General features: G+C 44.6%; 1 protein-coding gene across 1 annotated transcript; it reads left to right on the top strand.

The window, feature by feature from the left end:
- Positions 1-58083: 58083 nt before the first annotated feature.
- LOC120999246 lies at positions 58084-254699 on the top strand. The gene is made up of 8 exons (XM_040430115.1): positions 58084-58524; positions 238460-238574; positions 242201-242345; positions 244075-244188; positions 245182-245326; positions 249801-249949; positions 250235-250374; positions 252844-254699. Exons 1-8 carry the CDS (start codon positions 58354-58356, stop codon positions 252963-252965), a joined length of 1101 nt encoding a protein of 366 aa, XP_040286049.1. The 5' UTR covers positions 58084-58353; the 3' UTR covers positions 252966-254699.
- Positions 254700-263976: the final 9277 nt, after the last annotated feature.

The following is a 263976-nucleotide window of genomic DNA, read 5'->3' as shown; positions in this document are numbered from 1 at the left end:
ACACCCCTTTTATCTGGGTACTCCCCCTTGATTGACAGGGCTAGACAATCAAGCAATGGGAGGGAACCATGCCGTGCTCAGAAAGGTGTTACAAAAGCAGTGCTCCAAGGGCTCTGGCCAGCCTCTTGATGCTCAAACCAACTCATATTAAATATATTAATATATTAATAATATATTAATATATTACTCATATATTAAAAATGCATGTCTCGGTAAGGGTTTTACCTACAGATATCACAAAGACATTGTTTTACTCAGCATGATCAACCCTGCAAGGCAGCATGCCAGGTTTAATAGGGTTATAATCATGCTGTCAGACCCCCAAAGGTCTTGTATGACCTTATGGGGGGGAGCACAAAATATGAAATAAAATAAAGAAAATATGAATAAATAAAAAAAACGCTACCACAGCCCAGCTTCTAGCCCCACCCCCGGCGACCATCACCCATGTAACCCCTATATCAAGTCGATCGTTATGGAATAGGGACAATCTGCACATTGTACCATTAACAAAAGATGTAAAAAACAGACTACTTTCTTTTTTTTTCTTTACATTTTCTTGGGTATAAAAAAAAAAAAAAAATACTAAAATAACATAAAAATAAAAATTCATATGTCAATGAGAAAAGGTGCAGAAATTATTTACATAACTAAATGGGAAAAAAAAGTCATGGCTCTTGGAAGGTGGGGAGGCAAAAAAATGAAAATGCAAAAACAAACATCTTCCTGATACTGAAGGGGTTAATGAGCCTGTTTCTGCGTCACAAGAAATTACGTTATCCAACAAGTGGTATCCTGGCCTCTCTATACATTCCTGCTTACCTTCCTGGGCCATTAACCCCTTAGTGACCAAGCAATTGTTTTCCCTCTTTTTATCACTGTGTTCCAAGATCTATAACTTTTTTATTTTTCAGTCGAAGCAGCCATACGAGGGCTTGTTTTTTTGCAGAACAAGTTGTAGTTTCAATTGCGCCATTTTGGGGTATACCACTTACTAATTAACTTATATTAAATTAACACCTATAATGACCCCCCCCCCCCGCATCCCAATGCCCGGGCACTTTGTATACATTATACTTACCCCGCTCCCTGGCACCCGCGTCGCTTCTGATCCCCGCATGGCCGCTGCTGCATCTCCCTAGTGCGGGTGCAGGGGAGCAGGTAAGTATAATGTATACAAGGGGCCCGAGCATTGCGGGGGGGGGGGGGGGGGGGAATTATAGGGGTTGGATAACCCCTTTAATTCTTTCTTTGGGGGATGGCAAAAAGTGTCAATGCTGCCACTGAGTTTTTACATTATAAATAGGGATAAGGCGAATCGACTTCGGATGAAACATTGGAACCGAACCCGAGTTCGGGAAATGTTTTTTTACAGTAGAAATTTATTTATGAAGTTATTATGCGAAGTAAGTAATAACTTCGGCTCATAGGAGCAAATACATTCTAATACTTTACGGAGCTCCGTACAGTATTCAAACGAAGTATTATGCAAATGTTTCTTCTGAAGTCGATTCGCTCATCCCTAATTATAAATTTTCAATTGTTCAATTTTCGTCCTAAATACCATAACTTCTAAATACCATAACTTTATTCTCTGGGTCAGTACGATTGCAGTGATACCAAATAAATATTGGGGGCAATTTATAAAACTGGTGTAAAGTAGAACTGCCTTAGTAGCCCCTAGCAACCAATCAGATTCCTCCTTTCATTTTCCAAAGGAGCTGTCAAAAATGAAAGGTGGAATCTGTTCTACTTTACACCAGTTTGGTAAATGACCCCCACAGTGTTTTCTGCATTTACTATTTTTCCACAATTAAACCCTTTAAAAAAAAATGTTTTTGCATCGCTGCATCCCAGGACACATAACTTATTTCTTTTTCTTTTTTGCAGATCTGTCTGAAGGCTTGACTTGTAGTTTTTATTGGTTTCATTTTGGGGTACATGACACTATTTGATCGCTTTTTATTCAATTTTTTTGGTGGTGAATAAGCAAAAAACACCAATTTTCTTTTACGGTGTTCACTGTACGGGATAAATTACATAATTATTGTGTAGTGTAGGGCATTACAGAAGCGACAATAGCAAATATGTGGAGGGGATTTTCATTTTGCAATTTTTTCCATTGAAAAGCTATGTTTTTTTAATGGTAAAAAAGGTGTATTTTTTAACATGAAGATTTTTTTTATTTAATAAAACTTTTGTTTTAAAGGGCATCTGTTGGCAGATTTGTACCTATGACACTGGCTGACCTGTTACATGTGCGCTTGGCAGCTGAAGGCATCTGTGTTGGTCCCATGTTTATATGTGCCCGCATTGCTGAGAAAAATGATGTTTTAATGTATGCAAATGAGCCTCTAGGAGCAACGGGGGTGTTGCCGTTACACCTAGAGGCTCTGCTCTCTCTGCAACTGCCGCTTCAACTGCACTTTGATTGACAGGACCAGGAAGTGAAAACATCTGCACACCTGCCTGGCCCTGTCAATCAAAGTGCAGTTGAAGCGGCAGTTGCATAGAGAGCAGAGCCTGTAGGAGTAAGGACAATGATAGAGGCTCATTTGCATATATTAAGCCATCATTTTTCTCAGCAATGCGAGCACATACACTGCGTGCAGAATTATTAGGCAAATGAGTATTTTGACCACATCATCCTCTTTATGCATGTTGTCTTACTCCAAGCTGTATAGGCTCGAAAGCCTACTACCAATTAAGCATATTAGGTGATGTGCATCTCTGTAATGAGAAGGGGTGTGGTCTAATGACATCAACACCCTATATTAGGTGTGCATAATTATTAGGCAACTTCCTTTCCTTTGGCAAAATGGGTCAAAAGAAGGACTTGACAGGCTCAGAAAAGTCAAAAATAGTGAGATATCTTGCAGAGGGATGCAGCACTCTTAAAATTGCAAAGCTTCTGAAGCGTGATCATCGACCAATCAAGCGTTTCATTCAAAATAGTCAACAGGGTCGCAAGAAGCGTGTGGAAAAACCAAGGCGCAAAATAACTGCCCATGAACTGAGAAAAGTCAAGCGTGCAGCTGCCAAGATGCCACTTGCCACCAGTTTGGCCATATTTCAGAGCTGCAACATCACTGGAGTGCCCAAAAGCACAAGGTGTGCAATACTCAGAGACATGGCCAAGGTAAGAAAGGCTGAAAGACGACCACCACTGAACAAGACACACAAGCTGAAACGTCAAGACTGGGCCAAGAAATATCTCAAGACTGATTTTTCTAAGGTTTTATGGACTGATGAAATGAGAGTGAGTCTTGATGGGCCAGATGGATGGGCCCGTGGCTGGATTGGTAAAGGGCAGAGAGCTCCAGTCCAACTCAGACGCCAGCAAGGTGGAGGTGGATTACTGGTTTGGGCTGGTATCATCAAAGATGAGCTTGTGGGGCCTTTTCGGGTTGAGGATGGAGTCAAGCTCAACTCCCAGTCCTACTGCCAGTTTCTGGAAGACACCTTCTTCAAGCAGTGGTACAGGAAGAAGTCTGCATCCTTCAAGAAAAACATGATTTTCATGCAGGTCAATGCTCCATCACACGCGTCCAAGTACTCCACAGCGTGGCTGGCAAGAAAGGGTATAAAAGAAGAAAATCTAATGACATGGCCTCCTTGTTCACCTGATCTGAACCCCATTGAGAACCTGTGGTCCATCATCAAATGTGAGATTTACAAGGAGGGAAAACAGTACACCTCTCTGAACAGTGTCTGGGAGGCTGTGGTTGCTGCTGCACGCAATGTTGATGGTGAACAGATCAAAACACTGACAGAATCCATGGATGGCAGGCTTTTGAGTGTCCTTGCAAAGAAAGGTGGCTATATTGGTCACTGATTTGTTTTTGTTTTGTTTTTGAATGTCAGAAATGTATATTTGTGAATGTTGAGATGTTATATTGGTTTCACTGGTAAAAATTAATAATTGAAATGGGTATATATTTGTTTTTTGTTAAGTTGCCTAATAATTATGCACAGTAATAGTCACCTGCACACACAGATATCCCCCTAAAATAGCTAAAACTAAAAACAAACTAAAAACTACTTCCAAAAATATTCAGCTTTGATATTAATGAGTTTTTTGGGTTCATTGAGAACATGGTTGTTGTTCAATAATAAAATTAATCCTCAAAAATACAACTTGCCTAATAATTCTGCACTCCCTGTATGAACATGGGACCAACACAGATGTCTTCCGCTGCCAAGTGCACATGTAACAGGTCAGCCAGTGTCATAGGTACAAATCTGCTGACAGATGCCCTTTAATCATTAAATAGTCCTACAAGGGGACTTTAACAAAGGATCCTCTGATCGCTTTTATAAAACACTGTACTACTTATGCAGTACAGTGTATTGTACTGTGAGTACTATACTGAAAGGCACTATCAGGCTGTGCCTCTCTGGCATACACTGCAGGCATATACTGAAGGCAGATCTATGCACTTTCAATAGGCTCCAGGCCGCCAAGCATTGGAGCCCCATAATCTCGCATTCGCAGGGTCTGATGCCTGACAGATAGAATTCTCTCAGCCTAAACCGCTTAGATGTAGCGTTTGCTATTGACCACGGCATCTAAGGAACTAAACGGCCTGTATCAACACTTCTGCCGATCCGGGCCATTAGGCACAACCACTTTTGGATTCCACCTTAAAGCTCTATTGAGGTGGAATTTTCCTTCCCAATTCTTAAAGTTTAATCTCTTATTTGAACATTTCCATTTCGTTTTAGGTGGTAAGCGCTGCGACACGTGGTCAAAGGAGTGTAGGATTCTGTGCCGTACCAGGGATATTTGGTCCATGACTCTGCACATACAGAAATATATTATGGCTTCCTGTGTCATTTCCTTTACCAGAATGCAGGAAATCTCCATACATTGTACTTCTCCAGCCATTTCTATTTATTTTAAAACTCTGTGACTAATGGGGATGTGAAGAAAGTTTTATATCATATATTTATCTCCTCTTATTCCTATGTGCTTATTGTAGAGTGTCTAGTAAGGGAGACCTAAGGGGATATTTTCTTCATATCCCCTAATAGGTTAATGCGGCATTGCTTCTCTCAATGCAGCATTCCAGCGTTAATGTGTTATTCTATTATCACTTTATAATCTCTATTAGGAGGTATACCTATGACAGCTAGCTGATTGAAGTACACACTTAGATTTGTGCGATTTATTATATCATTAGTTTGTTTCTTATTGCTTACTTTTATTCAAAAAGCCACCTGTCAGGTCTAATCGTTACTTCTGACTTCCTCACTAAGCTCTCATCTTTATCTAAATCATTTGCACGGAGTGTCTGCAGTACACTCCGCTGCTCAGGGAAACTAGGACGTCTATTTTATCTAATACCTAATTGCAGCTCCCCCGACATGTTTCGCCGCTTAGTGCGGCGTCCTCAGGGGTTAAGGAGCTACTGTCAACACGAGCGCTTGGGTAAATGGTGATTTAAATAAGTAAGGCGGGCTCTCCTTAATTTTTACCCTATACTACATCCTCGCTCAAGTGATTGAAAGGAGAGAGAACCCATAAATCTCTTACTTGGATCCAAGTCTATGTTGATTGCAGGATCACAGCTTGACCACTACGGACAAGTCTTATGCGCTTGCGCTGGAACTTCTCTTTTATTTCATTTCATTACAATCAGAGCACATGTCAGAGGACTTAGTTAAATTTAAAATCCTTCCTAATATGATCTGCGCATGTACGTGGACTTTGGAATTTTTGTATTTGTCCAATGTCCCTCTATGTGGATAATTGGCTGGACTATTCTTTCTTATAACTGATTTATCCCCTAAATTAAGTACATGAGTATCTTTATCTCAATGATGGTTGGACAGTTGTCTTCTTTAGCAACAGTTCTCAATTATTACTTGGGAGCTTTAAGCATCCTCTCTATATATTTTTTAACAGGGGTACTTCTATCAATTATAATTACTACTAAATCATCAAGCTATGATCCTTTATTTTATATTGGTGTTCAAGTATGGGTATAATCCCTCAAAAATGGGATATCATTACATTAATCAATCATATCTAATATTCAAGAAAAACTGAGGAATAGCACTTCTCCCTCCCACTCGCGAAATAAATGCTGAAAAAGAAAAACCTTCATTGAGGCCTACTGGGCTCATGGTATTTAATCTATAAATCCACCGAGCATCATTTTGCAATCATTTTTTATCCAGATTACCCCCCCCAGGTCCTAGTATCCTCCTCTCTATCCCCCAAAAGCGTAACAAGTTCATATTCTTATCGTGAACATATCTCATATGTCTTGAGATCAATGTTGTTGATGTAGTAGCTGTTACTGCCTGTGTTGAATTTAGTCGCATTTCCGTCATTTGATTTGGCAGCTGAGCAAAGGAAAAGGACTGTGAGCCCAATATAGAGCCAGGTGTGTTTGGTAATGATATATTACCTCCCTTTTTTACATTTTTTGTCTCTTTCTTTTGGCCTCTTTTTCCTTCATCTAAATGATACTCGGTCTGGTCCTATAGAGTCTCTTCTAACATCTGTTACAGTTCTGAGTTCGGACACGTCCCACGCATGTGCTGGGAGTCTGCATCACATGGTGCTCTGTTGTCTTCGTCTTCAGGGTTACGGTCGGGTGTGTAGTCTAGCGTGACATTGTGCGATATCCACTTTCTGGATGTGCCTGCGGAGGCTGATCACATGCGGGTGATCTGACGAGCTAGTGTGATGACAGCGTCCTAATCATGCTGGGAACTAGTGATGAGCAGCATGGGCAATATTCATTTTCGCAATATTTCACAAATTTTTGGCCTAATATTTACCATAAATTCTAGAATTCGTGATCTCCAGTGATTATTGTGAAAATCGGCAATGTAATATGCGCGTATTGCGCGTAATACAGGCATGGCTCACTTTTGCAAAATTTTTCAAGCTGCTAGAAGTTTCCTGAGACTGGAGAAAATGTTTGGCACCAACTTTCGTGACTGTGAGGAAGAACTCCTGAACACTGTAAGTAATTTTACATTACAGCACTGTTTTTGATTACATTTTGCATGCATGGCAGAACAATAGCTTTATATGCAGATAGAGTGCTCCAATATATTCGCGATTGCGCAAATCAGCATATTTTTTGGCGCAATACATGCAACTTTACATTTTATTAGGTCTGAGTAGATATTACTGATTGGTGCAGTAAGTAATTCCTATCAAAGCACACTAACCTCTATCACAGCACAGTAATCCCTATCACAGCACAGAAAAACAGACAGCAAATGACTTATTTTTTTCAAAGCCGAAAGACAAAGACACTAATCCCTATCACAGCACAGTAATTCCTATCACTCTTCCTAACACCCTGCACTGGAACCGGCTACACTATATCACTATCTAACCTACACTGACTATCTCCCACTAACTATCTGTATTATACACTCACCTAAAGAATTATTAGGAACACCTGTTCTATTTCTCATTAATGCAATTATCTAGTCAACCAATCACATGGCAGTTGCTTCAATGCATTTAGGGGGTTGGTCCTGGTCAAGACAATCTCCTGAACTCCAAACTGAATGTCAGAATGGGAAAGAAAGGTGATTTAAGCAATTTTGAGCGTGGCATGGTTGTTGGTGCCAGACGGGCCGGTCTGAGTATTTCACAATCTGCTCAGTTACTGGGATTTTCACGCACAACCATTTCTAGGGTTTACAAAGCATTTGTGAAGCCACAACACGCACAACCTTGAGGCGGATGGGCTACAACAGCAGAAGACCCCACCGGGTACCACTCATCTCCACTACAAATAGGAAAAAGAGGCTACAATTTGCACAAGCTCACCAAAATTGGACTGTTGAAGACTGGAAAAATGTTGCCTGGTCTGATGAGTCTCGATTTCTGTTGAGACATTCAAATGGTAGAGTCCGAATTTGGCGTAAACAGAATGAGAACATGTATCCATCCTCTGATGGCTACTTCCAGCAGCATAATGCACCATGTCACAAAGCTCGAATCATTTCAAATTGGTTTCTTGAACATGACAATGAGTTCACTGTACTAAAATGGCCCCCACAGTCACCAGATCTCAACCCAATAGAGCATCTTTGGGATGTGGTGGAACGGGAGCTTCGTGCCCTGGATGTGCATCCCTCAAATCTCCATCAACTGCAAGATGCTATCCTATCAATATGGGCCAAGATTTCTAAAGAATGCTATCAGCACCTTGTTGAATCAATGCCACGTAGAATTAAGGGCGTTCTGAAGGCAAAAAGGGGTCCAACACCGTATTAGTATGGTGTTCCTAATAATTCTTTAGATGAGTGCTATATATATGAGCTAACTAACTATCTAATATATTTGAATAACGATCCAGATGACTCAGCAAACCACTGAGCACAGCAATGACACTGCTCTCTCTCTCTCAGAACTGCAGAAAATGGCTGCTGGGGAGGTTCTTATATAGTAAGGGGTAGGCAACTTTCCTATTGGTTGCTAGGGATGTTGCTAAGCTCAGACAAAGATATTGCAGCCTTCTCATTGGCCCACAAGCAAGAAGGGAGGTTACTGACGGAAAGAAAAGTTAAATATTCGCGATTACGAATATACAGCACTATATTCTATATCTTCGCGAATTCTCAAAGTGCCGATATTCGCAATAAAAATTAGCAATTAGAATATTCGCGATCAACGCGGCCTATATTGAACTCAGGTGTACATTTTAGTATTTATACCCCAGTTTGCTCCACTTATCCTTGCCTCCTGACGAAGCCTGTGGGTTGACGAAACACGCGTTGAGGTAACAGTCTTGCCCTGTGGACCGGACCGTGTATCAATATGGGTAGATGGGTACATTTGTAGATACTGCCTGATTTATTAGACATTGGTTGATATCAATTTTACTACTTTGGGTGATATGTACTACACCTGTCATCTACACTCTGACTACACTCTGCAGCATTATTTTAATAGCTTTAAGGGGCTATATATTTATGCTCCACTCGATTTGTGAGGTGATAATTAGTTACTACTAGCAGAAGGACCCGGCTTAGCACGGGTATATTTCATCTATTTTATTTCATGTTTCTGTGTGTCGTAAAAAGATATCAACAGTATCCTCCATAAGTGACCTCTACAGTACCCGCCCCTTTAACACAAGACCTCCACAGTGCCCGCCCCTTTAACAGTGATCTCCACAGTGGCCGCCCCTTTAACAGTGACCTCCACAGTTGCCGCCCCTTTAACCTTGTCCTCCACAGTGGCCTTCCCTTTTAATATTGACCTCCACAGTGCCTGCCCCTTTAACAGTGACCTCCACAGTGCCCGCCCCTTTAACAAAGACCGCAATCTTGAACAGTGACCTGCACAGTGGCCGCCCCTTTAACAGTGACCTATGCAGTGCCTGCCCCTTTAACAGTGACCTCCGCCGTGCCTACCCTTTTAACAGTGACCTCTACATTGCCCGTCCCTTTAAAAGGTGACCGCCCCTTTAACAGTGACCTCCACAGTGTCTGCCCCTTTAACAGTAATCTTTACAATGCCTGCCCCTTTAACAGTGACCGCCCCTTGAACAGTGACCTCCACATTGCCCGTTCCTTTAATAGTGACCGCCTCTTTTACAGTGTCCTCCACAGTGCCCACCACTTTAACAGTGACCTCCACAGTGGCCGCCCCTTTAACACTGACTTCCACAATGCACGCCCCTTTAACAGTAACCTCCACAGTGCCTGCCCCTTTAACAGTGATCTCTCCAGTGCCCACCCCTTTAACAGTGACCACCCCTTTGACAGTGACCTCCACAGTGCCCACCCCTTTAATAGTGACTGCGTTTTTACCAGTGACCTCCACAGTGCCCGCCCCTTTAACAGTGACCGCCCCTTTAACAGTGACTGCCCCTTTAACAGTGACCTTATGAGTGCCCACCCATTTAACAGTGACCTCCACAGTGTTCGCCCCTTTAACAGTGAACTCCCCTTTAACACTGATCTTCATAGTGGCCACCCCTTTAGCAGTGACCTCCACAGTGCCAGCCCCTTTAACAGTGATCTCTACAGTGCCCGCCCCTTTAACAGTGATCTCCACAGTGCCTGCCCCTTTAAAAGTGATTTCCACAGTGCCCGCCCCTTTAACAGTGAACTCCACAGTGGCTGCCCCATTAACAGTGACCTCCACAGTGCCCGCCCATTTAACAATGACCTCCACAGTGCTCGCCCCTTTAACAGTGACCTCCAAAGTGCCCGCCCTTTAACATTGACCACCCCTTTAGCAGTGACCTCCACAGTGCCAGTCCCTTTAACAGTGACCTCCACAGTGCCCGCCCCTTTAACAGTGAACTAAACAGTGCCCGTCCCTTTAACAGTAACCTCAACAGTGCCCGCCCCTTTAACAGTGATCTCCACGGTGCCCGCTTCTTTAACAGTAATCTAAACAGTGGGCGCTCCTTTAACAGTGCCCGCCCCTTTAACAGCAATCTCCTCAGTGCCCACCCCTTTAACAGTGACCTCCACAGTGCCTGCTCCTTTAACAGTGACCTCCACAGTGCCCGCCCCTTTAACAGTGACTGCCCCTTTAACAGTGACCTCCATAGTGCCCGCCCCTTTAACAGTGCTCGCCTCTTTACCAGTGACCTCCACAGTGCCCGCCCCTTTAACAGTGATCTCTACGGTGCCCGCCCCCTTAACAGTGATCTCCACAGTGGCCGCCCCTTTATCAGTGACCTCCACAGTGCCCGCCCCTTTAACAGTGCTCACCCCTTTAACAGTGACCTCCACAGTGCCCGTCCCTTTAACAGTGACCTCCACAGAGGCTGCCCCTTTAACAGTGATCTTTACGGTGCCCACCCCTTTAACATTGACCGCCTCTTTAACAGTGACCTCCACAGTGGTCACCCCTTTAACAGTATTTGCCCCTTTAAAAGTGACCTTCACAGTGCCCGCCCATTTAACAGTGACCTCCACAGTGCTCGCCCTTTTAACATTGACCTCCCCTTTAACAGTGATCTTAATAGTGGTCGCCCCTTTAGCAGTGACCTCCACAGTGCTCGCCCCTTTAACAGTGACCGCCCTTTTTTTTATCCAAAACTTTTTATTTCTTTTCACATACATCGAGTATACAAAATAAAATAACATTTCTCCATACAGTATATACATATTTTTCACCTTATTCACATACAGTGACAATATATGACGCATTAGGTTGAGTAACCAATAATGTCCAGAGAAATAAAAATCACTTTATAATCATCGAAATATATGTGACCGCCCTTTTAACAGTGACCTCCACAGTGCCCCCCGTTAACAGTGATCTCCACAGTGCCAGCCCATTTAACAATGACCTCCACAGTGCTCGCCCCTTTAACAGTGACCTCCAAAGTGCCCGCCCTTTAACATTGACCACCCCTTTAGCAGTGACCTCCACAGTGCCAGTCCCTTTAACAGTGACCTCCACAGTGCCCGCCCCTTTAACAGTGAACTAAACAGTGCCCGTCCCTTTAACAGTAACCTCAACAGTGCCCGCCCCTTTAACAGTGATCTCCACGGTGCCCGCTTCTTTAACAGTAATCTAAACAGTGGGCGCTCCTTTAACAGTGCCCGCCCCTTTAACAGCAATCTCCTCAGTGCCCACCCCTTTAACAGTGACCTCCACAGTGCCTGCTCCTTTAACAGTGACCTCCACAGTTCCCATCCCCTTAACAGTGACCTACACAGTGTCTGCTCCTTTAACAGTGACCTCCACAGTGGCCACCCCTTTAACAGTGACCTCCACAGTGCCCGCCCATTTAACTGTGACCGCCACTTTATCTGTGACCAACCCTTTAACTGTGACCTATTGGCTGATAAGGGACATGTGACCATGTGTACAGTCTATTTATGGCTGTGTTATGAAAATCTGGATAAATTAAATATGACCTTATATTGACTGACACACCTCATATGACTGAATATTTTAGGACCTGCAAACTGCTAAAACCTGTGATCAGTTGTTATGGAAACCTGGAGTTGGATCTGCGAGCTTCTATTGGCTAATAAGGGACATGTGACCGTGTAAATGGCAGTTCAGATTTAAGTGAAAGGCTTGCTAGCTTCTCTTGGCTAATGCTGGTTATTTTTTGGGAATATCTCAGGAACGGTAAGTCCTAGAGAGCTGAGAGCCGGCCAAAAACCTTCCCGGACACCTGATGTACCTGTGTGCCAAATATGGTTAAGATCGGTCCCGTTGTTTGTCGCGCATAAAAAACAGACAGCCGACTAGACAGACAGAAACTCATTTTTATATATACACTGCAAAAAAAAATAAAGGGAACACAAAAATAACACATCCTAGATCTGAATTAATTAAATATTCTTCTGAAATACTTTGTTCTTTACATAGTTGAATGTGCTGACAACAAAATCACACAAAAATAAAAAAATGGAAATCTAATTTTTCAACCCATGGAGGTCTGGATTTGGAGTCACACTCAAAATTAAAGTGGAAAAACACACTACAGGCTGATCTAACTTTGATGTAATGTCCTTAAAACAAGTCAAAATGAGGCTCAGTAGTGTGTGTGGCCTCCACGTGCCTGTATGACCTCCCTACAACGCCTGTGCATGCTCCTGATGAGGTGGCGGACGGTCTCCTGAGGGATCTCCTCCCAGACCTGGACTAAAGCATCTGCCAACTCCTGGACAGTCTGTGGTGCAATGTGACGTTGGTGTATAGAGCGAGACATGATGTTCCAGATGTGCTCAATTGGATTCAGGTCTGGGGAACGGGCGGGCCAGTCCATAGCATCAATGCCTTCGTCTTGCAGGAACTGCTGACACACTCCAGCCACATGAGGTCTAGCATTGTCTTGCATTAGGAGGAACCCAGGGCCAACCGCACCAGCATATGGTCTCACAAGGGGTCTGAGGATCTCATCTCGGTACCTAATGGCAGTCAGGCTACCTCTAGCGAGCACATGGAGGGCTGTGTGGCCCTCCAAAGAAATGCCACCCCACACCATTACTGACCCAATGCCAAACCGGTCATGCTGGAGGATGTTGCAGGCAGCAGAACGTTCGCCACGGCGTCTCAAGACTCTGTCACGTCTGTCACATGTGCTCAGTGTGAACCTGCTTTCATCTGTGAAGAGCACAGAGCGCCAGTGGGGAATTTGCCAATCTTGGTGTTTTCTGGCAAATGCCAAACATCCTGCACGGTGTTGGGCTGTAAGCACAACCCCCACCTGTGGACGTCGGGCCCTCATATCACCCTCATGGAGTCTGTTTCTGACCGTTTGAGCAGACACATGCACATTTGTGGCCTGCTGGAGGTCATTTTGCAGGGCTCTGGCAGTGCTCCTCCTGTTCCTCCTTGCACAAAGGCGGAGGTAGCGGTCCTGCTGCTGGGTTGTTGCCCTCCTACGGCCTCCTCCACGTCTCCTGATGTACTGGCCTGTCTCCTGGTAGCGCCTCCATGCTCTGGACACTACGCTGACAGACACAGCAAGCCTTCTTGCCACAGCTCGCATTGATGTGCCATCCTGGATAAGCTGCACTACCTGAGCCACTTGTGTGGGTTGTAGACTCCGTCTCATGCTACCACTAGAGTGAAAGCACCGCCAGCATTCAAAAGTGACCAAAACATCAGCCAGGAAGCATAGGAACTGAGAAGTGGTCTGTGGTCACCACCTGCAGAACCACTCTTTTATTGGGGGTGTCTTGCTAATTGCCTATAATTTCCACCTGTTGTCTATCCCATTTGCACAACAGCATGTGAAATTGATTGTCACTCAGTGTTGTTTCCTAAGTGGACAGTTTGATTTCACAGAAGTGTGATTGACTTGGAGTTACATTGTGTTGTTTAAGTGTTCCCTTTATTTTTTTGAGCAGTGTATAAGAGATATATAATAGAGTTTTTTGTTGGTAGGGGAGTGTGGCTGATTTGCCTTTTACGTGGGACTTTTCATATTGACTGTGTCTGGCCTTTACACCTGTGCGGTTTCCGCTCTGCAGGGATACAGTGGGGGGCTTTTATTGTTTGTCCCCTTCTGTCTTTCACCTCTATTATATTTTGTGTATTATGTTTCAATAAATTACTTTTGGTCTATTTTATACAGTATTTTCTGTGTGTTTGAGTTTGGGCTATTAGCTTTTATTTATAGGTGTTTCTTTGATCTGATAGATAATTGACTGATCTGAGGCCTGATATAGGGGTCTGATCCGAGTATCTAATATTGGGGTCTGACATGGAGGTCTAAAGAGGGTCTGATCTGAGGTCTGATATGGGTGTCTGATTTGAGGGTCTGATATAGGGGTTTGATTTGAGGATCTGATATGGGAGCCTGATCTGAGGTCTGATATGGGGATCTAATCTGAGATGTGATATGGGGTCTGATCTGAGGATCTGATATGGGGGTCTTATCTGAAAGGCAAGGTGGTATTTTTTGTACTGGCACACATTATAATGGGGTATTTTTTGTACTGGCACACATTGTAAGGGGGTATTTTTTGTACTGGTGAACATTATAAGGGGGCATTTTTCTACTGGCACACATTTGAAGGAGAATTATTACTACTGGGGGATTACAGGGAACATGATTACTAGTATTGGCACAATGGGGGCATTATTACTATTGGGGGCACTGTTACCACTAAGTGGACTCTGGCAGATAATTATTTATATTGGTGGGACTTTAGGGAGCACTGTTACTGGAGGCACCCTGGCACAGTATCAGCTTAGCACAATTATTTTTGGGGCACATTATATTTAGACTATTAGTGTCAGGGACAATATTTTCTGGTTGCAGTTATTCTTGAGGGAACTGTGTACTAATAATTATTGAACTGGGCACTTTTTGCATGGTACTAGTATTTTCAGGGGGTTTATCTGTTTCTGCAGTATAGTATTGGGGAGCACAATAGCCACAGTATTGGGATGTTGAGAAGGTGGGAGGATGATGGAAAAGTAGGAAACTAAGATGTCTTTTTGTCAAGCTCTGCAGAGATGGCTGAAAGAAATCATCATGGTGGTCTGGGACGAATAGAGAAGATGAAGAAAGAGAACATCTAGATCAGAGGAGAATTCACTGGATGTAAGAGGTATGTGGCGCTGTACAGTTCTGATCAAAAGTTTAAGACCACTTGAAAAATGGCAAAAAATCATATTTTACCGTGTTGAATCTTAACAAGGTTCCAAGTAGAGCTTCAACATGCAACAAGAAGAAATGAGAGTGAGACAAAACATTTTTTGAGCATTCAATTAATTGAAAATAACGATTAAACTGAAACAGGCTGTTTTTCAGCTGATCCAAATTTTAGGACCACATGCCTTTAAAAGGCCAAATCTGTGCAAACATGTGGATTCATTGTCATTTTCTGTCAGGTAGTCACACGTTGTGATGGCAAAGGCAAAAAAACTCTCCCTTTTTGAACGTGGTCGGGTTGTTGAACTGCATAAGCAGGGTCTCTCACAGCGCGCCATCGCTGCTGAGGTGGGACGCAGTAAGACAGTAATTTGGAATTTCTTAAATGATCCTGAGGGTTATGGAACAAAAAAGTTAAGTGGAAGACCCAAAAAAATGTCATCAGCACTGAGCCGGAGGATCCAATTGGCTGTCCGTCAAGACACTGGACGATCCTCGACCCAAATTAAGGCCCTTACTGGTGCTGACTGCAGCCCCATAACCATCAGACGGCATCTGAGACTGAAGGGCTTCAAAAACAAAAAACGTCTTCAAAGACCTCGTCTCCTTGAACGCCACAGAACTGCTCGTTTGGACTTTGCAAGAGAGCACCAAACATGGGACATTCAAAGGTGGAAGAAAGTTTTATTCTCTGATGATAAAAAATTTAACCTTGATGGTCCTGATGGTTTTCAACGTTACTGGCATGACAAGCAGATCCCACCTGAGATGTTTTCTACGTGCCACAGTGGAGGGGGCGCCATAATGGTCTGGGGTGCTTTTTCCTTCAGTGGAACAATGGAGCTTCAGGAAGTGCATGGGCGTCAAACGGCCGCTGGCTATGTCCAGATGTTGCAGAGAGCATTCCTCATGACTGAGGGCCCACGTCTGTGTGGTAACGACTGGGTTTTTCAACAGGACAACGCTACAGTACGCAATGCCCGCAGGACAAGGGACTTCTTCCAGGAGATTAACATCACTCTTTTGGCCCATCCTGCGTGTTCCCCTGATCTAAATCCAATTGAGAACCTTTGGGGATGGATGGCAAGGGAAGTTTACAAAAATGGACAACAGTTCCAGACAGTAGATGGCCTTCGTGCGGCCGTCTTCACCACTTGGAGAAATGTTCCCACTCACCTCATGGAAACGCTTGCATCAAGCATGCCGAAACAAATTTTGGAAGTGATAAACAATAACGGCGGAGCTACTCATTACTGAGTTCATGTTTGGAAGTTGGATTTCTGTTTTGGAGGGTTTAGTTTTTTTTTGGAGGTATGGTCCTAAACTTTTGATCAGCTGAAAAACAGCCTGTTTCAGTTTATTCGTTGTTTTCATTAAATTAAATGCTCAAAAAATGTTTTGTCTCACTCCCATTTCTTCTTTTTGCATGTTGAAGCTCTACTTGGAACCTTGTTAAGATCCAGCCAGGCTAAATATGATTTTTTGCCATTTTTCAAGTGGTCTTAAACTTTTGATCAGGACTGCATTACTCTGTATGTTTTGTAGAGCTGTATGTAATGTTTTCTAAGTATGTGTTTAACAGTAGGGCTGGAGAGAAGGGGTTAGGTTGAGAATTTGCCATGGGGGGTAATTTTTGCCTGAGCCAGCAGAAAGGTTAGGTGCACCCCTGTCCCTTGCCACAAAGCGCTGAGGGAAGGGGGGCCCAAACTGAACTCTTGCACCAGGGTCCATAAGCCTTTAGATCTGCCCCTGTATAAATGGCATGAGGTATATGGGAACACTCTTATAGTTTTTGCATCAAAGAGGACCTGTCACCTCTTCTGACATGTCTGTTTTAGTAGCTACTTACATTTCCCTATGTAATAACAATTATGGAGCATCTATTCTTATGACCCTATGTAGTGCCATTCCTATCTCATTCCTACTAGAAGTTATCAATGAATTGCTATCTGTTTGCCATAAAAGTCCAGATGGGTGTTACCAGTTTGGGGTGTCTCTACACAGTCTGCCACTGCCAGTACTTAATGGATAGTGTCAGACCATGCAGGGACACTCTCCCAACCGGTAACACCCAACTGGACCTTCATAGCAGACTGCTAGCAATTAATTAATACATTTCTAGTAGGGATAATAGAGGAACGGGACATCAAAGATTCATATCAATAGATTCTGCAGAATTGTTATCGCATGGGGAAGGCAAGCAGTTACTAAAACAGATCAGGAGAGGTGAACAAGCCTCTTGCTCATGACTTCTGTATGCTTTGCAGACACTACACCATTTGTCATGCCCAGATGGTTTTATGAGTGTTTTCTGCTGTTTATAGAATATACTGTGTTTATCATTCTGCTTAGTCCGAATTCCACAGTGTATGAGATATTGCTTCGCTATATTCACAGATGGCCGGTGCCTATATTGTGAAGCATCCCTCTGATCCCGCTGTGGGAGAATTATCCCACTTCCAGGAACGCAGTACAGAAGTTCTGCGGCCGCAGATGTCATCCAGCGATCTGATGTCACAAAGAGGCACACATCAGCGAGCGCTTCAGAATAGTAACATCCCCCATTCATTTCTGAGTCATCTCTCTTCACAATGCTTTCTTCAACACGTCTCCTAGCGTGTCTCATTCGTTAAGTGATTTTCCCTGCTGTTATGAGATCTAAAAGCTGGTATGGTGACCCTTATAGAGCAGGGCCTCGTTCAGACGGGTGTATTATACGCGGGGCAACTGAACCAAACGTACCGCTCCGTAGAGATTTATCTGCTATTAGTTTCATCCAAGGTACTGACACTTCCGCACTGTTCACATTGGAACTATTTGAATTTCCAAATGGATAGGTCCGATAGGCCACATATAACGCACGGTGTAAGTTTTTGTTTGCAGTGATCTACTGTATAGGAAAGAATTGTCTGCTTAACCCCTTAAGGACTCAGCCCTATTTCACCTTAAGGACTTGGCCATTTTTTGCAAATCTGACCAGTGTCACTTTAAGTGCTGATAACTTTAAAACGCTTTGACTTATCCAGGCCATTCTGAGATAGTTTTTTCGTCACATATTGTACTTCATGACACTGGTAAAATGAAATATAAAAAAAAAAACATTTTTATTTATAAAGAAATACCAAATTTACCAAAAATTTGTAAAAAATTGCAAATTTCCAAGTTTCAATTTCTCTACTTCTATAATACATAGTAATACCTCCAAAAATAGTTATTACTTTACATTCCCCATATGTCTACTAGTGTTGAGCGCGAATATTCGAATTTTTTTAGCGAATATCGGCACTTCGCTAATTCGCGAATATTTCGAATATAGCACTATAAATTCGATATTTCGAATATTCATTTATTATTATTTTTTTTTATTGTTATATTTTTTTCTTTCCCACTTCCCAAAAGTAGTTCTTACCTGTCCTGAGGATTCCTGGCTTCCTGGCTGCTCCAGTCAGTGCCCGTTGCCGCTTCTGCCGACTTCCGTGCTCATGGAGCGTCCCCATCACCATTGGAACGCCTCCATACTAGAATGTACTGTCGGATTTGAGAATTACGTTGAAATCGCAGTTCGATTATTATAACTTGAATTAATCGAATTGCGATTTCAACTTAGCACTGCTATATTCCATATTCGTTAACTTCGGTAATTCTAGCAAGCAGACCCATTAGAAACACAGCTCTAAGTTGAAATCGCAATTCGATTATTATAACTTGAAGTAATCGCATTGCGATTTCAACTTAGACCTGGTTTACTATGGTTGGCTTGGTAGAATTAGCGAAGATGACGAATATGACGAATGTATTCGTCATATTCCTCAAAACGAAGATAACGAAGTATTCTCCATCTTCGTTTTAGCTCCATATTCGTCAACTTCGCTAATTCTAGCAATCAAATAGGAAAGTTGACTATAGAGACAGCTGTGTTTAATTCGCTATGCGATTATATTACTTTGCTTTTTTTTTTAATAAATAGAATAATTATAATAATTATCAAGTATTATAATTATTTTATTTATTTAAAAAAAAAGCTAAGTAATATTATCGCATAGCGAATTAAAAACTTAGCTGTCTCTAGTCAACTTTCCTATTTGATTGCTAGAATTAGCGAAGTTGACGAATATGGAGCTAAAACGAAGATGGAGAATACTTTGTTATCTTCGTTTTGAGGAATATGACAAATACATTCGTCATATTCGTCATCTTCGCTAATTCTAGATATCAAACCAATAGGAAACTTACCTTAAGTTAAAATCGCAATACGCGATTATTTAAATTGCATATTAATCGCGATAACTAGAATAATGACGAATATTAAATTTCGACGAATATTCAAGCGAATATTCGCAAATTTCGTCGAAATCGAATATGGCACCTCCCGCTCATCGCTAATGTCTACTTCATGTTTGGATCATTTTGGGAATGATATTTTATTTTTTTGGGGATGTTACAAGGCTTAGAAGTTTAGAAGCAAATCTTGAAATGTTTCAGAAATTTTCAAAAACCCAATTTTTAGTGACCAGTTCAGGTCTGAAGTCACTTTGCGAGGCTTACATAATAGAAACCACCCAAAAATGACCCCATTCTATAAACTACACCCCTCATGGTATTCAAAACTGATTTTACAAACTTTGTTAACCCTTTAGGTGTTCCACAAGAATTAATGGAGAATAGAGATACAATTTCAAAATTTCACTTTTTTGGCAGATTTTCCATTTTATTTGTCAATTGTTTTTATTGTCATTTCCAAGAAAAGGTAATACAGGAAGATATATTTCGCCATACATTTCTGTTTTACAGTATAGATCAAATAATACATAAACAAAGGATAAAGGGGGGAGGGGAAAGGGTTTCCTGTATGGTGAGAATATACGAAAGACGTTGCATATCCTGGCAGTACATTATCACATTACATTTCCCAAGTCATTGCTATAAGACCTGAATATGGGTGTCATAACTCGCAGTATAACACTGATGTGTTAACCCGCCAAAGTATCCTAATTATTATTGACTAGGACCATGTTCTGATAGGGTTCTTACCCGCTCCTGTATAATATCCCATTTTGCCCACTCTATCTCATACTTGCTAGTTCTAGCGTCCTTATATGCCATCATTTTTTCGTAAACCGAAGTAGTAGCCACTAATTCAATTATCTCAGAGAGGGACGGTATTCTCCTACTTTTCCAGTAGGTCACTATCCGTAGTTTTGTAGCTAGGAAAATGTGCAAGCTTATCACTCTAGCTACTCTGGGAATCTCGTTTAACTTTAAGAATAACAGGGCTAGAGCAGGATCAGGCGAAATTGGGGCTTTAGTCAGAAGCGAAATAGTATGAAAAATTTGGGCCCATAATTCTTTGAGGTTGGGACAGTCCCAAAGGATATGAAACAAGGATCCTTTCCCTCCGCATCCCCTCCAGCAGGTGTGTGATACCCCCGGATAAATTTGCCTAAGTCTGAGAGGAGTATAGTACCATCTCAATAACGTTTTCATATATGATTCCAAGTGAGTAGTACAGTGCAGGTGGGACGAGGCTATACCAATAGCATTAGTCCATTGGGCAAGAGTATATGGTTGTCCTAGTTCCTTCTCCCAGGCTATGAATGGAGCAGTTTTAACGAAGGATAATTTGTTTCCTAGGAGGGAGTAAGTGGCCTTGATTCCTGAAGAGGATGAGTTGGGAAGGCTCCAATGCTTCAACATTTGTAAGACCCCATTGCCAATTGTCATAGGAGTATCATTAAGTATGTGTTTGATCCTTAGGTATCTAAATATTTCCCCATTCAGAATGCTATAGGCCTGTTGCAATTCCGCAAAGGGTTTGGTCTGCGAATTTATCAATAGCTCATCCACAGTGAGCACTCCTCTCTCTTTCCATGTTGCCAATTGCAGATCAGGGGTGAGCAGAGATAAATATTCTATTGGGGCTAAATGCGAAAATGATACCTGGCTACTTGCCACTTTGGTTGTATATGTTTTCCACAAGACTAGTGAAGATGAGACGAAATATGATTGAGTCGGGATGAGGGATTTCTTGCTTATATATGCTAAAAGTAAGGCTTTAAGATTATGTGAGGGAGCTTGGGATTGCTCTATGTGAACCCAGTTTATAGACTCATCTCCCACCCACCACGCCTTTAGTTGGCTGATTCTAGAGGCTATATAATAGTCAAAGATGTTTGGTAGACTAAGACCTCCTTTCTTCCTATGTCTATTCATTATACCCCTAGCAATTCTTGGTGGACCCTTCTGCCATATGAACCTATTTAGCATTTTATTGGATAGCTTAAAAAAGGAGTTTGGAATGGGGATGGGGATGGTCCGAAACAGATATAGCATTTTTGGGAGAATATGCTGTTGGAACGCAGCAATTCGTCCTATCCATGATATCTCCGTTTTTGCTATATTGTTAAGTTCCGATTGAAGTGTTGGTATTAACTGGGAAAAGTTAGCTTTAAAAAGATTATGAGGGGTGGAGCAAAGACGGATTCCTAAGTATGAGATGTCATCCGCTCTCCAATCTAGGGGAAACTTTCTCTGCAGGTGAGTTAGTTCGTCTGAAGGTAATCCCAGCGGGAGGACCTGTGACTTAGTCTCATTGACTTTATAATAAGACAGGGCACCAAACTCGCGTATTATCTTCATCGCCGATGATAGTGATTTATCAGGGTTGGTGAGTGTCAGTATAATGTCGTCTGCATACAAAGATATGCGGTGTTGTCTATCGCCTATTTGAATGCCCGTTATCTCTGGGGACCTCCTTATCGCCTGGGCTAAAGGCTCTATGGATAAAATAAAAATAATTGGGGAGAGAGGACATCCCTGTCTCGTGCCGTTAGACAGAGCAAAGGAATCTGATAGAGTGCCATTAGCTAATACCCTTGCCGAGGGGTCTTTATATAACGCCCCTATTGCTCTCATCATCTGGTGTGGGAAACCCATTTTCTCTAGCACCGAGAAGACAAACGACCAATTGACCCGGTCGAATGCCTTCTCAGCGTCCAGGGTGATGAAGAGTGCTGGTTTAGCAGTTCTATTTGCGTAATCAATTAAGTTAAGGACTCTCCTTGAGTTGTCCGTAATTTGTCTCCTTTGTACAAAGCCTACTTGGTCTGGATTAATTAAGGTCGGAATAATAGGGGCTAGTCTATTCGCTATCAATTTCGCATATATTTTGAGATCCACGTTTAAGAGTGATATTGGGCGAAAATTTTGTGGAGTATCTGGTTCTTTCCCCGGTTTTGGTAGGGTCACTATGATAGCTTCTAACATCTCCCTTGGCATCCTTCCATCCAATGCGGCACGAGACAGGGAGGCTTGGAGGTGGGGAGCTAATGTTGGGGCATACAGTTTATAGTACATATTAGATAGGCCGTCAGGACCTGGACTTTTGTGGCTCGGGAGGTGGCGGATTATACAGAGGATTTCTTCTGCTGTTATGGGAGAAGTGAGAGATTTTTTACTTTCTGTGTCAATAGTGGGAAGGGACAGCGCATCCAAAAATTTATCTATATCCGAGGAAGAAGGAGGGGTGATGAGGGGGTCCTGTTCCAGATTATATAGGTGAGAATAGAATTCCCTAAATCGATTGGCAATGTGTTTAGGGTCATATATTTTTTGGGATTTGGCAGAGTTCCATAAAAAGGCTATACGGGATTTAGAGGCTCTTGCTTTTATTCTGTTTGCCAGTAATCTGCCTGCCTTATTAGCTTGGGAGTAATATCTAGCTTTAGTTTTCTTCAGGGCATGTTCGTAAGAATGTAAAAGGAGTTCCCTTAGTTTCAATCGGAGAGACCTCAGGGTATGTGATGTATTCACGTTTGGGGCAGCTTTATTAGTTTTTCCTAACTGTTCTATTTGGGACAGTAAATCCCTCTGGGTTTTTTCCCTCTGTTTTTTATCAATGTGGCCTAGTTTTATCAGGACTCCTCTTATATACGCTTTGTGCGCGAGCCAAACCATTGAGGGGTCCGCCACCGAGGCAGAATTAAAGAGGAAATACTCTTCTAGTTCTTTAGTAATCTCCTTTGTATATTGGGAGTGAGAAAGAATAAAATCGTTCGCTCTCCAGAGCTGACTATGGGGATGTTGGAACTGTTCCTTTATTTCCACAGTGGTTGTTGCGTGATGAGACCACGTTATTAACCCGATGTTTGCCTTTTGTATTTGACCAATGGATCTACCATCTACCAGTATCAGGTCTATGCGTGAATAGGAGTGGTGGGAGGGCGAGAAATAGGTATAGTCCCTTTCTGAGGCATGTAAAATCCGCCAAATATCATATAGGGAGTTGTTTGTCATTAATTGAGCGAGGCTAGCAGGGTCACTTCTGGAAGAGGAAGTGGTGTCAAGGGAAAGGTCAGGAACAGTGTTGAAGTCCCCGCATATGATGACTCTACCTTTCTGTATGGAATTTACTTTGTTAAAAAAATTTTGTATGAATCTATGCTGCTTCTTGTTTGGGGCATATAGGCCTACCACTGTATATAGTACGTTATTTAGGTAGCATATATGAATGATGTATCTACCCCTTTGATCTAAGGAGGTGGAGACTTCTGAATGAGCCACCGTATTTTTAAATGCTAGGAGGACCCCCCTCTTCTTTTTTGTATCGTGTGCTTGTAAGATCACTGGGAAGCTGTTGTGTTTAAGCCTGTGAGCGTCTTTTTCTAGAATGTGCGTCTCCTGTGCGCAAAAAATGTCGCATTTAAGATCAAGGGCCTCTTTCCATAGCATACGGCGCTTAAATGGGCTATTTAGGCCTCTAACATTAAGGGAACCTAGTTTAAGTACCATTGTAACAAACGCATTGCATTATTAAGACCTTATACATATTTTTCAGGATAGAGGAACCTCCTCTCATACCGCCAAAAGCGAGACATCTAGCATCCACTGGCATATCATTACTCAAGCATGGAAACCCTGGGGAAGAAAAAGAAAAGGAAGAGGAAAAGAAAAACACTAAACATAATATTAACAAGGCTATCCGCATCGGAGTCACCCTTAAACTCGAGCGATCCGGCTGATAGGTAAGAGGCAGGTGAGATTGCCTCTCAAGTATGTTGGGGGAAAACATAGTCAGCCAAAACGGGGAAATGGATACTCATCCACTCCTACATCTTCAGAAGCGGTGTATCAGCAAGTCCTTCAGCGGTTTTTCTTCTTGCGCCTGCTTTCCACCAACTGCCATTCTTCATCTGTTGGGATCCTGTTTCTGGGCGGCAACTCGTGAGAAGGATCCGTCTGGATGTTCCATGTAGATAGCAATTTCTTCCCTTCCTCCACGGATTTGACCACCATCACCGAGTCGTCTTTCCGGATTAGTAGCTTGACTGGGAATCCCCAACGGTATATTATGGAGTGAGCCCGTAGAGCTGATGTTATGGGGAAAAATGTGCGACGGAGCTGCAAAGTAGCCGCAGATAAGTCCGCGTATAGCTGAACAGACTGGTAGGGATCCGGCAAGCAGATTCTCTTTCTAGCATTTGCCAGTGCATTTTCTTTTATATGATAAAAATGAATCCTAGCCAGCACGTCCCTGGGGGAACCTTCTGGAAGGTGTTTAGGCTTAGCAACCCTATGTGCCCTATCAATAATCAAGTCCCTGTCTGAACAGGTAGGTATAAGCTCTTTCAAAAGGCACTTTATATATTCGGACAGATCCGCTGAGGTGACATTTTCAGAAATCCCGCGAAATTTAAGGTTGTTTCTGCGGGATCTGTCCTCAAGGTCCGCAACCTTAGCCTTCAGGTACGAAACCTCATCCGCCAGTGCCTCATGCTCGTCGATCAGATTGTTATGTGAGGTGGCAAACTCTCCCATTTTCTCTTCCACATGCAGCGTTCTATTGCCTAAATCTGTGACTGTGGCTTGCAGTGGTGTAATTAAGTTCGACATGTGTGCAGTCATGGAACTATTAAATGCTAGCAGCATTTGCTTCATTAGGCTGCTGGAGGCAGGTAAGTCGTTTGTGGGGAAGGCTTGTAAAGTCTCCACTGTGTGAGGAGAGTCCGTCTCCTCCAGTGTAGTCGATGTGCCGTGACTTAGCTGCCCGGAATCTTGACCCCTTGGCCTTCGTTTCTCTGGGCTAACCGGCGGTGAGGCCTGTGAGGCGTTTCCAGTGAGCGGGGATCCCGCGCCCGAACTAGGCCGACTAACCTGAGAGGGGGAGGGAGAAGTCGATGTCGTGGATGCCGCTGCGGTATCGGAGCTCCGATTCTCATCCCTCTCCTCCGTAAGTCTTGGAGGTAATGGCTTGACCCCACCGTTGCTGCTTGTGTTCGGGGCTGCTGAGGCGGTATCTTCGTCGGCGCCATCTTTGCTCCGGTCTTTGCTGAAGAAAAATTCCAGCTTTCCTTGCGCTTTCGACGCTCTTTTACCCCTAGTCATCATGGGGATCTTTACCAGTGTCTGGCAGACGTTTTAGTTCTTGGGAAGAAGCTCTTTGAAGGGCTTTAGCTGTGGTAGTCGCAGTGTAGGAGCGGGAGCTCTGGTTTATGCGTCCATCTCCCTCTGCAGCTTGGCCACGCCCCCAGATTTTCCATTTTAATAATTTTTTTCCAGTTACAAAGCAAGGGTTAACAGCCAAATCAAACTCAATATTTATGGTCCTAATTCTGTAGTTTACAGAAACACCCCATATGTGGTCGTAAACCGCTGTACGGGCACACGGCAGGGCGCAGAAGGAAAGGAATGCCATACAGTTTTTGGCAGGTTTTGCTGGACTGTTTTTTTTGACACCATGTCCCATTTGAAGACCCCCTGATGCACCCCTAGAGTATAAACTCCATAAAAGTGACCCCATCTAAGAAACTACACCCCTCAAGGTATTCAAAACTGATTTTACAAACGTCGTTAACCCATTAGGTGTTCCACAAGAGTTAATGGAAAATAGAGATACAATTTCAAAATTTCACTTTTTTGGCAGATTTTCCATTTTAATAATTTTTTTCCAGTTACAAAGCAAGGGTTAACAGCCAAACCAAACTCAATATTTATGGCCCTGATTCTGTAGTTTACAGAAACACCCCATATGTGGTCGTAAACTGCTGTACGGGCACACGGCAGGGAGCAGAAGGAAAGGAATGGCATACGGTTTTTGGAAGGCAGATTTTGCTGGACTGTTTTTTTTGACACCATGTCCCATTTGAAGCCCCCCTGATGCACCCCTAGAGTAGAAACTCCATAAAAGTGACCCCATCTAAGAAACTACACCCCTCAATGTATTCAAAACAGATTTTACAAACGTCGTTAACCCTTTAGGTGTTCCACAAGAGTTATTGGCAAATGGAGATGAAATTTCAGAATTTCAATTTTTTGGGCAAATTTTCCATTTTAATCCATTTTTCCCAGTAACAAAGCAAGGGTTAACAGCCAAACCAAACTCAATATTTATGGCCCTGATTCTGTAGTCTACAGAAACACCCCATATGTGGTCATAAACTGCTGTACGGGCACACGGCAGGGCGCAGAAGGAAAGGAATGCCATACGGTTTTTGGAAGGCAGATTTTGCTAGTCAGTTCTTTTTGACACCATGTCCCATTTGAAGCCTCCCTGATGCAACCCTAGAGTAGAAACTCCAAAAAAGTTACCCCATTTTAGAAACTACGGGATAGAGTGGCAGTATTGCTGGTACTAGTTTAGGGTACATATGATTTTTGGTTGCTCTATATTACACTTTTTACGGTGTTCATCTGAGGGGTTAGGTCATGTGATATTTTTATAGAGCCGGTCGATACAGACGCGGCGATACCTAATATGTATACTTTTCTTTATTTATGTAAGTTTTACACAATAACAGCTTTTTTAAAACAAAAAAAATGATGTTTTAGTGTTTCCATATTATTGTCACGACCATGGTTGTGGTCGTGACTCCTTGTTTCGCATGCTGTTGTCAGCGGTTTGTTGTATGTTCTCAACCACAGGTGTGGGCTCTGTATCTTGCCTCACGTGTGGTTGCCGTTGGCAACATAAGGTTGTTGGCAGTGGAGTGGCCTGAGCGGTTGCTAGGCGCTCGCTGTCACGGCATGCGGTTGCCTCTGGCAACGTGTGGTTTTAGTGTGCACTTTCTATGTTTGGTATGAGGGAGTTTGTGGTGTGTACACTTCCCCTTTAAGTGACGCTTCCCTTGTTTGGTGATGGAAGGGTTAACCCCTTTCCTAGTCTGTGTGTGGGTGTGGCCGCTTGGGCTATTTAGCTTCCTGCTGGAAGGCAGTTGCTGAGGGGGTACTTCAGCCATGTGCTTTGCTGGAGTCATCCTCCTGGTTCATTTACCATCTTTCCAGTAAGGGCCACCCTTGCGGTCATAAAATGAATGTCTGATGTTAAGTTGATGTTTTTATGCTCTTGATATTTATTGCAGCTATGGATGTCCTGGTTACCTGTGTGTTTTGATGTGTGTGCTGTCTCCTTAGTGTTTGTGTGGACAGCGTATTTGAGCACAGGTTCCAGTCAGCAATGCTGTGGCAGGTTAGTGTGGAACTGCTTTGTTCACCTGTCATATCCATATGTCTGTTTATGTTCCCCTTCTCCTTGCAGCTTGGCCAGTGAGACTCCTGTTCGTCCGTGCCTAGGAGGAACAGGTCGTCTTACCCTGCTCCTAGTTCAGGGCCACCCTGAGGGCTAGTAGGGACCCCAAGGTTCCGGAGTATGAGCCCTCCTACCATCAGGGTCTGCTCATACGGTTAGGAGTCAGGGTCAGTATTAGGGACGCGATAGGAGGTGACCTGCTCCTTAATTCTGTCGTCCTGGCCGAGCAGCGACTAAACATCTTCTGGCATCGCACAGCTGAGGGTTTTCCCCATCCTCAGCCATGACAATTCTGAGCCATAGTTTTTTAAATTTTTGGGCGATTGTCTCAGTTAGGGGCTCATTTTTTGCGGGATGAGGTGACGGTTAGATTGGTACTATTTTGGTGGGCAAAAGCCTTTTTGATCGCTTGCTGTTGTACTTTTTGTGATGTAAGGTGACAAAAAAATGGTTTATTTAGCAGTTTTAATTTTTTATTTTTTACGGTGTTCATCTGAGGGGTTAGGTCATGTGATATGTTTATAGAGTCGGTCGATACGGACATGGTGATACCTAATATGTTTTTTTCCCCCTATTTTTTACCAATTTTTTTAAACTTTATTTGGGGAAAATGACGTTTTTGTTTATTTTTACTTGAAACTTAAAAATTTTTGGCGGGAAAACTTTATTTTTTCAACTTTATTTTTTCTTTATTTTTTGTCCCACTTTGGGACTTCAACATTTGGGGGTCTAATCCCTTTTACAATGCATTCAAATACTTCTGTATTGGAATGCATTGGCTGTATGAGTAATACTGTGTGTATTACTCATACAGCTTCCGGCCTGTGAGATCCAGGGGGCTGGATCTCACAGGCTCGTCACCGGAAGGCATCGCGCTGCCTTCCATGCTATCGGGTCCCCCCTACAGCCGCATAGGGACCCGATGGCATCGCCCCCGCCGGATAAGGTAAAACCGCAAACCGTAGGTTTGAATTGACCTGCGGTTTGCGGCGATCGCCGATGCGGGGGGGTCACATGACCCCCCCGGCGTTGTGACAGGATGCCCGCTGAATGATTTCAGTGGACATCCTGTTCCGATTAACCCCCGCCGCGCCGCAATGTAATTTTAAAGTTAGGACGTACCGGTACGCCCTGGGTCCTTAAGGACTCGGCAATCATGGCATGCCGGTACGTCCTAAGTCCTTAAGGGGTTAAGGGTACATTTACACGACTGTATGTTTCTTGCAGTCTGCAAATCACGGATACCAGCCGTGTGCATTCCGGATTTTGCAGAACGGAAAGGCCGGCCCCTAATCAGTCAATAATAGGACATGTTCTATTGAAGTGAATGGTTCTGAATACGGGCCATAAAAAAAACGGAACGGACATTGGGGAAAATATACGGACAGTCAGCTGCTCGTAAAGTGGGGGTGAAGCGCTGCATTTACATGCAGTGATCTCCTCCACAGTTAGAGGACAGGCGATGGCTAATGCGATTGCTCGTCCTCATACAGCTGCATTGTTTCTGGGTAGCAGATCACTGTTCACACAGAACAATCTGCTACCCAGAAAATCATTGTTTCACCCAATGAACGAGTATTTCACTTGTTTATCTGGTGATCTGTGGCACCTTTAGATGAGCAGATTATCAGGAACGAGCGTTGTAGGAATGTTCGTTCCCGATAATCTTCCTGACAGTTGGGCAGTCTAAACGAGGCTTTACAATGGGTATGAAGATATGCAAACTAGCTCTCTTTCCAAAAAGAAAAGTAAGCTGTACCTCTGATGTCACCAGATGAAAGGTAGCTTTCCTAGAATTCAATGCTCAGCCTTTTAAACAGGCCTTGAAGCATAACTTCAACTTATAGAATAACTACCTTACATCTGGTGGAATCAGAGGCTTAGCTTCCTTTTCTTTTTGGAAAGAGGGCTCACTTGCATACCTTTTTTCCAGAATCAAGATGAGCATTGTCTGGCCTATAAGAGTCCGTACACCGTATTAGGCACTCTCTGTAAGCAGAAATAGTATTCCTAAATCCTGACCTATGCCCCTCACCCAGTTAAGCCAGTTCTTTCTGCTGTGCACCAATGAGGGGTAATCACACTGAAACAGCTGTCTGCAGAAGAGGTACTGGCTTAGCTATCATGTACGTTATGCTTTAAGGCCTGTTTAAAAGGCCAAACATTGACTTATAGGATAGCTAGCTTACATTTGATGGCATAAGCGACAGAGCTTCCTTTTCTTTTTAGAAAGAAAGCTAATTTGCATATGTTTTTCCAGAGGAGTATTGCCTAGCCTGTAAGTCTCTTTACATCTACTAGGCGCTCTCCTTAAGGAGAAATCGTAACCATCATACACTGGGTATAGACACACAGATATCTAAAAATGAGCCTTCAGTCTTAATATGGTTGTCACTTACTCATCTCATAAAGACAACCCCTGTCGGTAAGTCCTATTAATGCTCATGGACATCATAAAGTGGGGTCCCCCACTTCAGATCTCCTCTATAAGCTAGAATGTGGAGACTCTCTGAACAAGGGACATTTATTCTGGCAGACTCAAGCCGTCCTCGTATTACACATTAACCATTCATCTGAATGGTCGCTATGTGGGTCCGGACACACATAAATGCTGTGGATTTTCTGCAGCAGAATCGCATGTGGAAAATCGGCAGCATATAGAATAGCAGTGAAGTGGATGAGATTCAAAAAACACAGAGAGTGTCCATGGAGAAATCTATCACAATTTGTGGATATCTGCTGTAGATTTCATCCTTTTTAGTACTGAGGGTGAAATCCGCAGCAAATCCACATAGAAAACTGCATCAAAATCTGCAGTATTTGGTGTAAATTTTGCTTCTGTGGATTATCGGCTATGTTTTTCCACTCCATGAAATCCACTGCGTACTCATTAAGTATGGTGGTACTCTAATACTTGCTACAGCTTCTCTGTAAAAAAAGCTGATATTTTTCCGGGGATGCTGGAAGATGGACCGGAGGTGATCAGTTGATCACACCAGTGGCTGCATTTTAAAAGCATTTACTACTACAGACTGCTGATGATCTATCCTCAGGACAGGTTATCGGTATCTAATCGGTAAGGGTCCGACACCTGGGACCCCAGCCGATCAGCTGTTTGAGAAGGCTCTGGAGCTCACAGTAGTGCCACGCAGGGCCGTTTCTTGGACCGGGCGGGCCAGGTGGCCGCTCGGGGCGCTGTCAGAAGGGGGGCGCCGGATTCTCCCGACCTCATTTACGAAATGATAGTCATCTGTATCGTTGTGTGCCTTGCCTGAGCAGGAGAGTGAGAGGTGTCTGTTGGGATTCAAACCCACGACCTTCTGTATCAGAAGCAAGGCACTTACCCACACAGCTATAAAAGCTGCTTAGCCACTGACTGAAAAAATATGAGACTTCTACTGTAGACTCGTTGATAGCTTTGATAGCCAGTGTACATCCATACACATGACAGCTGCTATATCTCTATATATATGATAGCTGCCCCAGCACACCCAGCTCTGCTACATCTATACACATGACAGCTGCCCAGCACATTCAGCTCTACTATATATATATGACAGCTGCCCCAGCTCACTCAGCTCTGCTATATCTCTATATATGATAGCTGCCCAGCACACTCCGCTCTGCTACATCTATACACATGACAGCTGCCCAGCACACTCAGCTCTGCTATATCTCTTTATATGATAGCTGCCCAGCACACTCAGCTCTGCTACATCTATACACATGACAGCTGCCCAGCACACTCAGCTCTACTATATATATATATATATATATATACTGTATATATATGACAGCTGCTCCAGCACACTCAGCTCTGCTATATATCTATATACATGACAGCTGCCCCTGCACACTCAGCTCTATATATCTCTAAGTATTACTATACAGTAGATAGATATATAGAGATATAGCAGTGCTGAGTGTGCTGGGGAAGCTGTTATGTGTCTAGATGTAGCAGTGCTGGGTGTGCTGGGGCAGCTGTTATGTATATAGATGTAGCAGAGCTGGGTGTGCTACGGCTGCTGTTATGTGTATAGATATAGCAGAGCTGGGTGTGCTGGGGCAGCTATCATATAAAGAGATATAGTAGAGCTGAGTGTCCTGGGGCAGCTGTCATGTGTATGGATGTACACTGGCTATCAAAGCTATCAATGAGTCTACAGTAGAAGTCTCATATTTTTTCAGTCACTGACTATGCAGCTCTTATAGCTGTGTGGGTAAGTGCCTTGCCTCTGATACAGAAGGTCGTCAGTTTGAGTCCCAGCAGAAACTTTTCTGAAAAACACAAGCACTGACTCCATATATGGACATACAGCGCGGGACACAGGCCGGAAGAGGCTGCATCGCTGACATGGAGGTAAGTATAAGGTTTTTTTTTTAAATACCGGACTGTTACTGCCACATGGGGGGAGCGGGAGGTACTTGATACTGGCACATTGGGGGGGGGGGGAGATGGCACTATGATACTGGCACATGGGGGGGGAAGGAGAGAGGCACTTGATACTGGCACATTGGGGGGGTGGCACTATGATACTGGCACATGGAGGGGTGGAAAGGAGAGAGGCACTTGATACTGGCACATTGGGGGGGGGGGGGTGGCACTGATACTGGCACATGTGGGGGTGGGAAGGAGAGAGGCACTATGATACTGGCACATGGGAGGAGATGGCACTATGATACTGGCACATTGGGGGGGAGATGGCACTATGATACTGGCACATGGGGGGAGGAGAGAGGCACTTGATACTGGCACATGGAGGGGGTTTGGCACTATGATACTGGCACATTGGGGGGAGATGGCACTATGATACTGGCACATGGAGGGGTGGGTGGTAAGGAGAGAGGCACTTGATACTGGCACATTGGGGGGGAGATGGCACTATGATACTGGCACATAAGGGGGACTACTGGCATATAAGGGGGGCTACTGGCACATAAGGGGGGCTGCTGGCACATTACGGGGGCTACTGGCACATGATAGGGGTGCTACTGGCACATGATAGGGGGGCTACTGGCACATAAGGGGGCTGCTGGCACATAAGGGGGACTAATGGCACATAAGGGGGCTACTGGCACATGATAGGGGGGCACTCTGGCTACTGGCACATGATGGTGGGGGGGCTCTTATTATTGGCACATGATTGGGGGGCATCTATGGGGGCACATCTTACTGGCATATGATTAGGGGGCATCTATGGGGCACATCTTACTGGCACATGATTGGGGGGCATCTATTGGGGCACTTATTACTGGCACATTATTGGGTGGCACTATAGGGGCATCTACTGAGGCTAAAAAGAAGGGGTATTTTATATGGGGGGCTCCGTATAGGGGAATTTTATACTGGGACACATTATGATGGGTACTATGGGGAAGGGGGGAGAGGAGCACTATGGGGTCATCTACGGGGGCACTGAGAAGGGGTATTTTATATTGGCACATTATGGGAACATTAGCTCAACTGGGGGCATTACGAGGGGGTATGTTTTTCACATTATAAGGATAATTATTTCTACTGGGGGGGGGGCATTATGGTGGACTTTATTACTCCCCCATGGTATGACCCCCTAGAAGCAGCACCAGCCTCTCCCTGCTCTGCTATCCCTCTGCCCTTTCTCCAAATCCTTATTATGAAATTTTTCTCATTAGGATAAAGCACAACATCAGCTCCACCGAGCCCCCCGGCCAAAGTGTTGAAGTGGCGTCCGAGATCCCCAAGGGCCAAGCCAAGTAATTGTAAGTTTTCATGTGGAGTATGTTTATGTTATACACATATAGCCTACACTGTGCCACACAATATACAGTATACCTCTACACTGTGCCACACAATATACAGTATACCTCTACACTGTACCACACAATATACAGTATACCTCTACACTGTACCACACAATATACAGTATACCTCTACACTGTGCCACACAATATACAGTATACCTCTACACTGTGCCACACAATATACAGTATACCTCTACACTGTACCAGACAATATACAGTATACCTCTACACTGTGCCACACAATATACAGTATACCTCTACACTGTGTAGGGGTTATACTGTTTATTGTACAGCATGGCACAGAGGTTATATTGTCCGGCATGGTGTAACCTCCATACATTTATGTACAGTATACAGTAATCCGCCTTGCCATCTATGCTTTGAATCTGGTTGTATATGTTACTTAGTTTTTGTACATTTACTTGGGTGTGCTAGTTGAGACCTGCTGTGATTGGGTTTTAGTTAGTTATTAAATGCTAACATGACAGTTTTTTGGTTTTGCACATTATTGATAATTGTATTTCATGACTACTCTTTTTTTTGACACTCGCCCTGAGAGACATTTTACCTAGAAACTGCACTGGTGCCACGGCCTTCTCTCTGCTCACCAAGCATAGTGCCGTCCATTTGATAGCAACTGTGCTTGGTTTCGTAGCTCAGCCCCATGCACTTCAATGGAGCTGAGTTGCGCCAAGGTCATGTGACCAGGGGCGTTGCTAGGTCAAAACATTCGGGCCTGGGCCCCTGATGTTTTGTCCCAGGCCCCGAATGTCCTGCCTGTTAGATATAACTGTATTGCCATCCTCAGGACAGCAATACAATTGAATCTAATGCACTGCAAGAGCTGAAGTACCTGTGATGACCTCACAGGTCATGTGATTAGTTCTAAATGCAGTAGCTGAAAAGGACCTGGGATGATGTCACCATCATGTGACCAGTGCAGTAAAGGACCCGCTCAACAGTGAAGAGAAGCCCTGGGAAGAGGCTGAGGTGAGGTCTGCTACATGAGGAGAGGATTACTCAGTGTGAGAGGCAGAGCAATGTTGGGAGTTGTAGTTTTTTAACTGGGACTGTATGTTGGGGCTGAAGGGAGGGAAGTTATTCACATGGGACAGTGAGGTTAATTACATGGGACTGAAATTTGGAAGTGGCTGGGGTAGGGTGATGTTATTTACATGGGACTGTATGTTGAGGGGTAATGTTATTTATATGGGACTGCATGTTGAAGGCAGCTGTGGGAGGGAGTGATATTATTTACATGGGATTGAATGTTAAGGGGTAATGTTATTTACATGGGACTGCATGTTGGAGGTGGCTGGGGAGGGGGTGATTTAATTTACATGGGACTGTATGTTGAAGGTGTCTGGGGAAGGGAGTGATGTTATTTATATGGGACTGAATATTGAGGAGGTTATGTTATTTACATGGGACTGTATGTTGAAGGCGGCTGGGGAGGGGGTGATGTTATTTACATGGGACTGTATGTTGGAAGGGGCAGGAGAGATGGTGTGATGTTATTTACATGGGACTGTATTTTGGAGGGGGCTGTAGATAGAGAGGGATGTTATTTACATGGGACTGTATATTGGAGAGGGCTAGAGAGATGGTGTGATGGTATTTATATGGGACTCTATGGCGGAGGGAGGGAAATAGTGTTATTTACATGGGACTGTATGGCAGAGGTGCTGAGGAATTATAATTTCTGAGGACACTAGATGGAGGAATATAACTACAGGGGGCACTGCAGGAGGAATTATAAATATTGGGGGTGCTTCAGGGCGAGCATTATAACAGAGGGGGCGATATAAATACTGGGGGCACTGTGGGGGCATTTTAAATCCAGGGGACATTAGGCGTTCTTATTACTACTGGGGGCTCTATAGGAGGGACTTATAGATCCGGATTATTTCTACTAAGAGCACTATGGGGGCCTTATTACTACTGAGGGGTCTGTAGAGAGCTTTACTACCACTGGGGGAATAATAGGGGGGCTTATTTCTACTGGGGGCTCTGTGAGGGTATTATTAATACCGGAAGGCTTTTCTACTAATGGGGGCTCTTTTTTGGAGCATTTTTACTGTTGGGTCCAGTAGGGGGCAGTATTACTAATGAAAGTATTCTAGAAGGGAATTACTATTGGTGGGACTATGAGTAGTACTGTTACTATGGGGGGCACTCATTTTTCTTCAGGATAGTATTCGGGGGTACAGAAAAGTAAGGAAGCTAAGATGTCTGTGTGTCACACTCTGGCGGCTGAGAGAAGTGTCCGGACCGAATGGAGAAGATGATGACAGAGAAGATCTACATAAGAGGAGACGTCACCTGTGAGGCCCTGGATGTGAGAGGTACGTACTTCTGTATAGCAAGTACAGTAAAATGTCTTCAGTGCCAGTGTTTGCGGGGTGGGGGGTGGGGGGGTTGGGATGCGGTTGTTCAACTAAGAGAATTAGGCAATATGCATTGGTGCTTGGGCCCCGGATCTTTTGAGACCCTAGCAACGCCCCTGCATGTGACTAATAAATGTGACATCACATGGCCTAGGGAAAGCTGCGAGAAGGTTGTGGCGCTACTGTGAGGGCCTCCTCAAACAGCTCTCCGGGTGTCAGACCCCCACTGATCAGATACTGATGACCCATCCACAGGATATCAGCAGTAAAGTCTTGGAGAACACTTCTAATTTTTCATCCCTAGTGACTTCCTTGGACCTCACAGCATGGCTGGACCTGCAGTGGTAGTCATACTTACCTAATCCCACAGCTGAGTTCTGCCTCCATCGCTCCCCCACTGGTTCTTCCTGTGTCAACATCCATTTTGATGTGTGTGTCACATGACCGCTGCAGCCAATGAATAGCTGTGTCAGTGACGTGTTTTTGCTGCAGTGGTCACGCGGTCTGATGTCAAACCGGAATTGGACAAACCTGCATGCCGGAAGGGGGTAAAGGTGGGAAGACCCAGAACCCAGTGGCAGGGATTAGGTAAATATGATTACCCACCGGGGTGAACAACCCCTCTAAAGAATTTACTTTGTGTAGCCTTGAGTAAAAGGGTGACATCGATCAAAACCTTTGGGGTCATTTATCAAACTGGTATAAAGTAGAACTGGTTTAGTTGCCCCTAGCAACCAATCAGATTCCACCTTTATTTTTCGAAAGGAGCTGTCAAAAATGAAAGGTGATATCTGATTGGTTGCTATGGGCAACTAAGCCAGTTCTACTGTACACCAGTTTGATAAATGACCCCACTTGTATGTTAAATGTTCAAGAGGGAAGGGAACACAAGAACACAGCGGTGCAATCTGAAAATGGGGGAGGGGGGTCAGAAGCAATGCCAGAAAATGTTATTTTACTGAAAGAGGAGCAAACTTCAAGCAGATGTGGTTGGAAAGTCTACAGTAAATGAAGAGAAAAGTAATAAGGACATAAGGGCAGACTAGACGGATTATGTGCTGTCTAGGGTTTCAATGTGTGTATGTCTCTGATGAGACAACCCATCTTGGCCTATAACTTTCCCTAAAATAATGACAATTTTTCACTTTGATCAGAACATCTGCTGCACTGAGATTACTTTATCTGTCTATCTATGGCTTGGTCTGAAGAAAGAAATAGCCACTTTTTTTTACACTTTGGCACCTTTAGAAGTACTGACAAAAGCCAAGAAAAATTCTCCTATCTGTTGTTTCAGTAACTGGGCGTCTGCTGTTATTCTTCCCATTCCATGAAGTTCAATTATTTGGCATTTCTTGCGTTACTTCTGTCAAGGAAAAGCGTAGCTCACGCTCGTAAACGGTTTGTTCCAATCACTCCCGGGGTAATCTGTCGAATTGTCAGTTCAGGTATTTCCAGATCCTCTGAACACGAGCAAAGACCCAAGACGATGACCGGCCCAACCTGTTTCCAATAACATGAAGTCATCAGTGAAACATGTGTGATTCACAATGGGCAGGCCAGGACGTCGCGTTAATAACCCGGTTATATAATCACTGGAAGACATCACATCTCAGCCGCTATTTAGATTTTCGTGAGTGCACAGTTTACGTCACTTCTTTGAACTACGTCAGTAATATCTGATTGGGAACGTGCTCACAATACCGGCAGAAATGTACGAGAGTGGAGAGCAGCACATTCCAGGACAAGTGATAACATATGTAGCCTGCTTCTTAGGACTCGTTCACACGACCGTGCCGTTTTCTGTGGTCCGCAAATTGCGGATCCGCAAAAAACAGATGCCGCCCGTGTGCCTTCCGCAATTTGCGGAACGGAACAGGAGGCCCATTATAGAAATGCCTATTCTTACTGAAAAACAGAGAAAAATAGGACAGGACTCATAATTTTTGCGGGGCCACGGAACGGAGCAAAAATTGTGTGCTGTCCGCATCTTTTGCGGATCCATTAAAATCTAAGGTTTCGTATACGGACCGTATGTGGAACGCAGAAAACGGCCTGTATACGAAACACAAAATACGTTCGTGTGAACGAGCCCTTAGGAGAAGCGTGGACAGGGATGCTCAACCTGTGGCCCTCCAGCTGTTGCAAAACTGCAACTCGCAGCATGTCCAGTTTGCCTACAGCTATCAGCCTACAGCAAGGCATCGTGGGAGTTGTAGTTTTACAACAGCTGGAGAGCCACAAGTTGGCCATCCCTGCTCTATGACATTTATCGCATCCTGTACTCCAGAATTCTGTCTTCAAAAAGCTGCAAAATAGAGCTTTTATGACTTTCTGGGGTCACTTGCCCCCAAATTTTGTGACTTTTTGCATAGTTACACCACTCCAGTTTTAAAAAGTGGGTGGGTTAGGGGGCATGCTTAGCTATTTTAAAGGGCATCTGTCAGCAGATTTGTACCTATGACACTGGCTGTTCTGTTACATGTGCGCTTGGCAGCTGAAGGCATCTGTGTTGGTCCCATGTTCATATGTGCCCGCATTGCTGAGAAAATTTACATTTTAATGTATGCAAATGAACGTCTAGGAGCAACATGGGTGTTACCGTTACACCTAAGGCCTCTTTCACACGGGCGTTGCGGGAAAATGTGCGGGTGCGTTGCGGGAACACCCGCGATTTTTCCGCACGAGTGCAAAACATTGTAATGCGTTTTGCACTCGCGTGAGAATAATCACGCATGTTTGGTACCCAAACCCGAACTTCTTCACAGAAGTTCGGGCTTGGGATCGGTGTAGATTGTAGATTGTATTATTTCCCCTTATAACATGGTTATAAGGGAAAATAATAGCATTCTGAATACAGAATACATAGTAAAATAGCGCTGGAGGGGTTAAAAAATAAAAATAAAAAATTTAACTCACCTTAATCCACTTGACCGCGGAGCCCGGCTTCTCCTTCTGTCTCCTTTCTTCAGGACCTGGGTAAAGGACCTGTGGTGATGTCACTCCGGTCATCACATGATCCATCTCATGATTCATCACCATGGTAAAAGATCATGTGACGTACCATGTGATGACCGGAGTGACGTCATCAAAGGTCCTGTAACTGTACTTAATGCTCACCACAGGTCCTATTCAACAAAGGAGACAGAAGGAGATGCCGACTACGCGATCAAGTGGACTAAGGTGAGTTAAATTTTTTTTATTTTTTTTTTAACCCCTCCAGCGCTGTTTTACTATGCATTCTGTATTCAGATGGCAACGCCCCTGTTGCTCCTAGAGGCTCATTTGCACATATTAAAACATAATATTTCTCAGCAATGCGGGCACACATGAACATGGGACCAACACAGATGCCTTCAGCTGCCAAGTGCACATGTAAGAGGTCAGTCAGTGTTATAGGGACAAATCTGCTGACAGATGCCCTTTAAAGTCATGGGCACCTTTGGGGTCATTTTTTTAATTACATGTATTTTTGGCTGAAAAGCATTTTTGCAATATTGTTTTATGAAAAATGTTGGCTTCTGCAGCCTCTCTGTATCACAGTATATAGCAGGCTGCAGAATGTCATTCACAGTGTAGTCTCTCAGAGCTTGTCTGATGGCTCAGGTCTCTAGCCTTTCTCTGTTCTCTCCTAAAGGATCTCATAAGCTGATTTATGACCAAATCATAGTTGCATATAAATGACCAGGCTTTTTCTAAGTGGTGTAAATCTTAGAGGTGGAGTAGGCGATTGTCTGGGAGGGGGATCTGTTGGAAAATCCCCAATTTTAGATTTGAGGTTTTTTTTACGTTAAAAAAAGTATGTACACGTCCTGCTTGTTTAAATTTGGTTTAATAAAGATGTTGCTGATCCCAAGTCCCTCGTCAAAATATTTTACCTGAATCTGTGTCTGTGTTTATTCTTTAGTGCTGCCTTAAAGGGAGTCTGTCAGCACCTTTGACAATGCAAAACTGCTGACAGCACTATGCAGGGTCTAGGGGGAAGAATACAGACATACATTTTGTGGAGCTTTTCTCATCAGGAGTGCTGTGAATACTTCTGAATAGGCTTGAGTGAATCGAGCTTCGGATCATAGATCCGAAGTTGATTCATTCAAAAACTTTGTGGTTAATGCTGTTTCCGTACAGCATAGGCTCCGTGTAGGCAAACTTTGTTTCGGCCGAAGTTGTGCGATACTTTGGTGAATTACTACGGTATTCCTATCTGTGTATTTAAAACCATTTTAAAATAGGAGCCCGAAGTCGGATTTGGTAGCGAGGTACCAGCCGCCACCAAACCCAATTTTGGATTCCTATTTTAAAATGTTTTTAAATACGCAGATAGGAATACCGTAGTCATTCAACGAAATCTCGCGCAACTTCGGATGACACAAAGTTTGCCTACATGGAGCCCATAAATTTTAATGCTGTACAGAAACAGCATTAACTACAAAGTTTTTGAACTAATCAATTTCGGATCTATGATCCGAAGCTCGATTCGCTCAAGCCTACTCCTGAATATTATTATTTCAGGTTCTGCTCTCTCAAGTGTCCAGGAGGCGGAGCTTTACTGTGGAGCACTTAATTAAATGTAGGCCGCCAAACCATAGCTTCCCATGGTTTCATTTTTGTGCAGTCGTATCTGACTATGCCATAGGACACTGTGACAATATCACTTGGCAGGGTTCTTCTGCAAAAATCATTTGGGTCAAAAATCTCCATATGGCTAGGATCTCCATTACTGGTGATATTTTCCCCCAAATACTCCCCAAAAATATACAGATAGGTCATAACGTTAAAACCACTGACAGAAGTGAATAGCATTGATTATCGTGGACAATTGCACCTCTCAAGAGGATATGTTAAGCAGCTAGTATAAGGCTATGAGACAAGGGTCATATTGTGGTGACTGGGTCAGAGTTTCTCCATAACGGCAGGTTTTGGGGGGCGTGTACCTGGGATGCACTGGTTAGTACCTACTAAAAGTGTTGCAAGAAAGGAGAACCGGTAAACCAACGACAGCACCAAGGGCACCCAAGGCTCACTGATGTGTATGTGGAGCAAAGGCTAGCCCCTCTGCTCTGATCCCACAGAAGTACTACTGTAGCAAAAAGTTCTGAAAAATGTATTACTGGCTGTGATAGAAAGGTGTCAGAGCATAAAGTTTTTAGAGCACACAGTGCATGACAGCTTGCTGCATATGGGGCGCCAGACCAGTCAGACTGCCCAGTCTGTGACCGGTGCAGAGATCAAGGGGGAGCTGATAAGGTTTGTTCATCACCTATTGTGGATCATGTGTTATCTAAACACAGAGGTGATATCTGTCATTCCGATCCTGCCTGTAATGATAAGCAGATGACTGCAGTAATGTCATCTGTACAAACCAAGAAGTGGGTCCTATTATTAGGCTTAGTGGCCAGTGCGAAAACTGCAGGATTTTATGGTTTTTGTTTAAATATAGATATTGACATGGAAAATAAAAAATAACATCATCAAAACTTCTTTAAAAATGTGTTTAACTTAAAAAAACTTGATTAAACGATATGTCATTTTCTGATCACACATTCCCTTTCAAGGATCTGCTCTAAGATCTTAGCGGCAGAAACCACAGGACATCTTTGGAGGTCTTGTGGACTCCAGGTCAGGGCTCTTTTGGTGGACTGAGCGGGTGCTAAACATGTGGATTAATGCTATGCCTGATCATTGACCTCACCAGAACCCTCATAACACAAGTGCAGTGACAGGATAACAGTCATTAGCGTTCCTGGGACATGGCATGTGCCACCATGAGGGATACACACAAATAAACAGGTTCATGATTTATGCTCTATCAAAACATTGTGCGAAGTGAATAATTCTCCTTTAGTCCCAGGATATAAGATTCCTGACCACAAACCTCTCATTGTCTTCCATGTGATTCTCCGGGTCACATAATGAGTACGTGGTGAGTACAGATGCAGAACACGGTGTATACTGTGGAGACTTCACGTGACTCACATCCTACAGTCATCACGTTACCTCCGGCGTCACATATATAATCATTTACTAACAATGCTATTAGTTCTGTACTGAGGCCAGTCAGAAAGAAATGGACAATTTAATCACGTTTCTTATGGGTAGGAGGACGCTATAAAGTAGACCCCCTGAATTCCAAACATGACTGAATAACTCACTGGCTATACTAAATTTTTAATTACATGCAATTACAAAAGGACTTGTAACCTCTTGTGACATGCTTTAGTAACTACTTGCATTCCCCATGTAATAACAATTCTGGAGCATCTATTCTAATGACTGCCATTCCTCTATTATTAGGTATAGAAGTTATGAATTATTATCAGTTTTCATTGAAGGTCCAGATGGGTGCTACCAGTTGGTGGTGTGTCCCTATCCAGTGAGGGTTGCCAGTGTCAGACTGTGCAGAGATACCCCCAACTGGTAACACACTTCTGGGCCTTCACTGCAAACCACTAGTAATTTCTAACTTCTAGCAGGAATATTAGAGGGGAATGGCACAACATCAAATCATGTTAGACTGGGTGAGAGGTCCTCTTTAAATCCAGCCAATCCTGGCCACACTAGTTTTGTCTTTATAGCCCTAGAACCAAAGAGCCCCCCTCCACTGGGAGGCCAGGGATCATTGAAAATGGAGTGTGGCAAAATGGAAGACTGTTCTGTGGTCAGACGAGTCACGATTCAAAGTTCTTTTTGGAAATCTGGGACGCCATGTCATCCGGACCAAAGAGGACAAGGACAACCCAAGTTGTTATCAACGCTCAGTTCAGAAGCCTGCATCTCTGATGGTATGGGGTTGCATGAGTGCGTGTGGCATGGGCAGCTTGCATGTCTGGAAAGGCACCATCAATGCAGAAAAATACACTGCTCAAAAAAATAAAGGGAACACTTAAACAACACAATGTAACTCCAAGTCAATCCCACTTCTGTGAAATCAAACTGTCCACTTAGGAAGCAACACTGAGTGACAATCAATTTCACATGCTGTTGTGAAAATGGGATAGACAACAGGTGGAAATTATAGGCAATTAGCAAGACACCCCCAATAAAGGAGTGGTTCTGCAGGTGGTGACCACAGACCACTTCTCAGTTCCTATGCTTCCTGGCTGATGTTTTGATCACTTTTGAATGCTGGCGGTGCTTTCACTCTAGTGATAGCATGAGACGGAGTCTACAACCCACACAAGTGGCTCAGGTAGTGCAGCTTATCCAGGATGGCACATCAATGCGAGCTGTGGCAAGAAGGTTTGCTGTGTCTGTCAGCGTAGTGTCCAGAGCATGGAGGCGCTACCAGGAGACAGGCCAGTACATCAGGAGACGTGGAGGAGGCCGTAGGAGGGCAACAACCCAGCAGCAGCACCGCTACCTCCGCCTTTGTGCAAGGAGGAACAGGAGGAGCACTGCCAGAGCCCTGCAAAATGACCTCTAGCAGGCCACAAATGTGCATGTGTCTGCTCAAACGGTCAGAAACAGACTCCATGAGGGTGATATGAGGGCCCGACGTCCACAGGTGGGGGTTGGGCTTACAGCCCAACACCGTGCAGGATGTTTGGCATTTGCCAGAGAACACCAAGATTGGCAAATTCGCCACTGGCGCCCTGTGCTCTTCACAGATGAAAGCAGGTTCACATTGAGCACATGTGACAGATGTGACAGAGTCTGGAGACCGTTCTGCTGCCTGCAACATCCTCCAGCATGACCGGTTTGGCATTGGGTCAGTAATGGTGTGGGGTGGCATTTCTTTGGAGGGCCGCACAGCCCTCCATGTGCTCGCCAGAGGTAGCCTGACTGCCATTAGGTACCGAGATGAGATCCTCAGACCCCTTGTGAGACCATATGCTGGTGCGGTTGGCCCCGGGTTCCTCCTAATGCAAGACAATGCTAGACCTCATGTGGCTGGAGTGTGTCAGCAGTTCCTGCAAGATGAAGGCATTGATGCTATGGACTGGCCCGCCCGTTCCCCAGACCTGAATCCAATTGAGCACATCTGTGACATCATGTCTCGCTCTATCCACCAACGTCACGTTGCACCACAGACTGTCCAGGAGTTGGCAGATGCTTTAGTCCAGGTCTGGGAGGAGATCCCTCAGGAGACCGTCCGCCACCTCATCAGGAGCATGCACAGGCGTTGTAGGGAGGTCATACAGGCACGTGGAGGCCACACACACTACTGAGCCTCATTTTGACTTGTTTTAAGGACATTACATCAAAGTTGGATCAGCTTGTAGTGTGTTTTTCCACTTTAATTTTGAGTGTGACTCCATGGGTTAAAAAGGTTTGATTTCCATTTTTACATTTTTGTGTGATTTTGTTGTCAGCACATTCAACTATGTAAAGAACAAAGTATTTCAGAAGAATATTTAATTAATTCAGATCCAGGATGTGTTATTTTTGTGTTCCCTTTATTTTTTTGAGCAGTGTATATTCAGGTTCTAGAACAACATATGCTCCCATCCAGACGTCATCTCTTTCAGGGAAGACCCTGCATTTTTCAACAAGATAATGCCAGACCACATTCTGCATCAATCACAACATCTCCTGCGTAGGAGAAGGATCCGGGTACTGAAATGGCCAGTCTGCAGTCCAGATCTTTCACCTATAGAGAACATTTGGCGCATCATAAAGAGGAAGGTGCAACAAAGAAGGCCCAAGACGATTGAACAGTTAGAGGCCTGTATTAGACAATGTTCTATTCTGAATAAAATATTAGAAGTTGGCACTTCCACATCATTGCATTCGGTTTTTATTCACGATTTGTATAGTGTCCCAACTTTTTTGGAATCCGGTTTGTACACTTTATGTCTTCTTCTGTGTGGAAATTGACCTGCTGTCAATTGTTTGTGCAAATTTGACCCTTTTCAATGCAAGGGTGAGATTTGCAGCAAAAACACATCAAGTTCGCACCACAAACACATGTCGTTTAGGTGCGAAAATACACCGAAAACTACATGGAAGACTGGGCAGATTTTCTGTTTCAAAGGTCCCCTAAGGCCCCTTGCACACGGGCGTCACGGATTTTGTCCTGATGCGTTGCGGGTGCATTGTGGCAAACCCGCGCGAGTAGGCGCGCAATTTCAGTCAGTTTTGTCTGCGATTGCGTTCCGTTGTTCAGTTTTTTCCACGCAGGTGCAATGCGTTTTACACGCACGTGATAAAAAACTGAATGTGGTACCCAGACCCGAACCCGGACTTCTTCACTGAAGTTCGAGATTGGGTTAGGTGTTCTTTATATTTTATTATTTTCCCTTCTAACATGGTTATAAGTAAAAATATTAGCATTCTTAATACAGAATACTTACTAAAATGTCCATTGAGGGGTTAAAAAAAATAAAAATAAACTCACCTCATCCACTTGATCGCGCAGCCGTTATCGTCTGCTTTCTTCTTCATGCAGGACCTGCAAAAGGACCTGCGCTGACGTCATCGCGCTCCCCACGTGGTGACGTCTGTATTAAAGAATGCTATTATTTTCTATTATAACCATGTTATAATGGAAAATAATAAAGTGAATGGACCTCATCCCTATTTATTATCATCTCCTTAGCAACCATCCGTGAAAATCACATTGCATCCGCACTTGCTTGCGGATGCAATGCGATTTTCACGCAGCCCCATTCTATTCTATGGGGCCTGGGTTGCGTGAAAAACGCTGAATATAGAACATGCTGTCATTTTCGCGTGATGCTTGAAAAACATCGCTCATGTACACAGCCCCATTGAAATAAATGGGTCAGGATTCAGTGCGGGTGCAATGCGTTCGCTTCACGCATTGCACCTGCACGGAAAACTTGCCCGTGTGAAAGGGGCCTAAGGGTCTATTCACACGTCCGTTGTTTCTTTCCTGATCTGTTCCGTTTCTTGCGGAACAGATCTGTACCCATTCATTTTCAATGGGTCCTGAAAAAAAATCTGACATTGAGCTGTCCGATTTTTTTCGGGACCCATTGAAAATGAATGGGTACAGATCTGGTCCAGATCTGTTCCGCAAAAAACGGAACAGATCAGGAAAGAAACAACGGACGTGTGAATGGACCCTAAAGGTGCTTTCACACGCGGCAGATTTTGTAGCAGAAAATTCGCCAAAATCAGTTCCATTCATTTTAATGGGTGGTAAGCACATTGATTTCTGCAAGCTCCATTAAGGTGAATGGAACTGACTTTCAGTTGCAGGATTTTCTACCACAAAATCTGCCGCATGTGAAGGTACCCTAAGAGGCGCACAATCAGCTGTTCCCTGCAGCTACCAGTGCTGGAATTAGCTCTGTTCAACGTGTAGTGGTTGTGCTGGGTTACCAATCAAGTGCATGGGAGCTGAGTTGCAGTAACCCGGCATGGCCACTAGACTTTTAACAGAGCTCGGCTTCCGGCTCCTACTGGACAGAAGTTCTGGTGCTGGAGGCTGCAAGGAACAGGTAATTGGTGGGGGAGTTAAGTGTTGGACCCCCACTGATTGGATATTGATGACCTATTCAGAGGATAGGTCATCAATATTAGGATCCCTGAAAACCTCTTTAAAGAAACATGCCTGTTTCTGCTCTTATCTTATTAGCACTAATCACTGTCTCTGAACTGACTGATCAAATCCATAGACAGAAGTCCATACACAAGCTCAATGGGCAGTACTGATTGGATAATAACACGGACACTGGCAGCACTGATAATATCAGACTGTGCAGGGACACACCCCTAACCGGTAACACCCATCTGGACCCTCGTTACAAACTGCTGGTAATTCATTCATAACTTCTAGAAGGAATAATAAAGGAATAGCACAACATAGAGTCATAAGAATAGATGCTCCAGCATTGTTATTACATGGGGAATGCAAGTAGTTATTAAAACAGACATGTCAGGAGTGGTGACAGGTCCTCCTTAATACCACCAATAAAGATTTTCAGCAGGGGCCTAGCTATAGAGGAAGCAGGGGAAGCGGCTGCTTTGGGGCCCGGACAAAGCTGCTGCAGAGGTTGCGAAGAAGTCGTTGGGGGGGCTGTTCAGAAATTTGCTGTGGGGCCCAGTCATTGCTAGTTATGCCACTGATTTTCAGCACTGCTGATCTGGAACATATCAACCTCAAAATCTTAAGACCTAAGTTCAAAATCAGATTGGTGCCATCACCTCCCTTTCTCCCACCTTGTAGACCACATAGTATAGAATAGTCTATCTCTTCTATCACTATTAATCTAAATGTTATGGTAGGACTTTTCTCTCTTTGAACCATAAATTGGTAGACGACTCACCAATGGTTTTTTCTTTCCTCTGGTTTAATAACCACCTATTCACTGGTAATAACAGGTTCATTTGTCGGACATTTGTCTTTTCATAACCTCAGACACAATATGTCTATGTTGAAATCTCTTTGTACATTGTTACATAGTTGTAACATTGTTCATGAGCATTCAGTGTACAGGACTACCTATAGTAATGAGACAATGTTCTCTCGGGAGTGATGTCACCGCTTAGATTTGTTGTCACGCGGTAAATATCTAAGATTTAACCACTGGGCACATTCAGTACAACAGTGAAGGCTGTTTATATAGCGGCACCTTTCAATCATCAAAAATTGTGAAACATTGAAAATATAGACAACAGGAAACAACCTTATGTAATGAGAATGAATTCTACATTTAAAAAGGTAACACAATTGGACAATAGTAAAGTTTCTGCAAGACTAACTTGAAGAGTCAAAAACAAAAAAAATCCTCAGTTGCAATTAATACAAAAATAATATCTAATAAAGGAATATTTTATTATTCAAACTGTCAATGTACATGGTGGGCCATTTATATGGATACACCTTAATAAAATGGGAATGGTTGGTGATATTAACTTCCTGTTTGTGGCACATTAGTATATGTGAGGGGGGAAACTTTTCAAGATGGGTGGTGACCATGCGGCCATTTTGAAGTCGGCCATTTTGAATCCAACTTTTGTTTTTTCAATAGGAAGAGGGTCATTTGACACATCAAACTTATTGGGAATTTCACAAGAAAAACAATAGTGTGCTTGGTTTTAATGTAACTTTATTCTTTCATGAGTTATTTACAAGTTTCTGACCACTTACAAAATGTGTTCAATGTGCTGCCCATTGTGTTGGATTGTCAATGCAACCCTCTTCTCCCACTCTTCACACACTGATAGCAATACCGCAGGAGAAATGCTAGCACAGGCTTCCAGTATCCGTAGTTTCAGGTGCTGCACATCTCCTATCATCTGAAGGCAATCGTCTATGCTGTGAAGATACGAGATGTGCAGCACCTGAAACTACGGATACTGGAAGCCTGTGCTAGCATTTCTCCTGCGGTGTTGCTATCAGTGTGTGAAGAGTGGGAGAAGAGGGTTGCATTGACAATCCAACACAATGGGCAGCACATTGAACACATTTTGTAAGTGGCCAGAAACTTGTAAATAACTCATGAAAGAATAAAGTTACGTTAAAACCAAGCACACCATTGTTTTTCTTGTGAAATTCCCAATAAGTTTGATGTGTCACATGACCCTCTTCCTATTGAAAAAACAAAAGTTGGATTCAAAATGGCCGACTTCAAAATGGTCACCACCCATCTTGAAAAGTTTCCCCCCTCACATATACTAATGTGCCACAAACAGGAAGTTAATATCACCAACCATTCCCATTTTATTAAGGTGTATCCATATAAATGGCCCACCCTGTACATATGACCAATTAATTTACACAAAGATCCAATAATTAAAAATGTATTCAAAAATATATACTGAATAAGGGTCCATTGGTATTCTTAAAGGGGTGTACCATCTCAGACATTGGGGGCATATCTCTAGGAAGGCTTACATATTTTTAAAGGTAAAAAATTCCAAATAAACTCTACTTGTCAAAGGAATGTGTGGAAACAACAAAAGTTGTCAAGGACTTCAGGAACCAAGGGTTGCCAGAGGACAAGAAGGAAATCCTGTAGCTGGACAATCTCCCGGTACATTCACTAGCACCGGAGCTTATTAAGGAGCATCTTTACAAATTTGGTTACTTTACAAATTCCTCCTTGCAAACTGATTAATCAGTGAACCCACTGTGGGAATCAAAAAGCTGCACAATTGAGTTCAGATATTTATTTTTTTAGTTTGGTGACTGGATTAATATTTAAGTATAAATATTATTAATATAATAAATAAAATGTATCGAGTTACAGCCTGTGTGGTGCTAAGTCCCGCCCCTTGGTGCACTGAAGGCCTCATTTGCATAAAGAATAATAGTCTTCTTTCTTGGGAACATCGCAATTATCAGGATCAACCCCATAAAACAGAGTGTCTGGTTTAGAAGGGTTGATCCTGCCGACAGGTGCGACAATCAGCCTACATAGAAAACTTTGGCACTGTCAATTATATAAGTTCAATAGGTTATAATATAAAAGAAATTGAAGTGGGGCACACTCTAAAAGCATAAGGATCTTTATTAATACACAATTGGTAACAGTCAATAAAAGAATTATTCACAATATAATATCGGCATGTATAAGATAATGATAATAAATAAGGAGCGGCAGATAAAGTGTTAATAACAACAGTAAAATAGATGATGGGTTTAAAACACAATAAATGAAGGGTAAAATATATTAAATCAGATGGTATAATTCAATAAATATAGATCCCAATAATAGACATATAAACCATTTGAGGATAAGATATTATATTCGAATATCAGATGATAATCATATGGATTAATTCTCTGATCATGCTTGGTATGTTATTCCATATATGGTAAAAGTCCCAATGATAAATGTGATCCTCTCCTATGACCAGTCCTTTATAGCAACTTAAATAGTCAAAGTCCCGAGCATATGCAGCCTGTAGGATTTTGTTGGACAATAGTTTAGGCTGCTTATACGCACAGCGGCGTCCCGCTGTATTTCATATAGAAAGCGATCGCTAATGAGAGAACTGCAAGATCTTACCCGAGGGTCTTTGTATACTGGATGATGGGCCCTCGACTCGGAGTGTCTCTCCTGACTCCGGTCTCAAGGGCTGGTGTCCGGATTCAAATTTGGCGCCAGTGAGGTTAGTTTGCTACACGCGGTTTGGTTGCCTGTCGTATAGTAGCGTTCCAATCACCTCGGCGGTCCGCTGGTTAAACAGTTATATCCAGATTCCAGATTTCCTCCGTCTTGCAATGTCTCTCTTCCTGATGGGGGGATTATACAAAGACCCTCGGGTAAGATCTTGCAGTTCTCTCATTAGCGATCGCTTTCTATATGAAATACAGCGGGACGCCGCTGTGCGTATAAGCAGCCTAAACTATTGTCCAACAAAATCCTACAGGCTGCATATGCTCGGGACTTTGACTATTTTAGTTGCCATAAAGGACTGGTCATAGGAGAGGATCACATTTATCATTGGGACTTTTACCATATATGGAATAACATACCAAGCATGATCAGAGAATTATTCCATATGATTATCATCTGATATTCGAATATAATATCTTATCCTCAAATGGTTTATATGTCTATTATTGGGATCTATATTTATTGAATTATACCATCTGATTTAATATATTTTACCCTTCATTTATTGTGTTTTAAACCCATCATCTATTTTACTGTTGTTATTAACACTTTATCTGCCGCTCCTTATTTATTATCATTATCTTATACATGCCGATATTATATTGTGAATAATTCTTTTATTGACTGTTACCAATTGTGTATTAATAAAGATCCTTATGCTTTTAGAGTGTGCCCCACTTCAATTTCTTTTATTATTCACTTTTTTCAGACTGGGTGTTGTCTGTTAGTGGGAGCACCTCTGTTTGGATCTCCACCTTATTTTAGTGCGACATTATCCTTATTATAGGTTATGATATAAAATATAGAAGGGATAAGACATGTAACATGTAGCTTTTCTTCAGCTATAAAATATCCACAAATAATGTAACATTCAGGAAACAGGCCAAATAGGACAAGCAGGAAGGGCAATGAGGCCCCATGGGGTAAAGGACAAAGGTTGCTGAGTATTTCCTGCTTCCATTCTTTACGTGGCAAGTGTATCATTTTCATCATAAAGCGTCCACGATCTTCCTCAGTACAAAGCCATCATCTCAGGAGGACTAGGATTATTTTAACGTCGTTTTCTTTTTCTTTTGGTTTCCTTGGGTCAGAATGACAAAAAAGAAAATGTCATCTGTACAAAGAGATGCCTAAAGTAAAAAATATAAAAAGTGACAATTTGAACTATAATAGGCAGAGTTCTTAAGGAAGATCACACAATTCACAGAATATGTTTCAATAGTCACATTAACATTTAAAGTACTTGTACTTATTTTTTATCTCACAGGATATGTTTAAATGGTCACATCAACATTTAATGTGCTTGTATTTTTTTATATTTTTTTTTTTAGAATTCCTATCAGGCTTTTTATATGCAGACTAGAAGGCTCGCTATACTGTACACGTAGCCCTGCATTTCTCTGAATCAGTTTAGTAGCGTTAAAGGAAATGGAGCAGCATAGGACATAGTGGAGGAACAGGATATCCTAGACTTGGAAGACAGCCAGTGAATGGCTGTAGTCCGAGGACTCACGGTGTGATCAGGGACCTTGCAGACTACAGAAGAACAAAAGAACTTATCAGCAAGCAGCTTGTATGTTTTCATGTCATTTGTTTTAATAGCACAGACTAGCAGAATAGGGAGGAAAGAACATGGAAAAAGTTCCAAGACGGGTGGCAAACTATTTTTTTGTTTTTCAGAACTTGTCTGAACTCGTCCAGAGCTTGTTCCTGGGAATTTCTCTCAACTACCAATAAGGCCGAGACTACACAGTGATAGTAAATTGATAAAAATCCCATACAATTTTATAGCGATATACTCTGTTTTTTGAATAAACATGAATACAAATTGATAACGCTGACCCTATGACAGCAAGAGGTTCCCCAAATACAGCGCTCACCACAGGATACCAAAAGCAGTGTCAGCCACATGACCTTCATAACGTAAATCAAAGTTGGGAAGGTGTAGCCAAAATTTTTAAAAGGATTGTCCAATTTACAGGATAGGGAATAAGTGATTGATATTAAATCACTGGGGCCCTCACAAATCACAAGAATGGGGGCCTGTGCTTCCTGTTAGAATGGCACTGCAGACATGGGACGTGTGTCTGCTGCTCCATTCAACTGTATGGGACTCCTGGACATAGCTGAGTACAAGTGTTCAGCCATTGCTGGCGGCCCCATAGACCTGAATAGGGAGGCAGCACGCATGCATGTCCATTCACATGAGAGCACGGCCCCCCGTTTTTCAGGATTGGTGGATTTCTAACCTCTTGGTTAAAGGGGAAAGGGTGTAAAGTTGTGTATAGGGGATATGTTGTCTTAATGGGATAACCACTTTAAACAGTGATTTAATTTTTTACATGATTGTTTATGGTTTATTGATAACTGATGGGGTGATAATGATAAATGATGGGTGTTCCGAATAGAATAGCTCATACAGAGCCCTGTTTCTCCTTGCGATAGGCCCAGTTGGCTTATATTTTTTTTAATGCACTTTATTTTGTTTTTGGTATAACATAGAAAACCATAGTAACATAACATCATAAAATATAACATTACATGAAATGATGTGTTATTTATCATCCAGAGGCTAGAAACACAAAGCACGAGGATATCCCAATACACTTGACATGTTGTTGAAGTGCCTAGAAATATCCTTAAAAGGGTTGTGCAGGGGTTTTACTATATATTGATAACCTATCTTCCGGATAGGTCATTAATATCTGATTGGTGGGGGTCCGCCAATCAGCTGTTTGAAGAGGAGGCGACGCCAATGCGAGTGCTGCTTCCGCTTCATTACACTACATTTCGTCTCCCTTGCTGCAGTGTAATTACAGGTCATTGCTCTAGTCAAGTGAAAGGCGCGAGTACTTGTAATTGCACTCGCTTCTGAGACGACGGGCAGTTTAATGAAGAAGTAGTGCTTCCACAGAGCGTCGCCTCCTCTTCCAGGTGTCAGAGGATAGGTCATAAATATAAAACCACTGTACAACCCCTTTAAATAAAGTCAATATACCACTCCCAACATTCTCAATGTAATCAAACCAAGACTTAAAGAGGACCTTTTACCATAATAAAACCTCTAAACTAACTATACAGACGCGTAGAGTGGCGCCCAGGGATCCCCCTGCACTTACTGTTATACCTGGGCGCCGCTCCGTTCTCCGATTATAGCATCCTGTATCTTCATATGTTCGGCTCCACCCAGGGGAACCTGCCGGTGTCTCATTCTTCCATGCTGTAGCGCTGGCCAATCGCAGCGCTCAGCTCATAGCCTGAGAGAAAAAAAAACCTCTCAGGCTATGAGCTGAGCGCTGCGATTGGCCAGCGCTACAGCATAGGAGAAAGAGACGGTATCAGGTTCCCCTGGGTGGAGCCTAACTATGAAGATACCGGAGGCTATAACCGGAGAACGGAGCGGCGCCCGGGGATAACAGTAAGTGCAGGGGGATCCCTGGGCACCGCTCTACACGTCTATATAGTTAGTTTAGAGGTTTTATTATGGTGAAAGGTCCTCTTTAAGACCTGAGGGGCCCATGTGCGTTCCCTGATGTTCTCTTCACCCATCCCCTACTAACTGCTAACCGTACACGGGTTCCCTTCAGGTTCTCTGTCACATAAGGCTACTTTCACACTAGAGTTTGAGCTTTCCGTTTGTGAGATCCGTTCAGGGCTCTCACAAGCGGTCCAAAACAGATCAGTTTTGCCATAATACATTCTAAATGGATAGAGATCCGCTCAGAATGCATCAGTTTCCCTCCGTTCAGTCTCCATTCTGCTCTGGAGGCGGACACCAAACAGATCCGTCATGACCCACAATGTAAGTCAATGGGGATGGATCCGTTCTCTCTGACACAATCTGGCATAATAGAAAACTGATCTGTCCTCCATTGACTTTCAATGGTGTTCAAGACGGATCTGTCTTGGCTATAGAAGACATAATACAACCGGCTCTGTTCATGACGGATGCATGCGGTTGTATTATTGTACTGGAAGCGTTTTTGAAGATCCATGATGGATCCACAAAAAATATTAGTGTGAAAGTAGCCTAAGGCCTCTTGCACATGACCGTATGGTTTTGCGGTCGGTAGTGTTTCCGTTCCGCTCCCGTTCCGTTTTGCAGTTCAGTTTTTCTGTTTGGTTTCCATTTGTACATAAAAAAATTGGGCTGGGCATTACATTTTCAATAGATGGTTCAGCAAAACTGAATGGATACAGAAGACATACGGATGGCACCAGGGTCAAAAACGTAACCAATGCAAGACATTGGAAAACAGAACGCGGCAATGAATGTAAGCGTATACATACAACACCCCTTACCTTACCTAAATGATCCGTTTTCGATTAACGGAAGAAAATCAGAACACCCAATTGCTCCAACAGAACGTCACGGATCAAGAAACCAGAATAAGAAGTCCTATCACGGCCACAAGCTCACTAACCCACAGCAAAAAACTTAATCACAAATGCTGTCTAATAAAGACAAGTCTCAAAAGCATAATAACAGACCTTAAACAAAGTGAGTGAAATCGGGCGTCTATCATCCTTCTATGATGCTCTTTCAAAACCTGTCGTACTAGAAAAGATCCATTACCCTGCATCCTACCATCCACTTTAAGAAAAAAGGATATGCTCGACAAACACTTGGAAATAATACAAAGCCTTCCACATCAAATCACATACAAATAACAGTACCAAACCAACATCTGGCTGCAAATGATGCACACCAACTGAAGAACAAATGGCAACCCAGTCTTGCCATGCGGCCAAGTAGTTGGCCCCCTTTTTAGGAGCTAAAGAGATAGCCAAAGTACAGTCCCACAGATGGGATGGCCAAGGTGCTCCTACTTGCTCCCCCTCTGGTGTCAACTCCTGGAATCTCGTCTACTGGCAATGAGATACAGAATCAGCTACTACATTTTTGCAACCTGGAACATGCTTTCAATCAGATATTCAAAAATATACAGCATAAGATTAAATGATGAAGCAGTCTAATTACAGAATCACATTTAAAAGAGTGAGTATTGATTGCAAACCCAACCCCTTTGTTGTCAGAAAACAATATCCTCTTCCCCTGGAAAGCAGAGCCCCAAATCACAATTGCAACCACTACAGGAAAAAGCTCCAAAAGAATAATATTTTTGGTCACGTTATTCAAAATCCAAGACTCAGGCCAATGTTCTGCCAACCAACGACCACTCCAGTAAGCACCAAATCCAACACTACCCACAGCATAAATAAATAATTGCAAAGACACAGAATCTTGAAATCCCTCCTGCTAACTAGTACAACCAATAAACTGTCCTAAAAATTCAAGCCAAATAGCCATAGCCATATGACACTTTTAGTCAATCTGATATGTGACCTTGGAGACTTAAATCCCCTGGTGGAAAAATAAAGACAACCGTGAAAATCCACGACCCATGGGAAAAACTGAAGTAGCTACACTAATGGGCCCTTTACATGGGTCGACAATTGAAATGACCATAGCTAACCAACGTTCCTTAGCGATAATCTTGCGATGTAAATGCACCGCCGATTACCCGATGAACGAGCAAAACTTTTGTTTATTGGGTAATTGTATCTTTTGTGCAGCACAAAAGATCATCGTTTCCCAGTGGCAGATGGTGCTGTGTAAACACAATCTGCTGCCGGGAATCAACGAGACAGTAAAGGGAAGAGTGATGGCATTAGCGATCGCTCCTCCCAATACTCTGGAGGAGCTGGAGGATATCGGTGCTAGCAATCAGCAGATTGTCGGGAAGGAATGCTTCCTTCCTGACAATCTGCTAGATCGTTCTCCCATGTAGAGATACCATAAGTAAGCCCACCAAGGGCTGCATATCCTTCAGAGTAGTCTTATTGTTATATAACATTCAAGTTAACGAAGACTGAATCTTAAATAGATCATCAAGGGGCAGACAAAACTCAATTTTCTCAGGGTTAATCTGTTGCGGACAGTGGGAGTGGGCCCACTGTGCCAACTAACAAGTTTGGGTTTGGGCTAAATCTAATGGCGTTGTCCTGGCGGTTCCCTGGCATTCACCCTTTAACACCTGTACAGGGTACTGGACTTCGCTGCAAGGAACCAACCAGGCCGCTACCTCCTGAAGTAGTCCTGGTGTAGTGGACTGCTGACCCATGAGGGTCAAAGACACCGATGCGAAGCACCAAGGACACAGGTAAAATTTGTATTCTGAACACAGTCCAATAGTGAGGGCAGGCTGAGTACTTGCATATTCCAAACAGCAGTTCCAAGGTCAGGGAAGGCTGAGTATGAGCAAAATCCAGGTCACAGTTTCAAGGTCGGGCAGACAGCAAAGAGTGGAATCGGAAGACAAACAAGGTTTGGTACATGGATATCAGACGAGATCCCCTTCACTGATTACTAGCCAGGAGCCAGGAATAACCTCAAAGCTCAGGTCAGGAGGTAGAACCACAGCCCATCTAAATAGGGAGACTGATCAGAAACTTAACCAGCACCTGGACTGGGGCAAGGGGAAAACATTAACTCTCTCAGTAGGAGTTGTAGAATAGAATAGTGGCACTGCACTGACTATGTAAATCCCTTTTTAGATTAGAGAAAGCGTCACCGGAGTACTTGGCGGAGATATATACGGCATTTAGCTGCTAACAGTGGTGCTCAGCCCGACGGGAGCAGACTACATACATGTGTGCATCAGCAGGACTAGGCGACGGCCGTTTCGCACCTCAGTGCTTCGTCTGGCCCAGACCACCAGCAGACTACTCACAATACCCAAAAACTCTAAAGATAAACTAGGAAGTATAGTGTTTTCACAAGCCACCGGAACTCCAAACAATTTTGTCATTCCCATAAAGTTGGACAACAGTAAATTACAAACATCTGACACCTGACAAATAAAAAATCATCAAGGTAGTGCAGAACCCCACCTGCTGGAACCTGACTCTCGACAGCCCAGTGCAAAAAAAGTGGAAAAGGCTTCAAAATAAAAACATGATAGAGAAAAACCAATAGGTAAACATATCTCAAAGTAATAATCCACAGGAAAATGAAAACCCAAGGAATTAAATTCGCTGAGATAAACAGGCAACAACCTAAATGCAGACCTAAATGTCGACCAGAAATCCCCTTCACAAAAACACTTCAAGAGAGCTAAAGCCTGATGAAAAGAAATGTATGCCACAGAGGCCACTGACTTATCAATCTCATTATTGAGCGAACAACGACATGGGAAATAAAGATAATGAATTAATTTAAATTCATCCTTCTCTAAAAGGAGACAATCTAAAGTTTGCAAAATAATGAGAAGATGTGAATTGCCCATAAACATGGCCCAATTGAACTTCTTTAAATATCTGAACTCTAACAATATCTGGATGCAAAGAAACCGACTTTAAATTGTCAACAAAGGAACAACCAATTCCTTAAATATCAGGCACTTCAATGCCAGCATTAAAACCATTAAATATTACTACAGCCTTCTCCTTGTCTGGGTGAGGATCTAGCAAAGGACACAAGTTTTTCAGAATCACTTGCATCTAAGCTCGTAGACAGCTGTTCTTTGACAGAAAGCCGTTGCTGAGGGGACTGGCCAGCCTTCCCAAAACATTTTGAGCTCCACCTCAAAAGAAACCCCAACAATTAGAAAGTCAATTACGAGAAGACTCATTAAAAGCATAACATACACGCTGCATTGGCCACTCTAAGTATTAGGTGGCTGCTGAAGATCCACAACAGCATCAGGTTAATCCACAGCCCAACATCCATGACATGAAACCCCATTTCAGTGCTGGGTGAACCTCTAATTTTAATTTCTGACGAAACATAACATCATAATGAAACCATGCCATCCTCCCAAAATGATAGTAGGCTTCCAAAATAATATCGAGGTGTTGGAATAGACCAGAATATTTTTCCAGAAATTTCTCTCTCAAGACCGATACATAAGTACAGAAGACCTGAAGCCAATTATTAAAGTAACGAGGCTGACTACGCTTTCTCTGTTCCTCAGCCTTGTCCTCCTTCTTATCACTACCAATAATAGGCTCCCTAGATGACAGCAACAGAGAAATGAAATCTACAAACTCTTGTTTCCAAATATGTTCTCTGATAGCAAGAGATAAATGGAATCCCAAAGGAGGCAATTCACAAGGAATCGCCTCCTCGACACGTCTGAGAAATACCAGCACCTTTGTCTAACAACGGCAAAGCTGCATTTTCACACTGAACAGGAATAGAAGAGATAACAGAATTGGACATCGCATCAGCAGCAGCAGCCAAACCCCATCTGCAGAGGGAACAAGAGAAGCAGATGCATTAGAGACAAACCTCAGAAACTCAGACACTAGAACAATAGGGACAGACTAAAAGCAGAGAGTCTCGCCCAACTATGAAAGTGTCTCCTGGCTGTGCCTAGGGGATCCATCAGGTGCAGCCTCCAAAGTAGTAGTAGAATTCTGGCTAGGCATTGGGTCCCGCCACTGACTGGAGGCGGACTCTGGAAAGACCCTCTAATGCTGCCGCTGCTCCACTGATAATGGACACTCCAATGCAGGGGAAGTGCCTTCCACCATCTTCTGCTTGCTAGACCACGAGCTCTATGATCACTGCAGATCCTGAGCAGAAGGCCCCACAATGTGGACATCCAGTCAAATTGCTCCAGAGGAGGAACTTGGTCTGTGATGATGTTGCATCCTGTCAGCTGATTTGCCTCTCCGCCGGACTTCTGCTGCACACCAAGGATTGGATGACAAAACACCACAACCACATGGTTAGAGAATCACCTAAAAGTTAACACCAAGGGGACGTGCACCCGAATAGCTTCTATGGCGCATTTTCTGGAGCAAATGAAGATAACTGTATCGGGCCTACTGGCGCAATGTTGCAAACACAATATTTATTTATTTTATTTTGTCTCAATGGCATTTAAAAAGTCACAAACACGTTATTTGCAACTTTTTCCGCCAGAAAACTGGCGCAGGGAGATATTTCTATATCAGTTATGTTTCTATACCAAGACATTTCTATATAGGGTGTTGTGTCAAACACCTGGGTTGGACAGCTGAAACCCCATCAATAGGCTGTGTTGTGGAGGTAGGTTTTTGTGGCCACAGGGGAAATGAGGTATTACATAAAAACCATTCAAATGAATAGACCAAAACTTTGTATTGTGTCCTCTCTAATTGCATTGTTTGCAGTGGCTCTAGAATCTGCCTAACAGAGGAAGGCAAAAAGCAGGCATCCTTCAAGATGGCCATAAGCCCTGACAAATATGTGAACAGAGGTTAACCTATTGAGGCAACTTCTTAAAGGGGTTATCCAATTTATCAAAACCCCCCCACAAGTGCCGGGCCCCTCACTGGTAATAAACTTACCCTGCTCCCTGCGCTGCTCCTGGTCCCCGCACTGCCGCTGCTGCTTCTCCTGCACACAAATGAAAACATTCGGTGTCGGGGGGAAACAGCCAATGGCAGGCGGGGACGAGGATGATCCTCTCTAACGTCACCTGCGATGCTAGGGAGGCTCGTCCCTGTACCCGCTTGCCATTGGCTGCTCCCTCCCCTCCGACTCCGGATGTTTTCATCCGTGTACAAGGAGAAGCAGCAGCGGTGGTGTGGGGACCAGACACGGCGCAGGGAGCGGGGTAAGTATATTACCAGTGAGGGGCCCGGCATATGGGGGGAGTTTTGAGAAATTGGATAACCCCTTTAAATGTGACTCATGTAAAGGTATAATAGCCATTATATAATGTATAACCACAGGTATGTGGGATTGGCAAAAAATTAAACACTGATGTGGGAATGTAAGTACATATTGACAGCTCTAAATACTGTACTCTGAGTTAAGCTGGTTAGACACTTTAGTTAGCTGTCCTTAGACCTGACAACTATCTCCTCCAGCTTCACTATAAACCTGAACCTTGGGTTTGGCTGTGTGTATGTTTATGGTCACATGGCTAGGGGGGCAAGTCTGTGCCAGAAACCTTTAGCATGGACAACATGGATTCCTTTGAATTAAAGATTAAGGACACCATTTGGTGGCATTTTAGGTTGAAAATAATTTTTTTAGTTTGGGTTTATTAAAAAAGTACAACAGTTTTTTCTCCACAGGCTTCACTTTCCACGCATATACGGCTTTCATTTTGCAAGCTCTTAATTTTATTTCACATCCTTATTTTATATGATAAGTAGCCACAAAAGACGCTCACACGTTTCGGGTGAGTTATGTCATTTTTACTGTGATCTATGCTCAATTTGCAGCTTGAGTGGAGAATGAGTGAGTGGAGTGGAGGTAGATGTAAAGGGGCTGTCCGGGTTCAGAGCTGAACCCATACATACCCCCGTTTTCACCCAGGCAGCCCACCCTAATATGAGCATTGGAGCATATCATGCTCCGATGCTCTCCTTTGCCCTGCGCTGAATCGCCCAGGGAAAGGTTTTTTTAGGAGATCCGGTGATGTACCGGGCTCTCCATAGGGACTGCCAGGCGGAGGCTTCTGCCCAGCAGTGAGCCCGGTGACATCACCGGCACTGACGGGCAGGCTTTAGCCTGTAAAAAGGTAAGGGCTGCGCTAATGCCCGCCCATCAGAACTGGTGACATCAATGGCAAAACTGTTGGGCGGAAACCTCCACCTAGTAGTTTTAAAAACATAAATAAACAGCTCTTGCTCTGGCTATACAGCGCAGGGCAAGGAAAGCATTGGAGCATGAAATGCCCCAATGCTCATATCAAGGGGGCCGGAGGGTTGAAAATGGGGGTATCTCCGGGTTCAGCTCTGAACGCGGAGAAACCCTTTAAGGGTCGTTCACATCTCCATATTGTAAGTCCAGTAGTCTATTCTGACAGAGCAGTTACTGTATTTAGCATAGCCAGACACTGCCTGGCAGTGCAGAATCCCCATTCACTAAAAATGGAATCTGGCCGGTTTCCGGCATGAATGCCAGCTTTATGTCAGAAAAATAGCATTGCATGCAGCTGTAATTCTCCGTTAGTAAGACTGAGTGTATGTCCAGCCGGATCAATTATAGTAAATGGGGATCCAGCAATGTCTTGTAGTCTGTTCTCCTGCCAGAACAGACTACCAGAGTTACAAAACGGAGATGTGAACCTCGCCTAACCCCCTGCAGTGACACCCATATCTGCTGGGACGGTGTGTACTTTTTAAGGCACTAACACCAGGGGTGCACCTACCCATTCTGCTAACTGAGGCAAAAACTGAAATTGCCCCCCCCCCCATGCCAATTTCGTAAACTCTTTCAAGACCAAGCCATCTTTCACCTTCGTGACCAGGCTTAATTTAGCAAATCGGACATGTGTCACTTTATGTGGTGACAACTTTAGAATGCTTTTATTTATCAATGCCATTCTGAGAATGTTTTCCCGTGACACCTCGCACTTGATGTCAGGGCAGTCTTTAATATTGATTGGACCCTGGGCAAGAATTTACTTGCGCCCCCTGGATCCCGCTTTACCACACCCTAGCATGCAATCACGCCCTCCACCACAACACACACACGCACACAATTTCAGTCAGTTTTGTCTGCTATTGCATTGCGTTGTTCAGTTTTTTCCACGCGAGTGCAAAGCGTTTTGCACGCGCGTGATAAAAAACTAAATGTTGGTACCCAGACCCGAACCCAGACTTCTTCACTGAAGTTTGGGTTTGGGTTCGGTGTTCTGTAGATTTTATCATTTTCCATTATAATATGGTATTTAGCACGTATATAGCCGTATGGCAGTCGTGAAGGGGTTAACCTAACCCCTTTGCCACAATGAAAGTTCTCATTGCCCGTGGCCCTTCCACTGTCCCTCTCTTGTTCCTACCTGGTGCTGCCTGAAGCGATTGGCTCACCTGGTCTCATTAGTGGTGCACCCCGACCAACACAATAAACAATAAATTGCATGTTTCGTATGTTAGATATCATTAGTAACTCATTACTATTGGCTGTAGAACTATACTGTTCTTATTGACTGTATTGATCGAAAGAAACAACTACATACAATAATGACTAGTTAACACCACATTTTACATTAAAAAAGGAAAAAGCCACAAAAAAATGCTGTGATGTCATGACGAGATGTAAGTAGTATTATTCCAGTAGAATATCAGGATCAATATTTTTACTATGATTTAGTCTAAATAAACTTGAAAACGTGCAAATTCGTATTTTTAACTGGAACATACAGAAAAGAACCAGACGTTCACTTGTGGAAGGCATGTAAAGTATATGTTTTCTCTTCAACAGCTGAATGCATAAGGCAGATGATAGTTATTAGATATGTCGGCTGCCAAATAATGGCGTCTTGTCTACGGTGTCAGCAAAAGCAAAAGATGGAACAGGTCCAAATGGATATGGTAGCATCAGAGGTGAATTTAAGAAAATGAGGCTGTCTAGGCATTCAAGACATGAAAACACCTCAGCCTGGCAGCAGGATGAGACTCTGATAATTATCTCATTCCTTGTTGCTAGAAAATTATAGTGTAAATTCCAGATACATTTATGTATATACTTCAGTATTTCAGATCTACACAATCCTGGGCTACATGGCAAAAGAGTTGTCTGTGGTACAGAGTGGAGCATGTTCTTCTGTGTGCTAGGACAGCATGGTTGTTGGTCACACTGTCCAAGCAGAGTAGGTGGCCACCTAAGGGGCCATTGAGGGAGGAGGCACAATTTATCGACAAAAAAATATATACGGTCCGTGTGTTTGTTGCAGGATCGGCAATGACTGACTCACAGATTTCGGGGGTTCAAAATCCAAACAACTTTTATTTTTTAATCCAACACAAGATATTGTCATTCAAGTTAACTATACATTAGGTTACCTCACTTAGGTACTTCAAATCCAACATAGGGGGATCAGGCTTTGCACAGCCGCCACAGGTCATGCAGTCTCCAGACTCTGACCCTGAATGAACATTTCAGACCTGTATTTGTCCCCACAGTAATGAGCCCAGCATCTACACCTGGGATAACTTCCGGTTAGGGGAAAATGCTGTACCGGAGTTGGAGGGAATGGCAAGTCTCTCTACTAACCTACACACCATTCCCTAAAAATCCAGGCCCATAAAAGAATCTAAAGAAAGGTGCCTACACTTTGCAGAAAAACACCCCAGCTGTCTGAATTATTTTACCTCACTCATCTGACATTTCTGGGTGAGATATCCCCCTCCAGTACTTTACCATACGCAGTGTTACAATATGTTTGTGAGAGGTGAGTGATGGAACTGAAAGGAGACTTTAAAGGGGTTGTTCATCTTCGAGGGCCTTTCTGCCAGACTCATCCCCCCAATGTTGCTGAACCTGCAGAGGGAAGCAGACTTACCTGTTTTCCTGCTTCTGGGTTCTTGCTCCTTCGGTTCTGCACCACTGTGCTCAGGTTTCCGCATGTCAACTGTTGTTAAGATGAATTATGATGAAAATTGATGAATGATGATGGCAGCAATCCCCGATTCTTTTCCAGAGATGAAGCTTTATTCCTATTATCAGACCCAGATACAGCAAGGTTATAGCTCTTAAGATGAATGAACCTACTTATACCCAGAATGATGTTACTTCAGTTCATTCATCCCTAACCTTCCCTCAGCCTTCCTTATTATACCATTTTTACCCATTGACTGTGGAGGATATCTAATTGGCTAGAACAAAATTTCAACCCTGATCAGAATTCTATCGGCCGTTTTAAACTAAACTGATAGGTTGGTTGTCTAATCCTGTTTTAGTGATGGCAGTTGTATAACTTAAAATGCAGAGGGAAAATTCTTGTTCGGGCAGTTCTGTGCAGACCCTAAATGACAGAAAATAGTCACCTATACTATAAACAGAAACTGCTCTGGACAGAAAACTTTATCCATTCATCTTAAGAGCTATAACCTTGCTGTATCTGGGCCTGATAATCGGAATAAAGCTTCATCCAGTGTTGAACTGGGGTGCCCAGGGCCCACCAGTAAAATTTATTTTGGGGTCCCACTGTATGGATACATTCAAATATTACCTGCTCACACAGACGCAAGATGCTACCAGATTATTGAATATGGGGGTCCATGCAGCAACTTTGAGAAGGTAGGTCCTGGGGAGAAGAGGACACTGGCAGCTTTCCTCTATACCTAGAAGTCATCTCAGCTCTGATCGTGTCCATAATAATAAACTGGGGAGCTTCTTTAATAATCTATCAAGTTTTTTTATATGAACATAGGCTGGTTGAGGTGCTGTACATTGAATATATGTATGCAGTGCAGTAAGTCTACTGTGTTATTTGCAACTTGTGCTGGGGGTGGGAGACTAAGGGCCCACCTCGCTCAGGGGCCCATCGGGGGATTCACCTGTACCCCTGTGAGCCAGTCCAAGCCTGGCTTCATATCTGGAAAAGAACTGAGGATTGCTGCCATCATCATTCATCAATTTTCATCATAATTCATCTTAACAACATCAACACCGGTTTGTTGGGGGTCAGGTGGCCTCAGCAATGACTTGTCCCCCATGCGTCACGTCAGTGGCTCACCTAATGAGATGATCTTGCCATACACGTACCAAATTACACAAATTTTTTCTACAATGGCTGAAAATTGTCTGAAATGTGTATGGCCTTCTGAATTCAACATAGTTTCAGCTTTTTTAAAGGTGTGTTTCACCTTAATTTGGGTTTGACCAATTAAAGGGGAATTACCAGCTCAGCTATTCATGCGGTGGCCAGAACCAGCCGGCTGTGCTCTGCTATGTGAGTAACTCCCATAGAAGTTCGGCAGCTACATGTAGGCATAACCAGACCTGATACTGATGACTTTTCCTAAGGATATTTTATCAATATTAACAGCCCAGAAAACACCATAAGCAATAGTTTTATAGACTTTATATATGAAAACAGTCATGCATTTTATTACCATGGTGCTTTAGTAGGAAACTGAATTTTACAAAACCCCATTTACATTATACACCACAGTTCAGTTTTTGTCACCTTGTTTTTTTTATTTATTTGGGCCTCTCCTATTCTGGGTCTCTTTCATGGACTCTGAACACAGGAAAACTGCATGAAAAACTACAATTAGTTTTAATCTTTGTAATATTTAAAATTTGCTATGAAAAAATGAGTTAATTAAATGGGTTTTCTGGGAGTAAAATATTGATGACCTATCCTTAGGGTAAGACATCAATATCCGATTGTAGGAGGTCCGAAACCACCACCGGTCAGCTGTATCCAGTGAGTGCAGCAGCCTCCTCACAGCATGGGCATAGCTATAGGGGAAGCAGGGGAAGTGGCTGCTTTGGGGCCCGAACCTAGAAGGGGCCCACCCAGGATGAGGACTAAAAGGCTTTATTGTGAGCGCCCCCTCAAGAGTATTATAAAATGACATTATATACAGAGACACTGTAGGAAACTGATAGGCCTCATCTGAGAGAGAGATCTTGACTAGCCACAGGAGTAGGGGCTTGCGTGGAAGTCTGGAGTTGCAAAGAAATTGCTGGGGGGGCCCGTTCAAATATTTGCTGTGGGGCCCAGTCATTTCTAGTTACACCACTGCCTCACAGTATGCCAAGCACAGTGCCATACCTTGCATAGTGGCTGTGCCTGGTATTGCAACTTAGGCCCATTCACATGAAGGCTACTTGACCAATGAACGTGACTTCACCAGCCTAGGAAGACGCTGTGGCCTGTTTTCAGACAACAGATTGGAGGGGGTGCTGGGAGCCGGACCCTCGCCGATCAAATATTGCTGACTTATCCTATTTTAGCTAAATGAATCCACCTCTCCTCTGAAAATGGAGGCCTGGTCTCATCTTCGTTAGTGACCTTCACGTACAATACTTACTTACTCTTTGATTTACCTGTCATCAAAGTCACAATGTTTTTTTCCTCTGCCGGTGGAAAATATGACATTGTGGTCCTTAACGTTAGAACAATGTGTCTTTCAAATCCGGGTGTACTTGCATTCAACAGTTACGGCTCTATAAATATGCTGCTTTATAGGATCAGTAATTATATTTTACGACCATTTTGGCAGTGTACAATAATCCGGATAATTGAGTTGTTACAGCTAGCAGGTCAGATACGGCATTAGGCAGCTAATAAACAGAACATGCTGTATAACCAGGAGCGGAGACTCAGCGGGTAACTTAGTAACAGTCAAGAGCACAAGAGCCAACAACACCCCGTATGACCAACTCTGAATCACGTAATCTGCATCTACTTTTACTGCTAAAATAAGATTGTAAATAGGATTTGTTCTTTCAGGATTTTCCTTTGTTACTAGCAGGAATTATAATGTGCAGGTAAATGTGTAAGGCATCAACGGCAAAGATTTCAGAATATTTTCAAAGACTATCATAAAGATTTAACAAGATAAAATAGTAAACGTGTAAAAAATTTCCGGATGTTCTTTCGAAGCGTTGTTTCAGTTGAATCGTTGTCCTGTTGTTTCAACTGTTGTTTTATATGGTTAGCACTTGTCCTTGCAGCTCTGGGGTCCTGGGTCCGACCAAGGACAACATCTGCATGGAGTTTGTATGTTCTCCCCATGTTTGCGTGGGTTTCCACTGGGTTCTCCGGTTTCCTACCACACTCATACTGATAGGGATTTTAGATTGTGAGCCCCATTGGGGATAGTGTGATGCTAATACCTGTAAAGTGCTGTGGAATATAGTAGCGCTATATAAGTGCATAAAATATATAAGTAGATATGCAGCTGTATATGTTTAACATGACATTGAATTCAACATGTAAGAATAGACAGACAGGCGCACTGAGGGAGTTCTGAGGAGACGAGCCTCCTCATCTCAGAGCGCCTGCGCCGATTGAACAGAGGCGCGCGATTTTTGAAATACTGACAGGGCCAGCCGGAGGAGGAGATCCCGGCTGGCCCTGTCAATCAACACGGCGAGGGGGCGGTTTTCTGCTGCGGCTACCAGCAAGTAGACGCCCTACTTGCTGGTAGAGACCGGATTTACATATTATAAAACTTCGTTTTCTAAAGAAACGGCCGCATGAAAGTAAGTAATACTATTATATTCTCCTATATCGCGCTATAAGGAATGTAACTATCCAAAAAAAAAAAAAAGACTTTTGCGGGGTGACAGAAGCCCTTTAAGTGTTTTCTTTCCCTTTTGTATTTTGTTTGGGTTATTTTGTGTGTTGCGTTTCCGTGTCATTTGTATTAAAGAGGGAGACTCCTGTTCGTCCTTTCTTTTGGAGGAAGAGGTTGTCTCAGTCCTGACATTAGTACCAGGGTCCTATAGGGTAAGTTTGGACATTAGGTATTCCTGTGTATGAACTCACCTACCTCTGGGGTCTGTTCATACTGGTAGTTAGTCAGAGTTTGATTACAGTTTTACTAGGAGGTGTCCATATCCTTTCCCTAGTTTCCAGCCCTTATTCCCTCAACCCTTTCCCTCCTATGTTCGGTGTGGTGTTTCTCTCCCACACCCAAACGTGACATAATAAACTGCCAAAACCGTCTTTTTTTTTGCTTGTTTCAGTATAGCCATGGATTCTATTACTGCACTGGCTGGACAGCTGCAGGGGCTGTCTTTGGAGGTAGCTGACCTCTGCACGACCCTCTCGCAGATCCAGAGACCACAGGCTGCTGTTCCTACACTGCGTGCAGAATTATTAGGCAAATTAGTATTTTGACCACATCATCCTCTTTATGCATGTTGTCTTACTCCAAGCTGTATAGGCTCGAAAGCCTACTACCAATTAAGCATATTAGGTGATGTGCATCTCTGTAATGAGAAGGGGTGTGGTCTAATGACATCAACACCCTATATTAGGTGTGCATAATTATTAGGCAACTTCCTTTCCTTTGGCAAAATGGGTCAAAAGAAGGACTTGACAGGCTCAGAAAAGTCAAAAATAGTGAGATATCTTGCAGAGGGATGCAGCACTCTTAAAATTGCAAAGCTTCTGAAGCGTGATCATCGAACAATCAAGCGTTTCATTCAAAATAGTCAACAGGGTCGCAAGAAGCGTGTGGAAAAACCAAGGCGCAAAATAACTGCCCATGAACTGAGAAAAGTCAAGCGTGCAGCTGCCAAGATGCCACTTGCCACCAGTTTGGCCATATTTCAGAGCTGCAACATCACTGGAGTGCCCAAAAGCACAAGGTGTGCAATACTCAGAGACATGGCCAAGGTAAGAAAGGCTGAAAGACGACCACCACTGAACAAGACACACAAGCTGAAACGTCAAGACTGGGTCAAGAAATATCTCAAGACTGATTTTTCTAAGGTTTTATGGACTGATGAAATGAGAGTGAGTCTTGATGGGCCAGATGGATGGGCCCGTGGCTGGATTGGTAAAGGGCAGAGAGCTCCAGTCCGACTCAGACGCCAGCAAGGTGGAGGTGGAGTACTGGTTTGGGCTGGTATCATCAAAGATGAGCTTGTGGGGCCTTTTCGGGTTGAGGATGGAGTCAAGCTCAACTCCCAGTCCTACTGCCAGTTTCTGGAAGACACCTTCTTCAAGCAGTGGTACAGGAAGAAGTCTGCATCCTTCAAGAAAAACATGATTTTCATGCAGGACAATGCTCCATCACACGCGTCCAAGTACTCCACAGCGTGGCTGGCAAGAAAGGGTATAAAAGAAGAAAATCTAATGACATGGCCTCCTTGTTCACCTGATCTGAACCCCATTGAGAACCTGTGGTCCATCATCTAATGTGAGATTTACAAGGAGGGAAAACAGTACACCTCTCTGAACAGTGTCTGGGAGGCTGTGGTTGCTGCTGCACGCAATGTTGATGGTGAACAGATCAAAACACTACAGAATCCATGGATGGCAGGCTTTTGAGTGTCCTTGCAAAGAAAGGTGGCTATATTGGTCACTGATTTGTTTTGTTTTGTTTTTGAATGTCAGAAATGTATATTTGTGAATGTTGAGATGTTATATTGGTTTCACTGGTAAAAATAAATAATTGAAATGGGTATATATTTGTTTTTTGTTAAGTTGCCTAATAATTATGCACAGTAATAGTCACCTGCACACACAGATATCCCCCTAAAATAGCTAAAACTAAAAACAAACTAAAAACTACTTCCAAAAATATTCAGCTTTGATATTAATGAGTTTTTTTGGTTCATTGAGAACATGGTGGTTGTTCAATAATAAAAATTAATCCTCAAAAATACAACTTGCCTAATAATTCTGCACTCCCTGTAGTGGTGGTTACCAGGCCTGACTCGAACCTAAAAATGCCTTCCCGGACAGATTCTCTGGGGAAAGTCATAATTTCATTTTGTTTAGGGAGGCGTGCAAATTGTATTTTAGGCTACGTCCACACTCATCTGGGGATGAGATTCAGAGAGTGGGTGTGGTTATTTCGTTGCTTAAAGGGGACGCTCAGTCATGGGCTTTTTCTCTGCTGACCGGATCGCAATCTCTCCAGTCGGTGGATGAATTTTTCAAAGCTCTGGTTCTCATCTATGATGACCCGGATCGGACCTCCCTGGCTGAGACCAAGCTACGTGGCCTTCGTGAGGGAGAGCATTCTGCTGAGATCTATTGCTCTGAGTTTAGGAGGTAGGCTACGGATACTGAGTGTAATAATCCGGCTCTCTGTAGTCAGTTTTGTCAGGGATTATCAGAGTGGCTGAAGGAGGCTTTGGCCTTTCATGAGAATCCTGAGTCTCTGGAAGCTGCTATGTCTCTTGCAGTACGCATTGATAGACACCTGAGAGAGAGATCTAGGGGCCCCCACTCTCAGGACGTACTATCACATAACGTATCATCTTCCTCTGACACTTTGAGTGAAGATACTCCTGTGTTTATGTCTGGGGACGAATCCATGCGATTAGGGGGAGCTACCCCTGGATCTGCTTTTAAACGTATTAGTCGTAGGAAGGGAGTGTGTTTTTTCTGCGGACAAAAGGGACATTTTATCGATGTACGCCCATGCATTCACCATCAAAAAGAAAAAAAGGGACGTCTAATTCCCATCTGACTCTTGGAGGGGTGTCATAGAAGGTGCATTAGTCTTTGACTGGTAGTACCCGATTTCTCCTGACTGCCGAGGTGGAGCTAGAGTCCAAGACTGTGGGGTCTTTATCGACAGTGGGGCAGGTGTGAACCTGATTGATGCTCAGTTCGTCCGTATGTACGGGTTGTCTCCAAGTGCATTAGAGAAAAACATTTCCATTTTTACTATTGATTCTGCACCTCTAACTCAGAAGTGTTTGTCTCAGATGTTGCATGACATCCAATTAGGAGAGGGTGACTTTCCTCACAAATTCATCTCGTGTTTTGTGTTGGAGGGTCTTCCTGCTCCGCTGGTTCTGGGTTTACCGTTGTTAAGCAAGCACAATCCAACCAAATCGATTGGCAAGATAGACAGATTCTGGATTGGGGTGATTATTGCGTTAACACTTGTCTGAATACAGGGTTTTTCTTTGTTAAAAAAAGGATGGAACTCTTAGGCCATGTTTGGATTTCCGGGAGCTCAATCGGATTACTGTCCATGATCCTTACCCCCTTCCTTTGATTCCTGATTTGTTTAACCAGATTGTTGATGCCAAGGTGTTCTCCAAGTTGGACAGGATCAAGGAAGGGGATTAATGGAAGACGGCTTTTAATACCCCAGAGGGTCACTTTGAGAATGTTGTCATGCCTTTTGGGTTGACCAATGCTCCTGCGGTTTTCCAGCATTTTATGAATGACATTTTTCATCACCTGGTAGGGAGGTTTGTTGTCATGTATTTGGATGACATACTAATTTATTCTCCAGACGTGGAGACTCATTAGGATCAGGTTAGACAGATTTTACAGATCCTAAGAGATAATAAATTGTACGCAAAATTAGAGTGTTTTTGCTGTACATGAGGTGCAATTCTTGGGCTACCTGCTGTCATCTTCAGGTTTTCAAGTCCGTGCTGTATTGGACTGAGATCGACCAAAAAATCTGAAGGCTCTTTTGTAATCCACAGGAAAAAAGGTAATGTAATTTTTTGTAATCCAAATGGAAATAGCAATGGAATATTTGTAATCCATATGGGTATAAGAATAACAGCACAGGTCATGAGAATCTTGTTAGTAAAGGGGCTTCCAAATAACCTGAAAAAGGGTGAAAAAATTTTTTGGACGCTGTTGAGCGCAACTGGGATGTAGAAGACAGTTGGGGGGAGTCCTAACTAACATGGGCATCCGGGTGAGGGAAGAAACAAGGGGCAACCTGAAAACATAACAATAAACAAAATTCCAACAGGCCCTTGCCCTTCAGGTCCAGTCCACGAAGTGGCTCCCAAAAGTCACAGTTCTTTTAACTGAAGATGGTGAGGAAGAGCAGCAATTTAGAGGAGGGACCTCAGGTCCTCCTCGCTACTGGAGCTGCTAAACTGGATCAAAGGTTTGTCCTGACTTTTACAATCCATTCAGGCTTCCACAGTGGTGTTCTGGCAACACCTGCTGTCACTCCTGGGTAGTGTCCTAGTGGTGACACTCCGCATGGCCACTGTAACCTTTTGTCTCACAAGGGGGATGCTCCTGCCATTCTAAGGGGATCCAGAATCTCCAGCTGCATAGGGGCCGGCAAGTAGGTCTTGTCTCTAGGTGGCCTCATGGACAGCTCTGGATTGATTTTTCTCAGCTGTGGTTGTGCTTTCCAGGGTAATTGGTATGCCACCACCGTCGGGCTGAACACTAAGGGTGCCTGGACCATACTTCCCATTTGCTGGCCAATGTTTGAGGGTGCGGGCAGTACCGGTATAAGGGGCTCTGGCTCCGGTTCCGGCTGTTCCCTGTAACGCACCACCCCTCCCTCAGTTTCTATTAAGCGTCCGACACGTCCCCGGGAAGCTGGGTCCTCCTGCCAGTGCTCCGGTTTGGACACTGGGACCAGCGGCTTTTGTAGCAGGCTCACCCCCGAGGCAAAGGGGCCCTTAGGGGACCGTATGGGAGTAAATTCTACCTGCTCCCCTTTATACAGGCTATGTTGGGCCTGTGGCAGGTATGGCCTCTTAACTTAACGCTGATTAACAAATAGTTCAGTTCCCGATTTGTCGTCTTGCACAAACCCTGTACCTCTCTCGACGTTAAACCAGATCACTGTTCCAGTCCTCCGTTCCAGTACCGGTTCGCGGGGCAGTGGTCGTTCGAGCAGGCGGACCACCTAGTCTTTGATGGCCTTCCTGTAGTCCCAGGCGTTGGTGGCGTAGGCCGTCACTTTTAGAAGCATCACGGGATTGAGGGAATCGTAGGCCTCACTCTTTCTGGGCGGCGGAGTGGGATCTTCTGCCACCGCACCAGCCGGCGTGGGGAAAGCGGGTCTCTCCTTCCCTGAACCTCGCACAAGCTGCGACACCCTTATTTCCTCCACGCTTCTTTCAGTTTGGGCAGGCCGTCGCCGCAGACCATCTCTCCCCAGTTGGGCTTTGGGAGAGCCATCTTGCCTTACTGCTCATTGTCTGGAATGACTGGGGAAGAAGGAGGGGCCTGAAGGGAGGAGCTTTCACTTCCTCCTTGCACACTGATGTATCGCTCCCTGTAGGCAGGGCCAGACTATCCCGCTCTAAAGAAGTGCGTTGTCACAAGTGGTAGGGATAAGTGCAGCCCTGAGCTCCGCCCACACCACTATCCCTACCTACTTGCACGATCCGTCCTAACCGACGGTGCACAACTGGACAGCAGTACCTAGCTTAACTACATGCAGGGGCTTACAGGGAGGGAACAAAGTGGAGAAAACAAAAGACAAAGACAGAATCGTAAAAACTTTTAGGCTGGGTAGACACTAAACAAGCAATAACACACCGTAGACAAAAACAGGACAAAATGGAAGCCGAGGTCAAGTACCAGGAGGTCACGTCAGTATGCAGGGATAATGCAGAATCTAGGTCAAAATACAAACTGTGGTCAGAAGCCAGGAGATCACGTCAGTACAAAGGGATAACACAAGATCAGGAGTCAAACACAAGCCAAGGTCAAGTTCCACAAACACATATGCAAGAAATACACTGGTAAGTATTAAGACCAATCACAGGCAACTTGTGGCCAACAAGTTGCCTGTTAAATTGGCCAGACTGAATGATCACGTGACGTTGCCAGCATCACATGACCCTGCTTCAGCCCCAGCCACTACTCTGAGCGCCGACTCATCACGGTCGGCACTCATTCCTGCCCCTGCTCCTTGCCTAGGGGATGGAGGACGCCAGCTGCGCTGAGGAAGCGCGCGCTGCCAGGTCCTAGCCCTCCCTTGTTGCCAGGGAGACGAGGACACCGACCACGTCCAACGCCGGCTCCTCCGCCCTCTCTGTCAGCGGGGTGCTGGCGGTGCTGCAAGGAGGAAGTGCACCACCAGCTCCCTGTTACAGGCGTCCCTGGATTTTCCCGCGCTGCCTGAGAAAGAAGATACTGTGCCATCACATGTAAAAATTGCTGATTAACCCTCCGGATGCCGGCGCGCAGCGTTTTGCGCCAGTTGCTCCGCAGTAAATGCATTAAAGTCATTTTTAAAGGTATGTTTGTAGATCCAATAGGCTATACAGTTTATGGGCACACAGAACTATCTCGTCTGCATGCTGTTCGTGATGCCATTTTCAGCGCATGAGGCCGCCAACAGTCATGGGGTCCCCTTAAGAGGGATAAAGTTACTATTAGTCGTGACACAGTTGCAGTGAAGCAACAAGGGGCCCCTTTTAGTGATATGGTGGTACCCAGGTGTAGGAATGCCAGAGTGGTGTAGGGTGGCCTAAAATGTCCCTTAATGGTGTTGCACGTGTCACGGTGCTCCTACCTGGATATGCTGGACCCCAGGCGTTGTTGTGCGAAGCAGAACATAGGGTAATTGAATTGGGGGATGAAGAATAAATTATGCATTCACCTGACAGAAAAGAACAAGTGATTATGTGGCTGGAGGTATATTAGGCGGTCAGTGGATAACAATTTTACTGTAGGCCAGTGGAGTACAGGCCCCAAAAATTAGGCATTCACCTGACAGAAAAGAACAAGTGATTATGTGGCTGGAGGTATATTAGGCGGTCCGTGGATAACAATTTTACTGTAGGCCAGTGGAGTACAGGCCCCAAAAATTATGCATTCACCTTACAGAAAAGAACAAGTGATTATGTGGCTGGAGGTATATTAGGCGGTCAGTGGATAACAATTTTACTGCAGGCCAGTGGAGTACAGGCCCCAAAAATTATGCATTCACCTTACAGGAAAGAACAAGTGATTATGTGGCTGGAGGTATATTAGGCGGTCAGTGGATAACAATTTTACTGTAGGCCAGTGAAGTACAGGCCCAAAAAGTTATGCATTTACTGGACAGAAAATAACAAGTGATTATGTGGCTGGAGGTATATTAGGCGGTCAGTGGATAACAATTTTACTGTAGGTCAATGGAGTACAGGCCCCAAAAATGATGCATTCACTGGACAGAAAAGAACAAGTGATTATGTGGCTGGTGGTATATTAGACGGTCAGTGAATAACAATTTTACTGCAGGCCAGTGGAGTACAGGCCCCAAACATTAGGCATTCACCGGACAGAAAGGAACAAGTGATTATGTGACTGGAGGTACATTAGGCGTTAACTGAATAACAATTTTACTGGAGGCCAATAAAGTACAGGCCCCAAAAATTATGCATTCACCTGACAGAATAGAACAAGTAATTATGTGGCTGGAGGTATATTAGATGGTCAGTGCATAACAATTTTACTGTAGGCCAGTACAGGCCCCCAAAATTAGGCCTTCACCTGATAGAAAAGAACTAGTGATTATGTGTCTGGAGGCACATTAGGCGGTCACTGGATAAAATTTTTACTGTAGGCCACTGGAGTAGAGGCCCCAAAAATTTGGCATTCACCTTTCAGAAAAGGCCTTTTATGCCGTTGTATATACATAAGTCAAGAACCATTCTTTGTTCTGCGTGGTGGCGGATATGTGCGAACTTGCATGAGGAAATTCAATTACACGTGGTCATCACAGGTGTTGAATTCCTCCGAGATCCATGCCTCATTTATTTTTAGAAATGTGAGGTAATCCACACTGTCGTGAGCTAGGTGAGTGCACTTATCGGTCACGATCCCCCCGCTGCGCTGAACGTTCTTTCGGACAGGACACTCGACGAGGGGCAAGCCAAGAGTTCCATGGCAAATTGTGCCAGCTCTGGCCACGGGTCAAGCCTGCACACCCAGTAGTCCAGGGGTTCCTCGCTTCTCAGAGCGTCCACATCGGCCGTTAACCCGATGTAGTTGGACACCTGGCGTTCCCTGAGGCTGGATCCGGAGGGCGGCTCTCAATGGGTTGGCTGCAAAAATTATCTCATATCCGAAGTGACCAACACATCTTCAAACCGCCCTCTTCTTGCAGGCGCGGTAGAATTAGTACCCCCACTTGTTTCACTGTAGGTGGAAATTCCTCTGTCAGCGCTGGCAAGAGCAGAATGCAGCATCTTTCGCAGCAAGGCCCGGAAATGCTGCATTCTGACATTTTGTGTTTGTACCGGGGGTCTAAGTACGTTGCCACCCAGTACTGGTCCTTGCCCATTATTCTTTTTATACGGGGGTCCCTCTTCAAACACTGGAGCATGAAGGCCCCCATTTGCACTAAATTGGAAGCGGTGGACCGCCCTGGCTCCTGGTCATCATCCTCAGTCTCCTCCCCCCAGCCACGGACAACACCAGGGATCCCCGAAAAGGTTAAAGTCCCCCTCAAAGCTTGCTCTTCTTGGTCCTCCTCCTCCTCATACCCCCAGCCACTATCTTCCTCTGACTCCTCTTCAGACTCCTGCTGACTTGTCTTAGATGGAGTAGCCCCCCTAGGAATTCATTCAGCATTGCGACTTCCTTATCTTCCAGCTACTGCTCCTCGACAGCTTGATCAATGACACGATGCAATGCACGCTCCAGAAAGAAGGCGTAAGGTACGATGTGATTGATGGTGCCCTGGCTGCAACTGACCAGTTTGGTGATCTCATCAAATGGCCACAGAAGTCTGCATGCGTCACGCATGAGCAGCCACTGTCGCGGTGAAAAGAAACCAAGCTCCCCAGAACCTGTCCTACTGCAGAGTTCATACAGGTAGTCATTATCGGCATGTTGCTGCTGGAGCAGCTGTCACAAATCAGATGTCGGACTGCCAGGTGGTGTCGCTGCTGAACATCAGCAAGGCGAGCCATGGCCGTGTAAAATCTTCTAAAATGGCCAGAGATTCTCCTGGCCTGCCACAAGACGTCCTGGACCCCGGGGTATTTGGCAACGAATCGCTGCACGACTTTCAGGACGTGTGCCATGCACGGCACGTGTGTCATTTTGCCCTGTTTCAGCGCGCTCAGCAGATTGGCACTGTTGTCACACACCACTGTCAAATTGAGCGGGGTTAGCCACTGATCAGCCTGTGACCGCAGAGCTGAAAGCAGTGCAGGACCGGTGTGGCTCTTGGCTTCTAGGCACAACAGTCACAGGACAGCATGGCAAAGTCTCACCTGGCACGTCGAATAGGTTTTGGGGAGATTGGGGGGTGCAGCTGAAGAGGCGGTAGCAGTGGAAAAGGAGGAGTCAGGGGAAAAGAAGATGGAGGATGAAGAAGGAGGCGGAGAAGAAGACTCAAGCCTGCATGCAATTCGTGGTAGTAACACCAAATCCACACGGGTGTCAAGGTTCACTCAGTTGGCAGTAAAAGTTATGTACCTTCCCTGCCCATGTTTGCTAGACCACGTGTCTGTGGTCAGATGTATCTTGGCACCGACACTGTGTGCCAGAGATATATTCAATTGCCGCTGAACGTGGCCATATAGCTCTGGGATGCCCTTCTGGGAGAAATATTTCGTTCCGGGGACCTTCCATTGCGGTGTGCCAATGGCCACAAATTTGTGGGCTCTGACGGCATTGTTCCCACTGGGCTTGGTGATGGGAGGATAGGTGCCTTCTTAAGGCGGTAGTCCCTAGGTGAGTGTTGGGCTAACTGCGACTTATGCGTTGACAGCACAGGCTGCAGATGGCAACACTATTGTCAGCAGCTGACACGTTAAAAAAAGCCCACACTGTGGAGCCATGTGCCAGCGTCATGGAAGCGCAATATGTGACTGTGCATGGTGGATGGCTCGCTCCAGATACATTTGCAGTCTGCTTTTTGCCTTCTGTGCACTGCGAGTTCTGCCTGCTTCTCCTCCTTCTCCTCCCTATCTGCTGCTCCGTCTCTCCCTCTGAACTCCTCTCCTCTTCCTCTCTTGTAGGCACCCACGTGACGTCCATCGACACGTCATCATTGTCACCTTCACCACCACTGACATTAGAGATCTCGGTAATATAGCAGGCTAGTTTTTTAAAATCTGTAACAAAACAGATGGGCGCACCATAGGGTAATTCTGTGAGTGTATAGTAATATACGGAGAAAGATGGTAAGGCTCACCTTGTGTGGTTGTGCAAATGTAGGCACAACACTATTGCAGGTATTTTCAAACAAGCCTGGACGTCTGGATATGGCGGTCTGCAGCCACGGGACCACAAGAAATCTTCAAAAGGAGAAGCCTGGAGCCCCCAAGAAGATGATGATGCAAAAGAACAAACCACGTCCCACGGCGCGAATTACCGTCAGCCAGTCACCAGGATCAAGAAGGAATCTTTTATTGCAGCGATACAACGCGTTTCGGGGAATCACTCCCCTTCATCAGGTACAAAAAAAGCTGCACCTTTTTTGTACCTGATGAAGGGGAGTGATTTCCCGAAACGCGTTGTATCGCTGCAATAAAAGATTCCTTCTTGATCCTGGTGACTGGCTGACGGTAATTCGCGCCGTGGGACGTGGTTTGTTCTTTTGCATTAGAGATCTCGGAGTAGGCAGCAACAGCGGGGACCACCCTCCTTGGGCTGATCTGGGTACTGTCGTCAGACTGCTGGGTGGTGGCTGTAGAGCTGGTTCATCAGGGGACCACAGAGGATCAGATGATCAAAAGCATCAATCTTGATAGTTGCATAGATAAAGGCATCCTGGTATGGATGCTTTTGATTATCTGATCATTGACCTGTGGTCCCCTGATGACCCAGCTCTACGGACTCTGGGGAAACGCGTCGGGACAAGAATCTGTCAGTTTCACCGGCAGGGTCACAGTAGGTGACAGTGAGGGCTTAGCCATCGAGAGGTGGGGTCGCCCCTTTCTTGACGGGTGCTCCGCCTGTAGGCAGGGGTAGTGTTCAGGGATATACCAGGGAATTTCCCCCCCTGTCCTGACTTCACCTCTTGATATCCATTATCCCAGTCCTCGGTCTCCAAACGGTAAGTTGTTGCATCTTTAATTATTTGGATGGTATTACCCTTGTTACGTCCAAAGTAAGGCTTTGCCTATTTACCTGGCACAGTTTATCATATATGTTCTATTTGTATTTGGTATTATTTTAATATCTATAAGTAAAAGTTAAGTTTTATATGAAAAGTCATTTTTCTCTGTAATATTACAAATTGGTACTGAAAAGTGCCAAGAAGGGTTAAAAAACCCTATAGTTTGTTTCAGTGATATTGTTGGTACCTCCTCTTCCTCATCCGATGCCAAGAATGGCTGAAACATCGGTAAGGTCTGGGAATGGATGAAAAAATAATTCCTCTGACTCGAGGGTGCAGATGTGGAAGGCTGAGTGAGCCACTCAACCAACTCTGGTGCGTCCTTTGACGTAATCGCACGCACCTTCTCCAACTTCCCACTTAGGCTCCGGCCTGGCCTGACCACTACCACCCTTGCCAAAGTCCCTAGAGAAGAGCAGTATTTGTGTAAGCAGGTATATCGCAGGCCTCAATCAGTATTTGCTGTAAGCCAGTATATCACACCCCTCAATCAGTATTTTGTGGAAGCAGGTGTATAGAACCCCTTAATGAGTATTTTGTTGAAGCAGGTATATCGCACCCCTCAATCAGTATTTTGTGGAAGCGGGTATATCAAACCCCTTAATCAGTATTTTGTGCAAACAGGTATATAGAACCCCTGAATCAATATTTTGTGTAAGCAGGTATATCACACCCCTCAATCTGTATTTTGTGGAAGCAGGCATATCGCACCCCTCAATCAGTATTTTTTGGAAGCAGGTATAAAGAGCCCCTTAATCAGTATTTTGTAGAAGCGGGTATATCGCACCCCTCAATCTGTATTTTGTGTAAGCAGGCATATCAAACCCCTTAATCAGTATTTTGTGGAAGCAGGTATAAAGAACCCCTTAATCAGTATTTTGTAGAAGCAGGTATATCGCACACCTCAATCAGTATTTTGTGGAAGCAGGTATATAGAACCCCTTAATCAGTATTTTGTAGAAGCAGGTATATCGCACCCCTCAATCAGTATTATGTGGAAACAGGTATATAGAACCCCTGAATCAATATTTGGTGGAAGCAGGTATATCGCACCCCTCAATCAGTATTTTGTGGAAGCTGGTGTATCGCAGGCCTCAATCAATATTTGGTGGAAGCAGGTATATCGCACCCCTACAGAAAAGGCTTGTAATGCCGCATCAGACCAGACAGAAATATCCGCACCCTTCCTAGTCATGTCTGTTAAAGGTTTAACCACCGATGAATAGTTCAAGATAAATTTACGGTAGTAGTTGGTAAACCCCAAAAACCGCATAAGTGCTTTCAGATTTTCGGGTCGATCCCAGTCCAACACGACACGGACCTTCTCGGGATCCATACGAAAACCTGAGGATGAGAGCAGGTAACCCAGAAATTGCACTTCATGTACAGCAAATACACACTTTTCCATCTTAGCATACAACTTATTCTCTCTTAGGATCTGTAACACCTGTCTCACATGATCCTGATGAGTCTCCATATTAGGCGAATAAATTAGTATGGCATCAAGGTATACAACGACAAACCTCCCCACCAGATGATGAAAGATGTAACTGACAAAGTGTTTAAAAACCGCAGGAGCATTGGTTAACCCAAAGGGCATGACCAGGTTTTCAAAATGACCCTCAGGGGTATTAAATGCGGTCTTCCACTCATCCCCCTCCTTGATCCTTACCAGATTATATGCCCCCCTCAGATCCAATTTAGATTACACCTTGGCACCGACAATCTGACTAAACAAATCCGGAATCAAAGGAAGGGGGTAAGGATCACGGACGGTAATACGATTGAGCTCACGGAAGTCCATGGTCTCAGGGTACCATCTTTTTTCTTTACAAAGAAAAACCCAGCAGCCACTGGGGACTTGGATGGTCTAATATGTCCCTTTGCCAAACCCTCTGTAATATACTCTCTCATGGCCTTTCTTTCGGGTTCCGAAAGATTATACAACCGAGATTTGGGCAACTTAGCTCCGGGAATAAGATTGACGGGACAGTAATACTCCCGGTGCGGAGGCAACTTCTGATTACCACTCTCAGAGAAAACATCAGAAAATTCTGAAATGAACGAGGGTACAGTTTTAATGGTCACCATAGAGAATGATGCATTAAGACAGTTGTCCATGCAATAATCACTCCAATCGAGAATCTGTCTCGCTTGCCAGTCGATGTTAGGGTTATGTTTGCTTAACCATGGTAAGCCCAACACCAACGGAGCAGGCAGACCCTCCAATACATAACAGGAGATAGATTCCTGATGCAAATCACCCACTCTTAAATGAATGTCATTCACTACCTGCGACAGGCATTTTTGGGTGAGAGGTGCTGAGTCAATTGCAAAGACAGAAATACTTTTCTCTAATGCATTAGTAGTCAACCCATGAATGCGTACAAACTCTCCATCAATCAACTCCTGCCCCACTGTCGATAAATGCTTTGATTTTCACAGTTTTGGACTCTAGCGCCACCTCGGCAGACAGGAGAAAACGGGTACTACCAGTAAAAGACAAAAGTAGGGTTTCTTGCTCCCCATCCACACCACCAATAGTAATTTGAGGATTAAAAGTTTTTTTCTTTTTGTTTACACCTTGATGCTGCAAGTACGGACAAATATTCACAAAATGTCCCTTCTTGCCACAATAAAAGCAGACTCCTTTCACATGACCCAAGCTTTTGCCAGGAGTAGCTCCTCCTAACTGCATAGGCTCATCACAAGGCGCAACTACTAGTGTCTCTCCACCATAAGTGTCAAAGGAAGCAGTACCCTTATTGGACAGTACGTCCTGAAGGTGAGGGCCCCTAGATCTCTCCCTCAGGCGTCTATCTAGACGTACAGCAAGGGACATAGCTGCCTCCAATGACACAGGATTTTCATGAAAGGCCAACGCGTCCTGCAGTCTCCCAGAGAGACCCTGACAGAATTGGCTACGGAGAGCAGGATCGTTCCACTCAGTATCGGTAGCTCATCTCCTAAATTCAGAGCAATAGGTCTCCGCGGAACGTTCTCCCTGCCGCAAACTCTGTAACTTGGTCTCGGCCTGAGAAATCCGATCCGGGTCATCGTAGATGAGACCCAAGGCTCTGAAGAATTCATCTACCGACCGGCGGGACGGTGATCCGGTCGGCAGAGAAAGAGCCCAAGATTGGGCGTCCTCTTTAAGCAATGAAATAATCATACCTACACGTTGACACTGAATCTGCAAGACAGTTGCGCGGAGGTCTGCTACCTCCAAAGTCAGATTCTGCATCTGTTCGACCAGTGCAGACATAGTATCCATAGCTGCACAGATCAGAACAAAAATGGCGGTATTGGCTTGGGATAATGTCACGGATGTAGTAGGGGAGAACACCAAAAGACAATCAAGAAGGAAGGGGAAAGACACTAGGCCTCACCGCTAGGGAAGGAAAAGGGTCACCACCTATAAAACCCTGCTCCTGGCCCTAACTCCTATCCGTATGGGCACCTCTCGATGGTAGAGATACCAATACACGGGAACCTAGAAAACCCTGGTGACCCTCAGATGCCCTCAAGATAATGACAGGGCAGAGACCACCTGTTCCTTCCCTGGTGAAGGAACTAGCGTCTCACTGAGGCCTAGTAAACAACCAGGGGGAGGGAATACAAAACACGACAAGCGGAATACTTAACTTCAGAGGATGAAGGATGAACAGTACTTCAACACGAACCACACTCCAGCTCTTCCAAGACCAAATGAAGCTTTCCCAAGCAAGGAGTGATTGGAAAAGTCAGACTAAATAGGGCGAAGTAAAGGTCACATGATCCACACCTGAACAGGAGGTGTGGACATACCAGCAATTATATTTCATAGACCCTTTAGACCCGGGATATTTTACAAATAATATGATTCAGATAGCCTTAGGCTACAAGACTCCCGTTTCTAGTCAATTAAAGCGTAACATTTATTTCTTTAGTTAAAAATAATACGAAACAGGAGAAAAAAGAAGAAAAAATGTTTTTAAAATTTAAAGGTGCTATGTGGATACAAGCGGCAGAAAAATGGGGTTGTTGCACCCATATATGCTGCCTCCTTTAAATGCGTTCTTTTTTCTTCTATTTTCTTTTTATCAACACTAGTTCATGTGTCTAGATATATCGCATATTGGAGGATCACCTATCAAGTCGCTTGAGGATGATTCCCTATCTAAACAACATTTGATGCGACTTACTGCCGCTAGAGTGTCTGAATATGGTGAGTCTGCAGATGCTCACCACTAAGACACTATATCCCACATGCACCTAAAAACAAGGTATAGCTCCCCCAACATGTTTCACCACTAGCTGTGGCTTCTTCAGGGGGATGGAGCTACTGTCGACACGAGTGCTTTGCAAGTAAGCGTTTATAACTGATGGGGGTGGGTCAATGATCATCCTGTGGCCAATCCCTGCTTAAGACTCGTGTGACAGTTTGGAAAACCTATCCGGTACCTTCAATACGTTTTTTTCATCATATATTGCTGCCGTCCCTCTATTTCGTCAAACTGCGCATGCTCGAATACTTAGAACATTTTTCCTCTCTCCCGTATTGGTATTCATGACCTCCGCGCATGCGTGAGTACTCTGAGTTAAATCCTACCTTTTAGCTCCAACGGCGCATGTCTGAGGACTTAGATTTATCCACACGATCTTTTTCATTTGTCCCAATTAGCATGGCGCATGCGTAGGGACTTATCTTCATTATATTTATCTTCATTTTTTTAGGGCTTGCGCATAAATCAGATCGCATGTCTGGAGATTTTCCATACGATATTTTTCGCATGTCCCGATTCTCGACACGCATGCGTATGGACTTTGTCATCAAAGTGTTGCCCTTCAATACTTCTGCACTTGCACAGAGACTCTGAGTCGAATCCCATTTACCAGATACAACTGCGCATGCCTGGGGACTTGGTATTATTCACGGCATGTTTTTCGCCTATCCCAGTTCACACAGAGCATGCGTGGGGACTTAGAATCAATTTAATGTTTCCCTGTCTCTTACAGCGCATGCGTGGGGACTTGGAATTATTATATATCTCCTGGCCGCATATATGAGGGCTTTAACTCATTTACTCTGTTAAGAATTATTACTAGTTCTTACTGTATATATGGCAACTTACTTAATGTTATTATTCCTTCTGTCCTCAAGCGACTTGATAGGTGATCCTCCAATATGCGATATATCTAGACACATGAACTAGTGTTGATAGAAAAGAAAATAGAAGGAAAAAGAACGCATTTAAAGGAGGCAGCATATATGGGTGCAACAACCCCATTTTTCTGCCGCTTGTATCCACATAGCACCTTTCAATTTTAAAAACATTTTTTCTTCTTTTTTCTCCTGTTTCGTATTATTTTTAACTAAAGAAATAAATGTTACGCTTTAATTGACTAGAAACGGGAGTCTTGTAGCCTAAGGCTATCTGAGACATACCAGCAACACACAGACAAAGTGAAACCAAAAGAGGCTGTCAGATCACTAATGCATAGATAATCTTTCAGACCTTCTGAGACCTGTCACAGATGTGATACCTACCCTGGGTACCAACACTACCATCTACAAAGGGGACTTCAAGTCCTCGCTGCTTAACAGCAACTGGCATCACGATTACTTGCTCTATAAGAGGGACATATTTCATAGAATCCTCCCAAGGGGCAAGGGATACCCCAGGCGTGGCCAATGGGCCCGTTGCATATGTATCTAGCTCCTTTTGTCTTACTCTGATTCTCACAGATAAAGGTCCTGGAATATCCTGTATCTCTTACATATGTTAATTAGTAGAGAACAAAAGGCACCCAAAATGTGTGAATAAGAGCAGAGTGTCATAAAATGCAAAAATAATGGGTTGACCAAGATTCAGTTTCTGGGCAGGCCCACCGACTCAGATAACCGATATGGGGCGTTGGCAAGGATGGGGGTTAAGAGCTTTCAAGGAATAAAAGATCCATTCGTTGGGGAAGCTGGAGGGGAACTGGAGGAGGAGGCTGGGAGGAAGAGAGGACTGGAGAGGGCAGAGGAGAGATAAGGATTGGGGGCCCATGTGTGGTACCTATAAACTGTAAGGAATTTTAACGTTGAGTTAAAGTAGTATTATATTGTATCCTGGAAATTTCTAGTAATTATAATTATTGTTATGTGTGTATAAGTCTCTCTCTATGTAATATTTATTTCTTTTTTTCTCCACTGTAACTCCATATATACTCATCAATAATACTGTAATATCAATTGTCTACACTATACAATATATCTTTTTTTATACGTTCACTCTTGTTTATTGCATCCAACCTCGAATCAGACCCAGTAAGAGGGTGTATTGTATATAGTATATATAGTATATATTTATATATTTAGGTTTTTGTGTCCAAAAAGACACAACTAAAAAGAACTGTTTTAGGCCTCATGCACACGACCGTTGTGTGCATCCGTGGCCGTTGTGCCGTTTTCCGTTTTTTTTCGCGGACCCATTGACTTTCAATGGGTCCGTGGAAAAATCGGAAAATGCACCGTTTTGCAGCCGCATCTGTGATCCGTGTTTCCTGTCCGTCAAAAAAATATGACCTGTCCTATTTTTTGGACGGACAACGGTTCACTGACCCATTCAAGTCAATGGGTCCGTGAAAGAACACGGATGCACACAAGATTAGCATCCACGTCCGTGATCCGTGGCCGTAGGATACTTTCATACAGACGGATCCGAAGATCCGTCTGCATAAAAGCTTTTTCAGAGATGAGTTTTCACTTCGTGAAAAATCATATCCGACAGTATATTCTAACACAGAGGCGTTCCCATAGTGATGGGGATGCTTCTAGTTAGAATATACTACGAACTGTGTACATGACTGCCCCCTGCTGCCTGGCAGCACCCGATCTTTTACAGGGGGCTGTGATCTGCACAATTAACCCCTCAGGTGCTGCACCTGAGGGGTTAATTGTGCATATCATAGCCCCCTATAAGAGATCAGGGGCTGCCAGGCAGCAGGGGGCAGACCCCCCTCCCTCCCCAGTTTGAATATCATTAGTGGCCAGTGTGCGGCCCCCCCCCCGCACCCTCCCTCTATTGTAATATCATTGGTGGCCAGTGTGCGGCCTCCCCCGGCCCCCCCTCCCTCCCTCTATTGTAATATCATTGGTGGCCAGTGTGCGGCCTCCGTCGGCCCCCCCTCCCTCCCTTTATTGTAATATCATTGGTGGCCAGCGTGCGCCCCCCCCCTCCATCTATTGTAATATCATTGGTGGCCAGTGTGCGGCCCCCCCGGCCCCCCTCTATTGTATTAATATCATTGGTGGCCAGTGTGCGGCCTCTCCTCTCCCCCCCGATCATTGGTGGCAGCGGAGAGTTCCGATCGGAGTCCCAGTTTAATCGCTGGGGCTCCGATCGGTAACCATGGCAATCGGGACGCTACTGCAGGCCTGGTTGCCATGGTTACTTAGCAATATTACAATATTAGAAGCATCATACTTACCTGCTGCGCTGTCTGTGACCGGCCGGGAGCTCCTCCTACTGGTAAGTGACAGATCATTAAGCAATGCGCCGCACAGACCTGTCACTTACCAGTAGGAGGAGCTCCCGGCCGGTCACAGACAGCGCAGCAGGTAAGTATGATGCTTCTAATATTGTAATATTGCTAAATAACCATGGCAACCAGGCCTGCAGTAGCGTCCTGGTTGCCATGGTTACCGATCGGAGCCCCAGCTATTAAACTGGGACTCCGATCGGAACTCTCCGCTGCCACCAATGATTGGGCAGGGGGGAGGCCGCACACTGGCCACCAATGATATTACAATAGAGAGAGGGGGGGGCGACGGAGGCCGCACACTGGCCACCAATGATATTACAATAGAGGGAGGGGGGGGGGGCGACGGAGGCCGCACACTGGCCACCAATGATATTACAATAGAGGGGGGGCGGGGGGGGGGGGCGCACACTAGCCACCAATGATATTACAATAGAGGGGGGGCTGGGGGGAAGCGCACACTGGCCACCAATGATAGTCAAACTGGGGAGGGAGGGGGGTCTGCCCCCTGCTGCCTGGCAGCCCCTGATCTCTTACAGGGGGCTATGATACGCACAATTAACCCCTTCAGGTGCGGCACCTGAAGGGTTAATTGTGCTGATCACAGCCCCCTGTAAAAGATTGGGTGCTGCCAGGCAGCAGGGGGCAGTCATGTACACAGTTCGTAGTATATTCTAACTAGAAGCGTCCCCATCACTATGGGAACGCCTCTGTGCTGGAATATACTGTCGGATCTGAGTTTCACGATGTAACTCAAATCCGATGGTATATTCTAACATAGAGGCGTTCCCATGGTGATGGGGACGCTTCAAGTTAAAATATACCATCGGATTGGAGAAAACTCCGATCCTATGGTATATTAACTCCTGAATTTACATTGAAAGTCAATGGGGGACGGATCCGTTTGAAATTGCACCATATTGTGTCAACGTCAAACGGATCCGTCCCCATTGACTTGCATTGTAATTCAGGACGGATCCGTTTGGCTCCGCACGGCCAGGCGGACACCAAAACGACTTTTTTTTCATGTCCGTGGATCCTCCAAAAATCAAGGAAGACCCACGGACGAAAAAACGGTCACGGATCACGGACCAACGGAACCCCGTTTTGCGGACCGTGAAAAAATACGGTCGTGTGCATGAGGCCTTATACAGTCATTTTTGTAGCGGGTTTTTTAGCTGTTTTTCTGGTGTTACTGGTTAAATAGTGTGTTTTATCACAGGCATGTTTAAATGTTTTTTTTCATGCCCTGTGTTTTTATACAGGAAAATATGTACCCATTATAATGTCAACGTCTCTGTAGGGCATTATAGAAAAAATACATTGGTAAAAAAAAATCCTCATTCTAAAAAAGTCATAAAACACAAATCAGCACTTGCTTTTTTTTTTTCAAGCAGGGCAAAAAACAGACAAACAAACAATGAAGATCTATGAGACAAAAATGTCCAGAAATTGTGGGGAAAAATGTCAGGCCCAGACCATACTGCAATTTAAAAAATGCAATTGTTGGCATTATTAAGAGGCACTATGGGGGTATTATTATTACTGGGGCAATATTTTTTTCTGCAGTACAGTATTTTGGGCCATTGGGGAGCACAGTAGGCACAATATTGGGGTAGCAGCAGGATGACACAGTTGAGATGCCAGAATGGGAAGTTTGTGGTTAGAAGGTGGGGCAGATGATGGAAAATTAAGCAATATGAGATGTCTGTGTGGTAAACTCTGCAAAGACGAGACATAGCTGAAAGAGGTCATCATAGTGGTCTGGGCTGAATGGAGAAGATGAGGAGATGTCCCTAAATGCAATAATTATGTAGTGCTGTATTCTCCTATATGAACAAGCAGAATGCTGTTGGTAGGGCTGGCTTGTTGCTGTGGCCTGTGTCTCACCTCCTCAGCCCTTTCCTCCATATCTTCATTAGAGACAATTGGAGGAGGAGGTCACAACGTAGTAGCTGGCGCTGGCCACCAGAAAGGTTCAATTTCTGAAGAGGTATTTTACTCACAAATTTTTTATTAGAAAATCAGAGCATACAACATCTTCCATAGTGTCACAGTACAATGAAATACAATATAATTTGCCCATCACAGTACAGACTCATAAAATAGAAGAATATAATTTGCGCATCACAGTACAGACTCATAAAATAGATCTGAAGAGGTATTTTGTGAGCTTGTCAGCTGCAACGAGGAGGTCAAAAGTACATATGGTAACTATGATTTCACTCCTTGGCATTTATGTTTCTTTTTCCTGTGTAAGTCAGGTAGTAGGCATAGGATTCCCTTTCGGGTATTTTTCATAGCTTATATTTGACTGCCTGGCACTTGATGCTGCATTTGAGCATGGCAGATATGTGCTGTGCCAGGCATTAGCCTTCAAGACTCTCATTCTCCGCTCAAACTATTATTAGCATGCCCACGGTTAAGGGAACTGCCACTCAGCCATGCAAGTTCATTTACATTGAGCTAGTGGAAAGAGTAGAAGGAAAGACCAACACACTTGTCTCCAGGAGAGAGATTGTGGACAGGCTGCATCACACTGTATTCTTCTGTCGATGCCAAACTCATGTCACTTACAAGAGATTAACTATATAATGAAATAGTAGGTGTAGTAATATTTTACAACACAATATATTCAATTAAAGGGATAATTGGTGCTGTCATTTTTTATGTGTTTTTTATCTATGCGCTGTATAAGTACTGTAATGTAGGCTGGTAGGCTGCTATTATTTGGGCACTGTATGACATTTTTATGTAGGCATTATATAGCTCTGCTATGTCGGTACTGTGATACCAATATGTTGCACTTTCAATGTTGGTAGTTTTTAAACACTCCAGGAAATGATTTGCCCAGACGCAGACTTTAATCTTGGCTAGGCGTCATCACGTGAATATTTTTAGGTAGCTGCCTAGTAACAGGGGCTAGATTTCCATTCCTCTGTAATAATGCTGCACACAAATGCTACCAGTCCACAGTACCTGGAGAATTCCCACTGGGAAAATGAAATTGTACTCATAGCCAGTCAGGTGTTCCTTCTGACAATTTCAGGCATGACGTTTCCACTGTGCGCACAAGCTGTGACTAGTGAAACAGGAACCCAGTGCTTACATTGCATCTACCATGTTGCCATAGAGAGGGTAAACACCAGGGGGGTCAGTCACTAAATGATAAATGCCAGTTTTCAAGCATATATCTGTTGCAGATTGCAGCGTAAAGGTTATTCCTCCATTATATTTCCCGCTCATGCCAGGTAAAAAAAAAGGGGGCGTGGCATGGATGGGGAAAGGGGGCGGACCAGCAGGCCTGTATAATTAATCATTTTCTACGCCTGATTTAGGAAGCTGGCGTTGATTTAGACCGGTGGTGGATGCACCAAAGTTAAGTAGCGGCCGGCACCTCTACATAACTTTGGCGGATCCACCGCCAGCGCAGGGGTTTTTAAGACCAGCGTCTAAAACGCCAATCTTAATAAATGACCACCCAGGTTCCTAGAGACTTTGCCTGCGGTGAGCTGAAAGCTCCTTTTGGGTGCTGCCATACATAGGGGGAGATTTCTCACAAAGGAAATTTTTAAGCCCTGTTTTTCAGGATTCTGCTTTGCTGTAATTTGTGCCAAATACAGGGTGGGCCATTTATATGGATACACCTTAATAAAATGGGAATGGTTGGTGATATTAACTTCCTGTTTGTGGCACATTAGTATATGTGAGGGGGGAAACTTTTCAAGATGGGTGGTGACCATGGCGGCCATTTTGAAGTCGGCCATTTTGAATCCAACTTTTGTTTTTTCAATAGGAAGAGGGTCATTTGACACATCAAACTTATTGGGAATTTCACAAGAAAAACAATGGTGTGCTTGGTTTTAACGTAACTTTATTCTTTCATGAGTTATTTACAAGTTTCTGACCACTTACAAAATGTGTTCAATGTGCTGCCCATTGTGTTGGATTGTCAATGCAACCCTTTTCTCCCACTCTTCACACACTGATAGCAACACCGCAGGAGAAATGCTAGCACAGGCTTCCAGTATCCGTAGTTTCAGGTGCTGCACATCTCGTATCATCTGAAGGCAATCGTCTATGCTGTGAAGATACGAGATGTGCAACACCTGAAACTACGGATACTGGAAGCCTGTGCTAGCATTTCTCCAGATGACATCCATGTGATGTCCATGTTGCGTCTTGTCCTCAATATGGTTCTATCTTTTGTGCAAAACTGCGGAACGGACATATGGATGCGGACCCATTGAAAAGGACAGCATCTGATCTGCAAAAAATGCGGATCAGATGCGGAGCAAAAATACGGTTGTGTGAATAGGCTCTTTTTCCCATGAGCAAGTTTTCCGTCAAGATGCAATGTGTGTTGCGAACGGACGGCAAACTGAATCCTGACATATTCATTTCAATGGGTCTGTGCACATGAGCGTTGCTTTTCACGCATCATCTCTGCATTCAGGAGAAATTTGCAGTATGTTCTATATTGTGCATTTTTCCTCGCAGCTCTGGCTCCATCAAAATGAATGGGACCTACTTGAAAAATGGAAAGGATCTGGATGCAATGTGTTTTTCACTTATGGTTACTAGGAGATGTAGATTGTTATACAGTACTTCAGTTTTACTTCACGTGCGTGAAAAACGCATGCAATCTGGATACAATCCGAACTGAAAAAATGGAAACACTGAACTCAATCACTGACAAGTTTGTCCCTGAACAGATCCTGACACAATCTGTTTGCTCGTGTGAAAGGCCTATGGCTACATTTACACAACAGTAAAAAACAGCTGTCATACGACTGTTTTCAGAACCATTGAAGTCTATGGTTCTACTCACACAGCCATTTTTTTGAACAGGCCGTAAATAACGGATGTTAAAAAATAGGACATGTCCTGTTTTGACTGTTTTCACAGCCTGACAGCTGCCTTACAGTTAAAGGGGGCGTTTTTATTGGCTGTTTTTCAGAAAGGTATCACTGAAAAATCACCCATTAAAAAAACAACCATTTGACCGTTTTTAACGGCCATTTTTTGAATGTAGCCTGACACTTGAGATGTTTCTCTACTTTCTACGCCACTCGCTAAGACTGCAACAATGTTTGCAACTTTTTTTAAAAAAATCACAGTTGCTAAATGTGGCTTAACCCCTTAGGGACCGGGCTCATTTTCACCTTAAGGACCAGGCCATTTTTTGCAAATCTGACCAGTGTCGCTTTATGTGGTGATAACTTTAAAACGCTTTTACTTATCCAGGCCATTCTGAGACTGTTTTTTCGTCACATATTGTACTTCATAACACTGGTAAAATGGAGTAAAAAAAATGCACTTTTATTTATAAAAAAATACAAAATTTACCAAGCATTTTGAAAAATTTGCAAATTTTTAAGTTTCAATTTCTCTACTTCTATAATACATAGTAATACCTCCAAAAATAGTTATTACTTTACATTCCCCATATGTCTACTTCATGTTTGGATCATTTTGGGAATGATATTTTATTTTTTGGGGATGTTACAAGGCTTAGAAGTTGAGAAGCAAATCTTGAAATTTTTCAGAAATTTTCAAAAACCCACTTTTTAAGGACCAGTTCAGGTCTGAAGTCACTTTGTGAGGCTTACATAATAGAAACCACCCAGAAATTACCCCATTCTAGAAACTACACCCCTCAAGGTATTCAAAACTGATTTTAAAAACTTTGTTAACCCTTTAGGTGTTCCACAAGAATTAATGGAAAATAGAGATACAATTTCAAAATTTCACTTTTTTGGCAAATTTTCCATTTTAATATTTTTTTACAGTTACAAAGCAAGGGGTAATAGCCAAACAAAACTCAATATTTATGTCCCTGATTCTGTAGTTTACAGAAGCAACACATATGTGGTCGTAAACTGCTGTACGGGCACACAGCAGGGCGCAGAAGGAAAGGAATGTCATACGGTTTTTGGAAGGCAGATTTTTGCTGGACTGGTTTTTTGACACCATGTCCCATTTGAAGCTCCCCTGATGCACCCCTAGAATAGAAACTCCAAAAAAGTGACCCCATTTTAGAAACTACAGGATAGGGTGGCAGTTTTGCTGGTACTAGTTTAGGGTACATATGATTTTTGGTTGCTCTATATTAGGCCCCTTTCACACGAGCGAGTATTCCGCGTGGATGCGATACGGGAGGTGAACGCATTGCACCCGTACTGAATACTGACCCATTCATTTCTATGGGGCTGTTCACATGAGCGGTGATTTTCACGCATCACTTGTACGTTGCGTGAAAATCGCAGCATGCTCCTCTTTGTGCGTTTTTCACGTAACGCAGGCCCCATAGAAATGAATGGGGTTGCGTAAAAATCGCAAGCATCCACAAGCAAGTGCGGATGCGTTGCGATTTTCACGCACGGTTGCTAGGAGACGATAGGGATGGAGACCCGATCATTATTATTTTCCCATATAACATGGTTATAAGGGAAAATAATAGCATTCTGAATACAGAATGCATAGTAAAACAGCGCTGGAGGGGTTAAAAAAAAAATAAAAAAATTAACTCACCTTAGTCCACTTGATCGCGTAGCCCGGCATCTGCTTCTGTCTCCTTTGTTGAATAGGACCTGTGGTGAGCATTAAATACAGGAACAGGACCTTTGATGACGTCACTCCAGTCATCACATGGTACGTCACATGATCTTTTACCATGGTGATGGATCATGTGATGACCGGAGTGACGTCATCAAAGATCCTGTAACTGTACTTAATGCTCACCACAGGTCCTATTCAACAAAGGAGACAGAAGGAGATGCCGGGCCGCGATCAAGTGGACTAAGGTGAGTTAAATTATTATTATTATTATTTTTTTAACCACTCCAGCGCTGTTTTACTATGCATTCTGTATTCAGAATGCTATTATTTTCCTTTATAACCATGTTATAAGGGAAAATAATACAATCTACAGAACATTGATCCGAAGCCCGAACTTCTGTGAAAAAGTTCGGGTTTGGGTACCAAACATGCGTGATTTTTCTCACGCGAGTGCAAAACGCATTACAATGTTTTGCACTCGCGCGGAAAAATCGCGGGTGTTCCCGCAACGCACCCGCACATTTTCCCGCAACACCCGTGTGAAAGAGGCCTTACACTTTTTGTGAGGCAAGGTAACAAGAAATAGCTGTTTTGTTTTACAACATTCATCTGACAGGTTATTGGTATTTTTATAGAGCAGGTTGTCACGGACGCGGCGATACCTAATATGTATACAATTTTTTTATTTATGTAAGTTTTACACAATGATTTCATTTTTGAAACAAAAAAAATTATGTTTTAGTGTTTCCATAGTCTGAGAGCCATAGTTTTTTCAGTTTTTGGGCGATTATCTTGGGTAGGGTATGATTTTTGCGGGACTAGATGACGGTTTGATTGGCACTATTTTGGGGTGCGTATGACTTTTTAAACGCTTGCTATTACACTTTTTGTGATGTAAGGTGACAAAAAATTGCTTTTTTTACACCGTTTTTTTTTTTACGGTGTTATTGATGACCAGCACAAAGTGAAAGTGAACCAGTCACACAGTTAGAAAAACAGTAAACCCTTTGTGACAGAATGGCTCAATATTTTTAATAAAGGCCAATGAAAAATATGATTTTTAGCCAAAAATGAGTGAAATGCAATCATAAACAAAAATTGCCTCCAAAGGTGTACATAGCCTTTAAATCAGCTCCACAGGCTAAAAAAGTCCACTTTCCAAAACTGGATTGAGTAGTGTAAAAATGCAAAATGTCAAAATTTTTAGCTAAGAAACCCAGACAGTGACAAAATCCTATTCTGCGAATTATTAAAGCCAGCATTGTGGAGTGCAGGGCTTGATAAAGTCCCCCCATTGTTTTGGTGTGTGGGTTTTTGTGTCCAAAAAGACACATCTAAAAACGACCATATTTTTTGTCTGCATCTGATCCACATTTTTTGTGGATAGGATGTGGGCCCATTTATTTCAATGGGTCCTCAAAAAATGCAGACAGCACTTTCCGCATCCGTATGTCCGTTCCGTAGCCCAAAAAATATAGAACATGTCCTATACTTGTCCGTTTTGCGGACAAGGATAGGCATTGCTACAATGGATCAGCAAAAAAAAAAACTAATGCAACACGGACATCACACGGATGCCATCCGCATTTTTTGCGGACCGCACCAGTCTTTTTGCTGGATCCGTCATGGATCAGCAAAAACGCTTCAGTTCTGATAATACAACCATTAGCATCCGTTATGAACGGATCCGGTTGTATTATCTTTAAAATAGCCAAGACGGATCCATCATGAACAACATTGAAAGTCAATGGGGGACGGATCCGTTTTCTATTGTGTCAGAGAAAACGGATCAGTCCCCATTGACTTACATTGTGTGTCAGGACGGATACGTCTTGCTCCGCATCACATCATGGACAGAAAAACTCTGCTTGCAGCATTATCCTGTCCGCGATGGGGACGCAACCAAATAGAACAGAATTCATTTTGGAGCATTCAGTTTCGTTCAGTTCAGTTTGTCCCCATTGACAATGAATGGGGACAAAATGGCAGCGTATTCCTACGCTATTGAGATCCTATGACGGGTCTTACCAGTGGAAAGGAGAAGCGCAAGTGTGAAAGTAGCTGTTTTTCTGGCGTTTTTGGTTAAATAGTGTGTTTTATCACAGGCATGTTTAATTGTTTTATTTTTTTTTATGCCCTGTGTTTTTATACAGGAAAGTATGTACCCCCTATAATGTCAAAGCCTCTGTAGGGCATTATGCAAAAAATACATTGGAAAAAAATTCTTCATGCAAAACATAGATTAGCACTTGTGTTTCTTTTTCTTTTTATGTTTCAATGGGGTATTTATTGGTAGATGTATAAAAAAGATCATGTCAATACAAAATAACATAAGCTTTAAACATGAGTGTAAGTTGAAAAAACAACATTATTGGGTGACATTCCTATTGCAGCATATAAATTAGTGAGAGTTAAGCAACATCAGCGGTTTACAAAGCCAAAATGGAATACAATTTCAATTGCTAGGAATTGGAAGTGAACATCTAGCCATGTCAATATCAATCACAAAGTGATGCAATATCGGAGATCTGTGGAGTCGGAGGAGGACAGCCATGGTTCCCAGAACTTTTCAAAAATAGAGAAAGTATCCATACGGATGGCCGTCAGTCGTTCATATAAGAGAATTCTATTGACCCTGTCTAGAACTGCTTGATAGCTAAGTGAGGGTGATCTCCATTTGAAGGCTATATGTATTCTAGCCACCAGGAGTATAAATTGTGATAGCTTAAATTTGGAATACTGAAGCCAGGTTGGCTTGTCTCCTAGGAGGCATAATTGGAGAGTCGTTGGGTAAACACAACCCAAAACAGATGATAATAGATTGCTAATCTGGCTCCAAAACCTCCTAACTATTGGACATGTCCACCAAATGTGGAGCATTGTACCATCCTCCTCACAGCCCCGAAAGCATCTAGGAGATACTTCAGGATAGATACGATGCAATCTTGTTGGAACCAGGTAAGTGCTGTGTAGAATTTTTATAGATGTTTCTGCTAATGTAGTTTGCCATGACCCCTTGGTGAGGTTCTGGGAACGTTGATGCCATCTGGATACAGGATAGTCCTCGTGTAAATCCTCCTCCCACGCTCTCATGTAGGGTAACTTAGCCCCCTCTGGTGGTGCGTTAAGGACTCCATAAATCTGAAATAGTAAGACTTGTTTGTATAATGAGTAAGTAACAAATCGCTCAAATGGAGTGAAATCAATGGTTTGATTATTTGCCCGCAGTGAGTATAGGAAAGAAAAAAATCTGACCAGTCGCAAACTGCTCCCGCTCGGGGGGTGAATATTTATCTCTAAATTCAGATAGAGAGAGCAATTTAACTCTAGCTAGGAACCTATAGAGAGTGCACAGTCTATTAGAGATCCACCATTCCAGGGCGTGTGTCTGAAGGCCCGGGATGAAAGCGGGATTACCTATTAGGTATGTTAATGGTGAGACTTTGGATTGTAATGAAAACTTAAATCTAACAGATTTCCATAGGAGAAGGGAAAAGTGTGACAGAATGGAATTAGTGCGAATGACATCTGGGAGGGGGAGAATAGACCATGTTAAAGCTCCCCAGGTGTATGGAGCAATCATAGATTGTTCTAATGGGATCCATAGTGGATGTATTTTAGGATCCAGATGGGTTAGGAACATTTGAGCTAATCTGGCTGCTTTGTAGTATTTTATAAGATCTGGGACTGAGAGACCTCCTTGGGTTTTGTGTCGGCACATCGTCATCCTAGATATTCAGGGACGTTTGTTTGCCAGATGAATTTCATGATGACAGCCTGAAGAGCCCTTAGATCTTTGGTGATGACCGGAACGGAGAGGGTTCTAAATAAGTAGATAAGTCTGGGGAGAACTACCATTCTTATAATATGGATCCTTCCTACCCAGGACACTGGTAGGGTATTCCAAGCTGCAAGATCTTCTTTAATCTTGCGATACAATGGGAGGTAGTTGATTTTGTAAACTGAGTCAATTGATGTGGGCAATTGTGTTCCTAAATATGAAATATGGTGAGGTTTGCATTGAAACGGGAAGTTTCGTAATATGAGGGATTTTGTATAGGGCTTGACGTTGCATAAGAGAAGCTCCGATTTAGTGTGATTTAATCTTGAGGCCTGAAGTCAATGAGAAGGAATTTAACGCCTTCATTAGAGAGGGGAAGGATATAACTGGGTTGGTAATGGACAATAAGATATCGTCTGCAAAAAGGTTTAACTTATACTCCTTCCCTCCAACTGAGATACCAGTAATATCCGGGTGAGCCCTTATGTGGGCAGCTAACGGTTCCATTGCCAGTGCAAATAGGGCCGGGGCATCCCTGTCTTGTACCCCTATGGATCCGAATAGGTGAGCTATGTGTGGCTGGAAGTTTAAGGCTAGATTCGGGTGTAGAGTACAGGGAATGTATTGCTGTCAGGAAAGGCCCTCCAAAGCCCATTAAGGACAGTACCCTATACAGGTAGTGCCATGTCACAGTGTCAAAGGCCTTTTCTATATCCAGTGCCAGCACCGCCATGGGGGTATTGGTTTTGTTGGCCCTTTGTATTAGATTCAGGATTTTTCTAATATTATCCGGGGCTTCTCTCCCGGGGATGAACCCCGTTTGGTCTTTATGTATAAGATCAGGGAGCAGCCTGTTAAGGCGGCGTGCTAGAATAGAGGTAAATATTTTGTTATCCAAATTGAGGAGGGAAATGGGTCTATAATTGGAGGGCGATAAGGGATCCTTATTTGGTTTGGGTATTACCGTGATTTTGGCAGATAGGAACTCTGACGGGGGCTGGGAACTTCTTTTTATTTTTAAAGCATTGCAAAAAAAAAATAAAAAATTAAGATCTATGGGATGAAAATGTCCTGAAATTGAGGGGAATAAATGTCAGGCCCAGACCATACTGCAATTTAAAAAAATGCTGTTGGCTCAAAAAAATGCAACTTAAAGCAGTTACTCCATGATTAATGTAACAAATAAAAATCCTACATTATATAGTATATGACAATCTCTTTCTACAAAGCTAGAACCAGCCCTGTACTTCACATGGATCCAGAGATCTCCCCATTCACTGCTCCAATTGCTCTGCTAAATTTATTTCAAGCTAACAGCTCAAGAAGAGTGACTTTTCTGCTGCAGCTCAGTGGGCATATCCTTTCTGTTGCAGCTCTTTCCCTATCACAGCTCAGGAGGCAGTTGAAGGATAAAACTGAGCATGTGCGGCCATCTGTCGAACAAGCAAACAGGAAAAAAATAAACAGCAGGTGGCGCTGTACAGATACATTTTATTGAATAGTTTAGTTGCTATACAAAATTTTTAATTACATGCTATTATAAAAGTATTCAGAAAACTGTAGAATATTTTTTATGGGACAACCCCTTTAACCACTTGCCGCAACTGTAACGCCGAAAGGCGTCATTGCGGCGGCTCCCCCAGGCTACGCTAACGCCGATTGGCGTCATCTCGCGTGAGCCGAGATTTCCTGTGAACGCGCTCACACAGGCGCGCACGTTCACTGGAACGGAAGGTAAGAGAGTTGATCTCCAGCCTGCCAGCGGCGATCGTTCGCTGGCAGGCTGGAGATGTGATTGTTTTAACCCCTAACAGGTATATTAGACGCTGTTTTGATAACAGCGTCTAATATACCTGCTACCTGGTCCTCTGGTGGTCCCCTTTGTTTGGATCGACCACCAGAGGACACAGGTAGCTCAGTAAAGTAGCACCAAGCACCACTACACTACACTACACCCCCCCCCCCGTCACTTATTAACCCCTTATTAGCCCCTGATCACCCCTGATCACCCCATATAGACTCCCTGATCACCCCCCTGTCATTGATCACACCCCTGTAAAGCTCCATTCAGACGTCCGCATGATTTTTACGGATCCACTGATAGATGGATCGGATCCGCAAAACGCACACGGACATCTGAATTGAGCCTTACAAGGGCGTGATCAATGACTGTGGTGATCACCCCATATAGACTCCCTCATCACCCCCCTGTCATTGATCACACCCCTGTAAAGCTCCATTCAGACGTCCGCATGATTTTTACGGATCCACTGATAGATGGATCGGATCCGCAAAACGCACACGGACGTCTGAATGGAGCCTTACAGGGGCGTGATCAATGACTGTGGTGATCACCCCATATAGACTCCCTGATCACCCCCCTGTCATTGATTACCCCCCTGTCATTGATCACACCCCTGTAAAGCTCCATTCAGACGTCCGCATGATTTTTACGGATCCACTGATAGATGGATCGGATCCGCAAAACGCACACGGACGTCTGAATGGAGCCTTACAGGGGCGTGATCAATGACTGTGGTGATCACCCCATATAGACTCCCTCATCACCCCCCTGTCATTGATCACACCCCTGTAAAGCTCCATTCAGACGTCCGCATGATTTTTACGGATCCACTGATAGATGGATCGGATCCGCAAAACACATACGGACATCTGAATGGAGCCTTATAGGGGGTGATCAATGACAGGGGGGTGATCACCCCATATAGACTCCCTGATCACCCCCCTGTCATTGATCACCCCCCCTGTCATTGATCACCCCCCTGTAAAGCTCCATTCAGACGTCCGCATGATTTTTACGGATCCACTGATAGATGGATCGGATCCGCAAAACACATACAGGCGTCTCCCTGGAGCCTTCCAGGGGGGGTGATCACCCCATATAGACTCCATGATCACCCCCCTGTCATTGATCACCCCCCCTGTCATTGATCACCTTCCCTGTCAGGCTGCATTCAGATGTCCGTATGATTTTTACGGATCCACGGATACATGGATCGGATCCGCAAAACACATACGGACATCTGAATGGAGCCTTATAGGGGGGTGATCAATGACAGGGGGGTGATCACCCCATATAGACTCCCTGATCACCCCCCCTGTCATTGATCACCCCCCTGTCATTGATCACCCCCCTGTCATTGATCACCCCCCTGTCATTGATCACCCCTCTGTAAGGCTCCATTCAGACATTTTTTTGGCCCAAGTTAGCGGAAATTATTATTTTTTTCTTACAAAGTCTCATATTCCACTAACTTGTGTCAAAAAATAAAATCTCACATGAACTCACCATACCCCTCACGGAATCCAAATGCGTAAAATTTTTTAGACATTTATATTCTAGACTTCTTCTCACGCTTTAGGGCCCCTAGAATGCCAGGGCAGTATAAATACCCCACATGTGACCCCATTTCGGAAAGAAGACACCCCCAGGTATTCCGTGAGGGGCATATTGAGCCCATGAAAGATTGAAATTTTTGTCCCAAGTTAGCGGAAAGGGAGACTTTGTGAGAAAAAAATAAAAAATATCAATTTCCGCTAACTTGTGCCAAAAAAAAAAAAAATTCTATGAACTCGCCATGCCCCTCATTGAATACCTTGGGGTGTCTTCTTTCCAAAATGGGGTCACATGTGGGGTATTTATACTGCCCTGAGAAGAAGTCTGGTATCCAAATGTCTAAAAATGCCCTCCTAAAAGGAATTTGGGCACCTTTGCGCATCTAGGCTGCAAAAAAAGTGTCACACATCTGGTATCACCGTACTCATAAGAAGTTGGGGAATGTGTTTTGGGGTGTCATTTTACATATACCCATGCTGGGTGAGAGAAATATCTTGGTCAAATGCCAACTTTGTATAAAAAAAATGGGAAAAGTTGTCTTTTGCCAAGATATTTATCTCACCCAGCATGGGTATATGTAAAATGACACCCCAAAACACATTCCCCAACTTCTCCTGAATACGGCGATACCACATGTGTGACACTTTTTTGCAGCCTAGGTGGGCAAAGGGGCCCATATTCCAAAGAGCACCTTTAGGATTTCACAGGTCATTTACCTACTTACCACACATTAGGGCCCCTGGAAAATGCCAGGGCAGTATAACTACCCAACAAGTGACCCCATTTTGGAAAGAAGACACCCCAAGGTATTCCGTGAGGGGCATGGCGAGTTCCTAGAATTTTTTATTTTTTGTCACAAGTTAGTGGAAAATGATGATTTTTTTATTTTTTTTCTTACAAAGTCTCATATTCCACTAACTTGTGACAAAAAATAAAAACTTCCATGAACTCACTATGCCCATCAGCGAATACCTTGGGGTGTCTTCTTTCCAAAATGGGGTCACTTGTGGGGTAGTTATACTGCCCTGGCATTCTAGGGGCCCAAATGTGTGGTAAGGAGTTTGAAATCAAATTCTGTAAAAAATGACCAGTGAAATCCGAAAGGTGCTCTTTGGAATATGGGCCCCTTTGCCCACCTAGGCTGCAAAAAAGTGTCACACATGTGGTATCTCCGTATTCAGGAGAAGTTGGGGAATGTGTTTTAGGGTGTCATTTTGCATATTCCCATGCTGGGTGAGAGAAATATCTTGACAAAAGACAACTTTTACCATTTTTTTATACAAAGTTGTCTTTTGCCAAGATATTTCTCTCACCCAGCATGGGTATATGTAAAATGACACCCCAAAACACATTCCCCAACTTCTCCTGAATACGGAGATACCACATGTGTGACACTTTTTTGCAGCCTAGGTGGGCAAAGGGGCCCACATTCCAAAGAGCACCTTTCGGATTTCACCAGCCATTTTTTACAGAATTTGATTTCAAACTCCTTACCACACATTTGGGCCCCTAGAATGCCAGGGCAGTATAACTACCCAACAAGTGACCCCATTTTGGAAAGAAGACATCCCAAGGTATTCGCTGATGGGCATAGTGAGTTCATGGAAGCTTTTATTTTTTGTCACAAGTTAGTGGAATATGAGACTTTGTAAGAAAAAAAAAAAATCATCATTTTCCGCTAACTTGTGACAAAAAATAAAAAGTTCTATGAACTCACTATGCCCATCAGCGAATACCTTAGGGTGTCTACTTTCCGAAATGGGGTCATTTGTGGGGTGTTTGTACTGTCTGGCCATTGTAGAACCTCAGGAAACATGACAGGTGCTCAGAAAGTCAGAGCTGCTTCAAAAAGCGGAAATTCACATTTTTGTACCATAGTTTGTAAACGCTATAACTTTTACCCAAACCATTTTTTTTTTTACCCAAACATTTTTTTTTTTATCAAAGACATGTAGAACAATAAATTTAGAGCAAAATTTATATATGGATCTCGTTTTTTTTTGCAAAATTTTACAACTGAAAGTGAAAAATGTCATTTTTTTGCAAAAAAATCGTTAAATTTCGATTAATAACAAAAAAAGTAAAAATGGCAGCAGCAATGAAATACCACCAAATGAAAGCTCTATTAGTGAGAAGAAAAGGAGGTAAAATTCATTTGGGTGGTAAGTTGCATGACCGAGCAATAAACCGCTAAAGTTGTGGAGTGCCGATTTGTAAAAAAGGGCCTGGTCTTTAGGGGGGTATAAACCTGTGGTCCTTAAGTGGTTAAGTGACAAACACCAAAAAATCAAAATCAAACACACTGCATACACAAATTTATATGAAAATAAGTCAATATTTTATTAAAATATTAATTAAAAGCACACAATCTTAGTGTATTGGGAATGACTAAAATATTTTACCCTCTATAGTTCTGTATAATAGGAACTATTGACAGATTTATGACCTATTTTGTCACGAGAAGGGGAATAGGGAAGGTGCAAACTGACTCCACCCACTCCTCTGTCCCTGCCTACTTGCACTTACCCATCCTACGCAACGGAGCGCAACTGGGCGGTGATCCCTAGCCTGCGTAAGTGCGGAGAGACAAACAAAACAGACAACAAAGAGAGGTCGAACTAGCAAGGTCAAAACCAGGAGGAGCAAGTATAACACAGGGAGCAAGTGAGGACAAGTCAAAGTCAAGCCGAAGTCAAATACCAGGAGAAGCAAAAGTGCAAAACGAGAAAGCAAGAGACGAAGTCATGTCAACCGAGTGAAATGCCAATGAAATATACACAAGGTATAGGACCTTAATCACAGGCAATAGGGGAGAGAAGGAGTCATGTGACGTGGCCAGGTTGCCATGGTTACTTAGCAATATTACAATATTAGAAGCATCATACTTACCTGCTGCGCTGTCTGTGACCGGCCGGGAGCTCCTCCTACTGGTAAGTGACAGGTCTGTCCGGCTCATTGCTTAATAATCTGTCACTTACCAGTAGGAGGAGCTCCCGGCCAATCACAGACAGCGCAGCAGGTAAGTATGATGCTATGATATTACAATAGAGGGAGGGGGGGGGCCGCACGCTGGCCACCAATGATATTACAATAGAGGGAGGGAGGGGGGCCGGGGGAGGCCGGGGGAGGCCGCACACTGGCCACCAATGATATTACAATAAAGGAGGGAGGGGGGCCGACGGAGGCCGCACACTGGCCACCAATGTTATTACAATAGAGGGGGGGCCGGGGGGGGCCGCACACTGGCCACCAATGATATTACAATAGAGGGGGGGCCGGGGGGGGGGGCCCGCACACTGGCCACCAATGATATTCAAACTGGGGAGGGAGGGGGGTCTGCCCCCTGCTGCCTGCCAGCCCCTGATCTCTTACAGGGGGCTATGATACGCACAATTAACCCCTTCAGGTGCGGCACCTGAAGGGTTAATTGTGCTGATCACAGCCCCCTGTAAAAGATCGGTTGCTGCCAGGCAGCAGGGGGCAGTCATGTACACAGTTAGTAGTATATTCTAACTAGAAGCGTCCCCATCACTATGGGAACGCCTCTGTGTTAGAATATACTGTCGGATCTGAGTTTCACAATGTAACTCAAATCCGATGGTATATTCTAACATAGAGGCGTTTCCATGGTGATGGGGACGCTTCAAGTTAAAATATACCATCGGATTGGAGAAAACTCCGATCCTATGGTATATTAACTCCTGACTTTACATTGAAAGTCAATGGGGCACGGATCCGTTTGAAATTGCTCCATATTGTGTCAACGTCAAACGGATCCGTCCCCATTGACTTGCATTGTAATTCAGGACGGATCCGTTTGGCTCCGCACAGCCAGGCGGACACCAAAACGACTTTTTTTTCATGTCCGTGGATCCTCCAAAAATCAAGGAAGACCCACGGACGAAAAAACGGTCACGGATCACGGACAAACGGAACCCCGTTTTGCGGACCGTGAAAAAATACGGTCGTGTGCATGAGGCCTTAACCAAAGATTTATGAAATACATTGTGGATACGAAATGAGTCTGGCAGCTTCATCCTAAAAGATACAGGATTAATGATGTCAAGAATTTCATATGGTCCAACAAATCGTGGCGCAAATTTCCTAGAAGACACTTTTAAGGACAAATTTTTTGTGGACAACCAGACTTTTTCCCTAACCTTAAAATCTACCCCTTTGGAACGCTTACTATTAGCTTTCATTTTCTGAACCTCCTGAGCTTTTTCCAGGTTCGACTGAACCCGAGCCCAAACTGTGCACAGTTCTGAAGTTACACTATCAGCTTCAGGGTTAGGTGAGGAAATCGAACAAGAATTAAAACGAGGATGGAAACCAAAATTACAGAAAAACGGCGAGACTCCAGTGGAAGAGTTCACACTGTTATTGATGGTGAACTCGGCCAAAGGAAGATATTTCACCCATAATTGCTGATTATCAGAGATGTAAGATCTTAAAAATTGTTCAACAGCCTGATTCAATCGTTCAGTCTGTCCATTAGTCTCAGGATGAAAAGCTGATGAAAAGGACAACGATATCTCACACCTCTGACAAAAGTCTCTCCAAAACTTGGAAACAAACTGAACACCCCTGTCAGATGCAATGTTCTCCGGAACTCCATGCAATCGTACCACTTGCTCAATAAAAACAGAAGCCAGAGTCTTGGCATTTGGGAGCTTGGCCAGAGGAACAAAATGTACCATTTTACTAAACCTATCGACCACTACCCAAACCACAGATTTACCCTCAGAGGGTGGCAAGTCAGTAATGAAATCCATAGAAATATGTGACCATGATTTACTAGGAATGGATAATAGTTGTAATTCACCAGCAGGGCGTGTTCTAGGAGTCTTGGATCTGGCACATACCTCGCAAGCAGAGACAAAGGAACTGACGTCCCTAGATAACGTGGGCCACCAATAAGACCTGGACACCAGTTCTCTGGTGGCCTCAATACCAGGATGACCACATAAAACAGAATCATGGCACTCACCCAGTAGCCGGAGACGGAAATGACCAGGAACAAATAACTTATCTGTGGGTGTCTGCTCCGGAGCTAGGTGTTGTGCTGCCTCAATATCGGAAGCAAGATCCGGGGATAAAGATGCCACAATGATGTTAGCCGGCAAGATAGGTTCTGGAGGAGTGTCAGGGGGTTGAAATGCACAAAAGCTTCGAGACAAAGCATCAGCTTTCACATTCTTACTTCCTGGCCTGAAAGTAATAGAGAAGTTAAAACGCGTGAAGAACAATGCCCATCTGGCCTGACGAGGATTAAGGCGTTTCACGGATTCGAGAAATAATACATTTTTATGATCAGTAAGAACAGTGATGCAATGTTTGGCCCCCTCCAAAAAATGTCTCCACTCCTCAAATGCCCATTAATGGCTAACAATTAACGATAGCCAATATCGTAATTCCTCTCAGTAGGAGAGAATTGTCGTGAAAAAAAGCACAAGGTCTCAGATTAGTTAGAGGGGTCCCTGAGAAAGAATAGCCCCCACCCCATCCTCAGAAGCATCGACCTCCACCACAAAAGGTTTCTCTTGATTCGGCTGAATCAAGACTGGGGCGTTCCCAAAAGATTTCTTAAGAGTTTTGAAGGCTTCTATGGCCTCTACAGGCCAGTTAACAAGATCCGCCCTCTTCTTGGTTAAGTCGGTTAAGGGTCTAGCAATTACTGAACATTTTTTGATAAATTTACGGTAACAATTAGAGAACCCAAGGAAGTGCTGTAATGCTTTAAGGGAAGATGGCCTTACCCAGTCTTGAATAGCCTGTACTTTACCAGGATCTATCTTAAACGAGTGTGGAGTAAGGATATAACCTAGATATAAAATTTCTTGTACCCCAAAAACACATTTTTCTAATTTTACAGATAATTGATTTTTTCTTAGAATAACATGGGAATGCCAAGTCAGGGAAAAAAATCAAAATATCGTCAAGATATACAATCATAAATTTACTGATAATTTCTCTGAATATGTCATTCACAAAATTTTGAAAGACTGCAGGAGCATTACTGAGCCCAAAAACTATCAGGGGCTTAGCTAAAGGCTCCTGGGCCCTGGTACAAGAGTTCAGCTTGGGCCCCCCATCCCTCAGTGCTTATGCACCACTAGGGTCTTTGGGCCCCCTCAGGCTCCTGGGCCCGGAGGTGACTGCTACCTCTGCACCCCCTATAGCTACGCCCATGGCTACAATGTAAATAGGATTGGGAAGGGCAAATATAGGTATCTCCACCTGAACAGCAAACTTAAGATCAATAAAGTTAGAGGCCGACACAGAATGAACAAAGGCACTACCTGACCCCTTGTTTAAACCAAATGAAATAGCAATAGGTACCAATAACTTCTGCTTTACCACCCCAGGGAGTGCCTTATCTTTAGATCCCTCTGGTTTGGGTGATCTTCCAGAAGGAGGGACCTTAGGACATTGCTGGATCCAATGATCGGAGTCGCCACAGTAGAAACATGTACCACGGCGACGACGTTGATCTCTTCTGGTCAAACTGAGCAGCATAGGTTCGTCAGTACAAGGCTCGGACTTGATCCCCACAGGATTGGTCTCTGGTTTGGACATAATCTGTGGAAAAAGCAAATGCTCCCGTTGTCTCTCCCTAATGCGTCTGTCCAGTCTCACAGCAAGAGTCATGGTTTGCTCCAAGGTCCCAGGAGAGGGGTAACATACAAGGATGTCTTTAGAGTCTCAGATAGGCCAAACCTAAACTGACTTTTAAGAGCAGGTTCATTCCAACCAGAGGGAACCCATTTACGAAATTGAGTACAGTAGTCTTCTACCGGTCGGTCACCCTGCTCAAGAGATTTTAACTGACTTTCCGCTACAGATGCTCTGTCAGGTTTATCATACAAAACCCAGAGGGCTTGAAAAAACACGTCGACAGATCTATAACACTGAGAGTCGGGGGGGTAACAAAAATGCCCAGTCTTGGGGGTCGCCTTGTAATAAGGACATAATAATTCCCACTCTTTGTTGAGCCGAACCAGAAGAGTGAGGGCGCAAACGGAAATACAGTTTGCAGCTCTCCCTAAAGGCCAAAAAACAATTGCGATCCCCCGAGAACCGATCAGGAAGCTTAACATGAGGTTCCGCCTGTAGTGCGGATGACAAAGAAACAGAGAAGTTTCGTTCAGTTTCCTGTGCTTGAAATCTCTCCCCTAACTCCTGGACAATCTGAGCCAGGTTTTGGACATGATCCGTGAGAGTTTGCAACGGATCCATGATATGGTAGTACGGCCTGTGATTCTTTCACGAGAAGGGGAATAGGGAAGGTGCAAACTGACTCCACCCACTCCTCTGTCCCTGCCTACTTGCACTTACCCATCCTACGCAACGGAGCGCAACTGGGCGGTGATCCCTAGCCTGCGTAAGTGCGGAGAGACAAACAAAACAGACAACAAAGAGAGGTCGAACTAGCAAGGTTAAAACCAGGAGGAGCAAGTATAACACAGGGAGCAAGCGAGGACAAGTCAAAGTCAAGCCGAAGTCAAATACCAGGAGAAGCAAAAGTACAAAACAAGAAAGCAAGAGACGAAGTCAAGTAACAAGCCGAAATACAAAAACCGAGTAAAATGCCAACGGAATATACACAAGGTATAGGACCTTAATCACAGGCAACCTGGGGCCAGCAGGCTGCCTGTTAAATAGGGGAGAAAGGGAGTCATGTGACGTGGCCAGCGTCACTTGGCTCATCCCCCTGCATCCTGCTGAGCGCCGAGTGCCCAGTTCTTCTTCCTGTTCGGCGGCCAGAAAACTCGCGCAGGCGCAGTACCGCCTGCGGCCTGCGCCTGCGCGATCATCAACCTCCTGAGGGCAACAGCCTCAAAAGTCTCACTGGGCATGCGCCGAGCCCAGTGATGTAACCTGAGCGCTGTTGCCCTGAGGAGGTTGATGATCGCGCAGGCGCAGGCCGCAGGCGGTACTGCGCCTGTGCGAGTTTTCTGGCCGCCGACAGGAAGAAGGACGGGGCATTTCTAGAAGGTAGACTATGACGTGGGGAGGGGGCGGAACCGTTTGCCGGGCTGTGGGAGGTTATTTCAGGATCAGGAGGCGTTCTTGGGCACTGCAGGAGGGCGTCACTGGGCACCGGAGAGGGAAACAAACGCCCCTCTGGGCTCCTTGGACCCTCATTAGCATATCATAAAAAGCGCTTTTATATCAAAAGGACAAAACGAAATCAAGTAAAAAGAAGACTGCTGGAAATAAGGTACTTTAGTGAACATAGCGATGGTGACAGCTTAAAATGCTAAAAGCAGGTGACAGATTCCCTTTAACCACCTCAGCCCCCCTAGCTTAAACACCCTTAATGACCAGGCCACTTTTTACACTTCTGACCTACACTACTTTCACCGTTTATTGCTCGGTCATGCAACTTACCACCCAAATGAATTTTATCTCCTTTTCTTCTCACTAATAGAGCTTTCATTTGGTGGTATTTCATTGCTGCTGACATTTTTACTTTTTTTGTTATTAATCGAAAGATAAATATCTTGGTCAAATGCCAACTTTGTATAAAAAAATGGCAAAAGACAACTTTTCCCATTTTTTATACAAAGTTGGCATTTGACCAAGATATTTCTCTCACCCAGCATGGATATATGTAAAATGACACCCCAAAACAAATTGCCCAACTTCTCCTGAGTACGGAGATACCACATGTATGACACTTTTTTGCAGCCTAGGTGGGCAAAGGGGCCCACATTCCAAAGAGCACCTTTCGGATTTCACCGGCCATTTTTTACAGATTTTGATTTCAAACTACTTACCACACATTTGGGCCCCTAGAATGCCAGGGCAGTATAACTACCCCACAAGTGACCCCATTTTGGAAAGAAGACACCCCAAGGTATTTCGTGATGGGCATAGTGAGTTCATGGAAGTTTTTATTTTTTGTCACAAGTTAGTGGAATATGAGACTTTGTAAGAAAAAAAAAGAAAAAATCATAATTTTCCGCTAACTTGTGTCAAAAAATAAAAAATTCTAGGAACTCGCCATGCCCCTCACGGAATACCTTGGGGTGTCTTCTTTCCAAAATGGGGTCACTTGTGGGGTAGTTATACTGCCCTGGCATTCTAGGGGCCCTAATGTGTGGTAAGTAGGTAAATGACCTGTGAAATCCAAAAGGTGCTCTTTGGAATGTGGGCCCCTTTGCCCACCTTGGCTGCAAAAAAGTGTCACACATGTGGTATCGCCGTATTCAGGAGAAGTTGGGCAATGTGTTTTGGGGTGTCATTTTACATATACTCATGCTGGGTGAGAGAAATATCTCGGGAAAAGACAACTTTTCCCATTTTTTATACAAAGTTGGCATTTGACCAAGATATTTATCTCACCCAGCATGGGTATATGTAAAATGACACCCCAAAACACATTGCCCAACTTCTCCTGAGTACGGCGATACCAGATGTGTGACACTTTTTTGCAGCCTAGATGCGCAAAGGGGCCCACATTCCTTTTATGAGGGCATTTTTAGACATTTGGATCCCAGACTTCTTCTCACGCTTTAGGGCCCCTAAAAAGCCAGGGCAGTATAAATACCCCACATGTGACCCCATTTTGGAAAGAAGACACCCCAAGGTATTCAATGAGGGGCATGGCGAGTTCATCGAAATTATTTTTTTTTGGCACAAGTTAGCGGAAATTGATTTTTTATTTTTTTTTCTCACAAAGTCTCCCTTTCCGCTAACTTGGGACAAAAATTTCAATCTTTCATGGACTCAATATGCCCCTCAGCGAATACCTTGGGGTGTCTTCTTTCCAAAATGGGGTCACATGTGGGGTATTTATACTGCCCTGGCATTCTAGGCGCCCTAAAGCGTGAGAAGTCTGGAATATAAATGTCTAAAAATTTTTACGCATTTGGATTCCGTGAGGGGTATGGTGAGTTCATGTGAGATTTTATTTTTTGACACAAGTTAGTGGAATATAAGACTTTGTAAGAAAAAAAAATAAATTTCCGCTAACTTGGGCCAAAAAAATGTCTGAATGGAGCCTTACAGGGGGGTGATCAATGACAGGGGGGTGATCAATGACAGGGGGGTGATCAGGGAGTCTATATGGGGTGATCACCCCCCTGTCATTGATCACCCCCCTATAAGGCTCCATTCAGATGTCCGTATGTGTTTTGCGGATCTGATCCATGTATCCGTGGATCCGTAAAAAACATACGGACATCTGAATGCAGCCTTACAGGGGGGTGATCAATGACAGGGGGGTGATCAATGACAGGGGGGGTGATCAATGACAGGGGGGTGATCAGGGAGTCTATATGGGGTGATCACCCCCCTGTCATTGATCACCCCCCTGTAAGGCTGCATTCAGATGTCCGTATGTTTTTTACGGATCCACGGATACATGGATCGGATCCGCAAAACACATACAGACGTCTGAATGGAGCCTTACAGGGGGGTGATCACCCCATATAGACTCCCTGATCACCCCCCCCCCCCCCCCCCGTCATTGATCACCCCCTTGTAAGGCTCCATTCAGACGTCCGTATGATTTTTACGGATCCACTGATACATGGATCGGATCCGCAAAACACATACGGACGTCTGAATGGAGCCTTACAGGGGGGTGATCAATGACAGGGGGTGATCACCCCATATAGACTCCCTGATCACCCCCCTGTCATTGATCACCCCCCTGTCATTGATCACCCCCCTGTAAGGCTGCATTCAGATGTCTGTATGTTTTTTTACGGATCCACGGATACATGGGTCGGATCCGCAAAACACATGCCTGTTTGTTCTATGGTTCTGGTACTCCTGTTCAGATGGGGTTAACTTCCCCTGTTCTGTTCCGGGGTGTGACTTATCAGGTGCCCTCCTTATGCAGCTATATCTTTCTATGAGCTGTGGGGCTTGTGGTCAGTCTTTCTTCTGCCTTGCTTGGTGTTGCACCTTGTTGCTCACCCAGGGGGTCAGTTCTGTCCGGTGCCCTACTGTGTGTAGCCCCTTGCTGTTGATCCCTAGAGGAGGGATTAAGTGGCCCTCTGAGCATTGGCCCTCCGAAAAATTTCCTTGTAAGTCTATGGCCAATCCGCCCATGACTATCAATGATAGACACCCAGGGGCGCATTTATGAAGATCAGCATTTTAGAAGCCGGTTTTAATAAAGCTCTAAGCTAGCGGTGGTTCCGCTGAAGTTATGATGAAGCGCCGGCCTCTTCATAACTTTAGCGGATCCTCCGCCAGTTCTAAATGTAAGACAGCTTCCTAGCCCGTCCACTTCCCCGCACACGCCAGGTCTAAAATTGTGGGCGTGGGCTAACCATTGTGCCACCATCCGTGCAGAGCACTGCTGCCTCAGCCCGCCCATCGGTCTCCCCGCCTTCTGGATGTGACGGGGTGGATTACTTACCATGGGGATCTGGAGACGCTCACTTCCTGTTTAACTCATCAATGACACATCGCTGGTAAAGTAACTAGCGATCTATACTGTGTTGCAGCTTGCGAGCTGCTGAGGAATCTAAGTCATATGTTTCTACAGTATTCTTAGATAGATGAAGTATTCTTGGTGGCATCACTATCCTCTGATTTATGCCTCATTCTCCCCCGTTAAAAGTTATTGTCAGGCTAAAGCATATTCAAAGACCCTTTTAGCCTTGTTACCCTTTTACCATATAGATGTTTGTATTCATATGCCAATCACACATGGATACCTACAGCTATATTAGGATATTAAATATTCAAAACCACATCAATTAGCTCCAGTCAACAACTTTATTAGTCATGACATCCAAAAGTCTTAGATCACACGGTAAATAAATCTATGCCTCCTTATAAGGTTTGTTTAAGCATGCATCTCAAGACAATAACCCCAACATGAAATAAACTAAACTAACTAGAACATATACAATACATATAGACATACATGTGGACAATACTATTAGGCCTCCTGCACACGAACGTATTTTTTTGCGGTCCGCAAAAACGGGTCCCGTTTTCCTGTGATCCGTGACCGTTTTTTCGTCCGTGGGTCTTCCTTGATTTTTGGAGGATCCACGGACATGAAAAAAAAGTCGTTTTGGTGTCCGCCTGGCCGTGCGGAGCCAAACGGATCCGTCCTGAATTACAATGCAAGTCAATGGGGACGGATCCGTTTGACGTTGACACAATATGGTGCCATTTCAAACGGATCCGTCCCCATTGACTTTCAATGTAAAGTCTGGAGTCCCTTTTATACCATCGGATCGGAGTTTTCTCCAATCCGATGGTATATTTTAACTTGAAGCGTCCCCATCACCATGGGAACGCCTCTATGTTAGAATATACTGTCGGATATGAGTTAGATCGTGAAACCTCATTTCCGACAGTATATTCTAACACAGAGGCGTTCCCATGGTGATGGGGACGCTTCTAGTTAGAATATACTACAAACTGTGTACATGACTGCCCCCTGCTGCCTAGCAGCATCCGATCTCTTACAGGGGGCCGTGATCAGCACAATTAACCCCTCAGGTGCCGCACCTGAAGGGGTTAATTGTACTATCATATCCCCCTGTAAGAGATCAGGGCTGCCAGGCAGCAGGGGGCAGATCCCCCCCCCTCCCCAGTTTGAATATCATTGGTGGCCAGTGCGGCCCCCCCCCGGCCCCCCCTCTATTGTAATAATTCGTTGGTGGCAGTGTGCGCCCCCCCCCCCCATTCCTCCCTCTATTGTAATAAATCGTTGGTGGCACAGTGTGCGCCCCCCCCCCCCCTTACTCCCTCTATTGTAATAAATCGTTGGTGGCACAGTGTGCGCCCCCCACCGGCCCCCCTCCCTCTATAGCATTAACAACATTGGTGGTCAGTGTGCGGCCTCCCATCTACCCCCCCCCCCCCCCGATCATTGGTGGCAGCGGGTTACTAGCAATAGTACAATAGTAAAAGATTCATACTTACCTGGGAGCTGCGAAGTCTGCTTCCGGCCGGGAGCTCCTCCTACTGGTAAGTGACAGTTCATTTAGCAATGACACTTACCAGTAGGTGGAGCTCCCGGCCGGACACGAACATCGCAGCAGCCGGTAAGTATGAATCTTCTACTATTGTACTATTGCTAAGTAACCATGGCAACCAGGACTGTAGTAGCGTCCTGGTTGCCATGGTTACCGATCGGAGCCCCAGCGATTAAACTGGGACTCCGATCGGAACTCCGCTGCCACCAATGATGGGGGGGGGGGCGATGGGGGGCGCACACTGTGCCACCAACGAATTATTACAATAGAGGGAGGGAGGGGGTGGGCGCACACTGTGCCACCAACAAATTATTACAATAGAGGGAGGGGGGGGGCCGCACTGGCCACCAACCTATTATTGCAATAGAGGGGGGGGGGCCGCACTGGCCACCAATAATATTCAAACTGGGGAGGGGGGGAGGGTCTGCCCCCTGCTGCCTGGCAGCCCTGATCTCTTACAGGGGGCCGTGATCTGCACAATTAACCCCTTCAGGTGCCGCACCTGAAGGGGTTAATTGTGCTGTTCACGGCCCCCTGTAAGAGATCGGGTGCTGCCAGGCAGCAGGGGGCAGTCTTGTACACAGTTTGTAGTGTATTCTAACTAGAAGCGTCCCCATCACCATGGGAACGCTTCTGTGTTAGGATATACTGTCGGTTCTGAGTTTTCTTCGGATCCGTCTGTATAAAAACTAACCTACGGCCACGGATCACGGACACGGATGCCAATCTTGTGTGCATCCGTGTTCTTTCACGGACCCATTGACTTGAATGGGTCCGTGAACCGTTGGCCGTGAAAAAAATAGGACAGGTCATATTTTTTTCACGGCCAGGAAACACGGATCACGGATGCGGCTGCAACACGGTGCATTTTCCGATTTTTCCACGGACCCATTGAAAGTCAATGGGTCCGCGAAAAAAAACGGAAAACGGCACAACGGCCACGGGTGCACACAACGGTCATGTGCAGGAGGCCTTAATCAAAGGATATGATCATATCTACCGTCCAGCGGTCTTTCTTACACAGCTGTGTGATGTTCCTTCTCCTCCTGCTCCTTCTTACCCTACTCCTCCTCCTCTTGCTCCTTCTTCTAATACACATTTTAGCCATTGACTATAATGTGGCCTGTTCTGATTGGTCATATCATGGATACTTGATGGATTTTGTTTGTATATATCCAAATAAGGCAGGTTGGAGTATGCCATAATTCTTTACATTTATAACCTATCCCTTAGCTACCCCTAAACAAATCTGATATTGTTTCCCTGGGATTTTACAGCAAGGAACTGGTTTGGTGGGTGATAATGATCAGTTCCTGGGTATTCCATCACAGTTGTCTGACATGTCCTCCTCCATATCTGGGATACACCAACACAACCATAGTATTGTAATTGTATACATGTATATCCATATCCCTAATACCATAAAACAGAACTGTACATATACAGCCAGGTCCATAAATATTGGGACATCAACACAATTCTAACATTTTTGGCTCTATACACCACCACAATGGATTTGAAATGAAACTAACAAGATGTGCTTTAACTGCAGACTGTCAGCTTTAATTTGAGGGTATTTACATCCAAATCAGGTGAACGGTGTAGGAATTACAACAGTTTGCATATGTGCCTCCCACTTGTTAAGAAACCAAAAGTAATGGGACAGAATAATAATGATAAATCAAACTTTTACTTTTTAATACTTGGTTGCAAATCCTTTGCAGTCAATTAGATCCTAAAGTCTGGAATGCATAGACATCACCAGACACTGGGTTTCCTCCCTGGTGATGCTCTGCCAGGCCTCTACTGCAACTGTCTTCAGTTCCTGCTTGTTCTTGGGGCATTTTCCCTTCAGTTTTGTTTTCAGCAAGTGAAATGCATGCTCAATCGGATTCAGGTCAGGTAATTGACTTGGCCATTGCATAACATTCCACTTATTTCCCTTAAAAAACTCTTTGGTTGCTTTTGCAGTATGCTTTGGGTCATTGTCCATCTTCACTGTGAAGCGCCGTCCAATGAGTTCTGAAGCATTTGGCTGAATATGAGCAGATAATATTGTCCAAAACACTTCAGAATTCATCCTGCTGCTTTTGTCAGCAGTCACATCATCAATAAATACAAGAGAACCAGTTCCATTGGCAGCCATACATGCCCATGCCATGACACTACCACCACCATGCTTCACTGATGAGGTGGTATGCTTAGGATCATGAGCAGTTCCTTTCCTTCTCCATACTCTTTCTTCCCATCACTCTGGCACAAGTTGTGTCAACTTGTGCCAGAGTTGACACAACTCTGGCACAAGTTGTGTCAACTTTTTGAGGCTCACCAATGGTTTACATCTTGTGGTGAACCCTCTATATTCACTCTGGTGAAGTCTTCTCTTGATTGTTGGCTTTGACACACATACAACTACCTCCTGGAGAGTGTTCTTGATCTGGCCAACTGTTGGGAAGGGTGCTTTCTTCACCAGGGAAAGAATTCTTCGCTATCCACCACAGTTGTTTTCCGTGGTCTTCCGGGTCTTTTGGTGTTGCCGAGCTCACCGATGCGTTCCTTCTTTTTAAGAATGTTCCAAACTGTTGTTTTGGCCACGCCTAATGTTTTCGCTATATCTCTGATGGGTTTGTTTTGTTTTTTCAGCCTAATGATGGCTTGCTTCACTGATAGTGACAGCTCTTTGGATCTCATCTTGAGAGTTGACAGCAACAGATTCCAAATGCAAATAGCACACTTGAAATGAACTCTGGACCTTTAATCTGCTCATTGTAATTGGGATAATGAGGGAATAACACACACCTGGCCATGGAACAGCTGAGAAGCCAATTGTCCCATTAATTTTGGTTCCTTAACAAGTGGGAGGCACATATGCAAACTGTTGTAATTCCTGCACCGTTCACCTAATTTGGATGTAAATACCCTCAAATTAAAGCTGACGCTCTGCAGTTAAAGCACATCTTGTTTCATTTCAAATCCATTGTGGTGGTGTATAGAGCCAAAAATGTTACAATTGTGTCGATGTCCCAATATTTACGGACCTGACTGTATATATTATCATAACAGCCCCTTATTACTATTACCATTTTTCCCTGTTTATATACATTTAAATACCTTATGATTGGAATATTTGGTATACAGTAATGTGGTTTTCGTAGGACTCGTACATATCAACTCTCCACACCAGTATTTCCTGCCTGACATTCCTCCTGGGGCAAACACAGGAATGTCACAGGAATTTGCTTAGGTGTGTTGGACATGCATAGCCAGACCAGTTGTATCTAGGCAAGGTGAAAAGTTGACTAGCACATTGATACGACTTTATATTAACAGTTTACTCTTATGAAGAAAATGAATAAGCAATTATACGCCATTGTGCGTTTGGTAGCAGTCGCCCCCATGTGGCCATGGGAAATACAAGAAATGGCCACACTTCATCTTAATAATTGCTTATGCCTTTCTTCAATTAATATTTGTAGTCTTTTTCTCTATTGTTTTATGGTGTGTTTCAGATAAACAATCATGCATAAAATAATTAGTAGCAGAACTGTTTGCCCTACTAGGAGTCCTTTTATCCCAAATTCTAGTCCCGAATTGGTATTGACAATTTCAAAATCTCCATCGTGTAATAATTTATTTAGGGTCGCATCTGCTTTCTCCACCTCATTACTAATGTGAATTAGGTGAGTGTCTTTCCTATCCAAGAGTCGTTCTAAATTTAGAGATAATGGATCTATATGGACATTGAAAGTGGGAAAATATTCCTCAGGCTGAGCCTCAGGTTCACTATCTATTACAGCTTCCTCCATGTATATCGGAATTGGTGTAATTACCGCTGTTCCAATAGTTGTGACCTCATATGGAGTGAAACAGAAGTTAGGGTTAGGTATTGGACATATCTGATCTCCATGCAGGTACCGTCCATAGTTTGTGACAACACAGTACTGCCCATTCATATTGTATGTAACCTTCACAGAAAGAGTCCTCCATTTGGTAAGCAGTACAGGACATGTAGTTTCCATAATTTCTGTTACACTGGCTTCATTTCTAATTGATGTTTTTGTCAACATTGTATCAGAGTCCAATGCTAGGCCTTCTGTAGGATTATTCATGTCAGGGGCTCTGCTGTTGATGGTACCCTCTTTCAGCATTCGAGGTTCCCTTATTGTTGACCTTCTCTGTAGGTTCTGGGTTGAGGTCAGGATCACTCTCCATAGCATAGTTCAAGTCTTGGGCCATATTAGTTGGGGCCTTTACCTTCGTCACCATTAGGTTTTTACTCCCTTTGGCAAGGTTAGCTTAAAGAGTCAGTTCACTTTTCAGTTGTGTTTGTTTGTTATTAACCATCCAAGTAGAGGAATTTGCCATTTTCACAGTCATTTTTCCAGGGTCTGAGGAGCTTAGCCCACAAACGGGGGGTGTCTATTTTAAACACATCGCATCGACACAGGTAGCGATTTTCTTTCACTGTACAGCAGGCAGTGTGTGGTTTCCTCCACTCATCGTTGACTTTCACCAGTAGCTCAGGTAGATCTCTTCGTTCCTTGTAAATATCCTTCTCTAAATATCTAACAGAATGTACTTTTACTAACTTGTCAAAAAGCGCCTTTTCTGGGTCAAAAATGGGTAGTGACATAGTAAAAGAAACATACAGAATGTCTTTGAGTGAACAGGCTCCAGTATTTCCACGACAATGGGCAGTACCTACATTGGGATGTGATGTCACAATACCTAAGTTCCTAATGGTGGAGACCGGAAGAGGCCTATAGTCTTCACGGGAATCCCTTTTGGACATTGACTCCATTTTTAGGACAATAGCATCGGATCAAGTCTCTATCCTTTACAATATCGGGTATTTTAACATCTTCAACAACTCTAATCACATTAGTAATGGTGCTGAGAACATAGCTGCCATAAGCAGTGCAGATTACTTCCTTTCCCTGTTTACTTTGTACATTTCCCCTGTTATTAAGTTTAATTATTTCATTAATCTTATCCCGAGTTTTAGCAAATAATTCAGCAATGTCATGCATGTTATACACAGTAAACTTTTCTTCTTTAGCTATACCTTCAACACCCTGCAGGACAGGATTTAAAACATAGCGCCCTTCTTTTTCTTCAAAGTTGCCAATATGTATCCGGATTGTTTCTAAATCAGCCCTGTTCCAAATTGATATCCCTGAACCAAAGAGTCCAGAAATTGATCCAACTATCCCATCTAAACTTTGAAGTTTCCTAGATCTAAAAACACTATCCCTTGTGGGCTTTTCCTGGCCTGCAAATGGGTCTTGAATTCTGCTTTGAAAGCTAGCAATTGTATCTACTAACAAGGAGGCATAGAATAATGATACATTTGTATTAGTACAAAATGCGAATTCGGCCATATTCCACTTTGATAGGTTTAGAACAACAGGTATGTGCAAGAATTGTACATTATTCAGTAAAACCCCGGGAATAGCTGTGAGGCCACTCTGAGCACCTGATAAGGGTGTAGGGCACCGTTCAGTGATGTTGGGGGTAGAGCTTGAGGTTGTTGTTGGGACAACGGGTGAGTTTGAAGTAGTACTTGAGTAGTTCTTTGGTATAACCTGAAGGATGACACTTCCAGTCACCATTTGTTTGGATACCTTTAAATATCCCGGTATGCTGATAGTGAAGATGAAAACAAAGGTCCATTTTCCTGTATCAACCATTTGTGCGTGAAAAATCTAATCCATTTTGCAATGGCCTTAGCCGATTCTGGTATTTGGGGGAGATGTCTGTGTTTTCATGATTCCAAGCTGTCAACTTTGAGTCTGCTGGTCCCCAACAAGAGACTGATTCAATCTTGGTGCCTTTGACGTTAACAGGGATGATGACTGCTTCCCCTTTGTCGTACTGTATGGGATCCTGTTCTATGTTGACTGAGATTATTGGCTTGCTGTTAGACATGATAGGCATGAGAGTCAAAAGTGCTAGAATTATGAACGCGAACATTTCTGTCCTTCTCTGCCGCAATGGTTCGTCCATTAGAAGTGACATTGATGCCTAAAAACATTACCGATTCCTTGAGAATCTGAGCCTTCGCCGGGTTTCATTTCAAACCCGCATCCCTGAGGATCCTTAGAAGCTCCTCTTGGAGTTGCAAATGCTGTTCTTTTGTGTTGGTTGCTAGCAACAGGTCATCCACAAACTGTAAGAGATTCTTGGGAGATGAAAATTTGATTAAGATATCTCTCATTTTTGCATGAAAGAGTGATGGCGAGTTACTATACCCTTGTGGAAGACACGTGAAAGTATACTGTTTACCCATGAAAGCGAAGGCAAACTTATATTGATATTTCTCCGTTAATGGTTGAGACCAGAATCCATTTGAAATATCCAGAACTGTAAAGAATTTATGTTCCGGCTCAAGCAATTTCAAAACATCCAGCGCAGATGCTACGGTAGGTGCACAATTGGGGGTGACACTGTTAAGTTTCCTATAGTCCACTGTCAATCTCCATGATTTATCTGGTTTCAAAACTGGCCACAAGGGGGTATTATTTGTGGATGTACATGATCTTAATACGCCTCGTGCAAGAAGTGAGTCAATTGTTTCCTGTATGTATGCCACTGCTTCCTGTGGAAAGTTATACTGCCTTTGAGGGGGCGGGTTAGGACCTTGGATGTCAATCAGAGTACTAAACCTTCCGCAATCATGTTTATGTCTTGCATATGTGTCACTGAGTTTTTGAAGTATGGGTAATACTGACGTTCTGTCAGAGTGATCTTCCACTACCTTAAAAATGTCATATTTCGCATTGTTTGGCTTTACGGCCGCAATGGCGTGTGAATCGGGAATGACCACAATGTCACCTCTTGGATCAGGTACATGTTTCAAAAGTAGCAAATTTGTTAAATCCAGTATACACCCATTAGACACTAGAAAATCAGCACCTAGCAAATTAGTTTCACTGGGTAGTGAAGCTAAAGCAAGTGTTTGGGTGACTTCATGATCCCCAATTTGCATTTTTAATGGGGTGGGTAACATGCTGTCCACATTATTGCCTGTAAAACTTTGAAGATGTATTGGTTTACCTGATAACAGAGAAGAAGTGGCTGGTTGGTTGGTGTTCAAAATAGATATGGCTGCCCCTGTGTCAATCAACATTTTACATTGGCGGCCCCTTACCATAGCTGACACTTGAGGGCGTCCACACCTATCCAGTTCAATAGGGGCAATTAGTGTTGGGGCCTCTGATTGTCAATGTATGTTGGTATGATGTTCGTGGGAATTGGCATTTCCCTGTGGTGGGTTAGGCTGCAAGGATCTCCTTGTGTTTTCAATAGTTGTTCCCTGCTGCCTTAACTGGTCTGGATATTTCAGGATAGAGTGGTATTGACGCCTGTGAATTCCTGTACTTCTAAACGGTACCTTACCTCTCAACCATCCTCTCTTTACTGGGTCTATGTGTCTCTTCCAATAAGGATTTTATGGAGATTTGCATTCCCCAGGAGGGTAAGCTCGTTCGACCCTTGTAGGTTTTTCATCAAGTTGTACCTCGGCAATTTTTTTGATAAGAAGCCTGACATTCCCTTCCGATGGCCTGTACTGCCTATCTGCTTGATTTGTTTGGAATGACTTTTGCATTAAGGCGATAATTTGATTATTACCTTGTTCATTTGGATCAATCAAATCTTCACATTTATGTCTGATCGCTGGGTGTGAGTTCTGTACCAGATGATTTTTGAACTAGGGGTCATTCCTATCGTTAGCTCTTCCTTTGCCAGTTCTATAGGCTGTCCACAACCTATTAGCATAGACTAGAGGATTTTCCTAATTTTGCTGTTTTATTTGGTATGCTAACATGAAGCCTATAGCAGTTGGATGCATGATCCTTTGCAAAGCTTCTACGGTTTGATCATAGGTGCCCTTACCTTCTTTGATTTCATCAGGTAGAGCACACCATACGTTCATATCCATGGTGAGCTGTAATAGTTTTACTTGATCTGCAGGGTTATTTACACCCAACATCTCACATCTCTGCTTTAGGTTAGCTGCATGAAAAGTGATATGTTCATCTGACTTAATTCTGCCAATAAGTTCTGCCACTCCCATAAGAGTTTTTAATGTTTGGGTGGGAACATCTCTTTTTAGAGATTTTGAATACCTAGCCTCTCCTCGACTATCAAATCCTTGTAGTGTCCCATCATCATTGCTGGTAGAAAATACACTGGGTTTAAAGAGGACAGGGGTTCTATGTATAGCCATGTCTTCACAATCATCCTCACCTTCTTCTCCTGACTCGATGTTTATAGAACATTCACCATTGACTGCTGTACCTGCTATTTCCCCCATAGCTATGGGCACTCTGGAAGAGGATTCGTTAGTAATTTCTTGCTCCCAGGCATGTTGCTCACTATTGGAATCTGATTTCAAAGTCCCTGTCTCATAAGCACATACAGGAAAGGGTGCAGTAGCTGTGCCATGTTTTAATTGTATTTTATTTGCTACTGCTTTCTGTCCCTTAAGCACAGGTATCTCATGTAATAATTGAGTTTCTTTTTCTATACAGGTAGCATGGTCAATAGACCTGCCCTGTTTTGCCACATCAAGCTACTTTAAAGGCACTCACAATATCATCTCTTTCACTACTCACTTCCACAAAGGCACCTTTTAATTCACAAATTTCTGCTTGTACAGGTCTGTATTTTAACTGCATCTCCTCTTCTGAGGATTGAATGACCTTGTTAAAGGTTATCAATGATGTAACCTGATTTTCTAAAGAATATCTTTTATCAATTGAGAGTTTTCCTGAATAGATTTTTGCAATGAATTTTGTAGCTCATGTATTTTTGAATTCATTGCCAGGCATGCAGCATAGAGACCTGCAACTGCCATTCCCTTTTGTTTGGCTTCATTTCTTTTTTATTTCAATAATCATCAAAAAGTTATTGGACATAAGTTCATGCATTTTCTTTTGTTTTAATGTCACAAGCAAAGTCTAAACGTTTATGCTTTGTGATATAGGCTACTACAAAGCTCTCAAGTCCTGAGGCTGTAGCCATTATTGTTCCTTACACTTGCACTTAATCCAAAATTCCCAACTGTGGGTTAAGTGTGCAGTGCAGTATATCCTCCACAATAAGTTGGCTAGCTCTTAAAGGTTCTTCTAATAGACGCTTGTATGTGTAGGAATTTGAAATGTTTATTACCCTTACTGTTACCCTTTTATATTGTAAATCCTCCCCCTTATGTTCAGTACCTCTTAAGGGTTCTTCTAATATACAATATTCATAGACTTATTGCACCGTGACCTTTGGTAGCATGGGGCAGGCTTTCAGTCCTATCCTTCACCTAATAGCCTATCTCCTGTGAGAATTAGGTGTTGTTAAGTGGATACTCAATTTCTGCAGTCCCTTCGTGGTCGCCAAAACTGTTACCCTTTTATCATATAGATGTTTGTATTCATATGCCAATCACACATGGATACCTACAGCTATATTAGGATATTAAATATTCAAAACCGCATCAATTAGCTCCAGTCAACAACTGTATTAGTCATGACATCCAAAAGTCTTAGATCACACGGTAAATAAATCTATGCCTCCTTATAAGGTTTGTTTAAGCATGCATCTCAAGACAGTTACATAACCCCAATATGAAATAAACTAAACTAACTAGAACATATACAATACACAAAGACATACATGTGGAGGAGGACATGTCAACTAGAACCCTAGTGGAACTGATTGAAGAAGGAGAAAGGGATAGAGCAGAGGGTCCCTTCACCACATTGAAGCTAAAGAGTACCCAAATGCCACCCCTCCTCCCTGATTCATATATATCCATCTTCCATAAACTAGTCTCTAGAGATTTAGAACAGATCAGTCCAAAAAGAAAAGGTGAAAACAATCTGAGCAGGGAAGAATATTTATCCCTAAAAAAGCTTGAACGTGACCGGAATGTGGTAATTAAGCCCGCTGATAAGGGGGGCAACGTAGTCCTAATGGACTATGTAATATATAAAAGAATGTGCCTAGACATTCTAGATGACAAGCAGTCATACAGAATCTTACCAAATGATCCGGGTCCAGTCTTCCTTCAGAAATTAAAAAATATTCTGCAGGACGGACTTAAACGTAAATTGATCAATCATTCAGAATTTGACTTCCTATTGCCTCAAAATTCGATTACTGCTACATTTTACTCCCTACCCAAAATACACAAGGGCACAACACCATTGAAGGGACGCCCAATTGTGTCGGGGTAGGGAGTCTTGGACAAAATGTAGGCATATATATTGATACACTGATCCGACCGTTTGTGGAAGCTCTCCCGTCATACATACGCGACACAGCCGATTTACTTCTGTGGCTCAATGGCGTATGTATAGACAAGGCAACCATCTTTGCTTCCATAGATGTGGAAGTTCTATATAGCTCAATCCACCACCATCTAGGCCTCAGGGCTGTGGACATGGGTGTAGGAACCCCCAAAAATCTGGGGGGGACAGCATTTTTGCTCGCCGGGTATAAACTTACAGTTCTGAAGACTCAGGGGTGCTGACTTGGCCGGGCAGAAGGAGTGTGGGAGACTGTGAGGCCTTTTTCTCCAAGCTGCTCCAATCATGTGCCAGTAATAACAGGGCCCCGCCCCCCAATCATGTGCCAGTAATAACAGGGCCCCCCCAATCATGTGCCAGTAATAACAGGGCCCCCCCAATCATGTGCCAGTAATAACAGCCCCCCCCAATCATGTGCCAGTAATAACAGGGCCCCCCCCCCAATCATGTGCCAGCAATAACAGGGCCCCCCCAATCATGTGCCAGTAATAACCAGGCCCCCCCATTATGTGCCAGTAATAACCAGGCCCGCCATTATGTGCCAGTTATAACCAGGCCCCCCCATTATGTGCCAGTAATAACCAGGCCCCCCCATTATGTGCCAGTAATAACCAGGCCCCCCCATTATGTGCCAGTAATAACCAGGCCCCCCCATTATGTGCCAGTAATAACAGGCCGCCCCCCCCCCCAATCATGTGTCAGTAATAGGGCCCCCCCATTATGTGCCAGTAAAAAAATAATTAACACTTATACTTACCTCTTTGGAGCGATGCGATGCAGGACTCTTCCGGCCTGTGTCCCGACTCCAGCGCTGTATGGCTCAGGCGGCGCGATGACGTCATCGCGCCGCCTGCGCCGGCCTCTGATAGGCTGCCAGCCTAGTAGTGCCGGCAGCCTATCAGAGGAACAGGAAAGGGACACACCTCCCTGCCCTGCTCCTCCACAGCCTTCTGTTTGTATTGCTGTCCTGAGGACGGCGATACAAACAGTCAGATCACTATGGAGATGAGCGCTTCGCTTCCACAATGGAAGCGCTCATCTCAGTGCCTGCCCCGCCGCCGCACACACTGCCGCTGGGGGGGATTTGACCAAACCTGTCCCCCCCGCATTATTTCCTGGGGGGATCCATCCCCCCCGCCCCCCCCGCTTCCTACGCCCATGGGTGTGGACAGCTACTTATCCACCAGGGACACAAGACTAGCATCACATAATGCATTTGTACTCGATCTTCTAAATTTTAATCTAACCAGGAACTATTTTATTTTTAATGACCGCTATTACCACCAGCTCAGGGGTACCGCGATGGGCAGTCCCTGTGCGCCATCTTACGCAAATTTACTCCTAGGCTGGTGGGAGGCCAATTATATCTGGTCAGAACATTTAAATGAATGGCATGAAAATATAGTTCTATGGCTTAGATTTATTGCTGATGTGTTTTTATTGTGGAAGGGGACAGAACATTCTTTCATGGAGTTTGTACAAATGATTAACAACAATGACATAGGACTTAGATTCACCTCAGTATGTAACTCTGGGTCTCTTTCTTTTCTGGATGTACAGATTGAAAGAGGTCCAGATAATATCATGACGTCAGTCTATTGTAAAGCAACTGCGACCAATAGCCTACTTCGGTGGAAAAGCGCACATCCGTACTCATTGCGCAGAGGTATACCTAAGGGTCAGTACCTCAGGTTATGTCGCAACTGCTCCAGCATGAGAACATTTAAAATGCAGGCCAATGACCTAAGAACCAGATTTAGGGACAGAGGTTATCCCGATGGGATCTTCAGATCTGCATTTCAAGGGGTCTGCATTGCTAAGAGGGAATCTCTTCTGGTCCCCAAGAAAATAGATACTGTAACACCATCTAACAGGAAGATCCGAATCATCAGCACATATGACAATGTACATCAACAAATCAGACAAACACTCACTAAATATTGGGATATCCTTTGTGCCGAGTCTAAGAGATAGACTTGTGAACAGCCACTTTTAACCCCCACAAAAAACTGGGAACTGGTTGTCTAGAAGACCACTAGGAATGTTCAAATGTGGGAAATGCATGGCCTGTGGTCAGGTTAATACGACCAAAAAATTCAGGAGCTCCCATACAGGAATCGAATACGAGATCTGAGACTTCATAAACTGTCTAACAATGGGAGTAGAATACCTGGCCCAATGTAGCTGCCCTCTAGACTACATAGGGAAAACAATGAGGGAGTTTAGACGGCGTATTAGAGACCACGTCAAAGACATCTCCAATGAAAAGGACACCTCAGTGGCAAGACAGGTAACCCAAGTACATAGGGGTGATGCGTCCTGTTTGAAATTTATAGGTATCCAACACATTCCTCAATTAAAAAGAGGAGGTGATTGGGACAATAAGATCCTGGAGGGCCGAGGCGAAATGGATATTCACGCTAAAATCTGTAACACCAAATGGACTTAATGAATATTTATCATTCAAGCCGTTTTTACAATAGAGAGCCTGGAATTAATGCGACAGTAAGCATGTAATTCTGGAGAAAAGGACTACCTATTCCCAGGTTTAGTGTGAACAGACCTATAATGCGAACTAGTCCTCCCCTACAGGGCCGTCTTTTCGAATGGGCACGCTGGGCAGTTGCCCGGGGGCCCCACTTGCCTGGGGGCCCGCCTGCCCAGTGAACCCACCAGCCAACTTCCCAACCGTCATTTAGCAGCGTTGCCGCCAGGGCCGTCTTTACCAAGGGGCAAAAGGGGCAGCTGCCCTGGGCCCAGTTGCTCCTGGGGGGGCCCAAGGCAGCTGCCTCTTGAGCCCTGCTAGCTACTGCCCCGGGTGTCAGGCTGTCGGCTACACAGGCATCATGATCGTACTGTGTTAATGATCTTAATTCTAGGACCTTAATGAGTTTTGATCTAGGACCTTAATGACATCATTACCATGTGACCAGTAACCTAGCAATTACTGGTCACATGGCTATGAAGTCATCACAGGTCCTATCAGGAGTGTTGCAGAAGTTAACTGTGGAGCTTTTCTGTGTAAAGATTACATCAGAAAAAGGTGACATGGGGTTGTTATTTTAATATACTGTAAACTACTGTATAGTGGGGTGCTGTGTACTGTGTGGGGGGCTGTATACTGTGTGGGGGCCTGTATACTGTGTGGTGGGCTGTATATTGTGTGGTGGGCTATATATTGTGTAATGGGCTGTATATTGTGTGGTGGGCTGTATACTGTGTGTGTGGGGGGGGGGTGGCCTGTATACTGTGTGGTGGGCTGTATAGTGTGGGGGGCCTGTATAGTGTGGGGGGCCTGTATAGTGTGGGGGGGGGGGGCTGTATAGTGGGGGGAGTGCTATACTGCTGTACTGTATAGTGTGGGGGGCTGTATACTGTGGGTGCGGTATAGTGTAGAGTGCTGTACTGTATAGTGTGGGGGGCTGTATCGTGTATAGTTTGGGGTGCTGTATACAGTGAGGTGCTGTATAGTGTGGTAAGTTTATTACGTGTTGGTGAAAATAACCTTTAGTGCAGAAATGAAACGTAATGTTTTGAGTGGAGCACAGAAGAGGAAAAAGGCTGCAGAGGAGAAAGAGAAAATGTGCAAACTTCCAAAACTAACATCTTGGCTCAATCCAGGTGCAACGTCAGCCAGTAGTTCTGCTCCTCCAGATGTAGCATCCACATCTACATGCACTCCAATTCCAGCAGAAATATCAATGGTATCATTACCTGATCCTACTGCTGGGGAAAATCCACAAGAGGAAATGCCCAATAAATATCGCCTTATTGATAATTTGCATTTTTATTCTAGTGCGTGATTGTGTAGACAGGGCCCCAGTGCACTGTATTGCCCGGGGGCCTATAATGCTCTTAAGATGGCACTGCTCCCCTACGGCGTAAATAGTGATCACCTTTGAATAATGGACTATGATCGATGACAAGGACATGCACCTTATAACAAAAAGATATTTGTACTGATTGTGTCAATACTTAATCACAGATGTCTTTGGCACAATTTGGCTTCCCCCTCCTTTCAGAAATAAAAGGGGGCTATTCAGATCATATTAATAACGGACATATTTATGGTCCTCTGCCTCCCCTCTCCTACCTATCCCCCCCCCCCTTTTTCTATGTTTCCTTGAGGAGTTTTTGAGGGGTCTAGATCTAATTCATGCCTGCCTTATGTAAATAGACACATGCTGTGTGTCTGTGATTGAATGCACACATGGTTATGGATCGCTCCCCCCTCCTGCTCCACTCCTAACCAGGCAGAAAGGGTTAATAAATATACCCGAGCCGGTACAGGCTAAAAGGGTCTTTGAATATACTTTAGCCTGACAATAACTTTTAACGGGGGAGAATGAGGCATAAATCAGAGAATAGTGATGCCACCAAGAATACTTCATCTATCTAAGAATACTGTAGAAATATATGACTTAGATTCCTCAGCAGCTCACAAGCTGCAACACAGTATAGATCGCTAGTTACTTTACCAGCGATGTGTAATCGCTGAGTTAAACAGGAAGCGAGCGTCCAGGTTCCCAGCCGGGGACGCGTCTCCAGATCCCCATTGTAACTAATCCACACCCTAGCGCATCACATCCAGAAGGCGGGGAGAGCGATGGGCGGGCTGAGGCAGCAGTGCTCTGCAATGCCGAAACTCCTTCGCTCCCCAAGGATTGGTGTACGCGGCAGTAGGGGGCGTGGTTTTGAGAATAATAAGGAGGCAAGTTCAAACACAAAGTTGCCACTGCCTTACCATACACAGAAGCGCTGCCACTGTACAAACTCTCTGCATAGCACAAATCGCTCCCTGATGGGCCATCTAATCATGGTGAAACGCGTCGGATGGTGCTTGTAGGTAGTAGGGAGGAGAGGGAATACTAGACCAGGCCTGAGGTTCCAGCGGCTGGGGGTCGCTCTTTTAAGGGCGAGTGCTCTGACTACAGCCTGTCAGTTTATCCCCGCTCTAGACCAGATGGTGAGGGACAGAGAAACCTGACGAATTGAAGCTAAGATCAGAGAGCACTCCAAGCAAGTTAAACCCTACCAAGCAACCCCCACCACAACCTAACTACCAGATAAATAGGGTCATTTGTCAAGTAGCCCCCCTCCCCTGACAAAAGAAATGCGTACAGCAGTGCGTATAGAAGTTTTTCATTATTTCACTTATTTTAACAAAATAAAAATAAAAGTTACGTATTATTTTTCATTAAGGCTCACTCAGTTTAGCACTTTATGCTTCCAGATTGGCCCTTTGACCTTCACCTAATCTGAGAAAATATAGAAAAAATAAACTATAGGTAAGATATATAAAAAAAATCCTCGGAGTTCATCTTTAAAATGTTTAATTAAATAAAAATAAGGAATATAAATATAGGTATGAAATCCATAATTAGAATAAATGCCATTTAATCAATTCATACTGTAATAAATAGAAAAGATAAAAATAAAATGAGAAATTATTAGTATAATAAAATAATAATTTTCCTTAACAAACCTGACCAAGTGGGAAACATGCAGAGAAACACTAATTGGTATACATACAGAGAAACAACAATTTTGACTAAGTGGAAATACATGCGCAGTGCATCTGAAAGGAATCAAATAGTCTAAGTCCTCCGACATGCGCTCTGACAACCTGGACGCGTGGACTGTGAAATCCTAAGTCCCGCGCGCAAGCGTCGGAGCAAGGAGTGAATTGGCCGAATGGCACACCTATGAACTAGGTAAGTCTTAGGTGTCTCCTTTGGGATTGACAATCCTACCACCAATAAGGATATACTGTCCCACCTTTTTAGATACGAGGTGCCATTAGTATGGATCACTAGGAAGGAGGAGGGTTTAAACCCGCTATAAGTAGTTAGCATTTTAAGCGCTCGGCTTGTTGCTCCTTACCCCTGATGAAGCCACATGTGTGGCGAAACAGGTCGGGGGTGGGGGGGGAATAGCCACTATGATTTTAATAACTGAGGCATAGGCAGGGATGTATGGGGGACGTACTGCAGACGTCTTCTCCCACTTCTAATAGCTAATAATACAGCAATAGCGCTGACAAACAGAGCGTGTGTCATAAGCAGATATCTCAGGGAGAAAGAAAGTAACTAACTTGAGTTTAGATAGTGTTATTACCTCTGCTAAATTAGAAAAGGTGGATATCTGGCAATGAGTATAAGCCAAATGAAGCGGTGATTATAGTGGATATAGTGTGAAAATAATCACTTTTAACTTCGCTGAGGATATACATATTTATGATTGTGAATTCATGCAGTAGAAGCAAATGGATCACAGTAAGCATGAATAAAATGTAGCTTTTAATATTATTTTTAAATAGTCAGAGATCCACCCACTTTAGACAAACAACGATACAAACAAACATGTATAAAGAATGGGAGAAAAGACAGAGTAAGGGGGAGGACAAACACGAGTGACCTGTGGGTTGAGGTGATAGTGAGGGTCCCCATAGGGATAGTGGGGTCCCTCGCGTTTGTCCTGTCTTTTCTCCCATTCTTTATACATGTTTGTTTGTATCGTTGTTTGTCTAAAGTGGGTGGATCATTGACTATTTAAAAATAATATTAAAACTTACGTTTTATTCATGCTTACTGTGATAGTGTGAAAATAACACTCCTACTCTCCACCGCAACACACTGCTCTCTCTCATACATAACATATAGCTGTATATCAGTAAAATAATACCAATGTCTCAGTATTGTTTTAAAATCACATATGGCTTTAGGTAAAAAATCAAAAATTTTAATGATCTAGAAATAAAAGTTATGTTTTACTTTAAGTACATGGCCACAAACAGAATTTTGTAGCTACTGCTACTTTGTGTAAATATTGTGGGGATTTGCTCTGGTAGTTAGGATAAGCGGGCGCAGTACAGAGACAAAATACAAGTTCGTAATTCAAACTTCAGTGTTTATTCACACATGGTGCCAAAAACAAAACGTCACTTTTGCAGTGTTGGTGTTAGTTCACACCCAATGGCAAGTTAATCTAACAAAAAGTCACCTTGGTGGCAGTTCTGCCTCAGAAAGTCCAAATACAGGCTTTAGGCGGTCTGTTCCCCTGACACACGGGGCTCAGCTCTCCAGCCCATCACAGGCCTCAGATCCCAGCACACAGACATGGCTTCTGAGCCCAGCTGCCTATTTAAGGACGGCCAGGTGCTCCCAAAACCTGGACCGGCACTTAAAATCCGGTCCGGTATTTGACCTCACCTGGTGTCACGCCTTGCCCTGTGAATGTGCGGAGGTCTGTCAGACTGGCTGCACATGTCTGACTTCTCTGTTTGTTTTGGTTTCGGTTTGAGCTGGATCCACCTTCCCTCAGGTGTACTGGGTTTGATTGTTAGTGAGGCTATTTATCCCTACTTCCCCCAGTGGCCTGTGCGGGTTATAGTTCTTTCCTGTGAGCTCTGGATGTGTGGTGGATCGTCTGCTCCAGCTCTGCTCTAGATAAGTCCTCTCTGTTATTTCCCATTGTGTCTTTTACCTAGGCCTCTAGGGAGACGTTTGCTTCCTCCAGGTTTGAAGAAGCAGGTTGCCTCTTCCCTTTTCCCTACAGCTTAGGGTTTGCCCAGGGTTTATAGGTTTAGGCACGAGAGCATGTGCATATCCACCATTAGGGTACGCACATGGGCACAGCAGTTTAGGGAAAACTTTTAGGGATCGCTAGGAGGTGACCCTTTTTCTCCCAAGCTTTTGGGCCTAGTCATTTGTTCTGTTTGTTTTCCTGTGTTTGGTTATTTCCCCACTTACCTACCTATCGTGACACCTGGCTGTTTTCCCAGACGAAACCTCTCACTCTGTCACAATATACACCTCCCCACTCTGTCAATGGGACACTCTGTGGTCTCCTGATGCTGCTGCCACCTCCACACTATGTCACCTTGACACTCTGTGGTCTACTGATCCCGCTGTCACCTCCACACTATGTCACCTTGCCACTCTGTGGTCTCCTGATGCTGATGCCACCTCCACACTGTCATTGTGCCACTCTGTGGCCTACTCCTTATGCTGCTGCTGCCGCCACCTCCACACTCCGTCATTGTGCCACTCTGTGGCCTTCTGATGCTGCTGCCACCTCCACACTCTGTCATTGGGCCACTCTGTGGACTTCTCATGCTGTTTCCACCCTCCCCTCTTCATGACTGGGCCACTATTTTGCCTTTCGGCCTGGCTGACATCATCATTTATTTGACCCTTCTTCTGATCTGTCAGAAAGAAGGAAAAATGAGACGCACAATGGATCCTGTCTGTGTAGCAGCTGTAAGGCCTGTATGGTCCCATCAGAATTGGCTTGTGATTTGGTAGCCAAATGCAGGAGTGGGTACAAAACACAGAAGACATGCAAATATTCCATCTCTGTTTTGGATCCACTCCTGTTTTTTTTGGCATTAGCAATACTGATGGATTGCTGACCGAGTGAAGGCAAATGCTCAACAGACAGGATGCGTTTTTTGTGGATTACTGTTCTGACGGATCAGAGAAAGGGCAAAATAATCAGTGACGTCAACACAAACTTACTGCTGACACCCTCTCCACTCTCCCGGGGGGCTCTACTTGTATAAGCGATTAATCAAACAGGTTCTGTAGACATCTATGTGGAATCAGCTGACAATGGTGTAAAAGGAGTGCACTTCTTCTTGGCGCTAACATCGACCTGTAAGGCTGAGTTCATACTTGAGTTATTTGGTCAGTTTTGGCAGCGTACTGCCCAAATAAGTGGTGTGCAGTGATTCTAAGAGCGAATCCTGTCCTCTGCATGTTATACTTACTCACAGTATTATTTCACTACCACAGCAGACTCCCTATGCGTGTTACTGCAAGGCACAGTGTTCTACACTACTATAAAGGCTCTCTGCAGCCAGGAAATAGCCTTTTTTTTTTTAACAATTGCAACTATCTGAACAGCACTGCATAACACAATATCCCTGAAACAAAGGTAGATCTCTCACCAGATATGCTTATACAAGGATGGTGAAGTTTAAGAAGGAGATATGCAAAAGGACAGCTCTGCTGATGTGTCCTGGAGACTGGAGACTTCTTTTTCCCAGGATGCTTTTCACTCCCACAATGCAGTAGTCTTTGCAACAGGAAAACAAAGTGTAATACAACTTAACACCGCTAGATGATGCTATAACCACACTAACCACTTGAGAAATACCAAGACTCTGGCAGAATGAACTAGAATCATTTTCTAAGCCTGCTGGGAAGAACACTTCCTGTCTGGCGTCAACAGACTACTTTGCTGAAGTAGTCTATTTCCTTAGCATAACATTCATGTTTTATAGTGCGAATTATTATGTTTTCGGACCTTTCCAGATAAGCAGCGGTAAAGGCGTGTTTGCAGTGATGCCAACCTTTTCAGGGCTTCTGGCTCACAGGTAATGTCAACTTGTAAGACTGAGCTATATAAACTACACAGGCTATAGCATGAACGAGCGACATCCAGGTGGAGAACCTGTTTAAACAATGAGATTTGAGTTGGTGGTCTGAAGTCACCGTACGTAGAGCAGATACTTTAAGTCGGATTTCTTCATCGGCTTCTGGGTCTACCAATTTAAATGTGTCGGATCCGATGCTGCAAGACATTGAATGGTACAGGAATGCAGGACCAGTAAACCATGTTGTGTCCTTAAGGTGGCTCGCTGTGACAGATCTAGTCGCGTGGTCTGCAGGATTATGCTGTGTAGGCACATAGTGCCACTGTTTAGGACAAGTGGATCTCCTGATCCTTAGCACCCGATTGATGATATAGATGTAAAAGCGTCTGGTTTTGTTGCAAATATATCCTACCTTGCTGTCCGTGTAAAACTCGACTTCTTCGATTTCCAGGCTCATTCCTGATGTCATAAGTTCAGCCAACTCCACTGTAAACACAGCAGCGCAGAGTTCCAGTCTGGGAATCATGTGTTCGCGGAGTGGCGCCAGTTTGGTCCGGCTCATGACAAACCTATATGGCATCGTTCTTTGATGTCAATGGTCTTTATGTATGCTACGGCAGCAATTGCCTTGACTGAAGCATCGCAGAACATATATAGTCTTTGCATCTTGATTTCAGTAGATGGCACGGAAGCATATAGTCGTGCCACATGAAGGCTGGTCAAAGCTTCAAGAGACTTCTTCCAACCTGTCCACAGGTCCATTTTCTCCATGGGAAGCAGGTCATCCCAATTAGACGTTTCTGTGGTCAAGTCTCTTAACATCATTTTGCCTTGGATAGTAACAGGCGCTACGAATCCTAGAGGATCATATAAGCTGTTTATAGTGGACAGAACTCCTCTGCGTGTGAAGGGCTTTTCTTCCTTGCTAATTTGGAAGGTGAATGTGTCTATCTTTAAATCCCAGAGCAAACCGAGGCTCTGTTGCATGGGAAGGGAGTGAGTGCTAAGTTCCAAGTCCTTTAGATCACTTGAATGGTCTTGTGGTGAGAAGGCCTCCATTAACTCACGGCTGTTGGAGGCGATTTTATGCAACCTCAAATTAGATAGAGCAAGCATTTCTTGGGCCCTTTTCAAGTGACTGATTGCAGTCTTGTACATGGGTGTGGATTTCAAGCAGTCGTCCACATACAAATCCTTTTCCACAAAGGATCTGGCATCTGACCCATACTTTGCTTCACCCTCTTGGGCTGGATGTCTGAGACAGTAGATAGCGACTGCAGGGGAAGGACTGTTTCCGAAGATGTGCACTCTCATTCGGTACTCTACAATGTCTTCATTGGGGTTGTTGTTGCGGTACCAGAAGAACCGTAAGTAGTTTCTTTGTTCTTCCTTGACAAGAAAGCAGTGGAACATCTGTTGTATGTCGGCCATACATGCTACGGAATCTCTGCGGAAGTAGAGAAGTACCTCTTGAAGTCTGTTGTTGAGGTCTGGACCAGACAGTAAGACATAGTTTAGCGAGACGCCTTTGCACCTGGTGCTCGAGTCGAATACTACTCGTATCTGCCCTGGTTTTTTAGGATGATACACGCAGAATATGAGTAAGTACCAACACTCCTTGGAGTCTTGGAGCACAGGTGCCATTTCTGCATGGTTATTCTGGAATATTCTTTCCATGAAGGTAAAGAAATGTTCTCTCGTCTCTGGTGTCCTCTGAAGTTTGTGTTTGAGAGAGATAAATCAACTGTAGACAAGTTCTTTGTTGTTAGGTAAGCGTTATATTCACTGAGGTAAATAAACTGTCAGATGAAATGCTGAATGTTGAAATAAATTCCCCATTAAAAGTGTCCTGTCTGACCCAGGAAGAAGTACAACAGCGACTTAAAAAGATTAAAATAGACAAATCGCCAGGACCGGATGGCATACACCCCCGTATCCTAAGGGAATTAAGTAATGTCATAGCCAGACCCTTATTTCTGATATTTGCAGATTCTATACTGACAGGGAATGTCCCACAGGATTGGCGCATGGCAAATGTGGTGCCAATATTCAAAAAGGGTCCAAAAACAGAGCCTGGAAACTATAGGCCGGTAAGTTTAACATCTGTTGTGGGTAAACTGTTTGAAGGTTTTCTGAGAGATGCTATGTTAGAGCATCTTAACGGAAATAAGCAAATAACGCCATATCAGCATGGCTTCGTGAGGGATCGTCATGTCAAACAAATTTAATCAGTTTCTATGAGGAGGTAAGTTCTAGACTTGACAGCGGCGAATCAATGGATGTCGTGTATCTGGACTTCTCCAAAGCATTTGACACTGTACCACATAAAAGGTTAGTATATAAAATGAGAATGCTCGGACTGGGAGAAAACATCTGTAAGTGGGTAAGTAACTGGCTCAATGATAGAAAACAGAGGGTGGTTATTAACGGTACATACTCAGATTGGGTCACTGTCACTAGTGGAGTACCTCAGGGGTCAGTATTGGGCCCTATTCTCTTCAATATATTTATAAATGATCTTGTAGAAGGCTTGCATAGTAAAATATCAATTTTCGCAGATGACACTAAACTGTGTAAAGTAATTAACACTGAAGAGGACAGTATACTACTACAGAGGGATCTGGATAGATTGGAGGCTTGGGCAGATAAGTGGCAGATGAGGTTTAACACTGACAAATGTAAAGTTATGCACATGGGAAGGAATAATGCAAGTCACCCGTACATACTAAATGGTAAAACACTCGGTAACACTGACATGGAAAAGGATCTAGGAATTTTAATAAACAGCAAACTAAGCTGCAAAACCAGTGTCAGGCAGCTGCTGCCTAGGCCAATAAGATAATGGGTTGCATCAAAAGGGGCATAGATGCCCGTGATGAGAACATATTCCTACTACTTTACAAATCATTAGTCAGACCACACATGGAGTACTGTGTACAGTTCTGGGCTCCAGTGAACAAGGCAGACATAGCAGAGCTGGAGAGGGTCCAGAGGAGGGCAACTAAAGTAATAACTGGAATGGGGCAACTACAGTACCCTGAAAGATTATCAAAATTAGGGTTATTCACGTTAGAAAAAAGACGACTGAGGGGAGATCTAATTACTATGTATAAATATATCAGGGATCAGTACAGAGATCTATCCCATCATCTATTTATCCCCAGGACTGTGACTGTGATGAGGGGACATCCTCTGCGTCTGGAGGAAAGAAGGTTTGTACACAAACATAGAAAAGGATTCTTTACGGTAAGAGCAGTGAGACTATGGAACTCTCTGCCTGAGGAGGTGGTGATGGTGAGTACAATAAAGGAATTCAAGAGGGGCCTGGATGTATTTCTGGAGTGTAATAATATTACAGGATATAGCTACTAGAGAGGGGTCGTTGATCCAGGGAGATATTCTGATTGCCTGATTGGAGTCGGGAAGGAATTTTTTATTCCCCTAAAGTGAGGAAAATTGGCTTCTACTAGGGATGAGCGAACCCGAACTGTATAGTTCGGGTTCGTACCGAATTTTGGGGTGTCCGTGACACGGACCCGAACATTTTCGTAAAAGTCCGGGTTCGGGTTCGGTGTTCGGCGCTTTCTTGGCGCTTTTTGAAAGGCTGCAAAGCAGTCAATCAACAAGCGTCATACTACTTGGCCCAAGAGGCCATCACAGCCATGCCTACTATTGGCATGGCTGTGATTGGCCAGTGCACCATGTGACCCAGCCTCTATTTAAGCTGGAGTCACGTAGCGCCGCACGTCACTCTGCTATGATCAGTATAGGGAGAGGTTGCAGCTGCGATGTTAGGGCGAGATTAGGCAGATTAACTCCTCCAAAAGACTTCATTCTGTGATCGATCTGCAGCTGTGGATCATTGAAGTGCTATTATTGACTTGCTCACTTTTTTGAGGCTGCCCAGAGCGTTTTTAGATCACTTTTTTTCTGGGGTGATCGGCGGCCATTTTGTGACTTGTGGTGCGCCAGCACGAGCTATCACCAAGTGTATTTAACCATCGATAGTGTGGTTATTTTGTGCTATATCCTACATCAGCTGCAGGCTGAGCCTGTGTCACCGAAGTGCATTTAACCATCAACAGTCTGGTTATTTTTTGGCCATATACTACATCAGCTGCAGGCTGAGCCTGTGTCACCCAAGTGCATTTAACCATCAACAGTCTGATTATTTTTTGGCCATATACTACATCAGCTGCAGGCTGAGCCTGTGTCACCCAAGTGCATTTAACCATCAACAGTGTGGTTATTTTTTGGCCATATATTACATCAGGGGCAAGTTGAGCCTGTCACCCAGCGCCTAAAAAATAGACCTGACATTTCTATTCAACCAAATCTGCACAGTTTTAGCTGGTCAAGTTATTTGTAGTGACCGTAAAAGCAGACTTTTTGTTCTGGGTTGAAAAAGCATTTCCAAATTTGCCATTCTCAAAATAACTAGTTTGTGGTATTTGAGGCCTACTTGAAATCTATCCCAAAAAGAAAATCTTACATTGAAGGTATTGATAGTGTCATTCAGAAAAACCTAAGACACACGCTAGCGTGCTGATAGAAGTGTCATTCTGTGATTAAACCTATAACTTATAGAAACATAGAATGTGTCGGCAGATAAGAACCATTTGGCCCATCTAGTCTGCCCAATATACTGAATACTATGGATAGCCCCTGGCCCTATCTTATATGAAGGATAGCCATATGCCTATTCCATGCACGCTTAAACCCCTTCACTGTATTTGCAGCTACCACTTCTGCAGGAAGGCTATTCCATGCATCCACTACTCTCTCAGTAAAGTAATACTTCCTTATATTACTTTTAAACCTTTGCCCCTCTAATTTAAAACTGTGTCCTCTTGTGGTAGTTTTTCTTCTTATAAATATTCTCTCCTCCTTTACCGAGTTGATTCCCTTTATGTATTTAAAAGTTTCTATCATATCCCCTCTGTCTCTTCTTTCTTCCAAGCTATACATGTTAAGGTCCTTTAACCTTTCCTGGTAAGTTTTATCCTGCAATCCATGTACTAGTTTAGTAGCTCTTCTCTGAACTCTCTCTAGAGTATCTATATCCTTCTGGAGATATGGCCTCCAGTACTGCGCACAATACTCCAAGTGAGGTCTCACCAGTGTTCTGTACAGCGGCATAAGCACTTCACTCTTTCTACTGCTTATACCTCTCCCTATACATCCAAGCATTCTGCTGGCATTTCGTGCTGCCCTATTACATTGTCTTCCCACCTTTAAGTCTTCTGAAATAATTACTCCTAAATCCCTTTCCTCAGATACTGAGGTCAGGACTGTGTCAAATATTCTATATTCTGCCCTTGGGTTTTTACGCCCTAGGTGCATTATCTTGCACTTATCCACATTAAATTTCAGTTGCCAGAGTTCTGACCATTCTTCTAGTTTTCCTAAATCCTTTTCCATTTGGCGTTTCCCTCCAGGAACATCAACCCTGTTACATATCTTTGTGTCATCAGCAAAAAGACACACCTTCCCATCGAGGCCTTTTGCAATATCACTTATAAAGATATTAAACAAAATTGGTCCCAGTACAGATCCCTGTGGAACCCCACTGGTAACATGACCTTGTTTTGAATGTTCTCCATTGACTACAACCCTCTGTTGTCTGTCACTCAGCCACTGCCTAATCCACTCAACAATATGGGAGTCCATGCTCAATGACTGCAGTTTATTGATAAGTCTTAAACTGTCACACAGCGCAAAAAAAAACAGGTCTCACATCTCTATTCAACCAAATCTGCACAGTTTTAGCTGGTCAAGTTATTTGTAGTGACCGTAAAAGCAGACTTTTTGTTCTGGGTTGAAAAAGCATTCCCAAATTTGCCATTCTCAAAATAACTAGTTTGTGGTATTTGAGGCCTACTTGAAATCTATCCCAAAAAGAAAATCTTACATTGAAGGTATTGATAGTGTCATTCAGAAAAACCTAAGACACACGCTAGCATGCTGATAGAAGTGTCATTCTGTGATTAAACCTATAACTGTCACACAGCGCAAAAAAAAAACAGGTCTCACATCTCTATTCAACCAAATCTGCACAGTTTTAGCTGGTCAAGTTATTTGTAGTGACCTTAAAAGCAGACTTTTTGTTCTGGGTTGAAAAAGCATTCCCAAATTTGCCATTCTCAAAATAACTAGTTTGTGGTATTTGAGGCCTACTTGAAATCTATCCCAAAAAGAAAATCTTACATTGAAGGTATTGATAGTGTCATTCAGAAAAACCTAAGACACACGCTAGCGTGCTGATAGAAGTGTCATTCTGTGATTAAACCTATAACTGTCACACAGCGCAAAAAAAAACAGGTCTCACATCTCTATTCAACCAAATCTGCACAGTTTTAGCTGGTCAAGTTATTTGTAGTGACCGTAAAAGCAGACTTTTTGTTCTGGGTTGAAAAAGCATTCCCAAATTTGCCATTCTCAAAATTGTGGTGAACGGGAACAATGAGGAAAACATCTAATAAGGGACGCGGACGTGGACATGGTCGTGGTGGTGTTAGTGGACCCTCTGGTGCTGGGAGAGGACGTGGCCGTTCTGCCACAGCCACACGTCCTAGTGAACCAACTACCTCAGGTCCCAGTAGCCAGCAGAATTTACAGCGATATTTGGTGGGGCCCAATGCCGTTCTAAGGATGGTAAGGCCTGAGCAGGTACAGGCATTAGTCAATTGGGTGGCCGACAGTGGATCCAGCACGTTCACATTATCTCCCACCCAGTCTTCTGCAGAAAGCGCACAGATGGCGCATGAAAACCAAGCCCATCGGTCTGTCACATCACCCCCATGCATATCAGGGAAACTGTCTGAGCCTCAAGTTATGCAGCAGTCTCTTATGCTGTTTGAAGACTCTGCTGCCAGGGTTTCCCAAGGGCATCCACCTAGCCCTTCCCCAGGGGTGGAAGAGATAGAATGCACTAACGCACAACCACTTATTTTTCCTGATGATGAGGACATGGGAATACCACCTCAGCACGTCTCTGATGATGACGAAACACAGGTGCCAACTGCTGCGTCTTTCTGCAGTGTGCAGACTGAACAGGAGGTCAGGGATCAAGACTGGGTGGAAGACGATGCAGGGGACAATGAGGTCCTAGACCCCACATGGAATGAAGGTCGTGCCACTGACTTTCAGAGTTCGGAGGAAGAGGCAGTGGTGAGACCGAGCCAACAGCGTAGCAAAAGAGGGAGCAATGGGCAAAATCAGAACACCCGCCGCCAAGAGACTCCGCCTGCTACTGACCGCCGCCATCTGGGACCGAGCACCCCAAAGGCAGCTTCATGGAGTTCCCTGGCATGGCACTTCTTCAAACAATGTGCTGACGACAAGACCCGAGTGGTTTGCACGCTGTGCCATCAGAGCCTGAAGCGAGGCATTAACGTTCTGAACCTTAGCACAACCTGCATGACCAGGCACCTGCATGCAAAGCATGAACTGCAGTGGAGTAAACACCTTAAAAACAAGGAAGTCACTCAGGCTCCCCCTGCTACCTCTTCTGCTGCTGCCGCCTCGGCCTCTTCTGCTGCTGCTGCCGCCGCCTCGGCCTCTTCCTCCGCCTCTGGAGGAACGTTGGCACCTGCCGCCCAGCAAACATGGGATGTACCACCAACACCACCACCTGCGTCACCAAGCATCTCAACCATGTCACACGGCAGCGTTCAGCTCTCCATCTCACAAACATTTGAGAGAAAGCGTAAATTCTCACCTAGCCACCCTCGATCCCTGGCCCTGAATGCCAGCATTTCTAAACTACTGGCCTATGAAATGCTGTCATTTAGGCTGGTGGACACACACAGCTTCAAACAGCTCATGTCACTTGCTGTCCCACAGTATGTTGTTCCCAGCCGCCACTACTTCTCCAAGAGAGCCGTGCCTTCCCTGCACAAACAAGTGTCCGATAAAATCAAGTGTGCACTGCGCAACGCCATCTGTGGCAAGGTCCACCTAACCACAGATACGTGGACCAGTAAGCACGGCCAGGGACGCTATATCTCCCTAACTGCACACTGGGTAAATGTAGTGGCGGCTGGGCCCCAGGCGGAGAGCTATTTGGCGCACGTCCTTCCGCCGCCAAGGATCGCAGGGCAACATTCTTTGCCTCCTGTCTCCTCCTCCTCCTACTCAGCTTCCTCCTCCTCTTCTTCCACCTGCTCATCCAGTCAGCCACACACCTTCACCACCAACTTCAGCACAGCACGGGGTAAACGTCAGCAGGCCATTCTGAAACTCATATGTTTGGGGGACAGGCCTCACACCGCACAGGAGTTGTGGCGGGGTATAGAACAACAGACCGACGAGTGGTTGCTGCCGGTGAGCCTCAAGCCCGGCCTGGTGGTGTGCGATAATGGGCGAAATCTCGTTGCAGCTCTGGGACTAGCCGGTTTGACGCACATCCCTTGCCTGGCGCATGTGCTGAATTTGGTGGTGCAGAAGTTCATTCGCAACTACCCCGACATGTCAGAGCTGCTGCATAAAGTGCGGGCCGTCTGTTCGCGCTTCCGGCGTTCACACCCTGCCGCTGCTCGCCTGTCTGCGCTACAGCGTAACTTCGGCCTTCCCGCTCACCGCCTCATATGCGACGTGCCCACCAGGTGGAACTCCACCTTGCATATGCTGGACAGATTGTGCGAGCAGCAGCAGGCCATAGTGGAGTTTTAGCTGCAGCACGCACGGGTCAGTCGCACTGCAGATCAGACCCACTTCACCACCAATGACTGGGCCTCCATGCAAGACCTGTGTGCCCTGTTGCGCTGTTTCGAGTACTCCACCAACATGGCCAGTGGCGATGACGCCGTTATCAGCGTTACAATACCACTTCTATGTCTCCTTGAGAAAACACTTAGGGCGATGATGGAAGAGGAGGTGGCCCAGGAGGAAGAGGGGTCATTTTTAGCACTTTCAGGCCAGTCTCTTCGAAGTGACTCAGAGGGAATTTTTTTGCAACACCAGAGGCCAGGTACAAATGTGGCCAGACAGGGCCCACTACTGGAGGACGAGGATGAGGAGGAGGTGGAGGAGGATGAGGATGAAGCATGTTCACAGCGGGGTGGCACCCAAAGCAGCTCGGGCCTATCACTGGTGCGTGGCTGGGGGGAAACACAGGACGATGACGATACGCCTCCCACAGAGGACAGCTTGTCCTTACCTCTGGGCAGCCTGGCACACATGAGCGACTACATGCTGCAGTGCCTGCGCAACGACAGCAGAGTTGCCCACATTTTAACGTGTGCGGACTACTGGGTTGCCACCCTGCTGGATCCCCAGTACAAAGACAATGTGCCCACCTTACTTCCTACACTGGAGCGTGATAGGAAGATGCGCGAGTACAAGCGCACGTTGGTAGACGCGCTACTGAGAGCATTCCCAAATGTCACAGGGGAACCAGTGGAAGCCCAAGGCGAAGGCAGAGGAGGAGCAAGAGGTCGCCAACGCAGCTGTGTCACGCCCAGCTCCTCTGAGGGCAGGGTTAGCATGGCAGAGATGTGGAAAAGTTTTGTCAACACGCCACAGCTAAGTGCACCACCACCTGATACGGAACGTGTTAGCAGGAGGCAACATTTCACTAACATGGTGGAACAGTACCTGTGCACACCCCTCCACGTACTGACTGATGGTTCGGCCCCATTCAACTTCTGGGTCTCCAAATTGTCCACGTGGCCAGAGCTAGCCTTTTATGCCTTGGAGGTGCTGGCCTGCCCGGCGGCCAGCGTTTTGTCTGAACGTGTATTCAGCACGGCAGGGGGCGTCATTACAGACAAACGCAGCCGCCTGTCTACAGCCAATGTGGACAAGCTGACGTTCATAAAAATGAACCAGGCATGGATCCCACAGGACCTGTCCATCCCTTGTGCAGATTAGATATTAACTACCTCCCCTTAACAATATATTATTCTACTCCAGGGCACTTCCTCATTCAATACTATTTTTAATTTCATTTTACCCTTATATTGCGGGGCAACCCAAAGTTGAATGAACCTCTCCTCTGTCTGGGTGCCGGGGCCTAAATGTGTGACAGTGGCCTGTTCCAGTGGTGGGTGACGTGAAGCCTGATTCTCTGCTATGACATGAATACAGATTCTGCACTGACATAAGGCCAGATTCTCTGTTACGGGACCGCTCTCCTCTGCCTGGGTGCCTGGGCCTAAATGTGTGACAGTGGCCTGTTCCAGTGGTGGCTGACGTGAAGCCTGATTCTCTGCTATGACATGAAGACAGATTCTGTGCTGACATAAGGCCAGATTCTCTGTTACGGGACCGCTCTCCTCTGTCTGGGTGCCGGGGCCTAAATGTGTGACAGTGGCCTGTTCCAGTGGTGGGTGACGTGAAGCCTGATTCTCTGCTATGACATGAATACAGATTCTGCGCTGACATAAGGCCAGATTCTCTGTTACGGGACCTCTCTCCTCTGCCTGGGTGCCTGGGCCTAAATGTGTGACAGTGGCCTGTTCCAGTGGTGGCTGACGTGAAGCCTGATTCTCTGCTATGACATGAAGACAGATTCTGCGCTGACATAAGGCCAGATTCTCTGTTACGGGACCGCTCTCCTCTGTCTGGGTGCCGGGGCCTAAATGTGTGACTTGGCCTGTTCCAGTGGTGGGTGACGTGAAGCCTGATTCTCTGCTATGACATGAATACAGATTCTGCGCTGACATAAGGCCAGATTCTCTGTTACGGGACCTCTCTCCTCTGCCTGGGTGCCTGGGCCTAAATGTGTGACAGTGGCCTGTTCCAGTGGTGGGTGACGTGAAGCCTGATTCTCTGCTATGACATGAATACAGATTCTGCGCTGACATAAGGCCAGATTCTCTGTTACGGGACCTCTCTCCTCTGCCTGGGTGCCGGGGCCTAAATGTGTCACAGTGGCCTGTTCCAGTGGTGGGTGACGTGAAGCCTGATTCTCTGCTATGACATGAATACAGATTCTGCGCTGACATAAGGCCAGATTCTCTGTTACGGGACCTCTCTCCTCTGCCTGGGTGCCTGGGCCTAAATGTGTGACAGTGGCCTGTTCCAGTGGTGGGTGACGTGAAGCCTGATTCTCTGCTATGACATGAAGACAGATTCTGCGCTGACATAAGGCCAGATTCTCTGTTACGGGACCGCTCTCCTCTGCCTGGGCCTAAATGTGTGACAGTGGCCTGTTCCAGTGGTGGCTGACGTGAAGCCTGATTCTCTGCTATGACATGAAGACAGATTCTGCGCTGACATAAGGCCAGATTCTCTGTTACGGGACCTCTCTCCTCTGCCTGGGTGCCTGGGCCTAAATGTGTGATAGTGGCCTGTTCCAGTGGTGGGTGACGTGAAGCCTGATTCTCTGCTATGACATGAAGACAGATTCTGCGCTGACATAAGGCCAGATTCTCTGTTACGGGACCGCTCTCCTCTGTCTGGGTGCCGGGGCCTAAATGTGTGACAGTGGCCTGTTCCAGTGGTGGGTGACGTGAAGCCTGATTCTCTGCTATGACATGAAGACTGATTCTGCGCTGACATGAAGCCAGATTCTCTGCTATGGCATGAAGAGACTGATTCTCTGCTGACATGAAGCCAGATTCTTTGCTATGGCATGAAGAGACTAATTCTCTGCTGACGTGAAGCCAGATTCTCTGCTATGGGACCTCTGTCCAATTGATATTAGTTCATTTTTATTTTTTTAATTTTAATTTTAATTCATTTCCCTATCCACATTTGTTTGCAGGGGATTTACCTACATGTTGCTGCCTTTTGCAGCCCTCTAGCTCTTTCCTGGGCTGTTTTACAGCCTTTTTAGTGCCCAAAAGTTCGGGTCCCCATTGACTTCAATGGGGTTCGGGTTCGGGACGAAGTTCGGTTCGGGTTCGGATCCCGAACCCGAACATTTACAGGAAGTTCGGCCGAACTTCTCGAACCCGAACATCCAGGTGTTCGCTCAACTCTAGCTTCTACGTCACAGTTTTTTTTTGCCTTTCTCTGGATCAACTTGCAGGATGACAGGCCGAACTGGATGGACAAATGTCTTTTTTCGGCCTTATGTACTATGTTACTATGTTACTATGTTGTCTCCGGGGTTTAAATGGTAAAGGTGTGACCGAGCTGTTTGATTTGTCTTTTACTATTCCTTGATCCAGGATATCCAAGAACAGCCTGTCTTCTATGGGCATTGCGACTCTGTCGTCTTCTCTTGTCCTGTGGAAGACTGTGCTCACCATCGCAGGCGTTGTCTTCCCTGGAGGCATCTGCGAAAGGACAAGGCACAGGAGCGCTGTGTGGCAATTCTTTTATCAGTAAACTGCTCTTACATGGCTGGAATAGGGAAGGACATCCATTTTTAAGTGTGTTGGTGAACATACTGTTGACTGAGGTCGGCTTGTGTGCTCCTCCTAGACAGATGTCTCCTATGATGACCCATCCTAAGTCAAGTCTGTCTCTAGCCTTGTGAACTCGTAGTATGTCTCTTCCAAAGAGCAAGACTATTGGGGCTTCTGAGTCCAGTTCCGGTATCAGGTAAGCTAAACTTCTCAGGTGGGGTGGTATGCTGCCACCTCTGGTGTAGGTATCTCAGACCGGTTGTCAGGTATATGATTGCACTCCAGTATGGTTGGCAGTGAAAAGCAGGTCTGACCATCCACAATCTCTACCTTGTACCCAGTTGCTTTCCTCCCCGCCGTCTCAACGGTACCTGCACATGTCCTTAAGGAGTAGTGAGAACCGGGCCCTACGATGTTGAAGGTGTTGAAGAAGGTGGATTTAGCTAAAGACCGGTTACTTTGATCATCTAAGATTGCATATACCTTCATCGCCTTATCTCGGTGACCGACCGGATAAACTCTGATAAAGCAGATTTTTGAGCAGGACTTCCCTCCTGTGAGTCCTTTACAGATCTCTGTACAGTGAGAAGTGACTACTGCGGTGTCTATGTCAGTGTCTATCTGCTTTCTGTCATGCTCCTCTGCTTGGAATGATACCTGAGAAGGTGGTCCAGGGTGTAAAGCTGTGTTGTGTTCTTTTCTACCACATTCTGTGCATGTCACACTGACCTTTCAGTTCCTGGCGAAGTGCGATGTTGTAGCGCAGCACCTGAAGCAGATGTTTTCTTTGAGGAATTCTTTGTGGTCCTTTAAAGACTTCTCCCTGAAGGCTCTGCATTTTAGTAGAGGATGTGGTTTCTTGTGCAGGGGGCATTCTTTAGTAAGATCTTTGGGTATGTTCTTTTCTTGAGAAGACTTAAACTGCCTGTAAGAAGAACCTGTGGAGGCAACATTAGTTGTGGACTGCCACTGCTGTTTTATGAGGTTTGACACCAGGGGTAGTGGACCATGACAATGTAAAGTCAAAACTGGGATAGTTTCTGATCCTTGCCTGTTGAGTAACAAAGTCTACAAACACCACGAAGGGGGGGGAATGGTACATTATGAAACTGTTTATAATGGGAACCATGCGTAATCCACTTCTCTTGTAGACTATAAGGAAGTTTTTGGACAATCAGATTGACACCTCTGGTGGTGTCCAGGAATGCTAACCCCGGCAGATCTCCTTCTGCCTGAGCAACCTGTACCTCTATCCACAAGTCACTGAGTTCCCTGAGCTTCTGGTAACCCCTACTCACTATTCTGGGAAAATTATAAATTCTATTATATAAAGCATTTTATATAGCTTCTATTGACCCATAACACTCATCAAGTCTTTCCCACACCATCTTTAGGCCTTTGCCCGGATACTTTATATTAATGTCTCTTTTGGCATGTTTAGCAGACTCGCTTCCAAGCCACTTTACCCAGAGATCTAACTTCTCACTATAGGAAAGATCTAAGTCCCTTATGGCGTTTTGGAAAGAGGCTCACCATGCCCTGTAGTTCTCAGGGCGATCGGTGAACTTTATAAGTTCTTTGGTAACCAGTTCCCTCTTAGCAAAGAACTTAGCGAAGTCCATGGCGGCCTGGTTAGTGGCAATACTACCCAGTGTGTTGTTGTTATGTTGCATGTGTGGTGTAACACCATACCTTTTAGGGGTTTATAGCTTGGGGAAGTCTGTATAATACCGTTCTGACGCGAAGGTTGTCCCTTTAAGTCGAAGCGAAGGTTGCAGCTTCTGTTCTGTAGGGCGGTAGTTGTGGCTGGCACCGATTTGTCGTATACCATCCTGCTCAAGGTACTGTGGTTTAAAGTAGGATCTTTGACACTCTGTATAGGCTGGCTGATATGCTAGATCATAGTTGTCATCTGTCTTAGGATGCTGATAGACATATTCTGAGATGCGCTGTCCTGCATCTTGTTGATATAGGTCTGGCCCAAGTACTTGGCTGTGTTTCTCGGATTCGGGAAACTCCAAGGCTTCTAGGAACTCTGCTTTGGCCACTGCGGCTGCAGCTTCTTTCTCTGCAGCGAGTTTTTCCTTTGACGCTTGCAGGCATGCTCATTCTTCTTCCACTAACGCTCTCTCTTTTTCCTTTGACTCTCTCTTTCTTTAGTTGCATCCCTTGTGCAGCAAAGGAAGACCTTACTTTTACAGCCTCAGCTTCTGCATGGGCGAGAGCAGCCTTTTCTTTTATTGAGGACTTGCTAGAGCAGCTTGCACGTGACCTGGTCCTGTATGATGATGTCTGGCTAGCGGACATTGTGTGCCTTTTTCTGGCTGCTTATTGTCTCTGTGCAGACTCAGACTAGGTAGGAATGGACTTCATTATGGTCTGGATCGTGCTGCGCTCGCTGTGGGCTGCGCTCTCGCTTCTTGTGACTGTATGGCAGCCGCTGCAATCTTATACGCAGGACCGCGTGTGTGATGGCAGCTCCTTATAGTTAGATCCACTATCACTGGTGACTAGCATCTGTTTTACTGTTCTGTCTTCATACACATTCACACAGTGTGCAGCCTTACATTCAGCATAAACCATTCCTGTCTTCCAAATAGGAGTACTATTCTTTGTAGTCTAACTTGTTTATTGGTAAAACAGGATTGTTTGATTGGCAAAACAGGATTGTTTGGTAAAACTACAAGAATACAAATAGCTTGTATAAGTATAAAGTATAGATAGTATGTACTATAACATTTGCATTAACACTGAAGCACATGGTAAAATGGCTGCCTATACATAGGATTACATGTCTAGCTAACAGTAGTAACAATTACAACTAGCTGAATAGCTCTGCTTAACACAATATCCCTGAAACAAAGGTAGATCTCTCACCAGATATGCTTATACAAGGATGGTGAAGTTTAAGAAGGAGATATGCAAAAGGACAGCTCAGCTGATGTGTCCTGGAGACTGGAGACTTCTATTTCCCAGTATGCTTTTCACTACCCACAATACAGTAGTCTTTGTAACAGGAAAACAAAGTGTAATACAACTTAACACCGCTAGATGATGCTATAACCACACTAAATACTTGAGAAATGCCAATACTCTGGCAGAATGAGCTATAATCATCTTCTAACCCTGCTGGGCAGAACAGTCAGTCTGTGGTTGTTGCTTATATACAACTTCCTTTTCCAGTCTCAAAGGATGGCATAAAATGTAGAACCAGGCGGTAGTGATCTGTAACAGATTGCTGAGTGATGAGCGGCAGGGTGGCACCTATGTACTGCTGCTGGTCTCTGTGTGACTGGCAAGATACACTTGAAAGTTGTGACCAGAGCCGATTCTAGCTTTTCTGCTACCTGAGGTGGAGATTAAAATGCTGACCCCTCCCATACCAAATTCTCAATCCAAGTCTTCCCCCCAGCCCTACTGTTAAAGGCATATTTGAAACTTGGCATTACATACAGCCAGGAACTTAGCTATAGGGGGTTCAGAGGTCGCAGTCACTACCACACCCAGGAGCTTGAGGGGGCCCAAAGACCCTTGTGCCACATAAGAAGACACAGGTATTATAGAATGTGCATGGTGGTCAAGTTACACCTCTTGCTGGAGGGAAGGGGTTAGGTCAAGAATTTAGCATGGGGGGGTTTCAATTTTTGCCTCAGGCAGCACGAAGGCTGTGTGTTTCTATGCCACTGGTCACTAAGCACTGAGGGAAGGGGAACCCAAGCTGAAGTCTTGCAGCAGGGCCCATGAGCCTTTAGCTTTGCCCCTGCATACAGCTCTATATACCTCTTACATGCAGTGACGTCTTCTCTGATGTAGACATTTTCTTTACTAATTTTCTCCATTAGGACCAGACCGCCATGACAATTACTTTCAGCTATGTCTTGTCTCTGCAGAGTATGACAAAGAGACATCTTAGGTCCCTCGCTTTTCCATCATCTTCCCCCTTCTGGTGCCTCAACATTGTTATCTTGCACTACCCCCAATACTGTGCCAAATGTGTGCCCCAATGGCTACAAATACTATCCTGTAGAAATACCATTGTCGTACAAATAGTCCCCAAAGTGCTCCCAAAAGTCCCACCAATAATAACAAATCTCCACCAGAGTGCCTTCATTAGTAATAGTGCCGCTACTGTGCCCCTAAGGCCCCCTGCACACGAACATGTGCACCCCGTGGTCGTGCTGAGGCCCGCAAAATGCAGGCCGCAATGCAAGAACACAGTCCGTGGGGCAGCCGCAGCGGACCGCAGACCCATTCACTTGAATGGGTCCGCGATCCGGCCGTTCCGCAAAAGACAGGACATGTTCTATCTTTTTGCGGAACGGAAGTACGGGGCGAACCGTAGGGTTCTGTTCTGTGCTTCCGTTCCGCATCATTCCGCATCTCCGGATCTGCGGACCCATTCAAGTGAATGGGTCCGCATCCATGATGCAGAATGCCCACGGAACGGCACCCGTGTATTGCGGATCCGCAAATGCGGTCCGCAATACGGCAATGGGAAGCACATGTTTCGTGTGCAGGGGGCCTAATAGTGATAATGCTCCCCAATAGTGCCCCATTAGTAGTAATGCCCTCCATATTGTGCCCTATAATAATAATGCCCCCACAGTACCCTCAGTAGTAATAATGCAGTTATAATGCCCCCACTATTTATAATGCTTCAGCATCTTTAGGATCCCCCAGTAGTGCCCCCTGTATGATAGGAAGGTTGTGATGTCATCGCTACCGTTTGCGCCATTATACTGGCTCATAGGCGTCAGACCTAGTGGCCTATGGCGCATGAGAGTGAATGGCGGGGATGGGAGCCATAGGCTCCCATGTTCCGTCATCAACTGCCTACACCTAAAGTGAGATGTGCCACTGGCTATGGCGTTGTCTGTCTCATCTGTCAGGGGCCCCCTGCCATTGTGTGGTTTGCGTGGTGGTAAAGACTGCCACTTCCACCTCTCCACCACAGAAGACAAACAAATTGAGGCCCTAGAGATCGGGGGACCCCTGCTGGCCACAAGCAGTTGGCTGAACAAAAATGACTAATGGGCAGACATACCGCCTGTGCAGCCAGTTCAGTTGCACCGGGCCCCAGGTAGTGATGACGGCCCTTCCCAGCTATAGAGCAGTAGCAGACATGCCCATGCTGAACTAATAAGCTGAGAATGGGGCTTAGCGGTGCGACGGGGCAGAGCTTAGCAGTGTGACAGGACTTCCCAGACATAACTTTGCTTGAAGCCTCAGAAATGGCGAATGTACAGTAATTATGAATTTAGGAGCCCTCTGTATTTTAGGTTTTCTGGTCCATATTGGAAGCCATGACTCTGCCCCAAGACTGTATGCAGTGTGTAAGGGCACATTTCGATATAGTGTTTCTACTATTTTTAGTGTAGGACTGGCTATGTTTAGTAGGCTGCTCTTTGTGTTATTCTGCTGCCATGGGAACAGTATCTATGTATACTGCAATGTTTTCAATTGATTTCCAAGATGTAAACCATCAAGGACAAGAAGAAGCCGGCAGTTCTTTTTCATGCTGCAGAAAGTTCAGGATCTCATTGAACGTTGGAACATTTCCCCGGGTTTAATTCCATCATCTATTTATTCTTGCAGGAGAAAGCAAAATGACTTACGTCTGCAACGTTGTAGGAGTGCTTGAAACTTGGAAATCTGAAAGATGCATTTCTGAATCCAGTGCAGTGTCCTGAAGTTCTGAACTTGTGAAACATTGCATGCAGTGGTGCAATAATTCATTTTACACTCTGCCTCTACTGTGCTTACCAGGAGATGGAAGCTGCTGCACTATGTCTATGTACAGTATGTGGTTCCTACAACCTGTGATGCTAAAAGTGTAACTAAACTTTGGAATAAACTTTAGTAAAAACTATTGTAAATTACATTAAATGACTTTTTGTAGTATACTTTCATTATTTTCTTTTCATTTTCCTTGTGATATAGGAACCCGATGTTCAGGCATCTATAGAAACCTGACATTCAGGCGTCTTTGGAATCCATACACTAATACACTGCTGACATGTCAGTGGTGTACGTGTGTATGGATTCCTCTGTGGGACTGCAGTGAGCAGTATACAGGCAGAATCACATACCGCTGCTCCTACATGCACTCGCTCCGTCCGCTCTGCATAGCACATCAGTACAGGCAAGGCTTTAGCAGAGCAGAGTGAGCACAGTCAAGAGCTTTGCATCGCACATCGCTACTCCTGCCTGCACCTACTCCACTAAAGCCTGACATAGCACAATGGTGATTCAGCGATGTTTACTCCAGCCTGTGCTGTGGCCTAGGAGGAGCAGAGTGGAGCAGAGAAGTGGTAGTGGCTCTGGCTGCAATAATTATTCACCGTTGTAATCCTGACACCAATGTTTCCAAGGGTCGGGGCAGCAAAAGGAGGCCACATCCTATCTTCTCTCGGGGCACACACTGATATTGGGGCTCATGCTTTATGATAGTTGGGGTGCCCTTGGTGTTATGAGTGTTGAACGGGTCCAACGCAGGAGATGTGGGTGCCTAGGCTGGCAAATGTTGCTGGAGTCAGTAAGCAGGGCAGTTGTATAAAACAAACAAGTCTCTCTTTGTGAGAATGGGAGTTGTAGTACATTCAACAGTGCCAAAGCACAGTTACATATAATTAAATCTTCAGATAGCAATGTATGGATATAGGCCAGGATGGGGATTGTATTACTCTTTCCCTCTATCTTTCCAAAGTCTCTTTCTGCAGAATGTAAGGCTGGCAATAATGTTCTTGTAAGCCTGACTGTAACTCCCAGCGGAGGGGTACAGGAGTAAGTTACGGCTGGCCAGGACCGTGTCCAAGTGTGAAAGGTGTTTTAGCAATGTCTTTCACTGCGGTAAAGTCTCTATCAGCCTTAAACAGCAAATACCTTACTGACTGACTCCAGTGCTCCAGTTTCTCCGTGGATCTCTCAGAGATAGTGATTCTCTGGAGTTCAGGCATAGTACTCTGAGGAGTGAGTACATGTAGCTCTCTCTCACTTCCTCAGCTAACATACTACTAACTGAGCTAGGGGCGGATCTAAGTCCATCACCCAACTTCATACGGAGCCAAGTCAGGATTATTAACCCCAACTGATCCATACAGAGACACTGGTACATTACAAGGCATTAACATTTTAAATAACTTAAATAACAAGACCAGTTTGAAAGTATCCTATGCTGGGGTACTGCACCCGTACATGGCTCACAGGGGCTCCACAGTGGAATCCATACACCACTACACCGCTGACATGTCAGACATGTATGAGTGTAGGGATTCCAAAGCCCCATAGACACCTGAACGTCAAGTGTCTATGTTTTGCAAGGAAACAAAAAATAATAATATGAAAGATATATTAATTAAACAGATATTACCCCTATTCTGTTCAAGGCAAAATTGACTTTAAAGCATAACAGCCCAATAACTCCTAATAGTGCAATTTTTTCTGAGTTCTGTCCCATTAAGTGGGTTGTGAAAGGGGTGTAGATTTATGTTTACAATCAAAGAGCTGTATTATTTTTGGGATGTTCCTGGACAAATATAGGAGGCTTTTAAAATTTGACATGATTTGGGGATTCAAATGTTGACAATTAAAGTGGTCGTCTCACTTCTGCAAATGACATTTATAATGTAGAGAAAGTTAATACAAGGGTCTTACTAATGTATTGTGATTGTCCATATTTTCCCATCACATTATACAATTCTCGTATCCAGGGGTTATGACCACCCTGCAGTCCAGCACCAGTGGTCGTGCGTGCACACTATAGGAAAAAGTGGCGCACTCCCACGGTCCTGGCCACCAGAGAGGCCGGCACTTTTTCCTATAGTGTGCAACCACGACCAACGCTGCTGGATTGCAGGGTGGTCATGACCCTTGGAAACGAGCCGTGTATAATGTGATGGAAAAATGAATCCAGCCAGCAAAGGAGGCAATATGGACGATCACAATACATTAGTAAGTGCCTTGTATTAACTTTGTCTACATGATCAATGTCATTTGCTGAAGTGAGACAACCCCTTTATACAATAACCTTAATACCTTAACCACCTCAGCCCCCAGTGCTTAAACACCCTGAAAGACCAGGCCACTTTTTACACTTCTGACCTACACTACTTTCACCGTTTATTGCTCGGTCATGCAACTTACCACCCAAATGAATTTTACCTCCTTTTCTTCTCACTAATAGAGCTTTCATTTGGTGGTATTTCATTGCTGCTGACATTTTTACTTTTTTTGTTATTAATCGAAATTTAACGATTTTTTTGCAAAAAAATGACATTTTTCACTTTCAGTAGTAAAATTTTGCAAAAAAAACGACATCCATATAGAAATTTTGCTCTAAATTTATAGTTCTACATGTCTTTGATAAAAAAAAAATGTTTGGGTAAAAAAAAAATGGTTTGGGTAAAAGTTATAGCGTTTACAAACTATGGTACAAAAATGTGAATTTCCGCTTTTTGAAGCAGCTCTGACTTTCTGAGCACCTGTCATGTTTCCTGAGGTTCTACAATGCCCAGACAGTACAAACACCCCACAAATGACCCCATTTCTGAAAGTACACACCCTAAGGTATTCGCTGATGGGCATAGTGAGTTCATAGAACTTTTTATTTTTTGTCACAAGTTAGCGGAAAATTATGATTTTTTTTTTTTTTTTTTTTTTCTTACAAAGTCTCATATTCCACTAACTTGTGACAAAAAATAAAAAGTTCTATGAACTCACTATGCCCATCAGCGAATACCTTGGGGTCTCTTCTTTCCAAAATGGGGTCACTTGTGGGGTAGTTATACTGCCCTGGCATTCTAGGGGCCCAAATGTGTGGTAAGGAGTTTGAAATCAAATTCTGTAAAAAATGACCTGTGAAATCCGAAAGGTGCTCTTTGGAATATGGGCCCCTTTGCCCACCTAGGCTGCAAAAAAGTGTCACACATCTGGTATCTCCGTACTCAGGAGAAGGTGGGGAATGTGTTTTGGGGTGTCATTTTATATATACCCATGCTGGGTGAGAGAAATATCTTGGCAAAAGACAACTTTTCCCATTTTTTTATACAAAGTTGTCATTTGACCAAGATATTTATCTCACCCAGCATGGGTATATGTAAAAAGACACCCCAAAACACATTCCTCAACTTCTCCTGAGTACGGGGATACCAGATGTGTGACACTTTTTTGCAGCCTAGGTGGGCAAAGGGGCCCATATTCCAAAGAGCACCTTTCGGATTTCACTCCTCATTTTTTCCTGAATTTGATTTCAAACTCCTTACCACACATTTGGGCCCCTAGAATACCAGGGCAGTATAACTACCCCACAAGTGACCCCATTTTGGAAAGAAGACACCCCAAGGTATTCCGTGAGGGGCATGGCGAGTTCCTAGAATTTTTTATTTTTTGTCACAAGTTAGTGGAAAATGATGATTTTTTTTTTTTATTTTTTTTTTCATACAAAGTCTCATATTCCACAAACTTGTGACAAAAAATAAAAACTTCCATGAACTCACTATGCCCATCAGCGAATACCTTGGGGTCTCTTCTTTCCAAAATGGGGTCACTTGTGGGGTAGTTATACTGCCCTGGCATTCTAGGGGCCCAAATGTGTGGTAAGTAGGTAAATGACCTGTGAAATCCGAAAGGTGCTCTTTGGAATGTGGGCCCCTTTGCCCACCTAGGCTGCAAAAAAGTGTCACACATCTGGTATCTCTGTATTCAGGAGAAGTTGAGGAATGTGTTTTGGGGTGTCTTTTTACATATACCCATGCTGGGTGAGATAAATATCTTGGTCAAATGCCAACTTTGTATAAAAAAATGGGAAAAGTTGTCTTTTGCCAAGATATTTCTCTCACCCAGCATGGGTATATGTAAAATGACACCCCAAAACACATTCCCCAACTTCTCCCGATTACGGAGATACCAGATGTGTGACACTTTTTTGCAGCCTAGGTGGGCAAAGGGGCCCATATTCAAAAGAGCACCTTTCGGATTTCACAGGTCATTTTTTACAGAATTTGATTTCAAACTCCTTACCACACATTTGGGCCCCTAGAATGCCAGGGCAGTATAACTACCCCACAAGTGACCCCATTTTGGAAAGAAGAGACCCCAAGGTATTCGCTGATGGGCATAGTGAGTTCATGGAACTTTTTATTTTTTGTCACAAGTTAGTGGAATATGAGACTTTGTATGAAAAAATAAATAAAAAAAAAAATAAGCATTTTCCACTAACTTGTGACAAAAAATAAAAAATTCTAGGAACTCGCCATGCCCCTCACGGAATACCTTGGGGTGTCTTCTTTCCAAAATGGGGTCACTTGTGGGGTAGTTATACTGCCCTGGCATTTTCCAGGGGCCCTAATGTGTGGTAAGTAGGTAAATGACCTGTGAAATCCTAAAGGTGCTCTTTGGAATATGGGCCCCTTTGCCCACCTAGGCTGCAAAAAAGTGTCACACATGTGGTATCGCCGTATTCAGGAGAAGTTGGGGAATGTGTTTTGGGGTGTCATTTTACATATACCCATGCTGGGTGAGAGAAATATCTTGGCAAAAGACAACTTTTCCCATTTTTTTATACAAAGTTGGCATTTGACCAAGATATTTCTCTCACCCAGCATGGGTATATGTAAAATGACACCCCAAAACACATTCCCCAACTTCTCCTGAGTACGGCGATACCAGATGTGTGACACTTTTTTGCAGCCTAGATGCGCAAAGGTGCCCAAATTCCTTTTAGGAGGGCATTTTTAGACATTTGGATACCAGACTTCTTCTCACGCTTTGGGGCCCCTAGAATGCCAGAGCAGTATAAATACCCCACATGTGACCCCATTTTGGAAAGAAGACACCCCAAGGTATTCAATGAGGGGCATGGCGAGTTCATAGAAATTTTTTTTTTTTGGCACAAGTTAGCGGAAATTGATATTTTTAATTTTTTTCTCACAAAGTCTCCCGTTCCGCTAACTTGGGACAAAAAATTCAATCTTTCATGGACTCAATATGCCCCTCACGGAATACCTGGGGGTGTCTTCTTTCCGAAATGGGGTCACATGTGGGGTATTTATACTGCCCTGGCATTCTAGGGGCCCTAAAGCGTGAGAAGAAGTCTGGAATATAAATGTCTAAAAAATTTTACGCATTTGGATTCCGTGAGGGGTATGGTGAGTTCATGTGAGATTTTATTTTTTGACACAAGTTAGTGGAATATGAGACTTTGTAAGAAAAAAAAAAAAAAATTCTGCTAACTTGGGCCAAAAAAATATCTGAATGGAGCCTTACAGAGGGGGGGGGGGGATCAATGACAGGGGGGTTGATCAATGACAGGGGGGTTGATCAATGACAGGGGGGTTGATCAATGACAGGGGGGTGATCAGGGAGTCTATATGGGGTGATCACCACAGTCATTGATCACGCCCCTGTAAGGCTTCATTCAGACGTCCGGATGCGTTTTGCGGATCCGATCCATCTATCAGTGCATCCGTAAAAATCATGCGGACATCTGAATGGAGCTTTACAGGGGGGTAATCAATGACAGGGGGGTGATCAGGGAGTCTATATGGGGTGATCACCACAGTCATTGATCATGCCCCTGTAAGGCTTCATTCAGACGTCCGGATGCGTTTTGCGGATCGGATCCATCTATCAGTGCATCCGTAAAAATCATGCGGACATCTGAATGGAGCTTTACAGGGGGGTGATCAATGACAGGGGGGTGATCAGGGAGTCTATATGGGGTGATCACCACAGTCATTGATCATGCCCCTGTAAGGCTTCATTCAGACGTCCGGATGCGTTTTGCGGATCGGATCCATCTATCAGTGCATCCGTAAAAATCATGCGGACATCTGAATGGAGCTTTACAGGGGGGTGATCAATGACAGGGGGGTGATCAGGGAGTCTATATGGGGTGATCACCACAGTCATTGATCATGCCCCTGTAAGGCTTCATTCAGACGTCCGGATGCGTTTTGCGGATCGGATCCATCTATCAGTGCATCTGTAAAAATCATGCGGACATCTGAATGGAGCTTTACAGGGGGGTGATCAATGACAGGGGGGTGATCAGGGAGTCTATATGGGGTGATCACCACAGTCATTGATCATGCCCCTGTAAGGCTTCATTCAGACGTCCGGATGCGTTTTGCGGATCGGATCCATCTATCAGTGCATCCGTAAAAATCATGCGGACATCTGAATGGAGCTTTACAGGGGGGTGATCAGGGAGTCTATATGGGGTGATCACCACAGTCATTGATCATGCCCCTGTAAGGCTTCATTCAGACGTCCGGATGCGTTTTGAGGATCCGATCCATCTATCAGTGCATCCGTAAAAATCATGCGGACATCTGAATGGAGCTTTACAGGGGGGTGATCAGGGAGTCTATATGGGGTGATCACCACAGTCATTGATCATGCCCCTGTAAGGCTTCATTCAGACGTCCGGATGCGTTTTGCGGATCGGATCCATCTATCAGTGCATCCGTAAAAATCATGAGGACATCTGAATGGAGCTTTACAGGGGGGTGATCAGGGAGTCTATATGGGGTGATCACCACAGTCATTGATCATGCCCCTGTAAGGCTTCATTCAGACGTCCGGATGCGTTTTGAGGATTGGATCCATCTATCAGTGCATCCGTAAAAATCATGCGGACGTCTGAATGGAGCTTTACAGGGGGTTGATCAATGACAGGGGTGTAATCAATGACAGGGGGGGTGATCAGGGAGTCTATATGGGGTGATAACCACAGTCATTGATCACGCCCCTGTAAGGCTTCATTCAGACGTCCGGATGCGTTTTGCGGATCTGATCCATCTATCAGTGGATCCGTAAAAATCATGCGGACATCTGAATGGAGCTTTACAGGGGGGTAATCAATGACAGGGGGGTGATCAATGACAGGGGGGTGATCAGGGAGTCTATATGGGGTGATCAGGGGTGATCAGGGGCTAATAAGGGGTTAATAAGTGACGGGGGGGGGGTGTAGTGTAGTGGTGCTTGGTGGGACTTTACTGAGCTACCTGTGTCCTCTGGTGGTCGATCCAAACAAATGGGACCACCAGAGGACCAGGTAGCAGGTATATTAGACGCTGTTATCAAAACAGCGTCTAATATACCTGTTAGGGGTTAAAAAAAACACATCTCCAGCCTGCCAGCGAACGATCGCCGCTGGCAGGCTGGAGATCAACTCTCTTACCTTCCGTTCCTGTGAGCGCGCGCGCCTGTGTGCGCGCGTTCACAGGAAATCTCGCCCATCGCGAGATGACGCATATATGCGTGACTGTGCGCAGGGCTGCCACCTCCGGAACGCGATCCTGCGTTAGGCGGTCCGGAGGTGGTTAATACACATCCCTCTTGTTATCATCATGTTTTCAGGTCCAAAATTCTGTGCTGTTTCATTTCTTAGTAAAGCTGTTTCGGTCGGCCCCCATCAACATTACATGGGGTGAGGGGCGCATGTGTGACCACTATTCCAGTTCTATTGGGGCTCCCTCTCACTGTGGCCGTGCAGCGATAGTGGAGAAGGAGCATGTGCACTCTGAGCTTTGAACACTGCAAATGTGCAGTCACACAGGAGGAGCAGAGCTATAGTAAAATAGCAGAGCTAGACTATGCATGGTCAAATGGACAGAACAGAACAAGAGGACATAATTAGGGGGTCACAATGGACTTCTAGGCAGGTATCATTTTATTTGGGGGGAGGGAATAACTGGGGAACCATTCTTGTTTGCTAATTGATTATAATTACAAATATTCATTACATTAAAAGGTGGATAAAATGAGGATAAATGATGATTCTGGTGATATCCCTAGGCTATTATTATAATAATAATAATAATAATAATGTTGCAAATAGCTACAAATGATTGTTGTGTTTGGATTGAAATAGCCTGTATCTTTATATTGAACTAGCTGAACCCAGCTTCGCTCGGGTATATTTAATCTATTTCATTTAATGTTTGTGTGTGTAGTTAAAAGAAATCAACACTATCCACTATAACAGTGACCTCCACAGCCCCTAACCCCTTAAGGCCCCCTGCACACGATCAGGATTGCGTGCGGATTTTCCGCGCGGATTTGCGTGCGGAAAATCCGCACCGTAGGTCATGTCCATTGTATTCTATGAGAATTTGAAATTCTCAATGCACACGATGCAGATTTTTTCCGCGCGGATTTTGACCTGCGGTGCGGATTCTAAAATCCGCGACATGTCAATTAATTTTTTTTTTCCTGACCGGATTTTCTTCATTCACTTAGTGAAATCCGCATGCGGAAAATCCGCACCGAATCCGCACCAAATCCGCACGCAAATCCGTATGCAAATCCGCACCAATTAATGCGGATTGACCGCACGGATTTGCCTGCGAACACCTGCGGATTTCAGTGCGGATTCTCCGCACATGAATCCTGATCGTGTGCATGTAGCCTAACACTGACCCCCCCACAGTGCCCCGTCCCTTAAAATTGGACCTCCACAGCAGCCCACCCCCTTAACTTTGACCTTTACAGCAGTCTCCTGCTTTAACAGTGAGTTTCACAGCAAATAAGCCCCTTGACAGTGACCTCCACAGGGGCACGCCCCCTTAACAGTGGCCTTTACAACAATCTGCCCCTTAACACTGACCTCCATAGCGGACCATCCCCTTTACTGTGACCTCCACAGCAGCCTGCCCCTAGGGTTGCCAGAGGTCCAGTTTTAGGGCCTGGACAGACACAAGGATGTCCTTTTGAACAGCTCACTCTAAGACAGCAGCACTGTGCTGCATGAGTGTGAGCTGCAGGGATAAAGTCATCCTCCCTCGCACCCCTGCACCTTACAGAAGTTGATTTTTACCTTCATTTTTTCAATCCCCGTTGGCGGAGTGGGAGGGGGAGTGGACTAACCAGATCAGGGGCGTGGCTCATTGGGACCTGGGGGCGGAGTCTTACGTTTGTCTTTTGAGGGTGGACACATTGTGGCAGGGGGCGTGTCTGGGCTCCTTCCTGCAAAAGTGACGCCCCTCTGGGCACCTTACTGGCTCATTTGCATACCAAATAAACTGGATTTTCAGAGGATTTCAGAACATCTATTGCTGGAACAAAGGCACATCTTGAAATAAGGTACTAAGTGCTATTAGGCCATGGCTTTACTGCAATAGCGATTATCCTGGAGACAGATTTCCTTTAAAGCTGACCTACAGCAGTGAAGAAAAATGGCTGGGTTATTATGGAAACCTGGAGTGTGTATGTGAAGACTGGAGGACCTGCGAGCTTCTATTGGCTAATGCATTTTTTGGTAATATCTCAGGAATGGTACATCCTAGAGAGCTGAGACCTGGTCCTTCTATTGGCTAATGCATTTTTTTTGGGAATATCTCAGGAACGGTACGTCCTAGAGAGCTGAGACCTGGTCTAAAACCTTCCCGGACACCTGATGTACCTGTGTGCCAAATTTCGTGATTGTAAATGCGACGGTGCGGATTCCTTCAGCGGACATACATACACACACATACACTCAGCTTTATATATTAGATGCACACTATATGGATGAATTGCTGTGTAGAATAATATGTAATCAGACTGGCCGGGGTTATCATGGGGGAATGGGGCAGGTGATAATTTTGTGTTTGCGGGCCAGTACATACTAAATAAATGATGTCATGTCAATTGAGTTTATAGAAATTCCCAAGCAGCATGGTGTCTGCCAAAATTCCATAAGGTTCCATCTGCCAGTCGTTAACAGGTGGTTAGTGGGAAACTGCATGCAATGTATGTGAGCATTTATATGGGATAATGAAACACAGACAAAACCCATATATACTGCAAATTATTGCCATATGTCAGCCTGTCTCAGGGAGGGGTGGCCGGCCGCACTGGCCACGTAACTGCGTATACTGCTATGGGCGCTATCATGGAAATTGTTCTCCGCTACAGTGTTCAGCATTAATTATTATAGAATGGTCGTGTCTTAAAGAGAACCCTGTCCACCAAGTGGACATCCTTTATGGGCAGCTGCACTAGAGCCCTGTAAGTAGGGGGCACACTGCCACATTAAGAGCAGCTTTCTGCTATCTATTAGGCTGCCATACACATTAGATAGCTTTCAGACGAACTCTTGAACTTTGTCTCTCCCAAGATTTGCTGTTAGGGTACTTTCACACTAGCATTTTTATTTTCCGGTTCTGAGTTCCGTCCTCAATACCGGAAAAAAACTGATCAGTTTATCCTAATGCATTCTGAATTATCCTAATGCAATCCGTTCAGCATGCATTAAGATGTCTTCAGTTCAGTCACTGCACGGTTTTTGGACGGAGAAAATACCGCAGCATGATGCAGTATTTTCTCCGTCCAAAAATCCAGAACACTTGCCGGAATTGCGGATCCGGCATTATTTTACATTGAAATGCATTAATGCCCTAAGTGTTCTGGAAAAACTGATCCGGTTTTGTGGTCTACGCATGCGCAGACCTTTAAAAATGTGAAAAAATATAAATACCATATCCGTTTTTCCGGATGACAACTGGAAAGACGGATCCGGTATTGCAATTCATTTGTGAGACAGATCCGCATCCGGATCCGCCTACAAATGGTATCCGTTTGCATACAGATTGCCGGCGACGGAACTGCCTGCCGGAATCCAGCGACGCTAGTGGGAAAGTACCCTTAGTCTTAGGGGCAGCATACTGTGTGGGGAGGCACTAAGGGGGCATCATACTATCTTGGAGGCAATAAAGGGGCATCATTCCTGTCTGGGGGGCACTAAGGCGGTATTCTTACAGTGTTAGGGCACTAAGGGGGTATCCTTACTGTGAAGGGGCACTAAGGGGGTATTTTTACTATGTCTCGGAAACTATTCCTGTGAGGGGGTACAAAGGGGATTGGATGGGGTTAGTGTAAAAAAAATGTCTACAACACGCTATACATGCTACCGATGTTGTCCCTCCTTGGGGTTTTCAGAAGTTGAGAGGTATGGCTTTGCATCAAAAACCGCAGTAGTGTTCTTCCAAAATATTTGGTGTTTGAAACCCCCCCAAGGGTTTTTGTACAATTTATAAGGTCCCACTCTATTCCAGCCATTCATAGTGGGATTTTTTTTTTGTTCATAATGTAGAGGGTTTTACTGTTTTACAACTCCAGTCCGAACATGTTCAACCTTTTTCTTGCACTGCCATCTACTGGAGAAGTGGAATAATTACATTATACACAGATGGCCAAAACCTAATATACTTTCAGCATACTTTCGCACACAGGCCCCGAAAGAGCCTCACCGATGTTTCCTCCAACACATAAGGGAAGTGTAATACATTATTTATTCGACTCATTGACAGTTTACTATTGAATCACCAAGTGACAGTTCAATGAGGGGGAATGGGGAGTGGTAAACTGTCCCCAAAATTTTACGGTCACCATTCAACAGTTAACATATAAATGCTATAAAAATGTAGTCCTCTGGAACAAGCATACTTCGGACTATGGACAGTGTCCGGAGGAACCAGCATAGTGTTGGGGCCACCCCAAACCCAGCCACTGCAAAACGTTGAGCAACTTTTCATACTCAGTGTTTCGATCCTGATAATTGCCTAAAACATCATTCTGTGTAAAATGACCATTAGGATGACTTTTTTCACTATTTAACGTTTTGGTTCTCTTTTAAATGATGATTTTGATATACATCTATATCAATTTGCTTAGTAAAATGATTTTCCATAGTGCAGATGTAGACAGTTCTGCAATTCCAGCAGTACGATTCCTGGGAATATGATCCAGATCCAGCTTCTCCCACAATCTGCTTCCATACAACGAGAAGGACAGCAGATGTTTGGCCGCATTTCAGGGATTTACATAACAGAACAACGGCTTGGAATGGAACACAATCTCTCTTACTTCTTATATGTACAGTAAGGAGCCGTTCACATATATATTTTTATTCTCCTGGCTAGATGAAAAAAGCCAGAGGGATACTGATCACAAAACTGGTGCCACAGTTTCCAGTGGAGTGAGTTTTGTGTTAAGTGGCATTAGTTCAGACACCAGATATCTTATGTGTATGAGAGTCAGCCCATCCTCCCCCAGCATCTGCGTTCATGGTTTTATATAGTTTGTCAAGGTTGGAAAGAGCATCTGTCATCAGTTTTGTACCTATGATACTGGCTGACCTGTTACATGTGCGCTTGGCAGCTGAAGGCATCTGTGTTGGTCCCATGTTCCTATGTGCCCGCATTGCTGAGAAATATGATGTTTTAATATATGCAAATTAGCCTCTAGGAGCAACGGGGCGTTACCTTTACACCTAGAGGCTCTGCTCTCTCTGCAACTGCCACACCCCCTACATTTTGATTGACAGGATGAGGCGTTTTGATGTTTACACTGCCTCGTCCTTTGAATCAAAGTGCAGAAGGCGTGGTAGTTACAGAGAGAGCAGAGCCTTTAGGTGCAACGGCAACGCCCCCGTTGCTCATAGAGGTTTATTTGCATATATTAAAACAATGCGGGCTCATATAAACATGGGACCAACACAGATGCCTTCAGCTGCCATTCGCACATACAACAGGACAGCAAGTTTCATAGATACAAAGCTGCTGACAGATGCCCTTTAACATAGACAATCTTATGTTTAACTAGGAGATAAGCACCACCAGAGGTATCTCACAGTCGCTTGTCCCTGTTTGCCTGCAATATAAACATGCAGGCTTATTTAATCTATAGAACTTGTCTATTAGGTAGTGAAGGGACTGGAGAACTAACCCTGTTATAAATATTAGTAAAAGCTGGTATTAAAGGGGTTATCCGAAGTCTAAAAGATCCCTGTGTCGCTCCCTAAGTGCTAGGGAGGCTTGTCACCATCGCTGCCTGCTATTGGATGCTCCCCTCTGTCACCAGATGTTTTGATCCGCGAGACGGGGAGATGGAGCAGCGGCTGTGCAGGGATCCGGAGTGACGCGGGTGCCAGCGAGCAGGTAAGTTATAATGTATATGAGGGGCCCGGGCATTGGGTGGGATCTCTTAGACTTCAGACAACCCCTTAATTATCAGAAAGGTATTAATATTCATGGCCAATCCTAACATATCAGAGTCTCAGAAAACTCCTTTAAAGGGGTTGTCTCATCATGGACAATGGGGGCATATCACTAGGATATGCCCCCATTGTCTTATAGGTGCTGGTCCTAACGCTGGGACCCACACCTATATCGAGAACAGAGCCCCACAAGGTGGTGGCTGGAGGACTACGGTCCGGCCACCACCAAGCCGGCTCCCCATAAAAGTGAATGCGAGCGTACCGCTCATGCGCAGCCCCCACACCTATTCATTTCTATGGGGCCAATGGAAATAGCCGAGACCGCGCTCGGCTATTTTCGCCGGCCCCATAGAAAATAAATGGAGGGCGGCTGAGCATGCGCAGTGCTCCCTCCTTCACTTGCGGGGAGCTGTTCTTGATATAGGTGCTGGTTTCAGTGGTGGGACCCACAGCTATAAGACAATGGGGACATATCCTGGCGATATGCCCCCATTGCCCATGATGAGACAACCCCTTTAACTTTCTAACAGTCGCAATAAAATTGGAAAAACTCTCCTGAAAATGTACATTTTTTAATTGTAGAGTTTTAATATATGTCTGGAGTAAATATTTTTGGTGCACAGCTCAGGGGACACAATTACATTTTTAACCTCTTAGTGATATGACCCTTTCTAGACTAAAGAGTGGGGGCTGCTTTAGCTGCTCATATTTCTGGATTGGTAGCAGCTCTTGTTTTAAAGCTAGCATTCCAAGCTTTAATTCAAGACCAGAATCACAGCATTATCTCTACTACATCGGAAGATACTGCTGTTAGAAATCGGGTTGGCAGTGAATGCAGCTGAAAGTGAAAGTAAAAGCAGGTTTCATGGCTTTCACTCCTTACTCGATTTCTAACAGCTATATCTCCAATGTAGTGGAGATAATGCTACCAATCCAGTGATATGAGCAGCTAAAGCACAACTCCCACCCTCCACCTGCTGCCAGAGCTGTGCTTGGGCAGAACTGTAAAAGTACTTTTCTTAAAGCCCTAACAGAACTTGGGCAAAACTGTTAGGTGGTTAAAGGGGTATTCCCATCTCAAACATTGATGGCATAGGACTAGTATATCGACATCAAACACACTTGGCTAATTTTGGAAGTCCCATAGCAGTGAATAGAGATTGCACTGTGCATGCACAGCCACCTGTCACGACTGAGGATGGGGAAACCCTCAGCCATGCGATGCCAGTAGATGTTAATGGCTGCTCGGCCAGGACGACAGAAATAGGGAGCAGGTCACCTCCTAGAGCTTCCCTAATCTGACCCTGACTCCTAGCTGCATGAGCCGACCTTGAAGGTAGGAGGGCGCATGCTCAGGAACCTCGGATCCCTACTGACCCTCCGCCGATCCCTGAACTAGGAGCTGGATAGACAGCCTGTTCCTCCTGGACACGGAGGAACAGGAGTCTCAGTGGGCCAAGCTGCAAGGAAAAGGGGTACAAAAAGAGACCTATGGATATGGCAGGTGAACTGCACTAGTTCCACCTACCTGCCACAGCCTTGCTGACTGGATCCCTGTGCTGACACGCTGATGTCCACACCATACTTAAATGGACACAGCCAACACACATACACACACACACACACACATAGGAACTTAGATCCATAGCTGCATTAAAGAACAAAAGGAATACAACATCAACTAAACGTATAAACATCTATGACCACAAGGGTGGCCCTCACTGGCAGATGGTATAAAGTAGGAGGACGACTCCAGCAGACCATGGCTGAAGTACCCCTCTGACTACTGCTCTCAGCAGAGGCTATATAGGCCCAAGTAGCCACACCACACACAGAAGGGAATTAACCCTTCTCACACCAGGGAAGGGAAGACATCCACCTAAAGGAGAAAGTGCACACATAACTAAAACCCTGTGCACACCAGACATACAAAAGACACACCTAACAAAGATAGGTTGCCAGGTGCAACTGCATGCACATTGCAGCAAGCTGCCTAGCACCAGCTCAGGCTGCTAAACTGCGAATTAACTACATGTTGCCAGCGGCAACCACAAGTGAGGCAACATACTAGCGGCCCTCACCTGTGGTTGAACAACCAAACCAGACCGCAGGCAACAGCATGCGGATACAGGAGTCATGACCATGACCATGGTCGTGACACCACCTCTCCATTCACCATTATGGAGCTGTCAGAAATAGCCCGTCCAGCGCTCAGCTAACGGAGGGTGGGTACACATTCACAGCTGCTGTCCCTTCACTTTGGGGGGAGAACTGTTCTGGAAATATGAACCACACCGATATCAGACTGATGGCATATACTAGAGATATGTCGTCAATGTATGAGATGTCAATGTCACTTCCGATCCCCTCATGCACATGCTTGCACAGCATGTAGGATGAGAGGTATGAAGCCACTTTCAGCCTTCTCTGATAGCAGATCATCTCCCCTACTACAAAATGATCAGGCAGTTAAAACACAGCTTACCTTCTAGTCCTAGCGGCTAGAATATTCATTCCACAGCTGTGGAAGAGATGTCGTCCCACTACGATGGTAGAGCCATACTAACCTAATAGCCAGAATTTTCCCTTGGATCCAGATACACGCCTACAGTACCAAGTATCTGTGGGCACTATACTGCACACACGGTGGGAACGTCCAATGATTAAATGTTTGTGGGACAAGATTTTTCACGTCTATAACACGTAACCGGCAACAAAATGAGGCCCACTGCAAAAATGGTGCTGCTCTCTATTGTACCAGGGAATATTTCCTCTAATAAGAAGGAGCTACTGCGACACTTTCTTTCAGCCACTAGTTCCATCATACCAAGACACTCAAGGTCAGCAGCGTCCCCATCTATTGCAGAATGAAAAATGGAGATGAACCATCCCTTTTGCAATTAAAATATGATGGCTGATGACTCTGGTCAGGTAGACATTTTCAGTTGCACTTGGTTTATTTGCATTGCTTTTACAGAGTCCTGAACTAGTCCGATAGTTACTATGAACATCTTCAGGCACACTTGAAGAAGAGATCCTCAGCTGTATTGGTCTTGTCTTCTTCTTTGTCCAACTGCTCTGTATTCTTCGAGGTACACATATCTTCCCTCTTTTTTTTTACCCTTTCTTCTTTCTTCTCTCTCTCCCTTTATTTTCATTTGGTTGGGGGGGAATATGTTCTTCAATGATAGGAATCCAGTTTGTGGATAAAATGAGCATTACTGCATCAGTGGAATAAGGGGCAAGTCCTCTGTTATGAAACCTAAAGGTTTTCTTGACCAAGATGAGCTTATTACTTTACTCATTTATACAGCACAAACATATTCCACAGCTCTTTACATCACTCACTGTCCCCAATGGGGCTCACAATCTAAGTTCCCTATCAGTATGTCTTTGAGTGTGGGAGGAAACTGGAGTACATGGAGGAAACCCTCACAAAGATGGAAGAACATACAACATATGCAACATATAGAACATATGCAGATATTGTTGATCTGGTTTAAACCTAGAAATCAGTGCTACCTACCGAGCCCATGAGCTGCCAGAAGGAATACATGTCTCAGAATATTATAAAGTGGACTGCCTATAATCTAGCACAGCGGCGGCAGTATATCTCCATACTATTGCCTGAGGTTTACTTGACCCTGATGAGTGAGGAATATTTTATGAGGCATGTCCTAGACATTCAGCAAATCTTAGGGATAACCAGCATGATACGGCAGTGGCTTGAGATGTCAAAGTTACTCAATTATGATCCTGGGTTAGATTTTTAACACAAGTATTCGTCTGTACTACAGTTGTGTTCTAATATTAAGTCTATTTTGGAAATGGTTGATGTGGGTCACATGGCTGGGCCACTGCTTCTTAATTTGAGGTTGATGCCATAAAGTTTGGTTTCGGGAAACGAGGTGGACAAGCTCTGTTTGATATATAACCTTTCTTTTCCCCTCTAGGAACACAATCAATATTGGTATCTGTATTTTCGTGGGATCAGAAGTTTGGGAAAAAAATAAACTTAAAGGGTTAAAGTTGTCTGATAGGTGTGGGTCCCACCTATGGGACTCGCATCTACATCGAGAACAGATCCCTGAAAATTGTGGAGGGTGCACTGCGCAGCCCCCCTCAATTCGTTTCTATGGGGCCACTGACAATAGCAGAGTGCTGGCTCGGCTATTTCCGTTGGCCCCATAGAAATGAATGGGAGCAGTGGCCTCGGAAGCGCAGTGTGCTCCTATTCACTTCTATGGGGAGAGCACTTGGCGGGGGCCGGACCCTGGGAAACTCAGGGTCCTCCGACCACCACCTTCCCCGCTCCATTCTTCGTGTAGGTGCGAGTCCCAGAGGTGGGACCCACACCTATCAGACAATGGGGGCATATCCTAGCGATATGCCCCCATTGTCTGTGATGGGAATACCCCTTTAACATGACTTAGGTGCATAAAGAGTTTACTAAAAGATATAAGATATGTACACAAAGATATACAAAAATAAAGTAAAGTAACAGTCACCAAGAGTCATCAAGCAGATGACCGAGCTCCCATCGACCAGCACCCAACATGGCACTCGGCAGATGCCATACGATACAAAGAGAGGTGATAGTAGCAAGACATCTTACCCTGATGATGTCTTCAATGGAACTGAGCTCTTTGTTCCAAAATGAGGTGAGGCACATTTACTATAGTGTTGTATATTTTACGAGCTATTTATGTAGGTGTGCTTATTTTGCGCCTGATTTAGTCGTAAAAACAGTCTAGTTTCTACTCCACACCGGGGCTGGCGAACTTTTCTGCATATGTTTTGAGTGGTAAATTGCACCACATGATGACTGAAAAATATGGAGATGTGCGCCAAATTCCAGCTCACTTGCGCCACATGCACATACTAATTACACCAGTCTTAGTAAATATGAACCTGTCATACTGACTAATGCTAACACGCCTAGACTAATTTATGAAGTGCTTGATAAATAGTCGGCCAAAGACAGACAGGTGAAGCAAATACGTCTGTCTAGTTGAAAGTTGAAAAACAGACGAGCTTGAAAAATGTGCTCCAGTGTTTTTTTTTGTCTCTTGGCCCCTCCTAGCACCACCTGAAGGTCAGTACGTATGCACAGTTACTTCATACTTCAGGAATGCGGCCAGGTATCGAATATCTCTAACCATTTACATTACAAAGAATTAAAGGGGAAGAACTAATTAAAACCCCACTATACAGCAGGAGGCAGTGGGGTCCTATATCTCTTTTGACAGAATGATTCTTCTAGTCTGGCTAGCATGACTAGGTATACTACTCAGGACGGGTTCACATCACCGTTATGGATTCCGTTATAACATGGTTATAATGGAAAATAACGGAATCCATAAGACGGAAGTCAAAATGGAAGCCTTTAAGAGGCATTCCGTTTTGATCCGTCATAATAGGAGTCTATGGGAATCATAACGGATACGTCTGGTTCCCGTTATGCAAGACGGAAAGCAAAGTCCTGTCGGCAGGACTTTTTTTTTTCGTTCTGCATAACGGGAACCAGACGGATCCATTATGCTTCCCCACAGACTCCTATTATGACGGATCAAAATGGAATGCCTCTTAAAGGCTTCCATTTTGCATTCCGTCATAATACAAGTCTATGGGCAGCATAACCAACTCCTGCAGATTGGGAACCAGGACGGATCTGTTATGCTTCCCATAGACTTGTATTATGAAGGATCAAAACGGAATGCCTACTAAAGGCTTCCGTTTTGACTTCCGTCTTATGGATTCCGTTATTTTTCGTTATAACCATGTTATAAGGGAAAACAAAAGCGGAATCCATAACGGTGATGTGAACAAGCCCTTACAAAGTTAGGGCTCATGTACACGACCGTTGGGGGTTTTGCGGTCTGCAAAACATGGATACAGGCCGTGTGCATTCCGCATTTTGCAATAGAACAATCCTATCCTCGTTCGTAATGCGGACGATAATAGGACATGCTCTATAATTTTGCGGACGGCACAGAACAGATGTGCAGATGCGGACAGCACATTGTGTGCTGTTCGCATCTTCTGTGGCCCCATTGAAATTAATGGGTCCGCATCCGACCCGCAAAACTTTTGTTTTAAGCCTTTGGCTACATTCACATGACCGTATGTATTTTGCAGTCCGCGGACGACGTTCTTGTGACATCCGTGTTGCATCTGTTTTTTTTTGCATATCCATTGTAACAATGCCTATCCTTGTCTGCAAAACATACAAGAATAGGAAATGCTCTATATTTTTTGCGGGGCTACGGAACGGACATACAGATGCGGAGAGCACATGGTGTGCTGTCCGCATTTTTTGCGGACCCAATGAAATGAATGGGTCCTCATCCAATCTTCAAAAAAAACATAACAGACACGGAAACAAAACATGCACACAACTGTTGTTCTGGTCCGCATCCGAGCTGCAGTATTTGTGGCTTGGATGCGGACCCAATCACTTCAATGGAGCCGCAAAAGATGCGGACAGCACACCGTGTGCTGTCCACATCCGTTGCTCCGTTCCGAGGTCTGCAAAAAATATATAACTTGTCCTATTCTTGTCTGTTTTGCAGACAAGAATAGGCAGTTATATTAATTGCTGTCTGCGCCGTTCAGCAAATTGTGGAACGCACGCGGACGCCATCCGTGTTTTGCGTATCCGCAATTTGCAGACCGCAAAACACACAACAGTCGTGTGCATGTAGCCTTAATGCTATTTTTTTTTTTTGCGGGGCCACGGAACGGTGCAATGGATGCGGACAGCACACATAGAAACATAGAATGTGTCGGCAGATAAGAACCATTTGGCCCATCTAGTCTGCCCAATATACTGAATACTATGAATATCCCCAGGCCCTATCTTATATGAAGGATGGCCTTATGCATATCCCATGCATGCTTAAACTCCTTCACTGTATTTGCAGCTACCACTTCTGCAGGAAGGCTATTCCATGCATCCACTACTCTCTCAGTAAAGTAATACTTCCTGATATTACTTTTAAACCTTTGCCCCTCTAATTTAAAACTATGTCCTCTTGTAGCAGTTTTTCTTCTTTTAAATATTCTCTCCTCTTTTACCTTGTTGATTCCCTTTATGTATTTCAAAGTTTCTATCATATCCCCTCTGTCTCGTCTTTCTTCCAAGCTATACATGTTAAGGTCCTTTAATCTTTCCTGGTAAGTTTTATCCTGCAATCCATGTACTAGTTTAGTAGCTCTTCTCTGAACTCTCTCCAAAGTATCAATATCCTTCTGGAGATATGGTCTCCAGTACCGCGCACAATACTCCAAATGAGGTCTCACTAGTGCTCTGTAGAGCGGCATGAGCACCTCCCTCTTTCTACTGGTAATGCCTCTCCCTATACATCCAAGCATTCTGCTAGCATTTCCTGCTGCTCTATGACATTGTCTGCCTACCTTTAAGTCTTCTGAAATAATGACCCCTAAATCCCTTTCCTCGGATACTGAGGTTAGGACTGTATCACTGACTTTATATTCTGCTCTTGGGTTTTTACGCCCCAGGTGCATTATCTTGCACTTATCAACATTAAATTTTAGTTGCCAGATTTTTAACCATTCCTCTAGTTTTCCTAAATCCTTTTCCATTTGGTGTATCCCTCCAGGAACATCAACCCTGTTACAAATCTTTGTGTCATCAGAAAAAAGACACACCTTACCATCGAGGCCTTCTGCAATTTCGCTGATAAAGATATTAAACAATATGGGTCCCAGAATAGATCCCTGAGGTACCCCACTGGTAACAAGACCATGGTCTGAATATACTCCATTGACTACAACCCTCTGTTGCCTGTCCGTCAGCCACTGCCTAATCCATTCAACAATATGGGAGTCCAAGCCCAAAGACTGCAATTTATTGATAAGTCTTCTGTGTGGGACAGTATCGAAAGCCTTACTGAAGTCCAGATAAGCGATGTCTACTGCACCTCCGCCATCTATTATTTTAGTTACCCAATCAAAAAAATCAATAAGATTAGTTTGACATGATCTCCCTGAAGTAAACCCATGCTGTTTTTCAGCTTTCAATCTATGGGATTTTAGATGTTCCACAATCCTCTCCTTAAGTATGGTTTCCATTAATTTCCCCACTATTGATGTCAGGCTTACTGGCCTATAGTTGCCCGATTCCTCCCTACTACCTTTCTTGTGAATGGGCACAATATTTGCCAATTTCCAATCTGTTAATGGTTTTGCTAGTTCGCCGCTGAGCTCTTTTAATAGCAATTATTTGTATTAATTTTAGACAGCTGACTTAGAACCTCTTTCTCTGTAAAGGCACATGCATCAAAAGATTCATTAGTCTTCTTTACTAACTGAGGTCTTTTTCCTTTATTTTCCTTTGTAAAAACTGAACAGAAGTATTCATTGAGGCAGTCAGCTAGTTCTTTATCTTCTTCCATATACCTTCCTTCTTTTGTTTTTAATTTGGTAATTCCTTGTTTTAGTTTCCTTTTTTCATTTATGTATCTGAAGAATGTCTTATCGCCTTTTTCCACTGACTGAGCTAATTTCTCTTCTGCCTGTGCTTTAGAAGCTCATATAACTTGTTTGGCCTCTCTCTGCCTAATCTTATAAATGTGCCTGTCACTAAATGCTATATTTTAGTTTTTAATGATTTTGGCCACTTCTGCTGAGAACCACAGTGGTCTCTTCCTTTTTTTTTTACTTTTACTGACAAGCCTAATGCAATTTTCTGTTGCCTTCAATAGTGCCACTTTTAAGTAGTCCCATTTCTCCTGGACTCCATTGAAACTGTTCCAATCTGATAGGGACTCGTATACCACTAATCAAATTTTAGAAAAGTCAGTTTTTCTAAAATCTAAAACTTTTGTTTTTGTGTGGTGTGACTCAGTCACTGTACTTATAGTAAACCACACTGTCTGGTGATCACTAGATCCCAAGCTTTCCCCTACAGTAATATCAGATACCAAATTCCCATTTGTGAATACTAAATCAAAAATGGCCTCCTTCCGAGTTGGCTCCTCAACTACTTGCTGTAGAGATAATCCCAGTAGGTATCTGTACTCCTGGCAGAACTAGCTATTTTGGTTTTTCAGTTTACATCAGGAAGATTAAAGTCTCCCATAATGATAACTTCCCCCTTCAATGTCATTTTAGCTATTTCCTCAACTAGTAGATCAGCTAATTCTTTGACTTGGCTAGGTGGTCTATATATCACACCTACACGAGTTACCTTATGATTATCAAGCTGCAACGTAACCCAAACTGACTCTAAATTGGTCTCGCTAACTTGTATCAAATTAGATTTAATGCTATCTTTCACATACAGGTCCACCCCTCCCCCTTTCTTGCCTTCTCTGTCTTTCCTGTATAGAGAGAACCCTGGTATTGTTATATCCCAGTCATTACTCCCATTGAACAAGGAGTGCTGTCCGCATCTTTTGCGGCCCCATTGAAGTGAATGGGTCCGCATCAGAGCCACAAAAACGTCAGCTCGGATGCGGACCAAAACAACGGCCGTGTGCATGAGGCCTTATTCACATGTCAGTGTTTTGGTCAGTGATATCCATCAGTGATTGTGAGCAAAAACCAGGATTGGAGCCTCCACAGAGATAAGGTATAAGGGCTCATGCACATGACCGTATGTATTTTGCAATCCGCAAAAAACGAATCCTCTAAAAATACGGATGTATTCTGTATTTTGTGGAACGGAACAGCTGACCACTAATAGAACAGTATTATCCTTGTCCGTAATGCGTACAATATTAGGACATTTTCTATTTTTTTGCAGAATGGAAATACGGACATACGGAAATGGAATGCACACGGAGTGCAAAAAAACAGAACGGACACGGAAAGAAAATATGTTCGTGTGCATGAGCCCTAAGGCTACATGCATACGACCGTATGTGTTTTGCGATCCATTGTAACAATGCGTATCTGAAAGACGGACAAGAATAGGACATGTTCTATATTTTTTACGGGGCTACGGAACGGACATATTGATGCGGACAGGACATGGTGTGCTGTCCGCATTTTTTGCTGGCCCCATTGAAATGAATGGGTCCTCATCCAATCCGCATTGCGGTCCGTGATCTGTCTGCACCGCAAAAAAATAGAACAAGTTCTATTTTTTGCGGTGCGGAGGCACGGACAGAGATACCATGAAAGCACGGCGTGCTTCCGTTCCGTTCAAGTGAATGGGTCCGCATCCGTGATGCCGAGTGCACACGGGCCGGTGCCCTTGTATTGCAGACCCGCCATATGCGGGCCGCAATACGGCCACGGGCACACAACGTTGCGGTGCAAGAGGCCTAAGGCCTCATGCACACGACCGTTGTTCTGGTCCGCATCCGAGCCGCAGTTTTTGTGGCTCGGATGCGGACCCATTCACTTCAATGGGCCGCAAAAGATGCGGACAGCACACCGTGTGCTGTCCGCATCCATTGCTCCGTTCCGTAGCCCCGCAAAAAAAAATATAACATGTGCTGTTCTTGTCCATTTTGCAGACAAGAATAGACTTTTCTACAATGTGCTGCCCGTTCAGTTCCGCAAATTGCGGAAGGCACAGGGGCGGCTTCCGTGTTTTGCGGATCCGCAATTTGCAGACCGCAAAAAACGGAACGGTCGTGTGCAGGAGGCCTAAGGCTATGGCCTATGGCTTTTTCAGTGTTTTGCGGTCCGTTTTTCACGGATCCGTTGTTCCGTTTTTTGTTTCCCTTGTGTTCCCGTTTCTGTTCCGTTTTTCCGTATGGCATATACAGTATACAGTAATTACATAGATAAAATTGGGCTGGGCATAACATTTTCAATAGATGGTTCCGCAAAAAACGGAATGGAAACGGAAGACATACGGATGCATTTCCGTATGTGTTCCGTTTTTTTGCGGACCCATTGACTTGAATGGAGCCACGGAACGTGATTTGCGGGCAATAATAGGACATGTTCTATCTTTAAACGGAACGGAAAAACTGAAAAACGGAAACGGAATGCATACGGAGTACATTCCGTTTTTTTTGCGGAACCATTGAAATAAATGGTTCCGTATACAGACCGTATACGGAATGCAAAAAACGGCCAGTAAACCGGGGGGGGGGGGGGGGGGGGGGGGGGGGGGAACGGTCGTGTGCAGGAGGCCAAAGGGAAAGATCTGCTCCTGTTCTGTGTTTAGAGCCACACCTGGTTTTGCCTCAAAATCACTGACCAAACAATGACATGTGAATGAGACATTAGACTGGTTTAGTAGGCGTGTATGTTTTACACAGATTTATGGAAGTCCGCCTTTTTTCTGCTGGAATTAGTTACACATATTTTTGCCTCTTCATGGGTGGTGTAGTTTAATTCATCAGTGATGTGTGGGGCCATGCAACAATTTTAATAAAATAGTCAGATCAGCGGGTAGACGTGCGCCTTTTCACAAACATGTGTATGGCTGTATCTTGTTACTTTTTATCTAATATGTGACTTTTTCGCTGCACTTTTGCACCTAATTTGTGAGCCGACCAACAAGTAGTCTAATTGCACACGATTAACCTGCGCCCTGACGAATACAAAGATGCCTGACGAATACAAAGTGTACTAAGGGACTTACAACACTATTAGGGCTTGTTCACACGACCGTGTGAAGCCCGTGCCCGTGCTGTGGACCGCAGATTGCGGTCCGCAAAGGATGGGCACCGACCGTGGCCCAGCTGCATGGGGATCGCGGACCCATTCATTTGAATGGGATGCTTGGCAAATCATTTTGTACAAAATTATTTGAGCCTGTCTGCCGCACGTCAAGGCGATCTCTGTAAGACGGGTTCCTAACACTAAAATCTACCTGTTATGTGCCATGACGGCTACCATATAATTCAGCGAGTGTAGGTTGCATGTTGGTTCCTGCATTCCTTGGATATAATGGAGGCCATTTTGGCACCAAAAATGACAGAAATTAAAGCAGGCCCAGCATGCATGTGGAACCTACACTCGCTGAATTATATGGTAGCTGTCATGGCACATAAAAGGTAGATTTTAGTGTTAGGAACCCGTCTTACAGAGATCGCCTTGACGTGCGGCAGACGGGCTCAAAATTATTTGCCAAGCATCTCTAACTTATTAGTATAGCACTTGCAATTATTATGCAATTTTGTACTTTATTTGATTGCAGTGAGCTGTTGCATCACATGTTTTGTTTTACAGTCTTGTTCTCAGCCATAGCAACGTACCCCTGCGCATTGGGATGTGCTGACTGACCCCCTTTTTCTTTGCATTCATTTGAATGGATCCGCTATCCGCCTGTTCCGCAAAAAGATAGAGCATGTTTTATTTTTTTGCTGTGCGGAGGCACGGAACGGAACCCCAGGAAGCACTCCATTGAAGTGAATGGGTCCGCATCCGTGATGCGGAATGCACACGGAACGGTGCCCGTGTATTGCGGATCCGCAAATGAAGGAGCCCTTAGGCCTCTTGCAGCCATACAGTAGTGTGCAAGAGGCCTTAGACGTAAAAAGTGTTGCAAATCCCCTTGCAAAACTGTCTGTGCGATTTTGTCGCACGGCCGGTTTTGCGCCGTGTATGCCAGTTGGGTGTGATAGGGGCAGCGTGAGGGCAACAGGTGCAAATGTTAGCTAAAAACATCAGCCAGGGGCTGGCGTAGTTTTCACTCCAGGCGCATGGACTAGAATAGTGGGGTGGATACATGGCTAGCAGGAGAATTTTTTTTCTAACATGTCAGCAGGTATATTGTCAGTTTTCTTCTTCCTTTCTGGTGCCATGTTCGTCCAGGTACCTCCTGCTCCATAGATTGAAGTTAAATATTCGATTTAAGGCTAAGCACATTCAGATTCATGACCATATCCGTTTTGCAGTCCACAAACTGCTGATCTGCAAAATACAGATACCTTCCGTGTGCATTCTGCATTTTTTCTCACTCCTATTCCTAGAAATGGCTATTTTTGTCTTCAAAACGGACAAGAACAGGACATGTTCTATAATCCGCGGAAAGGCCACAATGATCTACAAAAAATGCGGATGTATGCCTGGCCTCATAGAAAAGAGGGGGTGAGCGTGCTATCCACAAAAAATATGGAAGAAAAATCCGGTCGTGTGCATGAGCCCTCAGAATGCAGTGCTGAATCCTTGTCCTGTCTCAGCTGCAACTCTTCAGTCATCTGCATCTGACGGCAGAAGTGGAGGGAGTCTCCTGCTTGGAGTTCTTATGGAGCCTGGTTAAGAGAAGCTTGTGCAGTTGGTCCAGCCAGGGTTCGCTGTTACAAGCTAGGTGGAGGAGTCACGGTAAGGCCGGGGCCGAATGTACTGTGAGGAGGGGGTGGTCTTGTAGAATTAAGCCTCATGCACATGTCCGTGGAACACGGACCATGAGATACCGGCCTGGGTTTCTGCTGAGTGCAGGAGCGCACGGCGTCATTGGTTGCTATGACGCCGTGCGCCCGCTGCTGTACAGTAATACACTTGTATTATCTATACGACGGTATTACTGTACAGCAGCGGCGGCACAAAGCGCACGGCGTCATAGCAACCAATGACGCCGTGCGCTCCTGCACTGAGCAGGGATCCAGGCCGGTATCTCGCGGTCCGTGTTTCACGGACGTGTGCATGAGGCTTTAAAAAAGGTTTGATGGGGTTTATGGCTCATGCTTGGTGAAACGGAAGAACTATGGAGTGCTTCCGTGGTGTTTCTGTCCGTGCCTCCGCACTGCAAAAAAATAGAACATGTTCAATTTTTTCACGGTGCGGACGGATTACAGACCTATTCAAGTTGAATGGGTCTCGGTCCGTCCTGGCTGCCGCGTGGAATTGCCGTACAACGGCCATGTTCATGAGCCCTTACATGGACAGATTATCGGGGATGAACATTCCTGCGAATGCTTGTTTCCAACAATCTGCCCGTCTAGAGGGGCAGCTGATCACCCAATGAATGAGCGTTTTTGAAACGGTTGTTCTTGCAGGCAAAGTAAATCATCTGTTCTGGGCAGCAGATCGTGCGGTCTAAACAGTACTCTGCTGCCCAGAAACAGTGCAGCGATTGCTCGTTCTCATACTGTGAAGGTGATCGCTGCATAAAAATTGAATGAGCATCCAGTTGTCAGGAAGGAATGCTCTTCGGGTGCTGCTCCTCGGCCCATGTAAACCCGCCAGTACAGTAGAATTTTTAGCTTTGTTACGTAAGCTGGTCTTGTCAATCAGTGTCAAAGGTTTGTCTGGTCTTGTTTTCTGCTAAACCTGCCTGGATTACAGGATACTGCTCAGTAAACATTTTTGGGTTTGTTAGGTTCTCATGAGATGTAGAAAGTAGTCGCACCCGCTACCTAGTCTCTCTTAGGCCCCTTTCACACAAGCGAGTTTTCCGCGCGGGTGCAATGCGTAGCGACCGCACTGAATCCTGACCCATTCATTTCAATGGGTCTGTACACATGGGTGTTGTTTTTCACGCATCAGTTCTGCTTTGCGTGAAAAACGCAGCATGTTCTATATTCTGTGTTTTTCGCGCAGTCCTGGCCCCATAGAAGTGAATGGGTCTTTAGTGAAAAAACGCATTGCATCCGGGTGCAGTCTTCAGTTGTTTTTTTTCATGCGTGTGAAAAACGCATCAAAACTGATTGCACCCGCATGAAAAAAAAAACGCTGAGCGCAATTGCAGACAAAACTGACTGAACTTGGTGCGAGTTTCACTGAACATATCGTGTATTGTTTGTGTGAAAAAGGCCTAAGTGTTGTCTGGTCCACAAATCACGGATCTGCAAAACACTTGGCCGAGTGCTTGCTGCCATTTATTTATAAGCTTCTGTAGAAATGTCTTCTCCCTGTCTGCAAAACGGACAAGAATAGGACATGTTATATATCTTTGGAGGGGCCGCAGAACAGACAAGCGTATGCAGACAGCACACGGTGTGCTGTCCACATCTTTTGCTCCCCCGTTGAAATGAATGGGTCCACATCCGATCCGGCCGTGTGCATGAGCCCTTATTTTGTTGAGTGGGATAAAATTCCTCTTTCAAGCTGCCTTTGTAATTTCATTTTTGCTGCTGTGTGGGTGAGCATGTTGGTTGCCCGGACTAACTTACCCACCACCTGGCCACCCGTGTGTCATGAGCTGCACTGTTGATGTCCCTGTGGACCTCTTCTCTGCTGATACCATTCGACCCAGGGGGTCTATTCAATTCTGCTCCTATTCTGATTACAAATCCAGCACTGCTATGGTTGCCTTCATTAGGACTAGTTCACACTTCAGTGACTTGGTCAGTGATTGATCAGTGATTTCCATCAGGGATTGTGGGCCAAAACAAAGTGCGGGTCAAAAACACAGAACAGGTGCAGATCTTTCCCTTATACCTTATCTCTATTTAGGCTCTACTTCTGGTTTTGGCTTAGGGTCACTGATGGAAATCACTGACCAAATCACTGAAGTGTGAACTAGGCCCTACTCAAAAACACTATGCTGTACCAGCAAATCAATGGTTAAGCTCTTTTATGGTTCTGAGTTCTGCTATAATATCCAGCCGGCTCCCTTATTCAGGGGGCCTGAGCATCTATGTGCATTTCACAGATGTATTGTTGGGTTGACTGGTCTGGTCCTTTGCTCTTGTGGATGTTGCTTCTAGCCGCCTAGTTCAAAGTTATTCCTGGTATTTGTAGTACTACTGGCTATCCATGACTATTTCCGTCCTTGTGCTTTGGTTACTGCATTTGGTTCCTGATCTGGTCATGATCATTGGTTACTTTCTGGACCACGAGTTGCTGACTAGGCTCCAGCTCTTGGATCTTCACGCCACGTCCTGTATCTCTGCTCCAGCTCCTGTGTCCAGCAACCAGCCTGTGTTCTGCTACCTGCGACCACAAAAAAACATTCAAACAGAAGAGAAACCATGCATAATAGCCTGCACCTCTTCTAACAAAATATAGGCAGAATTTATTATTTGCTGTGGTTTTAGTGTCACTAAAGGGTTTTTCTGACACTTTATAACTGATGACCTATCCTCTGGTCATCAGTGTCTGATCAATGGATGTCCGACACCTGGGACCCCCACCAATCAGCTTTTTTGAGAAGGCACCAGCACTCCTGTGAGTGCCCAGGCCTTCTCGCAGCTTACCCTAAGTTAGTGACGTCACGTTCATCATTCACGTGGCCTAGGCGCAGCTCAGTTCCATTTAAGTGAATGGAGGTGAGCTGCGACACCAAGCACAGCCACTATACAATGTACGGCGTTGTGCATGGTAAACAGAGAAGTCTGCGGCATTCACTGGAGCACTGGTGCCTTCTCAAACAGCTGATCGGTGGGGGTCCAGGTGTCGGACCTCAACCAATAAGATACTGATGACCTATCCTGTTGGAAAATCCCTTTAAAGGGTTTGGCTATAGAAAACTCTCAAGAAGTGCATTGGAAGCATGATAAGCAAACTAATATGTCTTTATCAGTAGATTTGCACCATTTTATATTGTTTACTATAGAGCACTCCTTCATTTTAAGACCGTCGTTAATTTGTGGAGAAAGACAGTCAAGAGTGTCTATCTCTCTATGGAAGACCCACCACATCATATAGACATCCTACTAATTTTAATATGTAATTCTTCATTTGCCCTGTGGGGGTGCTGCAGGAGAACTTTACCCTTGCTTTGCTATTCCCTGTCAGATTATGATTGCTGAGCATCCCAGCAGTGGGATATTCACTGATCATCAGAGGAGCACTGTAATGAAAGAGGATTGTTCAAAGTGGACAAAAACTTTTACGGAGTCATAACTTTGTATCCCTGTAATTAGGAAAAAGATGATTACCTGACCACATATTTACCCTTCTGGATAACCTTGCCAGCACTCGCATGCCCATCATTCTTTGGAGTCATCAATTCTTAGAAAAAAAACTGTATTTGCTAATCACAGTAATTTGTGTCTGAATATTCGCATAACTACGGACAGCAAAATTAACCCCAGCCAGTAGGAGGAATTGAAAACTGTGCTGACTAATCTGTTACATTCGAGAGTGAATCAGGCAGCCATGTGAAGCATTTCTATCACCCACAGCCTCGCCCCCAAGCAGCCTACGTTAACCTCACATTGCTCTGATCTACCACATGTCACCCTGTCTGATGTCACCAATACACATGGAACGTCTGGGAAGAACCATATGCAACATTTTCAAATATTAGCTTGTACTGAGAAAGGCAAGATGAAAACAAAGCTGGCAAGAAGAAATCGGGGACAAATGAAGAACAATATTTTGACTCAAGGTAAATATATATATTTTTTTGGGTCAACAGAAAGGGGCATTGAAAAAGCTGTAAAATGTGAAGAACACTAATGAACCGATCCCTTACAACTCTTAGGCCCCTTTCACACAGTCAAGTTTTCCGAGCGGGTGCAATGCGTGACGTGAACGCATTGCACCCGCACTGAATCCTGGCCCATTCATTTCATTAGAGCCGTGTACATGAGCGGTGATTTTCACGCATCACTCTGTATGTGGATTATTAGTGGTACACACTCAGATTGGGTCACTGTCACTAGTGGAGTACCTCAGGGGTCAGTATTGGGCCCTATTCTCTTCAATATATTTATTAATGATCTTGTAGAAGGCTTGCATAGTAAAGTATAAATTTTCGCAGCTGACACTAAACTGTGTAAAGTAATTTACACTGAAGAGGACAGTATACTACTACAGAGGGATCTGGATAGATTGGAGGCTTGGGCAGATAAGTGGCAAATGAGGTTTAACACTGACAAATGTAAGGTTATGCACATGGGAAGGAATAATGCAAGTCACCCGTACATACTAAATGGTAAAACACTGGGTAACACTGACATGGAAAAGGATCTAGGAATTTTAATAAACCGCAAACTAAGCTGCAAAAACCAGTGTCAGGCAGCTGCTGCCAAGGGCAATAAGATAATGGGTTGCATCAGAAGGGGCATAGATGTCCATGATAAGAACATAGTCCTACTACTTTACAAATCATTAGTCAGACCACACATGGAGTACTGTGTACAGTTCTGAGCTCCTGTAAACAAGGCAGACATAGCAAAGCTGGGGAGGGTCCAGAGGAGGGCAACTAAAGTAATAACTGGAATTGGGCAACTACAGTACCCTGAAAGATTATCAAAATTAGGGTTATTCACTTTAGAAAAAAGACGACTGAGGGGAGATCTAATTAATATGTATAAATATATCAGGGGTCAGTACAGAGATCTATCCCATCATCTATTTATCCCCAGGACTGTGACGAGGGGACATCCTCTGCGTCTGGAGGAAAGAAGGTTTGTACACAAACATAGAAGAGGATTCTTTACGGTAAGAGCAGTGAGACTATGGAACTCTCTGCCTGAGGAGGTGGTGATGGTGAGTACAGTAAAGGAATTCAAGAGGGGCCTGGATGTATTTCTGGAGCATAATAATATTACAGGCTATAGCTACTAGAGAGGGGTCGTTGATCCAGGGACCTATTCTGATTGGAGTCGGGAAGGAATTTTTGGGTCTACCTCACAGTTTTTTTTTTTTTTTGCCTTCCTCCGGATCAACTTGCAGGATAACAGGCCGAACTGGATGGACAAATGTATTTTTTCGGCCGTATGTACTATGTTACTTGTGCGTTGCATGAAAATTGCAGCATGTTCTATATTCTGTGTTTTTCACGCAACGCAGGCCCCATAGAAGTGAATAGGGCTGTGTGAAAATCGCATTGCATCTGAAAGCAAGTGGAGCTCCGGAGCCTCTCCCTAGGCCTGTGACATCACTGTACATTGGTCACATGGTCCAGTTGCAGTTTAGCCCAGTTCAAGGCTGAACTGCAATACCAAGTACCAGGGGCGTGGCTAGGGTCTCAAAAGATCCAGGGCCCAAGCCCCAATGAATATGGCCCAATTCTCTAAGTTGACCCTCCCCCACGCACACTGCATTTTACTGTATTTGCTATACAGCAGCACATGCCTCTTACATCCAGGGCCTCTCAGGTGATGTCTGTCTTCTCTGTCATTATCTTCTCCATTTGGTCCAGACAACTTCTCTCAGCCGCCTAGTCTCCGCAGAGTGTGACACACAGACATCTTAGCTTCCTCACTTTTCTATCATCATCTCCAAACCTGGAGTCCCCCCAGTGTTATTCTGCTGCTCGCTGTGCTCCCCAATACCCCCAAATACTATCCTGAAGAAAAATTTGTGCCCCCCCTCATAGTAATAGTGCTCCTCAAAGTCCCACAAATAGTAATTCCCTTTTAGAATGCCCTCATTAGTAATACTGCCCCCTGCAGTGCCCTCAACGGTGATAATACTCCTCAAGAGTGCCTCCATTAGTAGAAGAGCCCTCCAGTATTAATAATACCCTAACAGAGCCCCCAGTCAAAATAAGGCAGATCTATAAGTCCCCCCTATAGAGCTCCTAATAGTAATAAAAATGCCTAATGTCCCCTGGATTTAAAATGCCCCTACAGTGCCCCCAATATTGATATCGCCCCCTACTGTTATAATGCTCTCCATGAAGCGCACCTGTAGTATACGGGAGTTGTAATACCCGTTACTACCAAAGGTCACTTGGTGTGCTGTCGTCCCTCCTAATTATGGGAAGTTGCTATATGTCAGTTTTATAAAATGTAATGTAATGTGTGTATTTTCCTGTCACTGAAACTTGCACTTACAGGCCTGCTAGGGGTGTCATTCCTACTTCTAGTCCATAGAGGGAGCTAGGGAGCCCTAGTTTATATAAGGCCAGTCAGGGAAGTGCAAGGGAGACGGAGTCTAGTATCTGTAACCTACAGTTGGAGTTTAGACTATGTCTGAGACAAGTCCAGGCCTGAAGCCTGCTGTTCAGGAGAAGATTCCCTCCTGAATACCCATATGCAGAAGCAGGAACATCTTAGCCTAAGGGCCTGAGGAACCATTCAGAAGCTAGGAGAGACTGAGGCAAAGATCAGAGGAGCCAGAGGTACTAAGAAAGACAGAGGAGGTACTTATCTAAGCCATAATCAAGGACATAAAGCCAGACTTAGGTTAATGGGCCTTGGTGAAGAATTGCTACATTCCAGGATCAGACAGAGTTAGAGTGCAAGCTCCTTTGCTGCAAATCCTGCGTTCAACACTCTGTAATTACCCTGCTGTACTGAATTGCCTGCATCGACCGAATTGCAAAATCGACTGTATGCTGAGGAACTGCGTTTCCAATATTGTCTCTGCCTGCAAACTACTAAAGTTGAAGTTCTGTTTTAACACCACGTTTCCTCAAATTATTCCTGCATCCGCAAACGGCGTGCCACCGTTTACTTGGCACTGGCGTCACGAACTATTCCTACCTATACCTGCCCTTGCAGAGAGTCAGCTGTACCAGGTTAGTGTATATTGCACTACATCACCCAGAAACACCTACTACACACAACTTGAGTACGCTGCACATCTCTTTTGGCGTCACGAACAGGATACGCACGCTTTCTAGTGCAAGAAGCGTGAACTTTGTGCCTTATACAGTTGCCCTGTGACCAAAGTGACATTTTCCTGTTTTATTCAAGTGGACTTTGTGGATTAAAAATCATACCCAAAGTGTGTCAAAAACTTCTAAAAAGCGCTGTACAGTATTGCGCTGCACAGAGGAAGAAAATCGCCGCATTGGAGTGTGGTTTTGTGGACTTTAAACATTCCTGCTTGCCGTCAGTGAATAGACAGCGTTTGTACCTAAAGATGGCCGCTGAGCTTGCTGAATTTACTGCTGCGTCACCTTCATCCCGAAAAGGCGGGAAAAATTGGCGCCTTTCTGAGGAAAAAGCGGGAAGAAGGTCAAGGGCAGGCGCCACGGCTTATCTGGACATTTGCATGTCTGCCAGCATGGACACCGCCTTCCATATACTGGAATACCTGGGGGGCGGCTCCCCAGTGCAGTGGGAGGAGCTGGCTACTCTAATTGACGCGACCCTATCGCTCTCCTCAGAAGGATCGAGCATGTTGGATTGTGAGCAGAGTGTTGCTGCAGCGTCCGCACCTGTAATTGAAAAGATGACCGACACCGGTGTAGAGCCAGAGGAGGCTCCACCGGCCTACGCTCCGGGACCGGAGCAACCCGCCTGCCGCACCAGGGAGAAAGAACCCGAGCCCTACTATGGCTCATGGAGGGACTTTTTTCAGCCATCGTTCAAATGGTCTTCCCTGATGGCGGAGATTCGAGAGGCCGCTATCAAGCGAAATACCAAGACTAAGATCGTGTATGAGGAATTGACCAAGACCATTCACGAGAAGCATACACACACCCAACCCCGCCTGGAAAGGAGAAAGGGAGTGGTGCTGTCGTTTGACAAACCCCGTGGCTACGGGTTTATTCAGGACTATCTTACTGGCAGAGACCTCTATGTCAATCGAAGGTCTGTCAAAAGAGACTACCTCCCTTCGTACCAGCACAGCCTCCGCGAGGGAGAGGAAGTGGAGTACACCCCTGCCGAGGGCCTGCGAGGCCCCTATGCGACTGCTGTGACCCGTCCGAAGCGAGGACCTGAGGATTGGGAGGCAGAAGAAGGAGAAGACTACTCTGGCTGCGAGCGAGAACCGGAACGCTCTCCAGAGCCGGCCCATCATGCCTTTCAGGAGCGGAGCTCCTTCATCGGGCCGAACGTCTTCTGGCAGCCAACCGTGTTGGAGAAATGGGTGAGCCCCTATCCTTCCCCCGAGCTGCCTCGTCGGGAGAAGACAATATCTGAGCTGGAACAGTTAAAAGGACTTAGTGCTACCTTTGAGAACATCCGGATGGGACGGAGACCAGATGCAAGTCCAGAACCTGAAGAGGCCGAGTCTGCGTCATCGGTGACTGTACCTGCGCCGGCGGCGCCAGCAGAGAACAGCGACTCCGACACAGAGAGTATCGGTGAGCAGATCGTCCGGCTGGAGGAGAAGTTGCGGGAGTTGCGTAAGACCTACACCGCCAGGATCCAGACACAGCCGAGGAAGGATGAGGTAAGGGTGCCTGTCACCACCCGCCGACCGCCTTCTGTTGCCACCGCTCCGTCAGTGCCCCAGACCGGACCCGCGATTGCCGTAAATTGCTGCACCCCGAGCACCGGACCGCTTGCTGCGGCGGTGCCAAGCACGTCACACCCTGCAGTGATCATGCCAGGGCCGGCACGGTCCATCAGAGGGTTCACCCCTAGGCCTATGGGGCCAATACCTATTAGGGGCCCCTTTACCCTGCAGCTGCCCCCTGATACAGTCATGTGGGCCCATCCTCCTGTAGAGGAATACTACAGACGATACTTGCCAGCAGAGCAAAGTGGATATGATGTGCCACTGTAGTCAGCCTGCTAGGCCCTTGATTTATTTCTTCAGAAGGTGATGTTAACCCTTCCAGGACAGGAGTCCTATGTTGCTGGCCCTTTGTTGCAGCTGCCAGTTTGTCCACGGCTCAGTGGTAGGTGTTGACCACTGAAATCATAAAGTCAGCAAGGCCACGTTTGTTTCCAGGACCTCCTGCCTGCTTTTGTTACCCCACACCAAGTTGTGCCTGTTCCTTTGTTGCACCTTTTACCCTTCACCCCCTTTTCAGGTTGATCAGGGGTATTACAGCACTTGTCTTTGCTGTCCATTTTATTGTGCAACCTGTTACTAAGGAACCGTGCCCGGAGACAGACTCAAAAGGATCTGAGCCTCCGAGATTCTTACTCTTTTAAAAGTATTGTGCCCAGAGATGGACTCCACCGCATGAGAGCCTCTGTGATTTAATAAGAAATAACAAACATGAGTCCGTACCCAGGTTATTTGAGCCTCCAAGAACTTTTATACCGTTTTCTACTGTTTTATCATGGACTTATTCATTGTCATGGACTATCCTGGTTCTAATGTTACGCTGTGCCAGGTCAGCGCCCCCGTTCCATTCACTATCCTGAGAGAAGAGAACGACGCCCCTTGTCACTGCCCTTCACCTTTGCCAATTGGACCTGATGTAAATGCAGTTGAATTGCATATATGTATGCCTGCATGTCTCTATTTTCTATTTCAGGTAGAGATTCCAGTTGGGAGATCCATGATGGAGTACGAGGTCGTACTCAGCTTAAAGCAGTGGGGTATGTAGTATACGGGAGTTGTAATACCCGTTACTACCAAAGGTCACTTGGTGTGCTGTCGTCCCTCCTAATTATGGGAAGTTGCTATATGTCAGTTTTATAAAATGTAATGTAATGTGTGTATTTTCCTGTCACTGAAACTTGCACTTACAGGCCTGCTAGGGGTGTCATTCCTACTTCTAGTCCATAGAGGGAGCTAGGGAGCCCTAGTTTATATAAGGCCAGTCAGGGAAGTGCAAGGGAGACGGAGTCTAGTATCTGTAACCTACAGTTGGAGTTTAGACTATGTCTGAGACAAGTCCAGGCCTGAAGCCTGCTGTTCAGGAGAAGATTCCCTCCTGAATACCCATATGCAGAAGCAGGAACATCTTAGCCTAAGGGCCTGAGGAACCATTCAGAAGCTAGGAGAGACTGAGGCAAAGATCAGAGGAGCCAGAGGTACTAAGAAAGACAGAGGAGGTACTTATCTAAGCCATAATCAAGGACATAAAGCCAGACTTAGGTTAATGGGCCTTGGTGAAGAATTGCTACATTCCAGGATCAGACAGAGTTAGAGTGCAAGCTCCTTTGCTGCAAATCCTGCGTTCAACACTCTGTAATTACCCTGCTGTACTGAATTGCCTGCATCGACCGAATTGCAAAATCGACTGTATGCTGAGGAACTGCGTTTCCAATATTGTCTCTGCCTGCAAACTACTAAAGTTGAAGTTCTGTTTTAACACCACGTTTCCTCAAATTATTCCTGCATCCGCAAACGGCGTGCCACCGTTTACTTGGCACTGGCGTCACGAACTATTCCTACCTATACCTGCCCTTGCAGAGAGTCAGCTGTACCAGGTTAGTGTATATTGCACTACATCACCCAGAAACACCTACTACACACAACTTGAGTACGCTGCACACCCAATATTTATATTGCCCCCTACTGTTATAATGCTATCTCTGAAGTGCCCTCAGTATTTATATTGCCCCCTGCAGTGCCCCTTGTAGTTATATTCCTCCTTTTAGTGTCCTCAGAAATTATAATTCCTCAGCCCCTCCACTATATAGTCCCATGTAAATAACACAATGTCCCTCCCTCTAATGTAGAGTCCCATGTAAATAACATCACACCATCTCTCCAGCCCCCTCCAATATACAGTCCCATGTAAATAAAATCACTTCCCTCCCTTCAGGCCATCCAATATACATTTTAATGTAAATAACATCACCCCCTCCCCAGTCACATACAGTCCCATATAAACATCACCCCTAAACATTCAGTCTCATGTAAATAACATCACTCCCTCCCCCAGCCATCAACATACAGTCCCATGTAAATAACATCACCCCCTCAACATTGAGTCCCATGTAAATAACATCACTCCACCATACAGTCCCATGTAAATAATATCCCTCCCTTCAGCCCTAACATACAGCATTACAACTCCCAGCATTACTCTGCCTCTCACACTGAGAATCTAGGCCTTCACTTACCTCTGACCAGTGATAGCCAAATCGCAGTGTTCGTCAACGAACACATGCGGGCTGCCATCTTGACTCACAAGTCCGGCGATGCACAGGTAAGCCTTTACCTGTGCCTGTGACAGGTGCTGGTCTGAAATCAAATGCAGTCACCGGGAGCAGGCAGTTCCGAGAACAGCGCGATGAAGGCCCCCGGCGGCTGTTCTTGGAACTGCCTGCTCCCGGTGACCGCATTTGATTTCAGACCGACTCGCGGCACAGGTAAGGGCTTACCTGTGCATCGCCGGACTTGTGAGTCAAGATGGCAGCCCGCATGTGTTTGTTGGCGAACTCTGCGAACTGGCCATCTCTGCCTCTGACACACACCTCACCACAGCTTCTTCCCCAGGACTTCTCCTCTCCACTGCTGAGCGCCCTCCTCTCCTGCACTGGTCACATGATGTTGACATCATCGCAGGTCCGCAACCACTGCCTTCAGCACTGATCACATGGACTGTGATATCATCACAGGTCCTTCAGCTCTTCCAGTGTATTAGATTCAATTGTATCCTGAGGACGGCAATACATTTGTATCGATCTGGCAGACAGTACTTTCAGGGCCTGGGACAAAACATCAGGGGCCCAGGCCCTAAATGTTTTAACCTAGCAATGCCCCTGCCAAGCACTACAACCATACAATGGCACTGTCCTTAGAAAGCTGCCAGGAGCCTGCATTGCTCACCAGAGCTTTGGTGAGCGCAGCCGCTTTGTGAAACAGCTGGTCGGCAGGGCTGCTAGGACTTAGACTCCTGCTGATGTGATAAGGATAATCTATCCTGAGGATAAGTCATCATTATCTTTTCCAGGGTAACCCCTTAAATCAGATCTAAGATCGGACAAAAAACCTCTCTGGCTGCTCCGCTCCTGAGATCCAGCTTGCCTACATCTGCCAGTGTGCCAACCAACCAGTTTGGGCTAACCCTAAGTTCGTTATACTGGCACCTGCCTGATATTCACCCTTGACTTTGCTGCAGGGAAACAACTAGGCCGCTACCTCCAGGGATAGTCCCAGTATGGTTTGCAGCTGACCCACTGGGGTCAGGGACTCTGCAGCAATCCGCGGGAGCTCAGGATGCAGAAAATGCACCAAAACTGCAGGTATGTGTGAACAGATGCTAAGACAGGTCTTTGGAAACTTTGAGTCCTGGCTGTAGAGAAACACAATGACATAGGAAGAAGCTGACAAGCAGTGTGGTGAGCAGACTCAGGCAAGGCAAACGGGCTTGATGCTGGGCAGAAGCATGGACAACACAAATCAACTAGGTCAGCGATGCTCAACCTGCGGCCCTCCAGCTGTTGTAAAACTACAACTCCCACCATGCACTGCTGTAGGCTGACAGCTGTAGACTATCTGGGCATGCTGGGAGTTGTAGTTTTGCAACAGCTGGAGGGCCGCAAGTTGAGCATCCCTGAACTAGGTAAACAGAACTTGACACTGAAATCTAGGGGTAGTGGAATACACGGGTGGAGCAGGTAAACCCTGGAGAACTCACAGGAACACAGGTGGGGATAATGCAGAGATAATACAGGTAAGATGCAATAGAATAGCATAAGCACCAAGGGATAAAGCAAGGCATAGTCTGAACACAGTCCAAGGTCAGGGCAGGCTGAGTACGTGCGTAGACCAGGTATCAGTTCCAAAGTAGGGGCAGGCGGCAAGGAGCAGAAACAGTAAACAGGTAAGGTACAGTACATGGCTGGTTACTAGAGACTAGAAAAGCTCATCTCCAACACACACACACCCCCTTTGGGAAGGATGCGTTAAATACCAAGGGTGAATCAGTCATTGGCTAGAGAAAGATTTGCAGATGCATGTACTGGCCCTTTAAGATGCCACAGGTGAGTGCACGCACATCCTAAGGGAACAGAGACTAGAGCAATTGAGACAGCAGCTTGCAGAGTTTGCGGAGTGTTATGGTAAGTAGCTGCACAGCGGCAGTCAGAGACCGCTTACCTAACATGAGGGCTTTGGATTTAGCTGGGTCCGTTGCATGGAAAATGTGACATGCTGTCTACGTGCACACCGTTACTGCCAACCAGTCAGTGGCTTCGGTGGTGACCTTGGACATATGCCGCTTTTGTACATGTCATCGATCGGGTCATTTTAAAGGCAGGTCCCATCCCTTTCCCATTTCCTACACTCCCTTGCAGTTTGAGTCAGAAATATCTGTGGCCTTAGCCCATATGGATGGTATGTTATACTTCTGGTCCTGCAGTGGACCCATGAGCTTGGTGCAGGACCCAGGGAGCTTGTGACTGGTGAGTTGGTTTTTATTTTTAACTTTTGCACCCGGCATGGCCTTGCTGTACAAGTCAGAAAAAATACTCAAAGGGGGTAAAAAATGGTAAATGAGATAGGCCTACCAGCCCGTCCCCACCCACACCCACTTCTTTAGACCTGGAGTGAGCGGGTAGAAGCCACAGATAGCGACGCAAAGGACTGCAATCTGCACAGAAATGCGTCTAATTAAACGTACTTCTGTTTCATAAATGACCCGTAAAGTGTCTAAAAAGATAAATGTGGTGCAAAGCATGTACTCTCGTTTTTTTTTTTTTTTTGTGCAAATTGAATTCTCTCATATTGTTTAGTAAATCCATTGAAAAGGAAATTTGAGAATTCAATGAAAAAGAGCATGAATTTAAAAGTGATGTTATTTCCTTGCAGCCTTTCCAGCAGTACAGTGCCATTGCACAAAATCTCGAAAGTAGGGTTTGACAGGAAGTATGACAACGGAGCGAGGCGCAGACGTAGCGCAACGAGAATTGACTGGAAGGGGGAAGTTTCTAGGCCAGGATAGGGTTAAGTTGGAGGGGAAGGGGTGTAGTGTTTCAGGGGAGGGTTTGGGGGCGGTTTTGTATTTGCGCGTGCTGTTAGTCTGGGGTACAGGTGGGAACGGCACCAGTGTCCGCTGCGCTTTGCGAGTTCACGTCACGCATTGCACCCGCGCGGAAATCTCGCCCGTGTGAAAGGGGCCTTATGGGGCAATTTCATGTCATAGCAGATGGGCAGGTTAACGGGGGGTCCTGTAAGGCAATACTATGTTTTTATAGGTGCATGACACATTGGAACGTGCATCTTATGTGGTTTGGTAAGCTGAAAGCTGGGGGGCTCCTGTTGGGCTAAAAGGCCTACAGGGGTAGAGGAAGATATGGATTCTGGAGGATTTGGTGCCCTTGGGTCGGAGAGTGCAGCCGAGGGTAAAGGAAAGATGTGTGGAGTAAAGATCGCAGCTTGCTTGGGTTGCCTTCTAGGATCCTTCCGCAAAGTGAATGTTATTACATTGTATTGATATGTTTACCTATATATATTAATGTATGCATTAAATGACGTTGGATAATATTGTTGTTTAATAAACGGCTGCTATGGCCTTTTCCACCAAGAATTTGGATTCCGTGTGTTTACTGGGGGAGGGGAGGAGTTGTTGGTGGTAAAGGTCTGGAATGATCTTACCTCCTTAAGTCAGTAAGCAACATCAACACCACCTCTTTGTATGGTCCCTTAAACACCCAAACATACCAGTGTCGACTGGAGCCCTGCATTATACAAAGTAATTATGAACAATTGCTCGAGTCTAAAGAAGGTGGGACGTTGGCTAGAAGACAAACTGGAAAATCCAGAAAGCTTTACAGATGTCAGCTACAGTAATATAAGAAGACCCAATGATTCATCGTTTTTGAAAACGATCCCCAAAGACGCAGTCTAGAGTGGATCTATCAGACGATAAATCTATAAAAGACGATTTTCCAACACAAAATATATTTGACAATCTAGAAGGATGTTGTGGTGAATCGGCAACTGAAGCAAAGTTCTTTGGTGGAGATTTATCATGAGGGGAATTTTGAAAATCTCTTTTGCCGTAATTTGCACCAAATGTATGTTTGATACATTTGGTTCATCGTCTGCCAGAGCTCCCCCATGTGGCCGGACCTGCAGAGGGAAGCATGCTTACTTCCTCTCCGTGGCCGTGTTCCAACTACTTCAGTCCCCAGCCGTCGCTGCCTTACTCCGGTATCCATGTGTCAATATTCTGTTTGATGCGGGTCACGTGGCTACTGTAGCCAGGGCGGGGGGACACGTCATCTCTACAGCCATTATTGAGACCCACGTGACACTCAAAGACCAGAGCGAGACAGCAGTGGTGGAGGACCAAAAGAGTCAGAACCCAACATCAGGGAGTAGGTATGTATACTTCCTTTCATGGGTCTGGCCACATGGAGTGGTGGGGGTTTAGGGCAGAAAGACCACCCCAAAGATACACAGCCCATTTAAAGTGCCTTTCTTCCTCTTGTCACACAAGAGAACTTGAGACAGACCACAGCCAGACATTGTGATATTGACCAAAGTATATCCATTTAGTTTTAGACGTGGTGGTTCACGCGCAACTTGCTGCGTTAAATCACCACTTTAATGGTAGTCATGACTAAGCAATTCCAGTGTTCTCAAATGGTCAGAGACTGAATGGAAGAAGATTCAAAAGATATTATGTGGAATTTAAGTCTAGAAAGGCATGGGTACTAAAGCAGACGTAGGACCCCAATTCAATGCAATTGCTTGTACCAATACTCAAAGATGTAATCTCACTTCTATCAGGAGAAAAAAAAACATTCACTTGGGAAATGGCTAGAGGCAAATTGCTGGTTAATATTGCAAGGATAGAGAAAACAGATAAATGTGAACTAATCAAATCTAGATTCTGGAACTGTCAACAGTCAGATGTTCCTCTTATTCTTCTGACGTTTCTAAGCAATTTGACCGTATAAAAAAAACAGTGCTAAATACTAAGAATATTTATGTTCAATGACAGCCTATACATGTATCAACAGTTTGTTTTCCAGGAAGGCCTTGTTTTCTGCGGACAGCACACGTACCTATTGATTTTAATATGCTTGTTCCCACATCCGTGTGATTTTTATTTTATTTTTTTACGGTCAGTAAAAGAAAAAAAAAATAGAGACATGCACTAGTTTGGTCCGTGATATTGACCAAACACACACATTGAAGTCTATTGGTCTGGGAAAATCGGACACCACGCAGATGGCATTAGTGTTAGGTCCGTTTTTCACTGACCACTGATGGGAGATGCTCCGGAAATTCATTTTTAGCTGAGCAGTGTCCATAGAATACAGATCAGACATGGAGAGCAAAAAACGCACACACAGACAAAACATGGATCCCTCACAGACAACCTTATGGATGAAACATGGATTGATATTTATTTATTTTTAATTATTTTATGGACATCAAATGGCAATGTGAATGAGGCCTAAGCTTTTAAACATTTTAATCAATGATAACCTTTTCTGATGTTCTCATTTTCACATAGTAGACCGAACCAAAAAGAATCAATATAGTGATATTTGCAACCATGACTGAAAGAGGGGCTGTTAGTGAATGGATACGCATCTGTGACAGTGTGCCCATATGTTGCGGACCCGCTGTTTGTGGGCCACAATACGGGCACGGCCAGGAAACAGCCGTGTGCATGAGCCATTATCCACAGGATAGGACACAATTCTTTGATTGAGGGGGGTTCCCCTCACAATCTCAATAATGGGGGTTCCAGAGCCGCCTATGTGTATAGTACACATGTGTGACCAATGCTCCATACTCTGTCTATGGGAAGGACAGAGACAGCCAAACACAGTGCACAAAAAAATTGAGTCTCCTTATATATCCAAAACCAGAAATCCGACTTGCTTTTAAAAGATATTTTGTAGAACAAAAAATAAAATGTTCCTTTTTTCAAGGACTCCATGCACCCACATTATATAACAACCATTAGCAGCAAGTCATAAAGCCCAAGTATAAAAATACCGTAATACAAAGATACATTCCAATACTAAAATAAAGGCTGATGGTATTGTATATCACACAAAAGATCTACACTGTAAGTCTTTGTGTAAAATAGAACTGTTCTCTCAACTAAAACCACTGTACAAATGACAAAGCTTCAACAAATAAGGAATTTCCAGCACGTAGTTGAATGGAATCTTGCACAGTCTTTATTTCATATCCAAAAGGTACATACAGTGTGGTGGACACAGACCTCCAACATCTCCCATCAGACTGACATGTTTCGAGCCAGACGGGCTCTTAATCATGATCTGAAAACTGCCCGAGTCAGAGCGTATTTGTAAAACTCCACCCCCCAATCAGGTGCAAAAGCACAGCTGACCGGGATTGGAGTCAACTAGGGCAGCTCCTACTCAAAAAACCATTAACATAAAATACTGCAAGTGAAAAAATACATATATAATTTAAAATCCTTAAAAGACAATATGCACTTACGGACCTTAATATCATGCATAGCGGACAATGCAGGAGCAATTGAGGGAATAAAATAACCCACATAAAAAAACACATGGTGTGCATGGGGCCCCAAGTGTCATATTTATTTAAATTGCAGAGCAGGAGAGAAAAAGAGCAACACTACATAGGAGTAGAAGAATGGAAGGAAAAATTTCCAAAGATAAGAAGAAAACCATTCTCTATAAACTCCAAAGTAACATCCAACACAAATGGTAACAATAATAATGATGACAAAGTATATTCTAGGAATGAGAAATAACATTGTTGAATTCAGTACAGATACATTAGCTCTTTTTTAAGATTAAGTCCATGAGGGCTTCTGGAGTTCAAGCGGAAAATCCAGTAAGCCTCCCATAGTAATATTTTCTTTTTTATGTTGCCTCCTCTAACTGGGACAGTGACTTTTTCGAAAGCAAATGTAGATAAGCTATCAGTATTGCGATCATGTATTTGTATGAAATGTTGTATGAGTATCTGTCCTTAATGGGGTATTTCAGCTTTAAAATATTGAGCTATCTTCCAGATAGGTCATCAATATGAAATTGATGGAGGTCCAACTGTCACGGGTGAAGTTTGCAGATAGCTGGAACTTATGAATAAATGAGCGACTGGCTTGATCCCAAACTAAGGAGCTTATAGGTGAGCCCTATAAAACCCTAAGAGCTCTCCCTGACTGCTATGCACATGCAAGGGTCTCGATGGTAGACGATTGCATGCCCACGTACCTAAGTCTGTGTGACACCTGAAAACCCTATAATAGTGAGGGGACACGACCACCGGCTCCCTGCACTTAATACGGATGGAGTCAGGGTCGACTAGAATCAAGCCACCAAGGAAACACAATAAAGTAAAGGACTTATCTGAGCAAACAGCAGAAGCAGCCTCCAGCAGTGAACACTTCATCCAGGAAGTAGTATAAACAGCAAAGGGAGGCAGTATGGGAGGGAATATAAAGGAAGACGATTAGTCTAAATAAGTGACACCTGGCAGAAGGAAAGGAGATGAGAAAGTGAAACCAAAACAAAGAACATCATACAAGAGGTAGAGAAGAACGTCTGCCAGACCTTCTCACAGAACTGGCGGTGACACCAACACTTAGCACCCCCACTGATCAGTTGTCAGCCACCACTGGCACCAGAAACTAAACAGTGAATGGATCTGGAAGCGGTAGGCTCCATCCATTGTGTATTGTCCATGCCAGAATACTACAGCTCCGCTACCATCAAGTGAACAGAAGAGGGGCTTCAGTACGGCAGCATGACCATGGTGGTCCCAGTTGTACGTCCATCAATAAGGAAGTATCAGAATATAATAGTGATAAACTATCCCTTCAAATAGTGGGAAAACACATTTAAGCACTGTCCTAGTAATCAATTATATAAGCACTTTTTTTTTTACTTATATGGTTAATGGAATAAAGTGGCCGTTATGTGTGTTTATTATGCTGGTTCCTACACTGCCCTGAATATTGTAGGCTTAAGTAAGTCCAAAGTGAGGCTGTATATTTAGTGTCTAGGACCCATCTGCGGAAGCCACCTTGACGCCTGGTAGATGGGCCCGACACGTATGTGCGCTAAGAGCTTCCATTACTTATTTATAGTCGGTATTGTACCACTTTTATCTAGAATGACCCCCATTTCTTAGCTCTATTGTTTGTATATATAACGGTGTGCAGCCATGTTGTTTTTTTGTATTCTGTTTGCTTCATGGATATGCACCTGTGATTCTGAAGGTTCTAGTCTAAATTTTCTTGCATTATGCAGTTTATGTTATGTATTTGCCATACACCTATTTCTCCAAAATTGCTTCATTCAAATGATTATGCAGATTCCTAATACATAAAGAAGTCGGCTCACTGGGAGAGGCAGGCGACACCATCAAGTCTTCCTTTGCTTATGTTCTTGGAGGAAGACTCTGTACAAAAAGAAGTAACATAAAAATGTGCTAAAAAGATTGAAAATCAGTTACAATAGCAGCCACATGAGTGAACAGTTCTACAACTTTCCCAAATAAACCCTTTATTTGGGTTAATTCATATTGATTTACTGTTTTATGTTGCTAATTATTAGATTCTTTATGCTGCCCCAGGAGGAAGAGGACAAAATAGGCACACCATCTAATGTTTGGTTCAGATGTTGCCAAAAATGTTGCCCCATGCTGTTAAATCCCACACTTATTTGCCTGGTTGTACCACTTCCCATTTCTTTTTACTGATAAAACTTTTCCTGCCATGTGCAACAAGGCCATTTGTGCTGGGACTAGACAGAGTTTTCTTGAATGGCACTTGCATGAAAGTCCCACGCACATGCAACTTTCAAGTGACTCCGTGTCGTCCTGTGCTACTATGTGGTGATGATGCAATTATGGAGTCGTGTTACAGTCTATGTCTACCCCCAATCTAACTAACCGAGAATAGATACATGAGGTCCAATGTATGGCATTTTCTTGCTTTTTTTTCTCTTTTTTTAAAATTGCTGTAGTACCATTCTCCATCCACTAGGAGGTGCTGGTATACACACTGACATTACTATGTGCTTCTACACAGATAAAGATTCATCATGTAACTTACACACATATCTGCTCATACAATTATATAAACACTATACAATTTGGAGAAACCCCAAATAGACATGTCCTCAGAGTACCATTTCTTCCTATTCCACATGCAGGGAAGTGATAACCTCCAAGCTTTCCCCTACCTTCTGCTAACACCTAATACTAGAGAATTTAATGTTTGGAGTGGGTGAGAGTTTTATGATGTCAGTCTTTCCGGCCCAGAAAAGAAGAATTGGGATATTTATTATATAAGCTATTTTTTCCTAATAGGAGTTTTGCCTTCAGTAGTGAAGTGTATTACACTGCAGGAGCCCAGCGGCTGTCACCGTTATTAGTGCAGGTTCTCTTCCTGTCTGTTATCTTGTATGATAGCATATTTGTCTTAATCTCCTAACCTGGGCCCTGTTCCTGACCTAGTCTCTGCCTAGCCTTCCTGCATTCATCCACCTGGTAGTTGTGGTGCTTCTCGTTTTCTGACACATTCCTTGTTCCTAAACTTTCACCCGTCTAGTCCATTGGTTACCTTCCCTGCAACTTCTGCATGACTTCTGGTCCAGACCCCTTGACTATGCATCTGTATTATCGCTTGGCCTGACGCTCCCTGTATGCCATCTTAGTGAAGAACTTTGGCTCAGTTCAAGTACAGGCCGGAATTGGGGCTGCAAGCCTGGATGGAGGCCTAGCATGACGGAGGCTTGGAGGGAGTCGATTCTGGGACATATGGGGTTAAGGAGTAAGAATGGAGATGGGAGAGGTGCTAAGGGTGGGGGTTAGGGTTTAAAAGGGGTAGCAAGGGCAGAAAAGGAACAGCAGTGTTGCCCTTGTCTGAGCTGCTGCATTACCTCTTGTGACGTTGAAGTTTGATTTTGTCCCACGATATCCGAGGTGGAAGCGATTTTGGCGGAGCTCCATGCAGCAGCGGAGAGCAGACTATCTGGATGGCTGCAGGCTCCGGTACAAGGCCTGCTTCCGGGGTCGGGGGATGCGGCTCCATCGGCTCTCCCCATCAGCCATCCACGGAGTACTAGGCCCCCGGCGCGGCTTAGTCCCGAGGTGGCCCGAGGGTCCGGCGCCGGGTAAGGAGCCCCTTTGGCACGCACCACAGTGAGTACCAGGGCATCTAGGTGGTCGAGTGCCGGGAGGAATCCTGTAGTGAGGCGGGACCCTGGGAGGGGGTTGCGGGATGCCCCCTCCTTGGATACAGTCAGCGGGGAGTCTGGACCTTGATCGGCAGAGGGGCCAAGACGTGGTCACCTTGCCCAGCGGTGGAGGGAGGCACAGGATGCGGCAGCAGGACGGCTGGGTCAAGATGGCGGCTGTCACAGTCGTTACCTCTGGCTGTGACCTTCCGTCCTTGCTCGTTCGGCGCTCCTCTGGAACCTGTATATATAAGGCCTCATGCACACGGACGTTTTTTTTGCGGTCCGCAAAAACGGTTTCCGTTGTTCCGTGATCCGTGTCCGTTTTTTCTTCCGTGGGTCTTCCTTGATTTTTGGAGGATCCACGGACATGAAAAATAAAAAAAAATCTAAGTCAAGTTTGCCTTTGAAATGATAGGAAAAAACGGACATGGATCACGGACACGGATCACGGACGCGGATGACAATCTTGTGTGCATCCGTGATTTTTCACGGACCCATTGACTTGAATGGGTCCGTGAACCGTTGACCATGAAAAAAATAGGACAGGTCTTATTTTTTTCACGGCCAGGAAACACGGATCACGGATGCGGATGCCAAACGGTGCATTTACCGATTTTTCCACGGACCCATTGAAAGTCAATGGGTCAGTGAAAAAAAACGGAACCACGGACGCGGATACACACAACGGTCGTGTGCATGAGGCCTAAGGCCTCCTGCACACGACAGTATTTTTTCACGGTCCGCAAAATGGGGTTCCGTTGGTCCGTGATCCGTGACCGTTTTTTCGTCCGTGGGTCTTCCTTGATTTTTGGAGGATCCACAGACATGAAAAATGAAAAAAAAATCTAAGTCAAGTTTGCCATTGAAATGATAGGAAAAAACGGACACGGATCACGGACACGGATCACGGACACGGATGACAATCTTGTGTGCATCCGTGATTTTTCACGGACCCATTGACTTGAATGGGTCCGTGAACCGTTGGCCGTGAAAAAAATAGGACAGGTCATATTTTTTTCACGGCCAGGAAACACGGATCACGGATGCGGCTGCAAAACGGTGCATTTTCCGATTTTTCCACGGACCCATTGAAAGTCAATGGGTCCGCGAAAAAAAAAGGAAAACGGCACAACGGCCACGGGTGCACACAACGGTCGTGTGCAGGAGGCCTAAGGCTGAGGTTTCCTCAGTTCTGTGTCAGCTCTCCTGGTGTGTGTTGTCTTGTCCTGTCCTGCTCCTGGTTTGTACTCTCTCTCCCATGGGATCCGTGTCTGTCTGTCTGTGCTCTGTGGGTTTCCCTACTTGTTCATTGACGTCCTCTTTCCCGTCCTCTTTCCTGTCTTTCTGTTATCTGTTCTGCCAGTTATGTTTTAGTTACTTTGTGTGTATTCATATGTCTCGGTTCAGCAAGCCCCTGCTGCAGTGCGCCTAGCTGCAGAGTGCTATGCGCAAGGCCACACAGTATACCGCTGGTGGAGCAAGTCCTTCTCTGCTCATTGTCACTACTGTTTCCTTGCTATGTACCTCTGCTTGTGTTATTAGTTGCCCTGTTTTGTATTTGCCTGTCTGTTATGTTTGCCTATGTGCCGTCGGTACCTTCTGGTACCTGTTGTCCATTCGTTCCTGCTGTCACTGTCTAGTTCACGCTCCAGAGTGGACCCTGGCAACTTCCTGCGGCAAAGCCTAACCCTACCTTCTGGGGCCCTAGTGAATACCAGGAGTTGCTTAGTCACGCCCCTCTGGAGTATTACTAGACAGTGGCGCAGTGGGGGTCTTCTCCCACTGTGCTGACGGTACATAGAGCTCATGTTTTGTCTGTGCTGCCTTCCCTGGTTTTTGTTTGTGCAATAAACTCTTATGTGTCTGTACCTGATTTCTGTTTGTTTATTGCTTGACGACACGGTGGTCTCTCCTGGGACCTCCAACTCGTGACAGCGGCCCTGTGCTTGGTTCTATCATCGGGTAGCGTGGGGCTGGCTCAGAGGCGGCTCCAAGTGTGACAAGGGCGGCATCTAGTGGCGAGGCTGCAGGCTTTGGCGTCGGTGGTTGCAAGAAGGGGCACAGGAGGTGCTGAAGATTAGAGGATGGCCGGAAGAGTTCGTCGCCAGTCAAGTCCCAATTCCTCACGATCTGGCTGGTGGAATCACAGCGTCCACGCAGCCAGGTGAGATATGCGGGGATTCCTCGTTAGCGATTGCTTTTATTTGGGGGGCTCAGGGGTGTCCATTATGGGAGGGCTGGGGGAATTATTATTGCGGCTGCAAGATTTGGTGAAGGAGTTGGTAGGTACGGGGTCTGTGGCGGGGTCACCATTGGCGGCGTGGGGTGTACAAGGATCAGGGTCAACGAGTACTAGTGCAGCAGGGGAGCAAGCGAGACTGGGAATGGTGGTGATGTGGGCACGGAGGCTGGGGGTCGTTGGGGGCAGCGCAACAAGGATCGACGGAGAAAAAGAGGGAAGGAACCAAAGAGAGGCATGGAGGGGAGCCGCGTATGGACGATGCGGCAAAAGGGAAAGTTTGTTTGTTTTGAGGGGCCCCTGGGGGCCCACTTGAAGCACGAGGTCAGGGGAAAAAAATCTGGAAAGGGGAGTACGTTGACATATTTTCATTACTCACGCTTGAACGTTTTAATTTAGATAGGGATAGGCGGGAGAATAAGAAGGACGAGGAAGATAAGCGGTGGTACCATTTGATTCCGCTGACCTTTTTCTAACTGATTGCAGGCATTTGTGATCCTGGAAAGTGTCATCGGGGAGAAAGCACCGGAAAATTGTTCTGCGCCTTTCTGTTTTCTGGGGTGGTTGAGGTAAGATGAGCAGGTCCGGCAGCGAAAGGCGGTTCGGCCTAGTATCCGTTGGGATCATAAGGACATTGGTCTGTGGATGCGGGTGATGGCACCGGTTGCGGCAGGCCAGCCCTGGGGGTGCTTGGGGTTCTGGGCAATCGGAGCACTCAGCAACCTCTCATAAGGGGTTATGTTTTCTCTTCAATGAAGGAGGATGCAAGTATGGGGACAAGTACAAATTTAAGCATGAGTGTTCCTCATGCGGTGGGAATCGCGGGGCACAGAGGTGCTTCTTGTGTCGTGGGCGGTGGTGGGTCCTTGGAGTTGGTGGTTGTGGTGGGGAGGGAGCCAAAGGGGCTCTGGACTCCCCAGGTATTGTTTTGTTTATGGCGGGTATCGGCCCTTGTTTGTTGCCCTTGGTTACCGGTTTCTGCCTCTGAGCTGGCGTTTATCTGCTAGAGGTAATTTAACTGAGGGCGGGGCAGTTATCCGTCATTTTTACGGGGCTCCAAGGACCCTCCCCGTGCTGGTATTTTTCTGGGTTCTTGGGCGGGGCCTTCAGATGGGAAGGCCTTGGGTTGGTTATTATTTATGTTATTTATCGTATTTAAGTTTTTAATAAAATGGCTGCTGTGGCCAATAAAATCCACTTGCTGAGTGTGTCATTATTGGGTGGGGAATGGGGAGGTTAGGAGGTAAAACTACTCGACAATACGCAGGTCATGACCACACCCTTGTATCGACAGCACCCCTGTTGCCAATCTGAAGCAAAGTCCAGAGGGGTTAAAGGGTTAAAACCAGTGTATCCCATAGACTCCATGCCTAGGTTTAAGCGGTACCTTTGCGATTCCACTGCATGACTCTCCAGTACATAGATTTTAACAAATCTACACATTTATGTGCATGTATATGTGTGTGATGTGTAAGTATATACACTCCTCAACATTGAAATTGCAACACCAAGAAGGTAAAGTTGTGTAGTTATGGATATCACAGGATCGATGGACATGTTAACGATCAAAACAAAATATTGAAAATATCTCGATTTATTCAGTATAGAGTACGAGTGCTATGTGCAGAAGGACACGCACTTGCACGCTTTAGCATGGTATAAATGAGGTTATTAATGGTTGTCTGAGTAATGTGCTGTCGCCCTGAATGCAATTGCACACGCAAATCATCAAGATCCGCTGCTGGCAGCTCCCTTTACAATTGCCGACCAATTATGTCCCAGATGTGCTCCTGGGATTCTCTGGAGAAATGGTTGGACTGATGTAACGTTCCCTTGTGCAGTTTCGAAAACCACAATGTGGGAATAAAGTGGCATATAATTCTAGGTGCGGATTCTGTGTCACATCAATATCAAAAATTCCCATTGAAATTAGCAGGATAAAAAAATCACGTTGGAATAAATAATGCTTCCAAAAAGTCACCAAGCTGATTCCACATTATTATTTTTTTTCAGCACTCAAAAAAAATGAATGTGAACATACACTAATAAGTTGTACAGAATACAGGGAGTAAAAATGCTGAAACATGAAACCACTGGTCTGGTGACATGTACATCCACCCATATAATGTCACGTGTACAGTTGCAAGAAAAAGTATGTGAACCCTTTGGATTGGATATGGATTTCTGCACAAATTGGTCATAAAATGTGATCTGATCTTCATCTAAGTCACAACAATAGACAATCACAGTCTGCTTAAACTAATAACACAAAGAATTCAATGTTACCATGTTTTTATTGAACACACCATGAAAACATTCACAGTGCAGGTGGAAAAAGTATGTGAACCCTTGGATTTAATAACTGGTTGAACCTCCTTTGGCAGCAATAACTTCAACCAAACTTTCCTGTAGTTGCAGATCAGATGTGCACAACGGTCAGGAGTAATTCTTGACCATTCCTCTTTACAGAACTGTTTCAGTTCAGTAATATTCTTGGGATGTCTGGTGTGAATCGCTTTCTTGAGGTCATGCCACAGCATCTCAATCAGGTTGAGGTCAGGACTCTGACTGGGCCACTCCAGAAGATGTATTTTCTTCTGTTTAAGCCATTCTGTTGTTGATTTACTTCTATGCTTTGGGCCGTTGTCCTGTTGCAACACCCATCTTCTGTTGAGCTTCAGCTGGTGGTCAGATGGCCTTAAGTTCTCCTGCAAAATGTCTTGATAAACTTGGGAATTCATTTTTCCTTCGATGATAGCAATCCGTCCAGGCCCTGACGCAGCAAAGCAGCCCCAAACCATGATGCCCCCACCACCATACTTCACAGTTGGGATGAGGTTTTGATGTTGGTGTGCTGTGCCTCTTTTTCTCCACACATAGTGTTGTGTGTTTCTTCCAAACAACTCAACTTTGGTTTCATCTGTCCACAGAATATTTTGCCAGTACTGCTGTGGAACATCCAGGTGCTCTTGTGCAAACTGTAAACGTGCAGCAATGTTTTTTTTGGACAGCAGTGGCTTCCTCTGTGGTATCCTCCCATGAAATCCATTCTTGTTTAGTGTTTTACGTATCGTAGATTCGCTAACAGTGATGTCAGCATATGCCAGAGACTTTTGTAAGTCTATAGTTGACACTCTAGGATTCTTCTTCACCTCATTGAGCAGTCTGCGCTGTGCTCTTGCAGTCATCTTTACAGGACGGCCACTCCTAGGGAGAGTAGCAGCAGTGCTGAACTTTCTCCATTTATAGACAATTTGTCTTACCATCGACTGATGAACAGCAAGGCTTTTGGAGATACTTTTATAACCCTTTCCAGCTTTATGCAAGTCAACAATTCTTGATCGTAGGTCTTCTGAGAGCTCTTTTTTGTGAGGCATCATTCACCTCAGGCAATGCTTCTTGTGAAAAGCAAACCCAGAACTGGTGTGTTTTTTATAGGGCAGGGCAACTGTAACCAACACCTCCAATCTCATCTCAGTGATTGGACTCCAGTTGGCTGACACCTCACTCCTATTAGATCTTGGAGATGTCATTAGTCTAGGGGTTCACATACTTTTTCCACCTGCACTGTGAATGTTTACATGGTGTGTTCAATAAAAACATGGTAACATTTAATTCTTTGTGTTATTAGTTTAAGCAGACTGTGATTGTCTATTGTTGTGACTTAGATGAAGATCAGATCACATTTTATGACCAATTTGTGCAGAAATCCATATCATTCCAAAGGGTTCACATACTTTTTTCTTGCAACTGTATGTGTGCTGCTCGTTATGTAACCGGCTATGTGCATGGAATATTGTAGGACAGGTTCAGTCTAACAAGCTCCCAGTGCTCAAACTAAACTGGGGCACTGGTGCATGTTACATACCTATTCTAACACAAGTTATGAAACCCACAACTACAGAGGTAGAGGCAGATATTACCTGTCAGACCAGAAATGGTGATATTATTGTATACACCTATACAGTTGTTATTGTTTGACACAACTGCTAAGTGCGTGATCAGACAGTAGTTCAGTCACTTTTAAAGGGTTCTCCAGGATTTCTGAGCTGATGATCTATCCTCCAGATAGGTCATCAGTTTATGATCGGTGGGGGTGCGACACCCAGGACCCTGTTTAAGAAGGCACCGAAGCTCGCAGTAGCGTTGCGGCCTTCTCTCTGCTTGCCAAGCACAGCATTTGTTAGCAGCTGTGCTTGGTATCGCAACTCGGTCCCATTCACTTCAATGGGGAGAGCTGCGCCTAAGTCATGTGACCAATGAACATGACATCATATGGCCTAGGCAAAGCTGTGAGAAGGGCTGCGGCACTACTGTGAGCACCGGTGCCTTCTCAAATAGATGATCGGCGGGGGTCCCGGGTGTCAGACCCCCACCGATTAGATACTGATGACCAATCCAGAGATCAGTTCAGAAACTCCCTTTTAAAGGCTATAGACACCTTTGGGGCAGTTCTTTTTTTTTTTTTTATTGCATTTCTTATTTTGGGCTAAAAATAATTTTTTTTCAATTGGTCTGTATTAAGAAATTTCAGCCATTTTTTAGATACAGGGGTTATAGCTAAACTCTTATCAAACTGGTAAGAATATGGCTTAATTGAGTGTTTGAGGTCAGGTAAAGCTTCACATGAGCCATCAGCTGATAGGACTGAAGTGATATCTGCAAACCAATTTTTTTTAACCAAATGAAAAAAATATTTTTAGCCCAAAATGATGAAAATACAATCCTAAAAATAAAAAAAGAATTTGCCTGAAGATGTCCATAGTCTTTAAGGAAAGCCTATGCTGGAAACTGAAGCACAAAAAAATACACTAAATGGAGCTGCTAATTTGAAGCAGATTTCGCTCTTTGCATTGCAAATGGTGAAATCTGCAATGAACATCCAGAGCTTAAATTGAGATGCTGCAGAAAAAATCTTCACCACAGATCAGTTTCCGCAGTGGATTTTTTTCTCTGCTGCATTGGGATGAAAATTGATAAAAATGTATTTACTTTGGTGGTAGTGTCAAACACTGATGATTTTCTGCATGCCATCCACAACTGAAAATCTGCAGCATTTCTGCAACCTGTCAACGTTTGCGCCTTGTGGCCAAGTATCACCCAGCCATTCAAGCTGCGGCAGGATTGAATTAACTAATTAGGACTGCATTGCCTTTTCGGTCTCCATTTTTTATGGCCGCTCGGTTTTGTGGGTATTGCAGTGAAGACCCAAATAAACAACGAGGTCCTAATCAGTTATTTGATACTGCTGTGGCTCCTATGTTCTGGTACCTGGCCATGTCTTAACCGTAGCATAGTTGTCATGTGGCCACAACCATAAAGGTTCCGTGTGTCCACTTACTGTACACTATATTGTGAAAGACGGAATAAAATGGTTGAGAAAGACCTAACGTGTGGGCACTGACCAACCCTTCTGTTCCTTCTTGCCCTAAACATGATCCGAATCAGCCTTATGTTTGATAGCGCCCTTGTGTGCTGTACAGGTGTAATACAGCGCACATATAACCCATACCATGCAGTATCTAGTTAGCAGTACCATATAGTGTAGTGCCTAAATAATAGTGCCATATGTTGTCCACATAATGCCTCTATCTCCGTACACAGGAAAAATAGTTCACTGCATGACCTTAGTAGGAATAGCACATAATTCCTAAGTAAATACTGCCATACAGTGTGTATGTTGTTTTGTAGTAGTGCAGGAGTGATATAATGGGAACAGACCAATGCTATAGCAGGAATAACGGCAAAAAAATGGCGCTGAAATCCAAATCTAATAGGGGCAACGTAGAGAGAAAAAAAAGAAGAGGACCTAGCACTGAACCCGGAGGAAAGTGGAAATGGAGAAGAAGTGGAGCCAGAAAATGATACCCTGAGCTAGCAGAGAACTAGCAAGAAAGCCAACAGTGAGTGGTATCCTTAAAGGGGTTGGCCACTTCCTGGCTACTTTTGGCCAATGTGTATGTAAGATGACTATATGACACTTAGGCTACATGCACATGACCGTTGGGTATTTTGTGGTCCGCGGATCCGCAAAACACGGATGGCGTCCGTGTGTGTTCCGCAATTTGCGGAACGGTACGGACAGCCTTTAATATAACTGCCTATTCTTGTCCGCAAAGCACGGACAAGAATAGGACAGGTTATTATTTTTTTTGCGGACCACGGAACGGAGCAACGGATGCGGACAGCACACTGAGTGCTGTCCGCATCTTTTGCGGCCCTATTGAAGTGAATAGGTCCGCATCCGAACCGCCAAAACTGTGGCTCGGATGCGGACCAAAACAACGGCCGTGTACATGAGGGCTTACTAATATAGTTTTTGTTGATTTTCTGTACCATTTTCTTTATTTCATAAATCATGTCCCCCTTGTTAGGCAAATCATCTTTGCTGTCCACACAGGAGACTTGTCCATAAGATGGCCGCTAATGGAGGTCATGTGACCAGGCAAAAATAACTCTAGACACATCACTCAGTCTTCTCCACCCAAATACGCCACATTTGCCATCTGCACTTGCAATGTTGAGAATTTAGTCCGGGTGCGGTGTATTTGAATGAAGGAGACTGAGCGATTTTGCTGGTCACATGACCCTCCATCAGCAGCCATTTTATGGACAGGAGCTCTATGGACAGCACAAAAGACTTGGCCAACAATGTAGAATACCTTAGGAAATATATAAAATGGCACAGAATATCAACAAAGACTATATTAGCAAGTGCCATCTAGTTATCTTACATACACATTAATCAAAAGTAGCCAGAAAGTGGCCAACCCCTTTAATCCATTAAAGGGGTTGTTCAGAATTTTGATATCTACGGCCTAACAGTAGATCACAGACTGCAAAAGCAAGGCTCGCCTACTGTGGCTGTGCATGCGCATCAGCAAAGCTGACTATGGCTACAAAGTTGCAAAGCTAACATCAGGCATCAACCTGGAGGTGCATCCCGATATCCAAATTATGTGTAACAGAGCCAATAACTTACCTGGAATGCAGTCGGCTATACGAGTTCTGAACAACTGAATTCTTTAGTTTTATGATGCTACGCATCTCAAGCCCTCTTTACCTGAGGGTGAGGGCGTCTCCATGTTTACTTTTCTATAACTATACAGGACCCTGATGAAGCAAAGGTCTTCAGTAGGGATGAGCGAATCGACTTCGGATGAAACATCCAAAGTCAATTTGCATAAAACTTTGTTTCAATCCTGCATGGAGCAAGCGCTCAGTACAGTATTGGAATGTATTGGCTCCTATGAGTCGAAGTTATTACTTCGCAAAGTCTCGCGAGACTTCGGGTAATAAATTCAGAAATAAATTTCTACTGTAAAAAACTTTTACTGAACTCTGGTTCAGATCCAAGGTACCACTTGTAACCAAAACAGGGTTTGGTAAAAGGTTTTTGTTTTAAAATTGTTTTTATTAGTTTTTAACACAAAAACTGAACATACAGGTCGACAGTGTTTCACCATTTTGGAAGTAAGCATAAATAAAATTCCTGAGCGTATATTACCCTAGTGATCTTAACAATTAGGCGAAGATACTTCCATTAGAGATCTATATAGACCAAATATCAACTAACTAAAGAAAAACTGTAGAAGGAAATAAAATGATACAAATGGAAAGGGGAAGACATAGACATAACTTAAAAATATAATGGAAAAGGAGGGGGGGGGGGGAAAGGGGGGGAGGGAGAGCTTGATATGTTGTGGATTACCATTGAGGCCGGTGCAACATGATATGTCTTATCACAATTCCATCCGGAAGCAGGCAATTCAATTAAGTACCATAAATGAGGTTCAAATGCGCAAGTGGAGACTCCCTTTCTCAATAAATTACCCTTTGCGTTGAGAAATCACACTCCCGAGAAATTCCTAAAAGACTTCCAAGGGTTGGTAAAAGGTTTTTAACAGTAGAAATTTAATTCTGAAGTTATTATGACAACTTTTTCCGACATAGAAGTCAGATAAGGTGAGTGGGGAGGAGGACGACTTTTTTTTTATTACAATTTTTTATTAATTTACATTTATTTTGTGTAAATTAAAAAAAATTGTCTGAAATCTGGGACATTGCACTTTGCATTCTGCTTTGTTGGGGAGTGATTTTTGCATGTGTACTGGGAAACTGCCTGGGGCATGGGACCTACAGGTCCTTCTAAAAAAATTAGCATATTGTGATAAAGTTCATTATTTTCTGTAATGTACTGATAAACATTAGACTTTCATATATTTTAGATTCATTACACACAACTGAAGTAGTTCAAGCCTTTTCTTCTTTTAATATTGATGATTTTGGCATACAGCTCATGAAAACCCCAAATTCCTATCTCAAAAAATTAGCATATCATGAAAAGGTTCTCTAAACGAGCTATTAATCTAATCATCTGAATCAACTAACTACTCTAAACACCTGCAAAAGATTCCTGAGGCTTTTAAAAACTCCCAGCCTGGTTCATTACTCAAAACCGCAATCATGGGTAAGACTGCCGACCTGACTGCTGTCCAGAAGGCCATCATTGACACCCTCAAGCAAGAGGGTAAGACACAAAGAAATTTCTGAACGAATAGGCTGTTCCCAGAGTGCTGTATCAAGGCACCTCAGTGGGAAGTCTGTGGGAAGGAAAAAGTGTGGCAGAAAACGCTGCACAACGAGAAGAGGTGACCGGACCCTGAGGAAGATTGTGGAGAAGGACCGATTCCAGACCTTGGGGGACCTGCGGAAGCAGTGGACTGAGTCTGGAGTAGAAACATCCAGAGCCACCGTGTACAGGCGTGTGCAGGAAATGGGCTACAGGTGCCGCATTCCCCAGGTCAAGCCACTTTTGAACCAGAAACAGCGGCAGAAGCGCCTGACCTGGGCTACAGAGAAGCAGCACTGGACTGTTGCTCAGTGGTCCAAAGTACTTTTTTCGGATGAAAGCAAATTTTGCATGTCATTCGGAAATCAAGGTGCCAGAGTCTGGAGGAAGACTGGGGAGAGGGAAATGCCAAAATGCCTGAAGTCCAGTGTCAAGTACCCACAGTCAGTGATGGTCTGGGGTGCCATGTCAGCTGCTGGTGTTGGTCCACTGTGTTTTATCAAGGGCAGGGTCAATGCAGCTAGCTATCAGGAGATTTTGGAGCACTTCATGCTTCCATCTGCTGAAAAGATTTATGGAGATGAAGATTTCATTTTTCAGCACGACCTGGCACCTGCTCACAGTGCCAAAACCACTGGTAAATGGTTTACTGACCATGGTATTACTGTGCTCAATTGGCCTGCCAACTCTCCTGACCTAAACCCCATAGAGAATCTGTGGGATATTGGGAAGAGAAAGTTGAGAGACGCAAGACCCAACACTCTGGATGAGCTTAAGGCCACTATCGAAGCATCCTGGGCCTCCATAACACCTCAGCAGTGCCACAGGCTGATTGCCTCCATGCCACGCCGCATTGAAGCAGTCATTTCTGCAAAAGGATTCCCGACCAAGTATTGAGTGCATAACTGAACTTAATTATTTGAAGGTTGACTTTTTTTGTATTAAAAACACTTTTCTTTTATTGGTCGGATGAAATATGCAAATTTTTTGAGATAGGAATTTTGGGTTTTCATGAGCTGTATGCCAAAATCATCAATATTAAAACAAGAAAAGGCTTGAACTACTTCAGTTGTGTGTAATGAATCTAAAATATATAAAAGTCTAATGTTTATCAGTACATTACAGAAAATAATGAACTTTATCACAATATGCTAATTTTTTGAGAAGGACCTGTATACTAAGTTTTCCTAAGAGGCCCTATGAGATCTATTTTTTCAGTTTTTTACTGAAAAAGAGGTGCTGATTATAAGGCCAAACAGAAGGGTTTTTACAAGTTGTGCTTTGTGCCTGGGGCCTAAGGGTATGGTCAGATTTCTGCATGCAGTTTTGGAAGCCAAAACCAGGAATGAATAAAAAAAAAAAGAGAAGTCCTATCTATTCTTTATACTTTCTCTCCTTTTATGATCCGCTCCTGACTTTGGCTTCCAAAACTGCATCAGGAAACCTGAACGTGTGGCCGTACTCTTAGGCAAAGCCATAAAATGTACCCTGTGTGCAACCATATGATGCCTTGATACCACATTGTATTCTTCCCTAGAAATATTGCATCTCCAATTTACCAAACAATAATGCATCATTTTGTATGAATCCATGGGGAAAAAAAACTTCCACATGCCTCTATATGAAGTCAGGCCCCAGGAAATATATGGCACCATTATGGACAGCAGTAGTACATACTGCTCGCTTATTGTAAATGGCTGCATTGATTAACTAGCTTTGCATTCATGACTTTCCAAATGTAAATCTAAGGGGCGGATACTGGCCGCTAATGGAGGAAGACACATGAGTGAGCTTCTCCTGTGACAGTCACTGCAAGTACCCTTTTCCTCAAGCTGTTCACCTTCAGCCATGGTCAAATACAGCAAAGATAAAAGGTCCAAACAGCCTACCACCATGAAACGCTTCAAGAGTCAGTAAAACCTTCAGAAATTTCTAACCCAAAAGACTACGCTTTCTCTGACATGAGTATCCAAGATGGCATCAGATGAATCCTTCGCTGCGGACAGCGCTGATGAATCGGACCTCGGCAGTATGGCTGCTAGTGATTAAGGAGACTGGGACACTGCTACTACGTCAAAGGCATTCTTCAAGCAGACAGTTACCCAGGCTCTACGCCCGGTTCTCACAGAACTCTCTGACATCAAGGCCGAGATCCGGCAGATAGGTGCTAGGGTAGAAGGCCTAGAGTCCACATGCTCCACCATGCTGTCCCACTCTGCTGCCTTAGTCGCACACCACGGCTCAAATATATCCCATATATCAACAAGACTGTGGTTCTAATTGAGGATCAGACAATTAGAAGCAGGAGGTCTGCTTCAAAGGCTTTCCTGAATCCTGTCCTCCAACTCGCTCCTGAAGATAGCCATGGAAATATTCGCCAGCCTGGTGGGTGATGAGGCGGCTGCCTCCAACATTTTAGAGAGGTTTCACAGATCACTCCGGCCTCGACCCAAGCCATCCCACTTTCCGAGGGATGTTATCCACGGCTCATGTCCTTTTGTAGGCACAGCTAAGATCCTGGCGGCTGCAATAGAGAATGCTCCTGTGCAATATGAGGGCGCAGAGATGGCACTTTATCAGGACATTGCTCCCTCGATCCTGGCTAGGAGAAGACTCCTGCATCCTCTCTTGGAACAGCTACACCAGAATAACATACCCTACTCCTGGCTGTATCCTTTCGGCCTTTCCATCACCCTTTAATGGTCGATGATTAAGGATCCATATATCAGAAGACCTACAGCAAGTTTGGTTGGCCTTAGGTATTCCACCTATCGAGGTGCCTCCTTGGATGCCTGTGTCTCCATACCATCGCTACCAACAATCGAACCTTGGCAGAGGGTCCCCACAAAGTGGCGTCACAAAGTGGCGTCACGAACAGGATCCGAATAGGTTAAAACTGTGTGCCCATGGACTATCTAGCCTACTGAATTTACAAAAATGCAAATGACTGTGATGCATCTACTGCGGAGCAACCGGCGCAAAATGCTGCGTGCCGGCGCCGAAAGAGTTAATCCGCCATTTTTACATAGAATAGCGCAGCTTCTTCATGAGCAAATAGAGCTGGAAAATTCAGGAACGCCCCTCTCTGGAGCAGGAAACTCTGGCCCTGCCTACAGGGAACGATACTACAGTGTGCCAAGAGGAAGTGGAAACTCCTCCCCCTCCAGGCTCCTCCTTCTACTGTGAGTGCAGAGAGTGAACAGCTTGACAAGATGGCGAACGAGCAGCACGATAGGAAGGCTCTCCCAAAACACAACTGGGGAGCCCTGGTCTGCAGCAACAACCTCCCCGAACTGAATGAAGCGGTGGAGGAGATTAGACTGTCACTGAGGACCGGGGAAGGAGATGCCTGCATTCCTCGCGCCGGAGATCCCACTCTGCCGCCCATAAAGAGCAACGCTGGCGATGCCCTCAACCCAGTGGTTCCCCTGAGAGTGACGGCCCACGCCACTAACTCCTGGGATTACAGGAAAGCCGTTAAGGATTGGGCCCTCCTAATACTTGACCGTCCACTGCCCCATGACCCGTTGCTAGAACGGAGAACCGCCACCGTACTCTGGTTCAGTGTGGAGAGAGGTACGGGGTTTGTGCAGAACGACAGATCGTGGAGTGAGTTATTCGTCAATAGACAAATATATATTACTGATGGCGCTCACCCAACCAATACAATGTGTAGGTGCTCAAGATTTAGCTGATTCACCCAATCAGAAGAGGTTTGATATAAAATTTAAGTGTAATAAACCAGAATTAATGTATAGCAATATATGGTGGAGATGATCGTTGACTGATCATTCTGCCACCTACCGGTATATATTTGCACATCTTTACATCTGTGACCATTCACAAAAAACTACTCCACGCCTGATTATAGACTATTACTGGGGAAATCTACATTTTCTACTTACGCGGCATCGCAAATACGGGGAACCCCCCTCCCCACCAAAAAGGGTGAAACCAATATCTGCACTTTACAATACACGCACTTTTATAATTTTATAATCTTGCAATTTTATAATCTTATTATGTATTAATTATATGTATTACTTGTATCCGTTTATTTTTACCATATGGAAGGGTAACACCCCCCCCCCCCTTCCCTCAAGTGATATTTCTTTTTAAGGGACATTTCTTAAAGTGATTTTATTATAATTTTCATGATCGATGTTCAAATAAATGTATACTTCATTTATATTGCTCTCTGTGTGGTCAACCAAGTGAAGAGTGCCGGTTTATTACACTTAAATTCATCAATAGACATTCGGTTAAGAGGCCGTACCTGCCCCAGACCCGCCACAGCCTGTACAAAGGGGAACAGGTTGAGTACACCCCTATGTGGTCCCTAAGAGGTCCCTTTGCTACGGGGCTGAGCTTGTTGTCCAAGCCACAGGTCTCAGTGCCCACACCGGAGCACTGGCAGGAAGATCCACCTGCTCGGGGACGTATTAGCTGCCTGCAAGAGACAGAAGATGGAATGCTGAGGTTCCAAGAAAAGCCAGAACCAGAGCCCCTTATACCGGGACTGCCCGCACCTCCAACCATGGGTGAACAGCCTGTCGGATCCGTGCTGCCGCTAGTGCACGCATGCCCACTCCGGCCCAATTTACTATAATGGGGTCGGGCTGGAGCTCCGGCGGCAGCACGGCAAATGTGCCGAGACGCAGCCGGAATAAAACTACGACATGTCCCGCCCCATTATAGTCAATGGGGCTGGAGTGGTAGTCCGGGGGCACACGTGCACTAGCAGCAGCATGGATCCGACAGGCTGTTCATCCGCCGGAATAGCCTGCCAGAGTTCCTTGCCGATAGTGTGAAACTAGTCTAAGATCGTCAAGGGTAATTCCGCTGCAATTGTGTGTGTGGAGAGAGAACCGGCTCCTCCTTCTAGTTTAGTGTGTCCTAAGGCAACGGGTCCTGCCTTAAGCTACCTGGTCAGTCATCAAGGTGACCGTGCGAAAAGCTGTTTATAGACCTTGGTGCTTGGAAGGGATTACAGGATGAAGCCACCCTTCTGTTTGCTGGCGTATCAAAGAATGTGGAGGGATTACAGTACATGACACCCCCCGCCCTCCATAGATGACTTTGGCCAGGTTGTCATGGAGTGTTGAGCACTTTGTGCAGTAAAGTGGTACTTAATAAAGTGAAGTACATGTATTTGGTTGGTTCGCTGCGAGAGGGAGAACCGTTGAAAGACACCCTACTCAGTCAGCAGCTTATAGGTAGCCGTCTTACAGTCGGGTCCATAAATATTGGGACATCGACACAATTGTAACATTTTTGGCTCTGTACACCACCCCAATGGATTTGAAATGGAACTAACAAGATGTAACTGCAGACTGCCAGCTTTAATTTTAGGGTATTTACATCCAAATCAGGTGACTGGTGTAGGAATTACAACAGTTTGCATATGTGCCTCCCACTTGTTACGGCACCAAAAGTAATGGGAAAATTTGCTTCTCAGATGTTCCATGGCCAGGTGTGTGTTATTCCCTCATTATCCCAATTATAATGAGCAGATAAAAGGTCCAGAGTTTATTTCAAGTGTGCTATTTGCATTTAGAATCTGTTGCTGTCAACTCTCAAGATGAGATCCAAAGAGCTGTCACTATCAGTGAAGCAAGCCATCAAACAAACCCATTAGAGAGATAGCAAAAATATGGCCAAAACAACTGTTTGGAACATTCTTAGGGTACTTTCACACTTGCGGCAGGACGGATCCGACATGCTGTTCACCATGTCGGATCCGTCCTGCGGCTATTTTGCCGTGCCGCCGGACCGCCGCTCCGTCCCCATTGACTATAATGGGGACGGGGGCGGAGCTCCAGCGCAGCACGGCGGTGCACGGCGAAAGCCGCCGGACTAAAAAGCCTGACATGCAGTAATTTTAGTCCGGCGGCCTTTCGGCGAAATAGCCGCAGGACGGATCCGACATGGTGAACAGCATGTCGGATCCGTCCTGCCGCAATTGTGAAAGTACCCTAAGAATGTTCCAAACAGTTGTTTTGGCCATATTTTTGCTATCTCTCTAATGGGTTTGTTTGATGGCTTGCTTCAATGATAGTGACAGCTCTTTGGATCTCATCTTGAGAGTTGACAGCAACAGATTCTAAATGTAAATAGCACACTTGAAATGAACTCTGGACCTTTTATCTGCTCATTGTAATTGGGATAATGAGGGAATAACACACACCTGGCCATGGAACATCTGAGAAGCAAATTGTCCCATTACTTTTAGTGCCTTAACAAGTGGGAGGCACATATGCAAACTGTTGTAATTCCTACACCAGTCACCTGATTTGGATGTAAATACCCTAAAATTAAAGCTGGCAGTTAAAGCACATCTTGTTAGTTCCATTTCAAATCCATTGGGGTGGTGTACAGAGCCAAAAATGTTACAATTGTGTCGAGGTCCCAATATTTATGGACCCGACTGTAAGACGGCTACCTATAAGCTGCTGACTGAGTAGGGTGTCTTTCAACGGTTCTCCCTCTCGCAGCGAACCAACCAAATACATGTACTTCACTTTATTAAGTACCACTTTACTGCACAAAGTGCTCAACACTCCATGACAACCTGGCCAAAGTCATCTATGGAGGGCGGGGGGTGTCATGTACTGTAATCCCTCCACATTCTTTGATACGCCAGCAAACAGAAGGGTGGCTTCATCCTGTAATCCGTTCCAAGCACCAAGGTCTATAAACAGCTTTTCGCACGGTCACCTTGATGACTGACCAGGTAGCTTAAGGCAGGACCCGTTGCCTTAGGACACACTAAACAAGAAGGAGGAGCCGGTTCTCTCTGGTGAACAGCATGTCGGATCCGTCCTGCCGCAAGTGTGAAAGTACCCATAAAAAAAAAAGGAACGCACCGGTGAGCTCAGCAACACCAAAAGACCCGGAAGACCACGGAAAACAACTGTGGTGGATGACCGAAGAATTCTTTCCCTGGGGAAGAAAACACCCTTCACAACAGTTGCCCAGATCAAGAACACTCTCCAGGAGGTAGGTATATGTGTGTCAAAGTCAACAATCAAGAGAAGACCTCACCAGAGTGAATACAGAGGGTTCACCACAGGATGTAAACCATTGGTGAGCCTCAAAAACAGGAAGGCCAGATTAGAGTTTTCCAAACGACATCTAAAAAAGCCTTCACAGTTCTGGAACAACATCCTATGGACAGATGAGACCAAGATCAACTTGTACCAGAGTGATGGGAAGAGAAGAGTATGGAGAAGGAAAGGAACTGCTCATGATCCTAAGCATACCACCTCATCAGTGAAGCATGGTGGTGGTAGTGTCATGGCGTGGACATGTATGGCTGCCAATGGAACTGGTTCTCTTGTATTTATTGATGATGTGACTGCTGACAAAAGCAGCAGGATGAATTCTGAAGTGTTTCGGGCAATATTATCTGCTCATATTCAGCCAAATGCTTCCAAACTCATTGGATGGCGCTTCACAGTGCAGATGGACAATGACCCAAAGCATACTGCAAAAGCAACCAAAAAGTTTTTTAAGGGAAAAAAGTGGAATGTTATGCAATGGCCAAGTCTATCACCTGACCTGAATCCGATTGAGCATGCATTTCACTTGCTGAAGACAAAACTGAAGGGAAAATGCCCCAAGAACAAGCAGGAACTGAAGACAGTTGCAGTAGAGGCCTGGCAGAGCATCACCAGGGATGAAACCCAGCGTCTGGTGATGTCTATGCGTTCCAGACTTCAGGCTGTAATTGACTGCAAAGGATTTTTCAACCAAGTATTAAAAAGTGAATGTTTGATTTATGATTATTCTGTCCCATTACTTTTGGTCCCTTAACAAGTGGGAGGTACATATGCAATCTGTTGTAATTCCTGCACCGTTCACCTGATTTGGATGCCCTCAAATTAAAGCTGACAGTCTGCAGTTAAAGCACATCTTGTTCGTTTCATTTCAAATCCATTGTGGTGGTGTAAAGGGCCAAAAATATTAGAATTGTGTAGATGTCCCAATATTTATGGACCTGACTGTATGTTAGTCTGTGTATGTCTGTATTTTCATGCAGCACTTTTTCCAGGTACCCTGAGAGCATACTTATATTTACCCTAAGCACAAGCCGAGGGTGGCTTGACTCTTAAGTGTTGGGGAATGTAACGCCCCAGAGGTGCATTACCACCTTTTACACCCCTACACTATCTTCTATGGTTGATTTAATGTCATTATGTGTATTTATTCCAGGTCCTGCACATTGTGTATTTGTATTTCTGATTTTGTAACTGTAATATGCGATCGGTGATGACGTCAATCACATACATTTAACCCCTCAGATGCCGTGGTCAAACCAAGGCATCTGGGAAGTTAAAGACTGCGTGTTCCTGGCCATGTACCAGCTCCCCCCGGCGATGTTCAGGGGAGATGGATGTAGTGTTTGGCAGCCTCTGTACTCAGGAGTGGTATCGGGCTGCCATACATTAGCTCCTATGGAGAGCCTGCCTATGGCAGGGCTCCATAAGAACGTAGTATGATTCTCATAAACTCCAATGCTAATACATTGAAGTCTATGAGAAAAGCAATCTAAGGATTGCTTGTTATAGTTCTCTATGGGAATTATTACAAAGTGTAAAAGAATATAAAAAATATAAAAAAGATAAAAATTCAAATCGCCCCCCCCCCTTTTACCAAAAATACATAAATAATTAAAAAAAATTAACATCACGGACATTGCTGCATGCGAAAATGCCCATGCTATTAAAATATAAAAATATTTATGGCGAGTGGCGAAACAGAAAAAGTCGTCAAAAAGTGATAAAAAAATCGAACACTCAGAATTGTACCAGTGAAAAGTACAGCAAAAAATTTGCCTTCACACAGCGCCATAGGCATAAGAATAAAAAAGTTATGGGAGTATGAATACAGCAATGCAAAGTTTTTTAATTTTTTTTATACTGACCCAGAGAATAAAAGTAACAGGTCAGTTTTACTGCATAGGAAACTGTGAAAAAAAAACTCAAAAAAGTGGCAGAATGGTGTTTTTTTGTTTTTTTTATAGTTCCACCCAATTTGTTTTCCCACCGCTTTGTATGCAACCGTAAATGGTACCATTAGAAAGTACATCTTGTCCCGCAAAAATCAAGCCCTCACACAGCTACAGTATATGAATGAAAAAAGAAAAATGTTATGGCTTTAAGAGGGCTTGGAGTAAAAAAAACGAAAAGAAAAAAAAAAAGAAAAAATTACCTGGTCTTGAGAGGGTTAAAGGCACCTATAAATGTGGAAATGTACAACGTACTTTATGTAAGTTTTATGTCTGAAACAAAGATGATTAAATTGAACAGTACAAATCAGACTTATTATATGAAGTAACATAGTAACATAGTACATAACATAGTAACATAGTACATAAGGCCGAAAAAAGACATTTGTCCATCCAGTTCAGCCTGTCATCCTGCAAGTTGATCCAGAGGAAGGCAAAAAAAAACCTGTGAGGAAGTGTTACATAGAGTGCACATCCAAATAGTTTATTGTACATAGTGCAAGCTACGTGTATGTACATTACAGTATGTAGGGTGCCCTGTGTGACTATTATGTAAGCGAACCGGAGAACAGGTGTGGGACATACAATACCTGGGAACATGACATACTTCTGCAGCGTCTCATCATTTTATACAGGTACACACTGGCAACATTGATTCACTAAGCGTAAGCGTGACAGGTATTAAAAAAGAGGGAAAACCGGCAAGGAATGCAGATTGGGAACGTAAGGTCCATAACGAAGAATTAGATGTAAGCATTTCTTGTAGATATTTTCTATATAGACATAAGGTTCATCATTAATTCTGTGAAAAGGCTTTGAGATTAAAAGCCAAGCTCACTACTAATGATTCTTAATAGGGATGAGCGAACTTGTGTCTTCAAGTTTGGCGTACAAGGTTCCAGTTCGGGTTATCTAAGAATTACGTTATGGATTCCGCTACCACAGACCATAAGTTATGGTCCGTGGTAGTGTAACACCCCGGAGTGGTGTTACCACTCCTACACCCTGCTACGATCTTTAATGGTCTAACCTAAATGCCATTTTTTGTATTTCTTTCCAGGTCCTCTACACTGTGCATTCCGAATCTTGTTATGCAACTGTTGATTACATGTAATGTGCCTGGTTTACCAGCAGGTGGTAGTGCAAATTGCAGAGGTATAGTTAGATAGAATGGAACTCGCCATTCCATTCTCCCCCCTTTGAGCAGAAGTGGGACATTCCTGCTTCCTGTTGGTAGGGTGGGGCAGGAGTTTCCAGTTAGTTCTAGTTCTAACAAGACAAAAACACAGAAATGAAGTGGCAATTCTGGAGGAGCCGCTCAGCCCCTGACACTGTGGCGTGTCTTTTATTGGGGGAGCAGCTCCACCGCATGTGGACCGCAATAATCGACTAACCCCAGCAAAATATGCATACAATGGAGGACGTCGACGCGGTCCACATGCACCACAAGAGCAAACTACACAGAATGTAGCAAATAAACATATGAAACACAGAGAGGAAATGCACCAAACAGAAATGCTACTGACTATACTGGGAAGTCATACATGCAGGTATTAAAAGCTGAGACTTTCGCCAATATGTTCCAGTCAGGAAGATATCGGAGCCCATCAATGCACCACGTCACGGTCACTCAGCATGGCAAAGGGTCCTAGCCGCTACTCTAACTATGGTGTGAACATGGTCTGGGGGTGATATAATTCAGCACACAGCCAAGCCTCCACACAAAGGCCCAGCATGAATACTGTGGTAGTACAATGTGAATGAGGCCAGGCCGTGAGCCACACCTATGCCAGACCATGTGATGGAAGTTACCAGGTGCAGCAGAGTGTCCAAACACACTCAAATCTAACAAGACAAAAACACAGAAATGAAGTGGCAATTCTGGAGGAGCCGCTCAGCCCCTGACACTGTGGCGTGTCTTTTATTGGGGGAGCAGCTCCACCGCATGTGGACCGCAATAATCGACTAACCCCAGCAAAATATGCATACAATGGAGGACGTCGACGCGGTCCACATGCACCACAAGAGCAAACTACACAGAATGTAGCAAATAAACATATGAAACACAGAGAGGAAATGCACCAAACAGAAATGCTACTGACTATACTGGGAAGTCATACATGCAGGTATTAAAAGCTGAGACTTTCGCCAATATGTTCCAGTCAGGAAGATATCGGAGCCCATCAATGCACCACGTCACGGTCACTCAGCATGGCAAAGGGTCCTAGCCGCTACTCTAACTATGGTGTGAACATGGTCTGGGGGTGATATAATTCAGCACACAGCCAAGCCTCCACACAAAGGCCCAGCATGAATACTGTGGTAGTACAATGTGAATGAGGCCAGGCCGTGAGCCACACCTATGCCAGACCATGTGATGGAAGTTACCAGGTGCAGCAGAGTGTCCAAACACACTCAAATCTAACAAGACAAAAACACAGAAATGAAGTGGCAATTCTGGAGGAGCCGCTCAGCCCCTGACACTGTGGCGTGTCTTTTATTGGGGGAGCAGCTCCACCGCATGTGGACCGCAATAATCGACTAACCCCAGCAAAATATGCATACAATGGAGGACGTCGACGCGGTCCACATGCACCACAAGAGCAAACTACACAGAATGTAGCAAATAAACATATGAAACACAGAGAGGAAATGCACCAAACAGAAATGCTACTGACTATACTGGGAAGTCATACATGCAGGTATTAAAAGCTGAGACTTTCGCCAATATGTTCCAGTCAGGAAGATATCGGAGCCCATCAATGCACCACGTCACGGTCACTCAGCATGGCAAAGGGTCCTAGCCGCTACTCTAACTATGGTGTGAACATGGTCTGGGGGTGATATAATTCAGCACACAGCCAAGCCTCCACACAAAGGCCCAGCATGAATACTGTGGTAGTACAATGTGAATGAGGCCAGGCCGTGAGCCACACCTATGCCAGACCATGTGATGGAAGTTACCAGGTGCAGCAGAGTGTCCAAACACACTCAAATCTAACAAGACAAAAACACAGAAATGAAGTGGCAATTCTGGAGGAGCCGCTCAGCCCCTGACACTGTGGCGTGTCTTTTATTGGGGGAGCAGCTCCACCGCATGTGGACCGCAATAATCGACTAACCCCAGCAAAATATGCATACAATGGAGGACGTCGACGCGGTCCACATGCACCACAAGAGCAAACTACACAGAATGTAGCAAATAAACATATGAAACACAGAGAGGAAATGCACCAAACAGAAATGCTACTGACTATACTGGGAAGTCATACATGCAGGTATTAAAAGCTGAGACTTTCGCCAATATGTTCCAGTCAGGAAGATATCGGAGCCCATCAATGCACCACGTCACGGTCACTCAGCATGGCAAAGGGTCCTAGCCGCTACTCTAACTATGGTGTGAACATGGTCTGGGGGTGATATAATTCAGCACACAGCCAAGCCTCCACACAAAGGCCCAGCATGAATACTGTGGTAGTACAATGTGAATGAGGCCAGGCCGTGAGCCACACCTATGCCAGACCATGTGATGGAAGTTACCAGGTGCAGCAGAGTGTCCAAACACACTCAAATCTAACAAGACAAAAACACAGAAATGAAGTGGCAATTCTGGAGGAGCCGCTCAGCCCCTGACACTGTGGCGTGTCTTTTATTGGGGGAGCAGCTCCACCGCATGTGGACCGCAATAATCGACTAACCCCAGCAAAATATGCATACAATGGAGGACGTCGACGCGGTCCACATGCACCACAAGAGCAAACTACACAGAATGTAGCAAATAAACATATGAAACACAGAGAGGAAATGCACCAAACAGAAATGCTACTGACTATACTGGGAAGTCATACATGCAGGTATTAAAAGCTGAGACTTTCGCCAATATGTTCCAGTCAGGAAGATATCGGAGCCCATCAATGCACCACGTCACGGTCACTCAGCATGGCAAAGGGTCCTAGCCGCTACTCTAACTATGGTGTGAACATGGTCTGGGGGTGATATAATTCAGCACACAGCCAAGCCTCCACACAAAGGCCCAGCATGAATACTGTGGTAGTACAATGTGAATGAGGCCAGGCCGTGAGCCACACCTATGCCAGACCATGTGATGGAAGTTACCAGGTGCAGCAGAGTGTCCAAACACACTCAAATCTAACAAGACAAAAACACAGAAATGAAGTGGCAATTCTGGAGGAGCCGCTCAGCCCCTGACACTGTGGCGTGTCTTTTATTGGGGGAGCAGCTCCACCGCATGTGGACCGCAATAATCGACTAACCCCAGCAAAATATGCATACAATGGAGGACGTCGACGCGGTCCACATGCACCACAAGAGCAAACTACACAGAATGTAGCAAATAAACATATGAAACACAGAGAGGAAATGCACCAAACAGAAATGCTACTGACTATACTGGGAAGTCATACATGCAGGTATTAAAAGCTGAGACTTTCGCCAATATGTTCCAGTCAGGAAGATATCGGAGCCCATCAATGCACCACGTCACGGTCACTCAGCATGGCAAAGGGTCCTAGCCGCTACTCCTAGCCGCTACTTCTGTTTGGTGCATTTCCTCTCTGTGTTTCATATGTTTATTTGCTACATTCTGTGTAGTTTGCTCTTGTGGTGCATGTGGACCGCGTCGACGTCCTCCATTGTATGCATATTTTGCTGGGGTTAGTCGATTATTGCGGTCCACATGCGGTGGAGCTGCTCCCCCAATAAAAGACACGCCACAGTGTCAGGGGCTGAGCGGCTCCTCCAGAATTGCCACTTCATTTCTGTGTTTTTGTCTTGTTAGATTTGAGTGTGTTTGGACACTCTGCTGCACCTGGTAACTTCCATCACATGGTCTGGCATAGGTGTGGCTCACGGCCTGGCCTCATTCACATTGTACTACCACAGTATTCATGCTGGGCCTTTGTGTGGAGGCTTGGCTGTGTGCTGAATTATATCACCCCCAGACCATGTTCACACCATAGTTAGAGTAGCGGCTAGGACCCTTTGCCATGCTGAGTGACCGTGACGTGGTGCATTGATGGGCTCCGATATCTTCCTGACTGGAACATATTGGCGAAAGTCTCAGCTTTTAATACCTGCATGTATGACTTCCCAGTATAGTCAGTAGCATTTCTGTTTGGTGCATTTCCTCTCTGTGTTTCATATGTTTATTTGCTACATTCTGTGTAGTTTGCTCTTGTGGTGCATGTGGACCGCGTCGACGTCCTCCATTGTATGCATATTTTGCTGGGGTTAGTCGATTATTGCGGTCCACATGCGGTGGAGCTGCTCCCCCAATAAAAGACACGCCACAGTGTCAGGGGCTGAGCGGCTCCTCCAGAATTGCCACTTCATTTCTGTGTTTTTGTCTTGTTAGATTTGAGTGTGTTTGGACACTCTGCTGCACCTGGTAACTTCCATCACATGGTCTGGCATAGGTGTGGCTCACGGCCTGGCCTCATTCACATTGTACTACCACAGTATTCATGCTGGGCCTTTGTGTGGAGGCTTGGCTGTGTGCTGAATTATATCACCCCCAGACCATGTTCACACCATAGTTAGAGTAGCGGCTAGGACCCTTTGCCATGCTGAGTGACCGTGACGTGGTGCATTGATGGGCTCCGATATCTTCCTGACTGGAACATATTGGCGAAAGTCTCAGCTTTTAATACCTGCATGTATGACTTCCCAGTATAGTCAGTAGCATTTCTGTTTGGTGCATTTCCTCTCTGTGTTTCATATGTTTATTTGCTACATTCTGTGTAGTTTGCTCTTGTGGTGCATGTGGACCGCGTCGACGTCCTCCATTGTATGCATATTTTGCTGGGGTTAGTCGATTATTGCGGTCCACATGCGGTGGAGCTGCTCCCCCAATAAAAGACACGCCACAGTGTCAGGGGCTGAGCGGCTCCTCCAGAATTGCCACTTCATTTCTGTGTTTTTGTCTTGTTAGATTTGAGTGTGTTTGGACACTCTGCTGCACCTGGTAACTTCCATCACATGGTCTGGCATAGGTGTGGCTCACGGCCTGGCCTCATTCACATTGTACTACCACAGTATTCATGCTGGGCCTTTGTGTGGAGGCTTGGCTGTGTGCTGAATTATATCACCCCCAGACCATGTTCACACCATAGTTAGAGTAGCGGCTAGGACCCTTTGCCATGCTGAGTGACCGTGACGTGGTGCATTGATGGGCTCCGATATCTTCCTGACTGGAACATATTGGCGAAAGTCTCAGCTTTTAATACCTGCATGTATGACTTCCCAGTATAGTCAGTAGCATTTCTGTTTGGTGCATTTCCTCTCTGTGTTTCATATGTTTATTTGCTACATTCTGTGTAGTTTGCTCTTGTGGTGCATGTGGACCGCGTCGACGTCCTCCATTGTATGCATATTTTGCTGGGGTTAGTCGATTATTGCGGTCCACATGCGGTGGAGCTGCTCCCCCAATAAAAGACACGCCACAGTGTCAGGGGCTGAGCGGCTCCTCCAGAATTGCCACTTCATTTCTGTGTTTTTGTCTTGTTAGATTTGAGTGTGTTTGGACACTCTGCTGCACCTGGTAACTTCCATCACATGGTCTGGCATAGGTGTGGCTCACGGCCTGGCCTCATTCACATTGTACTACCACAGTATTCATGCTGGGCCTTTGTGTGGAGGCTTGGCTGTGTGCTGAATTATATCACCCCCAGACCATGTTCACACCATAGTTAGAGTAGCGGCTAGGACCCTTTGCCATGCTGAGTGACCGTGACGTGGTGCATTGATGGGCTCCGATATCTTCCTGACTGGAAGATATTGGCGAAAGTCTCAGCTTTTAATACCTGCATGTATGACTTCCCAGTATAGTCAGTAGCATTTCTGTTTGGTGCATTTCCTCTCTGTGTTTCATATGTTTATTTGCTACATTCTGTGTAGTTTGCTCTTGTGGTGCATGTGGACCGCGTCGACGTCCTCCATTGTATGCATATTTTGCTGGGGTTAGTCGATTATTGCGGTCCACATGCGGTGGAGCTGCTCCCCCAATAAAAGACACGCCACAGTGTCAGGGGCTGAGCGGCTCCTCCAGAATTGCCACTTCATTTCTGTGTTTTTGTCTTGTTAGATTTGAGTGTGTTTGGACACTCTGTTGCACCTGGTAACTTCCATCACATGGTCTGGCATAGGTGTGGCTCACGGCCTGGCCTCATTCACATTGTACTACCACAGTATTCATGCTGGGCCTTTGTGTGGAGGCTTGGCTGTGTGCTGAATTATATCACCCCCAGACCATGTTCACACCATAGTTAGAGTAGCGGCTAGGACCCTTTGCCATGCTGAGTGACCGTGACGTGGTGCATTGATGGGCTCCGATATCTTCCTGACTGGAACATATTGGCGAAAGTCTCAGCTTTTAATACCTGCATGTATGACTTCCCAGTATAGTCAGTAGCATTTCTGTTTGGTGCATTTCCTCTCTGTGTTTCATATGTTTATTTGCTACATTCTGTGTAGTTTGCTCTTGTGGTGCATGTGGACCGCGTCGACGTCCTCCATTGTATGCATATTTTGCTGGGGTTAGTCGATTATTGCGGTCCACATGCGGTGGAGCTGCTCCCCCAATAAAAGACACGCCACAGTGTCAGGGGCTGAGCGGCTCCTCCAGAATTGCCACTTCATTTCTGTGTTTTTGTCTTGTTAGATTTGAGTGTGTTTGGACACTCTGCTGCACCTGGTAACTTCCATCACATGGTCTGGCATAGGTGTGGCTCACGGCCTGGCCTCATTCACATTGTACTACCACAGTATTCATGCTGGGCCTTTGTGTGGAGGCTTGGCTGTGTGCTGAATTATATCACCCCCAGACCATGTTCACACCATAGTTAGAGTAGCGGCTAGGACCCTTTGCCATGCTGAGTGACCGTGACGTGGTGCATTGATGGGCTCCGATATCTTCCTGACTGGAACATATTGGCGAAAGTCTCAGCTTTTAATACCTGCATGTATGACTTCCCAGTATAGTCAGTAGCATTTCTGTTTGGTGCATTTCCTCTCTGTGTTTCATATGTTTATTTGCTACATTCTGTGTAGTTTGCTCTTGTGGTGCATGTGGACCGCGTCGACGTCCTCCATTGTATGCATATTTTGCTGGGGTTAGTCGATTATTGCGGTCCACATGCGGTGGAGCTGCTCCCCCAATAAAAGACACGCCACAGTGTCAGGGGCTGAGCGGCTCCTCCAGAATTGCCACTTCATTTCTGTGTTTTTGTCTTGTTAGATTTGAGTGTGTTTGGACACTCTGCTGCACCTGGTAACTTCCATCACATGGTCTGGCATAGGTGTGGCTCACGGCCTGGCCTCATTCACATTGTACTACCACAGTATTCATGCTGGGCCTTTGTGTGGAGGCTTGGCTGTGTGCTGAATTATATCACCCCCAGACCATGTTCACACCATAGTTAGAGTAGCGGCTAGGACCCTTTGCCATGCTGAGTGACCGTGACGTGGTGCATTGATGGGCTCCGATATCTTCCTGACTGGAACATATTGGCGAAAGTCTCAGCTTTTAATACCTGCATGTATGACTTCCCAGTATAGTCAGTAGCATTTCTGTTTGGTGCATTTCCTCTCTGTGTTTCACTAGTTCTAAGCTAGACAGGAGAGGAGCAAGGTGGGACACACTCAGGCATGCCTACACCAGCCAGGGCACTCTAAGCTCTGCTGGCCATGGAGAAAGATGTCTGGAAGCCATAGGGGACCGAGGAATAGTTCTTCGGCCACAATAAGAGAAATCAGCAAGAGGAAGAGTTCTTTGGCTGAAGATAAGTTTTACTGAGTGTCAGGAGGGGAATAACAGTCGAGGGCACCCTATCGAAGGATACCAGAGCAGATCAGAAGTACAGAAACCAGACTTAAGCAGAGTTTAGTGCAGCACAAAGAAAGAAAGCCAAGTAATTCAGCAAGCCTGTCAGTACAGCAGAGAAAGAGAGAAAGCAGAGTTATTGAATTTGCCTGCCAGTTTATGCCAAAGCCTGCTGGAACCAAGACAGAGCCTGCCACACGACGTGTGAAGCCCGTGCTGTGGACCGCAAATTGCGGTCCGCTGGGGACGGGCACCTGCCGCGTGGCAGCCACATGGGGATCGCGGCCCCATTCACTTGAATGGGTCAGCGATCCCACTGTTCCGCAAAAGGATGGAGCGGGCTCTGTCTTTTTGTGGTGCGGAGGCACGGAGCGGAGCCTCGGAGGGCACTCCGTGGTGCTTCCGTGGTGTTCCGTTCCATGGTTGCGTTCCGCACCGTTCTGCATCTCCGGATTTGCGGACCCATTGAAATGGATGGGTCCGCATCCGTGATGCGGAATGGCTATGGAATGTGTGAAGCCCGTGCCCGTATTGCGGACCGCATTTGCGGATCCGTAATACACGGGTCCCATTCCGTGGCCGTTCCTCATCACTGATGCGGACCCATTCATTTCGATGGGTCCGCAGGTCCGGAGATGCGGAGTGGAACCACGGAGCGGAGCGAAGCGGAGGCACTGCGGAGTGCTTTCTGAGGTTCCGTTCCATGCTTCCGCGATCCCTGTGCAGCTCTGTAGAGCACCCGAGCGCCGCAAAGTGTTCTACCAGAGCCCCCGAGCACTTTGGTGCTCGATCAACACTAGTGAAAGGTCCCCTTTAGGCTACATGCACATGACCGTATGTGTTTTGCGGTCTACAAAAAAAAAAAAAACAATGACATCCGTATGCCATCCGTTCCTTTTTTTTTTTTTCCCGGATCCATTGTAACAATGCCTAAAACGGACAAGAATAGGACATGTTCTATTTTTTTTTGTGGGGCTACGGAATGGGCATACTGATGCGGACAGCACACGGTGTGCTGTCCGCATTTTTTGCGGACCCATTGAAATGAATGGGTCCGCATCTTATCTGCAAAAAAACGGAACAGACACGGAAACAAACAATGTTTGTGTGCATGTAGCCTTAAGCTTCTTGACAGCTCCTTGACCTGTGGCACGTGAAGCAACACATGTATTTTGTAAACTATACATTCATGGAGACAAATGAGGTAAACTTATGTCCTCCCTCATAAAAAAAAAACAGGGGATGACCAGTTATTACTGCTACTAAGGACAATCAAGGTCTTCTGCATTCACATACAGCTGACATTGCTAGGCATTCCGCTCCTTTTTTTTTTCTTGCCTCTATAATCTCCAGGGCCCCAACAATTCTAATTCACCCATGGATCATTCCTCCCATCTGGTTTCCCTTCATCTACCCTCTTTGACTCTTGAAGAGATCCAATCCCTTACAGGGCCCATTACTTCACAGGAACGTCACTTTGTTATTCACAGATTTCCCCCTGGGGAAAAGCCCGGGACCGGATCGTTTCCCACTCTTGTATTACCAAAAGTTTGAATCTATCTTATGCTGCATCTGCAGTACGCCAGTCCTTCAGGGTGAGCGAATGTGAGGTCACGGGGGTCAGTTAACAAACCGAAGGTTGCTCTTAGTACTCACAGTTTGTAGTATACCCTGGGCAGGCGTACAGCAGTGATAAAGAGGCTGGCAAGTAGATCCTCTGGGGCACTCTCTAGATATTGGGAACAGGCCAGGTGATTGGTGAGGTGCCCTGGGTGTTGAAAGTTTAGCGTGCCTGTGGCAAGATCCCTTACAGTTCGTGGCGCCAGTGCCGGAAACGGTGGCACACCGATTTGTTAGGAGTTATAATAATGGAGGTACACACGATTGTAGTGAACTAGAATTCCTCTTTACTGAACAGTTCAACTATATACAAGCTTCAAACAGTTCCATAGGAAGTAGATTTGGTAACAGGCAGGCTTTACATAAATGGCAGGTGGAATCCTAGCAAGATAACTCCGAGGGAATAAACTCACAGATCAGGCTGTACTTTCTGCAGAATCCTGTCTGACTTTCTCCAAGGCCCGAATGCCTAATAGCTGGCTTTATCCTTGGGTAGGGAAACCTTCCTCTGGTATAAATCCTCTTGCTGTAAATAAACTTCTGCCTTTCAGCTTTCTACTTGGCTGGATACGATTAGCACTGCTCTGTACTTTGCTAGATGCAGGATAACTTCAGGAGGAACCTTCTTCTCCTGGACGCAGGTTAGGAACCTGGGCTATCTAGCTGCATGTTACAAGCTGGACCTCAGCTCCTGCCTGGCTGAAGTGAATTCTGGCTTCTAACCACACCCCTCTCCCTGGACTGGGCCTGTCTACATATACTAAGGGGTTCCCTAGCTCCCTCTACAGCTTAGGAGGAGAAACTACACCCCTAGCAGGCCTGGTACACAGGAAATAACATGAAAATATGCATTACAATGCAATACCAAACACCATGACCATGTTCCACAGGAGGTGGAGAACAACATGACCCAATTGACCTTTACGTAGTGGGACACTACACATCTCTTATCAGTTTGTTACACTCTCCTTCAAAGTGGTTCTTTGCCAAGACAAACTCAAGAGGATCACATCACTCTGATCCCCAAATATGGCAAGGACCACCAGTCTTGTGGCAGTAATTGCCCACATATTTCTTTTGAATATACAGTAGATACAAAGATCTGGGCTAAGCTACTGGTGTGACGCTTTGATCTATTCTGCCTCGGCTTATTAGCAAGGAACAGGCGGGCTTTGTTCAGGGGTGGGAAGGTAGAGACAACTAAATATACACCCATAAGCATAAACATTCGCTAGCCCTCTTGGGAATTGACACTGAGAAGGCATTTGGCTGGGTTAGCTGGTCATTGATGCAGGCTACCCTAGCCAAATTTAATTTCACTCCCTCTTTTATTACAACAGTTCTCTCCCTTTACGTGCAACCACACGCTGGACTGAAGTTAAATGTCACCCTGTCTTCCCCTTCAACATTGCCAATGGCACTCGACAGGTATGCACTCTTTCCCCTTCCCTATTTTTCCTAGTTGCAAAACCCTTCTTCAAAAAAATATGACAAGATCCCAATATTTCTGGGTTCAAGATAGGATCTCTTCAGCTTAAATTTGTAGCATTTGCTGGATGATATATTATTTCTCCTATCCAATCCCATTTCAGATTTACCATATCTTACCAAACAACTGGAAGATTGTGGTGCTTTATCTAATTTCAAGGTTAATATATCAAAATCTAAAATACTTAAAGTGGTTGTCTCATCTGAGACAATGGGGGCATATCTCTAGGACCTGCACCTATATCGAGAATGAAGCTCGTAAAGTTGTGGCTGGAGGAATCCGGTCCAGCCACTACCAATCGCTCTCCCATAGAAGTGAATGGGAGCGCACCGCACATGACCGGTCACCGCTCCCATTCACTTCTATTGGTCCAACGGAAATAGCCGAGCCAGCTATATTGAAATGAATGGAGGGTGTCTGCACATGCACAGTGCATCCACCACCACTTTTGGGGTTTCGTTCTCGATATAGGTGTGAGTCCCATTGTCTCAGATGAGACAACCCTTTTAACATCGCTTTCCCTGACCGTACTGTCCACTTAGCACAGGTCCACTCTCCTTTCCCACTTATTTAGAAATCCAAATCCCTGTCAGACCTCTATAAGCTCAATTATGTACCCTTATCAATGGAACTCGAAAATATGTTGAGATTATGACTACCCTTATATTTCATGGATGGGTTGCATTGGCATACTGGACTTCTACATATATAGGGGTCTCCTTTCCCTGATCAAATCTATTGCAGAAGACTTTGGGCCAGATTTATCATTAGCTCAGGTCAGAATAATGGAGTGAAAAAGTCCCAAAAATAGTCCCAAGCGCTAAAACTGCGCACAAATTTGCGACTTTTTTTCTGCTCTGCACTATGCTCGCCAGTTTTCTGAAAGTGGGCGTGTCTTCTTATGTAAATGAATCTCTAGACAGATTTACTATTGGGACTATTTAAAAAGTCGCAAAAAAGTCGCAATTTCACTCCAGTGAGGACCATGCTTATCTTATGAGACTTTTTAATAGAACATGCGACTTTTTCATAAAAACGTGCGACTTTTTTGTAAAGATGTGCGACTTTTGTAAAGCTGCTTACTGACGGATAAACTGCTACCGTCAAACCACATTTATTACAGTCTTAACCACCTCCGGACCGCCTAACGCAGGATCGCGTTCCGGAGGTGGCAGCCCTGCGCACAGTCACGCATATACGCGTCATCTCGCGAGACGCGAGACTTCCTGTGAACGCGCGCACACAGGCGCGCGCGCTCACAGGAACGGAAGGTAAGAGAGTTGATCTCCAGCCTGCCAGCGGCGATCGTTCGCTGGCAGGCTGGAGATGTGTTTTTTTTAACCCCTAACAGGTATATTAGACGCTGTTTTGATAACAGCGTCTAATATACCTGCTACCTGGTCCTCTGGTGGTCCCCTTTGTTTGGATCGACCACCAGAGGACACAGGTAGCTCAGTAAAGTAGCACCAAGCACCACTACACTACACTACACTACACCCCCCCCCCCCGTCACTTATTAACCCCTTATTAGCCCCTGATCACCCCTAATCACCCCTGATCACCCCATATAGACTCCCTGATCACCCCCCTGTCATTGATTACCCCCCTGTCATTGATCAACCCCCTGTAAAGCTCCATTCAGACGTCCGCATGATTTTTACGGATCCACTGATAGATGGATCGGATCCGCAAAACGCATCCGGACGTCTGAATGAAGCCTTACAGGGGCGTGATCAATGACTGTGGTGATCACCCCATATAGACTCCCTGATCACCCCCCTGTCATTGATTACCCCCCTGTCATTGATTACCCCCCTGTAAAGCTCCATTCAGACGTCCGCATGATTTTTACGGATCCACTGATAGATGGATCGGATCCGCAAAACGCATCCGGACGTCTGAATGAAGCCTTACAGGGGCATGATCAATGACTGTGGTGATCACCCCATATAGACTCCCTGATCACCCCCCTGTAAAGCTCCATTCAGATGTCCGCATGATTTTTACGGATGCACTGATACATGGATCGGATCCGCAAAACGCATCCGGTCGTCTGAATGAAGCCTTACAGGGGCATGATCAATGACTGTGGTGATCACCCCCCTGTCATTGATTACCCCCCTGTAAAGCTCCATTCAGACGTCAGCATGATTTTTACGGATGCACTGATAGATGGATCGGATCCGCAAAACGCATCCGGACGTCTGAATGAAGCCTTACAGGGGCATGATCAATGACTGTGGTGATCACCCCATATAGACTCCCTGATCACCCCCCTGTCATTGATTACCCCCCTGTCATTGATTACCCCCCTGTAAAGCTCCATTCAGACGTCCGCATGATTTTTACGGATGCACTGATAGATGGATCGGATCCGCAAAACGCATCCGGACGTCTGAATGAAGCCTTACAGGGGCGTGATCAATGACTGTGGTGATCACCCCATATAGACTCCCTGATCACCCCCCTGTCATTGATTACCCCCCTGTAAAGCTCCATTCAGACGTCCGCATGATTTTTACGGATGCACTGATAGATGGATCGGATCCGCAAAACGCATCCGGACGTCTGAATGAAGCCTTACAGGGGCATGATCAATGACTGTGGTGATCACCCCATATAGACTCCCTGATCACCCCCCTGTCATTGATTACCCCCCTGTCATTGATTACCCCCCTGTAAAGCTCCATTCAGATGTCCGCATGATTTTTACAGATGCACTGATAGATGGATCGGATCCGCAAAACGCATCCGGACGTCTGAATGAAGCCTTACACGGGCGTGATCAATGACTGTGGTTATCACCCCATATAGACTCCCTGATCACCCCCCTGTCATTGATCACCCCCCTGTCATTGATCAACCCCCCTGTCATTGATCAACCCCCCTGTCATTGATCACCCCCCTGTCATTGATCACCCCTCTGTAAGGCTCCATTCAGATATTTTTTTGGCCCAAGTTAGCGGAATTTATTTATTTTTTTCTTACAAAGTCTCATATTCCACTAACTTGTGTCAAAAAATAAAATCTCACATGAACTCACCATACCCCTCACGGAATCCAAATGCGTAAAATTTTTTAGACATTTATATTCCAGACTTCTTCTCACGCTTTAGGGCCCCTAGAATGCCAGGGCAGTATAAATACCCCACATGTGACCCCATTTCGGAAAGAAGACACCCCCAGGTATTCCGTGAGGGGCATATTGAGTCCATGAAAGATTGAAATTTTTGTCCCAAGTTAGCGGAACGGGAGACTTTGTGAGAAAAAAATTAAAAGTATCAATTTCCGCTAACTTGTGCCAAAAAAAAAAAATTTCTATGAACTCGCCATGCCCCTCATTGAATACCTTGGGGTGTCTTCTTTCCAAAATGGGGTCACATGTGGGGTATTTATACTGCCCTGGCATTCTAGGGGCCCCAAAGCGTGAGAAGAAGTCTGGTATCCAAATGTCTAAAAATGCCCTCCTAAAAGGAATTTGGGCACCTTTGCGCATCTAGGCTGCAAAAAAGTGTCACACATCTGGTATCGCCGTACTCAGGAGAAGTTGGGGAATGTGTTTTGGGGTGTCATTTTACATATACCCATGCTGGGTGAGAGAAATATCTTGGTCAAATGCCAACTTTGTATAAAAAAATGGGAAAAGTTGTCTTTTGCCAAGATATTTCTCTCACCCAGCATGGGTATATGTAAAATGACACCCCAAAACACATTCCCCAACTTCTCCTGAATACGGCGATACCACATGTGTGACACTTTTTTGCAGCCTAGGTGGGCAAAGGGGCCCATATTCCAAAGAGCACCTTTAGGATTTCACAGGTCATTTACCTACTTACCACACATTAGGGCCCCTGGAAAATGCCAGGGCAGTATAACTACCCCACAAGTGACCCCATTTTGGAAAGAAGACACCCCAAGGTATTCCGTGAGGGGCATGGCGAGTTCCTAGAATTTTTTATTTTTTGTCACAAGTTAGTGGAAAATGCTTATTTTTTTTTTTTTTTTCATACAAAGTCTCATATTCCACTAACTTGTGACAAAAAATAAAAAGTTCCATGAACTCACTATGCCCATCAGCGAATACCTTGGGGTCTCTTCTTTCCAAAATGGGGTCACTTGTGGGGTAGTTATACTGCCCTGGCATTCTAGGGGCCCAAATGTGTGGTAAGGAGTTTGAAATCAAATTCTGTAAAAAATGACCTGTGAAATCCGAAAGGTGCTCTTTGGAATATGGGCCCCTTTGCCCACCTAGGCTGCAAAAAAGTGTCACACATCTGGTATCTCCGTAATCGGGAGAAGTTGGGGAATGTGTTTTGGGGTGTCATTTTACATATACCCATGCTGGGTGAGAGAAATATCTTGGCAAAAGACAACTTTTCCCATTTTTTTATACAAAGTTGGCATTTGACCAAGATATTTATCTCACCCAGCATGGGTATATGTAAAAAGACACCCCAAAACACATTCCTCAACTTCTCCTGAATACAGAGATACCAGATGTGTGACACTTTTTTGCAGCCTAGGTGGGCAAAGGGGCCCACATTCCAAAGAGCACCTTTCGGATTTCACAGGTCATTTACCTACTTACCACACATTTGGGCCCCTAGAATGCCAGGGCAGTATAACTACCCCACAAGTGACCCCATTTTGGAAAGAAGAGACCCCAAGGTATTCGCTGATGGGCATAGTGAGTTCATGGAAGTTTTTATTTTTTGTCACAAGTTAGTGGAAAATGATGATTTTTTTTTTTTAATTTTTTTTTTCATTTTCCACTAACTTGTGACAAAAAATAAAAAATTCTAGGAACTCGCCATGCCCCTCACGGAATACCTTGGGGTGTCTTCTTTCCAAAATGGGGTCACTTGTGGGGTAGTTATACTGCCCTGGTATTCTAGGGGCCCAAATGTGTGGTAAGGAGTTTGAAATCAAATTCAGGAAAAAATGAGGAGTGAAATCCGAAAGGTGCTCTTTGGAATATGGGCCCCTTTGCCCACCTAGGCTGCAAAAAAGTGTCACACATCTGGTATCCCCGTATTCAGGAGAAGTTGAGGAATGTGTTTTGGGGTGTCTTTTTACATATACCCATGCTGGGTGAGATAAATATCTTGGTCAAATGACAACTTTGTATAAAAAAATGGGAAAAGTTGTCTTTTGCCAAGATATTTCTCTCACCCAGCATGGGTATATATAAAATGACACCCCAAAACACATTCCCCACCTTCTCCTGAGTACGGAGATACCAGATGTGTGACACTTTTTTGCAGCCTAGGTGGGCAAAGGGGCCCATATTCCAAAGAGCACCTTTCGGATTTCACAGGTCATTTTTTACAGAATTTGATTTCAAACTCCTTACCACACATTTGGGCCCCTAGAATGCCAGGGCAGTATAACTACCCCACAAGTGACCCCATTTTGGAAAGAAGAGACCCCAAGGTATTCGCTGATGGGCATAGTGAGTTCATAGAACTTTTTATTTTTTTGTCACAAGTTAGTGGAATATGAGACTTTGTAAGAAAAAAAAAAAAAAAATCATCATTTTCCGCTAACTTGTGACAAAAAATAAAAAGTTCTATGAACTCACTATGCCCATCAGCGAATACCTTAGGGTGTGTACTTTCAGAAATGGGGTCATTTGTGGGGTGTTTGTACTGTCTGGGCATTGTAGAACCTCAGGAAACATGACAGGTGCTCAGAAAGTCAGAGCTGCTTCAAAAAGCGGAAATTCACATTTTTGTACCATAGTTTGTAAACGCTATAACTTTTACCCAAACCATTTTTTTTTTACCCAAACATTTTTTTTTTTATCAAAGACATGTAGAACTATAAATTTAGAGCAAAATTTCTATATGGATGTCGTTTTTTTTGCAAAATTTTACAACTGAAAGTGAAAAATGTCATTTTTTTGCAAAAAAATCGTTAGATTTCGATTAATAACAAAAAAAGTAAAAATGTCAGCAGCAATGAAATACCACCAAATGAAAGCTCTATTAGTGAGAACAAAAAGGAGGTAAAATTCATTTGGGTGGTAAGTTGCATGACCGAGCAATAAACGGTGAAAGTAGTGTAGGTCAGAAGTGTAAAAAGTGGCCTGGTCTTTCAGGGTGTTTAAGCACTGGGGGCTGAGGTGGTTAAAGGGCCGATCATAAATCTGACTTGGCTAAAACTGACTTTAGCCATATGTGAAAGTGGAGTGAGCTGTCAGAGGAATGATAAATCTGGCCCACTGTGTGTAAATCCTGTTCTTCTCTCATACAGTGACGACATGCTACCCCCTCCTCCCTCCCATTTCCGTAACCATCCCCTCCCCCCAACTCAAGGGAATAATGGTTTATAACATCTCGATACTTAAGAAACTTTCAAAAAAATAAAAATGTAAATCTAATAGACACAAAATATATTATATATAATATATTATATGTGTGTGTGTGTGTATATATATATATATATATATATATATATAATGTGTGTGTGTGAAATTAGACAAAGTTCTGTCACTTCATGCCTTCTATGTACAGGGTTCACAGAAGTGCATAACCACCGCCTATAGCCTCTTTGGAGTGGCACGTTACCTCTGTTGTATAACATGTCCCATTGAGAGTTGCATAAGCCTCTCTATTCATCACTTTCTGCCCAATCGGAGGCCAGCCCTGTGACTCACATTGCTGTTCTCCCTCATTACTGGTCCCTGTAGTCTTTCCTGCTATTGTGTAAGTTGTATGTGGTTTAAATAAGCTTGACATTTCCTATTTTCTGCACATTGTGGATTACAAGAGCAAAGAGAGAGCAGCACAACTTATCTGTGAGTACGGAGTGCATAACATCCTTCTGTGTGCATGCTGTGGGCAGGAGTCTACCAACTCCTTTCCTCGATAACTTCATTAACCTCAGCAACTTTACCGTTGTGTCTTATCATCCCTGATGTCAGTTTGGGCAGGAGAGTCTCCCTGGATGTACTCATTAAGGGGGAATTCACATGACCGTATTTTCGGTCTGCTTTTGATACGTATTTTTGCAGATGGGATGCGGACCTATTCATTTCAATGGGGGTGCAAAAGATGCGTATGTCCATTCCGCAGCCCTGCTTTGTGGACAAGAATAGGCCTTTCTAACAAAGGGCGGGACGTGCTGATCCGCAAAATGCGGAACGCACCCGGTCAGTGTCCATGTTTTGCAGATTCGCAATTTTCTGAACACAAAACAGATGCAGTTGTGTGAATGCCCCTTAAAGGGGTATTCCAGTTCTAGAACATTATCCCCTATCCACAGGATAGAGGATAAGTATCAGATTGCTCCAGCGGTAGGAGCTCTGTACTCGGCTATCTATGGTACGCCCATAGAAATGATTAGAGCAGCGGCGTGTTTTTCTGACCAGCTGCTCTCGTCCATTTCAGGGGGCTCCATGGGGAACAGGGCCCTGGTTCTCGTGAGCTGTGGTTGTCCAAGCAGTAGTACCCCCACAGATCTGATAGTGATTCCCTATCTTGTGGATAGGGGATAACTTTATATAACCGGAGTACTACTTTAAGATTTTAGATGCAATAACGCAATGATTTTTCATATGTCCACAGGGGCGGATACACTGTGTATTTGTGTGTAGCAAAATTTGTATTGTTTTATAGTATCGGCCAAGGGGATGACATCTAATCCACACGCTGGGAAAAAAAAATCTGCACCGTAAAATAACCTGCAGTGCTGATTTTAAATCCGCCGCGTGTCAAATTATGCTGAAGATATCCCGCATGGATTTCATCCATTGCAATGCATAGGGTGAAATCTGCAGCAAGTCCATGGCACGATATTATGAGGATCTTTGGGGAGCCCAGCAGTCAGACCCAGTGATCGGGAATCGACATTCCATCACTTTTTTTTTTTCCGTTTACGGGCCGTTTTTTGCGTTCCGTATACGGAACCATTCATTTCAATGGTTCTGCAAAAAAAAACATGTACTCCGTATGCATTCCATTTCCGTATTTCCATTTTTCCGTTCCGTTGAAAGATAGAACATGTCCTATTATTGCCCGCAAATCACGTTCCGTGGCTCCATTCAAGTCAATGGGTCCGCAAAAAAACAGAACACATACGGAAATGCATCCGTATGTGTTCTGTATCTGTTCCGTTTTTGCGGAACCATCTATTGAAAATGTTATGCCCAGCCCAAATTCTTCTATGTAATTACTGTATATGCCATACGGAAAAACGGAACAGAAACGGAAACACAACGGAAACAAAAAACGGAACAACTGATCCGTGAAAAACGGACCGCAAAACACTGAAAACGCCATACGGTCGTGTGAAAGAGGCCTTATCTGGTTGGAAAACCTTTTTTAATACCTATAGACAAGGTCAGACTGGCCCACCAGAGTACCAGAAGATCTTCCGGTAGGCCCAGGCTGTGATATCATAGTGGACCCCAAAGATCTAGTAAAAGAAAACCCCATTTGGAGCTGCCTTTGGAGCCAGTCATCTGGCACTGGGGTCTATCTCTTTTAATTCAAAACCTATTAAACTTTGATGATATAGGGGTCGTGTCTCACGAATAATCGCCTCAGGAACCCCACTCTGACACTGGCCGTAGACTTTAGATTTTTGTCAGCAGATAACCTTTTGTCCATTCATTATATTTCAGCCGAATGCTTGTTCAGCTGAGAGCTTACTGTCCACCCATACACATGCATGCTCGCTCATTTCAGCCCAGAGTGCATGAATTCTGAATAGGGAGAAAGCCGCCGCCAAACTACTCTGGCAGTGGCTTATCTCCACTAGAACATGGGCTGCCCAACCCTGATCCCACCTCCACCACATCTGAGAGTTGGCCATCTAATGTGTATAGCAGATGTCCAGCAGCTGCTTACACCCTCTCCCATAGGAATAAACCTGCTGACCCGAAAGGGCATGTTGAAGACGGCTCCTGGGGTGATGGCTATCAGCAGTTATCTCAAGTCTAGCAAAAGCTGAATGTGATAAAATAATCGAGAGGACATGATTTTCTCCCATCGATAAACCATGTAATCTAATCTTATCTCTACTTCTTCACTAGGTTTACAAAATGTACGAACACAACATTTTCAAGATAATCCTGATCTTCTTCATGGTCGCTGTGTACATTGTTATGGTGGCCTTTAATGCTGGAGCCGGCTCTGGATTAATGATGGGTAGGTAAATATGCTAATAGCTATAAAAATGGATACTGCCTTTTTATTACACGGGGTCTCGCCTTTCCCTGCATCGGATTAAAAAGACCTGTCTCTATCTTCTGCTGTTGAGAATAGACTGTTCTGTGTATTTAGGAGATACATTTTGCCAAAGGGTGAACTTTTTAGTTTGTTTTTTTTAACATAAAGTATTTTGGCAAAAAAGGACAGGAAAACATTGTACTAAAAAAAAAAAAAATTGCCAAAACCAAATTGACAGAAAAGTCACAACTTGTGAACATACCCCTACAGTTTGACTGTCCTTTGAAAATGGACAGTTTGACTGTTTTTAAGGGGCGTTTTTTTCATCTAGCCTTAGGGTCCATTCACACGTCCGCAGTGTTTTGCGGATCCGCAAATTGAGGATCCGCAAAACACCGGCCCGGCACCCCAATAGAAATGCCTATTTTTGTCCGCAGCTGCGGACATGAATAGGACATGTTCTATTTTTTTGCGGAGCCGCGGACCGGAAGTTCGGGGCCGCGGACCGGAAATGCGGATGCAGAAAGCACACTGTGTGCTGTCCGCATCTTTTCCGTCCCCATTGAAAATTAATAGGTCCGCACCCGTTCTGCATAATTGCGGAATGGATCCGGACCCAAAGTGCGGACGTGTGAATGGACCCTTTTGGTGCATTCACAAACACTGACTGAGCAGGTTATTATCGGAACGGGACCGTTCGTTCCTGATAACTGCCTGCTCGTCAGCGATCTCCTCCACTGTATGAAGACGAGTGATGGCTACTGCCATCGCTCATCCTCATACAGATTCATTGTTTCTGGGCAGTAGAGTGCTGTTTACACAGGACTATCTGCTGACCAGAAACAATGATTTAGGTGTCCAAATCAATGTTGCTTTCTCCCGGTGAAAGAGCATTTTGCTTATTCATTTGGTAACCTTTACATGGACCAATTATCGAGAATAAACATTCGTACTAGACTTTATTCTCGATAATCGGCCCCATAATTACCCCATGTAAATCTGGCTTTAGGCCTCATGCACATGTCTGTATAGTGACACATGGAGTCTCTAGGGGCTCTGTATTATGAAGCCTAAAGGCGCCAATACACCTTCAATAGCTGTTGACTCAGCCAAGCATAAAGAGAGAGGAGTAAATGGCCCTTTACAGGGGCCGAGAATCCGCCAGATAGTCGATAATGAGCATTCATAGGAACACTCGTTATCGATTATCTGGCGGTGTAAAGGTGCCTCCGATTACCCGATGAACAAGCAAAGCACTCATTCATCGGGTAATTGGATTGTTTGCATAGGGCATCTAACTCGTTGTTTGCCGGCAGCAGATCATTCTGTGTAAACACCAGTCTGCTGCCGGCAAAAAATGATTCTGTATAGGGAGGAGCGATGTCATTAGGGATCGCTCCTCCCCATACTGTGAAGGAGATTTCTGCATGTAAATATGTGGCCTTCTTCAGTGACGAGCAGGCTTCCTCCCCGACAATTGCCTGCTGAATTTGTGAGTGTAAAGGAACCTTTAATCCGCTGTCAGACAACTCTGGTAGCTGCTTATCTCCCTGGAGAACAAAAGGATCAGGCAATAAAATTCCAAGCACCCAATCTTTTTCTCCACCGACATCATCTATTGGGGGAGAATCAGGAGTTCTGCATACATATTATATTGTTGGACGGTTCTGCTGAAAACAGGTAGAGAGAAACAAAATGATGACAGTTGGAGGTCAAACGTCTCACCGGACATTTACCAACTGTCACATTTGGTGTAGGATGGATCGGTAAAAGGGAGAAGGAAAAAAAGCGCCACTCTAAAGGTAACCAATAATAACGGTTAGATAACACCCAAAGGGGTGAGATGTGGTGTCAAAGGAACCAATCCAGAAGGATAGTATATCAAGTGTAATAATAGCAGTAAAAATATAAGGGGTGCCAAGTGAAGCTGCAAAAGGTGTCAGATGCAAAAGAAGAGCATGGCAGGGTCTACCATAGTACCCAACTACTATAAGAGGAAGAGATAAAAATTCAAAGAAGGTGGTCCCTCGAGAGGGACTAGATGAGAACTGGTAGGTATGGTGGCATGGAGAAAGATCTCATACTGGAAGGTAATAAAAACACAAAATAGACAATAATAATAATAAACATAAATAAAATGAAATATTAGTCAACTCACTTCGCTGGGGGGTCGTCTCCAGGATAAGCTCAAGACACCTGGGATGACTGAGATTGAAATCGGCAAATCGGTTGTGTAGTAGAGATGGAAGTCAGCACACGGGTCCTAAGCTTCTAGTCAATCTCTTTATTCAATAGATATGCGGCTCAACGTGTTTCGGGGTTTTTTCTATACCCCCTTCATCAGGAGTATTTGCTCCTGATAAAGGGGGTATAGAAAACCCCCCGAAACGTGTTGAGCCGCATATCTATTGAATAAAGAGATTGACTAGAAGCTTGGGTGTTATCTAGCCGTTATTATTGGTTACCTTAAGAGTGGTGCTTTTTTTCTTCTTCTCCCTTTTCCCGATCCATCCTACACCAAATGTGATAGCTGGTAATGGTCCGGTGAGACGTTTTGACCTCCGACTGTCATAATTTTGTTTCTCTCTACCTAATCACTAACACTATTTATAGCTGCCTTCTCTGTCACCCGGTAACCATCTCTTCTCACTATATACAGCCCTTCATTTTCTCCTTCATTCCATCACTGTTGGCGCCTCTGGTTCCGTATTTATTCCAGGGTTGCATTGACCCTAGGAACATTTGTGTAACCTCCTCCTTTTTTCTCTTTTCCACATGTCCTCTGCTGAAAACAGACGGTATGGCTATCAATAGCCTAAGGTGTAGGGGGCCCTTTAGTGTGCGCCACCATTCTGTGCTGCCATTTTACCGCAAAACTTCTAGGGTCAAATAAGGCTGCTTTCAGGTATTGAGATCCAGCTATTCTGTATTTAAAAAAAAAAAACCAGGATATGTTCACACAGCCTTTTTTTCCCTTGGGAAATGCATGCTGCAGTTTACATGGCACAGATTTTTCTGGCTTTGGATCTCATCATGGGGCTAAATACACCGGTGGATCCACAACCTACAAACTGTTAAAATGAGTAAATGTGGCAAAAAAAACAAGGTCATCCTTTAGATTTCTGCTATGGATTACACTGCAAATACAAGTCCGATTTCTCTACCTTGTGTGAACATACACTAAGGCACCATATGACAGTGAAAGTGGTAGAGTAGGACTCATGGACTTCTATGGGTGCTATATTATGAACCTGTTTGAACACTCCCATTTACACCATTTGGCTATGAACCGTATGGTTTTAGGGCATGCTGGCATTTATGCTCCATTTTCCTTCAGTAGTCTATTTTATCTGTATAAAAGGTAAGCGCAACCATCTGCATGTGAGTAGCTTGTATGTGCAGTACTGGTTGCACTGGATTTTCATAGATCTGAGAAGTATTGCTCACTATGAAAGCTATTGTTTGTGACAGGCCAGTATTGGGTTACTGAAACTCCATAAACTCATGTCGTGACTCTCAGCCGGTAAAGAATGTCACCCTCATTCTTACAGAATAGAAACACCGTATAGAAATTACACTGACGAGAGTGTTCTTTGTACCCACAGGTATATTCTTAAACAGGGTAGGAAATATCTCTGACAATTTCGGAACTGATTTCACACCATCTGGATGGACCTTTATGATCTGGAATGTGATCTTTGCTTGGCAGTTCCTTTGGCTTGGTTATGTCCTTTCGGGAATTTGCAGACGGTAAGCAAGTGTACAATAGTTGAGCTGTAGTATGATAAATGAGCCAGAATTCAGGCTTAATTCATGCCAAAAATAGACACACATATATTATGAGACCTTTTGTACTTTGGGTTTTCGGGAAGGGGCATGGCTTAGTGGGAAACAATGTTGTCTTAAAAGACAACAATATGCACCAAAATGGTGACGCAAAATAAGCTACACAATAGGTGGTGTAAAGTCAGACAAAACTGCCTAAAGTTGCACCAAATTTATCATACAACATGAATTACTCTGGTGCACCTTTGGGCTTCTTTCACACTACTCCAGCCTGCTGGAGCTCATCGTATCCGGCATAGCCAGATATTGACTGTAAAAGGTTTTGGTGGGTAATTTCCAGCTATTCCGGATACGATAAACTCCGGCAAGCTGTTCCGCTGCCCATAAGATTTTAGAGCTAGTGTGAAACTAGCCTTACTGCCTGGGTCTAAGTTTACGCAGCCTAAACATTAGACAGGATTAATAAATCTGCTCCATTGTTTCATAAAATGTGAAGCTCTGGACAACCGCTGTAATAACTATAAGGCCTCATGCACACGACCGTTCAGTTTTTTGCGGTCCGCAAACCGCGGATCTGCAAAAAAAAACGGCAGCCGCCCGTGTGCCTTCCGCAATTTGCGGAACGTAACAGGCGGCCCATTGTAGACATGCCTATTCTTGTCCGCAAAACGGACAAGAATAGGACATGCTATATTTTTTTTGCAGGGCCTCAGAACGGAGCAACGGATGTGGACAGCACACGGTGTGCTGTCCGCATCTTTTGCGGATCCATTGAAGTGAATGGGTCCGCACCCGAGCCGCAAAAACTTCGGATGCGGACCTGAAAAACGGTCGTGTGCATGAGGCCTAAACCAGATGAAATGGGAGATGAAATGAAATTGGGTTAAAAATCTACCAGACAAGGCTAGAATGGTGAAAGAAAGCCAACGTTACTTTTTGGATCCAATAGGCAATGGCCAATATTAATTGCTCACCTCCTTTCACTCCTGGCTCCTCCTCTGAAAGACCAACTCCTCTTCAGCTCCAGGTGCTCCTAACATTCTGATCCTGGCCATCATCAGGACATCATGTGCGGCAGTGCCTGGAGCCTAAGGCCACCTGCACACGTTGCAGAATACATGCGGTTTTTCCACACGGATTCCCAAGTCTCATGTACACTTTGCATATTTATTTTGTGCTGCGTATTTCAAAATTTGCAGCCTGTCATTTATGTTACATACTTTTAATATATTGGGCATTCAATTGTTTGTCGAACGACATTTTAGGTTTATACAGTTGGTTTTCTTGTTTGCCCTCGACTATGATCTTATAGATGAGGCCTTTTTCTTGTTTGGTTCTATGTCATTTATGTTAGTAGTTTTTAACTGCGGATTTCATCCTTTTCAATGGAAGGGTGAGATCTGAGAAAAACCCGCATCATATCCGCACCAAAAACCCCTGTTATTGGTGATCAGTGCCCGTGTCTGCCCATCTAAAAGGACCCATACACTCTAGGGCCAATTTTTACAGAACGCCAATCTATTACTATGTTTAGCGGTGGTAGTGGGGGGGACTGGAATAGGCGGAAGATCCCCCATAAACAAAGAGAGAACATACAAAATCAGCTTTTTCTTTACTAATGTTACTTTGGCACACAAGTGCCTATATTTTTTTATAATTTGACTACTTATTTGTGTTCTATTCTTTTCCGCAGAAGTGAACTTGGTTGGATGTACTTGAAACCAGATGTTTTTCCAATCTTATTCTACATTGTATGGATCTTGAACAATATTCTTAATATCGGATGGCTCTTCTTGTGGGATCGGGGGTAAGTTACAGTTACAATAATACTAGACTATAATTTCAATAAGAACACCGATACTGTCTAATATGGTAAGCTGATCTAACCCAGGCAATGCATTGAAATCTGACCCACGTCTTCCTATTGTCTATACATTGTGCCAGGCTGTTGCAGTTATTCCTTAGTCTTTGCATTTTTTTTCAGACATATTGGGCAAGTTTTACTAATCCTAAAATGGCATAAGCCTAGACCGCCTGTCTAGACCTGCACCAGAATTATCATAGGGACTCGGGCTGGATGATAAATGTGGTGCAGGGATAGACAAGGCTCACTGACTCTATACCAACTATTGGTTGGCACTTGGCCTCACACCTGCGTTGGAGGCTCCGTTCGTGGCTTCCATCACAGAATTTATCGAAAAAGTAACGGAGAGAAAATTCCTACATGCAGGACTTTTTTCTCCTCTATATAAATGTTCTCCTGAACGGAAACCTAACAGATCCCATTATAGGCAATGGGGTCTATTAGGCTCCGTGTGCTTCAGTTATACAGTAAGTCGAATCTGACACTTACGTTATTTTTGTTCTTCGGCTCCTATAACGATAAAAAAAAAAAAAAGTGCACATGTGAGATTAGCCATACTTTGATAAAGATTTGTACACCAGAATTGTGGCGCAAGTTTGGCTATAAATGGCGCATCTTAGGCACCACCCCTTTCCACTAAGCCCACCCCCTTGACGAGTCGTAAAAAAGTGTAGTAACTCTAAATGCACCAAATTGCGGCACTTTTTAGACAGGTTTTTGGCGCAGACACATTAGTAAATCCGTCCATTCTCAGTGCTTTGTTCCCCCTCTACTGTTACAGTATGGTTCCTAAATTGTAGCAAAGCTTGCCTTTATACCATTTCTCTGCACCCGGAGACCGGTCCTACAAACATGAACAAAATCATTATTATTAACGGTTACTGTTTCATTTTCTTCATATGTTTAATGTCATTTTTGTTGTTGTTTTTTTAACAGATTTTTGATTCCCGCCTTGGTATTTCTGGGTCTCATTGCTTTGACAAACCACATAGTACTCTTCATTTCCTACCGAGCGCTATACCTTCATGGAGAATGGTTTTACAGACAAAGACGAGTGGACCTGTGGCTTATTCGAGTTTTTGTAAGTTGTGCAACAAATCTAAATCTAGGTTTTTTATATATATTACTTGAATACCCCATTAATCACAATCCCATGTGTTCCCAATACATATAGGTCCTGTGCTTTCATTCTAGGATTTGCTTCAGAATATGAACTTTAATTGCCACGGTTTCTAAACAGTCAGACCAGCATAGCCACACTGATATAAAATCAGACACCTAGGATTGGTGGTAGCTGACATTAAGCTCCATGGACTCTACGATAATCATACCAGCTGTGATGTGCTTGGCGTACAGTGATGGCTAACCTCCGGCACTCCAGCTGTGGAGAAACTTCGACTCCCAGCATGCTCCATTCATTTCTATGGAGTTCTGAGAACAGCCAAGCAAGTGTACATCTTGGGATTTGTAGTTTTATCACAGCTGGGGTGCCGGAGGTTAGCCATCACGGCAAAGGGGAAGTCCCTTTTATGGAGCCATTAGATATAAGGGTCTTGGTCCTCAGGATGGGCCATCAATATCTAATCTGTGGGGGTCAGACACCCTGCATCCCTGCCGATCAACTGTGTCCGAGTATCTCTGCCCCAAGAACTATTCCGCTCTGTTCACTGGGTGGAGGATGGAGCTTGTTATTACAGTGCTGCTTCTATACACTTCAATGGTAGCAGAGCTGCAGTACCCAGCTCTGCCCACTTTACAGTGGAGGGCGCTGTGTAATTCCAGATGTCTATTTCTGGTGCCAGAGTGCAGGGCTGCAGTACCCAATCCCGGACCACTATACAGTGGATGGCGCTGTGTAATTCCAGATTATTGCTGGTGCCGGAGTTATTCAAGAACAGCTAATTGTCAGGGGTGCGGATAGGCCATCAAAAGTAAAATCCTGCAATACCTCTTTAAAGGGGTTGTCTGGTTTAGGAAAACCATTCACATACACCTGAGGCTACTTTCACGCTGGCGTTTTGGCTTTCCGTTTGTGAGATCCGTTCAGGGCTCTCACAAGCGGTCCAAAACGGATCAGTTTTGCCCTAATGCATTCAGAATGCATCAGTTTGCCTCCGTTCCGTCTAAATTCCGCTTTGGAGGCGGACGATTTAAATATTTTCACAAAAGTAGTGTGTTGCAGAGCTCCAAGACATACCATCAATATCTCCACTTAAATCCCCTTGTAGCTGAAGAAGCAGGTCAATGTCCAAGAGACAATTTCACACCCACAGTTTGGGAGTCAACTAACTTTACTAGGGCTAGGCATGGCACACATGGTTTCAAACCCCCAACAGCCTAATTTACATACAATAGGGTAGCTCTTGGGAAACAATGGGACAGGAAAATGGGAAAGGGGGGGGGGTGTACGGACAGACGAACATAAAATAATATAAAAAGGGTCCATCTGTTACACTGCTCCCCCTTAACCACAAGCCAGCATACACAGGCTTGGGGATGTCTGGGAAGCACTCACGAATCACTTTTCCAGTTCAGTTTGTCGTGATAACCTGTCAGCATTGCCATTCTGTTTTCCGGGGCGGTAGTGGATTGTAAAATCGCATGGTTGTAACGCCAAGCTCCAGTGCAACAACCGGGCATTGTCCCCTGCCACATGATTTAGCCATACTAACGGGTTGTGATCCGTGAGTAATGTGAACTGCTGTCCATACAAGTAGGGTTGAAGCTTCTTTAGGGCCCACACCACAGCCAGGCATTCCTTCTCTATGGCGGCGTAGCTCACTTCCCTGGGTAGAAGCTTCCGACTCAAGTAAGCTACGGGATGTTCACCGCCATCTTCTCCAACTTGGCTCAGTACACTCCCAATCCAAACATTGAAGCATCTGGACCTCAGAGTGTGCCGGGTTGTTCAGGGAGTGGGCCTGTGACCTGGTGGTAACGGGATAGGTCTCTATGGTACCCTGGGAAGGTACAAAAGCGGAAGTCATCGGGCCAAGATCATTTCCCAGCAAAACATCAGCGGGTAGGTCTTTTATCAACCCAACATTAACCATTCCCGCCCCCACACCCCAATGTAGATGTACCCTGGCTGTGGGTAATCTGTGGATGGTCCCTCCCGCCACCCGTACAGCTACAGAACTCCCAGTGCAGTCGTTCTCTGGAACCAGATGTCGTTGCACCAGGGTGAGGGTGGCACCGGAATCGTGCAGCCCCTGGGTCTCCTTGCCATTGAGGATAACCGTCTGCCTGTGATGCTGTCGATTATCAGTCTCCGCCTGTATTGGGTCTGCCTCGTGTAGAACACCCCAGTGTTCCTCTGGATCCTCTGCTCTGATCTTAAGCGGGACAGCCTCTGTATGGTAGTAGTGGGCGGCTGCCCGCGCTGGAGGAGGTAGACCTGGACGGATCCATGCAGACTGGTTTCGGTTCTGGGAACAGTCCCTCTGATAATGCCCAAACTTTTTGCAGGCATGGCACTGTATGGTGCTGTGATTAGGGTATCCGTTTGCTGGGACACTAGGCAGGAGCCCTGTGCGTTGTGGTGGGCCCAGGGTGTATTGGTCTGGGATTGGGTCTGAAGCTTACCCTGGATTGTCTGCGGGCATCCTGGTAGTCATCCACCTGTCCAGCTGCGTCGGATAGAGTGGTAGGTTTCTTACCTACTCCTGCACTTCTGGATTTAGTCCATCGAAAAATTGTTCCAGTAGAACCAGCTGGGTAATTTCCTCTGCTGAAAAAGCTTGGCTTGCCTGTAGCCAGGCTAGGGCTTCCCTCTGCATGCGGCACGTACACTCTTTGTATGAGTCTTTTTCCTGTTTTTTAGTGTCCCTGAATTGTCTCCTGTATGCTTCTGGGGTGATGGCATATCTTGCCAAAATTACCTCTTTCACCCGGTTATAGTCTGCAATCTCCTCGTAAGGTACAGCTCTATATGCCTCTGCTGCACGGCCAGAGAGCTTACCAGCGAGGATCCGGACCCAGTCTGCTGGGGGTACCTTGTGTAGCCTGCACTGCTGTTCAAAGTCTTGCAGGAAGCCGTCGATCTCATCCTCGGCTTCCACAAAGCGGTACCTTGACTTTGGGTTCTGGAACCAGAGTACTAGTTAGCGGTCTTTCCAATGCCTGCTGCTCTGCTATCCGGAGTTGGTTCTCTCTCTTCTCCTTGCAGTGATCAAGCTATCCACCTGGTTCATGGGGGCCTGTACCAGCTCTATGGAGGGATTCTCTCCATAAAATGCTAGCCTGCGTTTCACCTCTCTGTCAAACTCTGACTCTCTGGTTTCTGTAGCCATACTGTGTGCCCGGTCTCCCTCGGTCAGTTCAGCAATTAGCACGGCCTTCGTTTTATTGCTGGCTATCTGCCCTCTCGCTTCCAGCAATTCCTTTAATGTTGTCTGTTTTAATCCAGCATAGTTCGTCTCCATTCACAGTTCCATTGGTATAACCAAACTGAAACGACCTGTTATCTGCACAAACCGCTGCTGCTTTCTTCTGCTGCCAGGCTTGTATCCCGCTGCTTGCCACCAATTGTTGCGGAGCTCCAAGACATCCCATCAATATCTCCACTTAAATCCCCTTGTAGCTGAAGAAGCAGGTCAATGTCCAAGAGACAATTTCCCCAGTAACTGGACGACACACAGTTTGGGAGTCAACTGACTTTACTCGGCATGGCAGACATGGTTTCAAACCCCCAACAGCCTCATTTACATACAATAGGGTAGCTTTTGGGAAACAATGGGACAGGAAAATCAGAAAAGGGGGGGGGGGGGGGTGTACGGACAGCCGAACATAAAATAATATAAAAGGGTCCATCTGTTACATAGCATGCTTCGTTCCAACACACACTATCTGTAGTACTGTTTTAAGGGATAGCGGTAAACCCCTTATACGCTTACACTGGTTGTTGTTACACACTTGGCTCAACAGACACGCATGCGTTTCATGGGGAGAGAGGTATAAACTACCTCAAGCAATGGCTTGTTTTATTCGGATAAGGGTTCATGCACACAACTGTATGTATTTTGTGGTCCGCAAAACACTGATCCGCAAAAAATACAGATGACATCCATGTGCATTCCGTATTTTGCGGAACGGAACAGCTGGCCCCTAATAGAACAGTCCTATCCTTGTCCGTAATGCGCACAATAATAGGACATGTTCTATTTATTTTGCGGAACGGACATACGGAAATGGAATGCACACGGAGTAACTTCCATTTCTTTTGCGGACCCCTTGAAATGAATGGTTCCGCATACGGTCCGCAAACAAAAAATGGAACAGACACGGAAAGAAAATATGGTCGTCTGCATGAGCCCTAACAAAGAATCGGGCCTGTTGAAATTCAACACGCCCAATCCTATCTTCCCCAACATCTGCCATCAGGGAAGGACCAGAACACCCACATCCCAGCTGACATCAGTGCGGTTGGGCAACATATATTTATCTCAGATCTGCTGTGATATTATAATCGCCCAAAAAAAGAAAATCATTGCATAAAAAAAAAAAAAGAAATCTAGCGCTCGCCATATTAAATGTAAAACATTTGTGTCCTACAGGCTCATAACGGAATAGCTGTCTATGCAACTTGGACCACGATTGCATGTCTACTAAACTTTGCAGTGGCTTTGACGTACAGAGACAACATTCTCAATAGCACCTCCACCACAGTGTGCCTGTCCATACTGGCTTTCGAAGTGATTTTATGGTATGTTATTACAATAGATATATAATGAACATTGTGGTGTTTTCTGCTGTTCATGGGCATTGCAGAATCGGGTCCATTGAAGTAAATGGGGCTGAGCTGCAATACCACATACAACCTGCAGGCAGGTGTGGCACCATGTTTCAGAAGAAAGCAAACATGTTTTCTAATCCTATACAAACCCTTTGAATGTTGCCCTGTTCTCATAACACACATATTATTCTCTAGGTCATACACAGAGATGCATGAACAGAAAATTCTAAGGTCTACTATGTTTTTTCTCTTTAGGTTCTGTTTGGAAAACTTTTTATTTGACAAGTATGTCCGATATACGCTGACTGTGTACCCTGTGGTTATTGTGGCCTTATCTGGAGCGTTGGACAAAAATTTTGACGAAAATAACCCTGACAGAAATGATATTTATATAGGTAATTGTTTCATTCCACTTTATATTAAATTATATTTTAATTTACAGATTTTTTTTATGTTATTTTCTGAACATGATTATGGGGGAGGCCATCTTGTCTGAGCTGTTGTTAACTGGATTCAAAGAGATGTTTTTACAGCATCCACCACGGACTATACACTGGAGGGGACTCGCTGACATTTGTGGGAGAGTTTTATAGACATTCTCTGTGACCAGAGGTCAGGAGGCAGTAGATAAGCTATGATATCGTCTATTGCAGGGATGACCAACCTGCTGTCCCCCCGGCTGTTGCAAAACTACAATTCCCAGTATGCCTAGACAGATTACAGCCATTAGGACTGGCTGGGAGTTGTCGTTTTGCAACAGCTGGAGGGCCGCAGGTTGAGCATCCCTAAATTGTGACTGATGGATCCTGTGTTATCTTTGGGGGGTGATATCTGTCATTCTAATCCTGTCTGTGATGACAATGAGATGACTGCAGAAAAGTAATCTGTACAGACCAAAAAGTGAAGCCTATTATTAGGCTTATTGATAGTGACATGGAAAATTTAAAACTAACCGCCAAAAAGAATTTAAAAATACAGTATGTTTAACATAAAAACTTGATCTAAACAATAGATCATTTTCCCCCTTTAAGAAAAAGAAGCATAACCTATTCACATTACAGGAAAAAGTCCAGCAATATGAAGTTGGTGACATTTATAGAACTAGGGTAGTCGGGGACCATGATGCAAACAGGGTCCATAAATAGAACCGATATAAGAACCAGACTTGGATGTCAGACTGGCCAGGGGAGACGAGGAAAACATAGAGTAGGAGGGGAATGCACTCGGTCGTGTCTGTAGAATAGGCAACAGTGTTAAGGTGGCAAGGTAGGCATAATCCCTCCAGGGTTCCCCGGTTTTCTCAAACTTAAAGTGGTCGTCTCACTTCAGCCAATGGCATTTATAATGTACAGAAAGTTACTACAAGACACTTACTAATGTATTGTGATTGTCCATATTGCTTCTTTTGCTAGCTTGATTCATTTTCCATCATATTATACACTGCTCGTATCCAGGGGTTACGATCACCCCGCAATCCAGCAGTGTTGCCGTGCCTGCACACTATAGGAAAAAGCAACGGCCTCTCTGGTGTCCTGACCTCAGTATCTGAGGAAAGGGATTTAGGAGTAATTATTTCAGAAGACTTAAAGGTGGGAAGACAATGTAATAGAGCAGCACGAAATGCCAGCAGAATGCTTGGATGTATAGGGAGAGGTATAAGCAGTAGAAAGAGTGAAGTGCTTATGCCGCTGTACAGAACACTGGTGAGACCTCACTTGGAGTATTGTGCGCAGTACTGGAGGCCATATCTCCAGAAGGATATAGATACTCTAGAGAGAGTTCAGAGAAGAGCTACTAAACTAGTACATGGATTGCAGGATAAAACTTACCAGGAAAGGTTAAAGGACCTTAATATGTATAGCTTGGAAGAAAGAAGAGACAGAGGGGATATGATAGAAACTTTTAAATACATAAAGGGAATCAACTCGGTAAAGGAAGAGAGCATATTTAAAAGAAGAAAAACTACCACAAGAGGACACAGTTTTAAATTAGAGGGGCAAAGGTTTAAAAGTAATATAAGGAAGTATTACTTTACTGAGAGAGTAGTGGATGCATGGAATAGCCTTCCTGCAGAAGTGGTAGCTGCAAATACAGTGAAGGGGTTTAAGCATGCATGGGATAGGCATAAGGCCATCCTTCATATAAGATACGGCCGGGGGCTATCCATAGTATTCAGTATATTGGGCAGACTAGATGGGCCAAATGGTTCTTATCTGCCGACACATTCTATGTTTCTATGTTTCTATGGTGGCCAGAACAGTGGTAACGAGCAAAGGCACGTATGCACAGCAGCTCCCGTCCTCCCTGCTGCATGTGATGTGCGTTGGCAGCTGAAGACATCTGTGTTGGTCCCATCTTCATATGTGCCCGCATTGCTGAGAAAAATGATGTCATCTATTCAAATGTCCCTCTAGGAGCAACGGGGGCGTTGCCTTTACACCTAGAGGCTCTGCTCTCTCTACAACTGCCGCACCCTCTGCACCTTGATAGGGCCAGGCAGGCGTGATGATGTTTACACTGCCTGGCCCTGTCAATCAAAGTGCAGAGGGTGCAGGGGTTGCAGAGAGAGCAGAGCCTCTAGGTGTAATGGCAATGCCCCCGTTGCTCCTAGAGGCTCATTTACAAATAGTAAAACTTTGTTTTTCTCAGCAATGCAGGCACATATGAACATGGGACCAACACAGATGCCTTCAGCTGCCAAGCGCACATGTAACAGGTCAGCCAGTGTCACAGGTACAAATCTGCTGACAGATGCCCTGTAATAGCTCATTGTCCTCTCTCCTGAGCGACGCAGATGTCATTGTCAATAAATGAGACTCTTGACTGTTCCTCTAATATTCATCAGCTCTTTCCTCTTTTCACAGCGGTGTTGCTGGCAGTGGCTTGTGCTTTATTCGTTCTACGTCTTGCTTTAGTCATATGGAGACACTTCAAGCAGCCACTTTATACAAGAGCATCAAATAAGACATCATTTCCTTTGGCATAAGAAGAATGTAATGAACCAAGCAACAACCATGGTGCCAAAAATAATATATCAGTTACAATATTTGCACTTTGGTCAATGCTCCTTTTTCATGCACTACTGCTATGAGGCAATGTAAAGGGAATACAAATAAGCAACAACAAAAAAGAGAAAACTACCTAATCATCTACCTTGGGGGGTCAGGTTTTCAATTTCAAATCCCTGGAACATTTCTCTCTGCATCACAGCGCCTACCATTGCAGGAATGTATCTATGCTCCCTTGGTCTCGGGATGCCATGTTTCTCCTTGTGGAGAGCACATGAGTTGCTGTAGGGAGTCTTCTAGGTTATGTAATGCTCCCTGGGATATGGATATGCAGATTAGCTCATTTCCAAGTGAAATAAAGCTGTCTCAGTAGTGCCACCTACTGGAGGTTGCTATTCTATAATCACGTCTGACCTTTTTGCGTGTATTTCTTTCTCTTGGAAGTGAGCTAATCTCCTAGACATTGCATGGCATTGTACCACCCTATTGTTGTTACAACCACCCCTATCACCCTTTCCAAGACCTAGGGCTCTCACCTAGCCAACCAAGCAGCCTGATTTTTTACTTACGAGGGGTAAAACACCCAAACCACCGGTCTACACATGGGTTTCCTTTTGATAACGTCTCATGATTTGGCTGATATACCCTTAGTTATGTTGAAAGGCTTGTGAAATGGCTGGACATTTCCTGTAGGGAAGCTGCCTCCAGTAGGTGGCACCACTGAGACGGCTTTCTTTCTCTTGAATGTATATTCTATGCTTCCTTTACAGTACATGGGTTAATTCCATAGACCATTACCAACTGCTTATGTTATTTTTTTTTTTCCTCAGTCCTTCCGGGGACTTCCAAGACAATGTTTGTTTTTCAGATGAAGGTAATTTGTATAGGTTTTACTGCACTTAATCTAACTATTGTGTTAAATATTCAGTTTGGGATATGCTTTACAAAGGGAATTTATAGTGATCCAAAACGAAGCCGTCCATTACGTTTTTGCTAGGAGAATATCATCTCTACAGCTACTGTGGACATATCTGCGAATCAAAGTTTCAATTTATCAATCCCTCCTTCCTTACTGGAAACGGTTCATAGAAGAAGCAACAGGAAAACTCCAATTCTTCCTTCTTGGATCTTCTTCTTTTTTGTTTTTTTACCGATATTGTAATGAGGAAATATTTCTGATCTAAAATGTCCATAAACTGATTTATTTTGTTTATGTTTATTTTTATCTCTTGTTACTTGTGGTGATCAAGCATTCTTCTTTGACCAATTTCTCCATTTTCTGCTATGTGACTTCTGAAAAAAGCCAGGCAAGCTTACTCAGCTATTTTCGGAAGTCCCATAGTAGTGAATGGAGTGAGTTGCGCATGCGCAGACACCTGTGCATTTACTGCAGGGAGAGATGGGGTCCTGTTCTTGAAATAGGAGTGGGTCCCAGAGGTGGGACTCATAGCTATCAGATATTTATGGCATATCCTGTTGATATGCCTTAGATGTCCAGATGGGAATATCCCATTTGACACTAGTTGTGAAGCTAAAATGCACTTTCTGTGTTATCGGATTAGGGTATCAGAGTTGTTACATGATCTCAATATATAGAATCTGTAACTTCCTAAACGCTGTGAATTCTCAAAAGAGTCACTCTTTTCCCCTGGCTTACCCAAAAAATGAAACGGATACAAAGAAATCAGGCAGAGTGCAATTTCTGCCTCGTTTGCCCCAGCGTAACGCTGGGTTCAGACCTGAGCGTACCGAAGGAGCGCTCTGTATGCGCGATTGTATCGTGCGTTTACAGACGCGGCTCCGGCAACAAGCAACGCCCATAGTCGCGCGTTCCCGGAAGTCTATGTACGGGAACGCGCTCCTGTACTTCTTGGGGCGTATGGCGTTTTACAGCGCGTTCGTACGCGCTGTAAAACGCTCAGGTGAGAACCATGCCCATAGGGAAGCATTGGTTCTTGCCTGTTGAGCGTTTTACAGCGCGTAGGAACGCGCTGTAAAACGCTCAGGTCTGAACCGGCTGTCATGGTTATGAGTCTGCTCTCAGTTATATCTTTTCAGCATCAGTCATGGAATCAGCAAGGGGCAATGTGGGCAATTGCAAAGATCAAACTGGACTCCTATAATGGTGCTCTGTGTTTGTCTTCTCCTTGTTTGCTGTCAAGTTCTTCTGGAAAGAGGAGTCTTGCACAGTTTCTTGTCACCTATTAGCAAAAGGGCTAGGACAAAGCAGGACTGAGCTTCCTCTCTCCACAGGGTCCATAGTATGGTCTTGTTGAGCACAGATATGTCCTACAGTTAAAAGGGGTACTCCAGGGGCTCCCGGCACCCCAGTCGATCAGCAACTTGAAGAGGCCTCTTCTTAGGCCAGTACCGTCACCGTACATTGGTCATGTGGCCTAGATACAGCTCAGTCCCAATCAAATGAATGGACCTGAGCGGCAATACCAAGCACAGCCACTATACGATGTATGGCACTGTGCTTGGTAAGCTGAGAGAAGGCTGCAGCACTCGCTGGAGCTCCAGAGAACCCCTTTCAGGGACTGTAACAACACTACATAAAGGTTCCAACATAAAGGTTCAGACATTGTTCTGGAGGCACCAAAGAGATCTGAGACCTAACTATTCATGGTGGCCACCAGAGTGGAAGCAGCTGAAAGAACACAGACCCCAATGAACATTATGGTGACCAAACTAAATGAAGGAGGAGTGAAAAGATAGTCCGGTTAATGTTCTTCCAAGGTTTCAAATTTAACAGATCTCCTATTTGATGATTTTTTATATATATATTTTTTTATATTTTCACAAATAACGTTTGCTTTAAAATTATTATATAGTAAAATTGTTACTACATTAATATGTTAAAATTTGTAAATAAATTCTTTTCAGTATTTTCTACTTTGTGTTGTGTGTTTTGGTTGATTGGTTTCAGAAGAAGAAAGCAGAGAAATTTGCTTGGATATAAGTGAAGGATTCTCCAAAGATTTCCACCTGTATAGTAAGGGTGAATTATGCTGGGGAGGGGTTTAAAAGTAGTGCATTGCGCAGAATATTTGGCTTTGTCACGCTCCTCATTTAAATATGTAACCCACACCATCGACACAAGAAGGAAAATAATAGTGGAATATATACAGTGGTAAACCGATATACAGACCACTCCTGTCCTTTCCCTAGTTAATTTAGGGATGAAGGCTCCATTTTTCCATAACTCTTCTCATGAAAACAGCTGACTACATTTTGATGGTGCATAGGCAAAAATAAACTGTAGTCCTGAATGTCTGACTCCTACCTCGGCACTTAGTCGCATGCCATGGTAGTAACCCAAGTCATTTTTAACTGTGGACACATTTTCAATTTGTTTTTAGAACATACTGCTTCAAAAGCAATAACATGTTTGTTTTGTTCAGTTAAGTAATGTTTAGGTCTTATTTTTCTCTGATATTTGTAATTTTAATTTAGTATTTTTAATTTTTTAAAATGTGTCCCTTTTTTCCATTATGGTCATTTTAATTTTTATTTAGGGAGCATACAGTTTACAGTGTAGGGGTTAGAAGGCCATAGACCCTACAGGGAAATTTCCCAGTGGGTCAATGCTCACGGGTCCACCCAAGCTCTCTACATGACCACCAGTCACGTATATAGCGATCTGATGCTCTCAGCATTAATTAATACAAGAAAATTTAGACTAGCACATTCATAGTCGCAGGTGCACATCCATAAAGCTAGCATGCAAAAAGAAAAAAAAAAAAAAACCTATGGCAGCACAACATACACATACAAACAATAAAACTGGGGAATAGGGATTATTCGTAATTAATATTTTCTTGTAGTATATATTGAGGGTAGCTCCCTCCTTTAGATTGAGCACTCCCCGCCTATCTGCCCAGGACTTCTGAGCAGAGTATAAATGTAGCTGGTTCCTACACTGCCCTGAACATTGTAGGCCTAGGTCATGGGTGGCAGTATTTTGTGCTGCACTGTGTATTTGGTTCTGCTGGGGCGGTATTTTGTGCTGCACTGTGGTATTGTTGGCCCCACCTACTTATGTTGGCCCTGTCTTATGTCAGTTCTGACCTGCTTACAACATAGGGCCACTTTACGTTCTCAGTCTGCCTCTGGAAAACCGCCTCCGAAGCCTCACTGCAGAGCAGATCTGGGTCTGCTAAGACCCAGCAGCTAGTGCAGAAACCTAGCAATCACATGGCTGCTTCCTGATCTGTATATATGGTGATCATTGAACGTCATATATGCAGCAATGGGGAAGGCAGGGACAGTAATAAACTGTTTCTGCCTTCTCTATTGGGGTCCGGTTGTTACTAACAACTGACACCTCGCTGCCGCTGCAGTAACTCGGCAAGGAGGTTTAGTAACATCCATGAATAGCTACCTGCAGGCCTGCCAGACATTCAAAGCTGTCTGGCGCTCCACAAATGGTTAATATCAAATTATAGTAGGTAACCACTAATGACACTTACGTAGCAGTCTGTACATTGACCTTACCAGGACTATGAGTTAGGCTTACCTTTTTAACCTCCTGATGGGGCCAAGATGTTAATCCATCGGTCTCAAGAAAAAGATTAACCACCGAGATTAACCTTTTTGGGCTCTTGAAAGATTAACATTTAAATTTAGAACATTTCTGAATCTTATGCGCAAATATTTGTCACGTTTTCCCTCATATTCGAAAATGTTCTTTATCAGTTTCATTTACATTTTAAATTTCCGATTTTTAACTTCTACTTCTCAATCGTCATCCCCATCTGTAAGTGTTCCACATATATTGCATATTACCAACAGCTAGTTTTCGGTTGTGGTGATTTCTTCTCTAGGACGAGGGTGTTATCATGAATGTCTAGGCTTTGTAAATGGATTTTTACAATCTAACACTTTTTGTGTCTTAGGCCTGTTTCACACATGCAACAGAAGTTCTCTTGATTCGGCATTGCCAGACGTTACTGAAATGCCTGCCGCCCTCATTGACTATAATGGGGTATGACGGAGGTCTGGCCAAATTCCGGCATACTTTCCAGGTAGTGGCCGCAGAAAAGCCAGCAGATTTCACCCTGTCTATTAGAAAGGGTTAGATCCGCAAAGTAAATCTACTGTATAAATCAACATACTCGGAGCCAAGGAACAGAGTGGGAGTGATAGATGGACTGGCTATCGTCTGGTCACGTGAGATAATATATGGAAGGGAGGAAATGTTGTTTTTTTTTGCTCCTATCTGGGTAACAAATGTATTCTGCATTCTATGCTCAAGGGTGGGCGCTCTATACATTCTGGGATGCCTTTAGCGGGTTAGAGAGTATGTCCTTTCAAATGTCTGTTTTCACTCTGTGGGGTCAGCTGTGGATGATTCTGTTCCTCGGGGTGCTGTCGCTATTAAACGCGATTATTGTTTCACAAACATGTGGATAGCCACGTGGAATGTGAAGGGTTTGCGTTCCCAGTATAAATGCACAAATGTATTACAACATCTCAAGAAACTTAAAATTGATAGATCGCTTCTCCAAGAGACGCACCTTGAGGAACAGGATTTTTGGAGAATGCGGAAGCTGTGGGTGGGACAGGTGGTGGGCTCCCCTTCACTAGATAGAAAAGCAGGGGTACTCGTTCTCTTACATAAACGTTTGACATGGGAGGTCAAATCTACAGAGGTTGATGCGGAGGGTAGAATGGCAAAGGTGATTTTGACCTCTCTATTAGGTCAATTGACCATCTATAATATATACTCCCCCAATACAGCCCAATCGGTTTTTTATCGTTAATTAGAAGCGACTTTACTTCAGGAGGAGAGAGGAGAGTTTGGGAGGGGATTTCAACAGTGTGCATGACGAAAGGGAAGATAGGAGATATCGGGTGAAGAAACAGCATTTAAACCCTAAGGGGGCCCACACGTTATTCCCAGACGACAGGTTTGGTAGATGCGTGGAGGTATTATCACCCCGAGGGGAGGGAATTTTCTCATTATTCCCACGCCCAGCTCTCCTGGTCGCAATTGGACTATTTTCTCGTCACACCAGTGGTAGCAACCACAGTCCAGGAAGTGGAAATCTCTGATCTAGTAATATCGGTTCACGCCCCCGTGATCTTGGAATTGAGGGATGGGTCCCCGAAAGGTTCAGATTTTATATGACGATTGCCGTCCCACCGTTTGTCAGATGAAGACTGTGCAAATAGATTAAAGGGATGGTGGTGGGAATTCTTGCAAGACAACCAACCCCATGAAACAGATCCACAGCTGTTCTGGGATACAGCCAAGGCAGTGATTAGGGGTAGGATTATCTCGCACACCTCAGGGGAAAATAAGGAGGCGCAAAAGAAATATGCAGAGGCCTTACAAGCCTTGAGAGAGGTCTATACCGCTTTTGTTCAAGTCCCGAATGATGCCAATAAGGTGATGTGGGTGACGGCGAAACACACTTTTGACTTCTATTTGGAGAGTAGGCGAGGTGGTACAGGAAGGTAGGAAAGCAGACTTTTTCCGGTTTGGCAACAAGGCGGGTAAGCTACTGTTGAAACTAGCTAAACCTTATGCGAGCCAACCCCACTTACACCCCCTGAAGGACACCTCAGGGAATCTCCACACACACCCAAAGGAGATTGTGGAAATTTTGGGGGATTATTTTAGGTCCCTTTATTCCGAAGACCCATATGATGTGAATAGGGGTAGAGAACTCCTAGAAAGGATTAGCCTGCCAACTATCTCAGCAAAATCTCTAGCTCATTTAAATAAGGAGATATCCTTAGCAGAGTTTAATGCCACTGTCACAGGCCTTTCAAATGGGAAAGCGCCGGGGCCCGATGGATACCCTGCAGAGTTTTATAAGATGTTACCAGAAGAAGCTAGAACAGTATTGATAGCTCTATTCAATTTAGTGTTGCAGGGTGGAAGTCTACCCCCTTCAGGGAAAATGGCTTATATCAAGGTCATTCCGAAGCAGGGTAAAGACGTATCTCAACCTGGTTCTTTTAGGCCCATTTCTCTCATAAACCAGGATATCAAAATAATATCCCAAATTTTTGCTAATCGACTGGCGGAGACTGGACACTCCCAACTCTAATAGGGGATCAGCAGGTAGGTTTTATGAAGGGGCGCTCCGCTGTTACTAATAATATTAGGCGAGTTTTGCTAGCACAAGACAGTCAGAGGATTAAAACACATGGAAATCCAGCCCTCCTGACATTAGATGCCGAAAAGGCCTTTGATAATGTGAACTGGGCCTGGTTGGGCGAGGTCATGGATGCCATGGGTTTTACAGGGGATTTTTCGAAATTACCTGAGGGCCATATACGAAGATCCTCAAGTGTATGCCCCGGGTTTCTTATCTTAAAAGATAAGGTTAAAGAAGGGGACGAGGCAAGGGTGTCCTCTGTCCCTTCTCTTATTCAATCTGGCCCTGGAACCCCTAGCTCGGCTTTTGGTGCAGTCCGATATATATGAAGGAATCCAGGTGGAGGGAAGGGTCATTAGGTTAGCTTGCTTTGCGAACGATTTGTTGATCTTCCTGCAATCCCCAGATAAACATCTCAAGCAACTTCTCGATACCCTACTTGTACCATGGCTCGGTAACGGGTTACAAAATAAATGTCTCCAAAAGCCAGATCCTTTTTCTGCACTAGGGGGATCCATATCCGGAGAGACATTGTGGAGTCGAAGTGAGACGCGATTATATAACTTACCTGGGGGTGAAACTGGGGCGATCTCCAGCCACCCTTTATTCCTTAAATTATCCTCCCTTGATTCAGAAAATAATTAGAGAATTGGAAAGGTGGAAGGATTTGCCTCTCTCCTTACATGGTAGTGCTCAGCTATTGAAAATTGCCAGTTTCTCACGCCTGTTATACCCTTTGAAAACCATCCCCCTGCTGCTGAGGCACATTGACTTAATGAAAGTGCAGTCAGCTTTTAACACCTTTCTGTGGGGGCCACGCATAGCCTATGAAAAACTAACCATGCTAAAGTGGGAAGGAGGTTTACAACTTCCAAATATTCGCAACTATAACCTCGCGGCGCTATTCCGCCATGCCCGGGATTGGTTGTGGGGGACTTCATATTTCACAGCAGGTAATATAGAACAGGAGCTCGCTGCACCCTGGGATCTAAAAGGTTTGCTACACACTCGGCTAAAGGACTTACCCCCGCATATCAAGCAGTCCGTCCTGCTCCGGGAAACTATTATGTCATGGAAGGCTATATGTAAACTCTATAGACTCCCTATGTACCTTACTCCCTTTATGCCGCTGTGGACATTGCCGGCCCTTACACAGGGGAGGGAAAATAAAATGTACAAGGAATGGAGGCAGAAGGGCATTCACAAACTTAAAGATATTTTAGATACCTCACAGCAGAAATTAATACAATGGGTTGATCTTCAAAATAAACTTGGTTTGACTGCCGCCCACTATCTTCTGTATCAGCAGTTACGGTCCTACTGTAGAGCACATTTAGAGAGCTTGGGGGAAACAGATAGATTGGCGTGGTTCGAGGCATCGGTGGGGTGGAACAACTCAATGCTCCCTCTATCAGAGCTGTATCGCAAAATTCTGAACACAAAGAATATCAGTGTGGTGGTCACTGCCTTTGCGAAGTGGGGGAGAGAGATTGACTCTCTTGACTTGGCCAAAAAAATGAGAGAGGGTTATGAATTTGTGAGGAAAGCGATATCCAATGAACAGTGGAGAGAAACGCAACTGTGGTTAATGCATAGAGCGACTTACGCTTTTGACCTCTCTTTCAGAGATGCGCCGGCTCATTATCTGCGTCATTTTCCGAAATGTGAACTCTCTGAAGCAGGTCTCCTACACAGTATTTGGGATTGCCCGAGGCTAAAACAGCTGTGGTCGGAGGGTGTGAGGTATATTAAGGAGGTTTGGAACGTAGAGGTGTTACTTAAGCCGGTCCAATGTATCTTTCACTATATACCGAAAAACTAGTTCAACTCTAAAGAGTCTGGGGTACTCGAAAAGGGAGTGCATATATTACTTATGTCCATCAAGAAGGCGATCTTGAGACACTGGCTGGAAAAAGAACCCCCCTCTTCGGAAGAGGTATAAGGTATCATGAAGCAGGTGCTCTACTTGGAAAGGCTGGAAATGGAGAGACATAAAGAACAATCTATTCGCTCTTTTATTAAAAAATGGAGTAGGTTCATTGAAGCTTCTTTGTCGACAGAAGAAATTAAGGAACTAATGTCGCCTTTCACCCATACCACATGGTATTTAGAGGCTAGTATAGGGCGAAAATTAGGTAAATTGGAAGTTTAGTAACTTATACCTGTTCTCGAGGTGTAATGGTAATGTAAATGTAATTGGGCAACATCTATACTGGTAACCGCGTTTTATTGTTCCCCTCACATACCTGACAGTGTAGAGGGAATGTCTTCTCAACAAATGACAAGTTTTTGTTTTCTTTTGGTTGAAAACAAAAATGCTGATGGAAAAATATACAATAAAAAAGGGAAGCATGAAGGTATTATCTAATGCTGTATTCTTTGACCTACTGTTGAATTTCTGTACTTGAAATTATTTTGTCCATATGAACTCTTTTGTCAATAAAAAGAAGTTTAAAAAAATAAATAAAAATATGAGCATAGCATTAGCACCAGAATATTTTCTATAATTATGGGCTTATCGGACTTTAGTTATGTTGCATTATTTTTTTGTCTTTGTGCTTTCAGCCATGGCTGAGATGTGCTGAATGACTCCCTTTCCCTTGTTCACAAAGTCTTTTGAGCTTTTCGCACAGGGGTCCTGTCCATAAGATGGCCGCTGATGGAGGGTCATGTGACCAGGGAAATCACCTTCACGTTATGTCTCCTCCATTCAAAGCCACTACACCTGCCATCTGTACTTGTTCTGTTGGGAGTTTAGTGCAGGTGCAGTGTGTCTGAACGGAGGAGACATCACATGAAGTGATTTGCCTGGTCACATTACCCTCCATCTGCGGCCATCTTATGGACAGAACCTCTGTGTCGACAGCTCAAAAGACTTTGTAAACAAGGGAGCATACCTTATGAAATATGGAAAATGGTGCAGAATTTCAAGAAGGACTATATTAGTGAGTGCCATATAATCATCTCACAGACACATTGATCAACAGTAGCCAGAAAGTGGCCAACCCCTTTAAGTGTTTAGTCTGGGGTTTGATGCCTCCAATGCTCTTCTCCTGCATTTTCCACTTATGTGGGTGATAGTTTGGCACCATTGTCTCATTTCCTTTTAAGCATTTGTCACGTCATGCTTGGAGGTGCAGTTTCATAGATGTTTTCTTTTTTTTAAAGGAAGTGTGTCCTCCTCCTAACTTTAACTAGTAGAAGTTCATGGTGGGTGGTCCATTTTAATAGTTTGACATGGGGCCCAGAATTGCAAGGGCTAGTTCATATGGACGATTTTGCTTATGTGTCAGAAACCTTTATAGTTTCAGAATGAGTACGGTGGACCTGCTTGCGATTTAGCCCCATTAAATGTAGCTAAACCAAGATCAGACATCATGAGGACACCACTTCATGAAACGACATGTCCTTTCTTGGCGCAGTTGCAGAAGATAAATCAAGGCTGCATGAACGGCAGCGCAGCATTCCATTCAAAACAATGGGAGGCGGCTACCATGTGGCTGCCCTATGGTTTTGGGTGCGGAATCTGTGCCAAATTATGTGGACAGAAGCTCCTGCGTGAACTAGCCCTTATGCCCTTGGCCTGGAGTCTAAGGCAGTTTAGGTTACAGAGGATTGCCGAGACTGGAAACATTTTAGTAAATTAGGGCTGTATGAATACTAATTAATGGCCTGAAGAGTTTACACGCAAGCTGGAAAATCTCTGTGGTTTGAGATGTGGCAAAGAATGAAACGGGTTCATTTGATGGGAAATTGACCTTTTCTCTCCAGCAATTATTTCACTGCTTGTCTACAGATTCAATGTAATTATAGAAAGGCTTTTTCTAAAAAAAAAAAAAATTATAATACGTACAAAGATTTTTTTTGTCAGTGTATG

Source organism: Bufo bufo, chromosome 4, assembly GCF_905171765.1.
Source record: "Bufo bufo chromosome 4, aBufBuf1.1, whole genome shotgun sequence".
Lineage (NCBI taxonomy): Eukaryota > Metazoa > Chordata > Amphibia > Anura > Bufonidae > Bufo > Bufo bufo.
Note: the sequence above shows the minus strand (reverse complement) of the source record. Positions and strands in the feature narration are given on the sequence as shown.

Bases quoted from the DNA above. Each gene is read 5' to 3' on its own strand.
- LOC120999246 (XM_040430115.1), top strand. From the start codon at position 58,354: ATGATCACTGCAGATCCTGAGCAGAAGGCCCCACAATGTGGACATCCA. The intron at 244,189-245,181 runs GTAAGTTACAGT...TTTTTTTAACAG, and splicing joins CTCTTCTTGTGGGATCGGGG to ATTTTTGATTCCCGCCTTGG. The intron at 245,327-249,800 runs GTAAGTTGTGCA...TGTGTCCTACAG, and splicing joins TGTGGCTTATTCGAGTTTTT to GCTCATAACGGAATAGCTGT.